At 43.1% G+C, this 288358-nt stretch overlaps 3 protein-coding genes across 17 annotated transcripts in view; 2 read left to right on the plus strand and 1 right to left on the minus strand.

Moving 5' to 3' along the window:
- Window positions 1-6747: 6747 nt before the first annotated feature.
- Window positions 6748-14634, plus strand: LOC114792106 (A-kinase anchor protein 1, mitochondrial-like). The gene is made up of 10 exons (XM_028982987.1): window positions 6748-6914; window positions 12095-12183; window positions 12935-13061; window positions 13145-13275; window positions 13438-13615; window positions 13752-13902; window positions 13980-14047; window positions 14142-14215; window positions 14297-14356; window positions 14455-14634. Exons 1-10 carry the CDS (start codon window positions 6785-6787, stop codon window positions 14515-14517), a joined length of 1071 nt encoding a protein of 356 aa, XP_028838820.1. The 5' UTR covers window positions 6748-6784; the 3' UTR covers window positions 14518-14634.
- A 6343-nt stretch (window positions 14635-20977) lies between these two features.
- Window positions 20978-167340, plus strand: LOC114791965 (RNA-binding protein Musashi homolog 2-like). 5 transcript variants are annotated; one of them, XM_028982580.1, is made up of 15 exons: window positions 20978-21147; window positions 21290-21330; window positions 21462-21543; window positions 21623-21707; window positions 25527-25568; window positions 63031-63123; window positions 89240-89288; window positions 118424-118506; window positions 126691-126805; window positions 128997-129071; window positions 136452-136565; window positions 144940-145122; window positions 146003-146157; window positions 152514-152590; window positions 154136-158748. In XM_028982580.1, exons 1-14 carry the CDS (start codon window positions 21086-21088, stop codon window positions 152553-152555), a joined length of 1221 nt encoding a protein of 406 aa, XP_028838413.1. In that variant the 5' UTR covers window positions 20978-21085; the 3' UTR covers window positions 152556-152590; window positions 154136-158748. The 5 variants fall into 5 exon arrangements, with proteins under 5 accessions (XP_028838413.1, XP_028838415.1, XP_028838412.1 ...); XM_028982582.1 differs by having other exon boundaries at window positions 136452-136508; XM_028982579.1 differs by lacking the exons at window positions 152514-152590; window positions 154136-158748 and adding an exon at window positions 166754-167340 and having other exon boundaries at window positions 136452-136508.
- Window positions 167341-193814: 26474 nt separating this feature from the next.
- Window positions 193815-288358, minus strand: part of LOC114791861 (gephyrin) — a 109890-nt gene continuing 15346 nt past the window's right edge. Inside the window, exons 2-25 of one of the 11 annotated variants that reach the window (XM_028982355.1) lie at window positions 281868-281946; window positions 274195-274252; window positions 273444-273536; window positions 256782-256876; window positions 255770-255836; window positions 254217-254489; window positions 241097-241234; window positions 234174-234215; window positions 227412-227486; window positions 225823-225885; window positions 224404-224446; window positions 217388-217525; window positions 217128-217220; window positions 215372-215427; window positions 209559-209678; window positions 208038-208096; window positions 206921-207074; window positions 206715-206848; window positions 206173-206260; window positions 198669-198742; window positions 198515-198579; window positions 195365-195468; window positions 195112-195208; window positions 193816-194949 (exon numbers count right to left, since the gene is read on the minus strand). In XM_028982355.1, coding sequence (XP_028838188.1) covers window positions 194816-194949; window positions 195112-195208; window positions 195365-195468; window positions 198515-198579; window positions 198669-198742; window positions 206173-206260; window positions 206715-206848; window positions 206921-207074; window positions 208038-208096; window positions 209559-209678; window positions 215372-215427; window positions 217128-217220; window positions 217388-217525; window positions 224404-224446; window positions 225823-225885; window positions 227412-227486; window positions 234174-234215; window positions 241097-241234; window positions 254217-254489; window positions 255770-255836; window positions 256782-256876; window positions 273444-273536; window positions 274195-274252; window positions 281868-281946 — 2342 coding nt within the window. In that variant the 3' untranslated portion in view covers window positions 193816-194815. The other 10 variants (XM_028982356.1, XR_003750053.1, XM_028982358.1 and 7 more) reach the window with 10 other exon arrangements.

A 288358-nucleotide genomic window follows, 5' to 3' on the forward strand; every position in this document is an offset into this window, starting at 1 on the left:
GGGAACTTGGCATTTCGTGATTTGAACCAGCAACCTTTTGATTACAGGCACCGCTGCCCCGAATGAATGTTACATGTTGCGATGTGTATGGGGGTTAAACATTATTGTGAGTGTAGGTGGGCGGTTGGGAACCGTCTCCTTTGCGTGGTCAGTAAGTAACAAATTGTCGTGTTGTACTGTTGACTACCAGCTCTTATTCCAGCCAGAAAGCTCGCCATGTTACAGCTCGCATGCACACAGCTGTGTCAAAAAGCGGTGTCTACATTTATTAGCATCATGGTTAATGTCGTCCCACATTATAATGCACTTGTATCGTTCGCTGTTGGAAGGACAGCAGGAGACTGGGCTCCAGCAAGTCCATTTTTATTTGAACCTCACTGGTGCTTACTGGACACAACTAGCATGTTGTACTAGCGTGATCTAGCAAACGCTTCACATCTGGAACCAATATGATTTACTCTCTGTGACAGACTCTCCTCTTCCAGTAAAGTTTATATAAAACCAGCAGTAAAACATTTTTTGGCTTCTCAATATGATTAACTAGCTGGACAGCTGGGTTATAACATTTCAAACTCAAATTTTATTAGTCACATACGCAGTCATACACGGTATGATATGCAGTGAAATGCTTTAACGACTGCTACAGACCACAGTATTGCAAATATTGCAAGTAAACAATGAACCATTATGCAAATATTGCAAACATAACCAAATAATACACTTTTAGGTTTTTAACATAAAATAGGTGTAACAGGTTAGGGTGAAGGTGTGCAAATGAGTAGAGTGAAAGGAAAAAAAATTGTGCAAGGATTCTGGTGGGGATAGAGTCCAGAAGTGTTATGTCCTATGAAGTGTTGTGGTTATTGTAGTTGTGGTTGAGAGCTCGTATAGCCTTCGTATAGAAGCTCCTCCTCATTCTCTCTGTGTCGGACTTCAGGGAGCGGAGGCGCTTCCCTGACCGCAGCAGAGAGAACAGTCCATTGTTGGTCCACTGAGGTGCTTCACTATCTTCCTGGCTGTGGTCCAGCACCACTTGCTGTAGATCGATTAAAGGTCAGGGAGCTTGGTACAGATGATGCTTTCAGCTGATGGAACCACCCTCTGTAGGGCTCGCCTGTCCTGCATGGAGCTGTTCCCGAACCAGGTTGAGATGTTTCCCATCAGGATGCTCTCTATGGTGCAGGAGTAGAAGTTCCTGAGCACCTTGGAGGGCAGTCTGAAGTCTCTCAGGCGTCTGAGGTGGTAGAGACGCTGCCGGGCCTTTTTCACCACGGTGTTGATGTGACAGGACCATGACGGGTGATGTTAACACCGAGGTATCGGAAGCTGTCCATTCTTCAGATTTCCAACCTCCTCCAGGTAGGCCGTCTCATCGTTGTCGGAGATCAGGCCCACCACGACAGTGTCGTCAGCAAACTTGATGATGGTGGTGGAGTTAGTAGCAGCTGCATAGTCGTGGGTGTACAGAGAGTACAGCAGGGGGCTCAGAACACAGCCCTGGGGGGCTCCAGTGGTGAGAGTGATGGAGGTTGAGACATGTCCACCCATCCTTACTGCCTGTGGTCTCCCGGTTAGGAAGTTGCAGATCCACTGACCGAGAGATGAGTCTCAGGTGCACCAGCTTGGTGGTAAATGTTAGGGCTGGGGGTAAGTGTTTATTTTTAAAACGATTATTTGGGCGATTATTTTGATCAAATAGTCAACTATTGTAACGACTAATTAGATTTATCTAACTATTATTTTTCTGTTGCATGATAAAAAGAAATACATAAAATCAGTAATTGCCCCTAAAGATTAAATAGATTACTTTATTATACAAAAGTATCCAAAGCCAAACCTCTTCTGATTAAACCATTTGTATAACAGCAGTGTTATACAAAATGGTTTTGTTAAATAAATCTCTTTTACAGTTCCAATAACTCAAGTTTTAAGGTTTTGAAAAAAGTTGTAGTGCAAAACAAAACACAGTGTAGTTCACAGTATGGCCATTCCTGATTTTTTAATGCAAAACAGAACAGTGTATTCTATTTGTAACTAATGTTAACTCAACACTGTTAAGCCACTCGGTATTAGCTGAAATCAAACACCGTTCGCTCACATCAACGAAGAGAGCTCAAGTACACGCTGCACAATACACCACTAACATCACTCAAACATGCAATTAATTTAGTTAACATTGGCGAGAGTAACGTTACGAGTAACAGTGCTTCAGATGCTCCCACATGGAAGTCGTGCTGGTGTGGTATGCCAGCATGGAACTACACCGTTACGTTTCTGGCGGTGTTTAAAATATTCCCCAGGTAGGATGGCGAGTTGGGAGTGCAGAATGCTTAACCTGAGAAGTGGGCAGAGTTTTGTTAGCCATGCTGCTTTGTTTTGGTCGCCCACATGTGTCTGGTGAGTGGGCGAGATGTGTCGACGTTGAGGTTTTTTTTTTTTTTTTTTTTTTTTACCAAGTCGTCGACGCGTTGCTGCAGGCCTAGTAAATGTGGAAGGGATCATCGTGTTAAATGCTGAACTGGAGTTGATGAAAAGCATTTGAACACTTCCGAGTGTCCAGTTGGGTGAGTGCTGTGTGGATGAAATGGGAGATGGCATCGTTTGGTAGGAAAACTGCAGTGGGTCGAGTGTTCTTTTTTGTGAAATTAATGTGCAAAAAACTGCAAATATCTGATTCTGTCATTTTCATTAATTTCCAAGTGAATTGCTCAATAAATATATCTTGAAAGGAAAAATCTGACAAAAAAACTAAATGAGGGGTGCACTATTGCAGGATTGGGTACATTTACGGCATTTATAGATGCCCTTGATACCCACTAGGCTACTACCACCCTATATGTTTGTAGTTCCTTGTTTCTCTCAAGTCTGCTTATGCTAAAATAGTATTAAGTTGTTCATCTTTAGGATGTCATTTTATCTTTTGGAATCAGAATGCATTGTGGGACTCAGTGCTTTACATCCTACATTGGCAGATTTCAGCTTCATAATTGGACTGTGCCACTCAATAACACCAACGTATCTTACATTGAAGACATAAAGGCGTTGATTGGCATTATATTTAAAGTAGTAAAAATAAAATACATTTCTTTTGGCCCTAATCTGCATGCAGGAACAGCTGATCTGAACAATCTCTGAATATCCAGAGATCTACAACACAACATTATCACCAAAGTGATAATGTGCATAAGTTCGGTCTGAACGTGGCTTTAGATTTTACCCAATGAGCAATTTTCTCCTGATTCCATGGACGTCTGAACCAGGCGTTTTTCTGGCGTTTGTGGCGTCAGGTGTCTGCAGACTGAACATTGTAATCTAAGCGTCTACACAGGTGTACATTGTGACCATGTAGAAAATATATGGCATGCATCAATATCGCAGCATTGATAATGATAATTCAATCCAATCGTGAGACCAGTTCATACCTCTAGTCACAGTGAATCATGTGAAATTTGGTAATGTTTGGGTAATGTCATTTAGCTGGAAGACTGTATAATTATAATGAATGGGCTTCAATGTGACAATGGAGGGGTGAAAAGGAGGATTGAGGATGGGGAGTGAGTGGAAGAAGGTTACATGTTGGTGAATTACGTTGGTTGAATGGGTGAAATGTTAGGTGGTTGGAAGGCTGAAAGAATGTTCACTGTTGCTCTGTGAAATGTATGGGATTGAATTGGATGATGAATTGGAGGAATGGAGGATAGGGGGATGAGTGTAAGGAGGTTAAATGTGGTTGAGTTAGTCAAATTGGTTGAATAGGTGAAATATGTGGCGGTTGTAAGGCTGTAAGTGTGACCATTGTTACACTGTAAAATGCATGAGTGAATGGGAGGATGGAGTGATGACAAAAGTGTGATAAAGGGGAGGTGTAGTTGAAGTAGTGAAAGAGAAAAATTAAGTTGACCTAAGGTGAAGAGGTGTAACAAATTATTATTAACTTTTTATTTATTTGTATATTTATTTTTAACAACCTGCTCATACATCCTGGGCACCACAACCTCTGTAATGTACAGGGAGTGCAGAATTATTAGGCAAATGAGTATTTTGTCCACATCATCCTCTTCATGCATGTTGTCTTACTCCAAGCTGTATAGGCTCGAAAGCCTACTACCAATTAAGCATATTAGGTGATGTGCATCTCTGTAATGAGAAGGGGTGTGGTCTAATGACATCAACACCCTATATCAGGTGTGCATAATTATTAGGCAACTTCCTTTCCTTTGGCAAAATGGGTCAAAAGAAGGACTTGACAGGCTCAGAAAAGTCAAAAATAGTGAGATATCTTGCAGAGGGATGCAGCACTCTTAAAATTGCAAAGCTTCTGAAGCGTGATCATCGAACAATCAAGCGTTTCATTCAAAATAGTCAACAGGGTCGCAAGAAGCGTGTGGAAAAACCAAGGCGCAAAATAACTGCCCATGAACTGAGAAAAGTCAAGCGTGCAGCTGCCAAGATGCCACTTGCCACCAGTTTGGCCATATTTCAGAGCTGCAACATCACTGGAGTGCCCAAAAGCACAAGGTGTGCAATACTCAGAGACATGGCCAAGGTAAGAAAGACTGAAAGACGACCACCACTGAACAAGACACACAAGCTGAAACGTCAAGACTGGGCCAAGAAATATCTCAAGACTGATTTTTCTAAGGTTTTATGGACTGATGAAATGAGAGTGAGTCTTGATGGGCCAGATGTATGGGCCCGTGGCTGGATTGGTAAAGGGCAGAGAGCTCCAGTCCGACTCAGACGCCAGCAGGGTGGAGGTGGAGTACTGGTTTGGGCTGGTATCATCAAAGATGAGCTTGTGGGGCCTTTTCGGGTTGAGGATGGAGTCAAGCTCAACTCCCAGTCCTACTGCCAGTTTCTGGAAGACACCTTCTTCAAGCAGTGGTACAGGAAGAAGTCTGCATCCTTCAAGAAAAACATGATTTTCATGCAGGACAATGCTCCGTCACACGTGTCCAAGTACTCCACAGCGTGGCTGGCAAGAAAGGGTATAAAAGAAGAAAAACTAATGACATGGCCTCCTTGTTCAGCTGATCTGAACCCCATTGAGAACCTGTGGTCCATCATAGAATGTGAGATGTACAAGGAGGGAAAACAGTACACCTCTCTGAACAGTGTCTGACGCAATGGGCACCATGACAGGTGCCCGGGGAGCAGTGTGTGGGGACGGTGCTTTGCTCAGTGGCACCGTGACAGATCGGGATTCGAACCGGCAACCTTCTGATTACAGGGCTGCTTCCTTAACCGCTAGGCCACCACTGCCCCAATAAAAATGCAGAAGCGATTGCATCACTGAACGTGAGATGAGGTGAATGGGGGTTTGTTGTTTTGTGTTGTACTGTATTTGGAGGGGTCGTGCTGAAATCAACTTGTAAATCGGTTGTGTTTCCTGAATATTTCACAGAAGCGTGACCGCTTGCAAGTTGTTTCCTTTGTCCAAGTCCACACTGCCTGGTTTATTTTTTGCATTTTAAACAGGCCACTATAATGACTTACTCGGTCTGTCATGTTTTTTTGCAATTTCGTACCGATGCCGTACTGAGTCATTTACAGGAGCGGAGGTTGTAGTTGCACCCTGACCTCAATAAAGAAAACGAGCACCACCAACAGCACCACCACAAATTGGGATTCAAAAATATCAATATTTGATGTCCCTGTTTCAATACAATATCACCACTTAAATGATTGCGATATATTGCTCTATTGATATTTAACACCACTAGTCACTATAGTTGATTGGTTTGCTACTGTAGTTTGTGGGTATCACCTCACTTTGTGTTTCCCCATTTTCTTCATATGTGTAGGATCACCACTGTGGGAGATGCTGCAACGCTTCCAGCCATTCATTCCCTTATCTCTGTCGGGTCTGCTGGTCCTACTAGGCTGGTGGTGGTGGTCGTCTCGGAATAAAAGTCCTTCTACCATCAAAGACAAGAATGAAACCAAGAGCACTTCAAGAGCGTTTTGCCCAGAGGAGCTTACACAAGAGCAGGGCACAAGCCATGTAATGATACCATCTTTGGTGTTGCCTGAAGAAGATCTGGAGCTTATCAGTACTGTGGGTGACTCGAATGCCAGGGACTCTATAAGAACCAATAAAGAAACTGCTTTACAAGACTCATGCACTCGTTTACAAAAGCCTCCTGTTTCTCAGACACCTTCCACCATTTCAACAGAAGGGATTAGGCCAGAACCTGAAGGAGAAGTTGCTGCTAAAATGCCTGGTGTTATCATTGGAAATACTCTGCTGAGGTATGATTGCACTTTTACCAATGAGGACTTTGTCTCCGAAACAAGTCAACATGACTCCTTCATTGGATGCGGTTCTACTACCTGCTTCGTAAATAAACCAGTTCTTGTTCCTGGACAACCTTCAAGCTTGGATCAGCCTGGACAGCTCTGTCTTGAGAGAGATCCAGCTGATGACAACCTTCACAAACCGATAATCAGTAGTTTGGTTTCAGGAAACTGCTCTCAACAAGAATGCAATTTCATGAATCCAGCGTGTACAGTTTATTGTAATACGATTCAAAAGGACCGCAGTGAATCCTTGTTGCAAGAGACTCCTTCTAAACTCCCTATGAACTTTGAAATCTCATCACCTGACTGCACATCTGAGCAGCTCAGTGGAAGCTGTAGATCTGAGGTTGCGCATGAGAGCTTTGACACCAAAACCCCAATGAGAAGTGAGTTCCAGACATGTGAGGACTCTGGGTTTAGCACCTGTCTATCCAATGATAGAGTCAGCAGAGAAGACGTGTCCTACACTGAAAATGTGTCCCCCATGGACTTGGAGGACAAAGAACACACCTCAAAATCTTCATTGAAACCTGAAGGACTTGGGGACTTCAAAAATGATTCAACTAGTACTGGAAGTCTGGAAAATGGATGTTGTGTTAAAGGAGTATGTGGAGGTATGTGTTTGCATACTTCTATTTATTAAATGCATATTCCAATAGCCTGGTTCTTGGCTTTCTCTCTCTCTTCCTTTATCCCTTTTTCACTTCTTTTACATTTTTTTTTTCTGTAGCGTTGGTACAATTTTTACATACAATATTTACATGTAATTGCAATAGTAATGTACCTGTGTTAATAAATAAGAACCTGTTCATTCTTGTAACCTCTATTGTGCAATTGAGTTTTTTTTTTTTTTCATATTCCAAAAAAATGTAAGACCTACAAATTTTCTTTTTAAATTCCATGTTTTTTCTAGGTTTTTAATAACTGTAAGAACATTGTGCTTGGTTTGGCTTGAATAGGTTAAGTAACAGAATAGGTTGAACACAAGATACAAACCAGAGGAGGACATTTAGCCCATAAGGGTTACTTAATTAAAAATTTTAAGTTGGCAAAATGTTGTTAGTTTTGAAGGAATTCGGGTTTGCCCTCTTCGACAAACTATTCATACTTAAAGCATACACTGTGAAAAGAAGTAAGTCCTTTCTCAGAACAAAAGTTTTGCCTACGGTTTTTCAGGTATAGCCATGGATTTATGAGTTTGAACTTGTAGAAAGTATTTGGATGAATTACATGTATACCGTTCAGAATCGTGTGTGCATCACGTCCCACCTTAGCTAAAATTAAACTTTGGCAACCGACAGAGAGAAATTATTTATTGTTCTTGGAATCTTTCTTTTAGCTCTGTATTGAACCCCTTCTAGAGCAGCATTTTTCATCATCGCAGAAGCAGCGTAAGCAGCAACCTCATATACCCTTCCATTCTGGGCAGTTTGGACTCTCTTCTCTGTGCATCCCCTCATTGAAATACCTCTAATCTTTGTCCAGCCAAACATATGATTCTCTTGACCATCCTTAGGAATCTTGTTTTCTTTTGTGCCTTGGAATGGGATAGATCTCATCAGGTGACATGGAAGGGGACCACATCTGCTCCTTGCGAGCTCTTGTACTGGGTCCATCAGGGTCCAGTACTTGGCCCTCTCCTGTTCTCTCATTACACCAAATCTCTTGGTGAGGTCACATGGGTTATCCTACCACTGCTATGCAGATGACACCCAACTCTTCTTCTCTTTCCCACCATCAGATGTACACGTCCACCAAGCAGAGATCTTGGTGGACGAGTAAAACTGAACTGCTGATTTCATCCCTTCTGATTTCCTCCCCACAACAGGATCTTAAAATCTCCCTGGACAGTTCTCAATCTCTCCCTTTGTCACTGCACAATGGACAAGTCTGTCTCCTACTCGTCTCACATTTCCAATTTCTTGTTAAGGCTTTATGATATGCCATTAACTGTACTGTAGGTGTGTGTGTGTGTGTGTGTGTGTGTGTGTGTGTGTGTGTGTGTGTGTGTGTGTGTGTATATATATATATATATATATATATATATATATATATAAATAATATTTGATCTGTAGTTTTTTTAAAAGTAACTGTTTTTGAAAGGGTAACATGGCACTGCAACAGGAAGTTGTAATAATAAACATTTTACACAGTTCAAAGTAGCCGTGAACGTAGAATAATTATTAATAATTATTAAGAATTTGAATTATTAAAACATTTGAACATCTCTCCCATGCCATGCCATGCCAAGGTCATGCCAGGTGCATCAGTGACCACCGATCCCAATGACAATTAACAATTTTAACAATGTAATAAAACGTAAAACCAAATATTACCCTAGGGTAGAACAGCAAAAAAACCTTTGTCTTGTTAAATATGTAGAAATTATTTAAAGATATAAAAGGTTTCTTTTTTTTATGCAAACAAAGCCAGCAAGCATTAGAGCTTGAACACAAGCCTGTTAACATTTTGTAAACCATCATGTTTAACATATAAACATTTTTGCACAGTTTAAATTTGCCAGTTTATGGCAGATTTCTTGCCAGGAACACATTCCTGTCCATAGTATCTGGCGTCAGTGCAAACCGGAGGCATATTACAATGTTGCCACTGGTGCTCAATGCCCTTTCTGAGAAGGCACTTTTTCTTGGAAATTTCTTGGTCAGGCTTGCTACTCTCTGAAAATTAACTTCTCTGTCCATGTCCCGTTCCTGCAGGTAACTTTTTGAAAATGCTTCCCAGACTGCTTTTCACCTTCTTGGCCTTCTGTTCTTTTATGCGATCTATTTTGTGATTAGATACAGCTTGTGTTATACTCTCCAGCCGGGACTGAATTGCTGCTGCTGCTTTGGTCTTGATGTATTCCCTTCAGTCATGAGTTATAAATGACATTTTGAATTGTGGATCGATGAAAGAGGCCCTACCTAGCAGGTCATCAGTGGTGGGGTCTGAATCTTAAATTCTGTCTCATTTAAATACTGGAGGAAGGTCCTCTTCATTGTGTATCCACAATTAGCTCAATTCCATGTGGAGCTTCAATATGAACCACGCAGATAACTTTATCGTGAGCTGCTGCCAGAAGTTTAACGTTCCAAGTTCTGGAACAGCTTCTCTTTCTTCAATTGTGAGTGATCTGCATACTTAAGCAAAAGTTTTTTAGCAATTGTTTTCCCACAATTGTTGCACTTGATTATCATTAGCTAGGTGCTTGCGGGATCCACATCTGAAGCAGTCTGACTAAGGTCATCTAGCTGGCATGTTGTCATCTTCCTGTGCGAGCTAGCAGTCGGCAAATTTTTCATCGCTAGATGAATACACATGTATGCTTTACATCTGCCAAATATAGACTTTTTGCCACCTGAGCTGCCAGAACGATAAATAATTTATAAAAAAATAAAGAACAATACAAATCAGAAAATTTAACAGGATTTGTCAGAATGTCAGAACTAGTGTAGTTCTCTACACTACACTGCAGACGCACACACTCACAGACGCACACACTCACAAACTCTCACACTGACGCACACACACACACACTGCAAAAAATGCTTTTCTAACTTAGTAGTTTTGTCCTGATTTCAGTCCAAATCTAAAAAAAAATCTTAAATCAAGATACATTTACTAGACACATGAAATAGCATAAGAAATGTCTTGTTTTCTGAAAAAACATCTCAGAATTAAGTGATTGTTTAAAACAAGCAAAATTATCTGCCAATGGGGTAAGAAAACTAATCTTAATGAGATATAATCTCAAACAGAAGTTTTAACCATCACTTAATTTTCTCATGCCATTTTTCTTGTCTAGTAATCTTGATTTAAGATTTTTTACATATTTGGACTGGAAACGAGACAAAATGACTAGGTAAGAAAAGTTTTTATTGCAGTGTAGCTATACATGACAACAGATTGAAAAATGAATGGTCCAAAAAAGGCTAGTGAATAAAAACATGTCTTTAGTGTTTTAATGCAAAGTAACTATAGCACCCCTGCTTTACTACTGTTATTAACGCGCTAACGCTAACTTGTCATGCCTGTCAAGCTGGATGACGGGTAAACACTTACATTTACAGCATTTATCAGACGCCCTTATCCAGAGCGACTTACTATCAGTAGTTACAGGGACAGTCCCCCTGGAGCAACTTAGGGTTAAGTGTCTTGCTCAGGGACACAATAGGAGAGTCGTCCACGCGGAGACGCAGAGAACAGTCCGAACGCTGTTTCATCCCCCCTCCACACCTGTAGGTGGCGCTGTAAGTCCCCGTCTAGTTCTCCTCCGCGGCGAGTTAAACACCAGCACCAGGGATATTACGTTCCTCACTTCAAAACGGAACAAAAGTAGGATTCTGTAGCGACTTCCCCTGCTGCTGAACTCCCTTCCTCCTCATCAAACACGCGTTTCAGGTGCAGGATCATTGGCGTGGTGCTCCCGTGCCGTGCCATGTCGCTTTTGCATATTATCGCGCAGATTTCTCTGCCTCCGCCATGTATCTGTCCTCTACCTCCGCTCGTTTTTTCTTTTATTTTTGCTCCGCGCTGTCTATGAGGTGCCAAAATCAGCTAGTATCTGTGCACAAGAGAGACTGAGTGTGTTCACTCCGCACACAAATAGTTTTTTTTTTTTTGATAATCAAACGTTTCCGCGTCGCGCGAAATAACGAATCGATTAGGAAATTTGTAGCCAACTCTTTTAGTAATCGATTTTTAACGATTCAATCGATTCGTTGTTGCAGCCCTATCGCTGTTTTAAGCTGCGTTGCGGTCCAGTATAAGAGGGCCCACCAGTAATAACATATCTCTGACTGAAATGATCTGATCACGTATGTCCAAAATGTCCATATGTCCAAAAAAGGTGCCTTTGGATCTTGTAATGCTGCCACGTACTGAGCTGCAGTTTCATCTGCACGCGTTGTCTGAAAGCCTAGCTGCGTGCCAACATACTAACTTTCATTTCTAGAGTGGCCATGGCTTCACTATGTCATACCTTGCAGTGGACCCGTCTGTCCATGCGTCCCCCGTATCATTTATCACCAGCATGTCATTGCGGAAAACCCTCTGCCGTGCAGCAAATGGAATCAGCGGCTCTGTACTGAAGTGGTCATCCTCATCATTTCAGGCAAATAAACCCAGGGCCACGTGACCAGTAAACCACGTTCTTACTCTATTTTCTTCTTCTCCTTTTGAAGAAGTCACATTCTTTGCCGTGTTTTTGGTTTTGAGATGGTGGAACAGATTGCCCGTTTTAACCTCTCTTAGGAATGTCGCCTGCATATCTAAAACCAAACCACCGCACCACTCTCCTCCGTGTTCACTGTGCTCTCGTCCGTTTTTCCAGCAGGATGAGAGGATATTTCTGCCGTGATGCCGGTATAATCCAAATCTCTCCCGTCTCTTATATTGCCTACGGTTTATAGCGTAGATCAACACAACTTACTCCTCACTCCTGGCTAAGTGCTACTCCACCTCTACAGCTGATCTAGAGCACTACACAATCTTCCCAAATTCTCCACTCCACGGCTCCCGCCACTGTAGCTGCCTGGATCAGAGTCACACTCAGATCTTGTTAGACAATTTAAAAAGAAATGAACCTTATTTCCCAGCCCATAAGGAAGAAACCAGTTTTAATGATCGTCTGCCAGGTGGAGGTGTTAAAGGACATGAGACTGGGTCTCAATTATGGGTCCATTTCCTTACCCACTCGGCCCCTGGATTTTTGTCATTTGTAATTGGTGATGCCTGATCTGTATTGTTCAATGATGAATGAATGATTTAAAAATGTTTTTAATGTTACTTTCAGATTTTCATACTACCCCTGAAGAGACCCACAGCTCCTCTACACTGTCCCAGAATAACACATTCAGTGTCTGGGAGGTTGAAGTGCCTAAGGTGAGGGATACGTCTGTTTTCATGAGAACCTACTAGTAGTTTCCATCAGGAAATTGTCTTGCTCTGGAGCAGTGGGCAACATTCTCTGGAATATTTAACATATATCAACATCCAGTTTAGTTCTTTCCTGATGTTTGAGATAGAACTAACATTTGTCCAGGGCCCTGTGTAAACCACATCCTTCAATAGCATACACTAAGTGACATCACCATCAAAATGTGACACACCAGGACATTCAAGTTGCAGAATTGCCAACTGGCCTTTGCTCCATGCAAAGACTCCAGTTCACTTCCAGGTGATTGGTTGACTGTCCTGCCCCCCTCTTCACGTAAGTGTCCCTAACATTTGGCTGGTTTCCCAGTCTTTCCCCACTTTCCCAGTAGGACCATGGATTCAGTGGATGGCACCCTCTCCATGCAGTTTTTTGGGGGTTTAGATAACAGCAGAACATGAAGGTCACTTTTATGCACAGGTTCAAACTGCAACTGTACTTCAGTAGCTGGGGACACGCCTGCCCGCCCGAGGACTCACACCAGCTGGAATTCTATAGCCGACCATCTTCTACACCTCGTGGAGTGACATTCCACATAAACAAGCCAGTTTGCTGTCCTTTTTGTCCCTTCACCTCAGACCAGAGACCCTACTAGGAGCAAAAAATTGCAGAAAACATAGCTCAGTTGCCAAAGAGATCAAAACCAAAGAATTGTTTGTGGAAAAATGGACCAAAATTTTTTATGTTTTGTTCAAACAGCATCTTGTTGGTCGATTGATCGGAAAACAGGGGAAACATATTGGCTTCGTGAAGAAGAACTCTGGCGCCAAAATGTTTGTCTCCACATTACCTTTTATCCAGGACTATCAGATTTGTCACATTGAAGGTGAGCACCATAGCAGTAACAGTCTACTTGACTGATGAGGATTCTCCTGCTTCTTCAGCCTGGAATTTTGTTCGCTCCTCCAGGGTCAAAGGAACAGGTTGACTGTGCTCTTGCACTAATAAGGAAGAAGTTCAAAGATCTGGATTTGTCTAACCAGTATGGCTGCTGTGAGCGGTCCAGCAGTTCTGCACCATGTCTCACTCTCACATCCTGGGTAACGGCACACATTGACAGTCAGTTAGGTTTCCGTTTCCTTCTGGTAAAAACCCAAAAAAGTTTTTTTTTTTCTTTTTTTACTGCGATCATATGAATTCTTGAGAAATTCTTTGTAACAGTTCATTGCTGATCCTGTCTGACTGACTTATTTTCTCTTGAGCTTCAACTCCCACACGGAGTGAATGTGTTCGTGGCAGTGGCCCAGGTGGAGACTGGCAACTACCTTTTTGTCCACCAACCCACACACCCCACATTCTCCGCATTAGGCAGCCTCACCCAGCAGATGCTGCTATGCTACTCCCAGCCAGGATGCCCCAGCCTGCCGTCTCCTGTGGAAGGTTGGAGCCTCGGCAGCCTGCTGCTGGCTGGGTGGTTTCGGGTGGTGGGCCGCTCTCTACTCATCAGCTCTGCTATACTGGATTCTCTCCTACATCATTACAAACTACACATTTCATGAAGTTGCATCTGTTTTAGCGGGTGTGATCTGTGCTGCCCCAGCCCCAGATGGAAGCTGGTGGAGGGCTCAGGTCATAAAGTACTACAAGGAGTCGGGCACAGTCCAGCTCCGATATGTGGATTATGGTGGTTATGTGACCATCAGTATTGATTCTGTGAAGCAGATCAGGTATTTCTGTTGTGAATTTTGAATGTTGTCTTATGGTTTATGGGTTCACGCCTCTTTTTGTTTTTTTTATAATACAGGACAGATTTCATTTCACTGCCATTTCAAGCAACTGAAGTTATGTTGGAGAATGTGGCGCCATTGCCAGGTCTGAGGTCCTTGAGACCAAACCCCTTCTCCCAGCAGGATGCACTCTATATTTTATTATTTGTGGACTGATAATGGTTCACTGTCCATCATAGGTGAAGATGAGATTTCACTACAGGCTAAACTAGCACTAGAAGAATTAACCAGAGGAGTTAACCTGCTGGCACAGGTGATCATTTCTTCATTCAGTTCATGCCAGGTGAAGCTCAGCTATGGTTTAAGCCCTTCTGACCCTATGTGCTCTTTCCAGGTTACCAGTTACTACAGTGGTATTCCTTTGATACAAATGTGGAGAACAGACACAGAGGAGGTACTATTTTTATTCAAATCCACTACTAACAACAATAACAATTATCATAATAATAATTACTTATTTATATTCAAGAGTTTTGTTTCTTCCTATTCCAGTTGGTGTCAGTGAACCGTGCTCTTGTAGATCATGGACTCTGCTCTTGGGCTGAGGGTCACTGATCCTGATGACCTTTTCCTCTCTCTGTCCTGGCACTACATTTCTCACTCTTGTTTAAAGAAAAGGCACTTAACCAGGTGTCTCAGAGCTATTGCTGACCAACTCCAACTGCTCCAAATAAGCACAATCAATAAAGTTACACCTTAGATTGAATATTATTCTGGATATGAAATCAACCATGTTATGGGGTCTTCATTTTGTAAATAAATCTACACTCTCTACATGCCTGTCATTTAGGGTGTTTGTGTTTTACACTGATTTCTGTTCTGAACACTCAGATGCGGTTTTGATGCTATTTAGGTGTAAATTTAGGGTTATATATGTAATACATCCATAATTTCTTCTTCAGAAGACAGTGCATGCAGTAGGCACAGCAGCCAGTAGAGGTCAGCAGCATAAAACAGATCAGCCACAGTCTACACCATGGGCTGTCAATATAGTGTTGTCTTTGCTACCAATCACGTACCTTGGACAAATATATTTATTTCCACTGTTTAATTTTCACTCTCATGATAACTGCTTAGAACATGGGTGCCAGCTCCAATCTCAGAATACTGTGAGTTCCAGCTCACTGTTCTAATGCCACAATTTAGTCAACTCTTTCTATTAAACGTGCCGGCTCCACGTTCCCACCATGGTAATACTGAATACATTGGAAGTTCATTGCTTTCTCACAGGTTGAGTTTTTAATGGGTGCTGAAAAATGTATTCATTTCAGATAACAGATTCGTGATTTGTAATCTTTCAATTCCTTCACGTTTTTTGCATGCTTGTCACACTTAAATATTTCAAGTCAAACTAATTTAAATATAATGAAAGTAATCACAAAAATGCCGTTTTTAACTTTATATAAGGAAAAAAACTATCCAAACATACACACGTACAAAACAACACTCTGAAAGTGAGAGCACTGAGATGCTGTAACTGTGCGCCACCATCCTGGATTTCCAAATTCGAGACACCAGCAAAATGAGTCCGATGTTTTCCTGAAGCCAGAACATCAGACATCAGAGGAGATTAAAAAGTAAATATTCAAACATTAAGAAAACGCAGATACTGGAACAAGCAAAACGGATGTCTGAGGCAACATGCTCTGGTCCAACACCTTGTATTCAGTGGAACAGTAACAGATGGTTTGCATTAAATACCATATAAAATAATCTGCAGTGTTTCTGGGGAAAGCCGAACACCTGACCTACTAGAGCTGATGCCAGGCAGCAGACCAACATAACCGACTCTCCGCCAACAACTTAGAGCAGACACATAGATGACATACACTACATGTTATTGACTGTGTCAGTACCCAGTCTTCACAAGGTACATAATCCCATGAAATCATCCATATTACATCTACAGGCAGTCCAACCACCTGTCCACTGGATCCACAATGCTCCAAACTAATTTTCCTGACCTTATACCGGGGCTGGCCCTATGCTGGGGCAAGACGAACATGAATATGGACTAGAAAAGGGACAAATATATGTCCGGTTTCCCCTCTCATTCTCTGTGCTGTTTTTTGCGCAGATCCCCACTCACCTTCCCCCCAGCTAAGCATCCAGTCTCTGGTTAGTATGCAAATGAGCCGTGGTCAAGTTCCTCAGCTACGCATACATTGTGAGATTTCAGAGCCGCTTTTGCACTCATGCCATAATTCCTTGAGTCCAGCGGAATCGCAGCTTGGTTGTGCGTCATGCATCGTACACCGTACAGTGTACGTGATGTACGGTCACTGATTGACACCTCCCGACCAGGCAACGACTCACAACTGGCTGGTTGCAAGAATATCAAACCTGTTTGAAATGTGTCGCCTCGTTGCGAATGTGTGAATAGAAAACTGAAGTACAAGTAGCAGCACGTGGAACACACAAGCCAACACGGTTTTTAACCCGGTTTCACCTACTCATCATGACTGGAACACAAAGGAGAAGTTATTTAGAGCGCTACATTTTTCAATGAATTTTTCTAATGAAATCCACCCCCTTCCTAAATGTGCCGCCGCCACTTTTTTAAAAAAAAATATATAAATTTTTTTTTTTGTGCACCAAATGGCCAAAGGAGGAAAAATGAGCTTAGAGGAGGAAGCAGCAAATCTGTCATCAAAATTTTAGCCACTGGTGACTACAACATTTACATTTACATTTAGAGCATTTATCAGACGCCCTTATCCAGAGCGACTTACAATCAGTAGTTACAGGGACAGTCTCCCTGGAGCAATTTAGGGTTAAGTGTCTTGCTCAGGGACACAATGGTAGTAAGTGGGATTCGAACCTGGGTCTTCTGGTTCATTGGCGAGTGTGTTACCCACTAGGCTACTACCACCTCACCTACAACTAATAATATATCTATATTTGTACTGTCAATGGGGAACTAGTCTGTTATTCTTAGTTTCAGAGAGTTGAAAGTGAAGTGATTGTGAGACACAGCAGCACAGCACATGGTGCACACAATGAAATGTGTCCTCTGCTTCTAACCACCCTTCACCCTTAGTGAGCAGTGGGCAGCCATGAAAGTGCCCAGGGAGATGGTACTTTACTCAGTGACACCTTGGCGGGTCGGGATTCGAACCGACAACCTTCTGATTACGGGGTCGCTTCCTTAACCGCTAGGCCACCACTGCCCCACTGTGTGTTAACTGTGTTTTTTCCTTAAACCCACAAGCACCACTGTCAGCCTGTCTGTATCATAGAGCCAACTGGAGAACCCAGACACAAAGTAAAACGTATTCACCGCGGAACCCAGGGCCAACCGCACCAACATAATATCTCATCTCGGAACATAATGGCAGTCAGGCTACCTCTGGTGAGCACATGGAGGGCTGTGTGGCCACCCCACACCGTTACCTGACCCACTGCCAAATTGGTCGTGCTGGAGGATGTTGCAGGCAGCAGACCCTTCTCCACAGCGTCTCCAGAGTCTGTCATGTCTTTCACGTTTGCTCAGTGTGAACCTGCTTTCATCTGTGAAGAGCACAGTGGTGATCGTGGTGTTCTCTGGCTGTAAGCACAACCCCCACCTGTGGACATCTGACCATTTGAGCAGACACATGCACATTTGTAGCCTGCTGGAGGTCATTTTGCAGGGCTCTGGCAGTGCTCCTCCTCTGCTGGGTTGTTGTCCTCCTACGGCCTTCTCCGTGTCTCCTGATGTACTGTCTTGACTCCTGGTAGCGCCTCCATGCTCTGGACACTACGCTGACAGACACAGAAGACCTTCTTGTTGATGTGCCCTCCTGGATGAGCGGCACTAAAAATAGCTCCCTGGTACAATATAAATATCCTTAAACTTGATAACAGACGTATGGAGAGAAAATGGCAGCAGCAAGAATATCTAGATTAACTAGGAGTCAAACTGAAATCTCATCCCAAGTGCCATCTGCTTTTAACCCTGAGGAAACTCTTCAGTGACAGATCATTCAAGAAATGGTGTCAAACTGAAGTGAAATCCATATAAAGGAAGATGCAGAATTGATACCTGACAACCTGGAAGGATTCAGCCTGATCATTCCATTAGAATTAACAGGGAATCTCAGCAGCACTGAAAAACTCCACATGCGTATTAGACAGTACACCAACAAAGCTCTTCAAGGAGCTGGTTGGTACCATTTGGTAGCCATTACTGGACTTAATCAATGTGTGTATATGTACTGGCTATGTCCCTACATATGTCCCTTAAACAGTAACAAATCCTATAATAAAAAAGCCTGATCTTGGCATCAGTGAAAAATAAGTCTAAAATATTTATAATATAAAGTACGCAGTGAGTGAAAGTGAAGTGATTGTCACTTGTGATGCACAGCAGCACAGCACACGGTGCACACAGTGAGATTTGTCCTCTGCATTTAACCATCACCCTGAGTGAGCAGTAGGCACCATGACAGGGGCCTGGGGAGCAGTGTGTGGGGACGGTGCTTTGCTCAGTGGGTAAAGAAGCAGACCTTTAATTGGAAGGTTGAGGGTTTGAATCCTGAACAGACTTATCACAATGTGTGTGATATGATCAAGGCTAATGGCATATCAACTAAATATTAGTGTGTGTTAGTATATAGTGTGTTTTTTTCCCAACGTATTCTTCATATAAATAATCACTTTAACATCACTTTAAGGCTCGTTGTTTCCATCATTTTTCCTGATAAGGTAATCTGCCAAAGTGATTCTTCTGTTGGGGATCACCTGTGGTGCACTTTAATACTCCTGCAAAACCCTCTGGATAAAGTGGTGGCTTGTGCACAGTGGCAGCTTTGGGGGGGAGATGTTGAAGAGTTTAATTGATTAATGAAGTCACACCTAGTTGTTCTACATGATCTCCAGTCCGACTTGCTTGCCCACTTCCTCTCAGGGCTCTAAACTGTGGAGATGTGAGTGCCTCAAAATCAGTTCAATATTTTTCCAAGTAGCACTTTTTTGGTCTTTTATTAACAAATTAAGATAAAAGAAAGTGACTTTTCTGGGAAAGCAGCAATATAGTGAATTGTGTATTATCATATAAATGCTTTTGTAATTGCTGTTAGATCAGTACTGAATGTCAACTTTTAAAAGATTGCTCCATTCTTTTTGTAATGCTGCATTCACATTGCAGCCTGGGGGGAAACTGCTGTGTTTTTAATTGTACTAAAGATTTAAAAGGGTCTGACTTTCTCTTTTTGACTGACTTTCTGACTTTTGTTGAATTAATAGAGTAAATGAGTTCACTATCACATCCATCCCTTAGTGGTGTGTAGATGTGTGTTGATGTGCTGGAGTTAAATGGTTACACTAGATTTATAAGTGTATTTCTTCTTTTTTTGTGTCTTTTATTTTCTTATTTTCTAAAGACTTTTATTTTGTTTACCTGTATTCTGATGTGGGTAAGGGAATTATAACGACAATCAGGGTGGTTGTTTAATTGTAGAATGTTAAAATGTGTTAATGTTTCTGGTTATGTTAAATATGTTTCTGTATTTTTGTTTGTTCAATTTATGGTTATTGTAAAAAGTTATGTGGGTTCTAAAACTTTGATCACCCCCCGAAAAGTGGTTGGATGCGGCCGTGCCCTTGGGTTAGTGGGTTGGAGACCCGGTTTAGTTCTCTTGGACACATGGCATGAGCTGTGAGAGGTGCAGAGAGACGCGGTTTGTGACGCGATGTTCTGATGTGACCTTGCTTTTGTACAGAATACACTTTGCACGGAAAATTTCTTGGGTGTCAGCTCGTCAATTACAGTTCAAGACAAGGAATCAAAAAATTACACAACGCAGAAGAAGAACCGCTACATTAACGCAGCTGTAGGTGACAAGGGAATGACTCCGATCAGATAGACCTTTAAAAGAGCTGTCGTGAAGGTGCTGACACCTGACAGAAAATACATGATCACACGTTACAATATGTGAACATCACGAGTGGATTTTTAAAAAACTGTCGTTCTGGACAGATATGGTGGATGGCTTGGGTCTGACACACCCACTCATATCACCAGCACATCCTGCTTTCCAAGATTTATGAAATGTAGATGCCACAGTTGTTGATAAAGATGGAATTGGTGTTAGAACATTTGTCCCAAATAGCTAATGGACTTACTACAAACTGCATATGTTCAGCTTGGGCTTTTTCCATTTCACACAGTGACATTAAATCGTGCTGCTGATGCCACTTCTCTCATGCTGCCTTATGTGCTTAATTACTCAGCGGGAATGAATTGCATTAAAATGCGGTAAGTAGAAGATATCATATTATACTCTCGGTTGGTGGAGAGGAGCTCGCTCAAGGTGCCTGAATGAGTGCAACAGTGATCTATCCATGCTGCCGTCAGGATGCCACTGTGGCCAGGTACTTTTGTCACCGCAGATGGGCGTTTTTGTGTTTATCTTCAGTAATGTCAGCGACTCTGTTCTCCGTTGTTGTCCCTGGCTGGTGGGACAACTTGTCCTGCTCCATTCGACCTTTAAGAAGCAGTTGAAAACTCACTTATTCCAAAAGTATTTCAAACGAGTCTAACACATACACACACACTCACAAAAAAGAATTCATCTAGTACCTAACAATTCCCCAGCATGTGACAAGTTGGGCCTTATCAGGGCTCTTCGTTTTTTAAACCGAATGAGAATTGCTTTGGATAAGTAAAGTACAGTAAAGTAACGTTTTTTTACCCCCAAGCTCGAACCCTTGCCCACAGCTCTGCTTTTTTTTTTCCTTGAATGAATTCAATGTCAGAGGTGTAGCACCCCACTTCACTTCTGTCAAATGGGCCCTGAACAGACACATACGGGCCCAACAACCAGGAGTTAGATAATAATAAATCATATTCATTTTAATACAAGGGAGGACAGCAGACAAGCAACGGTGGAACGTGTTTATTTAAAACCCAATTTGAATGAAGGAATGAATGACCGCCAGAGGGCGTGGTTTCCACACGCGGTGGGCGTTCTCTGTGCGATGACGTCAGCCGCATTGGTTCGGCGACGGGCCCCCGTCCCGCCCCTCCCAGCAGGCTGAGCTGATCCCACGTGTGACGCCTGCATTCTCCTGGCGGGGCTTTGCTGTCGCTGTCGCCGCGTCTCTGCGCGTCCCCGACTTTGTGGCCGTGGTTTCAGTCGCGATGGAAGGAGACGGGAGTCAGGCGGCGTCCGGAAGCCCCGGCGACTCGCAGCACGACCCGGGGTAAGAGCACTTTTACCTCCTCTTCCTCGCCAGCTGCCCCCCCGGTGCCCTCCGCTCGTCTGCTGCCTGTTTACAAGTAGTTGCCAGTCAAAATGGCCGATGTGACATCTGCACTGACTTGTGTCGTGTTTTCTCCCCGCAGTAAAATGTTTATCGGTGGCCTGAGCTGGCAGACGTCACCAGGTGAGCGACTCCTCCTCCTCTGATCGATCGATCGATCGATCGGTCACACTCCGCTCAGTTGGGGTACACGTGTGTGTGTGTGTGTGTTCCAGTCCTCTATTCGACCCCTAATTCCGCCCCTGTCTCCACAGACAGCCTCAGGGACTATTTCAGCAGATTCGGCGAGGTCAGAGAGTGTATGGTCATGAGGGACCCCACCACCAAACGCTCCAGGTAAAACTGTCAAGTGACGCGTGACCTTGTGTCCCCCAGTTCTCGCTTTAACCTCTCTGTCTCTGTCCCTGTCCTCCAGAGGGTTTGGCTTCGTCACGTTTGCAGATGCTGCCAGTGTAGATAAAGTCCTGGCTCAGCCTCACCACGAACTCGACTCCAAGACGGTAGGTGCTGCTGCTCCTCTTCCTCCCGCACGTGTGCTTGTGATGGACTCAGATCTTCTCAGATCGTCATATTCCACTGGAATGCAGGAATAATATGTCCAAAGCCACTGGATCATGTCTGCTGGGGGACCCACGTGTGTTTGTGTGTCTGAAATGGACATATTTGTCTGTGGTTTGTGCGGTGTGTGAGTCCTGCCGGGGTGTGAAATAGCGCCGATCTGTCATGTGTATTTGGAAAGATTCCAGACGAGTGATTGGCGGGGGGCGTGGCTCTCTGGGGTTTGATTGGCGGCGCGCTGCTCATGTGCTGGTTGACTGTGAAACGGAACTCTCAGCATTTGCATGCGTTCACACCAAAACACCTGGACACTTTTATGGCCTTCTCTTCTACACACGCTCTACACACGTTCTACACACGCTTTACACACACACTACACACACTCTACACACGCTCTACACACGCTTTACACACGCTCTACACACGCTTTACACACACACTACACACACTCTACACGTTCTACACACGCTTTACACACGCTTTACACGCACTCTACACGCACTCTACACGCACTACACACGCACTACACACGCTCTACACACGCTTTACACACACACTACACACACTCTACACGTTCTACACACGCTTTACACGCACTCTACACACACTCTACACGTTCTACACACGCTTTACACACACACTACACACACTCTACACGTTCTACACACGCTTTACACACGTTCTACACACGCTTTACACACACACTACACACACTCTACACGCACTACACACGTTCTACACACGCTTTGCACACACACTACACACACTCTACACGTTCTACACACGCTTTACACACGCTTTACACGCACTCTACACGCACTCTACACGCACTACACACGCACTACACACGCACTACACACGCTCTACACACGCTCTACACACGTTCTACACACGCTTTACACGCACTCCACACGCACTCCACACGCACTCCACACGCACTCCACACGCTTTACACTACACACGCACTACACGCGCTCTACACGCGCTCTACACGCGCTCTACACGCACTCTACACGCACTCTACACGTTCTACACACGCTTTACACACGCTTTACACGCACTCCACACGCACTCCACACGCACTCCACACGCACTCCACACACTCTACACGCACTACACACCCACTACACACGCTTTACACACACACTACACACGTACTACACGCACTCTACACGCACTACACACGCACTCCACACGCTCTACACACACACTACAGACACTCTACACGCACTACACACGCTCTACACATGCTCTACACACACACTACACGCACTACACACGCTCTACACACACACTACACACACTCTACACGCACTACACACGTTCTACACACGCTTTACACACACACTACACACACTCTACACGTTCTACACACGCTTTACACACGCTTTACACGCACTCTACACGCACTCTACACGCACTACACACGCACTACACACGCTCTACACACGTTCTACACACGCTTTACACACACTCTACACGCACTACACACGTTCTACACACGCTTTACACACACACTACACACACTCTACACGTTCTACACACGCTTTACACGCACTCTACACGCACTACACACGCACTACACACACTCTACACACGCTTTACACACACACTACACACGTACTACACGCACTCTACACGCTCTACACACGCTCTACACACGCACTACACGCTCTACACACGCTCTACACACGCTTTACACATACACTACACGCACTACACACGCACTACACACGCTCTACACACGCTCTACACACGCTCTACACACGCTCTACACACGTACTACTCACGTACTACACGCACTCTACGCGCACTACACACGCTCTACACACGCTTTACACGCACTACACACGCACTCTACACACGCACTACACGCACTCTACACACGCTCTACACACGCTCTACACACACACTACACGCACTACACACGCACTACACACGCACTACGCACGCACTACACACGCTCTACACACGCTCTACACACACACTACACGCACTACACACGCTTTACACACACACTACACGCACTACACACGCACTACACACGCACTACACACGCTCTACACACGCTTTACACACACACTACACACGTACTACACGCACTCTACACGCTCTACACACGCACTACACACGCTCTACACACGCTTTACACACACACTACACACGTACTACATGCACTCTACACGCTCTACACACGCTCTACACACGCTCTACACACACACTACACACACACTACACAAACTACACACACACTACACACATACCACACACACACTACACACACATACACCACAGATGCACAGATGTTCTATTTGTGCATTTTTTTCTAGTTCAGATGCATTTGAAATGTAGGGTTGAAGATGAAAAGCCAGATGAGTGTTATGGAAGTTATTGAATACAGGAGAAATAGGAATAAATGATTATTACAACTGTCATCATGTGTGTACATGGCATGTTTAAAGGACACAGCATTACGCCGCTACTGTGCAGAGATCATTTTTAAAATGAATTTTATTCAGTAAATACTCCTGCAAGAGGTTCGTCCTTGATCATAGTTTCTGATGGTCTGGATGCATGTCTTGATGAACACGTGTTCCCCTGGGAGGAAGGAGAAGGTCCATTTATCGCCTGGAATGAAAGAGTTAACACGGGCATCCGCAGGAAGCTAGTGCAGGTTCTGCATGAGAGGTGTAGTGTGTGGATCACTTTTCATCCTCACTTTTATTACCACTTCAATGCAATAATAAAGGTGATTGTCATGAATATTAATGTGATTATATTTGCACATCTTGATTTAGAATTATTATTATTTCTTGCCCTGGTGCTTTACCCAGTAGGTGACCTAATGTATAAGAACCTGCTCGATGATGAGGTTGGAGCTCCTGTTTGAGAGTTCAGGAGATCGTGCTGTTCTGTAATATCTGTGATTCTGGTAATTGGCGCTAGTTCATTATAATAATGAGCAGTGGATTCGTGTTGATACAGTTGAGGATCATCGTTGTATTTGTGAATAAATCGATGGTTTTGGAATGATCAGGAATGATTGATCTGAGCAGAGGTCGTGGCATGCCTTCCTCTCCTCGTCGTGAATGCGGGACCCCCTGGTGGCACCGCCAGCAAGATGATGGGGTCTTCTCAGCAGGCCTGGTTTCATGAAGTAATTGAGGTTGAATTGGTTATGCCTGAGGCTAATTGCTAAAACGAATGATTACATGGAACTCATTACGAGGAGGGTTGCCGTGGCGAGGCATTATTGAGACCTGCGTTTGAAAGATGACAATTTTGAGTGACAAATTGAATAATGGGATCGTGGAAACCTTGAGGTGACTGATTCTTTGTTGGGGTCTTCAGATTGGTGTCATATTTGCACATTGATTTTATACAGTCGACATAGTGTCTGTGCTGTTGTTTTTAGCTGCTCTTGTACTGTCCCCTACTTGTGGGACTAATAAAGGACCATCTTATCTTAACCCCTGACATATGGCGTTCTGGGAGGCGAGGGCTGCATTTTTAGGTGGGGTGTGGCCCCGCCTGGCACTCTTTTGGCTGAGGTGTGGAGAGCAATATGATAATTCAGCCCTGATTAACTTATTTATTAGTTCAGTGTCTTTATTCTCTGCTTTTCTTCAAACGTTGCATTAATAACGTCACATACCTGTTATCAGCAGAAGTATAAATGTATTTCTAATCTGTACAAGCATAATAATCTGAAGTGCCAGAGAGATGTCTCATGCTTCCCTCTTTCTCCATCCCACACACAGATTGACCCTAAAGTGGCCTTCCCTCGACGCGCTCAGCCCAAGGTAAGGAGCCTGCTTCTCTTTTGGGTCACCTGTAGATGTTGGCTGGTTCCTCACGGCTCTGAAAGCTTGTTCTGCATGCTGCCTTTACTCCACTAAACAAGCAAAGATCTCTAATGGATTTCTGTCCCCCGTGAGTGGCTCACAGGGGCGCATTGTTATCGAGTGGTTCAGGTTTCAAACGGGGAATTGGCAGTGGAAGCTTTCAAAGCCCGAGCACATGGTGTCTTAAGGGTATGGGCATATGGGCGAGAAACGAGCAGCTTCTTATTTCTTATTTCCCCCTCCCCCTGCATGTCTCTCCAAAAGGACGAGGTTTGGCCCTGAGAACCATTTGAATTCAGTTTAGTGTCTGGTTAAAACGGTAAAAATGGCGGTGTGAAGGACAAGCTCATTAGGAACGAAGCACAGAGGGCTTGTTTGTTTTAGTATTAACAGAGAATGTGGATTTGAAAGGATTTTGAAGCAATGAGATTAGGGCGGCCAGATTAGCCGAGCGCTGTGTTCTCCTTCATGTGAAATTGATTTAAGGAAGCAGTCTGCTCCTCTGGGTTTCTCCCTGCCTGTCTGGAAGTGGCACTTTCAGGTGACTGTCACTCTGTTGTGTGCTGGGGCGTGGGGTTTGAGGAGCTGATGAGCCAACATCAGGTCCACCAGGCCGGTCTGTGCTGGTCTGGTAACGTCATTGTCTTCTTCTTCCTCCCTTGGCTGCTCCCGTTAGGATCAGCGGGTCTGCTTCGACATAATCGACCGGGTTAAAGTTGTACACCGGATGTTCCTGGCCTACCGAGGTGGTCACATGTGGTCACACGTATCCCCAGTGGCGGGGTTCTCTGACACGGTCCTGAAAATCAGATAAAAATGGTGAAAGTGAAGTGATTGTGAACCACTACAGCACAGCACACGGTGTCACAACGAAATGTCCTCTGCTTTTAACCATCGCCGTTGGGGAATTATGTTGAGTGCATCATCATGGGGAGTCAGGAGGGTTATGGGTTCCTCCAGCCAGTGAACTGGCCATGTAGAATCTGTGGATGGGACGAGGCAGGACAAATATGACCTTGAAATATGTTAACACATCACAGTGCATATTTTTAAGATGATGGGACTAAAGTCACGTTTTCTTCATTTGTGCGTTATGCATTTCATTTAATTAAGTTGCCCTTTTGTTAAATAAATTCATTATTTTCTTCAGTTTGACCTTTTGACCTCCTGGATGGAGATGTAAGCTCCCAGCTTGGCAGGACTGGGTTTAATGATGAAATGAGGAGTGTTCTTGCTGTGTGCTTTCTTCAGAGCACATTAAAGCCAGGTCCTGCCCCGCTGTGCTGTCAGACCCTCACAGAGACCTTTTTCTTCTTATTCAGCTGTATCACAACAAATCGGAACGTGTCCCCACACGATTTTAATTGGTCTTCTTCTGTGGGAGATCAGCTCCATCCATTGTTTTGTCATGGGTCCTCATGTCAAATGTGCATCCGGTCTCCATATCCCTTCGCTCTCTGGCCACATTCATTCATATGTAGGACATACTGCTGGTTGCATGGTCAAGTAGATGTTGGTGTCACTGGAACTGGGGTGCTCTAAATGGTCTTAGCTTCAGAAGACTCTGCGCTACACCATGCAAGGTCTCTGAGGTGGAGTTCTGACAAAAACTCCCAAGCCGAGTTTTTAATGAAGTCCAAAGGTGAGGGGGACAGCAGATATTTTGACCTTTCATTAGTTCAAAATCCAGTCCAGAGATCCCAAAATAAACTGAGTATGCCTCAGTCCACATGAAAATGGTTTTCTCTAAAATGTTTGTTCGGTTTCGGAAAAAACCTGCGTCCTCCACCCTCCACACCTCCGAATACCACCGTCTCCAGCCTGGTCTTTTCATTTCTAATGTGCTCTGTAGAGAGGACTTCTGCAGCACGACCACGAAGAGGTCAGATTGGAGGTTGGACTGATACGTCAGGGGTGCACGGCGAAGTCGACGTGGAATGAAGCCGCATGCACTGCACTTTGCTCTGAAATGCATTGTTTTCTATGACTAGCCCTGCACATGCAACCAGTAGAACCAAAGCATTGAAGTTTAGAAAAAAAATGCTATTTTCCTGCATTGAACCCTGCGGCAAGCGTGGTGCATTGAGCGCAATTCGCTGTTTGCATGCAGTGTTCGGTCTGAAAGCAGCTTTACTTTATATAGCCGAGCTGGGCGGAGTCGGTGTCGATGTGAACTCGAGGATTTTATGTTTCTGCCTCCCCACCGCATACCCTCGTGAATAACGTGACACTAACATGTCAGCGATTTTACAAAAAAAGTCCACACAGAGACGTGGAAAGGAGAAATTCACTCTGGAACCCATTTTAGAAAACAGCACCCGTGTGGACAGAGATTTTACACTGTGTGGGCGGGGCTTAAGTCTGCATAATTATAGAGGAATCTGCATATATATTACTGGCTCGGTGTAATGTGCTACTTGTCACAAAAACCACCACAGAGCAAGTTTACTTCATAGTTATGTTGCTGCTGTCAGTTTTGAATGGTAATATTAACACTGTTTTAATCTGCACGGTCCCATTTAATTAGCTTACATCCATTTAGGGTAGTCACTTTAGCATGGCTGCTAACGTCTCTGCTAAAAGTCCCCCCATTATGGGGATATGCACCATATGTTTGTACATGTTTATTGGGTATTTAAACCATTTAAATGACAGCAAGTGTCTATTAAGAAGCCCCGCCTCCTTTCTGTTTCTCTCGCTTTGCCCTGGGCTGCAACTTCATCTTCAGAGTCAGACACATCAAGTGAAACATCTCCCCAGAGCTCTGACGGGCTGCTTTTAGAATCCCTGATTCGGAAACCCCACGGCAGGAAGTGCGTCTCGTAGATCCGTCTCATATTCTAAAGTGAGCTTTAAAAGGGGGGTCAGCTGCTCTGAGAGACCATCGATCTTCTGCCAAAAAGCAAGGGACAATCCAATACATGGCAAAGCTGACCAGGATCATCGGGTGAGAAGAGGTCCATCAATTAGTGGATGGGATTGTTTTATAGTCATCTTATTGTAACCCCTGGATAAGAAGTCGGAGTGAAGAGTACCTTTTCTTTTCTCTCTTTTTAATATGGTAACCCAGAGGAGACATGGATAAAGGCAGGTGATTGATCTCTGATGCTAGTTCAGCGTGCTGCTTCCTGCTTGTTTGGTGCGGGGTGAGTGCTAAATGACATGGGGGTCACCAGGTTCTCGGTTCACAGCTAAGGGCGGAGCTCTGGTGGAGCTCAGGCTGATGTTGACTGACAGTAATAAGGAAGGGAAGAGGACTACCGCTGCTAACAATGGCCCGTCCTCCCTCTTCTGGATCACCCCCCCAGCCCATTAGCTCAAGCAGGACAGGTAACACGAGGCCTGCTGCTTCCTTCTTCCCTGCCCACGTAGCTGCAGCTACATGACATCACAGAAGTGGCCTCAGCCCTTTTTAGCCCAGTGCATTGTGGCACGAGGAGAGAGACGTGAATTATGGCGGATAGAAGCCAGATGAGCTGGAGAGTGGGTGACGGGGCTGTTTCTGTTACGGTCACTAGGGGTGTTGAAAAGAATCGAATAATTGATGCATTCAGACGTGGATGATTCTGCAATCGATTAAATCATAATGACGTCTCTTAATGACGTGATTTCCTGGCTGCGGCATTAAAGTTCTAGTTATAAAGTAGTGCCAGTAGTGGATGTGGCACCCTGATCTCACATGAATATTCGAAATGAACTTTAAACGCTCATCAGGACTTTGCATGCGATGCTTATCTGATGCCGTCTGAACGTATATTCTGCTGAATGCTGGACGCTTAATGATCAGAAAATTGGTCTGTCTTCAGTCTGCACTCACCTGACTCCACGAATGGCAGGAAAACGGCTGGTTCAGACGCCCAACTCACTGATGTACATGATAACATAATGTGAAGTAATGTAGAGTATTGATGGGGTGCATCCTGGTTTGTATACCTGAGTTAACCAAGGTCACATTTTTACTCCACTTAAAGTCTTCCTTTTCAACATCCACTTGAGTAGAAATACAAAAATCATTCTCAGCAGGACACACAGGCCAAAAGTTTGGACACCTTCTCATTCAATGTGTTTTCTTTATTTTCGTGACCATTTTAGACTCTCACAAAATTAAATAAACTTAACAAAAAGTGGAGACCTGACCTCCACAGTCACCCGACCTGAACCCAATCCAGATGGTTTGGGGTGAGCTGGACCAACAAGTGCTAAACACCTCTGGGAACTCCTTCAAGACTGTTGGAGAAGCATTTCAGGTGACGACCTCTTGAAGCTCATCGAGAGAATGCCAAGAGTGTACAAAACCAATGCCAAGTACATAAGTCCACATGTGTTCATTCATAGTTTTGATGCCTTCAGTGAGAATCTACCAACGTAAATGGTCATGAAAATAAAGAAGACACGTTGGATGAGAAGGTGTCCAAACTTTTGGTCAGTACTGTATAATTACTTTAGGCACCATTACATCAATAACCTTACTTATAATGCACTGTTAACATGTCTTATACTCATGTAGGGATGATCACATTAGTATTATATTGATTACTTTTACATGCTGCTGCACTGCTGATGTGAGAGCATGTTTAATTACAAGTACATCTTTATGAATTAAGCCTATCCACTATTCACAAGAGCCAGTAATTCACAGTTTTTGGAAAATATTACAATTTTACTACCAGCATTCAGCAAGCAAAACTATCAGAGATATTGTGAAGTGTGATTAAATCTGTGGTTAAAAAACAAATCAGACGTTCAGTGTGTTGGGGCTGTTATCAGTCGCATACTTTCACAAATCATTCTGACAAACATAATTAAAAATAATCAAACATTTTTCATAATCTATTTATCTATTTAATAACTGTTGTCGCTCATGAATCTAAATGAGTTTAGCCTGTCTTAATTGGCGGGGAGTGAATCAGCAGAGCATATTGTGGTCTTCATGCAGAATCTCTTAAAGGGACATGGACCTTTTTTACTTTATTATAAATGAATAATTGAATCGATCTGTTCTTTTTATCTGTTTTATAAACTGACGACTGAAATGATTAAAGTGATCAATATCAATTTTACTGCTTAAAATACAGACGCATCCATGTGACATCATCTTGGCCCCTGACTATGATTATGAGAGAGGAGAAGAAAGGACGAGTGGTTTGCGGTTTTTCCAGCTATGCAGCCTCTCATCCTTTCAGCCTGGTTATCTCAGTGGGCTCAAACACAAGCAGACCATCTAAAGCAGGACATACAGTGCTAAGCTGTAGAGAATAGATGTGTTTATGCATGTGCTGCATCACACAAAATAAAGAAAGATGCAGGAACTTGACTCATTCTTTACTTAGCAGAATGACCGATGCATCAGAATTCATAGACTGTTAGCAGGATGTGAAAAATGGATTAGAAGTAAATAGGAAGAGGAAAAGAAAATCTCTCAGTTTGGGCAAAAATTACCTGGAATAATTACAAGACATTTATTATAAATAATATTTTTATTTATTAGTTACATTATTTTGTATTTTATTACCGTAATGAGCTACATTTTTGTGCTGTAGTGAAACGTTTTGTAAAATGTTGTGAGCTAACCGGGACTATTCGCACCTGGCGCCGACGTCCCTCCCACCATCTCACCTTTTTGCATGTTGCACAAACCCGAAATTAGGAGAACGTTTCTTGACTCCTTGACCTAGGGTCACACATTAGCGCCTTGCGCTGTGCCCAGCGCCTGGACCAAAATAGAGCCCAGTGGCTGCTAGCTCTTTTCCTAATTAAAGGATATGCAAATACGAGGTGACAGTTCCTTTGTGTATCTAAGTGTGCCTGTAATTGCCAGCTCATTTAATAAATGGCTGTTGTTGTGACCGTAAAGACAGGATTCAGCGGGTGTTCTGCACAGGAGGAAACGCAGGATAACTCAAGTAGATCACTGGCAGGGCTTCATCAGGAACAAGGTGACATGATTGATTGAGTGGCCTCCACTTGACGTTTAGCAGCAGAATAGAACAGATTGAGTTAAGTAAATGAGTTAAAGGGCTAGTGGGCTGTGGTGGTCCTTGAGGACCATCTCGTTTTGGGATGTTTGTGTGGGCAGGCCTTTTGTGTGTGTGTCAGTGCACCATGCTATTTGGAGCCTGCTGGAGAGATATTTTGGTCCTGTCTGAACGTGACTCATGACAGACAGTCGAGTTCCTCAGTGAAGATGACTCCCACTTCCCGCTCTCTCTCGCTCAGCTTGATAAATCTGCTGCTAAATTTAGAGACCTCCTCTGGCTGAAGGAGATTACTGGTGTTCAGACTGAACGGACATCAGGCTTAGTAGGGCAGAACCCACCGTTCAGAGGATCCAGTCTGATCAATGTCCACCATTCAGATATCTGGCTTTTTGTCATTGTGTGATTGTCATGGTAAAAACTCCACATTGTCCTCCTCCTGATAATGTTGCTGCTGGACAGCTCAGGCAATTGCACGTTGTCCAGATAATAATATTGGATTGTCCATCTTCCCACGTCTTGTCTGTTCTGATCCCAATCACTTGGTTATTCTATATTTAAATATAAATCAGAGGAGATCTCCTCATTAGGTGCAGCACTCTAACTCCATCCTGATCTTGAATCTGTCCCACTTTCTGATGAAATGCCCCTGCAAGCGCTCTTGTCTTTTAAAACCCCGCAGTGGAGCTTTGGCTGTTATTCCGTTGTATTTGATGTCCCTGGATTACACAGGGCAGGGCAGAGCGGGTGATGACCCCACTGCGTCCTCTTTTCAGAGCGAGGGGTGCAGAGGTGGGTCTGCAGGGTCTTGTTGGGCTGACGCTGGATCGATCTGAAGGTACTGGGTCTCCCGTGCTGGGGTCGTGATCGTTCGAGGAGAATTAACGCTCCTGTTCACCCACCCATTCATTTGATTGGATGAATTTGGCCTCCATTTTCCCTGGCTGTCCGGGACTTGCTGCTGCGGAGGTGAGGATGTGGAAGGTGCAGAAAGGAGAGACGGTTGATTCATTAACTCTGACTTTTACTCTGGTTCTTCCTCTGCAGGGTGCTGCGTTTGCGCTGTAATCAGCACCTCTGGGTGGGCGGAGGAGAGGGAGACACTGTGGCGAGGACGGCAGCCATTTTAATCCGCATGTCTCAGCGGGAAGTGGTGGAAGGGCCAGCGCCTGGTCTTATGGTGAAGGTCCCATCTGGGGGCTCATAAAAGCTGAGTGCTTGGCGTTGTTGGTGGGAGGATGTGGGAGTGGCTGAAGGGAAATGAATGGTGGAATCCACTGTTATTTAGATATTCGAATTCTTATCGTGACTTCCCACCGGCACCATCAGAAAGACTTTAAAAGTCCGGCTGTTTGTTTCAGTCACTGCTTTATCATGGAAGTGAAGCGTAGTGATTGTCATTGTGATACACTGCATCACAGCACACGGTGCACAAAATGGTGCAGTACACAAAATGTGAGCAGTGGGCACCATGACCAGTGTGCTCAGTGGCACCTTGGCGGCTGGAGATTCGAACCGGCAACCTTCTGATTACAGGGCCGCTTCCTTAATCTTTAAGTCACCACTGGCCCCATAATGATCAATTTTTCGGGTCTCTGCTATCTGGAGGCAGCTGTTTGCCTGCTGTGGAATATTCTGTGAAGTGCTTCTTGAAGACGTAAGAAGAGCTCTGGAGGACTGTAGACACAGGTGTACTGGCCCTGTTCCACCTCCCAGCTCACTGGTGAGTGAAATGGGTGCTGATGACGGTGGGTGGAGCAGATTAAAGTTGATGGAGCTGGAGCGAGCATGGGGACCGCTGTGGAGAAGAGTGTGAAGACCTTAATGTGCCATTTTTTGAACCTTCGTCACATGGCCTATTAAAAGGCCATTAGGACATTAATGGAGGGGAAAGACTAAATATGGACAGAGGCATTCTAATTAGACTTCTTTGAATAGCTGTTTGGATGTGGACATTTTCTTAGACACACGTGTGTGTCAGTTGCTATGTGTGTGTTTGATGGAAGCTCTTGTACGGTGTAGATGGAGCGATAACCTGACAATCCAGATGATGCTACAAGATTAAGTAGAAATGTGATTGGCTGACATAACTCCAACCTGTGGGGTGGATTGATCGGGTTGTTGGGAATAAACGAGGCCATAAATTCCGAGTATTAAGTCAGCTGCAGAAAGCCGCCTGTCCCTGGTGTTGTGCTCCCAGATAAGGTGCTGGAGATTAGTTGCCAGTGGCACCGATGAATTCATGTTGATGTACGGCTCACCGGGGTCCACGCCGCACACCGGGCCCTGTGCTCACTTCGCTTCTCCACTTCTCCACTTTCCAGGCACTTCTCAGATGGAAATGCAGGCTGGGACAGAGCTCGCCACCGTGGCCATCCGTTATTTCATTTCAGAGTTCACTCTACAACACTACACACACATATTTCTATATAAATGTATACGCAGACACACACACACACTCAGGGGGTGGCAGATTTATCAATTTATTTTCTGTGTTTTCCATCATCTCCTCTTTACAGTAGGAAGTGTGTTCTTCTTAATCAGTGATGCTTTAACTGGATTTGGCCTTTTCAGGTCCATCACTGTCTTAATTCATCCAGCTCTGTTTCCTCAACCCCACCGTACAGTGGCCTAGCACATTTTCACCATTTCATATGTGTTGCCAGGTCCATTGGGAGATCCATTGTTTCCTGTTTTCATGCTATAAATGGTTTTGGAGTTCTCACTGGATGAGAACACACATCCCACTGGGAAAAGTGACTGTGTTTAGTGAGTGAAATTAGAATCTGAACCGACAAGAATAACACACACATCTACGCTCTTCTTGCACCAATTCAGCTGCAGTTATGGGTCCTGAAAGTGAACATGAACTGTGCTTTTTAAAATCTTTGTAATTTTGAGAGATTTGAGCTCTCCATCTTCCTCCCCACTCGGGTGATTGACTTTTCAATCCTTCAGCCTTGTCTTGCTGTCTTCTCACCTCCTCCTCCTCCCCTTCATTTTTGAGTGGTGCTCTTATTTAAGCAGTCACTTTCTCGCTCTCCTTCGCCGCACTGTCACTCATTTTGTCTCTCTCCCCTACAATCACAAGTACATCACCTCTCTGTCTCTGTCTGTCTGGAGCGCTTTGATTACAGCTTGTTCTTTGTTGGAATCCTTGGCCACCTTCTCCACCCCAGCAGCACCCGCCGGTCTCTTCTGCCGCGTTTCAGCTCCTCCCCCAGCCTCGCACCGTAAAACCAACCACTTACTTTCTGTCCTTTTTCAGGATGCTGTTTTATTCTATTATTCACCATTTCCCTGGAACAGCCATTGCATCAATTACAAGGTTACTCAGGAGCTGAGTACCGGGACAGAGAGTGTCCAGTCCAAAACAAATCTTATTTTATTCATCTTGGTATTAAGTGGCCCTCTTTCGAGGAGCCATGAATGCACACAAATACTGAAATGACATCATACGTTCAAATTCCATCATTTTCAGGAAAAGAGTGCAAGTGCTTCACTTCCCATTGCCATAGTTAGTAAATCATGGCTTGACCAAAGGTTTTATGCCGTCCCCCTTGGAGACACTTAAGTTTAAGTGGTAGTAAGTGTGGTTTGAACCTGGGACGTTGGGCTCTTCTGGTTTATAGGCGCGAGTACGTTACCCACTTCAACAGTAACATTTATTTCTTATTTAGCCCAGCAGTTTATTTGAATGGCCTTTTCCAGGCCCTACTCTTGACACCCCCACATGAAGGACTGAAACTGAGAGGGTAGAGGGAGAAAACGTCCCCAAGTCCGGGGTTGATCTGCATCTCTGCTGCAGTTAACAGAGTTATAGTGGCCTTCCTGGAGGGTCCATGTTGTGTCTTATCAGGTCCTCTCAAGGGTTCTAAAGTAACTTTTTGCACTGGTTCGCCTCATTGTTGTTCTTAGGTGAACCAGCTCAAAAGATAGGTGCACCAGATTTTCAACAGCATCGCATTTAACCCCACAGTTGTACAGGTTCACTCTTATTTTCTTCTTTTAAAATCACTGCTCATATAGGCAATATGTCCGGGTAAATGATTATCTTACAATCTGGTTATTCAACAATTCAACAAGAAAGTGCTTAACTGAGCTGAAATTAAAACAAGATAAATGAAATAAAAAGGAAACGTGCAAGAGTTTTGAATGTGATTACCATCTTGGCCTGATGGCTCAGGGAGAGGGGACACTGCATGTAGTGTTAGTTTTATTGTCATATACAGATAACAATGATGAAAAACCTACTGGGCCGGGTGATTCTAATCTAAATTCCATTTAGATTATTTTTGAATTTGGCTTCCAACAATTATAAAAATTAAAATTCTCACAACCTTAGTCATTATATAGCTCCTTTTTTGTCTTTGTGTGCGCAATTCTACTCTCCCTAAATCCCAGACTTTCAGCACGAGGATCGACTGAGAGAAATACTGAAATACTGAATCCAGTGTGCAGGATGCAGAAGGGGTCCAAACACACTTTCATCTGCAAAAGCAGTATGCTGAGTTCATGATTTCAAAGCTGCTGTGATGTCACACCAGCGAGGTGCTGGATAATATGACATTATGGCATTTTTCTCTTTTACTTCTTTCTCTTCTCGGGCATCTTTTAATAGTTGGGTCTTCACTGCATCACTCATCATCATCCTCCTCATCATGGTCCATTTTGTTCCTGTGTGTGTGAGATCAGGCCCAGATGGTGCGCTGCTGGGTCTGTTCACCTGGACGTCCGCTCTTTTCTTTCCAGCGTTGTGTGGCTTGGCACCGCTGCTCGCTCTTAACTGCCAATTGTCACGTTTGACTGGATGAAAGTGGAAGCAGCTCATTGAAGTCTATCTGGTTGCAGCACCATGGGGGCATGAAGGAGGCATCTAACTGTTTTTCTTCACGTTTCTTCCTGTAGGTGTAGGTTTTTTAATGGTTGTATATTTTTGCTTTTTATTTTTGAAGGAAGGGTGGGGTGGAAATGATTCCTTTTTTGTGAGAGCTGATGTTAGGGGTGATAGAAGCCTTTCTTCCTGGGGCGGCTGGATCAGAGCTGAAAGCTAATGGAGGCCCACACTTCAAAGGCGGCGCTGCCAGAGCTTGTCCCTCCATCAGACCAGCGTGTGAAGATTAAAGGCGGCTCACATTCATCAGGTCTGATTAGCCCAGGCCCAAGCCCCAGCTGCCGTCCCACCCGGGGACACCTCCCAGGTTCCACCTCAGCCTCTGCATAATGGTTTAGCCCAGACTGGAGATCATCATCACCAAACTTTCTTCTGTGGCTGTTCATTTTCTTCATTATTAATCATGGCTCTTCATGCAAGAGCAATGTGGTATTGGATATCTGGATATGTCATGCATTTGATTTTGTGGATCAAGTTGCAGGAAGCAGAGCTGAGCAGAGCATTCTTACCTTCTTACCTCATTCATGGGATTATGATGCCCTTTCCTCCAGTATTTAATGTCTCAGATGTGTGTACGTTGCAGGCATGTTTGACCAGTGTGTGTTATAAACTAAGCCATTCAATCATACCTACGCATAGGCTGATATCCGATTTACCTTCATTACGTTGTCTAGTGGCTGTCAATGATCAACTTAAACGTGCACCAATCCAGTACGAACACACTTGTCGAATCAGGTCACGGTACAATCAGAATGAATTCTATAGCTTTATAGATACATAAATAGTCATTATTTCATGTTAAATAAATTCAGCCAGAGATTATCACTACATGAATTTTATGCTGCATATTTTGTTGCCACATCTACGTGATCTACTCAGCCACACATCTGAGCAGCACACGCACCTCTCTGCCTCCCGATGCAGATTGTCATGATGTATACTGATTTAGTACAGTTCTAAAACCATAACCATAATCAGTAAAACGATTCAACCAGACATGCAGGTTCTCTGCTCCAATCATGAAGAAACCCCACACATCTCATGACTTCCCCATTTCAGCACAGTTCCTGCTCCTCATGGCTTTATTCCTCATATTTCTTTAATACAAGTGACATATGGGACCCACTGACCTATCAAGACAAATGTTTGGTTTCAAAATATTTTATGATTGTTAGTGGTATCTGCTCAGAGCTTCATGATATGAATGTCCATCATTTTACACATTACACTACATTCCAGTCATGACCTTGTTTGCTGGTAAGATGAGAGCAGAATCTGAAATCATATTATATAATAAGGCATTTAACAAACAGCAAACATTTGATCATTTATGCATCGAATCTCTTTGTATTAATTTAAAAATCCATAATGTTCCTAAAATATCTGGAACAGCAATAATATAATATAGATTATTACATGCAGTACTTCTTGAGCAGATATGAGCATAATCTCTTGATGTGAATTTTTACTCCATTTGTTCTGTGTGTGCTGGTGGGTTGATCTGCTGGAAATATCTTTACCTGCACTCTTCATTTTTCCTTTTTATTGTCCCCTTTGTGGGCCTGGTTATTCATACAAACGTGTTGTGTGAAGGGCTTCCAAATATATTGACTGCTAGAGAGTACTTCTTTGAATGCTGGAGTACCATTTTGCTGATTCCACCAGTGCTCTGGTTGAACAGGCGTGAGGCTGGTTAAGGGGCAGGGAGATGTGGCTTTTCTGCAAGCCATGGTTTTTGTTGGTTATGGGATCTCGGAGGATCTCACTGCAGGGGCAGACACACATGAGCAGGGGCCAGAAAAAAGGGCTTTTCACTTCTCTCCAGAGCAGGGCCCGCGAGCCGATTGAATCAGCGCTATTCTGAGAGACAATGGGGGAAAGTGCAGGGGTGGGCTGTGCTGATGGAGTGTGTGGGCGTGGTGAATAATTCTTATTTAAAGAAGGCCTGTGCAGGGGGAGGGCTCCTCCGAGGTCACACTCATCCATTCTGTCTGTTCTCTATATGGTTTTGAGGTTTTCTCCGGATGGAAGCGATTTTCTTCTTCGTGGAGACATCATGTGTGAATGTTTGGAGGAGGTTTCTGACTCCTGTTCCCAGGTCAGCATGGAAAGAGCTATATTTAGTAGTGCTGATGTGGGTGTTGCTGTCTGTGCTGTCAGTGAAAAGGTTGCAGGCCTGTCATGGAAATCTCAGTCAGTCTACAGATGGTAAACCGAATCAGGAGAACAGAGCTGTATTGAGGCATCTTGTCTTATTTGCTTTAGATCTACTCTCAGCATTTACGTTTTTTTTGTGAATTTATCTTTATAATTTATCTTTATAGGTCAAGTTTCTGTACTGTGTTGGATATTTACACCAATTAAATATGACATTGACCAGTGCCAGGTGAACATTTTGTCCTTTAAATGAATATGTTGGAAGCTTTATACTTAAATAATTAATTTCTACTATTCTACAGCGGTGGCCTGGCCCGTAATCGGAAGGTTGTGGCTGCCCACTTCTCACTCAGGGTGATGCGTTAAAAGCAGAGGTCACCATGCACTTTCACTTATTTGTACTATAATTTAACTGGGTTAAATTGCATTACTAAAAAAAAGACTAAAATATTTTGACTGACAAAAACTATGTGACTAAAATGTCATCGGTTTTCATAGACTACAACGAGTCTAAAATCTAATTCTGACATGACCAGACTGAAATGAGTCAGGACTTGACTAAGAATAATTTCCTCTAAATTGACTAAGACTTGACTAAAATTAGTCAAGCAAGGTTTTCCTCATTTCTTCTCATTCAGTTTTGGTTAACCAAATGGACAGGTGGCGTCCTAACACATTATCATGCTGGACTTTACTGAAATCTTGAGATTCTATCACTAATGACTGTACGAGCAGTCTACATGCCTAGATGCACGTAGACCTATTGAATTCAATGAGTTGGAGGAAAGAAAGAGGAAAAAGAAGTAGTTCAGGTGAACTGGACGTTTGATTTCTCTATCTAGACTCCCTGACTGATTTCTTCTAATCTTGTTCTCTCGGGCTCTTTATAACCAATCCAAGAGACGGTGGTGGAAAGGGATGGTTTTATCTCATGCCTGTCTTATGTCAGACGTTTCAGTAGCGCATTGTCACCTCTCTGCCCTCTGACAGGTGATGTGAGAGTGACAGAGGGGTTGTGGGTCCGTGACTTCAGAGGTGGTTGCTTCTGGAGATGAAGTGTCATGCTGCAGGGCTGCATGGATGAGAATGAGGGAAAATGGAAACGCTTTGGGCGTGTGATTGTCTCAGGCTCGGCTGGGGTGGTGTTGCCGCTTGAGACTGAGTGAGGCCACGGGAACAAGCAAATGAGCAGCAGACCTTGAATTGCTTCATCCTCATGGGTAATAGCTCACTGCTGGTTTTAACTGGCCCCGGCCTTCTCTCTCTGCTGTCTCTCTGTCCCCTGCAGAGAGGTGAGACGGGAGAGGAAAGCAGTGTCCCTTCACTCCCATTAAAAGCAGCAGCAGCAGCGGGGTCTCCTGCACCCTGTGGTTCTCTGCGCTGTTGTCGGGCATCGTTCACCAGAAATACACAACACTAAGTATCGCCAGAGACTCTGACACTGGCGCGGTCACTTATCTGCGTGTGGACCTGCAGTGACCATGATGTCCCTGAGCTGTCGTCTGTTATGGACTCTTTATATTTTCCTGATGGTGGCAGTCAGTAACTTTCACCAGTTTGAAGCAAGCCTGTGACTACTTACATTTACATTTACATTATTTATCAGACGCCCTTATCCAGAGCGACGTACAATCAGTTACAGGGACAGTCCCCCTGGAGCAACTTAAGTGTCTTGCTCAGGGACACAATGGTAGCAAGTGGGATTTGAACCTGGGTCTCCTGGTTCACAGGCGAGTGTGTTACCCACTAGGCTACTACCAGCCTCTACTTGTGTGTGTGTGTGTGTGTGTGTGTGTGTGTGTGTGTGTGTGTGTGTGTGTGTGTGTGTGTGTGTGTGTGTGTGTGTGTGTGTGTGTGTGTGTGTGTGTGTGTGTGTGTGTGTGTGTGTTATAATTTCACGTCATCAGAATCGATCACCATGTGGTTATTGGAGTAAAAGCCATGGTGTGGCACCATGGTGAACTGGTGAAGACTGCACTATAACAGTGGTGTTTCATAGATCAGGTTCACAAGGGTGGTCTCCTATCTTCTGTAGTATGTCATGCAAGTAAGATCTCTGAGGAGTTCTGCTCCATCCTGGTTCTTGGGCTATAGGTATATGGAAAGAAGTTCCTCCTCCATCTCCCACCCCTACTGTTGCTCTCTGGGGTGCAACAGGAAGAATTTGATCTTTTTTTAAATCCCTTATATTAAAGCTGATTAAAAATGCATGGCTAGTCGTTTATTTGAAAGCAGGCACGGTGCGGGTTGCCCTGTGATGTCTAATTGGTCTGAAGGTTGCCAAACCTTTGAACAAGTCAGGGCTGTTACTTACTTCTGTCTCTGTGTGCGGGGAATGCTGATGAGTCTGTTTATTCGGCAGTTTTCACTCCATTATTTCTTTTTTTTATGGCTTTAGCTTCACCGCAGTCCAAAGTGGACAACTGTCACTTGTTTTGTTTGAGTCACTGTGAATATTCGGACATTTTCTGTGTCTCGTCACGTCCTGCCTGTGGGCCAGGGCCCATTTAACGCCCTTATCAGCGTGTGTCCCACCTTCCTTCACTTCACTCCACTCCACCATCACTGCCACAAACCACTGGTTTGATTCCAGTGGGTTTTCCTGAGTTATGTTTGCAGTCCCACACTCCTGCTGTATCTCCTCCATCTTGGGTTCATCTCAAGTTGGTGGTGTTGAAAGTGTGGAGCTTTTTGCCCTGAAATCTTCTCTCCTTCTAGTGTTTTAAACACACTTGATGTGTGTTTGCAAAAATTTTAATATTCCACCAGAAACTGATCTGATGCAAGCCGTGCTATGCAAAGCATATCTGCTAAACCAGAGGATAGAGCAGCAAAAGCGAGTCCTCCATTGATCAGTTCTCTAAAATTCTATAGGAAGAGTCCATCACAGTCGAGTATTCATCCTGAGCCAAGCCTGCTAATAGTAACCAGTCGTTTCTGCAATTTGGGATTCGAAATCTGTCCGGCCTGCTAATCAGTCAAGACATGCATGTCTATATAGAATACACACACACACACACACACACACACACACACACACACACCACTCAAAGTCTGGTACACGCATTCATCATAGATACAGTCCAGAGACATGTCTATATAGAATACACATACACACACACACCACTCAAAGTCTGGTACACACATTTATGATTTTACGATTACCTCAACTATTTTATGTGAATTTATTTCACAACTTTATTAAAATATAGAAACCACAAACATTAAAGATTTTAAACTAAAGACGCTATTTATTGTAGCTTTTTACACTCCCTCAGTAATTGCTGTACACATCTAAAGTAAATTGTAAAGTGAAGTGATTGTCACACGTGATCCACAGCAGCACAGCACACGGTGCACACAGTGAAATTTGTCCTCTGCATTTAACCCATCACCCTGAGTAAGCAGTGGGCGGCCATGACAGGCGCCCGGGGAGCAGTGTGTGGGGACGGTGCTTTGCTCAGTGACACCTCAGTGGCACCTTGGCGGATCGGGATTTGAACCGGCAACCTTCTGATTACGGGGCCACTTCCTTAACTGCTAGGCCACCACTGCCTCTATAGGTAGCACAGCTCAATTGTTGCTGCCAAAGTACTTCACTTAAATTCATTGACAATAAAAAAAAACATTTGAGCTTTAACAGTTCACAAATCATTTCAAGTGCCAAAAGGTGAGCATGTTCACGTCTTCAGAGCTCAGCCTTGAATGAGGAGGTGAGTGAATATTCCCAATACTGCTGAACACTCGATCCTTTTACAACGTTTTATTGTAAAAATACATATTTTAGCTCACTGTTTTAGAAAAAGCACCTTTTTGGCAGCTTTTTGGTGGTTTCAGACCGAACGTGGGATGTGCTTTGCTCGCCATGAGGTTCTGTGCCTCCTCACAATAAAAAAAGATGTCACCATGCTGCGCTCACCGCGGGTCTATGTGTGTTTCTAAACCCCCAGTAAGACATGTCATGTTCTCTGTGCACTGATTCTGATTGATGACTGTTTAAGCAACTTCATTAATAAAGTTTTTTAAAGATTTGTATTGGCTGTGCGACAACGTGTCACAACGGTCAAAGCAGACAAATTTCAACTTTGACTTCAGTGCATGCACAAGGGGTGGGCACCTAAAATATTCCCACACAGGAGACTTCAAACACTTCCTAGCTGGAGGAGTCAACTCTGGTTCGTCCATGCGAGTCTTGCTATCTGTGGTTTTTAACGTAGGGGAAGTCTTGACTGTGGATTAACCACAACGCCTCACACTGCAGTTAACCGTCCAGTCGGTTAATCCCTGCAACCCTGATAGTGACTTTGAAATGGTAAATGTTGTACTGCAGACAACAGGAACAAATATAGGCATCGAGTCGATCTATTTAGTCTCGTCACGCCTCTAGTCTTCTGCATGAAGAAAATGAACCCAAAATCTATGTTGGCTACTGACATCTACATGGCAGTATCTACTTTCACCAGGTAATACGCGATAAAGAACGATCTTCAGGATCTTCAGTTCAATCCAGTATCTGTATGATGATCCGGATACACCACCTCATAACGTACAGGACTACAGGACTCCTACTGATTGGTACCAGATACAAGTGTGAAAGTGATTTGTTTTGTCATTGTGTCCTCTGCAATAATGCATTACCGATACAATCATATAAATCTCTCCAAAATATATAACTCATTTCTACCTGAACATTCTACTCAATTGTTTCGCAGCTTGTTTAGAATATGTCCTTTCAGTCACCCCAGGTGATTTGGGAGTCATTGTTGTGATCAAAATGACAGCGTTGTGAAAGTGAAGTGATTGTCATTGTGATACACAGCACAGCACACGGTGCACACAAAACGAAATGTGTCCTCTGCATTTAACCATCACCCTTGGTGAGCAGTGTGCGGCCATGACAGGCGTCCGGGGAGCAGTGTGTGGGGACGGTGCTTTGCTCAGTGGCACCTTGGCAACCTTCTGTTTACGGGGCCGCTTCCTTAACCACTAGACCCCCACTGTTGTCATACAGGGGACATGCTACCACCAGGAGGAAAATTATGCAACAGGAGTGAAAATATTTTCATTTAGCAGGATTTGACATGATTGCAAAATCTGGAGATAATTGGGGAAATGAATATTAATTAATTTGGCATTCAATAAATCGTTCAGCCCTCACTTTTGCACAGCTATTGGTGGCCATTATAGATGAAGTGTCTTCTGTGCTGTGCAGTTGATGGCAAATGAAAAAGCTCGTCTGTCCCTCAGTTGATTGCACATGAATGGGCTGAAGAATCGTGGAAAGTGATTGGCCATTAATGGTCTATGTGGCGCACTTCGAGAGGAACCTTTTCCCCGTTTCTGTGAGATGTTCTTGAATATACAAGTGCATTTGAAGTTTTATTTCTCACTGTGAATAAATCCGGTGCAGTGTGTGGTCATGCTGCGCTAGCAAGGACGCCAGTTGACATTGATGCAAGTGCCACATCATTAACAGAGCTGTTATTTGATCAAGTAAAAACCCGAAAGCCTTGTTTTTCTGCAGAATAACAGGGCCGCATGAAGGTCGCGGTGGCGCAGTGTTATTTGCTCCTCATGGGCCTGTTGGACGAGCTGCTTCTGCTATTTCCAGCTCCCCGGGCTTCTAAAACAAGCACACCCAGACACTTAAGCTGCTGAAAGCATTGCGGGATCGCTGGTGAGCTGGCAGTTCTGCCCTTTGGCACAAGACATGATTGGTGGTTCAGGGTGATTATTCTTGTGAAATATGACGGCAGTTCTGCTGTTGTGGTGGAGAACCACTGATTTATCTGGTTAGTTACAAAAGTGACCTGTTCCTTGTGATTGCTTTTAAATTGTGAGCACTTAGTGCTTCTGGCCTTGGTGTGCCTGTATGGGCTCTGATGGCAGGTGACATTCATTGCGATAAGGGTGGACCTACAGTGATTCTCAGCCGTGTAGGAGGAGGACTGTGAATTATTAGACTGGAAGGTCATTAAGCTGCGTGAGGAGCAGGAGGTGGGAGTCATGTCAGGGTACAGTGGAGCTGTTTTGAGAATGAGCGATGGAGGGGCGGGGGTTTCATGGTGGAAGTGTTTCCACAGCAGTGAGTAAGAACGAAAAAGCTCGTCTGTCCCAGAGACCCCAGGTGCTCAGCAGCTTGGTTCTTGGTTCCTTCCTGCTACACTGCACGGTATATTGAGAGCGAACAGAAAGAACAAAGGATTGTTGTATCACGCCACACATGAACATACAATTTTAGATGCTTTTTTAATGAGATTTTATGGATTCTCTGATGTATTATTAGCGATTCAACCACCAAACCATCAAATTTTGACAGCAAAACACAAATGAGACTTAAAGCAGAGATCCAAATCTTTAAACTGTAATTGTATCCGTTATCAAAAAATGGTTTTAATTGTTGTACATTTGAAGAACCCTCAATTGTCTATTTAAAAAAAACACAATTTGATTTTGGGTGTCTTCAATCTAAAAACCATCAAAGGTAATGTTTATACGATAAAATTAATAGTATCATCCCAAATGGCATATACCTTCAACATCCAATGTGCAATTTCATAAATGAAACGGAACTGAAATATAAATAAAAGTTTTTCATCTGTAAATTGCAGAATTTGGAGGGTGCATCATGTGGTCCCTCTTTGTAGGGTCTGTGCAGTCTGCTGTTTTAGAAGTTTTAGTGGACCTGCAGTCTTCCAGAGAGCGGAAGCATGGTCAGTCGGCTCTTGAATGCTATTTTTGTCACTACTGATGAACCGTGTCCTGGCGAGGTCTCTCTGAGGAAGTCTCTGTTGTACTTGCTGTGTTAAGATGTTCAAGAGAGCTCCTCAGAGATGTGGATTCCCTGTAAATTTGAATGTGTGCACCCTGAACAAATGTTCAATTGCCACACATTAGCTAAAAAATAAAATGTTTTTATTTGTGTTTTCTCATGTCCCATACTTTTATACCCAGCTCTTTAAACCACAACATCCCATAAACACCCACATTGCTCAGCATCGAGACAAGAGGTCCGTTATTCCACCTGTGAGAAATCTTATTTCTTTCTTAGAAGGTATGACTGTGGAGATGCTTTAAATTGGTGGAAAGAGTACTGAATAAATGTAATTAAGTAAAAGTATCTTTACTTTGCTTAAATTCTTCTCAAGTAAAAGAAAAAGTACCCATTTAAAAATCGAGTGAAAGTAAAAATTTACTTAATTGAAATTGTTTGCTTACTTTTCCTTACTTACTTACAAAAAATGTGCATTAACTTGCACAAAAAAAAGATGAGAGAGGCCTGTAATTTTCATCATATGTTTACCTCAACTATGAGAGACAAATCACATCCTCTGATTTTTTAAGAATTTATTTGCAAATTATGGTGGAAAATTAGTATTTGGTCACTAACAAACAAGCAAGATTTCTGACTCTCACAGACCTATAAGTTCTTCTGTAAAAGGCTCCTCTGTCCTGCACTCATTACCTGTATTAATGGCACCTGTTTGAACTCATTATCAGTATAAAAGACACCCGTCCACAACCTCAAACAGTCACACTCCAAACTCCACTATGGCCAAGACCAAAGAGCCGTAAGGACACCAGACCTGCACAAGGAAGACTGAATCTGCAATAGGTAAGCAGCTTGGTGTGAAGAAATCAACTGTGGGAGCAGTATTAGAAAATGGAAGACATACAAGACCACTGTTAATCTCCCTCGATCTGGGGCTCCACGCAAGATCTCACCCTGTGGGGTCAAAATGATTACAAGAACGGTGATCAAAAATCCCAGAACCACACGGGGGGACCTAGCCAATGACCTGAAGAGAGCTGGGCTACCATCAGTAACACACTACGCCGCCAGGGAATCAAATCCTGTAGTGCCAGACGTGTTCCCTGCTTAAGACAGTACATGTCCGGGCCCGTCTGAAGTTTGCTAGAGAGCATCTGGATGATCCAGAAGAGGATTGGGAGAATGTCATATGGTCTGATGAAACCAAAATAGAACTTTTTGGTAAAAACTCTACTTGTTGTGCTTGGAGGAGAAAGAATGCTGAGTTGCATCCAAAGAACACCATACCTACTGTGAAGTATGGGGGTGGTAACATCATGCTTTGGGGGTGTTTTTCTGCAAAGGGACCCAGACGACTGATCCGTGTAAAGGAAAGAATGAATGGGGCCATGTATCGTGAGATTTTGAGTGAAAACCTCCTTCCATCAGCAAGGGCAATGAAGATGGAACGTGGCTGGGTCTTTCAGCATGACAATGATCCCAAACACACCACCCGGGCAATGAAGTAGTGGCTTCGTAAGAAGCATTACAAGGTTCTGGAGTGGCCTAGCCAGTCTCCAGATCTCACCCCATAGAAAATCTTTGGAGGGAGTTGAAAGTCCGTGTTACCCAGCGACAGCCCCAAAACATCACTGCTCTAGAGGAGATCTGCATGGAAGAATGGGCCAAAATACCAGCAACAGTGTGAAAACCTTGTGAAGACTTACAGAAATCGTTTGACCTCCGTCATTTAGAATTATGCATTTAATCCATTTTGGAATAAGGTTGTAACATAACAAAAACTGTATATTTATTTTACAGCTTTCAGGCTGCTGGCTGTAAAAGTTATGGCTACATACATTGAAAAACTGATGCTAACGTTCTCTAGATTTCATTACCAGTAGCAGATTAACTCAAGGAATTCCTGGATACCTTTTGATCGGTTATGTTGCATTTTGCCCAGATACAACACTACTATTTTCTGATTTTTTTTTTTTTTTTTTTGATTGTCTGGTTAGTTTTTGCCTATTTAAAAAAAGTACTATTACGGTAACGTGAGTAACGCGGTTTTATTCTGTATTCCCTGCAAATTCCTTGTGAGTTGTGTGGTCCTCTGTTTTTACCTGTTTTAGTTATTTGACTTAATTTTTGTCTTATGGAAATGTTCCTATTTTTATTTCATGTTAATGTTCACCAAGTATGCCACATATTACTCAGCAACTTAAAATAAGTTGGATTGGAAAGTAAAAACTATTTGTAACTTCAAACAAAGGCTTCAAACATTAATTCTGTTTTTCTTTTTTTAACACACTGTTCCTCACAGTTGAGGCGTATCTCTACATTCTTTGTAAACGGGAAAACTTACTCTGCTGATTTTTTAAATGAAATACTTATTTTCCCCACTATACCTCTGCTGCCCTGTACCGAGGTGTTAAATCTAGCTGTTACAGGATCTAGGCGCCACCATATTCATCACTGCACACGATCCCTGGTTTTGGTAAGGTTTCTATATTTCACTTCTGACGGTGGACACGTTGAAAAAGGGGAGAGAAGGATGGTAGAGCTGAGTCAGTCAGCTGATTAAACCGAACGGGAATCACCATTCCAATCACGTAAAACGTAAATTTAGCTGCCCTCCAGCGAGGAGTTGAAGCATCCGGTCACTGAGCACTGAAGTGTTCTGAACTCTTATGAACAATGACTATTACAAACTGTACTGTTTCTAACAGTGCGTTTGTCTCTCTGTGTATGAAGCTTGTAAAAACTCGTCTAGGCTTTTCTCTCACAGGACCAGAGGAATCAGATAGCGAACAGTTACATTGAATATTCCATTTATTAGAATCAATCTGCACACATCCATTGTTTTACGATAGTATCAAAGGGCGTTGCACCATGTTTGCGAGGGCCCGTTAATCACCGCTTGCAATTATATTTTATTTTGTCTCTGTTTTTCACAGAATTTTCACATGAGTTCTGACCTCTGAACCTGGTGTTTTTCTGCAGATTGTGGAGTCAGGTGAGTGTGGACTGAACGCTGACAGTTTTTTTTTGCTCACACGGGTGAACATGGGATGTAGACCAAAAGATCCTCAGAAGCTAGGCATCAAAAGCTAGCAAATCCAGGAACAAATGAGAAAGAAAGCAATTCAGATCTATCAGCCTGGAAGAGGTTATAAAGCTTTGGGACACCAGCGAACCACAGTGAGAGCCATTAAGCCAAAAAACATGGAACATTAGCAAACCTTCCCAGAGGTGGCTGGCTGACCAAAATGACCCTAAGAGCACAGTGACTACTCATCCAAGAGGTCACAGAAGACCCCTCAACAACAAGAACTTCAGGTCTCACTTTCCTCAATTAAGCTCAGTGTTCATGACTTCACCATAAGAAAGAGACTGGACAAAAATGGTCTGAAGGGCAGAGTGTCAAGACCCAAACCTCTGCTGGGCAAAAAGAACATTAAGCTCCTCTCAATATCCTGAAAACATCTATCCCCAAGGAAATACTCTGTGGGCTGATGAGACAAACGTTGAACTTTTTGGAATGTGTGTCCCATCATATCTGGCATAAAAGTAAGAGTACATTTCAGAAAAATATGATGGTGGTGGTGGTGGTGGAAGTCTTGTGATGGTCTTGTGGCTGATTTCCTGCTTAAGGATCTGAAAGTTGAATACCTGTGATAGATGAGTTTTGCTGTCTACCAAAAAATCCTGAAGGAGAATGTCCAGCCATCTGCTGGTGACCTCACCCTGAAACGAACTTTGGTTCTGCAGCAGGACAATGATCCAAAATGTACCAGCAAATCCACCTCTGATTGGCTGAAGAAGAACAGAATGACGTTGGAGTGGCCTAGATTAGATTAATATTATTTGAGCTGACACATTTAAATGTTAATAACACCAGTGTAGTTCCCTTGATATTCCAAGTAGCTGTGGCTTCCATTGACCGCTTATCTTCATCAGGCAAACTGATGTGTCTCAGGAGGGTGGAAGTTGTTCAGATCCTGGGGTGGCTTTTTGACCTCAGTGACCCCAGTATTCTGTTCAGCTCATGCCTGGAGTATTTTACTGGCCAGTATAATTCCTTCAGAATTACATGCAGAATCACCTTAGCACATGCTTTAAGTGTATGGAATGGGTGTTGCCATTAGGTGGGACCACCAGTGCTTGTGGGTGTGTCCTATTTGGACCTCCCTTGTCATGCAGGCCACTTTATGGGAAATATGAGGGTCATATGAAGGTCATTTTTCACATCTGTGCATCACTGCATTCTGCCTGGTTTATTTGATTTGTTGTGTTCTAAAGAAAATTATTCTTGTAAAAAGCAGCCCAGTTATTGGACCAGTCTGCTCGGTTCCTCTGCGTGAGTAAAAAGTAAAGCTGCACCAGATCTGCGTGCATTTAAAGGAGCGCTACACAAATATATAACTGTTACACGCTAAACCGACCACGTGTGATGCCTGCTCATATGTCCCCTTTCACACGGTGTTTCACCAAGGGCGATAGTTAAAAGCAGAGGACACATTTCGCTGTGTTTCTTATGGCAATCACGTCACTTCTCACCTCTGCATCGCTGCCACATCAACACCCTCTGAGCGGCTGTTTTCTGCAGCAGGCAACATGGCCTGAAAGAGCGAGCCTGAGCCTGGGGCATGTCAACATGCTCACATTTTTGCATTGTAATGAAAAGAGACACATTCTTTATTTTAGAAGTCTTTGGAAGCATAAATGTATATAATTTTTGTTTTAGTCCATTTTATTTTATTATTTTTATAACAGCTAAAGATTTTAATTCTGGTTTTGAGTAAAGAGTTGGAAATGAATTATTTTCTTTTAAAAAAAATCTTGATTCATTGATTAATCAAAAATAATCAACAGATGAATCAATTATTTAAATAATTGTTAATAGCAGCCCTAATCATCAGCACAAGAACAACGAAGTGTAAGTATATAGGCTGCTGAAAAACAACACAGTCTATCTCCATGTCAATCACACTGATCGCACGTGTGACAGACGCCATGGAGAAGTGGGTCTGGAGACACCATGGAGAAGTGGGTCAGTAACGGCGTGGGGTGGCATTTCTTGGGGGGACTGCACAGCCCTCCATGTGCTCACCAGAGGTACATCCTGGTATTTGTGAGTGTGTATTGCTCATAGTCTTAACCTCCCTTGCTGAAGTAGCCAGTTGGTTTGTCCCCAATGAAGCACGTAATCCGTAATTATCATAATAATAATTTTTGGAACCACTTTGCAGAGCACTTCAGGATTTCCTTGTTTATCATATTATTTGCTTCTTAATGTGAAATGCTGGATTGTAAATGTATTTGAACATTAGCTATGAGCATCTTTATAACCGTATCATTTAAACAACTGAGAGTCAGCATACGTTGGTAGACGCCGGTGCCCTTCAGTCCCATACGCTCCTCAGTGAATAAAAACAGTGCTTCGTAAATCAATCAGTTCATGTGCTGCAGTTAGTCTTCCTCCCACAGGTGTGTGTGGCATGAAAAGTGCGGAGTAATCCTCAGTGGGGCTTCGATCTGTCACTCCGCATTTGTGCTAAGCGTATTTCTTCACTCTCATCTCTTCTGCACTAATTGTATTGTAATTAGCTATTAGCTGTCTATTTATGCACACTAGAGCTGAGATTGGACCAGTTCTTAAAAGGGCGAGGGGAGCAGGGTGCCACCCCGCTGTAGCACTTGTGCTAATGCAGCCGCCACTTTGTCACTGTTCGTCTCTGTCTCAGCTTGGTTTATATCTATGCTCTCTCTTTCTCTCTCACACACACACACACACACACACACACACACACACACACACACACACACACACACACTCACACTCACACACTCACTCACTCACTCACTCACTCACTCATATATAATTACATATATTACACACACACATACATTTTCTCTTGCTATTATTCGAATAATGAGTATTATTTTGACGTGGAGTGCAGATCCTGCCGTCTTTCCAGCCCTGTCTGCATCGGTGGTAAAATTCTATCCACTTTGGATTTTACATCGATGTCAGTTGTGGTCAGGTTGTAGTTGCAGTCTGTCTTCTCACTTGGTTTGTGGCTAATTAGAGAAATTGCAAGGTGTGCTTTATTAAATGTCACAGGGTCATTGTAGCCTGGGTGTCACATTCGCCTACGAACCGTAAGCCCACAGCATTTATCCGACAGCCTTATCCAGAGCCACTTACAATCAGCAGTTACAGGGACGGTCCTCTGGTTCGTAGGCGAGAGTGTTGCCCACTAGGCTACTACCCAGGCTCAAACCCCACCTACTACCAATGTGTCCCTCAGCAAGACACTTAACTCTGAGTGTTCTAGGGGGACTGTCCCTGTAACTGATTGTAAGTTGCTCTGGATAAGGGCGTCTGCTAAATGCAGTAACTGTAAAATGTAAATATAAATGTCAAACTGAAATGTTGCTCATTTTAAATCAATGTCCTGAAGGATGTTGAAATGAACATTTCACCCGTCCAGCGCCTGGAGCTGCATGATGTTAGTAATCTGGAGTAAAGCAGGGGGTCCAGCAGGTACATTGGCGGTAATCATTGATCGGTGCAGACCGGAGAGGTCCCTGTGTGCTGCCGACAGTTGGCCTTTTCTCTTGGTAAAAGGACGTTAATCCCGAAAGACATTCACCTTTTATTTATGGTTGCCTCATGAGCAAAATCACTTGATCTTCATAGCACATCTCCACAAATGTAGCCTGTCCTGACGTGGCAGCTCAGACGCTAAGAACATTTGTTGTCTGGTTATTAATTCTAATTCCAGTTCAAGTTGAAGCTCCCCTTGTAACTGTCCAATCACGGTCTTATTGTGACTGGGAATTGACCTGTTATTATTGTAGAGTGATGACATTTGGGATTTCCAGCCTGGACGGTAAATTGAACGTTGTCCCCCATGGTGCTGCCTCAGTTCCTCAGCTGGGTGAAACACACGACTTTCCCCAGAGAGAAATGAGACGAGACGAGCCGAGACGAGCCGCGTGAGGAAGGCCTGTTTTCTGTTGTCACCGTGGTGAGAGAAATAGGGAAAGTAATTGCGTTGTTCCAGAGCCCCAAGAAATCCCATCAGCCTTCGGGCAGGCCTGTCAGAACATATAAAGACGGCGCTAAAAACTTAACTGCTTGCAGACGGGCCGGGGGAGCGTGAGCGGCAGAAAGCGGCCGGGGAAGACATTCAGATGATCTGTCAGAGGCAGCGGGGAGCAGCTGGAAGAGATGCTCGCCCATGTTTCTCCTGCCAAGATGGGCTGCGATAAAAGTGAGCGATGCTGATAAATCCCCTCGCCGGCTTTTTATCACCGACAGCCCCTGAGGGGTGTGCCGTCAGCACAGGGACGAGTGTGCAGTCAGCACAGGGACGAGTGTGCAGTCAGCACAGGGACGAGTGTGGCTTCAGCACAGGGACGAGTGTGGCTTCAGCACAGGGACGAGTGTGCCGCCAGAACGGGAAAAGTGTGCAGTCAACACAGGGACGAGTGTGGCTTCAGCACAGGGACGAGTGTGGCTTCAGCACAGGGACGAGTGTGGCTTCAGCACAGGGACGAGTGTGCAGTCAGCACAGGGACGAGTGTGCAGTCAGCACAGGGACGAGTGTGGCTTCAGCACAGGGACGAGTGTGGCTTCAGCACAGGGACGAGTGTGCAGTCAGCACAGGGACGAGTGTGGCTTCAGCACAGGGACGAGTGTGCAGTCAGCACAGGGACGAGTGTGGCTTCAGCACAGGGACGAGTGTGCCGTCAGCACAGGGACGAGTGTGCAGTCAGCACAGGGACGAGTGTGGCTTCAGCACAGGGACGAGTGTGCAGTCAGCACAGGGACGAGTGTGGCTTCAGCACAGGGACGAGTGTGGCTTCAGCACAGGGACGAGTGTGGCTTCAGCACAGGGACGAGTGTGCCGCCAGCACAGGGACGAGTGTGCAGTCAGCACAGGGACGAGTGTGCAGTCAGCACAGGGACGAGTGTGGCTTCAGCACAGGGACGAGTGTGGCTTCAGCACAGGGACGAGTGTGGCTTCAGCACAGGGACGAGTGTGGCTTCAGCACAGGGACGAGTGTGGCTTCAGCACAGGGACGAGTGTGGCTTCAGCTCAGGGACGAGTGTGCAGTCAGCACAGGGACGAGTGTGGCTTCAGCACAGGGACGAGTGTGCAGTCAGCACAGGGACGAGTGTGGCGCCAGCACAGGGACGAGTGTGCCGCCAGCACAGGGACGAGTGTGGCTTCAGCACAGGGACGAGTGTGCAGTCAGCACAGGGACGAGTGTGCAGTCAGCACAGGGACGAGTGTGGCGCCAGCAAAGGGACGAGTGTGGCGCCAGCACAGGGACGAGTGTGGCTTCAGCACAGGGACGAGTGTGGCTTCAGCACAGGGACGAGTGTGGCTTCAGCACAGGGACGAGTGTGGCTTCAGCACAGGGACGAGTGTGCCGTCAGCACAGGGACGAGTGTGGCTTCAGCACAGGGACGAGTGTGGCTTCAGCACAGGGACGAGTGTGCAGTCAGCACAGGGACGAGTGTGCAGTCAGCACAGGGACGAGTGTGCAGTCAGCACAGGGACGAGTGTGGCTTCAGCACAGGGACGAGTGTGGCTTCAGCACAGGGACGAGTGTGGCTTCAGCACAGGGACGAGTGTGCTTCAGCACAGGGACGAGTGTGGCTTCAGCACAGGGACGAGTGTGCAGTCAGCACAGGGACAAGTGTGCAGTCAGCACAGGGACGAGTGTGCAGTCAGCACAGGGACGAGTGTGCAGTCAGCACAGGGACGAGTGTGGCTTCAGCACAGGGACGAGTGTGGCTTCAGCACAGGGACGAGTGTGGCCTTCAGCACAGGGACGAGTGTGGCTTCAGCACAGGGACGAGTGTGCAGTCAGCACAGGGACGAGTGTGCAGTCAGCACAGGGACGAGTGTGGCTTCAGCACAGGGACGAGTGTGGCTTCAGCACAGGGACGAGTGTGCAGTCAGCACAGGGACGAGTGTGGCTTCAGCACAGGGACGAGTGTGGCTTCAGCACAGGGACGAGTGTGGCTTCAGCACAGGGACGAGTGTGCAGTCAGCACAGGGACGAGTGTGCAGTCAGCACAGGGACGAGTGTGGCTTCAGCACATGGACGAGTGTGCAGTCAGCACAGGGACGAGTGTGGCTTCAGCACAGGGACGAGTGTGGCTTCAGCACAGGGACGAGTGTGGCTTCAGCACAGGGACGAGTGTGCCGCCAGCACAGGGACGAGTGTGCCGCCAGCACAGGGACGAGTGTGCAGTCAGCACAGGGACGAGTGTGCCGCCAGCACAGGGACGAGTGTGGCTTCAGCACAGGGACGAGTGTGGCTTCAGCACAGGGACGAGTGTGGCTTCAGCACAGGGACGAGTGTGGCTTCAGCACAGGGACGAGTGTGGCTTCAGCTCAGGGACGAGTGTGCAGTCAGCACAGGGACGAGTGTGGCTTCAGCACAGGGACGAGTGTGGCTTCAGCACAGGGACGAGTGTGGCGCCAGCACAGGGACGAGTGTGGCGCCAGCACAGGGACGAGTGTGCCGCCAGCACAGGGACGAGTGTGGCTTCAGCACAGGGACGAGTGTGCAGTCAGCACAGGGACGAGTGTGCAGTCAGCACAGGGACGAGTGTGGCGCCAGCACAGGGACGAGTGTGGCGCCAGCACAGGGACGAGTGTGGCTTCAGCACAGGGACGAGTGTGGCTTCAGCACAGGGACGAGTGTGGCTTCAGCACAGGGACGAGTATGGCTTCAGCACAGGGACGAGTGTGGCTTCAGCACAGGGACGAGTGTGCCGTCAGCACAGGGACGAGTGTGGCTTCAGCACAGGGACGAGTGTGCAGTCAGCACAGGGACGAGTGTGCAGTCAGCACAGGGACGAGTGTGGCTTCAGCACAGGGACGAGTGTGGCTTCAGCACAGGGACGAGTGTGCCGCCAGCACAGGGACGAGTGTGCAGTCAGCACAGGGACGAGTGTGCAGTCAGCACAGGGACGAGTGTGCAGTCAGCACAGGGACGAGTGTGCAGTCAGCACAGGGACGAGTGTGCAGTCAGCACAGGGACGAGTGTGGCTTCAGCACAGGGACGAGTGTGGCTTCAGCACAGGGACGAGTGTGGCTTCAGCACAGGGACGAGTGTGCAGTCAGCACAGGGACGAGTGTGCAGTCAGCACAGGGACGAGTGTGGCTTCAGCACAGGGACGAGTGTGGCTTCAGCACAGGGACGAGTGTGCAGTCAGCACAGGGACGAGTGTGGCTTCAGCACAGGGACGAGTGTGGCTTCAGCACAGGGACGAGTGTGCAGTCAGCACAGGGACGAGTGTGGCTTCAGCACAGGGACGAGTGTGCAGTCAGCACAGGGACGAGTGTGGCTTCAGCACATGGACGAGTGTGCAGTCAGCACAGGGACGAGTGTGGCTTCAGCACAGGGACGAGTGTGGCTTCAGCACAGGGACGAGTGTGGCTTCAGCACAGGGACGAGTGTGCCGCCAGCACAGGGACGAGTGTGCCGCCAGCACAGGGACGAGTGTGCAGTCAGCACAGGGACGAGTGTGCCGCCAGCACAGGGACGAGTGTGGCTTCAGCACAGGGACGAGTGTGGCTTCAGCACAGGGACGAGTGTGGCTTCAGCACAGGGACGAGTGTGGCTTCAGCACAGGGACGAGTGTGGCTTCAGCTCAGGGACGAGTGTGCAGTCAGCACAGGGACGAGTGTGGCTTCAGCACAGGGACGAGTGTGCAGTCAGCACAGGGACGAGTGTGGCGCCAGCACAGGGACGAGTGTGGCGCCAGCACAGGGACGAGTGTGCCGCCAGCACAGGGACGAGTGTGGCTTCAGCACAGGGACGAGTGTGCAGTCAGCACAGGGACGAGTGTGCAGTCAGCACAGGGACGAGTGTGGCGCCAGCAAAGGGACGAGTGTGGCGCCAGCACAGGGACGAGTGTGGCTTCAGCACAGGGACGAGTGTGGCTTCAGCACAGGGACGAGTGTGGCTTCAGCACAGGGACGAGTATGGCTTCAGCACAGGGACGAGTGTGGCTTCAGCACAGGGACGAGTGTGCCGTCAGCACAGGGACGAGTGTGGCTTCAGCACAGGGACGAGTGTGCAGTCAGCACAGGGACGAGTGTGCAGTCAGCACAGGGACGAGTGTGCAGTCAGCACAGGGACGAGTGTGCAGTCAGCACAGGGACGAGTGTGGCTTCAGCACAGGGACGAGTGTGGCTTCAGCACAGGGACGAGTGTGGCTTCAGCACAGGGACGAGTGTGGCTTCAGCACAGGGACGAGTGTGCAGTCAGCACAGGGACGAGTGTGCAGTCAGCACAGGGACGAGTGTGCAGTCAGCACAGGGACGAGTGTGCAGTCAGCACAGGGACGAGTGTGGCTTCAGCACAGGGACGAGTGTGGCTTCAGCACAGGGACGAGTGTGCAGTCAGCACAGGGACGAGTGTGCAGTCAGCACAGGGACGAGTGTGGCTTCAGCACAGGGACGAGTGTGGCTTCAGCACAGGGACGAGTGTGCAGTCAGCACAGGGACGAGTGTGGCTTCAGCACAGGGACGAGTGTGCCGTCAGCACAGGGACGAGTGTGCAGTCAGCACAGGGACGAGTGTGGCTTCAGCACAGGGACGAGTGTGGCTTCAGCACAGGGACGAGTGTGCAGTCAGCACAGGGACGAGTGTGGCTTCAGCACATGGACGAGTGTGCAGTCAGCACAGGGACGAGTGTGGCTTCAGCACAGGGACGAGTGTGGCTTCAGCACAGGGACGAGTGTGGCTTCAGCACAGGGACGAGTGTGGCTTCAGCACAGGGACGAGTGTGCCGCCAGCACAGGGACGAGTGTGCAGTCAGCACAGGGACGAGTGTGCAGTCAGCACAGGGACGAGTGTGCAGTCAGCACAGGGACGAGTGTGGCTTCAGCACAGGGACGAGTGTGGCCTCAGCACAGGGACGAGTGTGGCTTCAGCACAGGGACGAGTGTGGCTTCAGCACAGGGACGAGTGTGGCTTCAGCTCAGGGACGAGTGTGCAGTCAGCACAGGGACGAGTGTGGCTTCAGCACAGGGACGAGTGTGCAGTCAGCACAGGGACGAGTGTGGCGCCAGCACAGGGACGAGTGTGGCGCCAGCACAGGGACGAGTGTGCCGCCAGCACAGGGACGAGTGTGGCTTCAGCACAGGGACGAGTGTGCAGTCAGCACAGGGACGAGTGTGCAGTCAGCACAGGGACGAGTGTGGCTTCAGCACAGGGACGAGTGTGCAGTCAGCACAGGGACGAGTGTGCAGTCAGCACAGGGACGAGTGTGCCGTCAGCACAGGGACGAGTGTGCAGTCAGCACAGGGACGAGTGTGGCTTCAGCACAGGGACGAGTGTGCAGTCAGCACAGGGACGAGTGTGGCTTCAGCACAGGGACGAGTGTGGCTTCAGCACAGGGACGAGTGTGGCTTCAGCACAGGGACGAGTGTGGCTTCAGCACAGGGACGAGTGTGGCTTCAGCACAGGGACGAATGTGGCTTCAGCACAGGGACGAGTGTGGCTTCAGCACAGGGACGAGTGTGGCTTCAGCACAGGGACGAGTGTGGCTTCAGCACAGGGACGAGTGTGGCTTCAGCACAGGGACGAGTGTGGCTTCAGCACAGGGACAAATGTGGCTTCAGCTCAGGGACGAGTGTGCAGTCAGCACAGGGACGAGTGTGCAGTCAGCACAGGGACGAGTGTGGCGCCAGCACAGGGACGAGTGTGCCGCCAGCACAGGGACGAGTGTGGCTTCAGCACAGGGACGAGTGTGCAGTCAGCACAGGGACGAGTGTGCAGTCAGCACAGGGACGAGTGTGGCGCCAGCACAGGGACGAGTGTGGCTTCAGCACAGGGACGAGTGTGGCTTCAGCACAGGGACGAGTGTGGCTTCAGCACAGGGACGAGTGTGCCGTCAGCACAGGGACGAGTGTGGCTTCAGCACAGGGACGAGTGTGGCTTCAGCACAGGGACGAGTGTGCAGTCAGCACAGGGACGAGTGTGCAGTCAGCACAGGGACGAGTGTGCAGTCAGCACAGGGACGAGTGTGCAGTCAGCACAGGGACGAGTGTGGCTTCAGCACAGGGACGAGTGTGGCTTCAGCACAGGGACGAGTGTGCCGCCAGCACAGGGACGAGTGTGGCTTCAGCACAGGGACGAGTGTGCCGCCAGAACGGGAAAAGTGTGCAGTCAACACAGGGACGAGTGTGGCTTCAGCACAGGGACGAGTGTGGCTTCAGCACAGGGACGAGTGTGCAGTCAGCACAGGGACGAGTGTGCAGTCAGCACAGGGACGAGTGTGGCTTCAGCACAGGGACGAGTGTGGCTTCAGCACAGGGACGAGTGTGCAGTCAGCACAGGGACGAGTGTGGCTTCAGCACAGGGACGAGTGTGCCGTCAGCACAGGGACGAGTGTGCCGTCAGCACAGGGACGAGTGTGCAGTCAGCACAGGGACGAGTGTGGCTTCAGCACAGGGACGAGTGTGCAGTCAGCACAGGGACGAGTGTGGCTTCAGCACATGGACGAGTGTGCAGTCAGCACAGGGACGAGTGTGCAGTCAGCACAGGGACGAGTGTGGCTTCAGCACAGGGACGAGTGTGGCTTCAGCACAGGGACGAGTGTGGCTTCAGCACAGGGACGAGTGTGCCGCCAGCACAGGGACGAGTGTGCCGTCAGCACAGGGACGAGTGTGGCTTCAGCACAGGGACGAGTGTGGCTTCAGCACAGGGACGAGTGTGGCTTCAGCACAGGGACGAGTGTGGCTTCAGCACAGGGACGAGTGTGGCTTCAGCACAGGGACGAGTGTGGCTTCAGCACAGGGACGAGTGTGGCTTCAGCTCAGGGACGAGTGTGCAGTCAGCACAGGGACGAGTGTGGCTTCAGCACAGGGACGAGTGTGCAGTCAGCACAGGGACGAGTGTGGCGCCAGCACAGGGACGAGTGTGGCGCCAGCACAGGGACGAGTGTGGCTTCAGCACAGGGACGAGTGTGCAGTCAGCACAGGGACGAGTGTGCAGTCAGCACAGGGACGAGTGTGGCGCCAGCACAGGGACGAGTGTGGCGCCAGCACAGGGACGAGTGTGGCTTCAGCACAGGGACGAGTGTGGCTTCAGCACAGGGACGAGTGTGGCTTCAGCACAGGGACGAGTGTGGCTTCAGCACAGGGACGAGTGTGCCGTCAGCACAGGGACGAGTGTGGCTTCAGCACAGGGACGAGTGTGGCTTCAGCCCAGGGACGAGTGTGCAGTCAGCACAGGGACGAGTGTGCAGTCAGCACAGGGACGAGTGTGGCTTCAGCCACAGGGACGAGTGTGGCTTCAGCACTAGGGACGAGTGTGGCTTCAGCACAGGGGACGAGTGTTGGCTTCAGCACAGGGACGAGTGTGGCTTCAGCACAGGGCACGAGTGTGGTTCAGCACAGGGACGATTGTGCAGTCAGCACAGGGACGAGTGTGCAGTCAGCACAGGGGGACGAGTGTGGCGGGCACGCGTGTTGGCTTCAGCACAGGGACGAGTTTGGCTTCAGCACAGGGACGAGTGTGCAGTCAGCACAGGGACGAGTGTGCAGTCAGCACAGGGACGAGTGTGGCTTCAGCACAGGGACGAGTGTGGCTTCAGACAGGGACGAGTGTGCCGTCAGCACAGGGACGAGTGTGGCTTCAGCACAGGGACGAGTGTGGCTTCAGCACAGGGACGAGTGTGGCTTCAGCACAGGGACGAGTGTGCAGTCAGCACAGGGACGAGTGTGCAGTCAGCACAGGGACGAGTGTGCAGTCAGCACAGGGACGAGTGTGGCTTCAGCACAGGGACGAGTGTGGCTTCAGCACAGGGACGAGTGTGGCTTCAGCACAGGGACGAGTGTGGCTTCAGCACAGGGACGAGTGTGGCTTCAGCACAGGGACGAGTGTGGCTTCAGCACAGGGACGAGTGTGGCTTCAGCTCAGGGACGAGTGTGCAGTCAGCACAGGGACGAGTGTGGCTTCAGCACAGGGACGAGTGTGCAGTCAGCACAGGGACGAGTGTGGCGCCAGCACAGGGACGAGTGTGGCGCCAGCACAGGGACGAGTGTGGCGCCAGCACAGGGACGAGTGTGCAGTCAGCACAGGGACGAGTGTGCAGTCAGCACAGGGACGAGTGTGCAGTCAGCACAGGGACGAGTGTGGCGCCAGCACAGGGACGAGTGTGGCTTCAGCACAGGGACGAGTGTGGCTTCAGCACAGGGACGAGTGTGGCTTCAGCACAGGGACGAGTGTGGCTTCAGCACAGGGACGAGTGTGGCTTCAGCACAGGGACGCGTGTGGCTTCAGCACAGGGACGAGTGTGGCTTCAGCACAGGGACGAGTGTGGCTTCAGCACAGGGACGAGTGTGGCTTCAGCACAGGGACGAGTGTGCAGTCAGCACAGGGACGAGTGTGCAGTCAGCACAGGGAACGAGTGTGCAGTCAGCACAGGGACGAGTGTGGCTTCAGCACAGGGTGGCTTCAGACAGGACGATGTGGCTTCAGCACAGGGACGAGTGTGCCGCCAGAACGGGAAAAGTGTGCAGTCAACACAGGGACGAGTGTGGCTTCAGCACAGGGACGAGTGTGGCTTCAGCACAGGGACGAGTGTGCAGTCAGCACAGGGACGAGTGTGCAGTCAGCACAGGGACGAGTGTGGCTTCAGCACAGGGACGAGTGTGGCTTCAGCACAGGGACGAGTGTGCAGTCAGCACAGGGACGAGTGTGGCTTCAGCACAGGGACGAGTGTGCCGTCAGCACAGGGACGAGTGTGGCGTCAGCACAGGGACGAGTGTGGCTTCAGCACAGGGACGAGTGTGCAGTCAGCACAGGGACGAGTGTGGCTTCAGCACAGGGACGAGTGTGGCTTCAGCACAGGGACGAGTGTGGCTTCAGCACAGGGACGAGTGTGGCTTCAGCACAGGGACGAGTGTGCCGCCAGCACAGGGACGAGTGTGCAGTCAGCACAGGGACGAGTGTGCTCACACAGGGACGAGTGTGGCTTCAGCACAGGGACGAGTGTGGCTTCAGCACAGGGACGAGTGTGGCTTCAGCACAGGGACGAGTGTGGCTTCAGCTCAGGGACGAGTGTGCAGTCAGCAGCAGGGACGAGTGTGGCTTCAGCACAGGGACGAGTGTGGCAGTCAGCACAGGGACGAGTGTGGCGCCACAGGGACGAGTGTGGCGCAGCACAGGGACGAGTGTGGCTTCAGCACAGGGACGAGTGTGGAGTCAGCACAGGGACGAGTGTGCAGTCAGCACAGGGACGAGTGTGCAGTCCAGCACAGGGACGAGTGTGGCAGCCACAGGGACGAGTGTGGCTCAGCACAGGGACGAGTGTGGCTCAGCACAGGGACGAGTGTGGTCAGCACAGGGACGAGTGTGGCGTCAGCACAGGGACGAGTGTGGCTTCAGCACAGGGACGAGTGTGCAGTCAGCACAGGGACGAGTGTGCAGTCAGCACAGGGACGAGTGTGCGTCAGCACAGGGGAACGAGTGTGGCTTCAGCACAGGGACGAGTGTGGCTTCAGCACAGGACGAGTGTGGCTTCAGCACAGGGACGAGTGTGGCTTCAGCACAGGGACGAGTGTGGCTTCAGCACAGGGACGAGTGTGGCTTCAGCACAGGGACGAGTGTGCAGTCAGCACAGGGACGAGTGTGGCTTCAGCACAGGGACGAGTGTGGCCTTCAGCACAGGGACGAGTGTGGCTTCAGCACAGGGACGAGTGTGGCTTCAGCACAGGGACGAGTGTGCAGTCAGCACAGGGACGAGTGTGGCTTCAGCACAGGGACGAGTGTGGCTTCAGCACAGGGACGAGTGTGGCTTCAGCACAGGGACGAGTGTGGCTTCAGCACAGGGACGAGTGTGGCTTCAGCACAGGGACGAGTGTGCAGTCAGCACAGGGACGAGTGTGGCTTCAGCACAGGGACGAGTTTGGCTTCAGCACAGGGACGAGTGTGCAGTCAGCACAGGGACGAGTGTGCAGTCAGCACAGGGACGAGTGTGGCTTCAGCACAGGGACGAGTGTGGCTTCAGCACAGGGACGAGTGTGCAAGGGACTGCGTAGAAGGATCCTGTGTTAATGTCTGCTGTCTCCGTCCCGCACGGCAAATAGAATTTGAATAAACACGATTTAACACAAGCGAGTAGATTTGGGTGGAAGATGTTTTTTTGATAAATGCTATGGAGGGGCGTGGTGCACGTGGCCTGAGTATCTACCACAGCATGCGCTGGAGATCCAGGAGGTTCTGGTTGGGACCTCACCACCCCCAGAGAGCAACCAGCACTTGGTCCACCCACTGTCTGTGTTGGGCTGTGATATCTGGTTATTGATCAGTAATTTTACAGGTTTTATAGCAGGGTGCCCGGTATCAGTCTTTCAGTTTACTTTTCATCTTCTACTGATCTTTCTAATGAACTAAAACTATTCAAATATTTTCACCATGTTGACATGGGTTTATTCTAATATTGCTGAATTGGAATGGCCAAAAGATGCAGCTGGTGTATTAAAAAGGAGCAAAGTTTCTGTTTTTAATTCTCATGTGACTAATTGAGATTTAATGGGAGTTGAAGATGTCCATCCACACTGTTTGATCTGCATGTTTTTTCTTCTATCTCCAGATGGTCACCAGAACAAAGAAAATATTTGTGGGTGGATTATCGGCGAACACAGTAGCTGAAGATGTGAAGCAATATTTTGAACAGTTCGGGAAGGTAAGCTTTGTTTTGATTGTCCCTCAGCCCCAGACTGATCTTCTCTTCTGACCCTGCAGGGTTCCTCCTGCTTTGTCTAGTAGTGCCCACCCCACCGCTTCTCCTGTTTCAGGGTACGCGTGGATCCTTCTGAATCGGAAAACAATCTAAAAATGAGGCCTTACGTGATACATGATGTCTCCGCGTGTGCCGCAGGAATCCTGAGCGGTCTTATTTTTACCAAACCTGTTAGAAGATATCATATTAATATTCCATCTATTATAAGCCTTCCATGCTTGTGAGCCATGCTGAGTCAGGAGCATGTGGGTTTTTTCACTTTGCTCTCGAGGCTGGAGGAAGCCCCAGCAGGTGGAGTTGTGTTTTGGGAATTTTGCCCTGGAATGACAGACGTGTGCCACGCTGAGATGAATTATGTAAAAGGTACCAAATTGAAAGACATGATTCACTTGATTAGGGTGATTCCTCCGTGTGTGGATTTTACTTCTCGCTTTGATGCAGGCAGAGAAGAAAAGATAGAACAAGCCAGTGCCTGAGCGCATCATCTTTACTGCTCATTCCATAACCTGCCTGCCCAATGCAATGTGAGAAGAGTGGAGAGGAGTGCTTGTAGTGAAGGCTTCTGCATTTGTGGAGATTATAGGTTACAATTCCATGGTTAATTCCATGTCGTTTAATGATTTTTGTTTTTTGTATGAAAATTTTTGACTTTTCTTATGTGTAGCTGTTCTGGTGTCATTTAAAAAACTCGACTTTGTCACGACAAAGCAGAAGCAGGAGAGAAGAAAATTGAGAAAGTGGGAGAAGGAAGGCCTCAGTACCTGCTTAGAAAAAACCACCTCTACAAGGTATGTTCAGGAGCAGCAGGAGCAGCAGCCGCCACAGGCCCCTGTGTGAGGCCTTGTTTGTCGTGTCTTTTCTACCTGAATGTCCTGTCCTTGTGTCCTTCTGCATGTGATGGGAGCCCAGTTATGTACCAGTTGCTGGTGGCTTCAGGGGAGGGAGGTCAGAAGATCCTTCTCCTCATCGCTGGTTTGTCTCAGTACTTTACTGTACTCATTTCTTTTTGGCTGACTTGGTTAAGTGAATTTCTGAATGAAGAGACTCGCATCTGACGGGCCACGCAGGCCTTCAGCTGATTTGGAAGCTCAGAACCTGCAGTGGATTTACAGGAACAGGCCGAGCATCAGCATCTTCTCCTCTCTGTCAGTTTACCGTGGCTGGTTTGGGGTTCATTCTGTAAATGAATGAGCTGCTGCTGGGAAACCATGCTAAGAGACAAATAAAAATTTGTAAGTCGCTCTGGGTAAGGGTGCTGGATAAATGTAAAAATAAAATGAAAGCCAAACGCAAGGTAAAGACTGATGAAAGTGGGGAGGTGTAATGGCAGCAGCCCATTGGTGGAGTCATTTATTATTCTCTCTGACCTTGGTTTGCTCAGTGCTCTGCAAACGTTTCCCTGAGTCAGGGGTGCTTTTTAAACACCCACCAGCAGCCTGGCGGCGATCACCCGCGCTGAAAGGCCTGGTTAATTGCTTTGTGGGTGTGTGTGTGTGTGTGTGTGTTTCTTTCTGTGTCTGCCTTGCTCTAGCACAGTATATTACTCCATGAGTTGATGCTGAGAGTGTGTGTTTGTCATTGTGTATGGGTCTTTGCATAGCAACTAGTGCTTCGTTTGTGATCAATTTTTGCTTTGTGTTTTATGTGATTTGTATTTGTACATGAGTGTGTGTGTGTGTGTAAGATGTGTGTATGTTCTCTCACTTTGTCATGTGTTTAAGCATAATTATGATTTAATTTCATAACTGTTAAAAGGTAAATTGCAAAAAATATAACCTGGCTTGGTTATTGGACTTTTTGCTACAGTTATATTATTAGTTATACAAACAGTGATGGTTACTTTTATTTACATGCAGTAATGGTTACTTTTAAATGTATTCCCCTACAGATTACATAATGCATGCACATGTCATTTATAATGTATTCTGAGTACTTCCTACATGTTCTAGAAATTGGCTGTATATTTTCTAAAACTTAGTTTAAAATAAAAAAGTATCCCCATAAGACACGAGTGGAGCTAGAGGGTGGTTTGTCATTTGTTTGCGGCATTTACTCTCCTCTATAGAAGGTGGTGAGGTAGCAAAGGCATTGCAGCAGGAAGTTTCAAAGTAGTCGTGAACATATTCATGGTGCAAATCAACCATAATTAACCATGACCACAAGTCTGTACTAGCAGCAATATGTTTACATTTAAATTTTCATTTACAGCGTTTACCAGACGCCCTTATCCAGAGCGACTTACAATCAGTAGTTACAGGGACAGTCCCCCCCTGGAGATACTCAGGGGATGGTAGTGAGTGGGATTTGAACCTGACTCTTCTGGTTCACAGGCGAGTGTGTTACCTGCTAGACCACCCTAGTAATGTTTGAAGTCACAGAGACCTGGGACAGTCCATCTGGAGCAAGTCAGGGATTAGTTTGTTGAGTGTCATGTAATGGTATTGAGACTTTTTTGCAGTGGTGGCAAAGGACCCCACACACTGCTCCCTGGGCGCCTGTCATGGCTGCCCACTGCTCACTCAGGGTGATGGGTTAAATACAGAGGACAAATTTCACAGTGTGCTCTGTGTGCTGTGACAATCACTTTATTTCACTTATTTCAATGGAGATGCCAGTGATTGAACCAGGGGAAAGCATTCTACCACTGATAATGCATTATCATAAGAGTCTGATCTGAGATCAGTGTAGACCAGGGGCCACTGGGTGATTGTAAAGTGTCAATTTTGTGTAGATGTGTGGAATTTGTAAATCTACAATTGTGCTGCCTGGCAACATGGACACACTCCACACCTGCCTCCCCCTCCTGCCTTTTTCTCAGATGATTGTCGTGTATGTTTTACATGCTGGGAGTGACAGATGAAGAAAAGGGCTTTGCTGATCACTTTTTGCTAATTAAGAAATGAAGACAGTAAGATGAACAAGGTGGTGATTTAAGATCTATATTTGTGCTGTCTCAGTAGAGACACTGATGCTGATGTCCCTGTCTGATGCCAACGGCCCAGCGAAGCCTCAGAGGCTTTACGCTGGCAGCGTAGTGGTGGCCCGTGGCGCCTGGGCCTGTTCCTTCATCCTCAGTGATGACTGGATGTTTCAACAGCGTGTGCTACAGATTACGGGGGGATTTACTGCTAAGGCGGGGATTCAAGCCTCATTTTCTTCACTTACACAACCGCACTTCTGCTTTTCACTGGGGTCTGGTTCAAGCCAAGAGGTAAACTGACTTGGGACCTTGAATATGGATCTGAACCAAACACTACAGATAGGACTAGAATCAGGGCTCCTGCTAGTTTCCAAATGGAAAAGGATATATCAAAAGTGTACAGTTTGATTTCACCAGCTAGTCATTTTAAGCAATTCAGTTTAATATTAATATTACAATAAATACATGTCATTATTATTCCTTTATTTTTAAATATATTTATATTCTATATACATTTTATCATTCTGGAAAATAAAGAATCATTTCAATAAACTAAAGGAATTGCATTTGCAAAATGAGTTTAAAAAGGAAAACAGTGTCACCAGCAGCACTGAAAATCTCTGCTCTTGATGGAAATACAGTTCTGGTGGGCTGATAATATTTCTTGCACCAAGAAACCCCAAAAGTCAGCTACATTTGAGGTGTATTCAGAGACACACCTGCCAATTCCACACATTCTTCACATTGGTAGGCTGCCAGAGGGTCTCTGCAATATCTCATGCATGCATCTGAGCCTTTGAAATGAAAGCATGTTTATGGGCTTCTGTCATGTCAGACCCTCTGACAGGAAGGAGAGTTTTTTGGTTTAGTTTCCTGGAGACTTGTGTTAGTTGGAGTGAGTGAGTGAGTGAGTGTGTGTGTGTGCGTGTGCGGGTGTGTGCGCGCCAGTCGAGGCAGGTGTGAGGCCTGGAGCTCTTCCTCTACAGGGGACCCGCCTCTGCCATTTCATCTGGGTATTTGCTCCTCTGGCCAGTGTGCCACCACTGTGTTCCTAGCACTGGATATTTTGTCAGTCTGGCGGCGGGTTGTTCCCCCTCTGGGATCTGTGTCTGTGTTGAGGTTACTCTACAGACCTGCTGTACTACTCACCACTCAACCTCTCCAGCTGCTTTTTACCAAATTCACTGGGTCACACCCTCCTACCTCTGATCCCTTATCACTCCTTACTTTCCACCTCCATCGCTCCAGTCCATCTCTCAAGATGCTCGGCAAGCATTCATCTAGACCAGGGACCTGCAGCCTGTGGCTTCCTCCATGGCTCCCTGTGGCTTTACAAAATAAATTATAATTCAATGTATTTTATTTTTATTAGTGTAGATGTAGTTCAAAAGTATTAATAAAGATTATTCTGATTATTTTTTGTGCTCAAAGTATGTCGCAAATGTCCAATATGCATATACAGTGCTCGGCATAAATGAGCACACCCCCTTGAAAAAGTACAAATGTAATCAGTAGCTCAATGTACAGATATTAAAGTTCATAATTTACCTTCGAGAACAAAATTGGTTGACTCAAAAACTGCTCCATCAAGTACATTGAGCTACATCGAACTTTTTCCATTCTTCAAGAATAACCTCTTAAAGAGCCTGGATGCTGCATGGACAGTGACTCAAGCGGCTCAACTTGCCGCTTCAGAATTCCCCACAGGTGTTCGCCTGGGTTCAGGTCAGGAGGCCATTCAGTCACCTTCACCCTGCTCTTCTTCAGAAATGCAACAGTTGCTTTATATGTGGGATTTGGATCATTGTCGTGTTGGAAAAGCGCACGGCGACTAAGTCCACGGAGTGATGGCAGCAGCTTCTCCTTCAGTACAGAGCAGTACATTGTTGAGTTCATGATACCGTCAATGAAATGCAGCTCCCCAACACCAGCAGCACTCATGCAGCCCCACACCGCCACCACCACCATGCTTCACTGTAGGCACCATGCATTTCTCTTTGAAATCCTCACCTTTACGACGCCATACAGTTTTGAAAAACAGTGATCTTTGTCTCATCACTCCAGAGAATAGAGTCCCAGTAGTCTTCATGTCTTTCAGCATGGGTCCTAGCAAATCCTAGGCGTGCTTTTTTCTGCAAGGGCTTTAGGAGAGACTTCCTTCGTGGAAGTGTGGTGTCACAGGAAATGGTCACTCCAATTTGGCTTTCTACTGCTTTAGCTAACTGCAGTGAACTTACATGCCGATTTTCTTCAACCCTTCTCATCAGAAGATGCTTTTGTCAAGATGTTAACTTCTGTGGGTGGCCTGGACGTCTCCGTAAGATGGTTGCACTTCCATCTTTCTTAAATTTTTGCATCATGTTTGCTAGAGTATTGAGAGTATCTTCTTGTGGCGCTCAACTTTTTTGTGTAAAGAAATGATTTCCTTTCTCAGATTTTGTGACATTTCTCTTCCACGTGGAGCCATTGCTGACAGCATGAAATGGGAAGGGCTTTTCTTTGTTAATTAACGTCCTTTTATAGTCACCTCTTAAATTAATCATTAGACTCACCTTTTGTTGAATGCCTGTTCATTCGAATTTTGTAGTCATAAGTGTGTAGTCTTTTATCCTAAGAATATAATCTTCAAAACAAAATCTTCTCTTCCAGGTCAGGAAAATAGGGGAAAAGATCCGGAAAAAAGCAGGGTTTACATTAGGATAGAGGAGGAGGAGAAAAAAACAACCACCCCCAGATATGGTGCCCACCCTGCACTGTGTGAAGAGCCCAGGGGGTATCAGGGCACAGGCTTTTTTAGAATTATTTGCTAAGATGACTTCCACCCGAACAAACCCCCTCGCCAGCCACCTCTGCTGGAGCGACAACAGCCTTCCTGTTGTTGCCATTGATTGTGTGAGTCGGAGGGAGATAAAGAGTGTGTGTGTCCCAGTCACTTAGTTCCAGTCCAGAGCACACTGGACTTGGATCTCCAACCATCTTCCCTCTCCAGGCCTCTAGCAACGTGGCCATCCTCTATGGATATTCCAGTATGGGACTACACACATCCGAGTGTTCTGGTTGGCTCGTCAACGTGATTTATATGTCATGAGTCCACACCTCACAGTGGCTGCAGCCAGATGCCTGGCGAGCTGCCGCGAGGACAGATCTTTGTTTTACTCCTCTGCTGCACGACCGATTCACAGTACGGATCCTTTCTGAACTCACTCTCCCTGCGTCTAGTGGAGCAGAGTCATCTGCCCATGCTCGTTTCGGTCCCGTTCTCGCTGCTGCTGCCTCCCCAGGGCCCCAGCGGGTCACCAACGCAGAATGTTGTCTCCCGCCAACCAATCAAAAGAAAGGGGGAAACACATACCCAAGTACCAGTGTCACAAATGATCATGTCCATTCCAAAATGGTGTCTCAGTGAAGGGATTCATAAGCCATCATTTGATCCACTTTTCCACAAAGTCCGATTGTTGAAGCCTTGAATATGTATCTTTCAAGATCAAATATCTCCTTAACACTGTCCGCCAAGGTTTCCAAGCAAGGGCATTTTAATATATTTCCACTCCTGGTGGTGCCCTGGCCTCAGCAAGAAGCTCCTGCTTATAACATGTCGAGCACTCTTGTTAGACTCATTGATTGAGTCATGTTGCCAGTGGTGGTTCTGATTTTTAGGGAGTAGTTTTAGTGGTCTGCCATATATTCTAGCTAGGCAGCTTGCCTTCAGGCAGCTGTCACCCCCCTTCACCACCACAACCACCACCACCGCCTGCCCCCCCAAGACAATGTACTGGAAGTGTCATTAGCCCCAGTGGCAGTAGTGTTGTCGTGGTTATCTTCAGAAGTGGCAGGGATTTTTTTTAAAGAGGACAAAGGTTAGAATGCATCACTGTGGGCGCTTTGGTTCTGGAGTGCATTTTAGTGCAGCCTGTGTGTGTGTGTGTATTTCTGACCTCTGCCTGTCTCTGGGAGTTCTGTGACTAAAGAGGGACATTTTTATCTCGCCTGTCTAGAGTCCGGTGACGTGCTGCGGAAAACCGAAAGAGACGTCCTTTTCCTCTACTGAGTGGCTTAATTCCATCAGACCAGCACCCAAATATCTGCCCAAATAATGGCATCATCAGCCATTAGACTGTGCTTTTTCTTCAATTCCTCCCATGCGAGTTTAATAATTTACTAATCCGATTCCATCTTTGTCAACAGACCATGCTGCTTTTATATTGGAAATGGGGTCAAATGGCTCCCCATTACATGACCCTGCTACCTCACAGCCAGCCAAACCATGCACTGCTCTGCACATCGATCCATGTTGTTTTTTAATGCTGTGAGATAAACTATATCAATAGTAGCATAATACACCAGGACACTGGCCTGAAACCTACTCTGCACTGTCCAGTACGTCCAAACATGGCCATCACCACTACACTTATTTTGCTTTTCTTAAATAAATCACCAGCCCGGCACTGACACCGCTTGCAGACTCACTCTACCCTGGAAGGGCGTCCCTCTCTCTATCAATTCTTTCCCAAGGTTTCTTCCTGTCTTTTTTTCTCTCTCCTAGAGGTTTTTTTGGGTGGAGAAGGGTCAAGTCTGGGGGTGTCAACTGTAGGGCCTGTCAAAGCCCATTAAAACATACTGTATGTGATAATGGGCTATGTAAGAAATAAATGTTGTTCTTTACAAATCAAATGAATATATGCTTTAAATACTATTAACACCTTTTTCTTAATTACAAGTTTGAGAATATACAAATGATCAATAAGAGACTATGTTGTAATTAGGTAACGTTACATATAATATGAAATGACTACTGTAAATATAAACAATGATAAGTGATATAAGGACCGATGATGATATGCAAGGTGTGGGGTCACAGGGGAATTATGGGAAGAAGAAAAGGTGGGAGACTGTACAGACCAATCCAGTGCCTGTATACAATAAATGGACTTGAAACACGTCCAGGTCCCAAACCTTCACCTTGTCTGAGTCCCTTTTACTACAAGCTAGATGCCGTAAGATGAGACCGGCAGCAACAGAGCAGCTTCTGGGGTGCCGGGATTGAGGTGAGAAAGGACCAGCGACCTCCAGCCAACCATAGGGAGTGTTTTATTGTGGGGAACCAGCTGAGCTGAACATTTTCTCTCCTCCTCGTGCGTTGTGAGTGTATGACAGTGCTGTTGGGGATTTTGAAATTAGGGCTGCAACTAATGACTGTGTTGACTAATCGTTGATCGATTAGTCGTTGACTAGTTGGATTATAAATTGTATCATTTTAAAAGAGCAGCTCCTGTTGTCTCTTGATCAGGATCTGGACATTTCCTTTCTTATCTATGCATCTGCTGCACATGCTGAAACCCAACGCTCCGTTTCCCAGCCAACCTTCAGCTGTGACTGGCAGATTCCCACCTCCACACACAGCTTATCGCTGCAGTGACGCAAGTGTCCGTGCTGAGCCTCTGTCACATGGAGGTGCTGTTGGATGCACTCTCTGAAGGCTGTGGAGCGACCTTTAATTTGTCCTCTGTCCCCGTTAAGATAATGGTTTCAGTGCTCTTAGAGCATCTGTAACAACAAGCATGTTACTCAGTATGTGTGGGTCTTTCCCCTTATTCACCTCACTCATGTCCAAAATCATTGTAAACTACACCCCCTCTGGGTGACACCTTACAGTCTGATGAAGCTGAAATCCAAATGAGATGAAGGAGCAGCAGCTGGCCATGCAGCCCCCAGCACCTCCACCACCGCCATCATCACCGCTACTGCAGCTGCCACTCGGTCCTCTGCTTCCGTTGGGGGGTGAACGGGAAATGATGTAAGACACCAGTAACACGTGTAAATGATGGATAAGCTGAAAGCTTATTTCCTTGTAGGCTCTTCATTCCGCAACTTCTGTTCTGTTTTCTATTCAAATCCGCACCTCACTGTAATACAGCTGTTTCTCCGATTTAAGGCGCTCGCTGCGCTTTGGACAGTATATGAATATTGTTCTGTTGCTGTGCAATAACTTGCTTATTGACTCTTAACGTTTAACTCTTATGTAATGTGCAAGGCTGCATGAGCCATTACTGCATACTGTTGTCTTGTACGTTCATTGTAGGTATGTTGCATGTCTTTTCCTCTGTGCAGCTGTAGCATAAGCAATTTCCTTCGGGATTAATAAAGTTAGAATTCTGATTCTGAAAGGTTCTAATGGAAAGACAGGGAATTATTTGTAATGTGTAAATCTACGTACATCATGCACTTTGACACATGCAGATATAAGGGATAGGCTTGGGGTTAGGGTTCTATTTTTTTTTTTTTAAACGATGCATTTCACAATTTATCAGCTGCACCTTCTTTTATTCATATGGAGGGTTTTGTTGTTAGTTAACACTTTTTCTTTACAAAGTTCCTAACTGGCAGTTTTGCCTGTTTTTCCTGTCCTAGCCTAATATTTTGGTTGTTTTTGTGTTCAAGTGCATTTTTGTTAAAATAGACTGACAGTCCATTTTATAAATGTATTTATTTTGAATATTAAAATGTCTTCCAGGCCCAGTGTTCAAGGTTGTTGAAATGAATGTTTATTGATTGCAGAAAGGGTGTACTTGCATTAATATTCCATTATCACCACAATGACAATATTATTGTTTATCACAATAATTCGTGGAAGATTTTATTGTCCAGGAAATGTACCTTTCATGGCTGCCCACGGCTAAGGTGATCGTTAGATGCAGTTTCATTGTGTGCTGTGCTTACTCTGTATCACAATCACTTTCACGCTGCTCCTGTAATTTTCTTGGCCTGCCAGACCTCTGCCCGTGGCTCCATTTCCTGATTATGTTCCAGTTTAAGCGTAATACTGAGCAGTCTTTTTCTTTTGAGAGGAGATTCAAATAGAAGCACAACCTATAACTGCCCACCTTCATTTTTTTTCATTATTGGACACACCAGTCTATGAAGTTCAAGGCATAACAAGCTCATCCAGCCAAGTAGATGTTGCAAGTAGCCTAGCAGTTGACACACCTGCCTGTGAACCAGAAGACCTCAAAATCCCAGGTTCAAATCCCACTTATTACAATTGTGTCCCTGAGCAAGAAACTAATAACCTGGGTGACTACTGGGTATAAGTCGCTCTGGATAAGGGCATCTGGTAAATGCCATAAATGTAAATGTAAGTAATCAGTATTAAGCAGTTACGTGCATTTTTACACTGCCAGTTCTTCACATTTGATTTAATTTCATACAAATAAATACGGCATCACTAAAATTCTTTATTCAGAAAATACTCAGATGTTCCTAGAAAATGAAAGACATACCACTGTTATTTTATATATAATTGATATAATTATTATGCAGGCTGAGAGTGCTTGAGACTGTACAATTTCCCGCGTGGGTGAAGGTTTTTCTTTTCTGTCAGAAGGCAAGAGGTAGATTCAAGAGAGTACAACATTATACACAATATACACACTAAACTATACTAACTAAAGCTAAAGCTTCAGTACAGATTTCTGCACACTGAACAAGGACAAACAGGACAACATCATGTAAGATGCTTGTAAGTTGATACATTGGATATTTCAACCAGGACACGTGAGGACGGGAGGAGGGAGGTTGGCCTTTCTGGGCTTTCTTGGTGTGTTGAGGCTCCAGGAAAGATCGTCTGTCATGTGCACACCCAGGATAGTGTCAGTCTCTTTGTCTGGAGAGATGTTTTACTCCTGTGTTAACGCCCAGACGATGTGCTCAGACGATGCTATACACATGACTAATGGAACAGGAAGTTCAGGCATACAAGAACTCTGGTCTGGATGCGAAGCACCTGGATTATGATGTGTGCTACACTGTGGACAGACAGTTCTGGTCCAGAGCCACAAACACACAACCTCTGAAGTTTTTGGGTTGACTGTGAAGAAATGCGCAAGTTGACTGTTTGTGGGTGACACGACTGCATTGTCTGGTGCAGCAGATGGGGTTGGGAGGAGGAAGACTGATCCAGATTCTTTTGCTAATGTTGGAGTGGTGGTAGTAGCCTAGTGGGTAACACCACCAGAAAACCCAGGTTCAAATCCCACTTACTACCATTGTGTCCCTGACACCCTGAGTGTCTCCAGGGGGACTGTCCCTGTAACTACTGATTGTAAGTCGCTCTGGATAAGGGCGTCTGATAAATGCTGCTGTAAATGGAGTGTTGAAGATACATGTTAAGTGACTGTACCAGAGAGTTGTGCAGATTAATTAAAGTGTGGATTGGTTGGCTTTGGCGGTGTGCCTGAGCAAACTATTCAAAGTCCTTCTTATGCCATTAAGAATGCAAGGACAAGTGGGAACATAATCTTTCATTCTTCAAGAGGCTAATTAAAAATCAGTGATGGCTTCTTTTGTGTGGTTGGGTCCTTTGTGTCCTGTGTGGTGATTTTTGTCCCATGAAGCAGCGTGGCCTCAGACAGGGCAGAAGTGCTCAGCCCTTACTTTCCCACATTGGCACTGTAACCAGATCTGTTGAAGGCTTTCTTACTTTCCCACACTCGGAATTAGCCTTTTCTTTCAATATTTTACAATTTAACTCGACCCATTCACCCAACTATAATTACATTTCTTCATCTCGCTTCCAGTCACCAGTTACAGGACAATCTGCCCTGGATAGAGGTGAGAGTTTTACTCAGTCAGATGCTGCATCATACATTATAATACATTTACTATCTAGAAATGCCACATTTTTTTCAATATTTTTTCAACAATTAAAAAGTGCTTCAAAAGGAATTATTTAAGATGGGGAAATAAAAACGTAATTAATTCAATATGACATGAATAATACAATATGGACATAAACATTAGTATTTCAGTATGACACATTAATTAGTAAAAAATAGTCTGCTAATTCTGCAATATCTCTTACCAGCCCTGCTGGAAAACCACCCATTAATGGTCAGAACCCATAGTCTCTACAAGGTCAGGCAAGATCAGCATTAGTCCCATCCAGATAGAAGTAAAGCATGATGCACTCACTGTGCCCAAATTCTATTACACATTTACTTATTTAATATTTTTTATTTCCATTTTTTTATTTGTTAATTTAATTTCCATTTTAAATAATTCATGCCACATTTATTTAAGTATTTGTGTATTTATATATTTGTTTATGTGGCAGATGCTCTTATCCAGAGCTACATAAGTGCTTTAAATATCCATCATCCCTTGTTTGGTTCACTAGGACTGTAGAGACCGTTTGCGTAACGACTCAGAATACAACTGTTTTTTAATATTGTTTTTAATATTAAATATACAAAAGTGTACTTAAGGGCTCCTTTAGTCCATGTATATTATATATATTATATATTACTGACATGGTAATCATCATTTTTTTCAATTGAAGTGCACAAAAGCCATTGATCTCAAGTCAGTTATTGGCAGTTATCTCCCCTCACACCTCAGTTTAATTCAAAAACAGTGATGCTATGTGATTTTATTGTCCTTTTCACTCCTGTGTGCCACAGAATGCAATTACTGCTCTGTTGAATACATGGGGATGGATAAAAGATCTGTTTTCCATAGCAGGATTGTAATTTCCATGATGAATGTTGGCGGTTACCAACTACGTTTTTCTTCCTTTTCTTTGGGTCTAGCATGATGGCTGCGTGTTTGCGAGTCAGTCTGAAATCTTATCCTCCCTCCATCTATCCCATTACTGCCAGATTGAAAGGCCTACAGCAGCGCTGCGGAGAATGCACCCAATTCCTACCTTTTGTGATTAGCTTTCCACCCTGGCTGAAAACTCAGACCTTCAGCAGCTCACCACCTCCTCTCTCCACAGATAGAGGGCCCCTCCTGTAAACTGTCCCCAAGGTGAGCCTCCCCCACACCACTGCTGATACCATCTGTTCCAAGAACATTGCAGTGGCAAGAGTTGATGTCACACACACCGCACATGAACCAAGGAGTCTGGCCATACAGGACAAAGGCGCTGCTCTCCTTTCCCCAAGGGAGGAGGGTGACTGTGGACCCCTGCCACCTGCCATCTGGGCCGCATGTCAAGTTCTTCTGCAGGAGGAGCAGGGGTGGTGCCGGGGGCAGGAGTGGCGGGCGAGCGCCCACACACGGGTCACATTTTCCCAGTGAAAGAGCCCCGCTAAGCAGCACCTGCACCCTGGAGGGGGGAAGTGGTTTGTCAGAACACTGAGCTCAGCAGAGAGGTGGGAGGGATGAGGCACGTTGCTCAGCTATTCATATATTCATACCTGCATTTGCAGTCTGGCCCCTACTGTGATTGGGATGGCTGTAATTCGCCAAGGCTTCGGCACAGACTAGTCCGTTCTCCTGCTTCCCATTTAGTGCTGATGACTGCAAAGTGCGCAGATACTCCTTGGAAGACATGAAAATACTGCATGGATTTATGAAACATGGCTTCCTGAATTTATTCAGAAACAAGTCATCCATTTATCAGCTTTTATTTTGAAACCTGTGCTCCTGTATTTACTGAGAAACAGCTCATTTTCCATCAGCTTTTATTTTGAAACATGTCCTCCTGTATTTACTCAGAACCAGCTCAGCCTTTATCAGCATTTATTTTGAAACATGTCCTCCTGTACTAACTGAGAAACAGCTCGTTTTCCATCAGCTTTTATTTTGAAACATGTCCTCCTGTATTTACTCAGAACCAGCTCAGCCTTTATCAGCTTTTATTTTGAAACCTGTCCTCCTGTATTTACTGAGAAACAGCTCATTTTCCATCAGCTTTTAATTTGAAACATGTCCTCCTGTATTAACTGAAAAACAGCTCATTTTCCATCAGCTTTTATTTTGAAACATGTCCTCCTGTATTTACTCAGAACCAGCTCAGCCTTTATCAGCTTTTATTTTGAAACCTGTCCTCCTGTATTTACTGAGAAACAGCTCATTTTCCATCAGCTTTTAATTTGAAACATGTCCTCCTGTATTAACTGAAAAACAGCTCATTTTCCATCAGCTTTTATTTTGAAACATGTCCTCCTGTATTTACTCAGAACCAGCTCAGCCTTTATCAGCTTTTATTTTGAAACCTGTCCTCCTGTATTTACTGTGAAACAGCTCATTTTCCATCAGCTTTTATTTTGAAACATGTCCTCCTGTATTAACTGAGAAACTGCTCATTTTCCATCAGCTTTTATTTTGAAACATGTCCTCCTGTATTTACTGTGAAACAGCTCATTTTCCATCAGCTTTTAATTTGAAACATGTCCTCCTGTATTAACTGAGAAACTGCTCATTTTCCATCAGCTTTTATTTTGAAACATGTCCTCCTGTATTTACTCAGAACCAGCTCAGCCTTTATCAGCTTTTATTTTGAAACATGTCCTCCTGTACTAACTGAGAAACAGCTCGTTTTCCATCAGCTTTTATTTTGAAACATGTCCTCCTGTATTTACTCAGAACCAGCTCAGCCTTTATCAGCTTTTATTTTGAAACCTGTCCTCCTGTATTTACTGAGAAACAGCTCATTTTCCATCAGCTTTTAATTTGAAACATGTCCTCCTGTATTAACTGAAAAACAGCTCATTTTCCATCAGCTTTTATTTTGAAACATGTCCTCCTGTATTTACTCAGAACCAGCTCAGCCTTTATCAGCTTTTATTTTGAAACCTGTCCTCCTGTATTTACTGAGAAACAGCTCATTTTCCATCAGCTTTTAATTTGAAACATGTCCTCCTGTATTAACTGAAAACAGCTCATTTTCCATCAGCTTTTATTTTGAAACATGTCCTCCTGTATTTACTCAGAACCAGCTCAGCCTTTATCAGCTTTTATTTTGAAACCTGTCCTCCTGTATTTACTGTGAAACAGCTCATTTTCCATCAGCTTTTATTTTGAAACATGTCCTCCTGTATTAACTGAGAAACTGCTCATTTTCCATCAGCTTTTATTTTGAAACATGTCCTCCTTTATTTACTGTGAAACAGCTCATTTTCCATCAGCTTTTAATTTGAAACATGTCCTCCTGTATTAACTGAGAAACTGCTCATTTTCCATCAGCTTTTATTTTGAAACATGTCCTCCTGTATTTACTCAGAACCAGCTCAGCCTTTATCAGCTTTTATTTTGAAACAAGGCCTCATGTATATACTCATTTATGGAATATTTCATTAAAGGTCTCAAATACTTTGTCCCATGTTACTTCGGAACCAAACCTACGGTTATGATTGTGAACTGCAATTTTAGATGCAAAAACAAATCTTGTGGGAAGCTCCAATTTGTTTCTCAGCTGTTCACATGATTTTATGTGGTCAATAAGAAATGAGTTCCTTGACCAATATGTGTTGGTAGGTTCAAATCCTTCATAGATCCATTGCCTATGAACCAGATGACCAAGTCATATGTTTACACCCCACTTCTAACTGGCATCGTGTTGCTCAGCAGGAGCTCCATATTTCCTGTTCCTGCTGGTTGTGTGTATATGTTGTGTAGATGGAAGATCTGCTCTGCTGCCTCTAACTTTAGTTTAGTTGACGTGTTTTGGACTTTTCTTCTTCTCACATGCTGGGCCCTAGAGATGAAATGCATGGCCCATGGGGTTCACTGTTGCCATAGCGTCTGATGGCACTTGGTAATTGGTGTGGTTTCTGTGTCGACTTTTTAATCAGCTACCACCTGAATTAATCAGCAGCTAATGAGCAGTGGAGGTCCCCTTGGACAGATGAAGGAGCATCACTCTAGTCCTGTACCACTGGAACCATCTCAGGAACCATCACACAGTGATGAGCATGAGTTACCATAGTGACCAGCCGTAATTGGGCAGAGCGATGTTGCCACCACTGCATGTTTACTTTCGTCACAGCTTGTGCCAGAAACTCAGCCCGGCTCCCCAAAAGTACAATGTATTAGATGGCTGAGGATGATCTAAGCTCTACGTCTGCACCTGCTGGAGCTTCCAACCACATGCTGACAGTGTTCTGCGTCTGTTTATTCGGTCTTTTATAGAAACTGACAATGATGGACCAGGATTTATGTGGCTCTGCACTTTACTCTGCTGATGGGGGTGGTTGGCAGGTGAGCCACCATAAACTGCCATTTTAGAAAAGATTAGATTTGACCTGTTGTGTAAGAACGCTATTATATTTAGTCATAAATTCAATGTTCTGACTATATTTGAAAGTCTGCTAGACGACCCAGCTTAAACTCAGTTCACAACTTTTACATTTTACATTTCCAGCATTTACCAGACGCCCTGTTTGTTACTGTAATGCACTGTAAGTTGGGGTTAGTGAATCCTCCATCACTCAACTTTGTCACTGCGGCTTCTTGTTTTCTGGATTTTTTCAGGGTTGTGTTCAGTACTTTTGTCCAGTTGTAAAGTGCTCTGTTGGATGTACACACAGTGATCTCTCCTTCTCATCCCTTCAAATCCTCAGGTGTGGCATTATTCATTCGTTTATTAATGGATGGGTAAGTAGTGTAAGTGTAATGAGGTAATCTCTCTGTCCCCGACATGTCCAATTTCCGTCTCAGATCACATTAGCATTCAAAAGCCTGACCGCTGGGTAGCCTGTAGCAGTGCAGACACAATTCCTGTGGGCTCTGCCCCGCCCTCTTGCCCCATGCCGATAGATGTCAGAGCACCACGGATCCACTCGGACCTGGTGACATCAGTGTCCTCGGTTCGCGGGTTCCTCTAACAACAGCCGTTGTCACATTGCTGACAAATGATTGATGGCGAATTGCAGAATGTCACAGTGGATGAGAAACTATTAGGAATAGAGATTGTGTGTGTGAGTGAGGGAGGTGATCCACCTCAGGTAATACACCCTGTGATTATTTCCGCCATGCGTCAGCCTGGTTGTCCCCATACGGTGCAAGGCATGGAGGATGGTGGCACCTGCTCTGCTGGGGTAACAGGTGGCTGCGTTGTTTGTGCCATAATTACCAAGCCTGAATTCAGTCAAGACAATATACAATTATCCAGAAGAAGGGGGTCTCTCACCCTGCACTTTTATTGATTCTTTTATTTATATAATGAAGTCATAAAGAGGGACTGTGGCTCCTACCACCCCGTTCCTACTGCACACGGTTAGTTTCATAATCAAAATAATATATTTAATATAATATAATTGGTTTAACGTCCAGTCGTGGTAAGTAGTCATCATGGAACTGTAATTAAACAGAAGGGTGATTTGAAACCCTGATTAGAGATTGAAGTATAATTGCCAAATTATGCAAATAATATCATCCCTTCTTTAATTATCAGGCTGATCCTGATCGCGCTGCTGCTGCTATTACCTCACTTCCACTACACTGGTGCTCCTGCCAGGTGCTGGTTCTGGTGCTCTGCCGGTGAAGTGATTGTGAAATACTGCAGCACAGCACACAGTGACACAACGGAAGTACCTTGCTCAAGGGTACATCTGCAGCCAGAGTTCTAACTAGAACTAGGAAATTTGACCACATCACCCCAGTCTTACAATCACTGCACTGGTTACCCATCAAATTTAGGATCGACCACAAAATCCTACTTTTAACCTATAAAGCTCTAAATGGTCTCGCCCCACAGTACCTGAGTGAACTTTTAGTTCTTTATGACCCGCCACGCCCCTTCGATCAACGGGTGCGGGGTCACTACTGGTACCAAAAGTACAGAAGGTCACAGCTGGGAGCAGATCCTTCTCCTATAGAGCTCCGCAGTTGTGGAACGGCTTGCCGGTCGGTGTTCAGGACTCAGACTCAGTCTCAGTATTTAAATCCAATCTCAAAACTATTTTCTCTGGTCTTCTGTTAAAGTCCCAGATACAGTGTCAATTATTAAGTCCACTTTATCACACAGTCCCCCTGTTAAGCATGGTGTTAGGCTGTCCTAGTTAGGGTACTATGGCCTGTTTTAAATTTAGTTTTAGTCTAATCTTTGCATCAAGCTTTCTAGTCTAGTTTCAGTTGACTAAAACTTTGAGCATTTTAGTTTTATTTGAATTTTTCATGGCTAATTTAGTCTAGTTTTAGTCATCAAAAACTGACATTTTAGTCTAATTTTAGAGAAAATGAATCTAATTTTTAATACAAGCACCTAGTAGAACAGACAAAAGCAACATTTTATGTCACACACATTTCATTCTCATTTCATAATTAACACACATTTCATCAACTCATTTCATAATTAAAAAAGCTTATCTTATTATTATATTATTCAGGGCCGGGCCCTAACAAATTTGGAGCCCTGGGCAAGATTTTAGTTAGAGTCCCCTAACAACGCAGTAAATTCCACTGCTACTGTTGATATACTCACAAGAAATGTAAATGCTTTGTCTTAAAATTCTTTTATTTATATAAATCAAATTGCAAATGTAAAAGAAATACAAAAAATATGAACCTGAGCTTGTTGACACATCAAACAATTACCACAGGTGTTTAGCACTTGTTGGTCCAGCTCACCCCAAACCATCTGGATTGGGTTCAGATCCGGTGACTGTGGAGGTCAGGTCTCCACTTTTTGTTAAGTCCATAACTCCACATGTGTTCATTCATAATTTTGATGCCTTCAGTGAGAATCTACCAACGTAAATGGTCATGAAGATAAAGAAAACACGTTGAATGAGAAGGTGTCCAGACTTTTGGCCTGTACTGTATATTTTTAGTCAAAAAATGTTGACAAGAACACTAGCTAGTTAACTAGCTAGTTAACTAGCTAGTTAATTTCTTCAGCGCTTCACGTTACCCTACAGGCTCTTCACCGTTATCTGTTCAAATGCTACCAATCACTCTGCTCACGATCTCACTACTGGCCCGTTCATTGCTTGTTTTAGGGCATCGCCACCATTTTTCCGTATTTTATGGCTTATCTAACCGCGTGTGTTTTTCACAGCACTGGTTCCTACCTCTGACACCTCATTATTTTTTGAGGCGGCCTGTGCGGTACTTTTCCAGAAGCCCATGATGAAAATGTGTTCCATTGAAGAGCCCTGCGTATTTTATTGTGGCCAGTCAGTCATGGGCTGTGGTGGGAACCATTCGTTGGTGAGGTTCCATTGGATGTTGTCAGGGGTTTCAATCATGCGCATTCTTTATAAAACTCCTGCAGAATGTGGTACAGACAGCCCAGAGCCCCACAAGATGACCTGCCCCTCACTGCCAAATAAAAGGGCGAAAAGAGCAGGCCACTAAAGCTCTGCTCTGCTCTATAGTTATAAAATATCCTCTGCACACTTTCCTCCACCCTAAGTGTCTCTTGTTATGTGCTGTAAATCCACTGATCTTCAGGAGGGGACTAATTGATTTCCATCACCAGATTACGCATCTTATTAAATGGCCTAATGGACACAGCGACGCAGGCCAGGGTGAGTGCAGTGACAGACAACAACATGAGGACACCAGAAAGTCAATTATTTGCTCAGCACAGTTGTAGCCCATTAAATGGACTTTTTTTCCCCTCTAACACAAACCCTATCATGAGTACTTACTGCCTTAGTGCTCCTCAAATGTTATTCCTCTACATTGTTCTGCAAATTAGACAAGGTAGCTGGGCAGCAACCAGGCTTCAGCCGAGCCCTGGGAGCCGGGTATGGACCTTCTCTGGAGGGAAGGCAGTTTTATTTGGGTTAGAACCGTGTGGAGGCGAGGGGGAAATGAAATCGGTAATCTTCTTGATGTATATTGAGACATGCATGATATTTCAATAAAAAATATTTTATGAATCCAGTGATGGCTGTTTTATCATTAGACCTGTCACTTATTCAATACATTCTGAAAAAAGTATGTATTTATAGTTTCTCAGTTCTTTGGTTTGTGTTACGAAGAACCCTGCCCTCATGATGCTCATTTTTTGTTTTAAAGAAGCATGGCAGTATAACAGTGTATTAATGAATATAGATTGTATTGAATCTCTTCTAGATTCATTTAATAATAAAGTGATGGTGTCTTTTGGCCATTAGTGTCACATATGACTGAGGTTTAGTGAAGTGGCCCACCCCTTTATAGAGTTTCTGGTGAAATTCGGACTTGTGTGATTTTCAACTAAACAGTGTGACTGAACTGGAAACCGGAATCAGAAGGTTGGCAGTTCGAATCCCCAAAGCACCAAGGAGCCACTGAGTTGCTACTGAGGGGGAAAAAAGCACCGTCCCCACACACTGCTTCAAGGGCACCTTTCATGGCTGCTCACTGCTCACCAAGGGTGATGGGTTAAAAGCAGAGGACACATTTCACTGTGTGCTGCAGTATTTCTCAATGACAATCACTTCACTTTCACTTTGAAGTTTATGCATGGCCATATGCATGGCCATGCTGTGTGTGTTCAGAAGGAGATGACCCCAGAAGGTCTGTGGTTCGAGGTCTGTTATGGTGTCTCCTGTTTAGCTCTGGTGATTGTTACCTCTTCATTTTTTCCTTTCTTTTCAAAGTAACAATCTTTTTGAATTCCATTGATTTTGTCCTGAAGCTTGCTTCAAAGGAGGCTTTTCATGTTTCCTTCAAATTCTCCAGTCACTCAGAAAGCTGAAAAAGGAAAGCAGCAAAATTCCAGTGCATATTGACTGGGGCATTCAGCTGAAGTGCAGTCCTAATGATGTCCATTTCACTGGCTGGATTTTTCACAGATGATGAGAACGCTGCTTCAGATGACTAAAGCTCTTCTGTGTGAACTCCTGGACTTGCAGCTTGATTTAATTGAGTAACTTAAGCCTGGTAAGAATGGAGAGTGAAGAGAAAATCCATGCGCTTGATCTATAAAAGCCATTAGGCTCTTCGATCAGGATCATATGGCTTATTTGAATGCAGTCACACTTCACATTCGCCTGCCCTGCAGTCCACCATTGGAATCCTTCTGCTCAGAGCAGAGGGGCTCTAGTGATTTATAGCCATTTATAAAACCATCATTTACGGTATTTATTAGATGGCCTTGTGCATCAGTCTTATCCAGAGCGTCCTGCAATCAGTAGTTACAGGGACAGTCCCCCTGGAGCATCTAATGGTTATGTGTCTTGCTAGTATGTGGGATTTCAACCTGGGTCTTCTGAAAGTGAAGTGATTGTCATTGTGACAATGGGCGCCCGGGGAGCAGTGTGTGGGGACGGTGCTTGATCAGTGGCACCTCAGTGGCCTTCCCTACCCACTTGGCCACCACTGCCCCCTGAAGGTTGACTGCATTGGCCAGGAATCAAACCCGGGTTAACTGCTAGGGAAGCAGCTATGCTCACCATTCTACAGGGTGGGCCATTTATCTGGATCCTCCTTAATAAAATGGGAATGGTTGGGGATATTAACGTCCTGTTTGTGGCACATTAGTATATGTGAGGGGACAAACTTTTCAAGATGGGTGGTGACCATAGTGGCCATTTTGAAGTCGGTCATCTTGGATCCAACTTTTGTTTTTTCAATAGGAAGAGGGTCATGTGACATATCAAATTGGTTTTAACATAACTTTATTCTTTCATGAGTTATTTACAATTTTCTGACCTTATAAAATGTGTTTAATGTCACCAACCATTCCCATTTTATTAAGATTTATCCATATAAATGGCCCACCCTGTACAACCAATGCACAAGATTATTAGGCGAGTGTGTGTTACAAACTTGGCTATTATTGTAGAAGAAAGAATCCGTAGGCCCACACACTCCACGTGTTTCACCTTTGGTCATGGAACAGGCAGAAAACAACTGTATCTCACTTTAAACCTTGGTGATGTACAAGGTTAAGATGCTTTCCAAACAAGCGTCCTTGTCCAGCGTCAATGACGAAGCTGGTGTGATCCTGTCTTCCAACCCTTCATTAGCTACAGTGGTATAAATATGCTTGTGAACTTACTAAGGGGGGGAGTTCTCTTGCGAGGTCCCCCCATGGCCATGGTAAAATAAACTTGGATAATCAATTCAATTGACTTCTTTTATTGCAGCTCCCCAGACTGGAAATTTCCCACCACTCTATCACCCTCTTAGAATCTTGTTGGTATGTTGATGTAGCCTAAAGAAGTGTTCTGGTGCACTATTTATTGTTGGTCTATTTTCTTGGATGCTGAAAGGGACAGGGTTGCAAATGGAGCCACAGGGAGCTTGGCTTACTCTGTTCTGTATAAAATCCAACATTTTCTGTGTGACTATATCTACATCACAAGGTGAGAAGGAGAGGGTGAAATGTGTGTATAGAGCAATCTAAAGTAGTTCAGTAGGCTGATCCTGTTGTATTTTATTGCAGGTCATAAGGTTTGCACTTGTAGACATAGTGTATTGAATGTGTGTGTAAATACAGTCCTCTGTCAGAGTAAAATCAGAATGCTGGCATCATTAGCTCTGTATTAGACTGATGACACACACCAATGCCCGGACGAGCCGTGGAATATCTGAACTGGACATATGATTGGACCTTTCAAGTTTGTCTGAGGCAATCCAGCTTTCTGTGCTTTTGGGTGTCATTTTGCTTTGAGGCCGCAGTAGGTCAGCTATTTAGCATTTAAAGATTGAGGGGTCTGCACAGGGTATCCACGGATCCTTTAAAAATAGGCTTTATTTATATATATATACACACACACACACACACACTAGTATTACTAGTAATCCTTAATACCTGAGGTTTAAAGGTCTTAAAAATACTGCAGACCCAATAAAATGTTGTACTAGTAATCTCTAAATCATTTGGCAAATTGTATTTGTATTTTTGGCAAAATGTATTTTGCATTTTTGTGTATGAGATTAGAATTAGTGGATCTGCCAACATTTTTCTGGCTGTGTTTGTGGGTGCGGGGGCTTTTCCAGGTATGTACATTCCAGTACATCCGGACATTTATGGCGCTAAATGGTTAAATTCTGAATTTGTGTTGTGAAGCACAGTGATGTGGTTGCTGTATTTTGTGTGGATCCATTGGTGATGAGGAAGTGTGTAGTGGTGGGGGTGTTATGAGGCAGATCAGTGTTTCATTTGTTGCCACCTTTCCAAGCTCAGCACCGCGTTCTTCTCGAAATACATGACCTCTGATTGACAGAAACCCGACTGTGCAGGATCCCTGCTGACTCCGCCCTGCGGGGCTCCACCCGCTGCTTTCCCCCATCCTCCCCAGAGCTCTTGAGCATTTCTCCCTCTGATTGACTGTCACCCAGAACACTTGTCAGGCAGGACATTTAACGAGAGTCACAATGGGGCCAATCATGGGCCTCCCTCCTCTCCCTCACCAGGCAAGACCTGGACATCACTTCTACTGACATCCTTCCTGATTATGGACCCTAATCTGTGACTATTGGGAATTTCTTACAAAAAAGATTTTGCAATGAATGTGTGGAATCATATTTTCTTTCAAAATCAATGCCCTGGAAGCCACTTCACTCCTGATCATGCATGTAACGTTCTGTGTAAGGTGACCCTGGAGAGATTATTTTAATATTGTTGTGGTCATTTAGGATAAGGTGCAGTGTGGAGCCTTCAGAGCCATGATGAAGTACCTGTTTATCTGGCTCCGCCCAGAGATGGTCCCAAACGCTCACCTGGCTGTGCTGACTAAGCCATGTACGCTACATGGTAGTGCCTGGTTTTTAATCATGTTGTAATCATTAAACTTATCTGACCCCCATATTCTAATCTTAAAACCAGTGTAATAAATTCATGAATTATGTAGGGATGACGAGGCGGTGCAGACACAACAACCTGTCAGCAAGACGAAGGAACATGCTGAGGAACATGCTGAGGAGAACAAAGTTTCATATACAGCACTGTACAATGCAGCAGTGAGTGCCCTGCCTTCTGCATATGTCTTAATGCCATTTAAACAGTGTGTACTTGCACCACGTGGCCTCTGAGCTTTGCTAGTTCATCTCACAGTTCATCTCACTGTAATGGTCTACTAGAGTGTTGTTGGCTGTGGTTGATTTTTGGGTGGAGTGCATTTGATGATAGCCAGGGTATTAGGGTATTATGGTGGAACCCTACAAATTCCCAATGAGGCATTTTCCAGGCATGTTGATGTTCATGCCTGTCTCACCTCCTGTGTCTGGAAGAAATGAGTACATTTAGTAAAGTTCCAGCATGAGTCCATTTGTGTTCACCTGCATATGCTCATACTTGCTAAACTATCAACTATCTGCTATAATTAAATCCCAACATCCAACCCTCTACACATAGGTTGACGTATCATACGAACATTCATTTCTCAATTTTCAGTGACTGGAGGTGATTTGAAAATGTGATGTTGTGCCTAAATGTAAAAGGCCTTCTGTTCCTGATGTAATTGTTGAATATCAGATTTGTAGCATGTGGCATTGGGAGATACGTATGCTCCTGTATAGCTTTTCCCGAGCATGTTCTGTGGCTGTCTTCAGTTGTCAGTGAGACAATGAGGGTTGAGGCTGTGTCTCTGCTCATCAGTAGTTGTGTCCCTCACTCCTGTCCTCTTCCTTCATTTTGACAGTCCCACCTTTTGTGTTCACGCTTCATGTATCCTGCTATTGTTCTTCTTTATAACACTAAGCAAGCCACATCACTCAAATATATTAGCCGGGGCCTATTACTCTGAGCCATATTAAAGACTCCCCAGACAAAGCTAGCTGTCACGTTAATCCAAGCTTTCATGAATAGGGTCTTCTGTGTTCTGCTGACAAAGAGAGACAAGCTATCAAAACCGACCCAGGCCACGGCATCCTGCGCAAGAAGCATGTTCATTCCCACTGCGATCGGAAATGTCATGTTATCAGATTAATGTCTCATCAAAGAGGGGAAAAATGCAGACAAGGATTATATTGATGCTTGTAATGAAATTGGAGGCTCTCTCACCTAAACCCTAAAGCATTTGATCGATAGTGCCTACCAAGATACAGAAGATGGCAGAAATGACGTTCCTCTCAGAATCAGATTCTCATCTTGTCTACGCTGAGTTCTGGCTTAACCAGTTTGGATCTGCAGTATTGGTCGGTCTGAGATGTTCTCCTTTCAATACTGCTCTGTTGTCCTGAAAAGCGTCCCAGGGTCAGGGGATGTAAACCGGTTTAGATCTGTGGTCCGGGGTTCTTCTTGTTCCACCCAGTCTTGTACTATCATTAATCTTCAAAGGAATCATGGCGCAGGGAAATAAACTGTGCCAATCTAAGTGTATTTTGCTTTACTTTTACACACCACTCGACGGGGAGCACCGCTACTTCCGCTTTAGATGCCTCATGCCTACATCCTTTTTGTCTGAATTATTTAGGCATTATTATTTGTATGTATGTATATGTCCTGTGTTCCTTTTCACATGTGCTGATTTCAGTGTGCAGAAATGTAGCAGTTTTGAGGACAGATGCACTGGGTAACTTGTAAAAAAAATCTCATCTTCAGTCAGGACAGACGTTGTCTGCTATGTGGAAAGGGGCTGTGAAGGGGCAGTGAGTGAAGATGAGGGCAGTTATCTCTGTAAACACAGTCTCAGGCCAGCAGGCCACGGGGCGTTCTTCTAATCGTCTCAGGTGGGGACCAGAGATCCAGTGGCTGGTTGAACTGTCATTTCCTGTCGAGCAGGAAGTCCCCTGGTGGTCGGCGCTGCTGGGGTTCCACCAGGCCTCACTTACGCACTGAATGTAAATAATGGGAAATTACCGGTGATCTAAACTGCTGTCATAACACATATCCCGGCGTCGCTGTTCAGAAAACTGCTACCAGCGTGCCGTCTTGTTAATGCTTTTGTCCTCTGATAAATTATTCAAACCGCAGCCTCTGTGGAGTTTAAATATATATCTCCTCTTCTGGGAGCACAAGGTTCCTGGGGAAACAATATTTAGCATCATATCTTCTGACAGAAGCAAGATAAAGTCCTCCTCTGGAGTTCAGGTCCTGCTTTCTACCGATAGAGGCTCCAGTTGCCACCACTTTGGGGGAAAAGACCAGGATTTTAGCACTTTAATGCATTGTTGCCGCTGTGCTCTCCCCAGGCCTCGTCGTGTCACTGATCCAACATTTCACCAGAGCTCTTCTTCATGGGCTTTTTGGTTGATGAACAATGTGAAATTGTGAGCGAGGGTTTGGACGATGTGGTGACCGTATGCTGAGCAGACAGGGTGGGTCTGGCCTGACCACTGAGTGTGTTGAACAGCCAGATGTTCCTCTGGATCTTCTCATACCGTGTGTTCTCTGTGACTCGTGTTTCCTTGTCCTCACTTTCCCGAGGACTGCTGGTGCTGCTGGAAACATGGGGCTTTTGGGTCATGTCCCACTCATGATGGAATCTTCTCCCTGGTTCTTCTGCTGACCGCTGTGTTGTGTTTCCCTTGCAGGTAGAAGATTCCATGCTGATGTTTGATAAAACTACTAACAGACACAGAGGTGAGTTGAGCAGCATTGCCTTCACTCTCCGCACACTAGGTGCTATATAAAAATGGAATGGGAGCGCTGATCATGGCTGTGCCGGGTTGGTTGAGATCACATGACGTCTGTGTGAGGTCTACTGACTCCATCAGGGCTTCTGCAAGTTGCCTCACACCTCCAAGCTCATGACTTGATGGAAGCCAGGTTTCATGTGTGCTGGGTGAATTAGGAACTTCTAAGTGGTCTGTAGGAATAAGTAGGCAGCACCTCCACTTTCAAAGCTGTGTGTGCAGCGGAGCCTTGCTGACAGACCTTTCCTTTCTCAGAAAGACGCTTCCCCTGTTATTCTCACACCATCCTCTCCTCTCCACACATCTCCACCTCCACACTTCTTCCCAATGGAACGTGGTCTTTTTCCATGTTCAGCTTGTCTTTTCATTTTCTAATTAAAATATATATTACATATATATATTTTTTTGGTTACAAAGCCATGTTGCCCTAGCTTGTTTATTTTTTTTATTTGTTTTCATTATTTAAAATACCTCTTAAGTCATAAATGTAATTTTATTTACAGTTGATAAATCCATTAAAAATAACATTTTCATCAGTTAAAATAAAGTGATAACCATGCCATGAAGGTAAAATCCTGAACTGAGAGTATTGGCCTCCTGTGTGTCTCTGTAATGGTGGAGGTGAAGCTGCAGAAACGCTGTCTCCCCTCACTCAGCCCCAAGGTGACTGGAGGAAGCTCCTTTCTTCTCTTCTCCTGTCCTTTCTGCTCTTTTCTCTTCTGCTTGAGGACACTCTCTGCAAGTAAAGCCCTCTCACAAAAGAGCGCGCCACACACCATCTTCCTGGCATTTACAGAAATAAAATGAGGCTGATTGTGCTGGAAATTGAGCTTTCCAAAGCCATCAGTCCTGCTGCCCCTGTGGATTGTGGGTTAACACTGTCTTTTAAAAGAAATTCACACTGAATGGTGAACTTGTGTGTGTGTGTGTGTGAGATTTTGTTCCACCCGTCATCCTCGTTCTTCTCATTCCCCCACACCTCTCAACCCCATCTCTCCATGCGCATGGTGCTGAAGAGGCAGTGGCGCCTCTTTTGTGTGGCGAGTGTGGAGGGAAGGACGGTCGGTGTGACCCGTGTTTGTTGGACTGATTCTGAAGAGGAGATAAGGGGATTGTGACTGAGAGTGAAGGATGAAGATCTGTTCCATTGCTGAAAGACACGTTCCCTTCCAATTTTATATCGTCTTGTTGGTCCCCTAATACTGTATTTAAAGTCCCTTTCCGAAATTCAGCCGCGGTGCAGAATTACAGCCTCTTTGATCCTGTCCTACAATGACATTGTCCCAGGATGAGTGTTGCTTTAAATGCTAATGAGGAGGAGAGAGGCGGGACGAGGAGGATAGCGGCCTATAGAAGTGATTGCCGCTGACAGGAAGTCCTTTCCCCCAAAAAATGAACCCACTGGCACTTCATGTCTCACATGTCTGAACTAAAAAATCCATTTGTGGCAGACAAAGCATGAGACACGGGAGGTCATTTTTCCCTTTATGACAACATAAGGGGACAAATTCGCTCTCTGAACGTGGACCTGTAACCCTGTGTTTCCAGGGGGACTGTCCCTCACTAAATACTGATTGTAAGGTCCTCTGTATAAGGGCGTACCCCTCTGCACCCTGTCTTTCAGCAGCAACCAAATTATCAGGCCGACATGATTTTCAAGTTCAACGTTGTCTTCTTTCCCACACCAACATATTTTCAGTAAGTTACCTTTCTTGTAGAATTGTTAAGAGGAATGTTAACCAGATTGTTGGTTAATCATGTACAAGTCAATATTGCCTTTATGGACAACCTGTAAAACTGATTTTTTAAATGCGATGCAGTCAAAAAATGGTGCAACAAACTTTTAGGTTGCATGTGCAAAAAGTTGGTCTAGAACCCTGTACCTGTACAATACATGTTCAAACATTAAAAACCGCCATCTTTTAGTCAAGAATCTGCAGTCATGGGAAGTGATGGTAACACAGACCAGTAATATGTGCATTAGCCTGAAGACTGCTGAGCTCTTCTGAGGACCACTTAAGTCAGATGGCCGCTGAAATAATGGCGCTGATGGGTATATTGGCTGAGCATTAGACTACAGTTTAGCTGCTAATTTGAGGCATATTACCTCAAGGTCCCAACCTTGAATGTTCATATTTTTCTTCGTTAGTGTGATGATGAAACCACTGGAAACTTCATAGATTTGTCCCCTTTTCTTTTTGGAACTAGGCAGGCTGTGCATTTAGCATGGTTAAGAAAAAAGGGTGCATGACTGATTACAGGTTCAATTCTGCCAGTGTGATATGATGCAAGTATAAGTAACTTCTTAGTTGGAAGGGAGGCTGAATAATGATGCTGTGTTGAGGTGCAGAGAAGATGGATAAAGGGGGGATAGCGCAGGTGTTTGGCAAATTCTTGCCTGTGTGTGTGTGTGTGTGTGTGTGTCTCAGGTCTGAAAGTGACAGGTTTGTTTCTGGATCAGGAACAGAAGGCTGTATTGTGTGTGCCTGTAATCTGCTTACCTGGATCGGAGTTTCTGCTCCCAGAATGCACCATGGCAGCACATGCAGGTTTACGTAGAGACAGACTGATTGTGTGTCATTTACTTCACGATTAGGTACACTGAACACGTGATGATTCAGTTTTTAAGAAATGTGGTGAGAAACATGTATTTTACTGATCATCCAACCCAACATTTCTGGCCATTGGAAATCGGTGCTGCTTCCTGAGCTCAGTACAGAACACACCGACTATAGAAGTAGATCAACTATTCTCTTTATTACCATCTCATATCTGCTTGTAATCACCTTGGTGTATTTTCTCCACTGATCACAGCTGATCAGTGGGGTGGAGGTCTGACAGGGTTGTGGAGCTTTCTCCATCCATCTATCCATTTGCTGAAATGTATATTTTACAGAGATTCAGGGTCAGTGGTGGCCTAGCGGTTAAGGAAGCGGCCCCGTAATCAAAAGGTTGCTGGTTTGAATCCTGGTCCTCCAAGGTGCCACTGAGGTGCCACTGAGCAAAACACCGTCCCCACACACTGCCCACTGCTCACTCAGGGTGATGGGTTAAATGCAGAGGACAAACTTCACTGTGTGCACCGTGTGCTGTGCTGCTGTGTATCACATGTGACAATCACTTCACTTAATAATCATTAATTTCCTGACTGTTGACATTTCACATTTTCGTGTTTTTTTTTTGTGTGTTTTTTGGCAGTTCAGAGTCTTCTCTACTGTAGGCATCATGTAAACATTGGCAGGCTCAGTTTAAGCTGCTATGACTAAAGTGCATAGCAATGTAATCAAATACATGCAGAACATTATACAAGTGCATTATACATGCGCATGTGCAGGTGCAGCTATAATGAACACAGGGAAATGTGTCTTCTGCTTTTAAAACATCCCCTTTAGTGAGTAGTGGGCTGCCATGAAAGGTGTCGCTTCCTTACCCACTAAGCCATCCAATGGGCAGAAATTTGTAATAAATAACCATATTGTTTGAGTTTGTAATGTGCACAGTTTCTCTGCGATGGAAGACAGTCATGATGGAAAGTGATTGATGGCTCTGAGACCCTGACAGCAAATGGCACGATGTGGCTTCAGATGAACGGCCATTCCTCCAGAAGCTGATCGCACAGCCTGTTTACCAGATGGGGGAAAGGATCCTGCGAGTCGGGAACATTTTGGACTTCCTGAAGATGCCTCAAACCAAGCCTTTGATACGGCAGCCAGGAATGTAAAAACACAGAACAATTCGATCTTGAGCTTTTCATGTTCTGGCCAAATATTTGGATTATACAGGACATGGTGCAGCCCAGCTGGGAAAGAGCTGAATTTAGTAACCGTTATCAGAAGGCCTGTGGAAAGCTTCCCTAGTGTCCTCTCAAAGTGAAACCTCGCTGACCCCTTCATCAGCAGTTTTGGAAGCAGCCACACACCGCTTCCATTAGCTGACGAAGGTCCCAGCGGTGCTCCTCCCTTTTTCCACTAACCTGATATTAGTGATTAGTGTGAATGTCAGTTAAATGGCAATCACATGCACTCAGGCCCTTCATCCTCCCAAGATTGGGACAAATTATTCTCTAATAAAACACATATTAAGCCTAAGACACCCTGTTAATAGAGCAGTCCAGAAATGACTGAAACCTGGGTTTCATGAGGCTCAGTGTCGGAGTCGATATCGTCAGAATTGGCCAGCCTGATGTGTGTGTTTGCCCTGTGGATGTGTGTATATTGCATTTTGTGTCTTTGTGCATGTTGGTCCGTTTGACATGGACAATCTGCTACACGTTTCCCTCAATTAAAAGCAGAGATGGGTTTTAGCCCCTGCAGCTGTGGGGAGATCTTCTCTTCAGGAAATGAAACCACCACTTTTGAATTGTCCACATATTGAGTGTTTAATGCCTCTAGAGCTATGGAGAAGGCCACCAGCCTGTATGATTTATGCTGTTCAGATTTACTCTGGTTCTGTAAGGATGGTGTGTATTTACTGTATAGTCTGTGTACTGTTGATCCCAACCAAAGTAAGTAGATTATATGGCTTGTCTGGTCTCTTCAGAACTGGACGGATCTCCGTACGCTTATGTATTGGCCTGTTTGCAGTGGCCAGAAGATATAAAAAAGATATAAAATGGCCTGCAGCTGAGGAAACAGGCATCCATTATAATGGCAATAAGTAATTCTCCTGATCTTCTGTGCTCATCATTTTTATTGTAAAAACAAGCTTACTTGCCAATTTGATTTATTCTTCCGTTAAATGAAGTCTGAAATAATAACTCCTGGAGAGCACTAGGAAGTGATATAAAATGTAAATTCAGGGTCTACAGTCACAGCTGTTCTTCACCTCCTGTTGCACTCAGAGCTGTTCTCTCTTTACTGATTCCCCACTAATGTGTCGAATGCTCTGGTGTGAAATGTCATCCTGGCTCACTCAGAAATATTGGCAGCTTTATTATTGATTTCCTGCAGTTGTGGGCAGAGGTTGAATGCACGAGAAATTGAATTTCTGTCTTCTTCTTCTTTCAAGATGTACTCAAAATATTTCACTTCATTTCAGCAAATGGTTTTAACTCTCAAAATTTTGAACCTTTTAGATAATCAGCCCTTAGTCCAGGTGGGACTCCCATGATTTTGGTTACCGGCTCTCATTGACAGAATTTCTACCTGAACTTAGTTGTTCTGATGGAAAGTTCACAGAAATGTGCAGTGATCCCACTAAGATCTAGTCTGTGCAGCACAGTCAAAAGGAAATATATTTGCATCCTGTGCCAAGCGCAACTTTGTGGAGCACGTCTCAGATTTTCTCCTAGTTTTGGCTTTCTAGCTTAATGCTAGTATAAGACTGCCAGAGCCAAGCATGGAGCAGCCTAGAACATGACGTGAGAGGTCCTCCAACCATTTGTGGTGGTGAGCCAAACATTTGGCTTTTAAGTACCACCTTTACGAAAATACTCATTTTATTCCTAATATGAATATTATTTATTAAGGACCGATCATCCCCTGTCAGTCAACCACAGAGTGAGAATATGAAGAGAAATAACTTTAGAGCATTGAAACCCGTGCTCCTGGTGAGCACCACCATAGTTTGTGATTGAAGGCAGCAGTTAAATCACAGGCCAGTTCCATTGTCACCCTCTTCCTCTTGTTGCTTTATGATGCCGCCATGCAGACCTCTGTGGTGATGTCACCATGCTGACCTCTGTGGTGATGTCACCATGCTGACCTCTGTGGTGATGTCACCATGCAGACCTCTGTGGTGATGTCACCATGCAGACCTCTGTGGTGATGTCACCATGCTGACCTCTGTGGTGATGTCACCATGCAGACCTCTGTGGTGATGTCACCATGCAGACCTCTGTGGTGATGTCACCATGCTGACCTCTGTGGTGATGTCACCATGCTGACCTCTGTGGTGATGTCACCATGCTGACCTCTGTGGTGATGTCACCATGCAGACCTCTGTGGTGATGTCACCATGCTGACCTCTGTGGTGATGTCACCATGCTGACCTCTGTGGTGATGTCACCATGCTGACCTCTGTGGTGATGTCACCATGCTGACCTCTGTGGTGATGTCACCATGCTGACCTCTGTGGTGATGTCACCATGCAGACCTCTGTGATGCAAATGCTTTGCTTGTTATTGTGATCCAGCCATTGAAATATGTGCTTTTAGAAGGATTTCTTGCGGCATTTTGTGTGTCACCTCTATTATTGTTGTTTTGCATTGCTGCATTCAGAGTGACAGGCTGCCAGTCATGTGTAGATTTCATCTGCGCTTGGCTCTGAGGCAGCTCTAATTGAAACTTGCTTCTCCATCTGCTGCCACTGCAGTGGTGATTCGGTCACAGTTGGTGGACCTGTAAGAGTCTCATGGTACAGGGATGGTAGTAGCCTAGTGGGTAACACACTTGCCTATGAACCAGAAGACTACAGAGTCACAGGTTCAAACCCCACTTAATACCATTGTAATACCTCTGGATAAGGGTGTCTGATAAATGCCATAAATGTAAATGTCATGTCTATGTGCTTCCCTGTAGGAACTCCTCTTGAACCTCCACACTTTCAGGAACTTGCTGGCAAGGCAGCATATGTTGGTTGTCTGCTGAGTAGTGTTGCTTTTGTCAATGGACTAGATTGTCAACTAGCCTTTATGACATGACAGAAACTAAACGAGATGCAACATCAAAAAAGTGAAATTTGTCCTCTGCATTTAACCATCACCCTGAGTGAGCAGTGGGCAGCCATGACAGGCGCCCGGGGAGCAGCGTGTGGGGACGGTGCTCTGCTCAGTGGCAGCTTGGTGAATCGGGATTCGAACCGACAACATTCTGATTACGGGGCCACTTCCTTAACCACTAGGCCACCACTGACCCCCATATATATCCTGGTCTCGTTAATAAATAGAAGCATAACTAAATATTACAAAATAAAAACGATGCTAAAATGTCTCTTCATCTCCTGCCACCTCCCCGAGACTGGAGACTGTCACAGGGAGTGCCGAGGGGTCAGACATTGCTGAGGTGACAGGAGAGGCAGGAGGATTGGGGGAAGAGTAAATGGACCTATCATTAGTTAAAGTAGGTGATTTCTAGTTTCCTTTTATGTGTGTGTACAAAGCTTGTCATTAGTCCTATTTTTGGTTTGTAGACAGACACGCACAATCCCCTCACTCTACTTCTAGCAGGAATCATCTCCTCCCTCTCCTCTGCTGAATCAGCTTGTCTCCACACACATCTAGCCTCACATCTGTTCTTTCTGTCTATACTCTAAGCTGTTATTGGGTGGTCTCCTTCTGTTGGTTCCTCATCACATTTCAGTCTTCATTTCTCCAGTCGCTGCGTCGCGCCCACTTTCACAGACCCCCCCCCCCCCCCCCCCCCCCCCCCCCCCCATACTCTCTTCATTTAAATCTCCCTTTCATGCTGATCCCTGTTCTCATCTTCACCCCAGCAATTCATCGGCCACCACCCTCCACTTCTGTGTCATGTAAGAGTGACATCACCTCAGTAAATTAGCAGAAAACATCACACTGGAGAGATCCTCTCACCGCTGGGCATTGCAGCACTGTCTGCTCTTCAACCAATATGCTAATTGTGTGAGCAGCGTTGTGCGGATGCCATTTTTAGGGCGTGCAGTGGCGTATTTGATATGATCAACATGGGCTGTTGCCCAGGGCTGCGTGGTGGTGGTGGTGGGGGGGGCATCACAGGCATCAGCCATTTTTTTGGCTGCCCTGACATCATGATTGCATGGCCACCGATCGGTTTTCTATTCCTTGTTTGTGTGTAATTCCGATGTAACTCCGTTATTTTGCAAGGCGCCACTGAAGTTATCTCCTTATTGTAATACCTTAACACTAGAACTCCCAGAGAGGGGCCATTTGGCCCTCTCCCCCTAGCTCTACCCGAGAGGGGCCATTTGGCCCTCTCCCCCTAGCTCTACCAGAGAGGGGCCATTTGGCCATATCCCCCTAGCTCTACCAGAGAGGGGCCATTTGGCCATATCCCCCTAGCTCTACCAGAGAGGGGCCATTTGGCCATATCCCCCTAGCTCTACCAGAGAGGGGCCATTTGGCCATATCCCCCTAGCTCTACCAGAGAGGGGCCATTTGGCCATATCCCCCTAGCTCTACCAGAGAGGGGCCATTTGGCCATATCCCCCTAGCTCTACCAGAGAGGGGCCATTTGGCCATATCCCCCTAGCTCTACCCGAGAGGGGCCATTTGGCCCTCTCCCCCTGGTTGTTTTTACTTAATATCCTTAATGACATGTGAATGGTTGCCTTTGTTCTGCAAATGTGGCAGAATTGTGGCTGATTGTGGAAGCCATTGTTCTCTTGATGCGCGAGATCCCCAATGTTGCCGACCATGCATAAACCAGCAACGGAAATCTGATCAACCCCCTCCAGAGAAGGATGGAGATGAACGCCATCACTTCATGGACAGACACGTCCCAATCTGCTTCCATCTTGCGGCCATGCTCAACTGTACGTCTTCTTAAAAGCCTCGGCAGCGGTGTAATCTCTTGGCATCTTTGCAGTCTGTTCGTACCCGTAAGATCTTGAAGATTGTGAATGCATGTAGTAAACGGTCCCTTTTATTTCCAAATTTAGCTTGTCATCAGTTTTCATTCCCAGCCACAGTCACCATACCACCGCCATGCGTGAAGTACTTTAGTACTAGATTTACCGAGTGAGGGTCCCGAGGTGTTTGTCAGTAGATGTATTTTCCAACATGCAAATTCCTACGTTGTCTACAAGGCATGTACAGGGTGGGCAGGAGCCAAGGAACACACACACACACACACACACACACACACAATGTTGTCTTGCAGAGTAGCAGGTTGATGTGCATGTGCTGTGGTTTTTAGCTCACGGTCATGAGAATCAGGAGACATTTTTGAGAAAGGAAAATCCATCACTGTCCTTCTTCCCACCAGGCTGTGGCAATAGCCGGGAGGGTAGTTAATAGGCTGGGAGTTATTTCCGACGTGTCTGTATTCTGGAGTGATAATGTTGGGCAGCCGGTGCCTCAGGGGAGTGCTCCATCTTATTAACTTGTCCTGGGAGATGTCTGTGCTTAGAAGCACCAGAACAAAAAGGTGAATGGAAACCCGACTCTTTCCTCCTCATTTTCTTGGCACGTTTGGTGTAGTTCTTACTTGGGAGCCTTTCTGGGATCTCAGATTCAGAACATTAATCCACTCAGCCACACAGGCGTGTCTTGATCCACCCGCCATTATTTCCCAGCATTTACCAGACGCCCTTATCCAGACCGCCTTACAATCAATAGTCGCAGGGACCGTCCTCCTGGAGACACTCAGGGTGAAGTGTCTTGCCCTGTGTGGTTTGAACCTGAGTTTTCTGGTTTATAGGTGAGTGTGTTCCCCACTAGGCTACTACCACCCCTGCTGGGTCATAATCCCTGTACATCAGACAAACTGCAAAAGGGCCACGGAGGAGCTACGAGCTGCGAACCCGACATTTAAACACGGCTCTACAGAGCAGGAGGGCTGAGAGATGTTACAAACCATCCTCCAGCACTGCTCCACTCAAAGCATTCATTTCTGACTTGGAAATCAACTTCCACTAGATGAGTACCTAAAACCTGAAAAAAGTATACGTAAGAGCATATAAAAGTATATGCTGTTACGTATATATTTAGTATATAAAAAGTTTAGGTTCTGGTGTTTAGGATTTTTTAATATATTTAAGCACTGGATGAGAATCTACTAAATGACTGTTCTGAGTATAAAGAGGAGGAATCCAATTTTTATATTGTAAAAATGATTATTTCTCCCCAGGCCCCCAGCAATCTTATGATCGTGCTATGAGACTTAAAGCTCGTGTGAAATGTTTGGAGATGCTGATGTTTGGTATTGAACAAATAGTTGAAGTACTACTGCCTTCAAGGACTTTAATTCTTCTCTCTCTGCTGCCATTCTCCTTGTTCCCCTTTTGACGGATAAGCTGCAGAGGGGAAAGGGAAAGTGGTTTCTTTCAACCTTCAGATTTTATTTCATCCAGAGGACAGTTATGGCGGACAGCTGTATCAGGGCAAGCCTTTACCTCCAATTCCTTCAATCTGTCTCTCCCCCACCCCATACAGATCTGTCCAGAGAGAGCAGGGCAGACAGAAGACTTGTCCTTTTCTTTCCCTGACACCTTACCTTCACAGAGAAGACCTCCCACCCTCATACTTACACACACAGGCTTACAAAGGACCACAAAGTCAGGACGAGGGCTGCCTTTCAGGTGAGGGTCCAGAGAGTGAAGCAGTACATTGCTGGAAACAGTCTTAATTATGAATTTGATTTCTTTTCTGCTTTTGTATATTGGTCCACTGATACTGTATCTGAAGGCTCTTTCCAAAATACAGCCCCTTTGATTCAGTCCCACAATGAGAGTCTTGCGTGACTGAACTATAAAAAAAAAAAAACTGTGCTCATTTTTGCATCCAATCAAATTGCAACTACAATTCTTCCTATTTTTTCAAGCCATGATGGTCAGTGAAGATGCTTTTTTAGGGTAGGGGTTGGAAATTCTCTGGGCGGACAAAGCGTGACAAAGTGAAGTGATTGTCACATGTGATACACAGCAGCACAGCACAAGGTGCACACAGTGAAATTTGTCCTGCATTTAACCCATCACCCTTAGTGAGCAGTGGGCAGCCATGACAGGCGCCCGGGGAGCATTGCGTGGGGACGGTGCTTTGTTCAGTGGCACCTCAGTGGCACCTTGGCGGATCGGGATTCGAACCGGCAACCTTCTGATTACTGGGCCTCTTCCTTAACCGCTAGGCCACCACTGCCCCAGGGGAGGGGAGGTAACCTTTCCCCCCAGATCAGACCATCTGTGCTGCCACACTCTGAACGGCGAAGCAATATAGCCAAAGCATATTAATGTTCCTGGTATAAAATACTAGTTAAAAAGTAGTGCTGGTAGTGACTGTACAGACCTGATCTGAGTACAGCGCCGCTCCGGGTACGACTGAATCTCCTCTGAACACTGTATGTGATCTTTGCTGCCGTTTGTAGCTGTGTTCGTTTGCCGTTTCACTGGCATTTGATTCTTGCTGTTTAACGCTTGCCGCTGTTTTGGCCGTTGAGACTTTGCCAGAAAAGACACCAAGTAAAACCGTTTCTTGCAGTATCTATTTGACAGCATCTGAACGCTGGTACTGAATGCCTGTGTGGACGCTTTGATTTGCTCCAATGAGCAGAAAAATGGTTGGCGTTCAAATCGCTATCACATGATGCCACGAACGCCACAAAAATGCCTGGTTCCTGTCCATGTGAACGAGACCTTCATTCTCATCTCACTGATGTATTTGAAAAGATAATGTGAAGTAATGAAGAAAACCCTAACCCAGTGAAGGTTCATACCTCTAATATTTAATAAATCATTTAACAGTGCGTTTATCCTCTACTTCTGTACTTCTGTACTATTGTAATAATCATTTTGAAGGTAATTCTCCAGGGTGTTGCACTGACACTCCAGCTGCCTTTATGCAGACCTCAGCTGAACTGAAATGCAAAAACTGCGAGTACGGCTTTTAATGGAAGCCCAGATTAATCTTTTATCTTCAGTGCTATTTTTGTTCGCGTTAATGAATTCCACATTATTTAATAAGGAGGGGTTGAATCTCCATCTGTCCATCTTTGTTCTCAGTTTCCATGTAATTTAAAAAGGATATGGGATTGGATTATGATCAGACATATATCAAGGGAGAAATTCTATTGAGTATATGCAGGACGTGAGAATAAATTCTACAATTGAAAAAGTTCTGTTTATTCTCCATACATCTTCAAAAAGGGCAAGGGCTTTGGCCGCACCTTCCTGGGTGCCTGACATGCTTGGAGTAGATCTATCAAACATTGTATTAACCCGATCGTTCATATCCGATCCCATGTATAGGTCATAATTGACCGTCTGCACAATCAGATCCTGTCTTCTTATTAACAGTGTTTAAATTTGGTTTCATGAATATAAACCCACCTTTTGTATTATCAAAGATTGCTTATCTTGAGATAACAATTTCTGAAGTTTGATAGTTTGATCCAGACTCCAATTTTTATTTATTAGATAGATCATTTTAAATGCCATATAAATTTGGACAGATATAGATATAATTTCTTCCAATCAAGGAAACAGGGAAGACGTCCCATCTTGTGGTCATTTTTATGTCACATAGTCGTTTCCCATAATTAGCCGTGAACACTGGTGACATCACAATTGCACAGTATCTGAACCCCTGGTTACACAGTTGGAGTTAAGATGTTTTTGGTAATGGTGTCCCACCAACATCATTGTTAACACATTGTTATTAACCCTGAGAGTTTGCCATATTCTTTTAAATTTCTTATCAATCCATGAATCACTTTAATCATGTCGCTGTGACCAAACTTTTTCAGAATGACACAAAAACTGGAGCCGATTTGCATATACTCCACAATGAAGAGTTATGAAGAGGGATCAGATAAATTACAAAACCTCTCTTTGTCATGAAAATGAACTTGATCCCCAAAAAACCACTTCCGCTGCATTTCAGCCCTGCTATAACAGGACCTGCTGAGGTCATTTCAGTGAAATTAATTGTATAATCGATGTGGGCAATACTGCATGGATGCAGAACATAATCGATTACATCATAATGACGTTGCTTCGTGATTTTCAGGCGGCGGTATAAAAAATAGTTAGAGCCGGTAGTGCCTGTGGCACCCTGATCTGAGTACAGCGCTGCGTGACGCGGTCCTCAGCGGCCCTTTTCTAGCACCGCACTCATTTGTTGATTTTTGAACCTATTTTTGCACAATCAAAAGCGGTCGAGTGTGAACTGAACAGACCGTTTTTCTGCTCATTGTAACAAAGCGTCCACACAGGCGTACAAGACCTTAACTCTTTTAACGGAGCATCATGTGACCATGTAGAAAATTTAAAGGACGCATAAATTTATAACCGAATCGGGAGACCAGTGAAGCTTTACACCTCTAGGTTCAGGTGTGGTGCAGAAAGATGCCCAAGAAAGTCCATCAAGTGCCAGCACCGTCTCCTAAAGATGATCCACCAGTGCAGAGCCTGCTCAGGAATGGCAGCAGGCAGGTGTGAGTCCATCTGCAAGCACAGTGATGGGAAGACTTTTGGAGGATGGCCTGGTGTCAAGAAGGGCAGCAAAGAATCAACTTCTCTCCAAGAAAAACATCAAGGACAGACGGATATTCTGCAGAAAGTACAGGGATTGGACTGCTGAGGACTGGGGTAAAGTCACTTTCTCTGATGAAGCCCCCCTTCTTGTTTCGGGCATCGTCATTCCTGTCTTGTGCCAACAGTAAAGCATCATTAGACCATTCATGTGTTTCTCATCCAAAGGAGTGGGCATACTCATAATTCTGACTAAGAACACAGCCATGAATACAGAAGGCAAACACTGAAGCAGCAAACAGTGAAACTTTCAGACAACCCACAGTTCACTGCAAAGACCTGAAAGAACATCTTGCTGATGATGGTGTATCTGCACATTGTTCTACAATTCAGTGCAATTTACACAAAGAACATCTATATGACAGGGTGATGAGAAAGAACACTGCATTCCAAGAAAAACTAATTACTGCTAATTATTGTCTGAGGGAGAAGTGCGATAATCTGGAATTGCTGTCACGGTCCCCTGACTCGAATATCAACAATTCCCTTTGATACAATGCAATAATTTGACCCTTCTGAAACAGAACACATTATGTTTCTTGTGACTTGTTTGTTTAAGAAATGAGAAGCTACTGACTGCATCAGTCATTTACATAACTAATAACTGAAACTTGTTAATATGTAGTAATTTGAGTCTCTTGCCTGTTTACTTTGTCAAATCCAGATGGTTTCCTTTTTTTGGACAGGGAGAGTATAATCCAACAAACTCATATAATATCTTGTTAACGTTTTGTCAGTGCGTTTTCCTAGTTTTTCAAGTAAGCCTTTTTCATGTGGGTTGTTGTGTATGAATTTAATACATTTTGGAATAAGGCTGTTACATAACAAAATGTGGACAGTGATGTGCTGTCAAGACTTTCCGGATGCACTGTAAAAAGTTACTGAGGAAGCTGCCCTGACCTCTGAGCATTATGCATGTACAGATTACCTGTAAACACGGTCACCATTTGGGACAAATAAAACTGCCTTATGTATTCATATGGGTAAAAAAACATTGTTATCCCTATTATAGCACCAGTTCCAGAAAAGTAAAGCTGTTGTCTGAAATGGAAAAGTGAAAGTAATGTTGGACAACAATTTCTGGACAACTAAGTGCGCGTCTCAGAAATAAATACATGCAGAGAGGTTTGATGAGGAATTATATACCTGGTGGTAGTAGCCTAGTATGTAACCTATGTCACCTATGAACCAGAAGACCCGGGTTCAAATCCCACTTACTGCCATCGTGTCCCTGAGCAAGACACTTAACCCTGAGTGTCTTCAGGGGGGGGACTGTCCCTGTAACGCTCTGGATAAAGGCGTCTGATAAATACTGTAAATTTAAATTATGTTCCTCAATGAAAAATACTTAAGGCTTTGAATATATCATCACTGACAATACAAAATATAATGAAAGTTTCTGAGAATCAGGTGAGTTATCTGTACAGAAGGGACTAGGCCGAAAATCAACAGACACCACTGCTTTCAGCAGAATCGGCAGGATTCTACATCCGGAAATCCTATCATGCAAAGAAGAATCCACATGGGAACACAATCACATGATATTTGAAATTCTTTTTTATTATTTGTGGTACAGAGTTCATATATCTCATAACCTTCATCCAGCGTGAGCAGTGGCAGCCATGAATGTCTGAGGAGCGTACCTGGCGACCTTCCAGTTACAAGCTGCTATGTCCCCACTGGAGACCATGGACACAGTGTCCTCTGGACTAAATCGACCATAGAGGAAGCTTGCATCTCTTATGGTATGGACGAGATGTCCTTGCATGTCACTCCTGGAAGGTATATACAGGACAACATATGCTCCCATCTGGACTAGCATTGCAACAGGAACTGCATATTGCTTCTATTATAGTGGTTTCGTAGTGGAAGTGATGTGCAGGAAGTGACTAGTTTCCACAATTCTCCCACATTTCTGTGGACAATACACAGTGGTCAACATGGCCCTGTCCCAATGTTTTTTGAGATGGGTTCTTCCTGAGATTTGGAGGAACTCCACACAATCACCATTCTTTTTAAGATGCAGATTATTATTCCTTAACTTCATGATCATGTCCACGATCCCCTGTGATATTCTGAGTACCACTGACTCAACAGCTTTGGTTTGTTGTGCAGCTCTGATAACGTATTGAGCGACTGTGTCAGGCTGCGTGAGTCTCATTAAATTCCCGATAATTAGGAGAAGGATGAAGCCTTGGCCTCAGAAGTAAATGTGTGGTTTCTTCTTCTGTTTCCCCTTCAGAAACCTTCAGTTCTTCCTGAACCCATTTAGTTTTTCATTATCTTGGTCTCCCTTTCATTTCTGCCTGCTCTCAACATTGGTGCTGTCTTCTCACCTTTTCATAGTCAACCTGAAATACCATCCTGTTACAGAAAGGGGAGCAGCAGAACTTCTGGAAAAGGTGTCTGAATGGTCGTACCTTTCTGCACCCTCTTCTCCCCCAGCTCTGGATGTTTGCTCTCCTCAACGTAGACCTCTAGCTCTAGGCCTGAATGGTCCAAAGTATCTCGTTCCGAGTAGTCTTGTCACAATACTGACATTTCAAACACAATACCAATACTAAGGATGGTACTACAAAAAAGTAGTTTTTTATTCTAAAAAATAATATTTTTAGAATTCCAAAAAAACTCTGAAAAACATACACACACTACATTAAGAAATAAATAAAAGAACTATTAATTCATTAAATAAACGTATAAATGCATTTTAACGTTTGAAGCCAAACTAAAAAAAGCAATTCTTTACTAATCGTGCTGCAGAAGTGAAAATATATGCGCATTGCACAATTAAATAATGTAAGACGAGGTGAAAGAAAGGAAGACGCTGCCATTTTTATACTTCATTGTCTTCAACAGTATTGCTTGATTGTGGCAATTAAAATATTCATATTACATTTGAACCTTTACTCCCCTCTCACATATAATTTGGAGTGATGCTATTTCAAATGCTTTGCTAAAAGCTGCTCGCTTTGATAGCAACAACTTTGAAGCACGTTTTGCCAACGGTCTTGTCCACATCTTTTGATTTTCCATTCCCCTGGTTGGTATCTGAAATTGTAGTCTGTCTGTGAACTGGCAGGTGAAATTTAAGGATCGATTGATATTGAAATTTATACTAAATTTTAGTATAGATTAGTATCTGAGAATTTTTTTTTTCTAAACCTAGGTGGTAGAAAAGGGCCTTCATGTCCTTTGATGACTGCTGACCTCCGGGCTCGGGCCAGTGGAGGTTATTTTGTCCCCCTCTATGCAGTTTGTGTGAATAACCTTTCCGATGAGTTAAGCTCTTCTAGCGCCTCCCCTTGTGACCTGTTGGCACTGTGTCTTCAAAGAGCAAATCCCCTGTAATGGGGGCCACCGAGTCTAGATGCCTGCGGTGTCATTGATCACCTCCCATCTCAAAGGGCAATTAATGTGGAGCAGGGGCACTGGAAAGGTCACAGAGAGAGTGGAATCTCGCACCAGTGCCCATAGTCTCTTTCCACCAGATCCGATGGCATTACAGGAAATGGACAGTGGCGTGTTCTGTCAGAAAAATACAGAGTTGCTCCTTCCTGTCTAAAATGGCACATCTTTGAAACTCTGAGTGAATGTAAGTGAATGTAATGTGTCCCCTGAAATTGAGGTGCGGGATAGTTGCATTCTCTTCCTTTATTGATTATGCCAGAAACCAATAGCTCTCCTGTTGGGTTAAAACCGGCAAGTCCACAGCAAACCACAGTCTGATTATCTCCTTTCTGGAATTACTGGCGATTCTGTTGGCCTGATCTGAGTACAACCAGTTGTAGTTTTTAAAGTTGAAACATCATGTGAAGTAAGGTACAAAATGTATGGGATGCATCGATAATCGAGGCATTGATAATTGTAATTGTGAGACCAGTTAAGGTGGTCGTAACACACTCGCCTATGAACAGCCTCAAAGTCGATGGTTCAAACCCCCTTACTACCATTGTGTCCATGAGCAAGACTATAAACCCCGAGTGTCTCCAGGGGGACTGTCCTACTGATTGTAAGTTGCTCTGGATAAGGCTGTCTGATAAAATTAAATCTGTATGTGGGAAATGCCTTTTATGGGTTTGTAAAACAAAGAAACTGGTTCTTTGTAAAACAAAGTTGACAAATTCACTGCATCAAACCTCCAAATCTTCCATCACCTTGACTCTATTTACAAGCCTCCTCCATTCCTCCTCTCCCCTTATTCTCTTTCTGAGCCGGACAACTTTATCCCCACATGGTCCTGGATTAACATCCCACATTTAGAGCACCGCTGGCCTTCCACAGATGTCTGCTTTCAGATTGAAATGAGTTCTCCTCTGCAAAGCATGAATACAAAGACCTTTTCTAAAGATGCACACAAGAGAGAAAGACTAAACAATTTAAACAGTACAAGGTTCTCCCATGTGCTTCTTCCACAGACTTTGAAGTGCTGTCTCTTAGTGGTATGATGCCGGCTGATCCAGCGTGCTGTACGTCTTTCCAGGATTCCCCAGTGGAGAGCCTCATTTTGGCTCTTCTTGCTGATTGGTGGCATTTTGTGTGTTAGCTGCCACAACAAGTTGAGAGATTTTTATTATATTTTTTGCTTTGTTGAAAGGGGATCTCTATGAGGCACCGTATGGGACTTTATTCACAATTACCACCCACACATGCAAGTAAAACACATGCGCACATACACTAAAAAGAAAAATGTCTCATACAAACAGCTGAAATACTACATAAAACTTTTTTTTTTACCAAAAACATTTCACTCACACATTAGTGAAAATGACGTTTTTCATTACTTTGTTTGATGACTTTTTACTACACGTAAAGGTTTCACATGTTTTTATGAGAGCATTTCAGTTGTTTTGTTTAGTGTGTACATGTCTGGTTTCATAAATGTGGGAGTGCATTTGTCAGTTGTAAATGTTAGCACATTTACTTGTGTGTGTGAAAACTTTTCACTAGTATATGTGTAAGGTTTCACTTGTTTGCATGAGAGCGTTCCAGATGTGTATGTGAGAGTATATATTTTCACTTGTTTGTGTTACAGAGCGTGTCAGTTGTGTACGTGAGAGTATCTAATTTCACTTGTTCGTGTTACAGAGCGTGTCAGTTGTGTATGTGAGAGTATATATTTTCACTTGTTCGTGTTACAGAGCGTTTCAGTGGTGTACGTGAGAGTATCTAATTTCACTTGTTTGTGTTACAGAGCGTTTCAGTTGTGTATGTGAGAGTATATATTTTCACTTGTTCGTGTTACAGAGCGTTTCGGTGGTGTACGTGAGAGTATCTAATTTCACTTGTTTGTGTTACATAGCGTGTCAGTTGTGTATGTGAGAGTATCTAATTTCACTTGTTTGTGTTACAGAGCGTTTCAGTTGTGTATGTGAGAGTATATATTTTCACTTGTTCGTGTTACAGAGCGTTTCAGTGGTGTACGTGAGAGTATCTAATTTCACTTGTTCGTGTTACAGAGCATTTCAGTTGTGTACGTGAGAGTATATATTTTCACTTGTACGTGTTACAGAGCGATTCAGTTGTGTACGTGAGAGTATCTAATTTCACTTGTTTGTGTTACAGAGCGTTTCAGTTGTGTATGTGAGATTATAATTTTCACTTGTTCGTGTTACAGAGCGTTTCAGTGGTGTACGTGAGAGTATCTAATTTCACTTGTTCGTGTTACAGAGCGTTTCAGTTGTGTACGTGAGAGTATATATTTTCACTTGTTCGTGTTACAGAGCGTTTCAGTTGTGTATGTGAGAGTATATATTTTCACTTGTTCGTGTTACAGAGCGTTTCAGTGGTGTACGTGAGAGTATCTAATTTCAATTGTTTGTGTTACAGAGCGTTTCAGTTGTGTATGTGAGAGTATATATTTTCACTTGTTCGTGTTACAGAGCGTTTCAGTTGTGTATGTGAGAGTATATATTTTCACTTGTTCGTGTTACAGAGCGTTTCAGTTGTGTATGTGAGAGTATATATTTTCACTTGTTCGTGTTACAGAGCGATTCAGTTGTGTACGTGAGAGTATCTAATTTCACTTGTTTGTGTTACATAGCGTGTCAGTTGTGTATGTGAGAGTATATATTTTCACTTGTTTGTGTTACACAGCGTTTCAGTTGTGTATGTGAGAGTATATATTTTCACTTGTTTGTGTTACACAGCGTTTCAGTGGTGTACGTGAGAGTATCTAATTTCACTTGTTCGTGTTACAGAGCGTTTCAGTTGTGTATGTGAGAGTATATATTTTCACTTGTACGTGTTACAGAGCGATTCAGTTGTGTATGTGAGAGTATATATTTTCACTTGTTCGTGTTACAGAGTGTGTCAGTTGTGTATGTGTGTGTTTCACTAGTGAATGTAAATGATTTTAGTTGTAAGTGTGGCCATCTTTCAGTGCAGCCTGTGAATGATCATGTTTTCGTATGTGTATATGGATGGTAACGCTGAATAAAGTTCCTAACGGCCCCTCATAGAACCCAGCTTTGTGTTGAGATGCTAAGAGGAAGAAAGGTAGATATCTGCAAGATGATGAAAAGAGTAAATAAAGTGGAAAGATGGGTGGCTGCAGAGCAGTAATTCAACGCTGGCTCAGAAGCAGTGATTAAAAGAGAACTGATGAGTTGGAATGGCTGCACTGTGTAAGTGTTCACGTTTGGTTGTACAGACAATTATGCTGCACTTAAGAAATGGAATTAAACAGCAGAGCTTTGAAAGGACGTGTCTTGCACATGCAAATTACCCCACAACAGGAGTCTTTCATGTCCCATTTGTTTCTCATCTGTTTAGTGTGTATGTGTGTGTCTGCATGGATGTCAGTGATTGATAGCTCTCTTATGAAGGGGAGAAATCCAGGCCTTTGTTGTGATCACGTGAATGCCTTAAATTGGCATGTCCACGCTCACCCAGCTCAAGCACACTTCACTGCCATGTGTCTCTAAAGTAAATTAAAGGAAGCTCTGGTGCTTACAAGTGGTTGGGCTCGCTCATTAAAACCCATTGGCTCTTAGTGCCACTGGGCCTCGGCAAAGTGGCAACATCACTGTCCTTCATTACAGATGCATTGATCCAGTGTCTGTCTGTCTTTTTTTTTTAAAGTAGATAAATGACAGTCTGATCACAGTGGCAGCAAGGAGCCTAATTAAGTCGAATCAATGCTGATTTATTGTCTGCTTGTGCACAATTGAATTCTTTTAAATGTTTGCTGCTTGGTTAATCTGTAGCACTTGCTGCTTTTTTTACATGTCTGAAAAGGAAGTGAATGCAATTTGACATTTGAATGCAATTAGTAGCCAGTAAAGAGCCTGGCTTGGACACCGTGACACGCCATCTCCAGAACCTCCAAGGATCCGCTGGTCCAGAGCCAGTCCATTATCACACACGGGCTTCCGGCTCAAATCAGCAATTCATTCCAAATTGCGGCAAGTGAAAATGAAATATTATCAGTCAGAATCCGTGTTGTTCCATGTCCGGTTGGAAAGGAGGCTCGTGATGATGCTCTGTCAGAGTTGGGGAAGCTTCACTTCCGACGGAGATATGGATCTCAGATAAGTTGGAGAATAAAGAAGCAGCTGTTAATCAAGATCCACACAAGGAGTTTTGTTCCTTTAATTGATTCAGAATTGTTCCTTTTTCGGAATTGTTCCTTTAATTGAGCCGGAAGCCCATGGGTGATAATGGACTGGCTCTGGACTAGCGGATCTTTGGTAGTTCTGGAGATGGTGTGTCACAGTGTCCCAGCCCGGTCCTTTGCTTTTACTAACTGGGCAGTGGTGGCCTAGCGGTTAAGGAAGTGGCCTCATAATCAGAAGGTTGCCGAATCCCGAGCTGCCAAGGTGCCACTGAGGTCCCACTGAGCACCGTCCCCACACACTGCTCCCCAGGCACCTGTCATGGCTGCCCACTGCTCACCAAGGGTGATGGTTAAATACAGAGGACACATTGCATTGTGTTTCACATTGCTGTGCATCACATGACAATCGCTTCATTCTTTCTGCCTTTATGAATTCCGCATGACCTTCTACACTCATTTCCACTGATTTCACGAGAGCCGTTCCAGATTGAGCCCTGATTATTTTTTAATGAAACAATTCAACTGTGTAGTCATACAGACCATAAGGAATTGCAGGAAATCTGCTTTTTATTATTGCTGGTCCTTGAAGGTAAGTTAAAGTCAGGAGAAATGTCCTTTACCAGTGAACTTGCTTGTGGAGCTGTAAAAAATAACTTTTCTTTTTCCAGTTTATGCTTAATGGCCTCAGGTCTTGTATTTGACCCGAAAGTATGATAATCAACAGACAGCAGTACAACTATGTTTGGGATCTAACAAATTTGCTCCATTGACGTAATCCCCAATTGTCACAGGGACACGCTCAACTCCAAATTGTGAACAGTGTCCCCTGTCCAATGTCAACAGTCAGTCTGAGTACAGCTATGCGGCTATGGAAAGTGATAATCAGTGGTTTGAAATGGTTGTCATGTACCTTGCTTCAGAATTGGAGGCTACTTGCTCAGCTGTATATTAGCAGTTTTCTGTAGTCACACCCAAAGCTGTTTCACTGTTAGTGTCCCACTGTGAGTCCATTTGACGCAGGAAGGGAGTCCCAGTCTGAGTCCAGGTTACAACCTGTCCGGTTCTGTTACTTCATAAAAAAACACTATTTACTTTAATATATTCTTATATTCTTTAACTTGCACATTTTGTCACTTGCACTTTGTTGACTAATAGTCATTTTAGTTTATTCTAATGTATGCCTTAATGTCATTGTGTATTGTCCACGTTGTTGGAAAGTCACCAACTGCCAGAACCAAATTCCTTGTGTGTGTGTTACACACTTGTCCCATAAATCCGAACGTGATTCTGTGTTCTTCTCCATATCACTCACAAGAGAACCAGAGAGTAAACAAACCCACACACACTACACACATATGAAGCTGTCACCCTCACCACCACCCCACACACACACGCGCACACACACACACACACACACACACACACACACACACACACGCACACACACACACACACACACACTTCTATAACAGTCACCCTCATCTCACACACATTCCTCATTTGACATTGCTCAAGAGTGTGAGCAAAAACGTGAGTGGCGTTACTACATTTATAATAATTCCTACACCGTATATTTTGTCACATATATTCAAGAGTGAGTAAGTAAAATCTAGAAATTTAATTAAACCTTAACTTAATCTACACGTTTAACCGTAAATGGACAAGTTGTAGACGTGATTATCACGAACATTTGGACACAGTGTGAAACAATCAGTCTGAAAACACGTAAATACCACGATTACACTTGTGCGTAGGGTAACATAATGGATGTGCTGGCATTGTTAGAAGATTAGGCCAATTGCAGAAATAGAAGAGAATGGGTGTTCAGGAACATAAAGAGTTTTTGGCCCATGATGTTGCCTGGCTCATAAGCGGATTTATATTACCTAAATGTGTTCTGAATGGGGTCCAATGAAACGGAGTGTTTTTTTTCTCAGTTATGTCTGCGGCCCCCTCTTTCTCAGACACCACCCTACACACACCTGCTTTCCCCTATCCTGGTTGTGGATGATCCACACACTGCTCCCCGGAAATCTGCTCTCCAAGGGTGATTTATAAAAAAAGCAGAGGACACATTTTGTTGTGTCACCAAGTACTCTGCCGCAGTACTTTACAATGACAAACACTTTTTTATTTTTGTCTTTTGATCACACATACACTTTTAGTATGTGTTCTACGTTAAGTTTTATAAATGAGACCCCAGGTCCTAGTCAACCAAATGAGATTACAATGTTCACTTCGTAAAGCTCTTTTGTAAGTTCCTCTGGATGAGAACGTCATATTCTGATGAGACGGGTCTCTATTGCTACGTCATCAGGAAAGAACCACAGGGAACTGGTCCGGGCTGAAAAATGAAGGTGGAATTTAAAAGGATCATTGTCTAGGATGGATGAAGGCATCTCAGAACTGCAGCACATACTTGAGCATCTCATGACCAGAAGTGACCCTGGATCTGTGGGATTGCCTGCATTCATTTCCGTCTTCTTCTATGCGGATTTAGAAGGAATTTTACTTTGAGGTCACATTAAAGCAGGACTGGATTTTTCTTTTTTTGGCTCTTGATTTCATGCTGTGACCCAGTAAAATGTGAGGTTCCACCAGCAGGGAATCGTCTATGCATCCGCTGTCACATTGTCAGCTGAGCTACGCTCTTGTTCAGAAAGCTGTCTTGCCCTTGTCATACGTCTGCAGCCTGAAGAGAGGCAAAAAATTCCGCAGACTTATAGCTGGGATTGAAGGAGCAATCAGGTGGAGTCGTGACTTACTGGAGGCAGAGCAATGGAGGGAAATGTGAGAGCAGAGTGCGTTTCCACAGGCATCAGTGTAATCGTTTTTAAAGGTTTTGTTGTTCTCACGTTCGATTGGCTCAGCTTGGGAAATTGTCACTTGCCAGTTATTTATATTCTGCTCTGCCACCTAATTGGGACTTGCTTAATGTATGCATTTTGCAATCCCATGGTGAACTCTGGCAACCTGCTGATGGGCTAGACACTCCATTCTGATGCCGAGGGGAAAGAGGCGTTAGGGACGGGCTGCAACTAAGATTGCACCTCAACCATTATGATTGCTCATCAACCATTTGTCAAAAACTTCAAGAAGAGAGGTTCAAGTGTTGAGAGAAGCCACTTCTATCCAAGAAAAACATCAAGGACAGACTGATATTCTACAGAAAATGACAGGGATTGGAATGCTGAGGTCTGGGGTAAAGTCTTTTTATCTGCCTCTTTGATTGTTTGGGGCATCTGGAAAAATGATTGTCTGGAGAAGAAAAGGTGAGCGCTACCATCAGTCCTGTCTCGTGCCAACAGTAAAGCATCCTGAGACCATTCATGTGTGGGGCTGATTCTCATCCAAGGGAGTGGGGTCACTCACAATTTTACCTAAGAACACAGCCATGCATAAAGAATGGTACCAAAATGAAGAAGTTTGGTGAAGAACAATGACTTTTCCAGCATGATGGGGCACCGTCCCATAAGGCCAAAGTGATCACTAAGTGGCTCGGGGAACAGAACATTGAAATTTTGGGTCCATGGCCAGGAAACTCCCCTGACCTTAATCCAATTGAGAACTTGTGGTCAATCCTCAAGAGGCGGGTGGACAAACAAAACCCCACAAATTCTGATTTGGCCCAGAAGTTGATTGATAGTATGTCAGGGTGAATTGCAGAGGTCTTGGGGGAAAAAGGGCCAACAATATAGACTTTTGCATAAGCTTGATGTAATTGTCAATAAAAGCCTTTGAAAATTTTGTAACTATACTTCAGTACACCACAGAAACAGCAAAAACATCTGAAAACACAGTAAACTTTGTGAAAACCAGTACTTGTGTTGGCCACAACTGTATTTAAGCTGCTTGCTTAAATGTTTTAACACACCTATAAGGTTCTGATCTGAACAATAAGGTTGTTTCATGTAATAATGGTTTTGTAATGTACACCTACATGTACACCTGACTTCAGGAACATGAATAAAATTAAGTATAAGTGGAAGTTATCATGAAAAGCAAGTCTCCATTTGCCTGGTTTGCAGCAGGTTTATTATCTACTTATATAACTCTTGTTACGTCTCCTGATATTGCTTTTATGCTCAGATGCACTCTCAGTAAAAAGCGGGGGGAAAAAAAGACCATTTCAGAATATTGTTAATAATTTGGGGGAGCCAGGTTGGAGTTTTGATAAAAACACAGCCCATTCTTCTCCTTATATTTAATAACTTTCTGTGATTGACCACAGCAGACATAAAGTGTATTGGGTGGGGTGTTGAATCTGAAAGTGAGTATAATGGATGAGAAATTGCATTAGATGGAATGAGAGAAACATTATAGTGAGTGACAGTTTTATTTCAGCGTTTCTTGCAGAACACCAATTGGTCACCGTTGACCTTGACCTCTGAATATAATTAATTTTTTTATTAATTTATATCTGTCACAGACTGTCACATATCTTTTATTTTTTTATATGATTTTAAAATTAATAGAACATCTAGGTCTAATGTCTCCTGGTTATTTCAACACTATCAGCACTTATTTAAGCATGTCTCTCTTATTAGTGTGAGACTTCCAAGCACCATTTACAGGAGCAGTACAGTGAAGGGATGATCCAAGCTGGCCTACTCTCCCAACAGAGGTACTGCTGCTGGACCGAAGCTGGTCCAGTTCAGTCGCCATGGAAGATGTGGATCCATTCAACCAGCTGTGCTTCATCACACGGGTTCAGAGGATTTAGGGCAGGGAGTGGTTTAGGGCTGCAACTATCGGATCATTTTGGAATCGAGTATTCTTTTTTCATTGAGTAATCGGATAACTCCAACTTTTGCGTTTTAAACAACTCTATCAATAGTGAGTTATGCAACATGAAAATCCTCTTAAAAGCAATTGAGCTGTTATTCCTCACCTAACTCAATCAAAGCTTAAAACCTTTGCGTTACTGGCTCCTGAACTAAGACCATTTAATCACTCTTTCTGTGAAACATTCATGAAAAAAACTATGAAACATAGGTTAGCCTATTTGTCCCTATTTTAATTAAAAAAATGAAAATGGGGTGTACCCCCTGCTATAGCCCATCTGAGAATAAAGAGGAAAAAAAGAATAAAGGTACAAAATAGTGAAAAGAAAATATAAAAAAACTATTACTAGTATTACTAATAATCCAACTTAAACAATACAGTTCAGTTTCCAGTGTATCTAGATGAGGTAGGTAGGTGGAATGTTTGTCTTGTGCAATGTTATGTGCAAAATAGAGAGAGAGAGAGAATTTGTCTTAGTGCTTGTGTGCTGTGTGTGCAATGCATGTGCAAGCCTGCGCCGCTGTGATGTACAACAAATGCTATAAACTCGGCCAAAAGTAAATCTATATGCTGATGAATGTAGATTTGTCCATCTGTTGCATTTATTATTACTACCTAATGTATGGGGTAATGTGTGTTTTGAGATGTGTGTGTGTGTGTGTGTGTGTATTTGCTCTCTTGCTACTTATCATTGCCTCATCACTATCGACTCATAACGCAAATAATGTACGCTCTAATCAGCGCTAATGTTAGTTAGTGTGACCTGCATTGGCAAACAAAAGTACCTTTTGAAGAATACATTTTCTTACTCGGAGCTTTAATGTACAAACTGCCACATTCTATATAAATCTCACCCATGTTGAGGCTCATCTTGCCTGGGTGACAACGTGCCAGGCTCTGTAGTGGCCAAAAGGATGTGCTGGACCATGTGTCTGTGTTCTGTAGTAGGAGAAGAAGACAGATGGAAGAAGCTCTGTGTTGTCTCCTCTTTTTGAGCTCCACGACCTCTCATCCTGAGCACTGCTGTGACCAATGGCTGTTGTTGCAATGTGGTCCTAGTGCCACTGGTAAAGGATGTTGGAGGTGGATGGCACTATAAAAAAAGTTGCAGTGGGGCATCAAATGGGTAACCTGCCCCTCTTGTAATCATCGCAGTGACCTTTTCTCATGACTTCTACTGGGGGGACAATTAATTTGTGGACAGTTGTTGATCAATTGCTCCCCTTTTTTTACCGCTGCTGCCAGGGTTTTGAAATAGGTTGAATATTACCAGCATGACATTAATTGCATGCTTTCTGCTTTTTGTCAGATATAGTACAAGATGGGACAAAAAGTTCTTCTCAAGTGCAGAAAAATATGAACCATTCTTTAAAATGAGTCTGGAATAAAAAGTCCCATCAGGAATGCTGCCAGCTGCCCTAGGATGCCCGAACCTGCTTTGATAGGAAATGCTTTGCTTTTAATTGGCTGTATTATTATTTAGTATTATTATAGTTTTATTACTATACTTTATGAGTATTGTAACTTACAAAGCACCAGAAGCAGAAGCTTTTCAGCTAAGAGTAAAAGTGCTAGTGTCAACAGTTCCCAGCTCGTCCTTGCTCTGATCAGCTCGGTTGGCTTTTCTGTCCTCTGCCCTTGCAATGAAAGAAAGTGAAAGTGAAGAGATTGCAGCACTGCAGCACAGTGCACACAACGAAATGTGCCCTCTGCATATAACCCATCCCTGAAAAGCAGTGTGTGGGGACGGACTGTGCTCAGGGTCACCTCGGAAGTTCGGGTTTCAAACAGTCAACCTTCCTATTGCAGGGCTGTTCCCTTCCATGCTACACCACCACTGCCTCGGTGGACCATGAAGAGCGAGAAAGTGGATGCCGCTCAAGAGCTTCAGATGTGCAGCACTTGAACTTGGGGGTCAGAGTTTTCTCATCAGTGTTGAAAGCACATTGAGAAGAACCGTGAGAACTTAAGAGTATTTTTTTAGCACATTCAGCACTGAGAGTGTCTGGGGATTTTCTTTCATACTGCAGTGAATTACCCACACACACACTCAGAATGAGAGTGAAAAATGTGCACACGTGAATCCTAACAATCCTAACTGGTTTTTCCATGTTATCTCACCTTTTCTCTGCTTATCTGCTCAGATCTGATCCTGGCATTCAGCAGGGCATGACCCTTACATTTACAGCGTTTACCAGACGCCCTTATAGTCAGTAGTTACAGGGACAGTTCCCCTGGAGCAACTCAGGGTTAAGTGTCTTGCTCAGGGACACAGTGGTAGTAAGTGGGATTCGAACCCGGGTCTTCTGGTTCATAGGCGAGTGTTTTACCCACTAGGCTACTACCACCCTTTTTTGAGCCAACAAACCTCTTGAGCAGTTGTCTGGCAGGGTCTGCCTGACCAGGGCTTGTCAAAATCCTCTGCCACATGAGCAGTGGATCTGGTCTTCAGCCTTTTGATAATCAACACTTTAGTCTCAGGGTGAATGTTAGGCATGTTTGCAGAGGTCTAGTTGCAGTTGATGTGAAGGTCTAGTGGGGTTCTGGCATTCTTTTTATACACCAGAGACATAATAGATCCATTATTATACTCAGTGGGCTTTACCAAGCTTGAAATATTAGAATACTTTTTGACAATTTTGTTTTGCACTGAAACATTATTACAAAAGCTGTTGGGAATAAAATGAGCCATTTCTTGTTTAGAAATATATTTCAGTGGCACTTGAGGTCAATACGTACACAAGACTTTTGTCAGGGACTGTAGATCACTCCTTTTCAGAAGTAATGTTCTTAGTAGGAATGGTGCTTACAGACAAAAGTAGGATCAGAGGTGTCAGCAGGGACTGCAGCAAGTGTTCCACCAGGAAATACAAAGGAATGGTTCCCTTTATGTTCTCAACTACACTTCCCTTTAACACCTTGCAGTAGTGAAGGCTTTTCTCTTTGAAGTCCAGATGCAGATTGAGGATCGGCTTTTTGCATAAGTGGCGCATCGCTATGAAAGAAAATGTCTGCTAAGGTTGTGGCTATGTTGTTCGTTCAATGAAGGGGTTAAGCTTTTATTCCATAAATATGAAAGTGGAGGAGAAAATCCCATGGTCAGTGACACATTCAGATGTGTCCCCAGGCTGGTAATAACATAAAAAAGAGAGCTTGTTATACAGTGAAATTTCAATGAAGGCGACACAAAATGCATTTAATGAAATTCTGATGCCGGTACTGGCTCCATGAATCTCATTAAGTGGAGCTTTGTGCAGTTTTCCAATTTTGCTTTGTGTGGAGAGTTGGCCTTTCTAGTGTGTCTCATGATGTCTGAGATTTCATCATATTCTTCTTTCTGAAAAGAATCTGATCAGGTCTACAGTTTTGGTGCTCTGCTATTGTGTTGGAGCCCTGAGAGGTTGAAGATTTATTCTCTATAATAGCATATGACCACAATTTGACCTTATCTACCACAAACTTTATATTTCTGAGCCTGAATGATAATGAGAGGCCATAGGCTGACCTGTATGTTGAGATGTCAGTCTGCTGAAGGGAATTAATTACATTTTTTTTCCTCACAGGCTTTGGCTTCGTAACATTTGAGAATGAGGACGTCGTAGAAAAAGTCTGTGAAATTCATTTTCATGAAATCAATAATAAAATGGTAAGTTGAACATTTTCTCTGCTCATTTTTTGTGTGGCGCTTCAGGATTAACATTGATGTCCTCTTTATCAGAGTAATAGCACAGTGTGTGTGTGTTGTGGGGCATGGTGAGGTGTGTGAGTTCATTAAAGGAGGATTAATGCCTCCCAGATCCCTGCCATGATCACCAGAGTCGCCGCGCTCCGACACATGGCCTTCAGGTCTCGGTATTGGGCAGCGTTCCTGTGGACAAGCTTGTTCTTCCAGAAGGATGGGAGCTGGAAGAGATCAGGTGCCATGGGCATACGCCAGAAGAAGATTTCGCCCCTCCCCCTCTACCTGGCTCAGAATCCATTTAGGCAACGCAATCCATCTTATCTTCTCCTGCTTGAGGGGAGCAGTGAGCTGCTTCACTCTGCTGTAATGTCAGCGTTGCTCTTGCCATGTCCTCCTGCTACTAATGCCACTTTAAAGAAAACGGAAGGTGGTAAACTCCAAAAGCAGCATGATAACGTGAAGTGGACTTGTCTCTTTTCTCACACAAATGTCTTTGACAACAAGATCAATATGTGTTGAGAGTTGCTCATGTGCGGTGGGGATGGGGAATATCATTTTATAAACCTCGACTTGACCCCCCGCTGTAAGCAGGTATGAATCTATAAGAAATGTGATGGTAAGGATCTGCTCTGGACAGGATTGTGGTCTGGATTATGGGAATAGTGGAGGGTCTTCAGAAGGCTTGTGATCCGCTCCTTTCCTGCAAGGCAACCACCAAAAGAGTTGAACAAGTGCAGTAATGCAGGCTTCTTATGAAAAGATATATTTAATGTATTTAACTCATAAAAGGTTGGCTCCATGTGAAGAATGCTGCAGTTAGGTGGGCTTGGGAATTCAGAGACTCCCTCCCAGACAGCAAGACAGTAGCCCATCTCTTGTCCCATCTCACTTCGTCACCGACAACAGGCCGGCTCCATGATTCGCCCCCTTTGCTCCTCCTCATTCTGGCTTTGGGGCAGGAGCCCCTAGCCCATACAGGACCCACATAAGATATTAGGGTCGAGTGCCCCCTGACTGGACAAGGGGAACCCCGTTGGCCTGCCTTACCAGGTCTTGTGGCCCTGGATTGGTATGTCAGGGTCTGGGCATTATGTGTATTACATAAACTTGTAATTAAGACAATCAAACCGTTAGATGGTGCCCCCTGGTGGCCTTTCACTGACCCTACAGCCCTCTGGCACCAAGTTACCACTGCGTGGACCTCCACAGTGTTAGCATAACAATGCCCTTGCAGCTATATGCTGTGCATCATTGTTGCCATTACTATTGTCCTTGTTGTTATGTTTCAGACAGAACAGTGACAATGGCTGGTGAAATATGACTATAATTATATTGATTATTCTATTTGACTTTCTGTAGGTTCTGTGTAGGTTGTAGTTAAATGCAGAGGACACATTTTGTTGCGTCACTGTGTGCTGTGCTGCAGTGTATCACAATGATAAAAACTTTCACTTTCTTTAAAATATTTTAGTGTTTGTCTAATTCTGTCAATGTGACACATTGGCACCTGCCAAAACAATACAAGGCGTAGGTGACATTAGACATTACAGCTAGAGAGGAAATGCTGGTATTCTACTGGCTGTTACCAGAGATCAGTGTTAAATGGGGCTTGTAAGTGTTGAAAGGTGGAGCATTTGGTCCATCATCTACAGAGGGGGATGAAATAATGACAATAAACATTGTGCAGAACAGCTTGACTGTTCTGACTGAACTTTCCATGAGCTTCTTCATTGCCCTTCAGTCAGCTGATGGCTCTGTGTAGCCGTATGGGGCAGTTTTCTCAGCAGGTCCTTTGGATCTGTGCGCTTTGCTCCATACATACTGGCCTGCTTCGGTCACCAGATTCCCTTACTGGTGAGTCCATGAAGGCGGCACCTCTTAGGTTTGTTATTCGCTCTGTGTTACAGTAGCAGGTTAAAGAGGAGGCAGAGGAGCACATAATGGTGAAAACAGTCAAATGTATCCTCACAGTGGAGCTCCTAGTAACCCTGCTGCTACTGGCAACAACCATATGGAAGAAACTGAGGGCCCTGGCTCTAATTCACATAATCCATACGTCATTAACACTCTCATTCAGTCCCTCCCCTCCGGGACACGTTTACAGTGCATCAGTGCTTGAGCCATCCGTTTTAGAGATGAAAGTGAAGTGATTGTCATTGTGATACACAGCACAGCACACGGTGCACACAACAAAATTCTCTGCTTTTAACGCATCACCCTGAGTGAGCAGTGGGCAGCCATGACAGGCGCCCGGGGAGCAGCGTGTGGGGACGGTGCTTTGCTCAGTGGCACCTCAGTGGCACCTTGGATTCGGACTGGAAACCTCCTGATTACGGGGCCACTTCCTTAACCGCTAGGCCTCATGCCTCGTCAGGTGACTTAGACTGGCAGACTTCTGCTGTCCCTTTGTCATTTTTAACTTGTTGCTGCAGGTGTCCTCTCACACCCTCCTCTGTACCCACCACAGCAAGTCAGAATTGGTAACTGAGCCCCAACCAACTTAGTCCACATCCCCCTCCATGAACCAGATGGATGTGACGTTGACCATGTGGAGTGGCAGGATGGGCGCTGGTGGCTGCATAAAACTGTTCGAAAGATATTGAATGAAATAGTTTGGACAAATATGTCAAAATTACTTCATGTGTAAATTATGTAATCACCCCCTCGTTTATCAGTTTTGCGTTTTATCACTCTGAACTCATTTCAGATATTTTAGTACAGCTGAAAACAGTGCTATTATTTCTATTTTATAGTATTTTTTTTTACTATTTTTTTTTTTTCCAGAAAAAAAACAAGGAAAATTGTAATTTGCCCCAAACTTCTGACCAGTAGTGTATAGAGAGGAAAGAAGGCACCACTAAACAATCTAAATGTCCAGGAGAGCTCTTATTACAATATCATTGCGTTTGATGTTAACAAAATGTAAGATTGAATTTTTAAAAAGGGAATTCAGTGCTTATCCCTTATTGGGATACATTTCTATGTATGTATGTGTTATAGATTCAGCTTCTCACTGTTAACTGAACAATAGCAGTGCAGCCATGTTGAAATCAAACACACACTCACATGTCCTATGCTTGGAGCAACACACACACCTACCTCTGTTTAACCAGCGTTTAACCAGCGTTCTGAGAAGAAAACGATATGGAGATGATATTAGAAATTAGAGGAGGATCTGATCTGGACCACTTGTTCACTCAAGCATGATGAGTACTTGAATTGGACACATCTGTGTCACTGGTCACAGATGACGGTGAAACCCACCCCTCCCCAACAGAATGAGGTATGGGATGTGAGGGGACATCAAAGGTTCATGCAGCTCAACATGAGCAGAGACGACGGGGACGGACAGGCAGGCAGATGGACCAGCCTGGAGCAGAGAGAGCAGTGTACTAATGGTAGAAAAAGGGCTCCATGTTATAACAACCATACTTCTCTCCTGAAGCAAAATACTCGCTGAATGGAACGAAATTGGAGCAGCTCAAAATGTGACTTTTTTTTTTTTTTTTTTTTTTTTTTAGACAGGCATGAAAAGAATGTCGCATCAAAGAAGATCTGTGTTTCCGAATCACCACAATTGCTAATGACTGTTCCACGGATTGGATTACTTAAACAAGATAACTCGGCAAATACTAATGCTGATAACTACTCTTATATTAATGAGGCCCAGCTGCAGCGTTCAATTCTTTTTCTCCAGTTACGATGTCTGAACGTATCTCCTCGATTTCAACAACTTGGATCCTTAACCAACAACCTCCTACTTTTCACTGGGGCAGTGGTGGCCTAGCGGGTAAGGAATCGGACCCGAATCGGAAGGTTGCTGGTTCGAATCCTGAGCCACCACGGTGCCACTGAGGTGCCACTGAGCAAAGCACCGTCCCCACACACTGCTCCCCGGGCGCCTGTCATGGTGCCCACTGCTCACTCAGGGTGATGGGATAAATGCAGAGGACAAATTTTGTTGTGTCACTGGGTGCTTCACAATGACGATAACTTCACTTTTTTAAGGAGTCATTACCTGACTTAGGAGAAACATTATTAACTATTTGCTATATATACATATATAACTATATGTCTCTTTAGCCCTTAAAACTGCTGTCCTTAAACCACTACAAACCAAATCCTAATTCTGCAGTCTTATCTGTTTATAGACTGATCTCCTTTAAGTCTAAAATCTGGTAAAAAGTGGTGATTTGCTGAACTCAAATATATACTCAGATATTAGAAACATTTCAGTCTGGCTTTAGACAAAACCACAGTACAGATACTGCTTTTCTCCTATCTTCTGACCAGGATTATATCTCGGTACCCTTAGAGCAGATGAGATCTTACGGTGCAGTGACCTAATCTAAATGCAGGCAAACTCTGTAGACTAATGTGAAATGCCTTTCTGCAGACGAATTGAACAGACAAATCTATTACTACAACACCATAAGCAGGGGAGACAGTCTCATTCGTTCACCCACTCACACTTAACCATGATACATATGGACTTTAACTAAATATCAGGTTCATACTTTATATAAGCAGGCAGGCGTAACAGGAAACTTTTTGAGACTTGATGCAAACTTTGGCTTAAGGCTGACTGATGAGATGCAACAAATCAAAAAGCAGTGATCAGCAGCGTGTGAGGAAAGTGATATCATTGGACATGGAGAGGCTTGGCCTGATGCGTGAGGGTTCTTAGCAGCGGGATGCGGCTGTTGGGCCGGCTTCATGTCCTTTCTGTGTCTGCTTGGGTTCTTCGCCATTGATTGGTGAGTACGGTGCGTGACGAGTCAAGCTGAAGTTGCCGCGGACTTCTGAGCTATGAAGTCCGAGCGGAGGCGGGTCACGTGTTGACTAAAGGAGCGGATTGAAGCTCGAAAGGGAAGGATCAGCGTTTTTGGCCAAAGTGCCCCTGAGGTGCCACTGAGCAAAGTACCATCCTCACACATTGTTCACTAAGGTGATTGGTTTAATGCAGGGGACACATTTTGTTGAGTCACCATGTGCTGTGCTTGCTGTGCTTCACAATGACAATCACTTCACTCTCACTTTTTCACCCCCATTCCTGAGCAAGTTATCCTGCTCTAACCATTCTGTTCACATATTCAAATGTTCCCTTTCACACATACTCAAACTCGGCATTCCTATCTATAAACTATGGACGCGCCATAACACATATTTTATACTTACACTGATCAATAAAAACATGAAAATTAGAGAAGGTACATGAGAGAAATCCAATGTGAAGGGATACACAGAGGAATTCTTGCTTGTCTGCCATCTGTGCTTCTTTCTTATGAGTAGAGATGCTTTATGGTCCTTAGGTCCCATGGCTTTGTTCGGGGTGAGGGCCCTTATTGCTCAGAAGCTCCATAGGAGAGCAGGAGAGTTGTGCCAGATGTATGTTTTTATGACCAAAGACTGCATTAAGGGTCCTACAGGCTTATGAACACATTCATCCAGCCTGCATGTCCACTACAACTGGGACCTTTGTTGTTCTCACCATACATGCTGCCTCTGGGACAATTAATTTGTGGGCATGGAGTAAACTTTCATTTCTATGCTGACAACACCCAACTAAAAACCGGGATGAAGCTCACCACATGTCTAAATGTGGAAGCACTGGACAAATGTATAAAAGACATCAGAGACTGGATTATGCTCAACTCTGATAAGTGTTGGTGATCAGTCCTAAAGGGGATAGACATGGACTAACAGAAAGTAGATTGGATTTTGCTGGTTTCTCGGTCACTCCTAATGCATCAGTAAAGATTTTGGGAGCGACCTTTGATGCTCATCTGTTATTTAATTGTCATATTCAGAATATTTCCAGGACAGCCTATTTTTAACTAAGAAATATTTCTAGGGTTATGAAATTTCTCTCTAAGCTTTTTTATTATATTATACTGCTGTCTCGCTGAACAGGCTCCAGCTGAGGTTTTTACACACACAGGAAAATAGAACCACATTACCCTGTATTCTTACTTATAAAACCTTGCAAGGTCATAGTCCATTTTATCTTAGTAATTGACTAGTTTATAACCTTTCATTAACCCTTTGTTGTACAGGAGCAGGCTTACTACTGTCCCCATGTCACAGCAGGAAATACAGTGGTTGGTAGCCACCAATTGTGCATGTTCTCCGACTTAAAAAGATGAGAGAAGTCTGTAATTTTGATCATATGTACACTTCAACTGTGAGATACAGAATGTAAAAAATCCAGGAAAAATTGTATTATATCTTTTTAAAAGAATTTATTTGTATATACTGCAGCAAATAAGTATTTAGCGCCTACAAATAAGCAAGAATTCTGGCCCTCATCGACCTGATACCTCTATTGCTATTGCCAAAATACTTCTTTTCTGCCCCATACAATGTGAGTTTCTGGACTTCTCTCATCTTTTTAAGTAAACAATCGCTGGCCAAACTTTTTGCCACCCTGCAGAGCATTTTCTTAAATATCTCCAAAACTTTGGAACAACCTTAAAATGAGAATTAGCTACACGATGAAGCTTTTAAACAAGTTGAGTAATCATATTTTAAAGAGGATCTTATGCAAGATTACTCGTCTAAGTCCAGTTGTTAAAAAAAAGAAAAAAAAAGAATGGTGATCGGGTGATCAGAAGGTTGCCGGTTCAAATCGCAAACCGCCAACGTGCCACTGAGGTGCCGCTGAGCAAAAGCACTGTCCCCACACACTGCTCCACAGGCACCTAGAAGTCTCTCATACACTTACTCAATGGACTTTAAAACTGGATACTAGCAATACCTGGATTAGTACTGTGCAGTATAAATGGTTTTCAATATAAATTTGGCCAACGTGCGAAGTTTTGATTATACTGGCATACCGCAGAAATATCCAAATCTCAAAGTCGCGTTATCTACATCAGACCACACCTACTCGCAGTACAAGCCATTAGTTTTGAAAAATGGGTGGGCAAGTTTCCACGGCAGGGTTTCCGTGGATCCTTAAAAAGTCTTAAATTCGACTTTCCAAAATTAAGGTCTTAAATATCATGACTAAATGACTAGTAATCTTTAAATCCAGAATTTAAAGGTCTTAAAATACTGCAAATCCCAATAAGCCTTCAAAATGCTTGTAAAATATAAAAAATATATAAATATAAAATATAATTTTGATTGCACTGTGAGGGGTCTGTGTGAAACATTATTTCAGTACACTGTATACTGTGTATACTGTTGTACTGAAAGTTGAGTCGTGGCAACTGGAGTTTCTGTCTTTAATGTAGAGACGTTTTATTCTGCATCCACAGAACTTTGTGCTTCCCTCAGATTGACAAAGTTCTGTGGATGCAGAATGAAACGTCTCTACCTCTAAAGAAAGAAACTCCAGTTTCTCTGGACTCCTGGATGACTGATGATCTTTACAGACGTGTGAATACTGTTGTACTGACAATAAACTAGTACATTTTGAATGTCAGGATACTTTAGGCTCAAATTGAGAAAGAGTGGTTCAGGAAGCTGGTCTGTGTGTATGCTGTTTTTGGTTGCCAAATCTGTGTGTGCGTGTGTGTATGTGTGTTTATCCTTATATTTTATTGAGAAACAATTGAATGCATGTTGAGTCATATGAGCACCTTTGTGCAGCAATGAAAATGTCATATCAGAGTGCATTAATGATTTACCCTAAGATTTACCACAGAGTGCATTAACGAACACCCTGTGATTGTGGCCGAGCAAACTATATACCAGGTTCAAACCCCACTTTGTGTCCATCTCTCCAGGGGGACCTTCCCTGTAACTACAGATTTAAAGGCACTCTGTATAAGGGGTCTGATTAAAAAATAAAAAAAGAAATGTTTCCACAATGTAAATTTGCTAATAGTCATGCATTTCTTGTCATGTCCTTACATTGTAAATCACATTTCATGTGTGATTTGCCGTGCGAGTTATGAATGCAGTTATGACCTGTTATAATATAAAAACCTATTGACATTGCATTTTTTACATGCATTTGATTATAACACTGAATTCTGACATGCATCTGACATGCCACGTCTGTAATAATGTCTCTATTACACATCCACTGCATGTCGTTAATCAGTAAAAATCGACAGAGCTTCGTTGCACCACAAATGTTTCACCAGAGGAGCAGAAATAAACATCCATGTATTTGACATTTGTTCTTCTCATTTACAGGTAGAATGTAAGAAAGCTCAGCCGAAGGAGGTGATGTTCCCACCGGGGACACGAGGTCGAACCAGGGGTCTGCCCTACACCATGGATGCTTTCATGCTGGGTATGGGCATGCTGAGTAAGTGAGGTTTCTCCCTGTTTGCACCTGCAATTGCACTGTCTGAGCTGCTGTGGTTCAGTGGATGCCACACTCACCTCTTGTTGTGGAGATTGGTACCTGTGGACCCACACACATTAAAGAATTAGCTCTAATAAATGGGGACTCCGAGCGTGTCTGTACATGAACTCCCGTGTGAAATAAGATAGGATAATAAGATATTGGTCCTAAAAAGGGTAAATTTGCATAGTCATAAATCAAACCTCTTCTTTATTGTCTCTCTGATGGGGAATAATTACAGAGGATGGATTTGTGCCTGAGAGAGAGAAAGTAAAGAAGAGAAAAGTGTGAAAAAGGTGAGGCTAATGAGGATGGATTGATGCAGACAGGGGTTTATGGTCTGAAAGGGGGTTGTAACAACTCCACCATTGAGACACATTGGATTCATGCGGTGCTGTATTACCAGGCTAAATGAAGAGGAAAATAGAGGTAACGTTCTATTATAGGATCACGAGTCTATCTGCCTGACCCCCACAGTTGCTAATGATAGAACGCCTCTTTCAAAGGAGCAGCGCATTGAAGCCTGGCTAAGAGATGATCAAAGTTTATTGGCTTAAACTCCCTCTCGACCTGTGCACCTGACCCTGAAAAGGAGGGGATCTAAAGGTGGCACCCTTGTGTAAATGTCACTCTCAATGTCGTCTCTTCGTACTCCATGGTCAGACTGACCTTTCATTGATGCACATGAACTTTTCACAACTTGTTATAGGTCAGTTTGCTATCGCACCCAGGACAAGTGTCTCCCAAGATTTCCTCATCTAAATGACACAGGAGGGTGCGGCACAACAAAACGGAGCATTTCAACAAATTGGATACTCTAAGCTCTCAATACAAAAAATCGGGTTCCTTTGTTTACCACAGATGTTAGTCCTTCATCCTTATTGTGCTGTGCCAGAATAGACATTTGAGCTGGTGCAAAATATGCATGTACCACTTTCAGTCTCTGGGTTAGGAAACGTGACATGGGTGTGGAGAGGAGGAGGTCCACTGTTACACACACACACAACCAAACAAAGCATACTTGTATTTACAGTGGGCAAAGATGTACAATAAAACAGCGGACTCAGCACAGATAACCAACATAAGAACAGCCTAAAGGTCGGGTTGGTCCAGTTAACTCAAACACGAACCAAAGTTAACAAAAAGGGCACAGAAACACACACAAAGCAGGCTAACAACAAGGGTTCTATCACCCAAAGCAACAACACACACGAATGAGAGACAACGCGTGGGAGCATATGTCCAGGGAACTGTAAAAACTATCTAGATTAGCATATGTATTAATAACGCAAATTAGGGTGGTTGGAGTCAGTCTCCCTCTCCTCACGTACTGGCTTTGGAACTGGTGCCTGGTGTTCCCATCAGTCCCTCATCACTATCAAGATCTTAGATCTGACTGAATAAGGTTTTTTGTTTTTTTGTGAAGAATATAGGTAAGAAAAATAGATTCTCAGATATTAATCGATACTACAATGATTCTACCCCCAAATGTTTATGTGAGAGACACGCTTTAAACATGCAAGCGAAAAAAGAAGCTCCAGCAAAAAAATGTAAAAAGGAATTATTTCAGATATCAACCAGATGAACAGAGAAAACCAAAAGATGTGGAGAAGTGACTTTGGAAGGAGTGCTCCAAACGACAAAGCATTTGAAAGGCCATTACTCGGAAGTATACGCCTTGTGCTACTGTATTATCTTGAATGCTCAGAAGAAAACCGAATATTTACTTTACTATTAGCACAAGCTAATAGAGCCTTAAGATATTTGATTTATTCTACAATATGTTTGTATATTTAATATGTTTGTTTTTTCATTGCATTGTTTGGCTTTTTATTTTTTTGGTAGTGTTCTGACTTTATTAAATATGTTAATTTTTTGTGTTAGCGTACCATCCATAGCTTTGGTATCGAGCTTGAAATGAGTATCGTTGCAAGCCCAGTGTTTGTGTGATTGTATGTTAAGGTTTATGTCTGTCTGTGTGTGTGAGTTCATGTTTGTGTGTTGAGATGGATGTCATGGGTCACGCTGAAATAGAATTTTTTTTGTCTGCATGTTTGAATAAGGAGAGGAACAATTTCTCATCCAGGAAATGACCCAGTGCTTCATCATGCTTCAGTTTTCATACTCCAGCATGTTTTTCTCCCTCTTCAAGGTTACCCCAACATTGTAGCCACGTATGGCCGTGGATATGCTGGTTTTGCCCCCAGCTACAGTTACCAGATTCCTGGTGAGTGTTGCTTCTACACCCGTACATCACACATTACACCCACACGCAACACTGACTCTGCATTCTACAAGTATGTAATTAAGAATGGCCTTGGTGAGCTGGTCCAGCAGGGCCCAGGTGGGAAAACTGATCACACTGATGTATGCTGGGATGACGGATGAAAGTCCTTCTGTCAGGAGCAACAACAGAGATGCGCTTTTCTGCATGTGTGCAGTCAGTCTGCTTATGATAAGCTGGAGGAGGGTAAACAGGGATTTAATGGTTCTTGGCTCTTGATGTGACAATTCAGACGTGGGGCAGCGGTCCAACCAGCAGCTTTCCACTCGCAGATAAGGCCCAGATTTCTGTAATGGGTTTTTGGTTGGGTGTGGCTCTGTCCACCTTGGGTTTACATGTGGTAGGTCTGGCATGATGGTGAGACCTTGTGAGCTCCACCTTTAAAGCACTGTAGGTGGCCAATGATTGGATCGTTAACTGCCAAACCTCATGCAGACTTTACCTGGACTTTTTATCTACATGTTATGATCATTCTTTTTTTAAATGGGGTGGATAGCCAGTCAGTAGCTGTAGGAAGAGGAATTAAAAAGTCAGACCAGGGCACTTGTTTTTATCTCAATCATTACTGACCACCTCCCATTCCACCCACCTCCTCCTCTGAATGACTATTACACCTCCATTACAGCCATGCCACCACTCTCCTTTTTAAAGATCTGTGGGGAGCATCTCCTCCTGTCTCACTACTGTCTTACTTATTTGTGTGTGTGGATAGGATTTGATGAAACCCTCCAACCTTCCACTAATGTTCTCATGCCTAATCTTGTACATCCTTGTCACCCCCACTTCAAATAGTCACAATTTAACTCTTCCACCTCCAGCTCTGCCTCCTCATCAGTGGTGACCTAGTGGCTAAAGAAGCACGCCTGTAATGAGAAGGTTGCCGGTTTGAATTCCGAACTGTCAATGTGCCACTGAGCAAAGTACCGTCCCCACACACTTCCTTGTGTGCACCATGTGCTGTGCTGTGTTTCACAATTAGACATACAAGGTACACAACAAAAACCTGGCCCAGAGTGCCAGGACCAGTTTGGGTCATGACATAAGTTTATGTAATTATACTGAAATATAGGGGGGGGTTGACTGGCTCAGTGTCCCAGTCCAGAGTTTCACGGTGTCCATGTTGTCACCCTGATTTCCGGATTGTGTGCATCTGTGTTCATGTGAATAAATGTATGCCTGCCGTGTCATGTCCTCGTCCGGTCATTGGTCCTCTCCCCTGTATCTGCAAGTGTGTTGTTTTTTGCAGTAAATCCCCTTTGTTAGTTGTTTGATTGCATCCATTTTCTTGCTGTGTCATGTCCTCGTCCGGTCATTGGTCATCTCCCCTGTATCGTTTTTTTGTAGTAAATCCCCTTTCTGTTAGTTTTGCGATTGCATCCATTTTCTCCCTGTCTATTCTTCATTGTAATAGTAAACATTGGGGCAGAATTGTCCATAATTCAATATTAAACAATAATACAGTTCAATAAGAATAGAAGTTCAAGTTTTAATCATGCTTGAGAATTACCTGGCACAGCATTGGTCAGTTCACTGACACCTTGATTAAGGCATCAAAGCCAGTTGAATTGAGAGTCAGTAATAAACATGAACAACATGGTTCACCAGTCACAAGGATCCAAACAGGGTGCTTAAGGCCAGGTGCACCCAGATCCATATGGAAACCGGTTTCTGTGCAATCAGAATAGATTGAATGCTATTTTTAAAAAAAAAAAGTAAAGTGTAGTGCTTGTCACATGTGATACACAGCAGCACAGCACACGGTGCACACAGTGAAATTTGTCCTCTGCATTTAACCCATCACCCTGAGTGAGCAGTGGGCAGCCATGACAGGCGCCCGGGGAGCAGTGTGGGGGGACGGTGCTTTGCTCAGTGGCACCTTGGCAGCTCGGGATTCGAACCGGCAACCTTCCGATTACGGGGGCACTTCCTTAACCGCTAGGCCACCACTGCCCCTGCCCCCTATTGTTATGGTGTATGAAGCTATGCTGGCACTGCCAGTGAGCACCCAGCACACACGGTGAAATATGGTCTCTTCGTTAACTGAAACCATGACTCAAGTAATTCGAATGATTTAATTACAAAATATATTCGACGTAAATTCTTTGCCTCAAGGCTTTGTTTAAATTGTCACCACACAGCCCGTCTATTGCCGTATCACTCCTGTTTTGTAGACTACTGCACAGCACCGGTATCATTGTTTTACACGGACTGTTTTAAATGAATTTATTTTACACTCTTGCGGCTAAGGAAGTGGCCCTGTAATCAGATGGTTGCCCGATCCGCCAAGGTGCCACTGAGGTGTCACTGAGCAAAGCACCGTCCCCACACACTGCTGCCCACTGCTCACCAAGGGTGATGGGTTAAAAGCAGAGGACACATTTCATGTTGGCACTGTGTGCTGTGGATCACAATGACAATCACTTTCACTTTTTTTCATTTGTAGCCTGTGTTATAGAACTGGGCATTTATACAATCTTCATTGATGATCATGAAAGAAATTCAGCTCGATCTCAGTGATCAGCCTTGGACATTTCTCATGATTGATAAAATGGCAGAAATTTGCATCGTTTGTGTGTGTCTTTACGTTACTTTTAAACAGAGACATGTGGCTGCCAAATATCCTCCTGGAAGTCTCCCGGAATATTAATGCCTGCAAATTGCAAAACAAGAGCATGCATGCTAGACATTAACGTTTGCACCACACGCTCACATGACAGAATGAGAGAGAGAGTGAGAGCATGTGAATGTGTGCATCACTGCGCGCTTCCGATTCCATAGACAAACAGCATCCTGATTGGTTTATTATGCAAGTGCACTCAGTGTGGCCGGGCTTTTATTTAAGTTCTCGGGAGGTTATGACTTATAACCTGATAACTGATAATCGTTATCAGTACAGTGGAGCATCATGAGCCTGAGCCTGAATTGAGTTTGAACTGGCAACCTTCCTATTACGGGTCCGTTTCCACCACTGCACCACTGAAATTCAAAGGCTGATAAAATTTCAAATTCCTATGGAAACTGGACACAATTGGAAACTGAAATTTTTTATTTGGATTATTAGTAATACTAAAATGGATTATAGCAGGGGGTACACCACTTTTTTATTATTAAAATTAGGACAAATCGATTAACTTATTATAGTAAATGTTTGCCACAGGTTTTAAGCTTTGATCTAGTGAAAGTGTGTGGAATAACATTTTAACAGGGCATTTCGTGTTGCATAACACACTATTGATATAGTTGATTAAAAACTATTTATCCAGTACTCGATGAAATAGAGTACTATTGTAATAGAGTACTCTATTACAAAAATATTCAGTAGTTGCAGCCGTAAATTTAACCCATCCCCCGAGGGAGCAGTGGACAGTGAATAGCTATAGTAATGTGTAAAGTGAAAAAAATTATTTTATAGTTTGGGGGCTAATAAATCCCAAATGCCACATATGGGCCCAAAGGGGCTCAAATGGATCAGCTGGAGAACAAATAGATTTTTGTCCTCTATCTTCTTTTTTACAAATATTTTCACTTCAAGTTATGGTCAAAATGCTGTGTGAGGCTTATAAAGCCTGCAGTAATCTCAGAAATGGTCATGCCTGAGGTGTCGAGGAGAAGATGATTGACCGCCCAGGTTGAAGTGAAATGCACAATCAAAAAATACTGTGGTTAGAAATTAGCCAACATGCCATGGGCTGAAAAAAGATCTCTGAGGTGGTTGCTGTAGGCTGTTCACGGCAACTGTCATCAGTTGACTCTTTGTCCATTTACCTCAACTGCTGTTTCCATGTAATGCTAAGCCAGAACCTAAACCTCACATGCAAATACTCACACTCATATGTTCATTAATGTCATGTCAGCTCCTGTGTACGAATCACAGATCCATATATCTCATCCACGGTGGGATCATGGTCTCTCTTCTGAAGTTCCTCAGTCATTTTCTTTCCTTCCCCTGAACATGAAAATCCATTCTCACAGCATAACAAAATGATTTCTTTATTTGGGTGTTAATGCGAGTGACCAACTGCATGTGACCCCTTGTGGTCTCCCATGAACATTTCTTTGGTCTATAGTGGGGCAGTGGTGGGGCAGCAGTGGCCTAGCGGTTAAGGAAGCGGCCCCGTAATCAGAAGGTTGCCGGTTCGAATCCCGATCCGCCAAGGTGCCACTGAGGTGCCACTGAACAAAGCACCGTCCCCACACACTGCTCCCCGGGCGCCTGTCATGGCCGCCCACTGCTCACTCAGGGTGATGGGTTAAATGCAGAGGACAAATTTCACTGTGTGCACCGTGTGCTGTGCTGCTGTGTATCACATGTGACAATCACTTCACTAGTGGAGGTCACTCATGGGTTTTATGGCTAAGGAGAGATGGGGACAGTTCTTCTGATTACTGGTATGTTTTAAAGCCAGGGCTTGAACAGGGCTTGGTAGATTCATCGAGTCTCATTTTGCATGTTACACACACAGAACACACAGTCGCAGATGAAATCAGCTGGTTAGTCATGCCTGGCATATCACTAAAGCATTAAAGGTTTGAGCTCAGTGGTGCTCCACAGGGAGTTAGATTTCTGAGGTAGATACCAACTCCAAACCACACATGAATTAATGTACTCACTTGTCCTTTAACATATTTCATTCCTGTCTAGGATGATGACCCATTATCTTTGTGTTTCTCTGATTTTATTTAATTTGATGTCATTGATAATAATAAAAAAACATTGGCTGCAGAGCTCTAGAGTGCGACCAATTTTTCAGTGGTGCAACTAAAAACCAGGAGGTTGCACAGGTGCGACCAGGTATTCCGGGGGGAAATCCTCCCTGTGGTTTGAACAGACTCATATTAGGTTCATGTCTTATTCTAAACCAATCAGAGATTTTAGAGACCACTAGTCTCATGCTAGTTGTAGCATGAGACTGAGTCTACAACCCACCCATGCAAGTGGCTCAGGTAGTGCAGGATGGCACATCAGAGCGAGGTGTGCCAAGAATGTTTGCTGTGTCTGTCAGCGTGGTGTCCAGAGCACCATTAATCCTGAACAATTTAAAAAACTTGCAAGGAACCTGCTGTCTGCTACACTCATCAGTCCGGGGCACCCCAGTTACTTACAGTACAGACCAAAGATTTGGACGCAACTTCTCATTCAACGTGTTTTCTTTATCTTCATGACCATTTACGTTGGTAGCTTCTCACTGAAGGCATCAAAACTATGAATGAACACATGTGCAGTTATGTACTTTATATTCTAGTATCTTTGCACACTCTTGGCATTCTCTCAATGAGCTTCAAGAGGTTGTCACCTGAAATGGTTCTCCAACAGTCTTGAAGGAGTTCCTGGGTCGGTCCTCGTGTGCCAGTGAAGCTCATCGAGAGAATGCCAAGAGTTTGCTAAGCAGTCCGGTATGTGGTCTTTCCCGAAAATCCTTTTCAGTCTTTCGGACACACCAGCCATGTATGGAAGGACCAGGTTCTTCTGTTGGCCCTGGAATTCAGGTTGTTCTGTGGTCCTTTTCTTCAAGAACAGCCTGAATCCCAGGCTGAATCTCCTTCAAGAAAATGATTTTTGGGAAACACCACATACCGGTCCATTTCAAACCTACAAACACTCTGAGATCCCAAAGACCAGACACCAAAACAGAAGAAGAGCAATGTAGTGTATGCTGTACAGTGCGGTGAAGGAGGATGGCCCAGCACAGAAGGAGCAACCTCTCAGGGCCTGAATCAGTGGTGTACCTTCACCTTAAGGACAAAGGACACTCATTTTTGGACGAGAATCTTCAAATATTGGACAGGTGGTAGAAGATAGGTGAATTGAGAGAAGAGTGAGGGAAGCTTTGCATGTGCAAATCAACAAACCCTCACTCATCAGAGGTGGAGGCCTCAGACACAACCCATCTCCAACCTTCTTTCCATCCCCAGGAAAATCAGGCCCAATTCACACGTCCACCAGTTCGGCCACATTTAACGACCCACTTAATGGGGGCAGGAGGAGCTGCCAGGGCGGGGCTGTCACATCCACCACCCCTCGGTTTCCACTTACCAATCCTATTCAAGGTGGGAGTGAGGTGAAGCAAACCTGGAGGATAAATTTGTGGTCACAAGCCAACTTCCCTCAGATTGGCAAAGTTCTGTGGATCCAGAATGAAACGTCTCTACGTTAAAGAAAGAAAGTCCAGTTGCCACGACTCAACCTTCAGACAAATTCACCTGAATGACTGAGAATCTTCACAGACAAATAACAGTTATAAAACTGAGTATAAATCCTTAAGTTATTGTTTTTTTTAATTTTATAGTTTTTTTATTTTAATTGTCAGGGTTTTTACTCATTATTCACTGTTTTTACCTGAGAAAGCGCTACCTTTGCTGAGAGAAAAGCCAACTGCAGGTCTGTGGTCCAGCAGAACCTTTGAACCCTATACTTTGATTTAAAATAAAATCATTTATGATGTTAAACTTCATTATATTGTTGTCATTTTATGCCATAATTGACTGATTATATTGAGATATAGCTTTAAAACATTGCATTATTATTTTTAGGTCATGTCATATAGCCCTAGTTGAACCCAAGGTCCTTTCATTGTAAAGATTATGCGCGGTTGTCAGACCAGCTTGGCAATGCCTTTTTGGTCGTGTATTATTATAAAATTATCATTAAAAGAAACATTTAGTGAAGTACAAGCTGATTTGTACATGCATGTGTTTCTTGTAACCCACTTGAGCTGAGCTGTGGGACCTTGCCATGCTTCAGAGCTCCCCTCCCTCCCTCCATCTCCAGCTGTCCTTCAGATGCAACGTTCTAGCCCGACCAATGACAGCTTCTGATGAAGCTGGGGGCTGAAAAATCTCGAGTAAAATGTTGACTTTATCTCTTTGGTAATAAATGGCCCATGAAATTGATTTAGTGCTGCTGAGTCTCTCTTGGGCAGCTTATGACCGCATGAATTCAAAACAATGAACTGCAGAGATCTATTAATTAACCCACCTAATCCCACAAAGTTAATCTCTCACAAGAGCTTTGTTCCACAACAAACTTACTTTTTCAGCCACCGAGGCCAGGGTGACAATACTGGTGACAAGGTAGATTGAGGATTGTGGAACGAGTGAAAAGAAATGCTGACTGACTGGCGAAAGAGCAGCAGGGAGAAATGATCCCAGCATGATGGAAAAGATTTTGCCCTGGTTATGAACATGCAAATGAGGCATCAGGTGAGGTACCTGGCCATAACTATAGATTTCACAGCACTCCAGTGTGGTATTCCAGTGTAAATGAAAAGGGATCCAGGCAGACTCCTGTAGAATTAGTGATGCATCACTGTTTTTGCCCCACAGGTTTTCCAGCGACAGCGTATGGACCGGTGGCGGCAGTGGCAGCGGCACGAGGCTCAGGTAGGGGGGCCAGAGGAAGAGGCGGATACATGGCGTACCCACAGAACGCAGGGCCAGGTAAACGCTCTGACAGGGTTCTGTGTGGTTACCCCTCTCCTCACTATACAATTACATTTAACATTTTCCCATGTGCCCATATACACAACAATTCCCCAGGATAAGTATTGGGGACTGTAAAAATCTCACCAAATGTTACCTTTGCCACTTGGTCCTAAATAAGATATGAATTCTAACACACACATAAATATGCCCATGGTGCATATTCATACATGCTGTAAATTTTACTTTTGTTAACTGCTCCTTTCCAATGAATGACTCGTTTCACATAACTAATAGCGCATGGAAACCGCACCCAAAGAAAAGGCCATAAACACAGACAAATAATCCCCATCACAGTGTGTGTGTATGTGTGTTGTTACAGCCACACACTGTTCATCTTTCAGCCCACAACAGGCTTAGGGCACAAGAATCATCACGGTCACGCTGGACGTTCTGCTGCCTTCTGATAATAACAAGTTCTTTAGCTTATACTACAGTAGTCTCCTAGACAAAAAGACAAGTGGTTTAAGTGGAGCATGTTTTCTTGCCAGGGCTGTAGAGTCTACAGCTTTTGATGCTTATTCACTTCTTTTACCATGGTAACTTTTCCGTTAGTCAGCAGTCTCCTACATTCTGACTGGAAGTCCCCTCAGTTACAGTGTACAAGTTTGCATGGTCATTTCAAAGTCCTTGTCTGAAATATCCGAACAATAATAATTCTCCTTCCTCTTGATCTCATTTTCATTTTTTTTCCTGTGGCTTCTGACTTGGGGCTGAACTTCCCCTGCATTTTGTGCGGGGATCTTCACTAATGAGAATAAGAGAAACTGTCACCTTGTCTTACAGGTCAGGGATTTTTGTATCTTGCAGCCATGTTTCACTAAAGGTTTCTAAAGTCTTTACAGTGGGACAACTATCTCACCAATATGTTACCTCCCATTGTCTCATCATTGGCAATATCTGTGAAGGTGAGATTCCTGCATGCAGATTCCTCCATTTTTTATTGTTTTTAATTTCATCATTTGGCAAATGACCATTTTTTGAGACCCAGTCATTTGGTTAGTGTTCACTAGATCTGATTTATCCATTTTGTCCCAACAAACCTCAGTGATTTTTTCCTGGCAGCTGCTGCCCTTTTGGAGTCTGTTGAAATCCCACAGTCCATGCCTGCCCTGTCCAGGCTCATCCTGTCAAAATTTGTCCTGTCCATGCCCGTCCCCCCCAAAACTCCACTGGAAAAACTCGAGGAGTGAGAAAAAAGGAAAAAACCTTGGTAAGGAGTGATACAGAGAGGGTAGAATGAGCCTGTAATTGTTATCAGTGCAGGGCTGGTGATGACTTGTCCAAGGAAAAACCAATTATAATGTGTAGTGGTTTAAATGCCCAAAGTGCACTAAACAGCATCTGTCCATGTTTGGAGGTACTCGACAGTGCATAGTAGGTTTTAGTCCAGTGTCCTGGTGTGCATTGCATGTCCATTATAATGGTACTGGTCCATTTGAAGAACCCTGAAGCTTTAGCCATAATGATGGAGGTGGCTGTGGTGACCTTCTGGTACCTTTCATGTTGAGTCGTCTTGTCAACAGTTAATTGCTAGGGACTAGGATCCCTCTGGTGGTCTCTTCATTGGACTCTGAAGGTGATCTAGGCGCTTAATTCAGTGCATCAGAGAGAACAAACAGAAGAGGTCGAATGTTCTGGTTCTAGTTAGAACTCTGGCTGCAGCATTCTGTACTAGCTGGAGTTTACTCATGCACCTACTAGAGCATCCAGACAGTAATGCATTGCAGTTATCTAACCTTGATGTAATAAATGCATGGACCAACTTTTCTGCATCATGCATTGAGATGATGTTTCTTATTTTTGCAATATTTCTAGGGTGAAAGAATGCTATCTAGGACTTGATGAGATAGAAATGCTATCTGTCTGTCAGCATGAGGACAAGAGCTTCTGTCTTGTCAGGGTTTAACAGGAGAAAGTTGGTGAGCATCCACTGTCTAGTGTCCTTCAGACAATTCTCTATTCCGTTGAGATGCTGCCTTTCGTCTGGTATTGCTGGTAAATACAACTGTGTGTCATCGGCATAGCCGTGAAAATGAATACCGTGTTGACGAATGACGCGTGACCTAAAGGTAACATGTATAACAAAACTAGCAACCGGCCTAAGACGGAACCTTGTGGAACACTAAACTCCACTTCACTATGTGAAGATTGATACCAATTGATACCAATCAATCAAATATAATCTGAACCATGAGAGGGCTATTCCCTTAATCACAATAGCATTCTGTAATGTTCTCTAATAGCATGATCAATAGTGTCAAAAGCTGCAATAAGGTCTCGCAGGACAAGAAGCAAGATGTGGCCCTGATCAGAGGCCAACAGCAGGCCATTAACCACTTTAACCAGCGCTGTCTCACCTCTGCTCTGTACTTGATGTAATTGTCCATTTGTCTGTATAGCTTGGGGATTTGGTTTTATTGTGTCTACTGTGTCTTATTTTAAAAGCAATAAGGAAATGATCTGGGATTCTCAGATGTCTATATCTTCTATGTTTAAACCAAAGGTCATTACAATATTGAGCGTGTGACCACCTTCATGAGTAGGTCCTATTATATTTTGTTTAACTCCAACAGGAATGCTGTTCTCAGCAAGTCTTCAAATTTATCACAGTGGATGTTAAAGTCGGCCATAATTCGGGCTTTATCCACAGATACAACCAGGTGGAAACAAAATCTGTAAATTCACTAAGAATCTCAGAATAAGGTCCATAATTAAATGATAATTATTGGAATAAACTTATGGTTTTTATTTTGTGAGACTACATAGGTTATTCTCGTAAAATCTCAAAAGAGTTAAATCCATGTCCGGGTTTATGAGTAATACCGAGGTTATCATTATAAATTACTGGGACGCCACCTCCTCTTCCAGTTAAGCGAGGTTGGTGTACATATCTGTATCCAGGAGGACTAGACTCGTTCAATGCTACAAATTCGTTTTGTTCTAACCAGTACAGGCACAGCACATCAAACCCCTGATCTGTAATAATTTCATTAACAATTAGCGTTTTATGTGTGAGAGATCTAACATTTAATAATCCTATTCTTATATCGGGGGTGCTGGTGGTATGAATGATGGTAACGGGTAATAAATTGCTGAAAAAACACCCCGTCCAGCCCGGGGACACAGTGTCAGCACATTTATGTGCTCTATTAGTAATATTCCTGTTTCTTGTACGAACTCTTATTTTGTAAGAGCCCGCCCAGTTGGGGGGGGGGGGTGCCATCACCAGGCTTCCCCCTAAATGTTGGCCAGTTATTAATAAAGCCCACTTTATTTTTTGGACACCACTCCGACAACCAGCGATTTATATCGAGGAGCAGCTACAGGTCTCGTCGCTACGCCGAAACTGCGGTAATGGGCCAGAGCAGATTACTTTATCCGACATCGTTTTAGCCAGTTCAAGCATCTCTATAAAATTCTCTTTAGTTATTTCCGACTGGCGCATCTGCCAGCGCTTGTAAATTTGCGTGGCTGTCGGACGCTCTGGCTCCAGGAAAACACAGGGTTTTATTCGCTGGTGCCGCTATCCTCATGTTTCTAACTATGAAGTCGGCAATGACTGGAGGGCGCTACTGGTACCGGCGCCAGGGTAGAGGCACTTATCACTTGACTAGGCCGGTGCACATCTGTTGTTAGTAATGAATCTAGGAAAAGTTCTGACTGCTTAAGCATACAGCGGGGAAATGAAGTATTTGACACATCAGCATTTTTATCAGTAAGGGGATTTCTAAGTGGGCTATTGACACAAAATGTCCACCAGATGTTGCCCTCAAGCCAAATATTGAATTCATACAAAGAAATCAGAACATTTAATAAATAAAGTGAAATGACACAGGGAATATTAAACACACTTTATTTAATACTTCATAGAAAAGCCATTGTTGGTGCTTACAGCTTCTAGACGCCTCTTGCATGGAGAGACCAGTCGTCTGCATTGCTCAGGAGTGATGAGGGTTCCTTGGGCCTCTTTTATGAACTTTGATCTTCAGTTCTCTTCATAGATGTTCTATGGGATTTAGGTCAGGTGATTGACTGGGCCATTCAAGCAACTTGATTTTCTTTCTTTGAAACCACTTCATTGTTTTCATTTTCAGCTTTCTGGTAGATGGCAGCAGATTTTTATCCGGAATGTCCTCGTACATCTCTCCATTCATCCTGCCTTCAATAATATGAAGTCTGCCAGTACACCTTGCTGAAAAGCAACCCCAAACCATGATGTTTCCACCCCCAAACTTAACTGTTGGTATGGTATTCTTGGGGTGGTGGGCAGTGCCATTTCTTCTCCAAACATGGTGTGTAGAATGACAGCCAAAAAGTTTAATTTTGCTTTCATCTGACCATACTATAGTCTCCCAGTAATCCACAGGCTGCTCCAAATGCTGTTTCACAAACGTTAACCGAGCCTCAATATGCTTTTTGTTCAGCAGTGGAGTCTTGTGTGGTGAGCGTGCATCGATGCATTCTGGAGATGAGCCTATAACCATTCCCATCAGAATGCTTTTCAATGAAAAGGTTACGAAGATCTTGGCAGAGTTCTTTGCTTTTACCCATCATGAAGTCTTTCCTGTGTGCCTGCTGGGTAATGAGAAGCCTTTATAGGCCATCGATTAGGACTAAATCTGCTAGTACTGCTAGGGGGTACGGTTTCTCTCTCGACACTGACAGATTTCAGGTGATCTCCTGGCTTTCTAGGCCATTTTGCACCTTGTTATCTTCACGTGTTTAATACTTATTCCCGGTGTCATTTCACTTTATTTATTATGACTCAACTTGTATACTTAAATGTTCTGATTTCTTTGTATGAATTCAATATTTGGCTTGAGGGCAAGATCTGGTGGAAATTTTGTGTCAATAGGCCACCTAAAAATCCCCTTACTGATACTTATTTTCCCCGCTGTATGTAGTTTTCTGATGCGCTCCTGTAGTTCCACTATTTTCTCCATCATTTCAGCTTGTCTCCTCACTGTTGACCGAGATTGATAAACTGCACATTTCGCAAACTGCACAGGGGAGTGAGGGAGCTATAACTTACATTTGGTTGATGTTAGGTAATTCTTAAAGGTTAGAGCAGCTCACGCCAAACACACCAAACAGTGCAGACCGGTATTGGGCATTTACTACTTGTCAGGACACTCCCTGATGCAGCTGCCCACTGCTCACATGACAGTAGCCGAATAAGTGGACTTGTGGGTGCCACTGATGTCCCCTTTATCAAGGTACCGTCCCCACACTCTCCGGGTGCCTTTCATAGCTGCCCACTGCTCACTAAGGTGATGGGTTAAGTGTAGAGGACACATGCAATGACAAATGACAAATGTCACTGTCACACTTAATGGATGTTTCTCCATGTGCGCCGTCCCCAGAGGTGGAGGGCAGTGGGCGACCGGTCCTTCCTGATAGGTTCTGTGTGGATCGGTGGAGGTAGGGCCATTATTTCTGTAAAATTGTTATTTGAAAGGCAGTTTCAGTCAGGACCATGCAAATAATTGTACCCAGAAAAAAGAAAGAAAGTGAAGGAATATAATCAAGACTGCCGTATACGTTCTATCGTTCCCTCATTTTATTCATATCTTTTCATGCTGATTGCGACCCATTAGATGCAATCTACTGGAACAATAAAAGTCATTTTGTCTTGCTTTATTAGATAAGACCTTCCCAGCAGTGTAACGTGCGCAGCCAAGGGCTAATTGTCTGTGTCATGGCAAACAAAGGTGGCTATGCATATTTGTTGTCATGCTTTTGTGTTGTGTCAGTGCCACTATCTGAGAGTGGGCTGGAATTATGTAGATTGGCACAGGAAGCTGGAATTATTGTCTGCTGCCATCCAGGCTTCTTGTGGTGAGCTCAGCCATTGAACTAATGGGAGAGATTGTAAAGGTCGCTACTTGTTTGCTGTTAAAGATGTAATTAGAAGGAAGAGAGGAAGCTTGTCTAATTAACAAGGAGCACAGAATCCACTTTGAAACTCAAGGGCGGCAGCCTATTAGCGCACATGTCAAAAATGGATTAAGCATGCAGGGTTTTTTTTGTTTGCTTGTTTTGTCTCAACGATTAAAGTCACCCTGATTGATGGAATATACCATGAAGGGTGAAGAAAAGATTCGTTTCATAACTACTTCGAGTGAAAAAGAGAGCAGCGAGTTAAGATGTTGGTCCAGAAGGGTGTGTCACTAGCTGAATGGGAAGGATTTATCTGTTATTTTTTGGGGGGCAGTGGTGGCATAACGGTTAAGGAAGTGGCCCCGTAACCAGAAGGTTTGAATACTGACCTGTCAAGCTGCCACTGAGGTGCCACTAAGCAAGGAACCGTCCCCGGGCACCTGTCATGGCTTCCCACTGGTCAACAAGGGTGATGAGTTAAAAGCAGAGGACACATTTTGTTGTGTGCACCGTGTGCTGTGCTGTGTATCACAATGACAATCACTTCACTTTCACTTTTTACTTTCATTTAGCAGCTAAGAACTCATGACTGGAAGGTCACGGGTTCAAATCGAACCGCCAAGGCCACACGCACCATCTTGGCCACCATTCATGGCTGCACACTGCTCATATTTTGTTGTGTATTTCCTGATTATTTTTCCTTATTTTTTAGCTGTACCCCTCATTATACCCTTTAAAGCTTCTCTTCTACAGTTCAAAATGAACTAAAGATCAAATAAAATAAAGACTCTTGCAGTGTCCAAACTATATGTTTGTTTTTGAGACTTAAAGTAAATCAAATGAGGCTTCAAATGTTAATCAAAATATATTTAAAATAAGTTAAGAAACATGGACATTTTTTATGTTAGTGCAGATAACATTATGTGAAGATATTAATATGCTCTGCCGTGAGGCTGGCTGCTTAGAAGAGATGCTTAGAGGTGAGTTAGATTTAGTGGAAAAAACAAGAAGGATTGCTAGTGATGTGAAAGTGAAGTGATTGTCATTGTGATACACAGCAGCACAGCACAAGGTGCACACAACGAAATGTGTCCCTTTAACCCATTACCCTAAGTGAGCAGTGGGCAGCCATGACAGGTGCCCGGGGAGCAGTGTGTGGGGACGGTGGCACCTTGGTGGCTCATTATTCAAACAGGCAACCTTCTGAGTACTGGGCCGCTTTCTTAACCGCTAGGCCACCTCTGCCCCAAAAGCATTGGTTCATTTCCTTTATTCATCAACCCTTCAAAGTTCTCTTTCCATCTGCCCAACACACTGTCCCTGCATGTGAAGACATTTCTCCTTGATCACCCTCACTTGCTTTCTCAGCTCTGTCCTTCTGCCCTCCCCAACGGTACAGGTCTTTTTCTTCCTCCTCACACAGCTTGCCATACGCCTGTGTTTTAGCTTCACCACCTCTCTTTTAGCTGATGGATCATCTCTCTGACTATCCCACTTCACCAACTTCTTCTTCTGGATATTTTCCTTTACCCTGTCCTTCCACCGACACGTTTCCACTCTTTTATGTCATCCTGTGCTCCTGTCCTTTTTTGATTAATCTACCATCTGACCTTCTGCATCCCTGTGCTTGACACCTGGCCTTACTTCCCTTCTATCTGTTCTCCTGCACACGATATATCAGCAGCTCTCTCACTTTACCTGTCATTCTCACTTTTACCACCCTGTCCTTTTCAGGATTTTTCTATCACCGTTGAGTTGTCCACTCTTTGTAAACCAACAATTACATTAATTATATTAAATATTGTTCCTCTGTAATTGAACAATCATGGTTATTATTCATCTTCTGAATTGCAAAAACTGCCTGCTGTTTTTGTCATACTTACATTATGACAGTGAGGATGAAAGGAAAAAGTTCTGAGCCATGCTCTATGAAGCACTAAACCCCTGTTCAGTTGTCATCAGGCAGAGTGCTTTTGCCCCTTGACTGTTACCTGCTGTTTTTGAGGAGAGGCGTGGATGAGCTGTGCACCTGAAATAATGAAGGACATGCTATTAACGTCACCCCACTTCAGGTCAATGCAGATCGTGTCAGTAATGGTTGTACCCCTTTAGTACAGGCCTTCATTGTTAAAGTTGTTCGTATTCATATTCATTCTCAAATTAATTATTGATCACTGAACTTTTAGCATTTTTATTTCATTAAATATTTCAGCTCTTGGTCCAAAAGATGGGCTGGGGTTTCCAGATGCACAAGCGCAGGAGGTGGGGAACGTGAATTGGCATGTGGGATGCCCATCCAAACCATTCTGAAAACCCTACTGTGTAGGCTCATGCTGGTGGGGAGGGATCTGCCATGTTTCCATGCCTACACTGCACCAGAGTTTAGCTGTGTACATTTTGGCTGAACAATTCAAATCTTCCCCTCCCCTCTCTGTACTGTATCTCGCAGGCTTCCCCGATTACGGGTTTTATTCTGCACCCAGTGACCAGCGGGGACCGCCCTGCTCTTTTGCGGACTATAGCTCGCTGGGGACCCAGGCTGCTCAGATGCTGCAAACCGAGCATCATGCCACCTCGGCCTGCAACTCCCCCCTCCAGCACCTGCACAGCCCGGATCAGTTTAAAAGCCCAGGTTTGTACAGAACTTTTCTGTCACTTTTCAGAACACCATTTTTATTTGGAGCCATGTCCTCATTTTCCTGACAGCAGCTTGTTGTATTGTCTATGTTTGGCTGCATCTCAGCATTCGGACAGAACTGCAATGCACAGTCTTCTTTTTATATGAAAGTATTTCTCCTGCATATGTGATTAGGATGTGGAGTTCAGGCATGAATTCCACAGGAGCATGAGATGCATGGACAGGGTGGGCGTCAGATGAACCTCGTGGTGGTCTGTGCTGCTCGGCCTAAGTGATTCTGAACATGTTTATCCTCTGTGCTTTACACTGAAGATTACACAGATCCTTGGCTTTGGACCATGTCCTAGCATGAGACAGGCTCAGATGCTCTGCTCTTCTCCAGTGGCCACGATTAGAGTTTAGGGATCACTTCAGAACAGTCATTGAGAGTCTGTGGGCTGCAGTTAAATGTGTGTCTTCAGAGTATGTGCAAGTAATATAGGCTCAGAACACAGCAGAACAAAATTTGGATGTGAAATGTCATTTGTGCTCAGTGGACTTGGCAAAATAAATGGAGTAATTGAGGTTTAGAAATGAAGAGTATAGGCAGAAGGTTAAAGGCCATATGCATCTGAACCACACACACACAGCACTCCTTCAGAAATACAGAGTTTGGAGTTTAATCTCCCATAAAATCTACAACAGCATAAAACAAAAAACTCTATGAGCTAAAACATGAACGTATTTTCTTGGTAATGCTTTTTTTGATGCTTCAGTTGATTTTTTCTAATGAAACTACCTCCAGAATGGTTGTAAGAGTTCATGAAGATTTGAATCCTAATGAATAGCTGCTCTGTGAGATGGTAATGTGCATCCCTTATCTTCCCTGGCACAGGCAGCAATGCCCCTCGTCCTGGAGGCTTTCCTGGGGCAAACAGCCCCGGCCCAGTGGCTGACCTTTACGGCCCTACCAGCCAGGATTCCACCATGGGCAACTACATTAGTGCTGCTAGCCCTCAGCCAGGCTCTGGCTTCGGGCACAGTATCACAGTGAGTGGCCAACGCCCATTTTCCCTGTTTGGAATATCATTGAGAGTGTGAATGAAATAAAACATTAATTTCAGATAAAAGTGGTACAGACAATTTAAAAGAATGCTTTGGATGGATAAATGGGCAAAAGGAAAAATGAAATGCTGTAAGAAGAAACAGATGCTTTTGAGACAAGTTCCCAAAACAAAAGCGTTGTAGCATAAAAATTGCTTTAATTGGCTTTTGTCGGGCTCCTAGCAAATCATTTTTGATGTCAGGGGTTGGCTTTGGTCCCAATTTAAAAATGAGCAGTGTGTTTGTAATGAAGTGCCGAATTCAAATTCAGTTATATCAAGATATTGGTGCTCCCTCATAAATTATCCCCTGTATCCATGACAATGTGTGCGTTGTCATTGTTTCATCTCTTATTTATTAAATGTATTTTCTGCAGATGAAACTGTACCTGTGTTGTGTATGCAATTCAGAGAAAATTTTATGAGCACATAATATCTTGATACAGCTTCTGGAGTAAGAATGTCAAATGGTGTGAAATTAAATTATTACTTTCAGATGATATGTACTGCAAACCATAATTTATTAAAGGATTACCAAACATTAGCCCCAAATCAATTCGATTTGTATGTTAAAACAGTATACAGTGCTTAGCGTAAATTAGTACACCCCCTTTAAAAAAACATTTTTTCAGCTATCTGCAATTTTACAGCATTTAACAGACGCCCTTTATCCAGAATACCTTATAATCAGTAGTTACAGGGATATTCTCCCTCAGGGGCACAATGGTAGTAAGTGGGTTTGAACCTGGTTAATTAGGCTGGTGTCTTACCCTCTCAGTTACTACCATCCCAATTACTAATCTTCTTGTTTTCTTCACCTTTCTTGTGAAAAGAAAATGTTCTTACCCATGTGGTATGGGAAGCACGGAATGGGAAGGGGTCTGGTTAAGCAATACCCTTTTATAGTCAAAAAGCTTCTTAATGAAGGGTTTATTTCTTGTTAATTATAATTTAGTAGTTTTGCTTTATTCCTAAAATGTTCAATAAGGTGTATTAATTTTTGCTTCATGGTCAACCACAAGACCCACTTTGCAATTGGTGGCTCAGCATGGCAGTTATCAGGTGACATGGAAGCTGTTCACATCTGTTCACATCTGCTCCTCCCAAGCTCTTGACAGGTATCCATAGGGCTCAGTACCAAATCTCTTGGTGAGGTCATATCCTCACATGGATTATCCTACAACTGCTATGCAGATGAAACCTAACTATTTGTCTTTTTTCTGCCATAAGATGTAGAATAAAATACAATACAATACAATACAAAAGAATGCCTTTTATTGTCACTATGCACATGTACAATGAGATTAAAAGCAGCTCCTTCAGTGCAGACATGAATGTAGCGAGAATGTACAAATATACAAAAATACAATACAATAAGGACCAGGAATTACAAAGTGAAGTGACAGCGCTATTTACTTGGCAAAAATAAAGTATGGTTTTATATACAGTGTACATTTTATCAACACAGGCAACTCGGATCATCTCTGTTTTTCTCCAAGATGAACTATTGTACAGGGAGTGCAGAATTATTAGGCAATTGTATTTTTGAGGAATACTTTTATTATTGAACAACAACCATGTTCTCAATGAACCCAAAAAACTCATTAATATCAAAGCTGATTGTTTCTGGAAGTAGTTTTTAGTTTGTTTTTATTTTTAGCTATTTTAGGGGGATATCTGTGTGTGCAGGTGACTATTACTGTGCATAATTATTAGGCAACTAATTTCAATTATTTATTTTTACCAGTGAAACCAATATAACATCTCTATAACATCATTCACAATTTTACATTTCTGACATTCAAAAACAAAACAAATCAGCGACCAATATAGCCAGGAGTACTTGGACGCGTGTGATGGAGCATTGTCCTGCATGAAAATCATGTTTTTCTTGAAGGATGCAGACTTCTTCCTGTACCACTGCTTGAAGAAGGTGTCTTCCAGAAACTGGCAGTAGGACTGGGAGTTGAGCTTGACTCCATCCGCAACCCGAAAAGGCCCCACGAGCTCATCTTTGATGATACCAGCCTCCACCTTGCTGGCGTCTGAGTCGGACTGGAGCTACCAATCCAGCCACGGGCCCATCAAGACTCACTCTCATTTCATCAGTCCATAAAACCTTAGAAAAATCTGTCTTGAGATATTTCTTGGCCCAGTCTTGACATTTCAGCTTGTGTGTCTTGTTCAGTAGTGGTCATCTTTCAGCCTTTCTTACCTTGGCCATGTCTCTGAGTATTGCACACCTTGTGCTTTTGGGCACTCCAGTGATGTTGCAGCTCTGAAATATGGCCAAACTGGTGGCAAGTGGCATCTTGGCAGCTGCACGCTTGACTTTTCTCAGTTCATGGGCAGTTATTTTGCGCCTTGGTTTTTCCACACGCTTCTTGCGACCCTGTTGACTAGTTTGAATGAAACGCTTGATTGTTCAATGATCACGCTTCAGAAGCTTTGCAATTTTAAGAGTGCTGCATCCCTCTGCAAGATATCTCACTATTTTTGACTTTTCTGAGCCTGTCAAGTCCTTCTTTTGACCCATTTTGCCAAAGGAAAGGAAGTTGCCTAATAATTATGCACACCTGATATAGGGTGTTGATGTCATTAGACCACACCCCTTCTCATTACAGAGATGCACATCACCTAATATGCTTAATTGGTAGTAGGCCTTCAAGCCTATACAGCTTGGAGTAAGACAACATGCATGAAGAGGATGATGTGGACAAAATACTCATTTGCCTAATAATTCTGCACTCCTTGTTGTTCACTGCTGCCTGGTCTTCCTTTAAGTGCTTCTCGACCTCACCAGCTGATCCAGAACACTCCAGCACGACTTTATTCAAACCTTTCCAAATTATCCCACACTGCTCCACTTCTATGCTCCCTCCACTGTCTTCCAATAGCTGCTCGCATCTGATTCAAAATACTGATTCTTACCCACAAGGCCAAGAAGGATCAGCATTCTCCTACCTCAGATCTCTTATCACTTCTCACTCTGTACCATCTCGAAACCATCTCTCAAGATACTAGAAAAGCATTCATCTGTACTCTTCTCTGTCTTGGTATATTGAACTTTTGAATAATAAATGACCAATCACAAACCTATCTTGTGTGATCCCACCCACTTACAAAACAAGTTATGACCTGAAGTAGAGCACCTAAATAAAACCAGTGTATTACTTAAAGCAAAATTATATGTTTGATGTTATCATCAGATCTGAAAATAAAAAGATGTGGACTACAATGGTTTGACAGCTTGCTCAGCAAATGCTCAGTAATATGTATGGAATTTTACAGAAGAAATGTTAAAAAAGTGGCAAATCATACTAAAATAGACTGCTTTAAAAAATAGAGCAGCTTTAAAAACATGGTAGGCTAATGTCATTTAAACGCAATTTAGCATGTGTTGTCATCTAGTGACTTTCTGGGTAAACATCAGCTACATTCTGACCAATTTGTTTGGGTGTTCTCATTTATGTTCAGCACTGTATGTACAGTACAGGCGAAAGGTTGGACATTTTCTCATTCAATGTGTTTTCTTTATTTTCATGACCATTTACGTTGGTAGATTCTCACTGAAGGCATCAAAACTATGAATGAACACATGTGGAGTTCTGTACTTAACAAAAAAAGGTGAAATAACTGAAAACATGTTTTATATTCTAGTTTCTTTGCTCTGATTCCTGCTTTACACACTCTTGGCATTCTCTCGATGAGCTTCAAGAGGTCGTCACCTGAAATGCTTCTCCAACAGTCTTGAAGGAGTTCCCAGAGGTGTTTAGCACTTGTTGGCCCCTTTGCCCCTTTGGAATCAGAGCAAATAAACTAGAATATAAAACATGTTTTCACTTATTTCACCTTTTTTTGTTAAGTACAGAACTCCACATGTGTTCATTCATAGTTTTGATGCCTTCAGTGAGAATCTACCAACGTAAATGGTCCTGAAAATAAAGAAAACAGATTGAATGAGAAGGTGTGTCCAGACTTTTGGCCTGTACTGTGTGTTAAATATGCTTCTAAATATGCATATACTATTTTCAGCAACACAAGTAAAAATTGAACAGAAGGTATGCAGTGTTGAAGTACATTCCTCTTGAAAAACATGGTGTCATGGATTTTAAAACAAAACTTAATGAGCTTAAGGTCTGATGAAAAATATGCCTCATGCTCCCTGAACACTTTTTCACGATTTGAGCCTGATTAATCCTGGCATTGTTATCTTGGAACATACCACCAGGGAAGATCACTTTTAGGGGTGGTAGTAGCCTAGTGGGTATAATAGTCGCCTATGAACCAGAATGCCCAGGTACACTTAACCCCCAGTTCTCCAGGGGGACTGTTCCTGTAACTACTGATCTGGATAAGGGGGTCTGAAAAATGCTGTAAATGTAAGGTTACTGATGGAATTAACATGCAGTAGGTTCAGGTAGTTAGCCTCATTATTTGGGGATACACCATTGATGAACCTCGACCTGACCAACTGCAGCAACCTCTGGTCAGGCATGATGGCTGCATCACTTCATGCCTCTACTCTTACCCTGACACGCCATCACTCTGGAATGGTAAATCTTGGCTCATCAGACCACATGACCTTCTCCATCGCCCCAGAGCCCAATCTTTATGATCCCTAGCAATGTCATTTAAGATTTTTTCTGACCAGATGTCTTCTGTGAATAAGTTCCCCAGTACTCTAATATGTTGGACTGTTCCTAGCCTGATTTTAGTAGCTTCATCAATCTCCTGTTTTCTTTAATTGATGCATGGCAATTGATGCTTGATCCTTCTGACATAGACTAACCTCTTTTCCATGTCCACAGGATGTTTTGGAAAATTAAGAAGTGAGAAGCTACTCACTGCATCAGTTTTGGTTGAATTTAAATAAAATTGTATGCAAATTGTATTATATTTATTTATTTATTTTTACATTTTCTTTTAAAGAAACATCAGTTCAACAGTTTTCAGCTATACTAAGATGTACTAAAATAATTGGAAAGGGTTCCTAATAATTAATAGATGCATTACATTGAAACTCAAAACTAATTGTTGCGGTCATGGTCCTAGCAGCAGAGGGGGTGCGGACACCCCGAAGGAACCCTGCACCCCAGTGACAATAAAAGAAGGCCACCACAATAAAAACACAGTCAGGACAGTAGTTCCTCCCTTGTTCATACTTTTTCAATGTGTGCTACTGGCAATATCTTGATGGCTTGACTTGGCTACTGATGCTTTTTCCCCTTGGATTACATCCTTCACTCTCGCCCTGTGGTCTCATATGACCCTGACCCTCCCCTCCAGCAATAACCTTCTTTTTTGTTGGCAAGAATGATGGCGGCCTGAATCCCCGACTGCCGCGAACTGAACCAGATCACAGTGTAGAAAAATACTCCCTGCCCATGCCTCATAAAGCTCAATCTGCACAACACCTACCATCTTATACACTTTTGGAAAGGTATGCGTGGAAGGCCATCACCCCCAGTGGCCAGTACAAATATGTTGTGATGCCTTTTGACCTCTCCAACAACCCTGCAAGTATTTGTCAATGACATTTCTGTGGGAGTTCATAGAGAAATGCACCTTCCACACCCCCCTCACTACATTCCTCCGCTTCAGCCTCAGTACCCAGGGCCTGGCCATGGATTCCACCTATCGATAGGTGGTGGTCATTTTACCAGTTGAAACAGCAATTTATGATTCTGCCCATTTTGTTTCACACTGACCCCAAAACTCCCATTCGTGGTCTCCTGGCCGACCTGCCATGAGAAGAAGCGGCACCCCTGGGCTTCTTTTTTCTTGTTGCCTGATACCCACCAAGCTGAATTATGATGCTGTAGCCTACAAACTTTCCATTCCTTGCACCATGAGGCTCAGCCCAGTTCTCTGCCCTTGCACCACCGGCGGCTGCAGTTATGGGATTGTGAAGCTCGGCCTGTCTCACAGAGACCTGGAGTCACAAGCACAGCCCTTCCCCCTTAAGCCCCCTTTTTTCTTTTTGCATTTTGAACCTTATCAACTTTTTTTAATCTTTTCAACTTTCCCAATTTTGTTGAACTTTTATTTTGTATTATGTATTATCTGAAGTACATTATGTTATTCTACAGTACATGATGAACTTCTGAAAGAAAATTGGTGCCAATAATCTTAAAACTGTGGTTTTTTTTTAGTTATACAATATGTCAGGACTGTTTTTTCCATTTCTTTGTTCAGAGCTTCTCCACATTCATGCTGATAGAACAAAGCTGTGAATAAAATGTACTCACTGTTATTCCTTTAAAATGCGTACTGACCCAGACACTAACTGTACACTTTTAGGGCCCGTTGATTGCAACAGCTTTTACAAATGGATACCACTGAGACCTAACAGGAGTTCGGTGGCCATCTCATTGGAGGTATACCCTTTTTGTATTGTTCACTAGTCTTTTTCAATTTTCCCCCCACCCACTACTGTAATTGTTTCACTTCATTTCCCATTCAGCCATATATTAAATATGCTTCATCCGAAATTAATTTGAAATAAAGTGCATGAAGTGACCAGCCTTTGATTTGTACACATCACAAGGCTGGTATCTAAATGTTTATTTGTGCTCCTCCATCATTGCATCTTTATTTCATTCTGTTTTCCCATTAACCCCTCCTCTGTGCTTTCAGCATGTATCTAGCAGTGCACATAGTACCTTTTTAATGATGCATGTTCACTGTTCACTGGTTCAAACTGTTCACTGGTACAAACCCCTACTGCATACCTGCACTCCATTCATCAGTGTTCAGGTCTGCTCTCCAAAGAGGGTGATAGTAGCAAAGTGGGTAAGACACTCGACTTTAAACCAGAAGAGCCAGGTTCAAACCCCACTTACTACCATTGGGGAAAATGCCATTAAAATGATCTTTGTGTGGGACTGTTCTCACCACTGCTGAAACACTTGACACAATATTAATACACAGCTACAGAATGATGACATGAAGACTAATCTAAACTAATTTAAAATATTCATATTAGGCTAAATTCATGTAAGAAATTACCCAGTTACCTTCACACCCGGTGAACTGTCTTTGTTGTGTTACATTCTTTATTTGCTGATCGGCACTTTTACAGTGTTTATCAGAATCTTTTATCCAGAGAGAGCGAGTGCTCAGGGACACAATGGTAGTAAGTGGGGTTTGAACCTTTGTGGTCTGGTTCAGAGGAGAGTGTCTTACCCACTAGGCTACTGTTTACTGTTACATTTTGGAATCCAACATACAATTTAAATGTGGCTAAATGCTGGGGAAACAGGGAAGGTCATGGACTGGTCCATAGAAACTTTAGAACATTAACAGCATATATTAGACACCCTTATCCAGAGTGACTTACAATCAGTAGTTACAGGGACAGTCCCCCCTGGAGCAACTTAGGGTTATGTGTCTTGCTCAGGGACACAATGGTAGTAAGTGGGATTTGAACCTGGGTCTTCTGGTTCATAGGCGAGATTAGAAGATCTGTCCCTCAGCAATGATAGGAATGTAACTCATCTTCATTATCATTTTGGGTGCTGATGTTGGGTGACTCACTGAGAAGAGAGCCATCCAGTCATCAGCCATCACATGTTCAGAAGCCGACCGCAGATTAAGGCTTATTGAACTGCTGGGCTGTTGCCTCTAAATGTACATGGACCAGGTGTCCCTATTTGGTCCCTATCCAGCGGGTAAATGAGTACATTTTAATTATAGGTTGGCTTTCACAGATTAAGATCACAAGGCACTTCACAGAAACGTTACAATACAAAACACGGTATTAAAATACATACATTCAAAAATACATATACATTCTACAAAAGGGATGTCAAATTTCCAAACATACCATAACTCAGCGTTTTCTGTATTCTGTCTTGAGAATGGCCTGTTAGTCAAAGCTAACAACTTTCTCTTTGTGTCTGTTTTTGGATTGTTTTCGACAGAATATGTCTGGAGGTCCAAGGAAAGCAGGACGAAGTTTCTGATTGGCTGAGTTATTCCCTTGATGTCATTAGACTTCATGCACTACAAACGTCCCACTGGTAAAAGGGATTGCAGATGGCACCATCTAACAAGAAAACAAGATAAACTGGAAAAAATTTTTTCAAAAAACACTGCTGTACCATAACTGTGGTTTACAGTTTCCCATTCTGGGTCATGATCTTATTCAATAAGTGTTTCATTGTTTTTCAGCAGATTTGATTTCTTTTATGACTTTAGTGTATTCAGACTGAAGACACATTTCATCTCACATCATAAGGACAATGGTCACGTAACAAATAAATCTTAGTAGCTGTTTTTATTTCTTGTGATGTCTTGTTAACCATGATTACCTATTTTTGGGCAATACAAAGAGGACTCAATATTTTTATGGTCCTTTTTTTAAAATAAGTGTTGTATTTGTCATTTAGAAAGAAATGTATACTGTAACATTTTCATATGAATAGATTGTGAATACAGATTTTAGAGCAAAAATGGAAAAAGAAGAGGAAAAAAAACAATAATGTAAAGACAATGTAAATAATATTCCAGTCTCTGCATATAACCAATTCACAAAAGAAAAGAAAATCATATTCTTTATGGTGTGCCTATAAATAAATACATAAAATTACAGTGCCAGTCAAAGGTTTGGACCATTTTGGAGAATCTAATGCAAGAAACATATTTAGTATTTTTTGTAGCAGGAGAAAGTGAAGTATGTTGATGAATCTGTTTTTTCGGCATAAACCTTAAGAACGTACAAACCATCCCTGTTGTCTAACTTAAGGTGGTGGAGAGCAGCCGAAAGTGTGAAATGCTGCCATCACAGCAAAAGGTCCCTGCCACACGTGTCAATTTGTAGTCCAGTGTCTTCAGTTTTGTTCTATAATGTAAAAAAATCAAGACCTATAAATGAGTAGGTGTATCCAAACTTTTGACTGGTTGTATGTGCGTGTGTGTGTGTGTGTGTGTGTGTGTGTGATATATCCTCTTGTCAGATAAAGATGGTGACAACCCAGAGACAAACCATTCGGATGCTGATTTGTCAGAATATGGATGTCCCAGTACGGAACCCAGTCATACCAGCAAATTTCCAGCTAGTACCAAGCATTGCCTGGAATAATAAGAAATAATCAGAAGATTGCAACTGACCTTGATAGTGATAAAGGTCCAAAGCACATTCAGTTTAGTGTTAAAGAGGTGGACTAGTTCCAGTCCTGAGATTTTGCAAGACTCTGTATCCTTTTTTTACACTTGAGAAATGTTGGTGTTTCTTGTTCTTAGTGTTGGTTGGCTCTTCCAGTCAGTTCCACTTTTCAATTTGGAACGATGAACCTGGGCTTTTATTTTGTGTAGAGCTTGTTATTTCCATCAATTGTTTTCTGGAAATGTTAGAAAGACAAGCGTTTTTTTACAACATACCTCAGTGCTGTGAGTTTTACATAGGAAAAGTGGAACAGATGACATTTATTGAGGAGGAAATCATTGCACTGTGACCAGCATGAAAGATGTGACCCTTTCCTCTTTGCACAATTGAGATCTTGGCAGGTAGAGGAATATGGAGTATTGTTCTCATGATTGTCAATTCACAGTAAAAAAAAACCAGTTCATCAGTCCTGACTGAATCAAGGTGGCCAGTTTTCACCACGCACTGAAGTTCCTAGCTGATGTGCAACCTGATGACAACTAGTTCCAGTTTGAAAATGCTTCAAAATGCATACTGTGTTAAATAAGATGAAAAAGGATTTAAATGTATATTCTGATGTATATTTCCTGCTGCAAATCTATTGTTATGTTTGATCTAATTTTGTTCAATTTTATTTACTGTGACATTCAGAACAACCAGCAGATGCTAAATGCTTTTTTTTTTTTGATGACATGGAGATACGATAAAGTAATAATAAACCGCAAAAGAAAATATTGTAGTGTTCTAAAGTAAAAAGAAATATTAAATACAAAACATTCATTCCCTTTGTTCAATTTCAAACCAGGGGATTTTTTTTCTATAGTTTTGTTAATGATATTAATCGTTATAATAACAATATGATAATCTAAGGTGCATTGATTTGTTCTTTTCCTCATTCCCTGTCATCACACACACACACACACTTTTGTTTCTCCCTCATTGTATTTTTTTGCTGTGTAGAAACGTGCTGTTTCTGAGATGCGTACTTGTCAAAACCCCTCTGTCTCTCTTTTTCAAATCCTTTCCCACATATAGAATATAATTCATAGTGGTAGGATATTTATGGCAGTTTTCTAAAACATATAATGGCATTTTATTGCATTCACCATTTTTTCATGTGGTTTCTGCTAACCAAAGCTCTCACGGAAAAACCCATACAAGAAAGGTGTAAAAACCAACAAGCATTTTTCACATCCCTTATGTTTGGAAAGGGGTTGTGCCATACTACCTTAAATGCTAATGCAAAACCTTTATTTTTGATTATTAGGGGGTAAGAGGGATACACTCTATAATTTTTATGAAATATTTTATGTAATATTTTTTAAGTAATATTTTTAGACAGTTCTCAATAATGATAAATACAATTCTGCCTATTATAATAATGAAAACTGTTATGTTTTGTATACTGCCACCGGCACTTCTATTTTTGCATACAATTTGTATGTGTCTGCCTTTTTAGAAATCTTTTGTTTTTGATAATACAACATAATTAGTTGTTAGGTGAATTGTTTTTTACTCCTAGTTCATGGGTAACCAGCTCTTTATTTTACTTCATAATTCCAGTAATGTATGTGAAGCTGTAGACAATGCAGGTTCTCATCTTTATTTATCTCCTGCTTTCATAGCTACATGAACCACCAAATTCATTTCATGCTGGTTGAGTTGCTTATCGACCAGGTGGCCGTGATATAGTGCTCCAGCATGTACTGTTAGGTTTTATGTTTAAACATGTTATTTATTATAATTTTTTTCTCCAGATTACACAGATCCATAATTCAATGAATGCTTCAAATAATGTTGTTGCGTTTTGTTGTTTCTTTGTGTGTGAATTTCCCCATGAGAAATAGGATACTTTTGGTGTATGGGACATAAGATTGACTTCTTATAGCATATCAATCCTAATCAAACGAGCTCTTTGCAGAGCTGTACAATTTCAGATAGTAGTGGCTTGGGTGTATACCAAATTGCCAACATGACTACCAATGACTGACTGTTAAATTTACTTTGCTGCCATTCTGTGGTCCTTGTATCTGAAGTCTTAATTGTCACCAGCATTTTGTTCATAATGGCAGCAGGCTTCCTTTCTCAATTTCCCTCCAGTAAATTCCTGATCATAGTATGATTCTGTTCGATTCAAATGTCCTAACAGGTAGATTGGAGGTAGTGTTTCACAATGAATCATATCACAATGTGCAATTATGTAACCATTAAATGAAGCAATTTTGTTAAGTGCATGTATGGACAGGAAAATTCATATTCTCTAAGAGAGACCTGTCTGTATCTGTGGATGCCGGTTTCTGCCACAAAAATAAATTCTCAGATCAATCCTAAAGCAGTGAAAAGGGGAAGACTTGCTTCCATGAATATGTCTAGTGATGGGAGAGACATGTTTACCATTAAAAAGACTGTTTTTGCAAGTTATAAAGTCATGATTGTGAGGGAAAAGGGCAGAATTGTGAGGGTTTTTTTATGTGGCAAAAACGGGCCTCCATAGTACATGTGTCAGTCACATGACTTGTCAGTGTGCAAATGTTTTACTTTACTTTGGTGAAAACAAGAAGTTATCAGGAATGCAAAGATACTTTTTAATTTAATTTTGTAAAAATATTGGATTTTAGTTTGAGTTGTTTGAGTTAGATAGACAGCTAGTTAAAATAAAGGCTGGTTATTCAAGAAAGTAGTCTTGCCACCAATAAGTCAATTAGTTTCTTTGAGTTCTTTTTAAAATTTGCTTCCACAGCTTGGATTTTAAGGTAGCATGGCTCAGTTCATCATTGTATTTATCACTGACAGCAGATTTCATCTGATGAATGTCACTAATTTTAATAAAAAATTTAATTGAAAAGAACAGAAACGTATTTGGGGTCTTCAGCCCTATTCATTTAAACTTGAATATTGAGGCAAGTGCTAGGTAATGGCTCAACTTGAAACTGAGAGGTGAATGTGTGTGGTGGACATTGTGTGGACATGTTGACCTCATGCCTGCAGTCTACAGCTGTAGCTGACACTGTTTTAATCCCTCGCTGGCCAGTCTAATGCTGCCATGCTGTGCAATATTAGATGTGTGTCTCCTTGTCCTTTCATAGGGTTGGGCAGGAGCAGTCTGGCAGTGACATTGTCCATTCTTAACTTATATATACCACTTTGCACAGTGGGAGGCTCACCGAACTGACACCTGAAAGCATCTTTCAGCTCTTCTTGTATGGCGTGCTCAAGACATGTTGTAAAATAAATGAAATAAAATAAACTGGATGTGAAAAGTATACTTTTATATTTGTATTTTTAAATACTAATAAATTAAAGATGTTTGTGAAAGGTTTCATCCTCTACTGTGGTCCAGAAATCATTGTGTCTGTCTGGGAAAGGAATAATAAAATGAAATGAACTGTTTTATTCTTTGTTTTTATTACTGCCTTAAATAGTTCTCTCCTGGTGAATTGTAGAATACACGTCTCTTTGCCTTGACTCCATGAGGTTGGCTACACCATTAATAAAGTGACAGTTGCTTTTGGATGGCGGTAACTATCAGAACCCTATCAGTGGCACAGAAGGTCAGGCCACATCAGTCAAACATGAGATCTCATTTACAGCAGAACCATGATGAGTTTTCTGACAAGCAGCAACCTAATGATTTTAAAGTGGAGGATGTGACTAGGTCAACTAGAACAGAGATGAAAGTGAAGTGATTGTCACTTGTGATACACAGCAGCACAGCACACACAAATGTGTCCTCTGCATTTAACCCATCACCCTGAGTAAACAGTGGGCAGCCATGACAGGCGCCCGGGGAGCAGTGTGTGGGGACGGTGCTTTGCTTAGTGGCACCTCAGTGGCACCTTGGCGGATCGGGATTTGAACCGGCAACCTTCCGCTTCCTTAACCGCTAGGCCACCTCTGTAGAGGGTTGACCCTGACTGACTGGTTAACTTACAGGATGTTATCTCTGGCCACACTACTGTCAGCATAAAATGATTTTCCTCACAATACTTTACATTTACAGCATTTACCATACGCCCTTATCCAGAGCGACTTACAATCAGTAGTTACAGGGACAGTCTCCCCCCTGGAGACACTGGGTTAAGTGTCTTGCTCAGGGACACGATGGTAGTAAGTGGGATTTGAACCTGGGTCTTCTGGTTCATAGGCAAATGTGTTACTCACTAGGCTACTACCACCCATATACCACCCAATACCACCCAATACCAATTACAATGTTCACTTAAATAAAATAATGTCAACTGACAGAAGCGTTTACTTGTAGGAGCAACATGCATCTTCAGAAATAGACAGATGTCCATATTAGGGCATTAATGATCAATTTATCAGTCAATAAAGTCATTGTTTTGATGGTCAACTTTGCATTTTACATCCACATCTTCAGCTGTTCTTTGTAGGCCTCCTCAAAAATCAATATAAAATAAACACCCACCAGAGTCTCTGGTCGTCATAAGTCCTCTTTGTGCCTTGTGTGGTTTGTGCCTTGTACCTTTATGACGTTACCAACGACCAGCTGATTTGCCTGAGCGGTTGCCGTAGTTTTCCTTAAAGGGTGCATGGCACTGATAAGGAGTCAAACTAGTGCTGATGACTAGTTAGAAGCTATACTCAGGATTTGGACAACAATTCATGGCCAACATTTTCAACATAATGGCAGTTGTGGGATTTGAACCCATGCCTCCGAAGAGACTGGAGCCTTAATCCAGCGCCTTAGACCGCTTGGCCACACTACCACTCAATAGCTCGTTTTAGATCCTGACGTATTACTCAACACTTGAGATGAAGACATGAACTTAGCCAAAATGTGGCTTAAAAAGTTCCACGACATAAAAGCAGGATAAAAAGAGGAGTGCGTTGGCTGGGAGCAACTGTCACAGTTTATCCCACACAGACATTAATGTCAAAACTGCTGGCAACTCCATTTAAGATGAAATGGGTAGTTATATAAAGTACATAAAGTACAGGAAGTCAACTTATGTCTTTCCACCATGTGTTTGGCTCCTTGTGGTTGGAGAATTATGTTTTTTACATATATCCCAGAATTACCTCTGAATTAGACTCAAACTAGGTGTCATTCATACAACTTGACCAATGCCATGCTATTACTCCTGTGCATAAGCAGAACATACAGTGGGTATGGAATGGATTCAATTTTTCAGTCTTTGTTATATTGCAGCCATTTGCTAAAAGTTCATTTTTTCCCTCATTAATGTACACACAGTTCCTCATACTGACAGAAACACACAGATTTGTTGATATTTTTGCAGATATATTAACAAAGAAAAACTGAAATATCACATGGTCCTAAGTATTCGACCCTTTGCTGTGACTCATATTTAACTCAGGTGTTGTCCATTTCTTCTGATCGTCCTTGAGATGGTTCTGCACCTTCATTTGAGTCCAGCTGTGTTTGATTATACTGATTGGATATGATAATGAAAGTCACACCCCTGGATTTGGGGATCCTGTCCAGTCATGAGGTCAAAGGAACTGCCTGAAGAGCTCAGAGACAGAATTGTGGCAAGGGACAGATCTGGCCAAGGTAAAAAAAAAAGAACATCTTGGCCTTAATTCTAGCGGTATGTGTGCTCATCACCTGTCCAATACAGTCCCAACAGTAAAGCATGGTGATGGCAGCATCATGCTGTGGGGGTGATTTGCAGCTGCAGGGACAGGACAACTGGTTGCAATCAAGGGAAATATGAACGATTCAAGATTGGTTTATTGGCATATGTAATACCGGTAATCTAAAATGTCACAAATCTTGGTTATTACTGGTTACAGTTTGGTTTGTTAGTTCTTCTATTGTGCCAACCATATCTACATGCTACATTGTAAGTGATACAGTTATTAGTCCATGTTTATACCTTGTATACAATTATACACAGTGTATTTAATGTATTTAAATAATGTTTTACAGACCCCCCCATAGTGCAATCATAAAACAAAGAAAAGTAAAGAATATATATATATACACACACACTTATCTAAACTACCAACAGGTTACCTGTATAACAGAAAAGTAAAACCTTTCTACAATGAACAGGACATAAGTGGACAACATCATGTAGGAGGCTTGTAAGTTGATATGTTGGATATTTCAGACAAGACAAACATGTGCAAAAAGTGCAGAGACTGCAAAATGGTCATCAGGTAAAGGTAAAGGTGTTGTTGAGTTTAGCAGTTTTTTGTGATGGCGGTGCATTGAGAGCTGTGACTGCTTAGGAAAAGAAGCTCTTGACGTGTCTGGTAGTTACAGTTCTGATGCTGCGGAACCGTCTGCCAGACGGTAGGAGGGAGAACGGGGCATGTGAGGGGTGGTGAGAGTCCTTCATTATGTTCTGAGCTCATTATGTTCCAAAGGTTTATCTTCCAACAAGACAATGACCCTAAACACACAGCTAAAATAATGAAAGAGTGGCTTCACAACAACTCCATCACTGTTCTTGAATGGTCCAGCCACAGCCCTGACTTAAGCGTGTGAGCATCTCTGGAGAGACCAAAAAATAGCTGTCCACCAACGTTTACCATCAAACCTGCCATAACTGGAGATTATCTGCAAGGAGGAATGGCAGAGGATCCCCAAATCCAGGTGTCACGAGTGGGGTTCAGCGAGTGGGGTAAAGAAATCAAAGCTCTTCTAGCTATATGAACCTCCATAATGTATTGGTCACACCACTACTGCATGAGAAACGATAATAATTTCACTCATATGCACTGCACTTGTGTAGTGGTCTCATGTGAGACATTTGATTTGAACTGCCACTTCCTGACCAACCCACCGCAGGGTGTACACACCAGGAGGAAACGGAAGAATCACAGGAGGAGGATGGTAACTAAAAACAAACCTGGAGTTTGTTGTACTCACAACCTATGAGGTGTGAGACCACAATGCTAATCACTGTGCCTAATTAACAGTAATTAAGTAGCACCAGTTAGATTTTACTTTAGAAATGTAATCATGCTGACATGCGCCGTGTGAGATGTGAATATGTTCTGATGACTGTGGTGACTGCAAAGCGGTGGTGCCCATGTTGGTCTATGTCCACCAACAAAGCATCAGACTTTTACCTTGCAGTATCCCCAATGGCCTCTTTCAGGAGTGTTATGTACTCTTCCACACCACAGGAATAATTCAGGAATTGCATTTATATAATAAAATGAACATAAGTTTATTAATATAGTCATTAAAGGCACTCAAAATCATAAAGCCACTCAAACTTGAATGAATGAAGAGAATAAAGAATATTCTTAAATTGGACAAATTTGAAGGATTTGGATACTGAAGTAAGTACTGATTGTACGTCGCTCTGGATAAATGATTACATGAAGTGCTGTGACATTCCTTTCCCACAGCCACCTCCCTACTCTCTCCTTGGAATTCCTTGGCTGCACTAATCGTGATATAGGTTTACTCAGTTCTCCTGGTTGCAGTCCCACACGCATCTTCTGAATCAGGCTGTGTCCAAGTGACACTCCAGGGAGCACATGGGAAATGGTTGTGAATTTGGCAAATGGACCCTTGGGGTGCAATATCCAGTCACTTCACATGCATATTCATAACAGCAGGGGCATGGCTGAGCATCCGCACCTGAGCTGCATTTCTCCTCCACACTCATTAACAGTAATTAACTGACAGGCTGAACCGCTGGCATGTCTAATTGCCAATTACAGCCATGTTTAATATGGGTGAGAAGTGTCAGTGCTATGTTTAGAATAGATGAAGGTAAATTGCCACTTTGTGTGTATTCTACCACTTGAATAAGATGTCAGGCCAAATGCAGTGCACTCCTGAGAACTTCTTCACAAGTGAGAATTACGTGGATGTGGGAAGTTCATGTGCCGCTTGCCTCTGTGTCAAGGTGTAATGGACTGTGATTGTGGCTGCTGTATGGTCAGTACAGGAACCCAGGTGGTGCCTCAGTCTCCTCTTCTCCTCCATACTCCACTGTCTCACTATAATTGATGTGACATATTGATGGGCACTCTCCTGCGACTGGGGGAGATGAGTGCCTGCACAGCCTTCCAGCTCGCTAATAATCGCTGATTAAAAAGCAGTTAAGAGCTTGTGAAGACTAAAATGTGCATTAACTAAATGACCTTCCAGGAGGAGGGAAGGGCCACAGCATCAGCTGCACCACAGGGTCCTTATTTACTAAGCCAAGACAAGGGAAATTGGAAGGTGGTGGACGTGTTTACATTTTTATTTCTTTCCAGAATATCTTTTACACATTTAAAAAATTATCCACCTTATAATTATTGATCCTGGAATGGGAAGAGTGTCAAACCTGCTATCTGTCAATGATTTGGTTCCAGATGCCTAATTGTGGCATTTTTATAATAATAATTATTTTAGAGGTGAGAACGTTCACTGGTCTCATGATTTGATTCAATTACAGTAATCAATGCCTTGATTATCAATGCATCACGTGCATTTTTCTACATTACTTCACATGATCTTTTCAAATTGAGCTAAGAGTCTCATTCACCTTTGATTTCCTACAATGAGCTGAAAAACTGTCGACATTCACCTGAGGTGCAAGTTCGGTTAAACAGTTGACCAAAGGTGCTGTACAAGGTAATGAGTACATAAAATTGACAGCTAAGATAAATAAAATAAAATAAATAAGCATAAACATATAGAAAGTAAAATAATACAAATATTAAAACAGGGCATAAAGAAATAAAACATAGCCAAAGGAAAACAATAAAAGTATTATAAATATATGAAAGTGAAAGTAAAGTGATTGTCACTGTGAAACACTGCAGCACAGGATCTGTTTGTTGTGTCCCTTGTTGCAGCGGGGTACCTGGTAAGTCCCAATCCTTTAGTGTGCACTTCCCGTTACCTCTCTCGCTCTTCCTGCTTGTGGGTTCCTCATCACGTTCCCTCCCCAGGTTCCATTGGCACGGACAGTTATCCTCCCCAGTGTAACAAGCATCGGGTGAGGCTCATCATGTCTTACCCGCTCCCTGGATAAGGCCCGTGTGAATTGGAGCCTACATACTGGTACGCGCTGTGAAGTGCTAACTGTGTGTCATCCAGGAACATGTGTAGAGGCATGTGGAAGTCAGGACAGCCCCTCACAGCACAGGACAGGTTGGACGGTGAGCCATGAGCAGCGGTCACAGACAGACATTCGTCTTCACAGGAAAAGGATGGAGAAAGAACACTTGTCCAGTTTTCAGTGCTTGGCGTGGTGGTTGAGTTCTCTTTGTTTTTTCTGCACCGTTGGTGTCCTTCATTTCCTCTCCATTTGGTCTCAGATGTCATAGAAAGGCTTTTTGATACCATTATTAAATATGGATTTAGCTGCTAATGAAAGTACATGGTTTTTAGAACAATAGGCTCAAGTAATAAAGAAACATAATTGGGAACAGACTTAAAAAAACATTAAAATTAATCATGAACATGTCTGTCAGTCTCTTCCTTTTTTCCTAAATGTAAGAGAACCGTATGGACCGTATTTGATAAGATGGACTACCCAGATATGACCTTGATACTTGCTCTACTTTTTGGTGCCACAAAAATAATTCTTTAAAATTCTGGAAAAAAAGAATATTGAGCACAGTGTTCTTCAGACTGACTTCAGTAAAATGAAAACTGAGATTTTTCCTAATCCTTGGATATGTTTCAAAAACCATTTCCAGTCTCTAGCACTGCTGTAAGCTTTTGGTGTTGCTCACTTCAGATATAATTTTTAAAAAATCTATTCCAAGGAGTAATGTTTTTGCTTGCTGTGCATCACAAAGACAATGACTTCACTTTTCACTTTCACATCTGAGCAGGTTGTCTAAAGATGGGATTCGGTTTTCTCACATCTTTTCTCATCTGGTGTAAAGTAGATCATGATGTGTTGTTAATTGAATGGCTTGTTGGCTGAATAAACTGTGAATCGCAGGGATATCACTCACGCATTTGCTTTTAAACAGCTATATTTCTTTCTCTCTCAGTGTGCGTTCTTCAATGTGTTGAAATCCCCAGTGTCTTGCATGTGAGAATTTTTGTTTTGTTCTTGACATTGGCAAGAGGACACATTCTATCATGCTTGGGACACAACAGACACAGTGTCATATTCCCGTGTCTTTTTATATTGTTTTGAATCTGAATCTGAAAATTATAAATTGTCATCTGTGATTTTGCTACTATATTTTGACCAGTGTGACAGTTGAGGGAAGCGCTGTCTGGATCAGTGTAGCTTTTGCACCCCTGTGATCAGAGATTGAATCTCTGCAGCAAAATGTCAGCTGTCCAAGACTGGGGCCACCCTGTCATTGTGGGTATTGCATCTACCTGTCACCATGCAGCAGCCTCCACACAGTGGAGATAGCATTGAGTGATTCCACAATATCAGAGGAAATCATGCTTTTATAGTTCAAATGCTTTTCACCTTTTCCTTAGTATTGGTACTAAGAACTGAATTGGGGTGCACCACACCAGGGTGGTCTCTAAGTTCTAAAGACTGTACTACTATTAGTTTGGAGCTGGTTCAAGCAGTGAACAGTCTAAGAACAGCTTTTCACAAACCACACTGGAGACATGTTGTTCTGTCTCTGTCTACATCTGTGTTAGTGCTGTATATTAATTTTAACAACCTAATCAAACAGGGTACAATATTACTGGAATTAAATTGTATTTTAGGAGCAGTACAGCTAATGTTGGGTTCTGACAATATGATTAATTTTCATATAGAACATTTAAGTATTAAGGATTTGCAAAGGATTTGATGAAAGGATTTTACTCATTCAACAGACAAATCTACTGTCTTCATTTACATTCATTTACATTTATGGCATTTATCAGACGCCCTTATCCAGAGCGACTTACAATCAGTATTTACAGGGACAGTCCCCCCCTGGAGCAACTTAGGGTTAAGTGTCTTGCTCAGGGACACAATGGTAGTAAGTGGGATTTGAGCCTGGGTCTCCTGGTTCATAGGCGAGTGTGTTACCCACTAGGCTACTACCACCCTATATACACTGCTCACCGGGTGCCTCTCAAGGGTGATGGGTTAAAAGCAGAGGACATATTTCATTGTGTGCACCGTGTGCTGAGCTGTAGTGTCACGATGACAATATCACTTTCACCTCCTGCAGCAGTGAGGGAAGATGCGTGTGATGGCTGGGTGCTTGACAGCAGGGCTCCAGCCATGGACAGGTGTGGCTAATTAGGCGTCCATGACTGGAGCCCTGTTATAAAAGACCTGTTGGGCAGCAGAACAACACTGCGATATTTATGTGGTTACTTTCCTTATGTTGTGTGTTTTGGTGGATGAACCTGGCAATCGCCACACGCCTGCAGGTTTGTTTTTGCCGTTTCCTTGTTGTTTTGGCCCTCGTGCCGTTTTCCTTTGTGTTTGTTATTAATAAATCCCATTTGCATGATGTCCCGTTTCAGAGGGAGATTGGTTACGAGGACCCGGAACACGTGACGTCACCAACGACAGTGGCGCGAGTAGGAGCGGCCAGCGGAGCTACGGGCAGTGACAGCAGTGTGAGCTAAGTACCCCTGGAAGGGACGTTGGAGTTGTAATTTCTGCTTTGAGCGCTATTGTCTGTGGGCTTGAAGAATTCCATCTATTGGCCCACTGTGTTTGTGTTGCAGCGGGATTGTCGTACAGCAGCTGAGGTCGTCGTCGGAAGGACGTGAGAACAGACTCTATAGACTCCGGTTGCGTTTCCATTCATACGGCCTGGAAAGGAACTGGGCGGAGTCTGTTGCCGTGCACTCAGGAGGACGACTTGGGCGTGTTGGCAGGATTCTGGACTGCGTGATCCGGCACAGCTGCAGAGTGGAGCACTGGGAGACCGACTTGTGCAACTCTGGTTTGACAATCTGTGTGACCATTTGGTTCGTGGGTTGGGGTACACTGGTTTTGTACTGGTTGGTGGGAGTTTTTAGGACCATCTTTAATAATAAGATATTTTTATACATACGAATGTAAATATTCAGGAATGTTGTGTGTATGGGGGTTAAGATAACCAGCCTGGTTCATCTACTATGCTGATTTTATTTTTATAGAGTGTGAATTGGTGGTGTTTTACTTGCGGTTTGTAATGTGTGTTTTGTATGATTTCAATTTTGATGAATTGTGGGTTTCCACATATCCCTTTGTCACTATTTGTTGTGTGTCTATTGGGGAGGGTAACATCAAAACAGCTCCAGACAGTGTTTTATTCTGATATGCACCCAATATTTGTTTTATCTGGTTGACCTAAAGCGCAAATAAAGTGTTACTGTTTTAAATTGTACTTTGCGTGTTGCCTGTGTTTGAGTATAACATAACCTCACGGTCAGTGGTTTCTAGTTATTAATGCAGGTATATTACTATTATAGTAACATGTAAAAATGTTATCGATGTTACAGAAAAAAAAAATTAAGGTATGGAGAGAGAGAAAGAGCTGTAAAGGGAAAATATTTTATACTTGACTTTTCATTTGCTAAAAGGGTGCCATATATTGTCCTTTGATGCTTCTGCCTTGTCAACAAAACTCCTGAAATAGGAACACAATGGTGATCCACCGCCACAAGACCTCCCTGTCATGACACCTCAAGGCCATTTGTTGGCGTTTTCGGACCGTGGTTGAAATGAATTTTGAATTCCACATCTTACACATTTATTTATACTTTTCCAAATTGCTGAATTATCTACAGTAATAATAGGCTCCTTATTCTCTGCTTGCTTATGCTGGAGGACTGTGGCTACCCATTTTGGACCGGAAACCCAATTTGGACCTAACCATTGCGCACACACATGCATGCGCAGTCCAAATCGAGTTTTAGGACAAAACCGTGTAGCCACAAGGACCACTGGAGGAGGTTTGCACCTCCTCTGTTGGTCACCATTTTTGTTTTTTTTTTATTATTTTTGCCATTTTTTCCATTTACATTTAGGATTTTAAGCTGCTTTGGACTCCATTAAGAAAGGTTGGGTACTGTGCACATTCTGATGCACTGTCGCTTCACCAAAAGAAACAATGCATTGAAACTACAGCAATTTAGTTCAACCATATCATCTTACCGCAACAACGCATGGAAGGCAGTCTGCAGGAGAAAAATTCTGTGTTCTGAAAGTGAACGGGTACTGATTTACAGGTACGGACGTGAGAAGGGTGGAGGAACCCCAACCAACCATAACATTCCTCACATTATTCAGTGCTATTGAATGCTAAATATTTGATTTAGCAGTGATTTAGCAGTGGTATATGACTGTTTGATCTTACAGTAAATTGAGGCCTGAAGTCTGACCTGGTGGTGGCTGTTAATATAATATAACATATAATAATCTTTTCATAACATAATGATTTTAATTAATGCACTGAAAGGAGTTTGACAGTAGTCAATGTTTACTATTGTTATATAAGGTAAACACTGCCAGATTACAAGATTTCTAAACTGTTAATATTTATAATTTAACAAAGTAATCAAATGTAGTTACATTATTATTATTACATATTCAATTAGATTACTCGTAATTGTAATGAATTACATTTCCAAAGTAATCCTCAGAACACTGCTGCCAGTTTGGGGAGGTGAGAGCAGGCGTCATGACAAGAAGGATGTGTCTGTGATGTCAAGCTCTTATTTTCACACCCAGCAGAAGGATTGTCAAGACAAAATAGAATCCTGTAAAGAAGACCCTGACAGCTGCATTCCAGATTGTAAACTTTATCAAAAGATCCATCAGGGTGCTGAAATCTTTGCTCTAAATTTGAAGTGGAATGACAGGAAAATGTTTCAATTTGTTTGTTGGTATATTTTTTAGATTTTCAATATTTTTTTAAATTATTGAATAAACAGATTCACCATTCTATATAACTCCATATCCGTCCATATCTATAACTCCATATCTGTCATCTGTCTATATCTGACATGCCCCCCTTATCGGGTCCTGAGGAAATGAACAGAAACAGAAAAGGTTTAGTCAGTTGTCCAGTTAGCCACACTTTGCCAGCCAGATATCACATCCACATTGCCTGCTTGAATTCAAGCATTTGTGCAATTTTTACTTAAAACTGTTGCCAGTTTCATAGGAATCCAAGATTAGTGCTTATTTGCTACTTCAACATCATCTAACACCATCAGGGCTTTGGATGGTTCTGGTCTTCACAGGTTCCCATGCATGAAACTCCTGGGCTGCACGTGTTCTTCTAACTTAGGCTTATGGCATGGACAGTAGAAGCTAACAAATAGAATTGAATAAAAAAGTAAATAAAAATAAACAAATAATGGAGAGGCTGAAGAAAATAACATAAAAATGCAGAGCTTTAAATCATTACAAATTAGGGAGGGCTGAAGAGAACAATATAAAAACACACTGAGGAAAAACGTTAAAAGTCTGGGAAAGCTAAAGAATACAGATGGGTTTTAATTTGGGGTCAAGATGGGTCAATTTTTAAGTCAAGTGGTGGCTGGTTACACAGGCGGGTCGCAGCAATTTCTCAGGAAAATTATGGCGTGGCTCCCTCCTTTCCTCAACATCTCTCATTGTCAAAGCTCTGACTACAGTTTGGCGTAAGTTACCAGAAAACCAAGAGCATGGTAGTGTATTTCACCAATGGAAAATAAATGCACCTTACAGTTACCGCATTCAGCAAAGTGACTTACATAGAGTAGTTACAAGGACAGTCCCCCTAGAGAAGCTCAGGGTTAAGTGTCTTGCTCTGATACACAATAGTAGTAAGTGGGGGTTGAACATTTGTGTGATGGAGAGGCCAGGATCTTAAATCTCATTAATTCCTCTGTAGCTCATGAGTATTTGTTGTGCTCTTTCATGCCTGTTGTTCCCTAAGTGTCATACACATCTGAACTGGCGATGTGAGCCTTTTCATGATCGACACACACACACAATTCAAGCACATGCATACACCAGAAATAGTCAATGGTGCAAGAACCCACCTTTCACTCTGGCGCAAATAAAGAGGGATACTTATTACAGTGAAAACCAGCCACTGGGTTCTGACAATGATGTCAATTGTGCAGAAAGCCAGAACTGATTTGCTGCGTTGACCCGTAACGGGAGCAGCTGATGGAAAGAGGAGACTTATTACAGTCAAGATAATCATATGACTCACATTTTAAACATGAAATAATACTATTACACTAATAATTTGTGCTTTTTATACCTCAGTAAAATAAATCCTGGTTCCAAGCACATTCCAGCATCCAAATCTTCCGTTCATCAGTAACTGCTATAACTGTTTAGATTTTTCTTTTATTTGCAAGAAAAAATAAACCAAATTCTCTGGGTACCACAGACAGACTTTTCTGGGCAAGTTTACAGAAATATTTCTGCTGCTTTGAAGATCCCAATGAGCACAGTGGCCTTAATCATCTGGAAGAAATTCAAAAGCACCAGGACTCTTCCTAGAGCAGGCCAGCCACCTAACCTGAGCAGCTGGTGTCAGGGAGCTTACAAAGAACCCAATGGTCACTCTGTCAGAGCTCCAGAGGTTGACAGAGTTGTTGACAGAGCAGAATCTTCACATTATCATTATTGGGTGTTGTGTGTAGAATTGAGGAAAAAATTTGTTTAATCCATTATGGAATAAGGCTGTAATATAACAAAATGTGGAAAAAGCGATTCGCTGTGAATACTTTCCGAATGCCTTGTACATATGTTGTGAATATGAAAAGTGAAGTGAAATTGAAAGTGAAGTGATTGTCATTGTGATACACACCACAGCACATGGTGCACACAATGAAATGTGTCCTCTGCTTTTAACCCATCACCCTTGGTGAGCAGTGGGCAGCCACGACAGGGAACCACTTCCTTAACCGCGAGGCCGCCACTGCCCCACATATTAACTTGTATTATACAGAAAAAGCTATTAGAACATTGCATCATGCCCCCTGGAGTGGACACACACGGACTCTCCCAATGATGGCACATTATTACCCAGTGCCTGTGATTTTCTCATCTGAGAGATTCTTGTGGCCTCAGGCTATTTTTCAACAGTGGTATTTCCCATCTAATCAATAGCTCATCATTGGCAGCCTGCATAGCCTGAGCAGAGTCCCTAGAAATAGCTTGAACTCTTAAGTGCTCAGATGTCACTGTCTGTGTCTGTGCTCAAATGCCTGTGTGTGTAACAATCCTTAATATTTCACAGCCAATATAAAAAGAACATCAACATAAAAAAAATGTTCATTTGTTCCATTATTAAATTCACCATAGATATCAGTGGCATTTACAGCTTGATAAGATCTCACCATGCATGAGACTGGAGCACAAAGGATATCATTATTTTCCCCTGAATGCAAATCACTGGAGCAAAATATAAATACAAGGCATGTGCAAGAGCAAAATGCCAGTCACAGTTCACAGGCTAATAAGCTCAGAGACCCTGTGAGACTTGGTATTTTTCTATTTATTCTTCAATTTATACTTTTTATTTCTTTACAGGGTTCTTGCGAAGACAAAGCTATTGGGGAAGCAGCTGACAGAGAAAGATTGTATGATAGAGGGAGGGATTTATGGCAAATATGAATTTAAGACTGCAGATAAAAGCCAGTGACTCAGTCATTTCCCCTCTGTGTCATAAATGACCTGGCTGTCCATCACTCTGAGGTCCTTATCGAAGAGATTACCAAAAGAGAAGCATTTTACAGTTGATTCTACCCATCTAGGTTTCATATGCCACTTTCTATGGTAATTATTGTACTTTATTGTACTTTTTAGTTTACTGCTAATGCACCTCTTTGTTGTTGAACAGGCCTTAAAACAGGTCCCCAAACTGTTAATAAGCCCTATAAACCCATGAATGAAAGACAATGTTATGCAGTCATTGCACTTGATTTATCCTGTTAAAATTCCTGAAAGCCTCTCAGCAGACTCATCCTAATCTTTTTATTATTTCAGAACTAAATGGTAAAACATGCCACGGGGTGAGAACCAGAGGTATGTAGCATTTAGCAGGAAATATATACTTATTCGATTAATGTTAAATTCATGTTATGGACTCTATATTTTACTAAAAATATACACAAATACAAAAATAAATATCTAGCTTATGTCCTTCTGACATAAGTGTTTTTTGCAGGTGCAAAAGAAAAAAGCAGAAACTGTTAACTTTTTACAATAACAAACTGCAAAGTGAGGATTCTAAATCAAACCATTATTTGGTGTTACTACCCTTTGCCTCTAAACCAGTGTGATGCACACTGTCAGCACAGAGGGACCTGATTAAGGAGTCCTGAGCAATCTCCTCTGAAGCCGCTTAGGCATAACTGCTCAGGACTCCTTTAAAAGCAGTTCAACAGCACCCAGTGGGTGCTGCTGCATTAATGTGGATGCTTACCTTATATTCCAGTTGGTGTTAGTGTTCCTGACCTTATGTTTTAAGTTCTTTCCTTTTGTGTTCCTTTTGGCCCTTGTGCCATCGCTTAGTGCTTTGAAAATATGTCGTAGACACAATAAAATCAACTCCCCCTGCTATAGACACAAAGGACAATTACATCAAATACAGCACAGAGGTTTATTAATACCCTACCAGATTTATCACTGCTGATCAACTCATCAACTCGACCAATTGACAAAATGCTTAGAATTTACACTGCGTGCTACGTTAGATAATATTTCTTCCCTCAAAAGGAAGATAGTCAGAGAACAAAAATGTAATACCTTGGTATAGTGATCACAAGCACTCACTGAAAATTATAACGTAAATGCCGTCAAGGTAAGTTGCACGTATTCCAAATAACTATAGGAAGGCTCTTAGAGCTTCTCGATCGACGTATCTCTCCTCTTTAATAGACAAGAACAAAAATAATCCCAAATTCCGGTTTAATACTGTAACCAAACTAACCAGGATCGAACAGAAACTGATACTATCTCTCAGTTTCATCACAGTTGTGACAATTTTAGGAATTTCTTTAATACAAATATGAATAGATATAAAAAACAGTATTGTTAATTCTGTTATGAATAGAAATAAGATTAAAAGCATAACAAACAGCTCCGTTGATATTACTATGGAAAATAATCTTCAAATAGCAGACCACCAAATAGAACACTTCAACCCTCTTAAAACGCGTGAATTAATTAAACTAATCTCATCATCAAGTCAATGTACTTGCGTATTAAATCCGCTTCCTACAAGTTTTCTTAAACAAGTAGCTCCCGATATTATTAATTCTACCTTCAAAATTGTTAACTCGTCGCTTAGCACCGGCCACGTACCAAGTTCGTTCAAGGTAGCAGTCATTAGACCCCTGATTAAAAAGCCGGATCTTGATCGCAGTCAGCTTTCAAATTATAGACCGATATCGAACCTTCCGTTTATATCAGAAATCTTAGAAAAAGTGGTAACCCAGCAGCTGAGCGCATACCTAGACAGCAACAATATTCACGAAGTAGTGCTGCAAAATCCAAGCCCAGCCCATTTTCCACTGCAGCAGAGCTCCATGAGACCTGGTCACCTGAAGTCCCTGTGTCAGCCAGAACAGTTTGTCGGATTCTGTCTGGAAATGTCCTCCATGGTGGAATCAGTGCCCAGAAGACAGCACTAAACAAAAGACAATTGAAAAACCATGTGGCATTTGCCAAGTCCCACAGCCTGCTAAAAGGATGGACGCTGGAAACGTGGCAGAAGGTGGACAGATGATTCTTCTGTTGAATTACACCACAGTCACCACAAATATTGCAGGAGACCTACTGGAGCCCACATGGATCCGAGATTCACCCAGAAAAATCATGGTCTGGGGTTCAATTCAGTATGGGGGTGTTTGAGATATCTGCAGGCTGGAAGGCAACATCAATACCAAGAAATCTTAGCTACCTTTTATATTCCCAACCATAAAAGAGGCCAAATTCTGCAGCAGGATGGTGCTCCATCACATACTTCCATCTCCACATCAAAGTTCCTCAAGGCGAAGAAGATCAAGATGCTCCAGGATTGGCCAGCCCAGTCACCAGACATGAAGATCATTGAGCATGTGTGGTGTAGGATGAAAGAGGAAGCTTGGAAGACGAAACCAAAGAATATTGATGAACTCTGTGAGGCATGCAAGACTGCTTTCTTTGTTCCTGATGACTTCATCAATAAATTGTATGAATCCTTGCCAAACCGCATGGATGCAGTCCTTCAAGCTCAGGGAAGTCATACAAGATATTTACATTTACATTTACAGCATTTATCAGACGCCCTTATCCAGAGCGACTTACAATCAGTAGTTACAGGGACAGTCTCCCTGGAGCAATTTAGGGTTAAGTGTCTTGCTCAGGGACACAATGGTAGTAAGTGGGATTCGATCCCGGGTCTTCTGGTTCATAGGCGAGTGTGTTAGCCACTAGGCTACTACCACCCTAGTTATTAGATATTAAATTTGGATCTCACAGCACCACTACTTAATTTGCTGACGTATTTTTGTATTTGCGGTAAATTTGTTCAGTTTCTGTCTTGCCAAAATTTGACATTTCTGTCTTAATTAAATGTTAAGTCTTTTTTCAGTGAAACCAATTCATGGCGGCCCTGGACCCTTGGGATGGCTTGCATGGTGGTCCCGCATGGCGGCCCTGGACCCTCAGACCTGCACACAAAAATCAGGGCCGATCCTTCCGGGTACGTGCGGGCCCTGTCTCCACACGTCCCCTCTGATGCGTCTTGTGTCATTCCCTGCACCGCACAGGAAGGCGGTCCCTTCTGCGTCCATTGGGACATGCAAGCCCTCTTCCTGCCTGTCCCAGCTGGGTCCTCATGCCTACCAGGGGGCTCTATGGCGCTCCACCCCTCTGGAGGCGGACGCAGGCCCATGCCTTCCCCGCCCTCCTCATCGGCTACCAGAGGACCCAGCTCTGATGCTTCCCCACCAACCTTCCCCTCAGGAGGAGCCCCCAACCGGAACTGCACCCCCCAAAAAATTCTTTGGGGGAGCACCCCCTCCCGGCTGGACTTAGGGTTACCTTGGGGTTCATCCACCTCGTCCTGGACCAGTGCAGTCAGGTTAGGAACTCCCTCCCTGGGGTTCGGCTCTGCTGCTGGGTCACCATCTGGTGGACATAAAGTGGAGAAGTGGGGGCGACATGTGGCCACAAATGCCACGCACACACACACAGACAGAGACAAACAGAAGAGAGGGTCTCCGGGACCTCCTCAGGGGGCACAGCCACGACCTTCTCGCCGCCCTCCAGTGCTGGGTCTTCTTGTATCGGATCCTGACTGGCGCTGGTTGTGGTTCTGGGGCAGAGTTCGATCCCTGGCTCAGGGACTGGCCTATCAAACTCTGTCCTCAGTCTCTGCAGGAAGTCCCGAAAACTCATTCTGTCTGTCTCTCCCCGCTGCCAGAGCGTGGTCAGAGCCCCACTCGTCACAGCCCCATGCTGACCCAGTCAGACACGTGAGGATGGTGGTGATCTTATACGTGTCTGAAAGGAAGGGAAGACTGGCATGTCTGGAAACACATAAAGTTGCCCGTAGGCATGTGGCGGTTGCCAGAACTCAAAAACTACACCAGTTGCCAGGTCAAGATCAAGTTCACTAGAATGTCTTACCTCCCTCCACTGGCTCCCCTCGTATTGATAAAATCCTTGATGCTTGCCTACAGGGCTGTAAATGCACGCACCCCTGCACGCTCTCTCAGATCTGCAAACGAAAGGAGAACAACCTGCCCTCCTCCACACGACTAGCCGAGACTATCACCACTTTTAAGAAGCAGGTGAAAACCCTCTTGTTCAAAATGTATTACAGAGAAATCTAAGACTTACACACGCACATGCGTACACATTGCACAAACAATACAAAAATGTATAAATACATTATAATTTTTCTTCGTCTAGCACCTAACAATCTCTGAGCATGCTCTTCACTGACAAGTCTAAGCCTTATCAGGGCTCTTAGTTTGTAAACTCAATATTCTATAGAAATGGAACGAGAATTGCTGGTGTCTTCCTCTTGTAAGTCGCTTTGGATAAAAGCGTCTGCTAAATAAAGTAAAGTAAAGTAAAAGTAAAGTTAGAAGGGGCGGAGTTACCGACTTTTATTGGCTGTCAGAATTGACTCCAGCTGGCAACATCACCTGGAGCCGATCCTGACAAAACCAGGAGACTAGGGGTGGGTGCAATGGGTGCAGGTAAGAAAATGATTAAAGAAATAAGTAAAGACACTCCAAAGATACATAGAATGGACACATAGAATATTTTTAACATATATTCCAGTTGGTGGACTCCCTTTCCTGAAATCCAGAATTACTTCTTTTGTTTTCTTAGAATTCAATATTGTTGTCATGGCTCCAGCACTCCAGGTTCCTTACCTCTTCCCTGAAACCCGTCTCGTTGTTGTTGGAGATGAGACCGATCACAGTTGTATCATCTGGTCCCATGACATGAAATTTTAAATTTGTGAGATTATTTAACATTAGTCAGAGTCCATTGATTTATTTAAATGTGCACATAGGGATTGGTCAAAACTAAACAGGTGAGAAGCATGATCTTATACTACACAAAGCCTTTTACTGTGAGAGTTCCACAGAAGCATACCCCCCTCTTCCATCTCAGTGGCACGGCCACCCCAACCAGAGCTGTTTAATATTTTGTTAAATTAGAGAAGGGTATCAAATTGTGAAGTTTCTTGGGGTAAGTGAAAGTGAAGTGATTGTGATACACTGCAGCACAGCACACAGTGCACACAACGAAATGTCCTCTCCATAAGCCATGACAGGCGCCTGGGGTGCAGTGTGTGGTTACTGTGCTTTGCTCAGTGGCACCTTGGCAGATTGGGATTTGAACCGGCAACCTTCTGATTACAGGGCTGCGTCCTTAACCGCTAGGCCTGTCCTTTTCTAAGTGATCTTCTCTAGTTTGGCCCAGAGCTTTCCATATAGCGAGATGGTGACACGCCTTTGGGGCAGAAAGATACACAAAACATCCTCAACAGGATACCAAATCATGTCTTCACATGCTGGCCCCAATTCTGTGCATGCAATGAACCAATACATTTGTTTCACTTTGTCACTGAAAGTCCATGGCTGTGGGAGCACACTGTTGATGATTGAATGTATTAATGGATTAAAGCTGTCACGGGTTAGGTTTTGTTTCATCTGCTGATGTCCCTGTATGGCAGTTCTCCTTGGGCAAGTGTTACTGTCTGATGCATCTGCATGATGAATGGAATTGGTAGCACATTATTGGGCATCTCCAAAACTGCTGTCTCGACTGCTTCCTCACTGACAAAAAACGCTTTTTGCAACACAGAACACAGCTCTGCAGGATTAGGAATGTGTGTCCCTTTGCTGTCCGCCCCACTCTTCAAGGCTACACCTTCCCATGGGGCACCCTTCCCTCAAAGAAATTCCCTGTCCCAGCAGTGAATCCTCTTCTGAACAGTGAAACAGTGAAAACATTTCCTCTCTGTCCATACTGAGTTCATGGACCATCACTGAGACCTTCTGTGCAGTACTTGTTCAGAAAAGTCAACATGAATTAGACATTCATGTGCTTTCAAGCCATATCTCTGCGCACAGTAGTGGCTAAATTGACTATTGACTTTGTGTGTCTCTTAAACCTAGGTTAAGAAGTTTCAGAAGTTCTTTTTGTGTGGTCTGGAACTTTTTTTTTTCTTTTAATTGTCATTTTAGTTTGGCTTGCCATTGGGGTCATTCTTGTGTTCCTTATAATATCCACTATTGCCCACTGGAGATAAGTCACTTGACTCACCAACCCTGGTCTTGGAGGGCACTTGTCCTGCACATTTTTGTGTTCACCCTCATTTAGCCCTGATTCAACATTTGTACTCGTTATTCAAGAGGTCTGGTGGAGCATGGAAAGATCTAAGCTATGTGGCCCTCCAGGACCAGGGTTGATGACCTGGGCTAGAGACTGGCCAAGAGAGGTCCTGCCATTTAGAATCCATATATGCACTTAATGCTTCATCACATGCAACCACTTTCAAGTGGTGCAGCTTCTGCACAATAAATCCCAGATTCTTATGCATCTTGCACATACGTGCATCCTGGTCACAAAGAGTCAGAACCCAAAAGGTCGGAGCAAACAGAAGAGTGAATAAGAAGTGCTTCTTGGATGACCTGGACAACACTTTTAGTCTTCAAACCAGACCTTGTGAAATCAACATGGGTATGCACATTAACATTATTTCTTTTTTCTTTCTTTTCAGATAATTGTTATTTAGTTGGGGTACTTTTGTTTATGGCTAGCTAAAATGTAGCTCAATGTTTTGCCTGGTCAACAGGCAAGAACTTGCACTTGGTTGACATTTAGGACTTGGGAACAATGGACTTACAGCACCATCTGCAGGAATACAGAGCTAGTGCAAATGCACAAATTCTGTAATACATCAGTACAGTATTAATACAACCATCTTGACACAAATATTCCAACATTTACGTTAATGATATTTTACAAAGATATTCTGTCCAATAATCTTATCTCAGTCTTCAGTTTGACATGATTATCAAAGCAAAATTTTATTGAATCACTCTACACGTGTATATGTATGTATGTGTGTGTGTGTGTGTGTGTGTGTGTGTGTGCCTGCAGCAGTCCTAATGCTAAACTCCATAGCAAATCTGAAGTTTTCATAATTAGTTTGTGGGGCATTCTGAATAATCTTAAAACTCCAGAGGTGGGTGTGGCCAGAAGCCCAGATGAGGTATCGAGTCACATCCAGTTGCAAAGATGAGAAGGTCTTCCAAGGTCACTGCTTCGACATCAACTAAACAAACTAATGTTTTTAAAGCTTCAGCATCCTGGAGGTAGTCTCACCAATATCCTGAGTTGCAATTCTGTGCCTCAAATCTGTTGTTGGCCCTTCTGGTAGTGTGTACTTGAAGAGATGCTCATCATCTCTAATTATCTGGGTATTTCTGAAGAACAGTCAAAACATCTTTTGAAGCTTTGAAGACCAGCACGGAAACAAAATGATAAAATGGAGAAGAAGAAAAAATGATAGTTATTAAAGGCCACTGAGCTCAGAAAGAGGCCATTGCTGTCAGGTATCGAAAGAACCAATCTGACGGTAGACCCAGACAGTAAATGTAACAGTTTTCAGCAGTTTGTGCTATAGTAGCTCATTTGAGGGATTGTTCCAGATGGACTACCATAGATGCACACTGGTTCTTGCTTGGAACACTTTGGGTAGATGCCAAATTCCCTTTTTTCCCACCAGACTATCTTCTTAAAATGACTATTAAGCTTGCAGCAGATGAGTGATACCTTTCAAATGCTGCTCATGTCCTCTGAAGAACATATCATTAAGCCAGTTTTGTGCACACATCTTCCTTGTTGGTCAGAGTTGTGTACCTTGTGACTGCAACCAGCAAGATGCAGAGATTCCTGCAGATCCTTTTCTGTTGTTGCATTTTTTTTCTAAAATAAAATTGATTACAGTTAGTGTACTATAAAAACATCTAAGTTTAATACTAATACTGTATAATACTAATGTTATAGAAATAGTAAGTGCTTTAACTAGCTTACTCGATTGCAAATGTGGACTTCATTTCTAGAAAACTGACGTATTCTCTTAAAGACAAATGACAATTAGAAATACATTTGTATAACCACAGCAATACTAATGAAAAAAAACATAGTCTTAAAATACAAGTCTACAATATCTGGTCAGATACATACAGATCTGTGGAAAACATTCCTTACAATAACCATGTTCCCTTGCAAAAATCTTTATAATAAGAACACATTCCCCCCAAAAAAATTCAGGTAATTCCCATTCTTTTTTGTAGCTTTCTGCCAAGGTCACAAATTCAAAGTGACTGTATTACAAGCGAAGATAAATGTAATGTCATAATAAACTGTCATGCAAGGATCACTGCTTCTTTAAAATACAAATCATGTATGAGAACTAAAACATTGATAAAAGAACGTTTTATAATGTGCCTGTTCTGACAGGATCACTTGCACCAATATCACATTCTCTGGGAGAATGACATTGAATGTCTGTTCGTCGTGATTTTGCTGAATGATTTTTGCGTGATTTTGCTGAATGTCTGTTCGTCGTGATTTTACTGTCACTTGTGGTATGTCCTGCTGGACTAATAATTTCACAATGACACAATGAAAAACAGCAACAACCAAAGAGGACTTTCCCAGTGATCTTCAGTCTGTTATGGTAGCTAAACCACATCTCTACTGCCACTTTGGAACATACTTTTCCAAGGTCAAGACTCTTCTGTGCTGAGAATACCCACACTGAACAGCAGTGCTTAATGACATGACTTGTAAGAATCCTATGATCATATAGCAAATTTAGACCAATAAACACCAAAAAACATATTATAACTCATGAAAGTGAAGTGATTGTCACACGTGATACACAGCAACACAGTGCATACAGTGAAATTTGTCCTCTGCATTTAACCCATCACCCTGAGTGAGCAGTGGGCAGCCATGACAGGCGCCCGGTGAGCAGTGTGTGGGGACGGTGCTTTACTCAGTGGCACCTTGGCAGATCGGGATTCGAACCAGCAACCTTCTGATTACAGGGCCGCTTCCTTAACCACTAGGCCACCACTACCCAAAGCATGACAATGTTACAGTGCACATAAGGGATAACTTTGTTATCTGACAAGTACACAAATTTCAAAGCTTCTGGGATTCCCATGTAGGAATGACAGTGCAATTGAAAATTAAATCCTACATTTTAAAATTTAGACATTTAAAATCACACAACATGACAAAGGACATTGTGCACTGACCCATAATACAGTGAAGGTCGAGACAAACCAGACGGGCAAGTAGTGAAGTGAAAGTGAAGTGTGGTGGAGGATTTGCTGAAGATTTGATCAATAAATTCAAGCAACAGTAAAGTACTCTAGACAAAGCTGTTTATTGCTATATGCAACAAGACAAAAGCCAGCCAGTCGACAGAGATGTAGTTCACCCCCTTGGGGCTTTCGTTCTTATACATTTTACTTATCTTTAGTCACATCATAAAAAACCAAGAAGTCCCAAAAGACTGAGGTCTTGTGTGTGTGCGCTCAGGGGCTTGTTTAAATGATTTGCGTTCATTCCCAGATTTCGTGTGGAATTCGCTTGAAGGCACCAAGGCCAGACCTTGTGAACGTGCATATGTGTGCTTAGGCATACACCAATATATATATATATATATATATATATATATATATATAGTGCTTACAGTGTTACGTATGTTTCCAACAAATATCTTGTTTATCTGTGCTCCTTAACACAGAGTTAGACCCATAACAAAACCTACGTTTAAGTGTATAAGTTCAGTGAATGTTATCGCACATCTGTCATCATAATTCCGTTCCTGGCTGCTGAGGCCTGTCCAACATCAGAAACAGTTAAGTATTGTACGCCCAGCTGTGACAGTCGGCCTTCTTCTGGGCATACCAAACCTCTATAATATATTAGGCCTTGGCTGGGCCTTACTAATCTCATCTCGGTTCTTTCCAACCCTGCCAAGCCTTGGTTGTCCATTGACCTCTAGGGAGTTTTCTGCAGTTGTGCATGTGAGCGCATGATCTCATTGAAAGGGCATATAAAGTTTAGACTTGGGTGGAGGGTCATGCTCTGTGCCTGCTGCAAAGGTCCACAAACATACAATGTGATTAAAAAATAGACCATACACCCCCCCCTTTCTGCTTACAAGGCAATAGGTGCTCCAAACTAAATTTCAGAAAGCAGAACAAAGTGTTCAACAAAACAAAAAAATTTAAATCAATGATAAAAACTTAAACCTAAGATACAAAATAATAGACATAAAAGACAGATTAAACAAAAAGAAACATATAAACAACAACACAACTCTTTTCACAGACCATAGGTAACTTATTCCTGAGGAGTGGGCAAAAAACCCAATATTCCTGAATTCAGAGCCAATTAAAGGGGGAAAATTCCCACTGTACCTGCCTCTGGCACGGTAGTGCACTCAGCACCTGAGTTCAACAGGTACCTCATACCTATGGTCTGTAGGGAGAACTCAAAATGACATTTTTACATCAACAAAGTACACAGGAACACAAAAAACATATCTCAATAAAATAAATGCATATATTATTAAGATCAGAATAGTCAAATAATACTGATTCATTCTTTAACACACTAAAGCTGCTGCGTCGTTGATCTTCTGTTTGCTGTGACTTTTGTGGGTAGACTCGTTGTGGGTTGTCAGTTGACACCCTCCACACTTGACCCTTCTGCACACAAGGAAAAGCAAAAAAAACTGTAGGAGAACACAGTGTCTTGGACTTTAACAGAAGACCAGAGAAAACAGATAGGTTTTGAGATTGGATTTAAACACTGAGACTGAGTCTGAGTCCCGGACACTGACAGGCAATCTGTTCCACAACTGCAGAGCTCTATAGGAGAAGGATCTGCTCCCAGCTGTGACCTTCTGTACTTTGGGTACCAGTAGTGACCCCGCACCCATTGATCGAAGGGGGCGTGGCGAGCGGGAGACCATTTAGAGCTTTATAGGTCAAAAGTAGGATTTTGTAGTCAATCCTAAATTTGACACCTAGGACACCTAGATCCTTTACTTCTGTACTTGGTGAGATGGAAAGGCTATCCAGGGTTATGGTGTAGTCAGCCAGCTTATGTCAACCAGCTTATGCCATCTCAGCCATCTTATGTCAGTCCTCAGATGTTGGCCATCATGGGCTGAGCTGTCATCAGTGACGCGTCATCTAAACCTCCACATCTCCTCCTGGCCCCACCTTGTTTATGACAACATTGTCTACTCCAACATTGTCTACTTGCAATTCACTTCAATTTGGTTTGCAAACGATTAAAAAAACACACCTGCACCCCCTGTCCCACCATGTCACCAGGAAAGATTGTACAATTACAACAATTACTCTACATTTAGTGTACAAATCCCTGATGCTTTAATATATGTTATTAGTCAATCATCATTTTTATTTAGCATAATCACAAGCACAGCCTCTCTGTAAGTGGGTCTCTTGCTTCACTCATCAGATATCTCACAGGACACTACCAGACATACAGGGAGTGCAGAATTATTAAGCAAGTTGTATTTTTGAGGAATAATTTTATTATTATTATCTCAATGAACCCCAAAAAACTCATTAAAACCAAAGCTGAATGTTTTTGGAAGTAGTTTTTATTTTTAGCTATTTTAGGGGGATGTCTGTGTGTGCAGGTGACTATTACTGACCATAATTATTAGGCAACTTAACAAAAAACAAATATATACCCATTTCAATTATTTATTTTTACCAGTGAAACCAATATAACATCTCCACATTCACAAATATACATTTCTGACATTCAAAAACAAAACAGCGACCAATATAGCCACATTTCTTTGCAAGGACACTCAAAAGCCTGCCATCCATGGATTCTGTCAGTGTTTTGATCTGTTCACCATCAACATTGCGTGCAGCAGCAACCACAGCCTCCCAGACACTGTTCAGAGAGGTGTACTGTTTTCCCTCCTTGTAAATCTCACATTTGATGATGGACCACAGGTTCTCATTGGGGTTCAGATCAGGTGAACAAGGAGGCCATGTCATTAGTTTTTCTTCTTTTATACCATTTCTTGCCAGCCACGCTGTGGAGTACTTGGATGCGTGTGATGGAGCATTGTCCTGCATGAAAATCATGTTTTTCTTGAAGGATGCAGACTTCTTCCTGTACCACTGCTTGAAGAAGGTGTCTTCCAGAAACTGGCAGTAGGACTGGGAGTTGAGCTTGACTCCATCCTCAACCCGAAAAGGCCCCACAAGCTCATCTTTGATGATACCAGCCCAAACCAGTACTCCACCTCCACCTTGCTGGCGTCTGAGTCGGACTGGAGCTCTCTGCCCTTTACCAATCCAGCCACGGGCCCATCCATCTGGCCCATAAAGACTCACTCTCATTTCATCAGTCCATAAAACCTTAGAAAAATCTGTCTTGAGATATTTCTTGGCCCAGTCTTGACGTTTCAGCTTGTGTGTCTTGTTCAGTGGTGGTCGTCTTTCAGCCTTTCTTACCTTGGCCATGTCTCTGAGTATTGCACACCTTGTGCTTTTGGGCACTCCAGTGATGTTGCAGCTCTGAAATATGGCCAAACTGGTGGCAAGTGGCATCTTGGCAGCTGCACGCTTGACTTTTCTCAGTTCATGGGCAGTTATTTTGCGCCTTGGTTTTTCCACACGCTTCTTGCGACCCTGTTGACTATTTTGAATGAAACGCTTGATTGTTCGATGATCACGCTTCAGAAGCTTTGCAATTTTAAGAGTGCTGCATCCCTCTGCAAGATATCTCACTATTTTTGACTTTTCTGAGCCTGTCAAGTCCTTCTTTTGACCCATTTTGCCAAAGGAAAGGAAGTTGCCTAATAATTCTGCACACCTGATATAGGGTGTTGATGTCATTAGACCACACCCCTTCTCATTACAGAGATGCACATCACCTAATTGTCACATGATTCCATCATGTGACTAGGAGCAACACGGAAACGAGGTAACGTGTGCCCTATAAATTGACGAGAGAGCAGCTACCGGCTGCGCAGTCATTGATTGACACCCATCGTCAGACCCGGCTCAGAAACCCTCAAGCCAAGTAAACTCGTTCCAGTTTGTCTGTAATCCCGAAACCTGCTCTCCTTCCTGTTGCCCCGTTCTGTCCTGTCCTGTCTTTGTGCCTTAACGCGAATGACAACATCAGCGTGGTGTTGTGGCTGGCGCCGCCAGCGTTCGCAGAGTAACGTGGAGGAGCTTACCTGCCTCCGTGCGTCCCGCCGCATCGAGGTCTCTCGTCTCCTCCTACACGCCTCTCTCATTCTGGTCCCGGTTTGCGTGTCACTAATATGCTTAATTGGTAGGAGGCTTTCGAGCCTTTACAGCTTGGAGTAAGACAACATGCATGAAGATGATGATGTGGACAAAATACTCATTTGCCTAATAATTCTGCACTCCCTGTAGATATGTGGATCCATCGAACACTCCACAGCCCTCATGGCTGCGCCCCGCCCAGCTCTGGTAGAACGTTCATGACCCCTCCAGCTGAATGCACATAGAAAGACATGAGCAAGTGGGATAATGCACAGCTTCCAGTCCATGCTGTGGCCAAAGAAGGTTGGAGTCTGTAACCACCACACACACTCACCACTTTGCTTAAGATAATCAGAAGAGCGTCCATCAGAATTCTCACCGATATCTGTCAATAATAACAAGAAGAAGAACAAATAGAAGAACACAATTTTTGCTTTCCAAGCCAAAATAACAAGGTCCCTTAACGGTACTCTGGTCTTAATCTGTGTATTTCCTGCCCCTCTCTTTCACTTTCCCCTATGTGAGTCAGGATCTGTTTCTTCACTGGGTTTGAGACGGGCACCTAAGATTCCTCTATAAGACCCCCCATTGTACCCCAATCTTCCCCTAACCCCCCTTTGGAGATAGCTAACTTGTCCCTTCACTAAACTGTACCCGCGTACAGTGGGAGGATGGGTGTGGAGATTTACATGACTCTTCATGCCTTGGGCTGAACCAATTCTTCCCCATCTCTTTGACAATCGTGCCTTGACCCCCTAGCACTTCACCTGAAACAGAAGACATCCATCGTTCGTTAACATTTTGTCTATTTTCTCTGATAATGTTTTGTCTGTCTTCTCGTCAAATCCATTCATCAGAGGTGTAACTTGCCTATGTAACCCTGTCTAACACTGCTAATAGGAGCATTAACACAAATATGTGTATAATATTCCATACCCCATACAATCCCTCCTGTTGAGACATGGGGTAGCTTATCGTTTTTCCCAGATGTGCTTCGCCATTCAACCAAATATTGCAAATAAACCCTACACAGATTTACTAGACAAATAAATTTGAAGTTCTACCCTCACCTATTCAATAACTTGCGAGCTGTCACTTTAAAAGGAGATGCTTCTTCCATCTTAACTTTAATATAATTAAAGCTCTTTTAATATAATGCTACACCTGAATAATAACACTGGGTTACAATTTTTTTTTTTGTGAGTTGTCTAATATATTTCTGCTGATTTAACATATTTCTGGTCCACAGAACACGAATATGGCATCAGTTTTTGTAGATCAGGTCAGGTTTTTCAGCTAAGATGATTTTATAATAGTGCGATTTTCTGTCTTGAAAAATTTTAATTCACCACAAAATTAACTTTATATATGCAAATTGTATGTTCAATCATCACTGTTCAAAACTTGTATTTCCTTTTCCTTGAAGTTCTGGAATGTCCAGCGGCAGGGATGTCTCTAGTCAGATTCCAACAGTAGTCCGCCATCATTACTGCATCCCACCGACCTTGGTACCTGTTCTCCATCTCCTTCATCTCCTGATGGAAACGCTCGCCCTGTTCATCACTCATAGATCCAAGATTTTCCGGAAACCGATCCATATGTGAGTATAAGTAATGCATTTTGATGCTCATGTTGCATCCGAGGTTCCTGAAAGCAGTCAACATATTTGTGACACGTTCCACGTAGTTAGGGGCATTATTGTTGCCCAGAAAGTTTTTCACAATCATAACAAAAGCCTTCCACGCTTCCAGCTCCACTTCGTTCATTGACTTTTCGAACTGAGGATCTGTGATGAGCTGACGGATTTGAGGACCATCAAAGATGCCAGCCTTTAACTTCTCAATGGTCAATCCTGGAAAAGCCTGGCACAAGTAAATGAAGCAGCCACCAGCTTTGTCCAATGCTTTGGTGAACTGCTTAATCAAACCAAGTTTGATGTGCAGTGGTGGGAAGAGTATCTTATCTCTGTCCACCAGAGGGCTGTTGATGACGTTCTCTGCTCTGCAAGGCACCAATTCCTTCCGTTCAGGCCAGTCCTTCTGTATGTAATGATGCAAAGGAAGCGGGGGTACTTGGTAAACCCCGACTGCTGTCCCAACAAAAACTTCACCATCTTTAAGTCAACACAAATATACCAGTGATGCTGATCATAGCAAATTTTCTCCAAAGCGTACTTCACTGCTTCATGCTTCTCCTTCAGTGTAGTCGAGTGTGCGAGGGGTACAGAGGCATAGAGGTTGCCATTGTGCAGCAAAACACATTTCAGTGATCGCTTGCTGCTGTCAATGAACGGTCTCCAATCTGTGGGTTCGTATTGTGGCACTCCAAGCTTGTGTAGAAGTTGTGCAATATCTGAACAGTACACCAAATCCTTCTCTTGAGAGAAATAACATAGGTAGTCTTGATGTCTGTTGCGGTAGAATGTGATGCGAACGCTTTCTGAGAGTAGGTTTTTGTCCTTTAATCTGGATGCTAATAGTTCGGCAGATTTTGACAAGCTGAGATCCCGAACTAGATCACTAAGCTCCATTTGAGAGAAAAGCTTTGGCGCACCGCTTTCATCAACCACATATTCTTCTTCATTTTTTTCAACACTGGAAGAGTCTTGGTCGCTAAGTACAGGAAGTTCTCCAAAGACAGGTATTGGGATTTCATCGCAATGAGCTACAGGACGACGTGCTGATTTAAGATCAGGATATGTCAGGCTGTTCCGTTTTTTTCTGTTTATCCCAGTCACTTCAATAGCGCAAAAGTAGCAATCAGTCTCATGGTTTCTCGGCTCCCTCCAGACCATGGGTATTCCAAACTTCAGACAACTCTTATGACCCTTGGTCCACTGACGCAGATACTCAGTGCAGTTTTTGCATACCATGTGTGCTGCCCAAGCTTTGTCTTGGTCACCTAGTGCCATACTGAAATAAGCAAGGTATGCACGCTTTACGAAACTTGTGATTGGTTTCCTGTAATGAACAAGAGTGTATTCGCCGCAAATGTAACAGAAGACATCAGGCTTATTTCTGCAAGATCTTCTTAATGATGCCATCTCATTAACTTTGAAACTCTAAATAACAATATTTGTAATATGCAACAACAAAATTTTAAATATAGGCCTATAAATGAGAAACACACACACACACAATGTAGTTTACGTAATGCTTTGCATGGCATCAGTTTATCTAATTTCGACAATAGATCGAAAAGTTGACCTGGTAGCGCAAAACCAATGTGATTTTTGGATTTAGCGCATTAAAATTATCCTAGATCAGCTATAAACGATTTTATTCCTGTACAAAGAGTCAAATCAGCACAGCGGTGCAGGATGGTCTGAAGAGGAACAGCCCGTTCCTTCTACACAGTAGATGTTGGAATGCAATATTAGTGCAGTCGAACGTCAGGAGATGAACCTGATGTGGGTCCTTCACATGCAGTGTTAATATGGGTTAACCCAAACTCATAACATGCAGTGTCAGCAGCTTTGAACTTCCATTCACCATCCTCCTTGCATTTATGGGTTTTATACAAATCAAAACTTGTGCTCTTTTTCTCGGCCAATTGAACCATCAATTGTATCAAGAAAAAATTCCATATGTCAAAAAACTATTTTTATGCCAATCCTAAAACATCACTGAATCATCACAATTGTTCCTGATCTCCAATCGTAGTAGCCTCTGTATTAGCTTCTGTCTAATCCTTTACATATATACATACAGTCAGGTCCATAAATATTGGGACATCGACACAATGTTCACATTTTTGGCTCTATACACCACCACAATGGATATCAAATGAAACAAACAAGATGTGCTTTAACTGCAGACTATCAGCTTTTATTTGAGGGTATTTACATCCAAATCAGGTGAACAGTGTAGGAATTACAACAGTTTGCATATCCCCCCTCAAAGGCACTACCACTGGGAGTGCCCCACAAAACGGTCCATGGAAGGGGGGAGAAGTCCATAAGGACGAGTGGCGGCTGTCCTGCACCGGTGGCGTCAGGCCCGGGCCAAAGCACGGCTTGTCTGTGGGGGACCGGCATCCTGTCCACTGTCCGCAGGCACCCGTCACTCCGGTCAGTCTCCAGCACGCCCCGCTGGGAAGTTCTCCGCCTCCCTCGTCTCGGTTAACGCCGGGAGCACCTGAACTGCGCGACCGGTCTCCTCGACCCCACGGTAGCTTTCGTAGGCCATCGAGAGTCTGTCACGCTTGGGGAACTGATAAAACATGACGTGGATCATGGCGGGGAACTGCCGATTACCGGAGGTGCTTCGCTGGAATCCGGACGAGACGGCGGCGTTGGGGGACGTCTATACATGGAACCCTGAACATGGATCTCAGCGGGGTGTAGATCGGCTGCGTCCACATGGTCGGGTCATTCTGTCACGGATGGGGCTGGACATGGCGATGAAGGAGGACACATTCGCACAATTTCACAGGACAGGGGTTTAATACACAATACACGAGACAAGGGAACATGAACACACAATGACCTGATGGCGAACAGACACGAGCAGGATAGTTTTATACAATTATATAAATATTCACCAGGTGAACACGATCAGGGAACATTACACGAGACCAACATGAAACTCCGGTCCGGACTCCGGTTCGGATCTGTCTCTCTCTCTCATACACACAAAGAGGCTTCGCTTATCACATACGTACAGAAATCAAAGTGCGTACGAACGTAAACAATAGAATAAGAATCACGTCGTTGTGTCTAAAGCATGAAATAAACAAAAATTTAACAAATCATTCATGTTTAAGATAAACCACATTAAAACTAACATTAAAAACCTCCACTTTTGTGTGTGTCTGCCAAATGCCGTAAATGTAAATGCAAACAAGCAAGAGCAGCAAAAATCTTTCTGCGTTTGGAGATTCATGGCATAATGTGGACATGCGCATGGACATGCGCTGTAGCACTTAGAAACGGTTTTTGGCAGGTAGCAAAAAAGAACACCGGTACTCTGCCCTTTTTTGCTACCTGCCAGAAACTGCTTCTAAGCGCTATTTACATTTTATGGCATTTACCAGAATTTATTTCACGCATTATACACCTCGAGGTGATTGTTGTTATACTGTTTAAGTTTTTACGCACTTTGAATTCTGTACGTATGGGATGAAATTCTACCATTAAACTTCGGTGTACACGTGTGTTTAATTTGCTTGAAGGGACTACTTTTGGGTTTTGCTTTAGTTAGAGTAGAAATATTACATTTACATAGAAATGATGCTTATGATGATAGTATAACAATGATAATAATAATGCAGCAGCACAGTGTGAGGTGGTAAAAAAGTACTGTGTTCAATACCTAAGATACTTCAACCACTGAACCACTAACCACCACTCAACCAGATGAACTACACAAACTAACATAAAGAACATAAGTAAAAAATATTCATTCATCAATAACCAACTTACAGACTGATCCAGCAAGACCTTAGCAGGCTGTACAGATACTGAACATTGGTAAAAAACCTCCTTCAACATCAGTCATTCATTCGCTGTCGGGGTGTCAATGACGGTTTCACAAGTTTGCTGTGGACACCCAAAAATAACTAAACATCAGCATGAAAGTTAATTTCTGATGCTATGAGACAAACATGCTGAGCACAAACTTTCATAAAGCTACCAACAACCATGAAGGACCTTCGAATGGTGGCCATCACCTCAGCCTCGTCCCAATCAATGTTAAATTCTGTTGCCGATTTAACATAGAAATTCAAGATTGTTTTATTCTCAGTACAACAGTATACACAGTGTATTGAAATAATGTTTCACACAGACCCCCCGATAGTGCATTCATAAAAGAAAAATAGATATGTATATATACACTAAACTAAACTATACTAACAAAAACTAAAGCTTAAATACTGTACAGGTTTTTCTACAGGAGAAAAGTAGAACGTTTCTGTACAATGAACAGGTTGAACAAGGACAATCATCCGCTTGTAAGTGGATATGTTGGATATTTCAACAGGACACACAAGACAAGACAAACGTGCAAAATGTGCAGAGACGTGCAAAATGAGTTGAGATGTGCAAAGATCATCATGTATTGTTGTGTGTTGAGTTTAACAGTGTTCTGGTGATGGTGGTGCATTGAGAGCTGTGACTGCTTGTGGTAAGAAGCTCTTGCATTTACAGTTCTGATGCTGCGGAACCGGCTGCCAGACGGTAGGAGGGAGAACAGGGCTTGTGAGGGGTGGCGAGAGTCCTTCATTATGTTCTGAGCTGATGAGGTGTTTCTCGTAGAGCTGGGAGATGGGTGGAAGTGGAACCCAGATGACTTCACTATCTGCTGCCGGGTACCAGACAGTGATGTAACACTCTCATTGGTCCCCCGGTAGAACAATGTGAGGACGGGAGGAGGGAGGTTGGCCTTCTTCAGCTTCCTGAGGAAGTGCAGATGTTGTTGGGCTTTCTTGGTGGTTGAGGTGATGTTGAGGCTCCAGGAGAGGTCATCTGTCATGTGCACACCGAGGAACTTCATGCTGCTGACGATCACAACAGCAGATCCATTGATGTGCAGTGGGGTGGAGACAGTTGTTTTCTTCCTGAAGTTGACAACCATCTCTTTGGTCTTGGTGACATTGAGAGTCAGGTTGTTGCTCTGGCACCAATCCACCAGATGTTTTTATGGTTCATGGTTCGAACTGTACTCTGCAGCACAGTCGTGTGTCAGCTGTAAACAGTGGGCTGAGCATACCTCCCTGAGGGGACCTCTGAGGACCTTTCCTATAGACACAGAGTGAGGTCTGTTAGGAAGTCCAAGTCCCAGCTGCAGAGTGGAGAGCTTATTCCCAGCATGTCCAACTTCATTACAAGCTTCTGAGGGATGACTGTATTGAACGACAGGTTTAATATTATATACATCAGCCTTCATTGTATATATATTACAAGTTTCATTTTATTTATATTGGCTTTCATTCAATATTCATCACATATCATGAAATATTTCCTGTTTGGTTTGCTATACACTTTGTGAGGTTATTTAAAATGAATATGCCAGCCTGTCTATGGTCCTGCAGTGGCTAGAAATTGTTTCTCATGCTTTTTCTGCCCATAAAATTTTCCGCCCCTCCCCTACCGTCATGGCTTACAAAAGTGCGAAGCACTGTGGTTCTGTCATGCAAGACTCTGAAGAACCATGACTTCCTGTCTGCACCAATGCCCACTCATTTCTATAGGCCACTCTCCTCCGTGTCCCTCTCTCCTCCTCATTTGCATTAAAGGGGCAGTGGTGGCCTAGCGGTTAAGGAAGCGGCCCCGTAATCAGAAGGTTGCCAGTTCGAATCCCGATCCGCCAAGGTGCCACTGAGCAAAGCACCGTCCCCTCACACTGCTCCCCGGGGGCCTGTCATGGCTGCCCACTGCTCACTCAGGGTGATGGTTAAATGCACTGTGTGCACTGTGTGCTGTGCTGCTGTGTATCACATGTGACAATGTCTCACTTTCACTCTCACTTGTGTAAACGAGAAGAGCACTGAAATGATCTCAGCAGCTATAGGCAATGAAACGGCGCGTCCTGGTAGCCTAGTAGGGTGGTAGTAGCCTAGTGGGTAACACACTCGCCTATGAACCAGAAGACCTGGGTTCGAATCCCACTTACTACCATTGTGTCCCTGAGCAAGACACTTAACCCTGAGTTGCTCCAGGGAGACTGTCCCTGTAACTACTGATTGTAAGTCGCTCTGGATAAGGGCGTCTGATAAATACTGTAAATGTAAATGTAAATGTCCTGGAGAAATCTCATTGTGGGAATGGATCAAAGTGGCTGTAATTCTGCACCGATATAAAACCAGTATAAGACTGATATAAAAAATAAGAAAACATTTAATTAACCTCCTACCAACCCCAGGGTATTAGCACCACAGAAAGGTTCAACCAGAATATCATAAACATGCTGGGGACACCAGAGCATCACTTGAAACCCTGGTGGCATAAATATGTGGAAACTAGGTGGTTAACAGTGAGTATATCAAGACTGTCTGTCCCAGGCTTATGCCCAAACTGACCAGACAGCTGAGCAAAGCACTAATAACCCAGTGGACAGAGTTGTGGTGAAAGTGGTTTATTTAGAGGAACAAAATGGATGTTTTGGGGTTGAGTGGTGAGTATGGTTGTTTTTGTCTGATTTACACTTCTATGCACCTGCAGACACATTGGAGGCACTTCAGACTACCATTTGCTGAAATTGTAATGGTTATTAACTGATCTAAAAATGCTTAAATGTTTAATTGATTGCTGTAAGGTGTATGGTGTAAGGTGTGAGGTGTATAGATTTTATGGTCACCACCATATTTCTCCAAATTTCACGTCAAAGTTGTCTTAGTGTCGTATGAGTGTGAGTATGAGTTTGTATGAAACAGGGTTAGAAGACACTGTACACAAATGAGTAAGATATTTAGTTTTTAGTATTTGCCTCAAATTGAAGACAAAAATCACATAATGTGCTGTTGTGAGAAAAAAATAAAACACTTCAATACTTATTCCACCCACTAGATGCCAAAGCACAATAAAGTGACATTATTGAATTATGAATCGTGGTAATCGGAATCAAGTGTGTCCCATTAAAACTGGCCAGGATCATAACGCCACTGAAATACACAGTTTTAAGAAATCAACATTTACCACACCAGGCACCAATTGAACCGCTTTAGTGACCCCCATGTCCCCACTTTGATTCTTTGTCTGACAGCACTGGAACCATTGTGATCTTCTGCTGAAATTATATAAGACAAACAAGAAGGGCTTTTTTAAATAATGACCAAGGATTTTATTATCATAGTCTCTTTCATCAGTTTTACAGAAAATGTTATAGTACAGAGTTGTTCAATATCTCCTCATTGCTTGGTAACTATAAGAGTGTTGGTCACATGTCTGTACATTTATTTTTGCTCCTCTTTTTACTGTACACCGTAGATGTTTAAAAATGCTGCCAGTACTTAAAGAAGCAGTTTTGTTCTTGAATTCTATAACACCCTCACCCATGTTACCTTCAAATAAAAGATGGCAGCTGCTTCTGGGGGTAAGGGAGCAGGGTTACCCTGGGTGTCTGGGTGGCTTTTGCAGCCACCACCGTGTCCAGACCCCGCCTGGTCATTTGGCACAGCACACATAAACAAGACTCACACGGTAAACAACAAGCAAAGCTCTAAGTGAGGCCATAATGATGCATACAAATGGTAGGGAAAAATAGAGTCATCTCAGCAGCAGTGACCTCAGCTTGATTTCAGCTGCTGGAGTTAAATTCTTATTCTTGATATTTCTCCAATGAAGAAAATGTAGATTTTTTCTTTTTAAGTAGTAAAGATGAGGAACTCATATATTTTTCTGGCAGGCACCTACAGCTTTCTATTAAAATGCTACAGCTATCAATAAGGTCTAGCATTGAACACACAAAGCAATGATAAGAACAAAGTTTCGTTATTATAATAATAAGAACAACAATAATAATAATAATCATATGAATGCTAATACTAATCCTAATAATATATTACAGACTATTTTATTATTAGAATTTTTATATTTCCTTGAAATTATATATACAAGTTCGTAACCTATTTTTTGATCAAAATCTTGAGTATACTTCAGCATTTACCAAATTAATAAAAACTAGCTGTGCTGTTGCATATTACAGAATAGTCAAAGATATGTGGACATGCACTGTGAACCACCATGAAATTCCCACACCAGACCATGTGGCCATTGCTATCGTCATGGTGCATCTACAGCCACTGACAACATCATAGCCGCCCAATCACCATGACGTCCACAACCTCGCCCTTGTGCAGCTCCACATATTGCTCAGTTTTGGGAGGTAGCATCAGGAGCCCGTTGGCACTGCGCATGCTCATGAGCCTGCTGCTCACTTGGTTCCCTGCAGAGAGTTAGACAGTTATAGATCTAGCCCATAGGTTTAGCATCTAGCTATTGTTATAGCATTTTTTTTACATCAATATTGTTTTATATCCTGAAGCAGCTATGCATCTTTATTATTTGATGGGGTTGATTCATCTAAGGATATTCAAATCACTGTTACCTGTGCTCTGTGCCCATGGCAGTGGCTCCTGATGATGCCATGTCAGAATGCAGCGGTGGTACTCAGGGCGTGGATCCAGCTTCACATCACACGATAGCTGCAGAGGAACATCTCACGTTGCTATTTTCTCAAAACCAGCACATCCATACTATATAGTAACAAATGTAGAAACAATTCAGAAACAAAATGCAGCAAAAATGATGTGTTCACTACCTATAAGCGTGTTGGAGGTAGTGACCAGAGTGGTGCATACCCTAGCTTTAATGATGGTGGGTCGTGGATCCAAAATCCCCTGCATTTTCCTCAAGGCAGGAATGACAAAGAGGTTACATGTGACGACAGCAGATACAGGGTTACCTTTCAAAGAAAGAGAAAAATGATTTTGTTACAAACAGATCACTAATATACAAAGACACAAAGATTTGATCAGATAAAGGATAACTCTTACAACTTACATTGTAGAGAAGTGATGGAATTATGCTGAACAATGTTTGACAACACAATGTGACAACCATGTTGGTTAAGAAAATACAGTATTTTGCCAAAGGTATTGAAACCCCTGTGACGTCCCATTGGTGTGTGTCCCTAGACCCTGGGATATAACAAATGTTATGAATGGATGTGATGAACTGGAGGAGGTCATGAGAATTAGACTGAAGCATTGTGGAAGGGATTGATCCAGTGAACAGGTGGTTTGGTTGGATGAAGTGATGAGTTGTAGGATCTCTGCTGTGTCAGGAATAGGGTTGCAACGATTAGAAATGTTGGAGGTATGATTATAGTCAGAAAAATAATCCCAGTTTCACAATTATTTTACGTAAATCGATTTCACAACTGTATTGACATATATACAGTACAGGTCAAAAGTTTGAAAACAAGTTCTAATTCAATGTGTTTTCATGACCATTTACGTTGGTAGATTCTCACTGAAGGCATCAAAACTATGAATGAACACATGTGGAGTTCTGTACTTAACAGAAACATGTTTTATATTCTAGTTTCTTTGCTCTGATTACTGCTTTGCACACTCTTGCCATTCTCTCGACAGTCTTGAGGTGTTTAGCACTTGTTGGTCCAGCTCACCCCAAACCATCTGGATTGGGTTCAGGTCCGGTGACTGTGGAGGTCAGGTCTCCATTTTTTGTTAAGTACAGAACTCCACATGTGTTCATTCATAGTTTTGATGCCTTCAGTGAGAATCTACCAACGTAAATGGTCATGAAGATAAAGAGAACGCGCTGAATGAGAAGGTGTGTCCAGACTTGTACTGGCCTGTACTGTAAACCACACAAACACATTACATAAAGGTCAGAAGCTATTTATTGCAGCTTTTCAGACAGTTAGAAAAATAAAAGTAATCGCTGTACACATCTATAGGTAGCACAGCTAGTTTGTCTTTAAATCCTTAACTTAACTGCAGTGACAATAAAAAATAAAATAATGTTAAGCCTGCCTAGCTTTCACAGTTCATAAATGAGTTCAAGCTGAAGTGTAAAAAGGTGAGCATGTTCACATAGCAATCAGCAGAGGATACCAAATTCCACTCACACTCATATCTGGTCACCCCACTTAATAAAATATTATATTTTGTGATCTGCAAACAAACACTTTATCTTCCTGAGTCCTGACACATAATTTTTGTCCTCTGTAGAGGGCATGATTTTGGTCATTTTATTTTAAATGGCATTTGACTAACCTAATTCAGTCCTACTGTACTGCCTAGGAGAGATCCTGGGCTTTCTAATGATGTCACTAGAAAGGGGGAGGGACTTACTGAGCACATGTATTGCCTTTTCAAAATTGCCACATTTTACGGCACTAGGAGAGTTAAGTGCTAATTATTTCATAGAAAATATGTCTGTGCTGTCAAAAATCTAATTGTTTCTTTATTATGATAGTCTTAACTTTAATAAGATTTAAAACATGTGAAGTGAATTTAACCCTTCGAAAACACAACTTGTATTCAGTGTCCTCTGGAGAGGACAGCAGGACTTACTAACTCTCATTATGACCATTGTTCACAAAACAGAAAGCCAGGGGATGAGTAAGGTTGAAAGGATTGTGCAAGCCTTTGTGCTTGCCAGTCCAAGTGGTCTGGTGCTGGACTTTGAGGTTTATAAGGGCAAGAACACGTTCTCTGACCATCACCTGGGAATCGGACTCTTCCACGAGGAACACACTTATACTTTGACAGATTTTTCACTTCTGTCAAACTGCTAGATGCACTGAAAGCTAGTGGTCTCCAGGGAACAGGGACCATCACGAAAAACAGAATCCCAAAACAGTGCAAGTCAAAGATGTCAAATGATAACACATTTGAAAAAAAGGAAGAGGTGCATCTGAGATGGTTGTCAGAAACAAGCTTTTTCCATGTTTAAATAAGATTCCTGAATTTAGCAGTTTTTAATGTTTTAATTATATGAATTGTCCATATGACACCATTATATGAATCTATGATAAACTGTGATTTAAAAAGACCCGCTGTCCACTGGAGAGGACATATGGTAAAAACTAAATACATTTTTTTTTGGAAAAAAGTGTTGCAACATGTTTCTTTTGTTCACAGCACTTAACTTGTCTAAAAAAATCTAAATACCAAAACATTTTTTTTCCAGGACTCAGGAGGTTATGGTAGTTACCATTTTAGGACCTATGCTAAAAATCTACATTTGAAATTCCTTTTTTGATACTGCCAAAGAAGTAGTAGTGCAATCAGCCTACAGTACACGGCTAAATTAGTTTTTACTGGATTGTGCATTTTTTTATTCTGGTAGCTTGAATGCGCCCTTTTATGATGTTTATTGTATAAATACATGCTTTAGAAAATGCATGTCTTAAGTGGTGAATTGTGACAGCTTTACAACTCTATAACACCCTCCCTGTCACCCACGTACACTTTGTAACCCTTCTTCAGCCACAACCTTTTTCTGCAAGCTGCAAATGTTTGACTTGTAGTCCTGGATTTCATTTTTAGGATCTTTTGGTTATCCAAAATATGAAGTCCCACTCCACACTGTTCTTGAGATAATCTGAAGGCCAAACTAATTTTGCTCATCTGTAGATAATGCAATTTAGTAAGTTGTGCACATCAGTTTGCGCTGACGTCACTCCATGATTCCATGTGGCCCACCACTTCATGGCTGAGTTTCTGTTGATCCCAACTGCTATGGAATATTTTGTAGCATGGTAACTTCACTAATTCTTTAACAAACGTGCTTTTATACATCTGTGGCCAGGGAAGTGATCAGAACACCTGAATTCAATGATTTGTAGGAGTGTCCCAATACCTTTGGCAGTATAGTACAGGTCACTGAATAGACCATTTCAGATAGCTTCAAAGCTCTCTGTGAAGAAGCTTCTATCATTAAAAACCAGGGTGTTTGGAAAAAATTAAGAATCATACCTGGCAAAGCAAAGATGAGCTTGCGAGCACCATCTGTGTCCAATGTGGCAAATGTTGTGGGCAAACTACAGACAAAAGGAGTGCATGACTTGAATTTTGCATGCATACATAATGCATTTATACATTAATAACTAATAACAAAATACACTATTACCCTGGTTTCATGAAGACACGACCAAAGTGAATCTGGGCATGAAGGTCTATGTCCAGCACCTGTTTCAAATAGTCCTGTAAAACAAGGTCAAATATTGTTGAAACCTGTCACATTAGGACTTCAATTGTTTCCTCTAACATGTCTTAATAATTCCTTATTGTGAATGGAACATGATACTTGGCCCTTTGACCCTTGTGTGATGTTCATATTGGTGCAGGTCCAGTCAAGGGGGTGGTGTACAGTGTGAAGTCACTGAAAATATGTTATGTTATATGCTCTTCACAGAAAATGAGCCAGAGTCAAAGAATATTAGGCTTACAATTATTAATAAATGTTGGAATGGGTCCCACAGACCCAAACACCACACAAAGGTAAAGCTAACCTTAAGAAATATAAACATGACGTTCCACATTGGTTCCATGTGGAAAGGGGTTCCATTATGATAACCTGTCTAACAACCAAAAGAAGTATGCACAGACTTGACATTAGGTGTAATGAATACCTAGCTACACATGATAAAAATAATCACTATTCACACTTAACAGCACATGGAGATTGAGTAGCATGTATCTAATGAAAATATACAAATTTGTCACAAATATGCATGTTATTTGAAAACATTTAACACATTTTTTTTATTTTCAAGATTTACAGATTTTTTTTTCGAGAAAAAATGTTCACTAGGAAGCAAACTTCCTGTTGGTGATACAAATGTTAAAGACAGTAAGAAGAAAGAACGAGAGGAATTGGGCCATATTTGGAATAGTTTTGGAATATTCTGGAATATTATAATGTTATCATGTTAACATTAGTGAATCAATAAAAATACTTAATTGGCATTATTCAGTAATTTATAATTGGTGATACATGGTGATACAATAATGATACATCAAAATCATCTTAATTTGTTATAATTGAAACAACTTTCTCTTCTTTCTGTTTTAGTAGTATTAAGCAAATATGTGTGAATCTCTTCTCAGCAGCTAAAAAAATTACTTCAAAGAAGAGAGCCAGCATCACTCCAGAGCAAGTCGATAAGCTCACGCCCTACAAAATTAGACAATAGGTGCAGCCCTACTTGAGACAGACTCTCATTTCTGACCCTCAAAGAGCAATCCATCCTTTTCATGGAGAGAACAATGGTCTCCAATTTTGACTTTCTGAACCTCTTTATACTCGGCTGTGCATCAAAGTTCATGGTCAGTTGGAACAATGAGGACAAATTCATCTGCAAATAGCAGTGTCCCTAAACCAGACTCCTTCCCATACTCATCTGCATCTTTGATATCCTGTCCATGAAAACCATGAAGGAGTGGTGTCAAGACCCCTTGACAGAGACCGATGCTCACTCTGAACAAACATGTTTGAATGCAAAGTATGCAAACATATCTTATGGTTTATTGTAGTCATCATTCTGGTTATATGGTGAAAAACTGAACCATTTACGTTGGTAGATTCTCACTGAAGGCATCAAAACTATGAATGAACACATGTGGAGTTATGTACTTAACACAAAAAGTCTAATAACTGAAAACATGTTTTATATTCTAGTTTCTTCAAAATAGCTCAATGTCCTTTGACCCAGCTGTGAACTTCTGTCCTTTGACCCAGCTGTGAACTTCTGTCCTTTGACCCAGCTGTGAACTTCTGTACTTTGAGTACCAGTACTGAACCCACACCCGTTGATTGCAGGGGGCGTGGTGGGTCGTAAAAAACTAAGAGTTTTCAGGTACTGTGAAGTAAGACCATTTAGAGCTTTATAGGACTAAAGTAGGATTTTGTAGTCAATCCTAAATTTGATGGGTAACCAGTGCAGTGATTGTAAGACTGGGGTGATGTGGTTAAATTTCCTAGTTCTAGTTAGAACTCTGGCTGCAGCATTCTGAACTAGCTGGAGTTTACTCATGCACCTACTAGAGCTTCCAGACAGTAATGCATTGCAGTGATCTAACCTTGATGTAATAAATACATGGACCAACTTTTCTGTATCATGCATTGAAATTATATTTCTTATTTTCGCAATATTTCTAAGGTGAAAGAATGCTATCCTAGTCATATTATCTACATGCGAATCAAATGAGAGACCTGCATCAATGATGACACCTAGATCCTTTACTTCTGTACTTGGTGAGATAGAAAGGCTATCCAGGGTTATGGTGTAGCCAGCCAGCTTATGTCTGGCTGCTTGAGGCCAAAGTACAAGAGCTTCTGTCTTAACAGGGTTTAACAGATGTTGGTGAGCATCCACTGTTTAATGTCCTTCAGACAATTCTCTATTCTGTTCAGCTGCTGCCTGTCATCTGGCATTGCTAATAGATAGAACAGTGTGTCGCCAGCGTAGAAATGAAGGATAATAAGGAAAATAGCAACGGACCTAGGACAGAACCTTGTGGAACACCAAACTCTACTTTACTATGTGAAGATGAATCCTCATTGATGTCCACAAACTGATACCGATCAGTCAAATATGATCTGAACCATCTGTGGGCTATTCCCTTAATCCCAACAACATTCTCTAACCTGGCAAGGAGAATAGCGTGATCGATAGTGTCAAACGCTGCACTCAGATCAAGCAGGACAACATTTACATTTACATTTAAGGCATTTGGCAGACGCCCTTATCCACAGCGACTTACAACATGCTTGGGCCAAGAGGGGCCAAGATGGAGAAGAGTCTAGATGAGCGTCTTCCTTTTACCTTCAGAGATGGAGGGACCAGGCGAGCAGTACTGGATGCTCAGAGAATACGAGGTGCAGGGCAAGGTGTAATAAGGGCAGTGAGGTAGGATGGTGCTACTCCATGTTTGACTTTGTAGGCCAGCATCAGTATTTAGAACCTGATGCGTGCAGCTACTGGGAGCCAGTGGAGGGAACGTAGCAGAGGGGTGGTGTTTTGGGGAGATTGAAGATCAGTTGTGCTGCTGCATTTTGTATTAGTTGTAGACCATCAAATTTAGGATTGATGACAAAATCCTACTTTTGACCTATAAAGCTCTAAATGGTCTTGCCCTGCAGTACCTGAATGAACTCTTAGTTATTTATGACCCGCCACGCCCCCTGCGTTGGTTCATTACTGGTACCAAAGGTACAGTTCTCATATAGAGCTCTGCAGTTGTGGAAGAGCTTGCCGGTCAGTGTCCGACACAGTCTCAGAGTTTAAATCTAAACTGAAAACACATCTGTGTTCTCTGGCCTTTAACTTCTGGCAGATAAATCCTGGTTCCTGACAACTGTTAAATGACGACTTAGCATGAAACTAACTAAAGGGTCACCACAGCCACCACCACCGTAACAGCTTCAGGGACAGCTTCTCCACTTCTACAACTGTAGGACTTTTTCTCTTATTGGACAAATCATCACAAACCCTGCACTGACACCACTTGCTGGCTCACTCTACCCTGGAAGGGGGTCTCTCTCTGTATCATTCCTTCCCAACGTTTTTTCCTTTCTTTTTGTCTCTCTTCTAGAGTTTTTTGTGTGGAGTTTTTCCTTGTGTGAAGAAGGGTCAAGTGTGGGGGGTGTCAACTGTCAAAGCCCATTGAGACATGTTATTTTGGGCTATATAAGAAATAAATATTTTTGTTGTTGTTGTAGCAGAGGGAGAATTTGGGAAGGTTGAAGATCAGTCGTGCTGCTGCATTTTGTATGAGTTGTAGAGGTCAGATGGTACTTAGAGGTAGACCAGCTAGAAGGGAGTTGCAGTAGTCCTGTCGTGAGATTACTAAGGACTGAACCAGTATCTGGGTGGCCTGGGTTGACAGATAAGGACACGGAATCGTCTGGTATTGTAGAGAAGCAGGACATGAGCAGGACAGATTGCTGATGTGAGTAGAGAAGGAGAGTTGGTTGTCTATTGTTACTCCAAGGTGGCTGTTGAAGGAGAGAGCTGTGAGTTGTCCAGGTAAATAGCAAGATCCTGATGTGGTGAAGAATCTGCTGGAATATTAGTTACTAGTTTTGGTGGGATTGAGTTTGAGATGATGGGCTGCCATCCAAGATGAGATATCAGTTAGATGTAGAGATCTCGTGTAGACGGAGAAAAGGAGAGGACCGAGTACTGAGCCTTGAGGGACGCCAGTGGAGAGTCTACATGAGGCAGAGGTGGATCCTTTCCAAGTAACTTGGTAAGATTGTTAATCAAGGTAGAAAGCAATCCACTGCCAAGCTGAGCTCCGAATTCCAAGTCTCTTCAGGATAGACAAGAGGTTGTGGTTTACTCTGTCAAATGCTGCAGAGAGGTCAAGGAGAATTAAAACCAATTACAGTTTTGATGATCTGGCCACATGTAGATGCTCAGTAACAGCCAGAAGGGCCATCTCAGTAGAGCTGTTCTGAAGCCAGACTGGTTAGGATCCAGGAGGTTGTTCTGTGACAGATGAAGTGATAGCTGATTGTAGACTCAGCGCTCAAGGATTTTAGAAAAAAATGAGACCAGAGAAACTTTAATAATTGTTGATATCTGTAGGATCAGCGGTGGGTGGCTGTTTTAAAGGCAGATGGTACATGGCCGGATGTGATTGAGTTGTTTATGATATAAGAAATGAAAGGGATGAGGTCAGGAGAGATGGTTTGGAGTTTTTTTAGGCATTTTACTGCATGACTGTGACAAATAAAATTTCAATTTGGAGCATTGCGGATGGGATTGTATCTAGTGGACAGGTGGTTGCATTGCCTGAATGATTTCATAGAAAACTTTAACAGATAATACAGTAGGTCTGAGTCAAGCTGTGATTTCTCTCTGCTGTTCGTAGAAATCTTCGATTGCTGCGCAATAGAGACGTCCTTTTGGGTTTAGAAGATAGAGGACAGAGGTGATCCATAGAAAGGGAAAGAGAGGTGAGGAAAGAGTTTGTGGTTGTCTCTAGTGGTAAGAAGAAGAATGAGTCAGAGGTTGGGAGATATGATAGAGTGTAGGAAGATACAGATCAAGGTGAGACAGAATGAAAAAGAAGCGGCCCTGATCAGAGGCTAAAAGCAGGTCATTAACCACTTTAACCATCTGACCATCTGATACCGATCCGTCAGATATGATCTGAACCATACAAGGGCTTAATCCCAACAACATTCTCTAACCTGGCAAGGAGAAAAGCTTGATCTATAGTGTCAAACGCTGCACTCGCAGGACAATCAGTGAGATGCAGCCCTGATTAGAGGCCAAAAGCAGGTCATAACTCTGGATAGCCTTTCTAGCTCACTTTAACCAGCGCTGTCTCAGTGCTATGATGAGGTCTAAATCCTGATTGATATACTTCGTGGATATTGTTACAGTCTAGGTATGCGCTCAGCTGCTGGGCTACGACTTTTTATAAGATTTTTGATATAAACGGAAGGTTGGATATCGGTTTATAATTTGAAAGCTGACTGCGATCAAGATCCGGCTTTTTAGTCAGGGGTCTAATGACTGCTACCTTGAACGAACTTGGTACGTGGCCGGTGCTTAGCGACGAGTTAACAATTTTAAGGATAGAATTTATAATATCGGGTTCTACTTGTAGTGGATCCAAGTGGATCCAAAGTACATTGATTTGATGACGAGATTAGTTTAATTAATTCATGCTCTTTAATAAGGTTGTAGCGTTCTAATCGGTGGTCTGCTATTGAAGATTATTTTCCGTAGTAATATTGATGTAGCATTTTGTTTTAAACTTATCTCTATTTGTAACAATTTTACTATTAAAGAAATTCATAAAATCGTCACTACTATGCTGATATTGAGTGGTAGTTTCCGTTTCTGTCTTATTCCTGGTTAGTTTGGCTATAGTGTCAAACAGGAATCTGGGATTATTTTTGTTCATGTCTATTAAAGAAGAGAGATATGTTGATCAAACTGCACTAAGAGCCGTATTATAGTTGAGGAGGCTCTCCTTCTACGCTATTTGGAATACGTTCAAATTGCTTCAACGGCATTTACGTTCTAATTTCTGGGTGGTCTTAAGCAAGTGCGTCTGATCATTATACCAAGGTATTACATTTTGTATCTTGTACTGTCTTCCTTTTGAGGGGAGCAACATTAACTAACATAGTACGCAGTGTTAATTTGGTCACTTGGTCGAGTTCAGCGGGGTCTGACAGTGAGTTGATCAGCGTTGATAAATCTGGTAGGATATTAATAAACCTCTGCGCTGTACTTGATGTAATAGTCCATTTACCTCTATAACAAGTTTACTGTATCTAAGACATATTTTAAAAGCTGATAAATGCTGTAAATGTAAATGTAAAAGCAATAAGGAAATGATATGAGATTATTTCAGATTGTGGAAGAGTGACTGTCTTCTATATTTAAACCAAGATCGAGTGTGTCACCACCTTCATGAGTAGGTCCTATTACTCCAACTGAGTCTAGTATAGACAGGAATGCTGTTCTCAGCAAGTCTTCAAATTTACACTAAATAGTCTGAGAAAACAGTGGATGAGAGTATTCAAAATATCTCAATTTTTTCACTAATAATATACTTTTACAACTAGACTACTGCATATCTACTCCAGTGACTTCATATCCTGTCCGGCTACTTCAATCGTTTCGAATAGTATCTGTGAAAAACCAAAACGCTAAAATAAAGATCAATAAAGAGAAGCCGCCTAACGTTGCAGTAGTGTGTGTTGTCATGATTTTAAATCAGGGGGAACATGGGGCAACTGAATTTCCTGTAACACTGGCACTGGGGTACTTACCAACACTTACCGGCTGACTAGGCTGATGCACATCATGGGCTAATTAAATGTACATTAATAAGTTATCTTATTTTCTTCTACACTTTCGACAGGTAGAACCCTCACTACTGACTGAGTTCGACAAACTGCACAGGGGATAAGAGAAGAAGCCATAACTTATGTTTGTTGAGTTTAGGTAATTCTTAATTTAGAGGAAATTCTGGAAGTCCTTGGAAGTACATTTGCAGAGGATACATTTCGTTGTGTGCACCATGTGCTATGCTTGCTGTGCTTCACACTGACAAACACTTCACTTTCACTTTTCAGTTTCAATCTTAGCAGCAATATCCTTGCCTGTGAAGCCCTTTTTGAGCAATGCAATGATGACTGCACGTCTTTCCCTCCGATAACCATGGTATACGGAGGAATAACAATGATTTCAAGCATCAGCCTCCTTTCAGCATCCAGTCTGCTGTTCTAACTCAATCAGCATGACAGAATGATCTGCAACACTCTCACTTGTGGTGATGAGTGGATCGCTGAAATGATCTCAGCAGGTGGCAGGGCTGAAATGCAGTGGAAATGGCATAGAGGGATTTTCATCAATTTTTCATTAATCACTCTTCATTCTGGAGTATATGTAAATTACCATAATAAAAACGGAAGCAGAAAACTTTGTGAAAGCCATTATTTGTGTAATTCTCAAAACTTTTGGCCATGACTGTACTATTATGTATTATTGACTCTCGGAGAGATCAGAAACCTGCCCCCACCCTAGAACTGCAAGACCCTCAAGCCCTCCTCCCTACAGGATGAATTTGGGGTTGTGTGAGCTAATGAAACATTCCAGTACCTTCTCACCCATGGAAACTCCCCCTGAGGTGATGATGACATCAGCACGGCTTATGCCCTCATTCAGTGCATTCAGGAGGTCGTCAGGGCTGTGGAACAGCGCAACATTAACAGATGGATTAACATGCAGCCAGCAATGCTACTGTGAGAAAAGCACATAATGGTAACACCGTTGTAAGACAACTGAAATCAGATCATATCAGCAGCAAATATTTGTCCAATACAGTGTTTTAAATGATACAAAATGCTTTAGATCGAAGAGGTCACGAGGTCAATAGGCCACGAGGCAAAGTGTGGCAGTGTGAGAGCCTCAGTGTTGTTTAAAATAAAGATTGCTGTTAATCTTTACAGCCAAATTTCTAATAATTTAATTTAAATCTCTGAATGCATTCTCATGACATTGATAGTAGGGCTGGGTAATTTAATAATGAATTAATATATGTGTGACAATGTACCATTTTACATGAATTATATTAATATATTAATTCGAATTAATTCTATCAAAATAGAATGAATAGAAATGTTAATAGTTTAAGTTAATACTGAGGTGTGTACTTGTCTCCCACAATTCCAAGGTTGATGGTAGGGTAACCGTGCTCCTGAATGGTGGCCAGCAACGTGGAACGGTTGCTGTCGCGAATCTTCCCAGGGTGTAGATCGTCCTCTGGGTTCAGCAACTGGACACACAGGGTAAATATGTGGGAGTTTTATTCTACTGAGTTTGCATGGCTTCTGTATGTTACACTCACCTCATTGCCTGTTGACATAACCGCCACAACAGGAAACTTTTGGACTTCCACCTCAGTCACACCCACAGTAGCCAGCAGGCCGATCTCTGAGGGGCCCATGTGAGTTCCCTTGGCCAGGACACACTCGCCACGCTTGATGTCATGTCCTATAGGCCTATGTGAGAGAACATAAAGCTCTCTTTGACACATGAAACACATTTATGCTCCAATTACAAACAAACCAAGTCAGAAACCACCTTTCTTCCACCACAAGAAAGTAGCAGAAACCATATTTTCCCATCTGTCAGCATATAATCCATTAATATAGAGCACAAATCAATAGTAAAAAAAAAAGCTGCATTTTGTCTCTGCTGAGAGCATCTTCCTGCTTCTCAAATTTTTTGCATGATATGATATGCAAATTATAATGTAGGTGTCAGTAATTCCACAAAAATATTTCTATATCATCTTATACACCACCAATGTTCCATTTCCCAGCAGCCATGTCAGAGGATCGCTGGTAATAATTTAGTTTATGGAGCAACCTAGTCCTTGTCTGCAGGAGCCCATCCTGAAAACCAGGGCAGGGCATCAGGCCACTGCAGTTATGGAGCAAGAGTTACATAAACTATGTGGATATGCTTTGTTACAAAAAATTCCAGCCTGCAGATGCTACAGGACTGCCCCTGGGAGAAAAGCACTTCTGAATCAGACATATCTGACATTGATATGAATCTGGTATTTTTCTTTTTCTCTTCGACCCTGCTGCTTTACCCTTCAGAATCAACATCTGCTCTGAGCTTCTTTAACTATATGACCCCTATTCATAGCCTGTTTCATGTTCTGGTATTAAGCTTTTGTCTTCTCCATCTGCTTATCTACTTCTAATTCTGTGCCTGTAAACTGCCCTACTGTGTCTGACAACTCTTCAGTCTCAATTCATTAATAGATAATATTGTATCTTATTACAGCTGGTAGTATCCACTAAATATGGGTATTTGTTTAATTCTGTGGTTCAAATTAATAGCTGGCAGATCCACTACTTATCCTGTTGCCCCAGCAACACCCTACGTTACAATGTTTAATACATCTAAAATGAATTGATAATTTAAAATATACACAAACACACACACCATACCTGATGTCTTGTCCAGGACGTGCCTGTACCAGAATGCGCACTTCTAGCTCTTCTGTACCCTAAAAACAACCAGCTGTTATAACCTCCATCATTTACATTTCACAAAATCCCCAAACCACACTGATGCTGTGCCACTGCACAAAACTGAAAATAAAAAAGCCAAGACATGCTCTATATCAGGAGTATCCAAACTATGACCCATGATCCATTTTACATAGAGCTGCAGCTAATTCTAAAATTATAATTACATTTGGCTCGCACATAACATTTGTTCTCCACCTTCTTGTTCTTTACATTTACATTTACATTTACAGCATTTATCAGACGCCCTTATCCAGAGCGACTTACAATCAGTATTTACAGGGACAGTCTCCCTGGAGCAACTCAGGGTTAAGTGTCTTGCTCAGGGACACAATGGTAGTAAGTGGGATTCGAACCCGGGTCTTCTGGTTCATAGGCGAGTGTGTTACCCACTAGGCTACTACCACCCGTTCATGTTCTTGTTCCGTATTGTTTCAACACAAGGTGGAGCTTTTGGCCTGATCAAGGCAACATCTTCAACAAGCATAACAAAAAAGATTGAAAAAATGGCAGAACCAAAGAAACGTAAAATAGCGAATAGTGCAGAAAATTCCAGACATGGTGGAAAAATAATATAGCAAGACGTGTGAGAACCAGAGTGTGTGGGTGTGTCGCAGAGGTGGGGTGCTTTATGGGGCAGTGGTTGGCCAAGTGGGTAAGGACACAGACGCAAGGTGTCACTGGTACCATCCCCAAACACTGCGCCGAGGGCGACCTGTCACGGCTGCCCACTGCTCCCTCAAGGGATGGGTTAAATGCAGAGGACACATTTCACTGACTGCACTGGGTGCTGTGGTGTGGTGCAACACATGACAACTTCACACTAGCAAAGCTTCAGCGTGCACGAACGAGTTGTAAAGGTATGTGAGACAACTGACCATAAACAATCCAAGTATGTCAGAGATCTGTACCCTGTCGTGTTAATAAAATAACTTAACCGTAAAATAAATAGATAAAATGATCTTACATTATGATGGAATTATTGAGGGTAAAATGATGGTAGAAACATGATAATTGTTTGAACTGCTGTGCCACCCCAATTTGTGTGTGGTCATGTGACTGCATGGCTACGTCTGAATGGTGAAATGTGTAAGATCTACTGGCAAAAACAAAGCTCAATTCTTGTATACATATTTGATATATTTTTCTATATGCGGCCCTTATTGAAAGAAAGTTTGGACACCCTTGCTCTATATGTTATCTAGTAATTCATTTATGACAATATTTCCTAATGAATTACATTATGACATTACGACAAATCTGTGAAACCTTTTGAATTGAATGGTTTTCTGCATTCATTTGTCATAATTAATAAAAGACCAGGGTACTGACAAATATTTCTAAACAGTGTAATAAAAATTTCTTTATTTGGAGCAACCAACTCATATTGCACTCATATGCTTCACTGTTAAGAATGAGGGTGCAAGGCAGCAGACTCACATCCTCGGACTCACGTAACAGCTCAGTGTCTTCCACTTGAACCACTGCATCTGCCCCACAGGGGATGGGTGCACCAGTCGTCACACGCATAACCTGTCCTGGCATCACTGTGTGGGTTGGCTGTACAGAGGAGACACATGGGCCCTTAGTTCAATGAATCTAGTACATTTTATTTAAAATGTAAAATTTTTCTGTTGTTTTTTTGACATAGTACACATACAGCTCACAGCGTAATTAAATCTGTACATCAGTCATGGTCATAAAGCATACATTGCATTCATAATACACAAACTAATTATAAACACTTAATCTGTCAGGATTGTGTGCATAGCAGAAATTTGAATTTTATTTTATTTGTCACGTACATAGTCATACATGGTATGATATGCAGTGAAATGCTTTTGCGACTGCTACAGACCACAGTATTGCAAGTATTCAAGTGGAACCAATATGAAAATATTACAAACATAACCAAATATTAAGCAAATATAAAATATGTGTAACAGGTAGGGTGAAGGTGTGCATATGTGTAAAGTAAAGTGAAAGTAAAGTGAAAATTCTGGGGGGATTGAGTCCAGAAGTGATTGAAAGTGCTGGAGTGTATTAGAGTTCTGTCCTATGTAGTGTTGATGTTGTTGAGAGCTCGTATAGCCACATTTGCTTGACTTATGAGACAAATGATTTTCTTAACAAAGTACATGGACACACATGGCAAGACATGATAAATTTAAAAGGACTGGGTGGGGATAGGGCAGAAACAATAAGGAAGGCACACCCACTAAACACACAAAACCAAAGCAACCCCCAGAGTCACGACCATGACATCAGACATGAACACTGTTAATGCAGCAATGTTTAGTTTACCCACATGTGTACTGCCACGTGTCTGTGTACTAGGAAGACAACCAATATTTGCTTCTCACTCACAACAGAGCTGTTTTAGCCTGGCATAAACCTGATGTGATTGATTGGCCAACACAAGCAAGGACAATGTTCACATGCTTTGTGCCTTTTTAACTTTTTCCCACAAGCAATGCTATGGAATGTACATTGTGAATAGGCAAAAAAGCTTGGCACACCTGTTTTCAGGGCTAATTCTTTGCATAACCTCTCAAGGTCCATCGGGTTGGATGGCAACGGCATTGCACAGACATTTTCAAAACTCTCCAGAGATAGTCTCTTGCTGGGCCACTCAAGGACATTCACAGAGTTGTCCAAAATCCACCCCTTTGTATCTTTGCTGTGTACTTGTTGGAACTGTTGGAAACTTTTATCCTGTTGGAAGCTTTGCCCCAGACTGAGTTCAAGAGTAAAAAGGGATCAGGTTATCATGAAGGATGTGATAGTAGCCTAGTGGGTAAGACACTCGACTATGACCAAAAAGATCATACATTTATAGGTTTTAGCAAATCTTACCCGAAATTACGTGTCTTGTGTATCCCCGTTATTTAGTTCCTGTCTGCCTTTTTGTAAGTTATGTACGTTTCTATATGGTGCCTTTTGGACCTTGTAGTTAATGAAACTTGAAACTTTCGTTTGGGCCTTCTGACCCCGCCGTTAAAGAAGAATCTGTCTTTAGATGGATCCAGCAAGTGTTTCATTACCCGTAAATCTGGATCAGCCGGCAAACCAGCTTGAGCTACCCATGTAACTTCCCCTCCTGCCAGCTACTCCCATGGCACATGCTGATATATCAAGATCTGCTGCAGTTAATGTTGGTAAACCAGGTTTCTTACTGCAGATAGACTTATAGTTTATGTTCAATGCCGTCATCTTGTGTCTCACAGGGAAAGCTCTAAAGGTGGAGCTTGTGCGCCAGGACGATAAAAAGAGTTTAGGTGTATTAATCATACCTTGACCATAATCATACCTGAATCATAATCTTGACCACTCAAGGCACGACCATGGCAAGAGGGGAGCTCATTGAATTGGGCTCCTGTCAGCTTCTACCTGCAGAACACGGCCGCCGAATTCAACTGGGCTTGTGTTTGTATTGTGGAGGACCCGACCATACAGTTTTCACCTGTCCAAAGAAACTGACCCACCCACCTGTCGCCACAAGAGGGCGGTCAAAAACTGTTTCAGTCATAGAGGTGAGTGTGTGTGGTATGTCTACTGCCTCTACTGCCTTTCTGATTCCTGTATCAGTGTCTTAGTGAACTCTGGCGCTGCAGGGAATTTCATCTCGCGAAATTTGGTGAAACAGCTTTGCCTCACCTGCGTGTGGCTGCAAAAACCCCTCACCATACGAGCCCTATATGGCAAACCTGTAGCATCCAGCCAATACAGCTTCATGTTGATCCTGATCACTCCGAGGTCCATTCTTTATTTCGCCTTGCCCTGGTTAAAACACACATTCCAATTTGCTCTACCACAACTGAAAGCCAATTAGAGCCCACTCTCTCCGACATCCCATTTGTTCATCAGGACCTTGCAATAGTCTTCAGCAAACTAAGAGCTACTAGCCTCCCTTCTCATCACCCCTGGGATTTATTTCCTGGAACCACACCTCCTCGAGAATACATTTATTCTCTGTCTCTCACAGAAACCCAGTCCATGGAAACCTATATAAATGAATCTTTGCAGCAAAGCTATATGCGTCGCTCCATTTATCCAACCTCAGACAATTTTTTTTGGACTATGAAAAACAGACATCCATGTGATACCTCCATCATTGAGTAACTCAGAGATGCATAATTCTTAACTAAATTGGATCTAAGGAGTGCATACAACTTGGTCCATATCTGGGAGGGAGATGAGTGGAAAACCACCTTCAGTACCTCGTAACTCCATATGGGTTAGTCAATACCCTCACGTAGTTCCAAGGTTTCATTATTGATGCTTTTCAGGACATGTTGGGGAGATTTGTTATTGCATAAATGATGGAAATGTATTTATTTGTATGATATTTGGATAGTTTCAGTAGATTTTCTACTCTATGAGAAGCACATGTTCTTATTTTCAATACATTCTGTCCTGCGGTTTGGATCATGGGATGTGGGTCTCAGCCTGAGGCCCAAATGGAGCCTTCCTGTGAAGAAGCTGTGCAAGAGTGGCCACGACCAACCCCCACCAGAGAACTCCCAACAGTTCCTGGGTTTTACAAACTTCTATAGGTGGTTCGTACTTCAGCACTGTCCCCTCCCCCCTGACTGCCCTGTTGAGGGGAAAACCTGTTCGTCTTTTATTGAATCCGAACAGTGGTTCACTTTTGCTCCCATTCTCAAGATGCCAGACCCTTCATCGCCCTTCGTGGTGGAGATGGATGCGTTCTCAAAAGAGGTATGCGCAATCTTGTCCCAATGTCAAAGTAAGCCGCCATGGTTCTCTGCCTGTGCTTTCTTTTACAGGAAATTGTCCCCTATTGAGCAGAATTTTGACATTGGTGACCGAGAGCTCCTTGCCATTACACTTGTATTTGAAGAGTGGAGACACTGATTGCAGTGTGCACAGAAGCCTTTTGTCATAAGGACCATCATAACCTGGAGTACATCCACGCAGCAAATCATTTGAATGCCAGGCAAGGAAGGTGGGCCCTCTTCTTTTCACGCTTCTGCTTCACTCTCACATACAGGCCGGGCTCCCAAAACAAGAAGGAGGATGCACTCTCACAACTCCATGATGGCAGGAGAAGTCCCAGCCGACAACCACCATCATCCCTTCTTCCCTCACTGTCGCTCCAATCCTGTGGAGTATAGAAGAGGACATTAAGCGATGGAGCAGATAGGAGCCTGCACCTCTGGGGTGCCCTGCTGGCAAGACGTATGTCAGCCGAGCCACAGCTCCTCTCCAGGAAGTATTGGACCTTGCCCAGGTTTGTTAATTCTGTTAATTCTGTGCCTGCACCCAAAGCCCTTGATATGTACCCACTGGTAAATTACATCCACTGGCCATTCCGGAAAGACCATGGTCTCAGGCTGCCTTATACTTCATCGCTGATCTGCCTGAGTCCAGTGAAAACACAACCATACTTTGCATAGTACACCAAGTTTTCAAAAATGTGTCACTGCCTCCCTTTGCCTGCTTTTCCTTCTGCCTTCCAGGTGGCATACCTCCTCTTCCAACATATCTTCAGAGTGTATGGTCTTCCTGAGGATATCCAGTCAGAACGAGGGTTCAAGGATATCCAGTTCTCATCGCAAGTGTAAAGAGCATTTTACACAAGACTTGGGGAGGTTCCCCAAGTCTACTTCCATACCAACATAACTGGTCCAGGTAGCTGCAATCGGCTGAATATGCCCAGAACACCCTCAAAAACTCTGCCACTAACCTCACCCCATTCCAGTGCATTCTGGGCTACCAACCACCGTTATTTCCTTGGGACTCCACGTCCTCTGAGGTCCCAGTGATGCTACCATCGGAAACCGATGAACAATTTTGCTCAGAACCATTTCTGAGTAGCATATGGTTAATGTCTGACTGTAAACAGAACCACTTGAACATGCTATATGTATAAAAATGGCAAAGTGAATAACTTATAAAGTTATGCTGTTCCTTTGCTGCTGCTTCGGTAATTTCTGATCAGAGAGTGGTAATCGTGCTACTGTTGTAATCAGTACATGTGACATATGGCCAGTTAGTTTATTTATGTGTGTGGTGTTCGAATTGTGTTTTGTTGAGGTACAATTTGTTTTGGATTTACATTTTTTCGAAGTTTTTGATTTACATATTTTTGATGATGGACTTTGAATGTGATGCATGTGACAGTTTCTTGGTGCCGGTCCCAAGCCTAAAATAAATGTGTCAGGAAGGGCATCCGGCATAAAACGTTTGACAGGCCAATTGTGGTAAACCCTAACGGGAGCAATCAAAGGAAGAAGAGGATGGATGATGAATCACAATTATGTTGGTTGTTTGTATGCATACATTTGGGGAAATATTATGTGATCTCATGCTGATGTAAGTTCATCCATTAACAAAGAAGTGATCAGTATAGAATTTCAATAGTAGGTTTATTCGAACAGTGAGAAACAGAACCATTACAAAAAAATGTGGTCCCACTCCTCTTTGCAGATCTGCTCCAAGCCATTTTCAATGACCTGGCTGAGGGAAGGAGGTTCTCACCCAAGATTTGGTTACATGGCCCAATCCATCACCCCTGTGATGCAGTGCAGTTGCCCTGACCCCTTGGCAGAAGAACATCTCCACAGCATAATGTTTCCACCTCCAGATTTGTGTGGACATTGTTAATGGAGTCATAGGCAGCATTCCTCCCCCTCCTAACAGAGCGAGTTGAGTAGATGCCAAAGAGCTTGAGTTTGGTCTCGTCTAACCACAACCACCCATTGCCACTTTCACTCATTTAAATGTTTAATGGCAAACCTGCACATGTGCTTTCTTGAGCAGGGGGACCTTGTGGGCACTGCAGGATTCCATCTATACGTCAGCTTGTTACCTGTATAAAATACAACTTGGAGCCAAAAATATTCAAAACTTTTTTGAAAAAATGCATTATTTTGATATACTTATTATGGTTCTGTCTCTTACTGCTCAAATAAACCAACTGATCATTTCTTTGTTAGTGGGCAAATGTAAAAAATCTGAATCAAATAATTATTTCCCCCATTTAAATGACCATGAATACAAATAGTTTTATTTACACTTGAACAAATGTCACAACTTACATACAGGCACTTTATAAACCATCAACAAACCATCAACCAAAACCTCTGCTTTTATTTATGAATGATGAGTTTTTTTATTTAAATTTGTAAATAATGTATCATATTGTCATGGTTTGTAGCTGGTAGGTAGCCAGGTCAGCAGGCCTTAATAACACTTTGTCCATATGAAGACACTTCAGAACCCCTCACCTGCTCTCCAGCCTGTGATTCGCCAATTATGAAGCGATCTCCAGGACCATCTGCAGCTATGAAGGACAAATGCACAAACATAATAGAAAAAGGTGTAAAGGGTGACCAGAATGATGTCTTCTTGAAATTATGTAATATAATCATGTTGATTGGATTTACTTCAACATAGTTATCACAGTGTAGTACAGTGTACAGTGTAGTACTTCCTTTAATGGCTTGTTTTCCATTCAGGATGAGCTCTAGAGGATCAGTAGATATCTAGTAGAATGTCATCAGCTTTTAATCTTCACAAGAGATGTCCATCATCAAGTTTATGTTTGTAATTCTGATTTTTTTTTTCTCTGCAGCCCTGACACAAAATACTGATGCAGTTTTATCACTTCTAATGCATCCTCCTCTTTAGTGGTTATAAATAGCATAGTCACCAATGTTAAAAAGGCTAGAGGAACTAGTATTAATGTTAGATTTTCATGTCAAGGGACCTTAAATTAATTTAAATAACTTAAATGTTACTATCAACCCTGCCACTGGGGGTGCATGGTGCCGGTCCAAAGCCCAGGTAAATGTGGAAAGTGTAGTCATCCTGTGTAAAACGTAATGACGATTGTGCGGACAAGAATCAAGTACTTTTATCAAACACATTCTTAAATAGAAATTAGAGTTATTTCCAATTTGTTAACATAGATTTACATTTACAGTATTAAGCAGAGGCCTTTATCCAGAGCTACTTGGAATTCGTAGTTACAGGGACATTAGCCCTGGAGCAACTCAGGGTTAACTGTCTTGCTCAGGGACACATTGTTATTATGTGGCATTTGAACCTGGGACTTATGGTATTCTGGTTAATAGTTGAGTATGTTACCCACTAGTCTTTAGCACTCCTACCTCATGTCCTCAAATTAGCCGATGCTGCTCAAGCACTGGTAATCTTTTTATTTTTTGATAGAATCAAATACTAACTATGATGATCCTTTAAAAGATGTTGTCAACTATGTAAAATTTGATGGAGCTGATGAAACATCTATGCCACATGTGTCAAACTCGTGGCCCAAAGGCCACATCCAGCAAGACCACTTAAATATTATATGGGCAAATATTATTATTATGCTGACAATCTTTGGCACTGCATTATGGGACCTGATTGATACTGCTATATAACTACTGACAGCATCTTTTGGATTACACTTGTCTGTTCTTGTTTCTGCCTCTGTGATGCTGACCACTTGCTTTGCCCCCGACCACCCCAACGTCTTGACCTCTTGTGCTCCCGCACCTGATGATATCAATCCAGCCCTCTGTTTCCCTGTACGCCCAAGCCCTGGTAACTCAACTGGTAACTCAGTAGCTGCTTCTACTGGACTGTGTACTGTGTCTCCTGCTGTGGAGCGACATCCAAGCCTTCAACGCCTGCATGTATATCCTTGCACCCACTCTCCCTTGCAAGCAGCATAACCCTCACCTGCGTCTTCTGCTTCGTCCTCTAAATGCCTTAATGCATGAATGAAATGTCTGCACGTGTGCCCGCAGACTACAACCATATACAATATACACAATATATATGGTACAAATATCTAAATAATCTTGTTTATAATACATGGATCTAACACTTCCTTCATGCTTTCTGTTATACTATCAATTTCTGTGTGTCTGATGGAGTTGACACATTACAAGCCCTCAGCTAAATATACTTCCCCATGTATTTCCCCATCAAACCTGTCAGATGAAGACAGATAGTCAGGTTAGCAGTGTTCTGTACCTCTCACAGCATAGCCATCCTTCACTGAGGCAGGGAAAGGAGGCAGGTTGTCTTTGGCATAAACGTCCTGAGCCAGGACCCGGCCCATTCCATCTACACAGATAGACACATTTTTAAATCACCCTAAACTTTTTGGTGTTAGATAGTACCATTTGATTGGTTAATTTCTGCAGAAGAAGAAAAAATGTAGGCCATGGTTTAGTTCAGGCTTTGAATTATTTAGCTATGCAACCGATGCTTGCACACACACTCCTCCTTACCTCTGTAGTTGATTATCTCAGTGCCCAGCACAGCAGTCATCTCCAGCACCGTGATGAAGGCCTTGTCCATGGAGGTAAGGGGGAAAGGTGACATGCGGTGCCTTCGAGCCACTTTAGTAATGTCCACTGCACTGTGACCTGACACAAACACACAACCAGGACAGCAGACTGAAAACCTGCACTACAAGCTCAAGCAGCCAAAGTTTTGGGAAATTTAGTAAAAAGTAACAATCTTGGTGGTGCTGTTTGAACCTTTGACTTTGTGGTCTTCTGGTTCATAGATGAGTGAATACATGTTCACTGGGTGTTTAAACCATTTAAATTGCAACAACGCTGTTCTGCTCCCAGTAATGGGACTACCATCAGGACCAAAATGGCGGCATGCTTGCAGCAGTCACACCGGCTACTGACCATACTACACTTTTTGTAAAAATTTTCTTGACCCGGGCCGGTAGGGGTGACTCCGGATCCGGAGTCCGGACCGGAGTTTCATGTTGGTCTCGTGTAATGTTCCCTGATCGTGTTCACCTGGTGAATATTTATATAATTGTATAAAACTATCCTGTTCGTGTCTGTTCACCGTCGGGTCATTGTGCATGTAGATGTTCCCTTGTCTCGTGAAGATTGTATTAAACCCCTGTCGTGTGAAATTGTGCGAATGCGTCCTCCTTCATCGCCATGTCCAGCCCACCCGTGACAAAAATATTTATGTTTTGGTGTTTTGTAAGGTGGTTATTTGATGCACGATGGCATCGCAAACTCCACTATCCAGCTAGACATGCTAACAGAGATACCTGCTGATCGGGTAAGAGGCACGGCGGTGGCCTGTGTGTCAAGAGCTTCATAGTCGCAGGAGACTTCAACAATGCAAAACTCAAATCAGTACTGCTATAATTTAATCAGAACATTGACTTTGTCCTCTCCCAACTTGGACAATCAAACCACATCTCCATACTTCTCACCGCAGCTTACAGACCCATCAACAAGCAGTTCAGGCCAGCCATTACAGTGGTGAGAACATGTCCTCTCTGCCCTCCAGGACTGCTTTGACTGCACAGACTGGGAGATGTTGGACACGCAGCCACCTATGACCACTCAGTGGACTTGGAGGAGAACACAACTTCAGTCACCAGCTACATTAGCAAGTATATTGTCTCCAAGACCGTCATTACTTGACCCAACCACAAACCCTAGTTCTCTGCAAAGCTGCGCAACCTGGTGAGACTCATGGACCTTCCAGTCAAAATGTGCCAGCGGAACTACTTCCAGACTTCCTCCAAAGCAGCTTGTGATAGACTTCAGCAGGCACAAACATCCTCCACTTCAACCGTGTGCTGTGCTGCAGTGTATCATTGTGATATCTACCCACTGTACATCTGTGTATATCTATATCACACATATATATATTTTATGTATATACAGACATTTCTTTTTTCTATTTCTAGGACTATTTATTTGCTTATTTGTACAGAGCCAACCTATCATGGAGGCAAAGCAAGCTTATGCTAAAAAATTAACAGTCATTTCACAAGGACACATGGTACATTTGGCTGGAAATCCAGACCATTACAGGCCTGCAGCAGTGACCCCTCCCTGCCAGATGACGACTTCTTTGAGGCACAATTTTTTAGTCAGACATCAGGGAGCCACTAAGGAAGATGACCCCTTCTCCCAACGACCAAGTTTTTCCATGGGAGATGTCAGGATGACCCTCTGAAGAGTAAACCCTTGGAAAGCAGTAGGACCAGACAACATACATGGGTGCTACAGGAGTGTGCTAACACGCTTGCAAACATTTTCACAGATATCTGCTACACATCGCAGTGCCAAAGAAGTCAACTGAAAACTCTTAACCTTGCCCTGTAGCAATCACCCCCATCATTATGAAGTGCTTTGAGTGGTTAGTCCTGGGACATCTGAAGGACTTTCTCCCACCAGTTCTGGACCTACACCAGTTTGCTTACCGTAGCAACCGGAGCACAGAGGAAGCCATCTCCATAGCGCTGCACTCTGTACTCACACACCTGGACAAGCAAAACACCTATGCACGGGTGCTGTTTGTTGATTTCAGCTCAGCATTTAACACTGTTAATCACTAAATTTAGAGCCCTGGACATTAATACCTCACTTTGCACCTGGATTATGGACTTTCTGACCAACAGACCACAGCATGTAAGGTCAGGCCACATCTGCTCCACTAGCGTCATGCTCAGCACTGGTGTACCACAGGGCTGTGTACAGGGACTCCACTTCCAATCCAGAGGAAGCCCTGTCTGCGTCGCGCTCGCAGTATTCTTAAGGACTCCTCCCACCCGGCCCACGGACTGTTCTCTCTCCTGCCTTTGGGCAGACGGTTCAGGCTACCACGGACAAGAACCAGCAGACTTAGGAACACCCCCCCCATACACTCCTGATAATCACTGTACTACCTAATCTTGCACATTATTGTGCAACATTGTACATAGAATTCTGATTATACACTTTTTTATTCATATGTTCATATTTACCCGTCTGTAAATATTATCCAATATTATCCAGTCTCTTCCTGTACATATCACTTTATGTATACACATAACTTATTTGACCTGTATCCTGCACTTGCTGCATATTGCACTTCTGGTTAGACCTAAACTACATTTCGTTGCCGTGTATTTGTACATGTGTAATGACAATAAAGTTGAATCTAATCTAATCTAATCTAATCTAATCTAATCTGTATGATCATGACATTTACTGAAGCAGAAATCTTCTAAAACCTACAACACTATGCATACAATAACTGTCTAAATAGTTTAACATATTATGAAAATGCCTTTTAAATGTTGCTGTGATGATCCGGTCCGGCAGGGGTGACTCCAGGTCCGGAGTTTGGACCGGAGTTTCATGTTAGTCTTGTGCAATGTTCCCTGATCGTGTTCACCTGTGTATAATTATAGAATTGTATAAAGCTGTCCTGTTCCTGTCTGTTCGCCGTCAGGTCATTGCGTGGTGATGTTCCCCTGTCTTGTCTACTATGCATTAAACCTCTGTCCTGTGACGTCGTGCGTATGCGTCCTCCTTCATCGCCATGTCCAGCCCAGCGTGACAGTTGCTCTAAATTGTATTTAGCTGTATTCTACAGAAAAAGATCAAATAGTTAAAAAAATTGGACAAACCATCAGTGTTAGAAGACAAACGCTGACATAACACAAACTCATTATTCCATTAGCTGTAGCACCCATATTTCAAAGAATGGTTAATACAGCTGAAATGCTATTATTGCTTTAATGAATTTTTTGTTAACTTTTTAGTGTGTGCATTATAGGAAAATGTCGCAGCCCCAACTAGCAGATAGAGGTGAGGCCTCCCTATGAAACACATTGAACAACTTCTATGCACAGTTCCAAGCACAAAACAGAGCAACAAGGAAGTCCATTCCACCTACCAATGACCATGTCTGACCATGGTTAATGTGAAGAAGTCTGTGCTTAGAGTCAACCCATGGAAATCTGCTGGACAACATCCCCGGTTGTATCTCAGAGGATGTGCAGCACAGTTGCCAGATGTCTTCATAAATGCTTCAACATCTCTGAGAACCAATGTCACCACCCATCATCCCCATGCCAAAGTGTCCTGCCTTAATGACTATTGTTTTGCTGCACTCACACCCATCATCATGAAGTGCTTAGAGAACCTCGTCATGAGGTTAAGGAAGTGGCACCATAATCAGAAGGTTGCCGGTTCGAATCCCAATTCTCCAAGGTGCCACTGAGCAAAGCACCGTCCCCACACACACTGCCCCCTGGGTGCCTGTCATGCCTGCCCACTGATCACTCAGGGTGATGGTTAAATGCAGAGGACAAATTTCACTGTGTGCACCATGTGCTGTGCTGCTGTGTATCACAAGTGACAATCACTTCACGTAGGCATGCATACTGATGCATACCATCCCAACCTTTAAACCTGGCCCTTGCTCATCTGGGAAAAAGGACACTTATGTTAGTATGCTGTTTGTGGACAGCATTCAACACCATCAGTCCTCAGAATCCGAACAGGAAGCTGAGACTGCTGGGCTTAAATTCCTCTCTCCAGAGCTGTGTACTCAGCCCTTTACTGCTCATGCTGGTGACCCACAACTGTGCAGCAACACACATTGTAAACCACATCATCAAGCTCACTGATGACAAAATGATCAGTGAAAACAGGCAGCATATATTGGGTTTGTTTTCAAGCCTTTGCATACTCTGATCTTTCACACGGTTATACTCCATGTAAATAGAAAAAAACACTGCCCATGGCCCATTACCTGTGGGCCAGTGGTCGACTTAGTGGAGACAGACCCGTAATCAGAAAGTTGCCGGTTTGAATCCTGAACCGCCAAAGTGCCACTGAAGGGGCGACACTGAGTAAAGCACCATCCCATAACACTTCTCGGGTGTTGCACACAATGACATGTCTCCTTTTTCACTCACAAATGTGTGTTTTTCAGCTGCAGGAACTGGAGACTAGTCAGGATAGAGGGAAAGATGACCGCAGCAATGTACAGAAACATCCTGGATGAAAACCTGCTCTAGAGCACTTGGTTCATCTTTCAGCAGGTCAACAACCTTAAACACACGACCAAGATATCAAAAGATCATCTTTGAGTGGCCCAGCCAAAGCCCAGATTTGAATCCAATTGAACATCTCTGGAGAGATCTTAAAATGGCTCTTCAACCTGATAGAGCTTGAGAGGTATGGGACTAATAAGCAGGGATGGTGAGTCAGCATACGGCTATCTGCATGGTGCCACAACAACAATCTGTCTCTGAATGTCCATAGGACAAGGGAGACCATTGTGGAAATCACATCCTGCCTACAGCCCACTAATCATAAACAGTTCAGTGGTGGAGATTGTAAAGAGCAACACCACATCATTGATCAAAAAAGCACAACAGAGACTACATTTCCTGCGGAGTCTAAAACGGTGAGCCTCCCCCAACCCATTCTCACCACATTCTACAGAGGAACCATCGAGAGCATCCTGACCAGCTGATTCACTGTCTGGTACAGCAACGGCAACAGTTCTGACCACAAGAGCCCGAGAAGATCCTTGGGATGTCTCTGCCCCCACTACTAGACACATTTCACAAGCGCAGTGTCCGCAAGGCCTGCAGCATTACAACATTTCACACTCCGGCCCTCCGGAACAAGATACTGCAGTATCAGTGCCAGATCCGCCAGGTTAAGGAACAGTTTTTACCCTCAGGCTGTCCGGCTCCTCAATATGTCACCTCAACCACATCTGAATCCGTTTTTCTCCCTCCCAAACTGCACATTACAAACTGAATATCAGTACTGCAGTATTAAACCTTGCACTTTAGTCGTTCACTACCTCACACTGTGCTGCTGTGTTATGGTCATCATATCATGTCATATCACTACTACTGCCATTATTATCATAGCATTTCATATACCATGTACACTTCATACTAAATACATACACATAATGATATATTGTCATTTTGCTGCTAACTGTCTGTCTGGTTTGTTTAGTTTGTCTCGACCTGCACTGTTTTATGGGTCAGTGCACAATGTCCTTTGTCATGTTTTTGTGTTGTGTGTTATTCCATTTGCACCATGTGAATATTGACTAGATTGCTTTTTTGCACATTGTGAATCTCCAGAGCTTTGCAATCTCGTCTCTCTGCGTACTTGTATATAGTGAGATGACCATAAAGTGCTGCAAAGAGGAATGGACCAAACTGGCCAATGTGTGCCAAGCTTGTGGAATCATATTCAAAAAGACTTGAGGTTGTAATTGCTGCCAAAGGTTGTAATTGAGCTAAGGCAATTTTTTTTTTACAAATTTGCCAAAACCTCAGGTAAACTTTCATGTTGTCATTATGTTGTGTGTAAAATTCTAACATAACAAATGTGTAAATATTTTCTGGATGCACTGTATCTATGGTAATTAATATTGTAAATTCGCTGCACCCACAGGACCAAGACTGAATTCCAAGAAGGTTGCTGCACCTTTTTGACTTTACTATTTTAAGACAGTCCAGAACACCAAGTTCTTTGGTGTTCACATCAAGGAGAACTTCACATGGACCTTCAATACAAGCTCCTTTGCCAAGAAGGCCCAGCTGCGTCTCTACTTCCTGCAAAGACTGAGGAGAGCACACATTCCATCTCCAGTCCTCACCATGTTCTACTGAGGGACCATAGAGAGCATTCTCTGCTTCTGTATCACAGCCTGGTATGGGAATTGCAATGTTTTGGACCGTAAGACCCTCCAGAGGATTGTAAAAACTGCTGAGAAGATCACTGGAGTCTCTCACTCCTATATAACAGACAGTTACACCACAAGCAGCATCCACAAAGACAGCAGCATACCATCTGGAAAAAGGTTCCGTAGCATACGGAATGGGAATAGTTTCTTCCTCCATGCCAACTGAAACATCTCTGTCATGTCCTGCTACAAACTACAAATTGACATTTATTGCTGTGCTAAATTTTAGCCATTGCCATTTGCACCGAACATGTTCTTGTCTTGTTTAGTTTTAATGTTCCTGTTTGCACTGTTTGTTCTGTTTTGTGCTGCTCTGTTCTGATCTTGTGTTGCACCATGTCCTTGGAGGTACTTTTAATGTGTGCATATGATAAAAAAGACAACCTGCTACTAGTAGTACTACTACTGCTACTCTGCCCTGTGGTTTATAGCTATTCCAAGATCAACTATACTGCCCCTTTATTTAATTATTGGTCACTCAAACATCTGTATGTTGTCCTCCAGTAAATCATCCTTTATTTCTCAGTGGATTACCCACAAGGGACCTTCTGTGTTGACAAATGTTCCCCTTGTAATGAAATCTTTTCAAGGTTTCTTTTTGTTATTGCTCAAGGAGTTCTTCCTTCCCGCTGTCACATTTGGCTTGCTCAATAAGTGCTCTAATAAGCTGTAACTCATTCATGCTATGTACTTTTTAGCAGTCTACAATTTAAATGAACATTGATTGACTGATTGATTTGTGTAAAGCGTAAAGGTAACTCACTTGCTCTAAGAATATTTTCTTTGCTGCTGCACCGCGACTGCACCTGCAAGCAGAGAGAGGGTGGTGGAAAAAAGGAAAGAGGTGGGCAGAGTAAGATTATAAAATGCTATACATTTTTCTCATATATTACAGCTCAGAGATGTTCCTGTACACAACTCTAGTGGGAAAAAGAAAGCCTATCAGCACAAATGGCACAGTTTTTTGTTGTTGTTCTTGGACAGCATTCACTGATGTGTACAGATATCCTGGTCTCTAATAAAATTGAACCTGGGAATACCCATGTCATGACTCCACCTGCCAAAAATCATAAAAATCATCTTTCTCACGCAGTTCTACGCTCGTTCATACTCGCGCTTCCCCACACGGTGCTACTGGGATTTTTCTTGCAAAGCTCTTCTAGTAGAGCTATAAAATCCAGTTCTGAGCCGACAAATCTCTCTGGACTGATTCTGTGTGTATGATCTCTGCCTGAGCCATAAAAAGCTCGAATGACGGTGAATGACACTATGCACACCAAAAACAAACGTTAAAGTTCCTGGCATGTTTCTCTTGGACAACACTTAATTTCCTTACATATTAAAATGAATAATTATAAATAAATAAATAAATTAACACCGTTGCAAATCCTGGGCATTAAACCAGCCAAACAGCCAGGGGAGGAGAAGAAAGTAAGGGACAAACAGAGACTAAAAACAAAAAATCATGAAGTGGGTCAGTCCTGTACAGACTATGGCAGCATATGCAAGGCATCCAAAGAAATCCAGCATGCCAAGACAACCAGCTGACTGATGCAAAGACTGAGGACCAATACAAAAAAGTTAGAATGAGAGAAAGAACAAAACACATAATACGTTACATGACACCTCTACAATGTCCTAGCACCTCTAGCCCACCAAGATGCGCTACATCCTTGTTTGTCTCTTTATCTCAGTCCTAATGACGACGTTTCATGTGCTTCTAAATTATCTATAAAAGCCTATCCATTATCCATTCCTACCCTAACTATTCCTTTTCACTGGTGTGTGGTGCATGTCTCTGAATTTTGTTTTGAGATCCTGTTTTTAAGTTCTCTTTAAATATTCAAATCATTCAAACAGATATTATAAGTACAATCATATATATTTATAGTGTATAATCTTTATAGTACACATAATATAGTATAATAGACTACTGATAATTATTACATGTATTAAACCGATATATAATATGTGTAAATGTTTTGATTTAAAAAGAAAAAAGAATGTGAATTATTAAAGAAGATTGTGACAAATGGAAGACAGAGACAAAAAATCAAAAGTAAGTAAGTGACCATAAGTGAGAGGAACTCAGTCTTCCAGACGCAAGAGTGGACATTTTGTGCTTGGAGAAAGACTCCAGAAAAGAAGAGCATGAAAGAGTGAGGGAGGAAGGGATAGTTACTCGAGAGCTGAAGGTCCTATGGCTCCTGCGATCATCTTTAAGCCCCTCCAACCTACACTGGAGCTATTGGAGATAAAGTCAGCACAAGCATCAGTCCATCAATCCCCAGGCAACGTTCAAAAGCCAAAATGAGAGACAATAGAAAGGCAAAACAAAAAGGACAGCAAGCAGCAAAGACTGAGCAAGGCACACATGTCTCCCAGTGTGCCTGTCTGTGTGTCAGAGAAAAGAGGAACAAAACAGAGAGAGAGCGAGAGAGAAAAGAAAACCCATAGATGGACGATGAGTGAAGTTAGAAGTGGGCATTAAACCAGCAATCTCAACTTTTATACGCAAAAATCTGATCAGAAATCACTAACGTACCTTTGCACAAAGGAAATAAATGAACTATTGCGTGGCACAAATGGCATAAATATAACCTATTCTATTTGTGGTCCATTAACCCACTATCCTTTACTAGTTACTCAGAATGATGGCTGCCGGAGTCCATCCTGGGACACAACACACCATAAGGCACAAATATCCCACATTTACACCTCTCATTTTAGGGTCACCAATTTACCTAGTATACAGGCCTTTGGGTGGCGGGAGAACCTGGACCTCACAACCTCAGTGGTGTGAGGCAACGTCACAAACCACGTTAATACTGTTAATTACTAATAAACAGTCAGTCGTTGTTGAAGGTCCATTGCTTCCTCCGTTTATGCTTGTTTCTGTATTTTTGTCCCCAATTTATAACTGAAAAGGAGAATTTGTGCTCCAAAAATTATTTCACACCATAGGACACACCCTTGCCTGAAAGAGTCACTATAAACATTTTGAACAATGTTATTTGGTTAATCAGAAATCTGATTTTTCAAACATCAGTAGTCCAGCTGTAATCTTAACTCATATAAAGAGCTCAAATATTAGAGCAAAAGCTCAGACATCACCTTCTGCAGCAATTTTTAAAAACAGATCCGGACACATTTCACACTCCCTACAAAATATATCAAGAACTATCGTAAAACACAATCATATGATCTGTTAATATTGCACACTGACTCAGTGACACACATAATCCATGGTGGAAGCTATATGAAAAGAATAGCAAGAGGTGACAAGTGACAGATGAGATCACACATGTTGGTGGCAGAGACAAGCTTCTAACCAAGCACTGAGAAGGAGACGTTTTACCACTCAAAAACTCCCTGGTTCCATTTTAAACACAAAAACACTCACACACAAACCCACACACATACTGTATACTGTAACCAGTTATGCAAATGAATGAGTGTAAAAGGTGTGAGTTACACGATGGACAGAGACAGAGAGAGAAGAAGCCTGGATAGAGGCACAGGCTGATCATCACATGGGCAGGCGTGAGCTGTCAGCATGCTGCAGAGAGGGAGCACTTTGGGCAGCCACACGTGTACAACAGACTCAAATTACGACCAAAACAAGAACCGGCCAAAATAAAAATGCAAGAGACTTGCTGTTTTTTAACTCTATTTTTGAGACTTTAATATTTTGCTCAATATTCTATTTTTGCAACCTAGATGGTGCTCTGTCTGCATGCTGAATACAGGGGAAGAAGGTTTGCTCTTTACCTGGTCCAAGGTAGAATACCTTGACTTGAGTGTGATGACTTCATCAAGGTGTGCTCTGAATTCCCGCCGTGAGGCCTGGAGGAAGCCACAGGACAATCACGTTCACCCACACACAGATCTCAGTATACAAACACATGCACACAGTGGGTACGGAAGTATTCAGACACCCTTATATTTTTCCCTCTATATTGCAAGAAAAACTGAAATATCAAATGGTCCTAAGTATTCAGACCCTTTGCTCAATCCACATCTGGATTTGGGGATCCTCTACCATACCTCCTTGAAGATCCTCTCCAGTTCTGGCAGGTTGGATGGTAAACGTTGGTGGACAGCCATTTTTAGGTCTCTCCAGAGATGCTCAATTGGGTTTAATTGAAGGCTCTGGTTGGGTCTTTCAATTTTACCACCTCTTAAAGCCATGAAAAGCCAAACAGTCAGAAATTCTATATTATTTAAAATGGGGGTAAAGGGAGATGTTGTTAGACCGGCCCACCAAAACTCGAAATAGACCTCCACGCTTGGACTGAAGCTATATTAATAGGGTTACAGCAAAGGTCCTTAGCAATGTCCGAGTTGTTCCATAAGTTCCAAAGTTCCATAAGGGGTATTTGGACTGTGAGGACTCAATATCTAACCAGATGGAGCTTGGATCAGATTTGAACCAATATGCTTTCACCCTGAGATGTACAGCAAGTTGATAGAGTCTAACATTAGGAACTTCTAGGCCCGCGAATCATCTGTAATTTTGCCATTTTAAATTGAGGTTTCCTCTTGTTTCAAATAAATAGCCAGCCCTCCAGAACCTTAATCACCTTATTGGTTAACAAAATAGGGAACATTAGATTTGAATAGAGTAGCCTAGGTAGCACATTCATTTTAACAAGAGCCATTCTGCCAAGACAGAGGCAAGAAAGCCCTGCGATTCAGGTCGGATTTTATTGCATCAAGAAGGGGAAAATTTGTTTTAAACAGATGGTTGAGATTCAGCATTACATGGATTCCTAGGTACAAAAAACCTGAGGGAGACCAGCAAAAGGGAAAAGACACTGAAACAGCAGGGGCAAAATCCAAGATGTCCACTGGCATAGCCTGAGACTTGGCAAGGTTAACTTTGTAAGCAGAAAAGGTACCAAATCTTATCCAACAAATCTCAAGGTTAGAGACAGACGTATGTGGCCTTGTTAGAATATTCAGGATATCATCAGCATAAAGGGAAATTTTGTGCTCCCTATCTTCCACCTGTACCCCGAATATTGACTCACTCAACCTGATAGCCTTGGCTAGGGGCTCGATAACAATATCAAAAAGCAAAATACTAATAGGGTCACCCTGTCTATTACCACAGAATTGTTGTCACAGAATTGTTGTGAAGCCACTCAGTCCGAGGTCCTGAGCACTATGGAGAAGGTTTTCATCCAAGATATCCCTGTACTTGGCCGCATTCATCTTTTCATGGATTTCAACCAGTTGTCCTGTAGTAGCCTAGTAGGTAACACACTCGCCTATGAACCAGAAGACCCAGATTCAAATCCCACTTTATTCCATTGTGTCCCTGAGCAAGACACTTAACCCTAAGTGTCTCCAGGGGGGAACTGTCCCTGTAACTACTGATTGTAAGTCGCTCTGGATAAGGGCGTCTGGTTAATGCTGTAAATGTAAAACACCCCCACAGCATGATGCTGCCATCACCATGCTTTACTGTTGGGACTGTAATTGCTTCTGGAAATCTTGCCCAAACTGCTATTCATTAAATGAATAATTATAATTATCTTATTTGAAAAAAGTAAGAAAAACAGTCATGTTTGGTGATTCATTTTGTGTGTGTATGGCTTCCCATTTTTGCTTTGTGCTACATTTAGCTCTACCTTTTTGTGGAGAGCATCAGATGCACTGTCTTGTTCCAACGTTCGATGATCTAATGCTTACAAAGTAGCACATAGCATGTAACCATCAGGCCCTCTGTGCTGTGAACCTTAACACACATGCCTGCTAACATCAGTATAGTCCAGCTGATGAAAAAATGCTAAACATTCACACACAAAAATAAGTGAGAATGAACACAAAATCTTATTAAACAAAAACATGTTTCCAGTCTGTAAAAAAAAGACAATTTACTGATGAAGGGTGTTGTGGTTTTGACCCTACTGGAGGAACATAAAATGAGAATGCATTGGACAGGACATGAGGAGTACCTGGTTTTCTCCACACATATCGCTTAGAATTAAGGCAAAAAAAACTTTTATCTTGACCAGAGAATCTTATTTCTCACCATCTTGGAGTCCTTCAGGAGTTTTTCAGTAAATTCCATGCAGGTTTTCATGTGTGTTGCACTGAGAAGAGGCTTCCATCTGCCATAATGCCCCAACTGGTGGAGGGCTTTCTCCCAGCTCCCAACTGCATCTCAGGAGCTCAGCAACAGTGATCTTTGGGTTCTTCTTTACCTCTCTCACCAAGGCCCTTCTCACCGATAGCTCAGTTTGGTCGAACAGCCACCTCTAGGAAGGGTTCTGGTCATCCCAAACATCTCCCGTTGAAGGATTACGGAGGCCACTGTGCTCTTAGGACTCTTAAGTTCAGCAGAATTTTTTTGTAGCCATGGCCAGATCTGTGCCTTGCCGCAATGTCTCTTGAGCTCTTCAAAAAGTTCAGTTGACCTCCTGATTATCATTTTCTCTGACATGCAGTGTGAACTGTAAGGTCTCATATAGACAGGGGTGTGGCTAATCAAGTTCAGTCCGTATAATCAAACACAGCAGGACTCAAATGAAGGTGTAGAACCATCTCAAGAATGATCAGAAGAAATGGATAACAACTGAGTTAAATATAAGGGTCTGAATACTTAGGACCATGAGATATTTCAGTTTTTTTATTAATATATCTACAAAAATGTCAACAATTCTGTGTTTTTCTGTCAGTATGGGGTGTTGTGTGTACATTAATGAGGGAAAAAATTACTTATTTAGCAAATGGCTGCAATATAACAAAAAGTGAAAAATCTGAATACTTTCCATACCAACTGTACAAACACAGGCATGTGTAATGTGTAGCATCTGTCAAAGGTGCAAAAAAATGGTTGTTGTTCCTGTCAGTAAAATATACCAAATGCATTAAAGCATTTGATATCAAAACTTGCTGAAAAATTATACGTTGTCTGATTTTTCTGTGGAGTTTTTCCTTGTGTGCAGAAGAGTCAAGTGTGGGGGGTGTCAACTGTAGGGCCTGTCAAAGCCAGTTGAGACATACTGTAAGTGATTTTGGGCTATATAAGAAATAAATGATGTTGTTGTTGAATGCTTTTTGATTTGTTGCATCAATATTTATAGGCAACGGCAAGCTGGGCATTAAAGTAAATATAGTAAAACAACAAGTAATGTAACTAATTACTTCTGGATATCTTGCCCAAACTGCATCAATCAAATTCATAATTATTACTTTTATAAATAATACTTTTATTATTAAATTTTACGATCTTATTAGAAAAAAGTAAAAAAAAACAGTCATGTTTGGTGATTCATTTTGTGTGTGTATGGCTTTCCAATTTTCCTTTGTGCTACATTCAGCTCTACGTTTTTGTGGAGAGCATCAGATGCACTGTCATGTTCCTACATTCGATGATCTAATGCTTGCGATGTAGCACTTAGCATGTAACCATCAGGCCCTCTGTGATGTGAACCTTAACACACATGCCTGCTAACATCAGTATAGTCCAGCTGATGAAAAAATGCTAAACATTCACACACAAAAATAAGTGAGAATGAACACAAAATCTTATTAAACAAAAACATGGTTCCAGTCTGTTAAAAACAGACAGTTTATTGATGAAGGAAGTTCACCCTACTGGAGGAACATGAAATGAGAATGTGGACATTCATGGCTTCTTCCTATGATCAGTTTTTCATTATTCAGTAATAATTGTAAGTTATTGACTTCTGAAATGTTCCTGGACCTACACAATACAGTTATTAGGATCCACCAAAAGTGGTCTGAGGAAAGAAAGCTACTGACCCAGTGACAGGGTCATGCTCACTAGTGCGCATGGGGAGCACAGGCTGGCCCGTGTAATCCGTGGGAAGTTGTCATTGTTCTTCTCACAGTTTCAGTCTCATAGAGAAGTGTTTCTTTCTCAATGCAACAAGCACCACTGTCAGCCTGTCTGTTGTATAGTGCCGACTGGAGGACCCAGACAAGAAGTAAACCTTATTCACTTCCCACCCAGCAGCTCACAGAGAGGATGTTAATGCTGTGCGATGCATCCTTTTTTTCTACTTTGCCAACCCTTTTCCAGTTTAATCTGATGAGGAATAGCCCTGAGTGGTCAGGGGGTTTGTGTCTCAATGACCCTAACTGGACAGATGTTAGGGTAGAGGCATGACAAAGTGCAATCCGGTTACATGACAGTTATCGAGAGCAACCCCACTCCTTTAACGCCTCCGTTGTCACCATGCGCAACATGTGCAGCTATTTCTGTTTGCATATATGTCTGTCTAGATGCCCTGGATAAGAGCATCTGCTAAATGCTTAAAATGGATAAAGCAATGAGTTCCATGGTGGGCCCTTTGTTATTCTCACTGTAAAGGCTGCTTCTTAGACAATTCATTCATAGTCTTAGAGGAAACTGTCATTTTCTATGTGGATATACATCTTAGTCAGTAGGATGCTATAAGTGTTGGTAATGAAGGTGCTAGATGTGGACTAACTAAACATAGATTGGATTTTTCTTTGGTTCTTTGGTTTTATGTCAGTAAATAATTTGGGAGATGGTGATGTGTTATTTGATTGTCTGTAACTGTTTTCTGGTTTCTGCTATCTCACAGCACAGGCTCCAACTTATTCAAAACTCTGCAGCCAGGGTCTTAACACACAAGAAAATATGACCACATTATTCTAGTACTGGCTTCCAGTTCAATACGGGACTTACTTTAAGATTCTTTTTCTTATGTATAAAGCTTTGTATGGTCATTGTCCCATACAGTTTAATAACTTACTATCCCCTCATAACTCACCACATTCCCTTTGTTCTTTGGGAAAAGGTTTACTTGAGTCCACCATGTATGTAAAGTCACTGCTGGACACAAAGCATTTTTAAAAAGCCCATTAGCTTTGAAACAACCTTCCAAAGAGTATCAGACAAAGTTTCAATATTTAAATATAAGCTAAAATTTTTCCTACTCCCTTCACCATTACCAAATCTGTATTAGGATAACACGGGCCAGCCAAATTTTTGCCAGACCTTGGCTTGCTTACTAGGTGTCTTGGGCACTGTTTTTAAATATGACTCAGTATAGCCAGTACACACTGTAAAAAAAAAGCTCTATACTAAAAAGCTCTATATTGACTGACTGATGTGTATATGTGCATTTGATGTGCATGTGTATATTTATCGTTCAATTCTTATAGTTAGTCATCATCAAAAAATATTTTTGCCATTGTTAATACTAATTTGTCTAAAGACATGATCAGTGTTTCTGTAGTTACACTGAATTGCTGTTTGATGTAATACATTTAGTAACACTCTGCACCTCAAGTGTCAAGTATATATATGCTTGTTTGTGTAAACATGTTCATGCATGATTGTATCATGCCAGTTTAATGAGCGTCTATATAAATTAGTTCATATTACATGGACCATGCATATATAATATAAATGGAATGAGAGCACTGAATAAAGGACTTGATTGTATAATTGAATACAACATATTGGCAGATTGAGGTAAAAAATATGATGTTCGCTGTGCTCAGGCTAACCAAAGACATGTGTGTTACGTGATCCAGAGGAATAACAAAGAAACCAAAAAAAAGTTTAATGTTTTATACACTGCCTGTCCAAATTTGGGCTGCCTGGGACAGAGGTTGGGCTGCCTGGGACAAGGAAACAGACCCGTAATCAGAAGGTTGCCGGTTTGAATCCCGAGCTGCCGAGGTGCCACTGAGTAAAGCACCGTCCCCACACACTGCTCCCAGGACGCCTGTCATGGCTGCCCACTGCTCACTCAGGGGATGGGTTAAATGCGGAGACCACATTTCACTGTGTACACTGTGTGCTGTGTTGTGGTGTGTCACGTGACAATTAATCACATTGATTACGACAATATGCCTGTCCAACCAAGGAAGGAAGAAGAGCAACAAAAATAAATAGAATAAAAAAACTACCAAATCAAAAGTTTTCCTACACAGCTGTTTAGTTCTAATCCTTGGAGGTCCATTCAGATGTGTGGAAATGCTTGTAATGTCACTGTTAAACATTGCAGTGAGTTTAAATGTTCAATATTTTACAAATTCATTTGATTGTTTCAATGATTGCCAATCAATGGTTAAAGATGATGGGTTCCCACTATCCTTTCAGTTTCTAAAACTGTGTTGGACAGTTCTTAAACCGATTTTAGTAGTTTCTACAATCTCTGATGTTTTCTTTGATTGTATTCCAATAATTTGACCCTTTTGAAACAGATTAACCACGAGGAGTGATGGCTATTTGTTGAGAAGCTCGGGCTGAAACATAATGATGTTATCCATGCAGTAATTGTTCACCGGGAAGCTCTTACATATTTCAATCCAGGTGGAGACCTCTTTTTGGACAGGCAGTGTATGCTACTGTGGAGATACTGTGTGACTTATTTACTCTGTCTAGTACCCTGACAAAGAGAGAGGTGCATGACAGAGAGTGCTGATGTGATGCAAGCAGACAACTGGTAATAGCAAGGTGAGAGGTGCTAGCTGTATTCATGTAGACCCAAAAAAGGCAAAGTCAGCATGCAGGAATACCTCAGCAATGCTTAAGGTGGATGAACAGGAAGGGAGCCGCGCCTAGGAACCACGAGAAAGGAAAAGGAAGAAGAAGAGAAAGCGTTAAAAAAGCAGCTCACAGCCCCAACAAACAGACAGACCTGTGTCACCTGTAGACCTGGAGGGCCCTCCAGCAACACAAGCATTAAAGACAACCAATGACAGAAGACTTGCAGGAGCTGAGAAATATTTGGTTTCTCTGTGGCACCACAATCACCAATTCTGACTGCAACAGATCTGAAAGGGCCAAGAATGCTATACTGCTTTTTTTTTTTTTTTTATTAGACAAAACATTTGAGCAATGAAAGCATTTGTGAATTGCCTGGTCTTCACAACTCTCATCAATCAATACGATAGCAGTTCTGTTCTGTTATTAGCAAAGACATCACTCAAAAACTCAGTTCAGCTGACTTTCTAAGCATTAATGCAAATAGACTATATTTAATTGTTTTAATTACCAACCAATTATTCACTCCAGATGGTGATATTCAGGGAAATATTGGCATTTATGTTTTGCAGAATGACATACATTAGATCACTAATATTGTGATGATCACAGTATTCCCAGAACTGCAATTTAGTTTCCATTTTGGTTAGATTATTTGTAACTTCACATTCCAAGAGGATGACCTAAACCAAGACAAACCATGGCTGGCTCTCATGAATGAACAGATTCTGCACATATGCTCACACCTAAAGGAGAGACTTCTGCAGCATCCCATTCAGACTGCTGCTACACTACTGTGCTAACAAGAGCCTCTGAACTCAACAAATGAACTGGATCCAGACATACATTTACATTCCTCATGTAAAGCCACAGATGTAAAGCAGGGACAGAATTCATCAGCATATGATGATATTACTGGGAGAGGAAGTGATCTAGCATTAGGGTTTTCACAACACAGCTTTGCATAGATCTACAGTGTACTCAACATAAAGCAGCTTCATAGTCAAGAAAGAAACATTTGGTTAAAGTATTTAAATAGCTGGTGGGAGGTGATGTTAAGATGCTATCAGCATAAAACAATTTACAATGTACAATTACAAATAAATAAAATCATGTTCACTGACAAAAGTCAGGGATCAATGCGTACACACCACACACACCAAACCACACATCTCACATCGCCTCTGTAGAGTTAGACTTATTAAGTCAGGGCCCACAGTCTGAAGGCGGACGCTGACTAGTTTTTGGTCTCTGCATAGCTGCGTGGTTACAGACTTTGCCTGGAGGACACTGGTGCTTGGCACTGAATCATCTGGTTTAATTTTCATTTGTCTCTGTTCAATGAAGAAATGCATTAAAATATATTTGTTTCACCACTTATTTTTCACCTAAATGTAAATCATGTTGAATTTTGTGTAAACTGCATGATCATACATCAGCTGGTGTTAGGGGTGTAATGATGCTCACAGCTGCGGTGATCTACTTCCAGATTTATTTTAAATAAAAAAAAAAAAGACTTCTGAAGTGGCATCTCAACCCAATTGAGATGCTGTGGCATGAGAACATCAGGAAGCGGTTCATGCCAGACACCCCAAGAATATTGCTGAACTGAAACAATTCTGTAATAAAAAGGATTTGTTGACCCAATGAAGGGTCAAACAGTTATTAAATCCAAGGGTTCCCCAACTTTTTCCACCTTCACTGTGAATGTTTACATTGTGTGCTCAATAAAAACATGAAAACATATAATTATTTATTTGGTATTAGTTTATCTGTTGTTGTGTCTAGACAGATCACACTTTATGAACAATTTATGCAGAATTCCATAGAATTCCATACTATTTCTTGCAACTGTATTTCCAAATGAACAAACCGATGGCTTCCCTTGAAGTAAATCTATGTTTTGGGATGGTCCAGCAGGAGCCTTGAACCACATCTGTAGGTTCATCAAAAGAGGGCTATGCACAAGAGATGCCCTGGCAAGATGACAGATTTGGGATTATTGCAAGGAAGAGTGGCCAAACCTACATTTGTCATGCTGGGAGACTCCTTCTGTCATGGGGCTGTGGTGTGACGTGATGAAAGAAAGAATGACGGAGGAGACGTGGAACCAAATCGCGTGTTCAGAATACACTGCAACCCCCACGGAAACAGGAAAGCAGCAGAAAGGATTATGCTTACTGGAAATGAGGAGAGATGAGGAAAGTTGAGGGGGGCCTGGTCATTGCCACACTGACACACAACGACTGAGCCCCAGCCGGCAATCAGAACGCAGATTAAATGACACCTTCCTGATAAGACTGAATGCTGTTATTAAATCAAAAGTTTTAGGTTAAGGGTTTTCACACCCATGCACATCAGCACATGTTGTATGTTTTTAATATTTCCCACATTTCTTTTGAATTGTACAGGTTATTGGTCAAACTGGCTACAGCTGGGAAAAACGTAAATGCGTACACATCATTCTATCAAGTGTGTTTAGGCACACTTAATGCATATAGTTGCTATTACCGTCATCTTACAGTCACCTTAAAATAACCAGCCAGACCTAAAATTGCCTTCACAAAGCAGCTTTAATTACAGCATTTAGTGTGCGTGGCAGCATGAATGTGGAACCGGGTAACCTGTCAAAAAAACAACCAGTAAGGATCATGGGGCAAAATGCAACTCTAGTCGAATGTGGAACTGTCCCAAACGTTGCCAATAGAGCAACATCTGCATATACCTCTCAATCAATATGCTGTATACTGAATTCAGACATCAGCATTAGTACTGACAGATGTAACACCACTACAGTACCCCACAAACCACGCTGTTTTAATGCTGGAGAGATGGGGAGAAGAAGAAAGGGCCAGATGGGGCTGCCATATTGGCTTCCTTTACATAACCCATTCCAGCTCCACCACTGCAGAGACACAGCAGTCACACATTACGTGTGTGTGTGTGTGTGTGTGTGTGTGTATGACTGTGGTTTTTCGCTTTGTTCTTGTCTTGTGCCTCAATCTCTCATTTCCTGGAGCTCCTTGTTAACCCTATTTACACACACGCAAGCTGCTTTGGTTGTGCACATATGTGTGCAGAGAAACACTGCATCGACTCACACACAGTCATACAGCGCACACCTATGCTATAGCACAGTAAAAAGTCAAATCAATACTAACAGGCATGAAACAGGGTCTGCACCAGAGGAAGGCAGGAAAGAGACTTACCATCCTCAGTCAGGAACCTCGGAGCACAAACAGCAGATCTCCCACACACATGCACGCCACCACACACAGTCTGAGAGAGTGTGTGTATGAACCAGAGAGAGATGGGGCGGGGGTTCAAGTGAGCACAGGAGGAGAGTAAGAGAGAGAATCACACACACAGCAAAAGAACAGGAGGAGAGAAAAGGAGGAAAAATCCAAGAGATAAGAAGAAGTGAGAGAAGGCAAGAGAGAAAGAGATGGCCAGATTTAATGAGGAGGGCACATTGCAGCATTTAGCCGTGTACCACTGCTCAGATTTAAACTTGATTGCTGGAGTAATCAAGTGAAAAATTCTCCAGTTCTTGCATAGATCTGTATAAAATATATTAAATGTACAGCAATTTTTCTGCATCAACGGTACAAAAACAAGAAAAACTAAAAAGTTCCCAGAATAAGAAATAATATCAGCCTCTAAGCAAAACCAATTTTTCCATGCCTGAAGCATAGTCCCTAAAACTCCCAATAAACTAACAATGACCATCCAATTTCAGAGCCAAAAGGGTCAAGTTATGGCTTGTTATGTGGCTGGATGTTGTTGAACAAAAGCCTTCAGACTGATAAAATACACTAAATCTAAAACATATACAGGTGCATTCATGAATTACCAGATACAAACATGTTCATGAGCTGTCACTGACCAATACATCACAATCACCATGTGAGAATAAGACACCAGTTTCCATCACGAAAGAAGAAGTCATGGAAAATAATGTTTGTGGTGGTCAGGTACCCCATTATCGAATTCAAGTATAACATACTACTCAGCAGCAGCAGCAGCAGCAGCAGCCACACATAAGGACCAGTGTCTGGATCAGTGTTACTATCATGCCCAGATCAGTCTCAGTAGGGAGAGGCACAACGCTTGACATGGTGAGTGAGGTGTTTTTTAAGAAAAGAAAAGGCCCAATGACCAAAACCCACAGACAACAAACTCAAAATACCCTAGCACACAGAATAATGCAGGTCCTAACCACTCCTACCTAACAGGCAGCACCCGTGGATGATTAGGACCCAGCCCACATGAGACACCAAGGCAAAACAGAGCCTTCCCACAAAGGCATAGCACAGAGGAGCACAGCAAATATCACAGTCAGGGCGGGGCTGGCAGTGGCAAACACCATATTCCAGTATAACCTGCCTTTTGAGACATTTCATTGGCTACCTTTTGAAAAATAAAATGATCGCATTTTTGAAATGATCGCTGTCAGGGAAAATTCATAAATCCACAAATAGATGTAAGGGAATTCACAAATATATACAGTGGTTTGTAAATGCAGGTTTATCGGTTTGTGAATAAATGTAACTGCACTGACATCTGCGCATCATAAACATTTATTTTTAGTCCAAAAAATGCATTTGTGAACAGTGTTACATTTATTTGTAAGTCATAAAATATATTTGTGAATGGTGTGATATGTATTTGTGAATTTTGAAACTAAACTATCTCCATAATTCAGTGTGTGTTCATGCTTAAAAATATATTGTACTTTCAGGCTAAAGAACATTTTAGATACAGTCCCTGACAAAAGTCCTGTTGCTTATCAATTTTGTAGAAAAACCTGCTATTAACTGGACTTTTAGAAATAGCTCATATGAAAAGCTAAAACCCTACAAATTATGTTTAATGCATTGAAATGAATTAGTTTCGCTGAAAAAAGATTTAGCATTTAATCAAGACAGAAATCAAGACAGAAATATCAGAAATATTTTGGCGAGACAAAAGTTTTGTCGCCTATACAGAAATTGGACAAATTTTTATTGCAAATACAAAAATATGTCAGCAAATTAAATAGTGGTGCTGTGAGATCCAAATTTTATATCTTGTATGACTTCCATGAGCTTGAAGGACTGCATGAATATTCTTTGGTTTCGTCCTCCAAGCTTCCTCTTTCATCCTACCCCACACATGCTCAATGATGTTCATGTCTGGTGACTGGGCTGGCCAATCCTGGAGCATCTTGATTCTTTGCCTTGAGGAATTTTGATGTGGAGATGGAAGTATGGGATGGAGCTCCATCCTATTTGGATGGAGCACCACCTGAGAGAATTTGGTCTCTTTTATGGTTGGGAATATAAAAGGTAGCTAAGATTTCTTGGTATTTCAGACTATTGATGTTGCCTTCCACCCTGCAGATCTCTCGTACACCCCCATACTGGATGGAACATCAGACCATGATTTTTAGGCCACCAAACTTCACTGTTTTCTGGGTGAATCTCGGATCCATGTGGGCTCCAGTAGGTCTCCTGCAATATTTGCGGTGACTGTGGTGTAATTCAACAGAAGATTCATCAGAAAAATCCACCTTCTGCCACATTTCCAGGGTCCATCCTTTTATAAGGGCTGTGGGACTTGGCAAATGCCACACAGTTTTTTCAAATTGTCTTTTGTTTAGTGCTGTCTTCTGGGCACTGATTCCACCATGGAGGACATTTACAGACAGAATCCGACAAACTGTTCTGGTTAACACAGGGACTTCAGGAGACCAGGTCTTGTGGAGCTCTGCTGCAGTGGAAAATGGGCTGGCCTTGGATTCTCAAGCAGTTGTCTTGCGGGGTCTGCCTGACCTGGGCTTGTCAAAGACCGTCTCCAGTCTCCTCAAATCTTTTTTATCCTCTGTACTTGATGCTGAGGTCTAGTGTACTGGGGTTCTTTTTATACACACCTGAGACTTACAGTACAGGCCAAAAGTGTGAACACATGTGGAGTTCTGTACTTAACAAAAAAAAAGGTGAAATAAGTGAAAACATGTTTTATATTCTAGTTTCTTTGCTCTGATTACTGCTTTGCACACTCTTGGCATTCTCTCGATGAGCTTCAAGAGGTCGTCACCTGAAATGCTTCTCCAACAGTCTTGATGGAGCTCCCAGAGGTGTTTAGCACTTGTTGGTCCAGCGCACCCCAAACCATCTGGATTGGGTTCAGGTCCGGTGACTGTGGAGGTCAGGTCTCCACTTTTTGTTAAGTACAGAACTCCACATGTGTTCATTCATAGTTTTGATGCCTTCAGTGAGAATCTACCAACGTAAATGGTCATGAAAATAAAGAAAACATGTCGAATGAGAAGGTGTGTCCAGACTTGTACTGGCCTGTACTGTACATTATACACAGTTAGATAATTTCTCTTGTTTTTTTGGGTGCATTATGTGCTGTGGTGGATGGAGTCCAATGATTGGAGGATCTATTTTTGCTCTGTCTGTTTGTTAGTCACTTCAGTAGAAAGATCATCATCCTGGTTGACTTTCTGATTGTAGGTAAACTGTCAACACCAACTACACCTACAACTACACATCTTCTTTAGAAACAGTGACAAAACAGCCAAGGAGAAGACAGAAGATGCTGTCACAGACACCAGAGCAAGAATTTAAATTTTCCATTTACATTCCTGCCATGATCTTAGAGATATATGAAGATATATGAATATACTTTTAATACTGGGGCTGTCTCATGGGGCAATATATAAATATAATCTGTTGATGATTAAAAAACATTAGAATTTTTGAAAATATAATAGATACAAAATATTTATCACCAAGGTCCAGATAGGACAAACCAGAAAACCCTAATGCTCAGCAGGCACAGAAGCTACACCCAACTGCACAGCAAGGTATCCTTTCACACTCAACAGGGCTGCATTTGTAACAGTACATAGAAATATTAGGAAATAAGGAAATAGACTAAGTGAAGTATAACTGGAAGAGGGACTTACCTTGGGGGTGGGGCAAGAGGCAGTGGAGAGGCGGGACTGGGTGGCCTGGGCGCGTGGTGACTCGGATGGTGTGGTGCTCAGTGAGGCCGTATCCCGTGGCAATACCTGCACACCCCGTGAAATAATGGAGTCGGGTATCTGTGATGGGAACAGCAACAGAAAAATATTATCCATTATGCTGAAGAAACAGCCACATTCTTTGTAGCCAAACTGAGGGGGAAACAAAGCCACAAGCACAAAGGCGTATTTTTACTTACTGAGAAAAGTTCATGATTCTAGCTGCCTTAGTAGTAATGGTATTAATACTAAGGCAAGGGGGAAAGTATGCTGTTTTAATAGGCAGAGATTGACAGCACATAAACTCTGATTAGTCTTTCTCTAGAAAGAGGACCATCGTTGCATTCTGTTTCGAGCTATACCAAATAATTTACAACAGAATTAGTAAAACAACAAGTTGGTTCTTACTCTTACTGAGTCTACCACTGTGTGCCGACTGGCCAGGTTTTCATAGTTATAGTGCAGGGGTTACAATGTTAACTGGGAACAGCCATTCAATCCAGGAAACTAACCAGTTCCAGAAAAAAACGAACACTTCAGCCACACAAATCTGAGTTATTTTTAAAGGCATGGATGATGTGCATAACAACAGCCTAACAGAATAACTACAGTCCCTTCTCATGAAAATTTCACTTTGTGACATTATTTAACATTAATACGAGTTGCCCTAGCCTGCAATGGCTAGAAATGGCGGTAGGTGTAAAGATTGCTTTGGCCATTCTGTTCTGCCATCCAGAGAGAACTGGAACTTGTCCCATTATGTTGTCATAAGGGGGAATGTTACCTCCCTCTTTCTCTACTTTTTCTGCCCAGAGAATTTTCTACCCCTCCCCTAAAACAATATCTCCACCAACAATAATGGCTTCCAAATGTGTGAAGCATTGCAGATTGGATGTAAAAATGAGCACAAATTTCTATTTTTTTATCAGTCAAGCAAGACTTCTGTAAAAACGTAGTAGAAGGTTCAAATGTAGTAGAAGGTTCAAAACAGCATTATGTTCAGGTGAATACTTCAAACTTCAGGTGAGATTTACAAGGTCTACCATTGAACAGATGATTCTCTCACCTTTGATGAAAACTTTTTGAGAGCACAATGTGTTGAATTGATATTAATTCATTCATCTGCCTGACACTTATTTTTAGGTCAAATGTAAAATGAATACAAATAGGACCCATATGTTTATATGTGGTTTATGTTCAGTCAAGATCCACAATGTCTATGAGAACTCACAGATGTTTACCTTCGACTACCTGCAGTCATGCAACAGGAGGGAGTGGAAGGAGGTTAGATGGAGACATGGTAACTGTCGCTTTGACAACAGCCTGTGATGTTCAAGAAATGGAATGAAGAAGAGAGATGAATATGCACAAACAGCTGCACACAACATGCAAACACATTTGCTGTACATCTTTGTTAGGACTATTTGTGTTATAAATGAGTAACTACATCAAGGAAGCTATGCTTTTCTAAGACAAAAAATAACACTATCTTCAGTAATCTAAAGGTAATCTTTAGTTGTTTTTTGTAAATAGGTTTCCTAGCACGGATCAAGCAAATATAGAATTGTTAATTAAACATGTTAAACACTATGGCTTTTGAAAATGACAAAATGACTATTTCTCAGCAATTAAAGTGAAAGTGAAGTGATTGTCATTATGATACACACCAAGCACAGCACATGGTGCACACAACAAAAAGTGTCCCCTGCTTTTGACCCATCACCCTTACTGAGCAACCATGAAAGGTGCCCAGGGAGCAGTGTGTGGGGACAGTGCTTGGCTTAGTGGCACCTCGGTAGCACCTTGGCGGTTCGGGATTCGAACCCACAACCTTCTGATACTCGCTAGGCCACCACCGCCCTGATTAAAATGTCCATTAGTATTATTTTGGTATCATAATAGGGGCAGTGGTTGCATGTAGCATATAAGGAAACAGAACCGCCAAGGTGCCATTGAGCAAAAAGTACCGTCCCCCAGGGTGGTAGTAGCCTAGTGGGTAACACACTCGCCTATGAACCAGAAGACCCAGGTTCGAATCCCACTTACTACCATTGTGTCCCTGAGCAAGACACTTAACCCTGAGTGTCTCCAGGGGGGGACTGTCCCTGTAACTACTGACTGTAAGACGCTCTGGATAAGGGCGTCTGATAAATAATGTAAATGTAAAATGTAAATGTCCCCACACATTCCTACACGAGCACCTTTCATGGCTGCCCACTGCTTCCTCAGGGGATGGATTAAATGCAGAGTACACATTTCACTGTGTGCATTGTGTGCTGTGCTGTGGTGTGTCATATGTGGGCAGTGGTGGCCTAGCAAGTAAGGAAGCGGTCCTGGTTTAAATCACAAATAAAAATGATTTTTTAATAAATGTAACACATTTACTGCAGAGATGTAGGAATCAACATTTTCTTACTTGGTCAGAATAAACAAAGATGACACCGTAAGGCATTAATAAAAAAGCCAGTTTGCCAACACATCAAAGTCCGAAGACAACACCACCTGAGAGAAGTTGACAAGACTCGTAATGGACATATTACTAAATTTTCCCTCTCAGTGATGCGCGCAGCTGAACCCTGAATTGCGCTGTTGGGGATGATTTGCTGAAAATTCGGTCAAGAATCTTACACAACAACAAATTACAGTTGTATAGTTTATTACAAGATCTTACATGCCAGTCAACGGGGTCTGCCCTGATCCACATTGGGGCTTCAATCTTATACCTTGCTGTTTGTGCATGCAATACAAGCAGAGGTGAGAACCTTCACTGGTCTCACGATTCGATTATGATTATCAATGCCTAGATATCGATGATTCACTATGCATGCCATACATTTTCTAAATGGTCTCGTACACCTGGGTGTACTCCTGATTTGCTACAATGAGCAGCATTTTTTTGTATTGTTCTCTTCCAAGATGGTGGCCTGTAACCACTTGTAACCTTTCAAAAGAAAATGTGTAATTTCACTGCAGTGACAGGAGGTAAAGAATTGAACTGACTTTATTGTTCTACTGTAATACAAATAACCTGAGAATAAGTAAAATGTCAGTTTTATCAACTCAGTAACAGCACAGAAAAAGGTAACAGGCATCACTGACCGAAAACAATACAAAGAAAATAAAAATACGTTCAAGGCCTCTATTGTACATTTAATTTTAAGATGAAATTAAATAACATTTGTAATTGTTGATGTAACTATAGACCTGATTTATTAAACAGTCTAATACCTTTCTATTAACATTATTTTTATAATTAATTCAGGTAAAAATTGGTAAACATTTGCATGTCAAAACCTTTATTCAAATACAAACAGTGAACAGCAATACTGAGTGAAAAAAATCCAACTCTGACGTTATAGTGACATCTTAAATGAATTTCTTTACTAAATTAAAGTTGTTGTCCAGTTTCACATGACCTTGATGGGACTATTTGGACTGTGCACAAATTGAGAACTGTGTGGACGCTTTGATTTGCTACAATGAGCATCATTCCTCATCAACACCAGAAAAACGCCGGGTTCAGACGTCCGTGGCGTCAAGTGAGGGCAGACTGAACACAGATCATTTTTCCGCTTAGATTAGATTAGATTAGAGAAAATCTAAAGTCGTTTTCAGACTGAAGGCGCTGGGGACACGTGTTTTTCTGAACTCCCGGTAAGACGATAATGTCGTTTTGTAGCACCCTGGACACTCAGAGAAAGCCTTTCTCTGCCTTTCCTCTATCCCCGCTGTTTCCAAGTGGCAGAAAGAAAACTCTCTCTCTTGGATTCGATTGGTCCAGTGAAAATACATCACGACTGCCAGGTGCAGCACAGCGTGAAACTGGACCTAGAGCGGCGCTGTATTCTGTAGATCAGGCTGCCACAGTCTCTACCGGCACTACTTTTTAATGATCATTTTTTATGACGCCAGAAAATCACCAAGCAATGCCATTATGATATGCTCGATTATATTCTGCACGTCTGCATCATGATGCATCGATTATACAATTCATTTCAACACCCCTAGTGATAAGTTACAAATGTGTGTGCGTGGTTTAGCCATTTTCCCTGCTTCAAATTCCATGTGCGTGCAGTCCCATTGCAAATCTAATTCTACTCCAAATGCGCTTGACACATACAATTTTAAGTCACAGCCAAAATCTAAGCAAGGCAGTGAAAAGGCCCTCCGACATCTGTGTGAGTGTGTTCCCCTATATGTAAAACTTCATCAAAATATGTTATATGCTTACATTTATATTCTCCTTCATTTTAAGTAAGGCACTGATTAGTATCGCCAATACAAACCTGAATTTTATTTGGTATCTGATCGAACAGGACAAGTAGTATAGTAATATATCCCTGTTGGAAAGTGATCCTGTACAGATTCAGCTGCAGTGAAAGATCGTGTTCGGCATGGCAAGTGCAGCAGGGAACTATGAAATCTGTAGTTTTTGTCTTATCAGCGCTTCATATTGCCGGCCATAAAAATAATCTATTATTGGCCAACGAGGCTGTGACTAGAATACTGGAACTCCCCCAGACAGAACAAAAAAAAAAAAACTAGTGTGCGTCCATGTGTGTGTTCAGAATACACCAAAAGTTCATACATTTTTCATACATAACTATAGTGTATAAATTGAATACCAGTGCACAGAAACATGATTTCCCCATGATTCCTGCAAATGTGCTCTTCCTATATGTGACCCTAATTTCAGCATGTGTCCATAATTTCTATCTTTCTCTGGGAGCCTCTCTCTTGCCTACTGACTAAGAAACTGGTGAAACCCTAACCCCTGATTAAAAAGCCGGATCTTGATCGCAGTCAGCTTTCAAATTATAGGCCGATATCCAACCTTCCGTTCATATCAAAAATCTTAGAAAAAGTCGTAGCCCAGCAGCTGAGCGCATACCTGGACAGCAACAATATCCATGAAGTATATCAATCAGGATTTAGACCTCATCATAGCACTGAGACAGCGCTGGTTAAAGTGGTTAATGACCTGCTGTTGGCCTCTGATCAGGGACGCATCTCGCTGCTTGTCCTGCTTGATCTGAGTGCAGCGTTTGACACTATCGTTCACGCTATTCTCCTTGCCAGGTTAGAGAATGTTATCGGGATTAAGGGAACAGCCCTGGTATGGTTCAGATCATATTTGACCAACCGATATCAGTTTGTGGACATCAATGGTGTTTTGTCTTCACATAGTAAAGTAGAGTTTGGTGTTCCACAAGGTTCTGTCCTAGGTCCGCTACTTTTTTCTCTATACATGTTACCTTTAGGCGACATCATCCGCAAACACGGTATTAGCTTTCATTGCTACGCTGACGACACACAGCTGTATCTGTCAGCAATGCCAGATCAGAGGCAGCAGCTGAACAAAATAGAGAATTGTCTGAAGGACATTAAACAGTGGATGCTCACCAACTTTGTGTGGAGTTTTTCCTTGTGTGCAGAAGGGTCAAGTGTGGGGGGTGTCAACTGTAGGGCTTGTCAAAGCCCATTGAGACATACTGTATGTGATTTTGGGCTATATAAGAAATAAATGTTGTTGTTGTTGTTGTTGTTATCTGTGAAGGTTCTCAGTCATCCTGGTCATGGTTATCTCAAAAAAGGTTACTTCACTGCCAACTGGACTTGTTATGGATCCTTGACAACGTTTCGCCCTTCCATTCCAGAGGGTTTTCTCAAGTCTCAAAGTTTCATGCAATTACCTATTTTACATATATATATATCTCACATGTATTAAACTGTACTAATCTTTGGAATACGCAAACTATATTAATCATTAGTCTTTTGGATGAGAAACTGTGGGCCAAATGATGTTTGCTGAACAGTTTGCAGAACAGTTTGACAGGACAGAGTGACTGCGACCTGATAAGAGGAGGCCTGCAGCTGCTGAGACCTTGTGATGGAGCGTCTACCAAGAAACAAGTCTACGAGCAAAAGATAATTATAAGCTTATATGGTGTGATCCTATGGTAACATAGAATACAACTCTGGGTACAACTCTAACATTTACTGTTGGCACGAGACAAAATTAATGGTAGCGCTCACTTTTTCTTCTCAGTACAATCATTTTTCCACATGCCCGAAAACAATCGGAGAAAATGACTTTACCTGAGCAGTCTTGTCACTGTCAGTCAAAAGTCACTGTGCATGCAGATGCACTCACACCTGCCTGTGACATCATTACGTCGCCCATGTAGACAAAGACGTATATGTTCAAAAGGTCCCACAGCACACCGTTAACAAGGGCTTGAAAAGCTGCAGGGCTGTTTGACAGGCCAAAATGCATCACTACACTCTAAAAAACGCTGGGTTGAGGCTGCTGTTGGGTTGATTTAACCCAATTTGGGTTGAAAATCGGTCTCGATCTGTAACCCAGCGGTGCTGGGTTGGGAACACGGACCTGAAAGAGAGCACGCACGTCACGTCAACTACCTGGGACATCAGCGAGAGAAGCCGCCATTGTCTTTGCACCGTCTTTAGTTTCTGAGGGGTGAAAAAATGATTTTATGAGCGAAAGCCGCGGGGTTAGGAGACGGGCGGAAAAAAATTCTGAGGCAAAAGCTGCGGGTAGAAGGACAGAGGAGACATTTTCTGCAAGCTTCACTGCTTAATATCTTGCTAACTAACACTTGCTATGCTAACAATGCTTAATATCTTGCGACTGCATTGGGGCCAGCAATTTGTGTGTACTCACTCACACGGAGATAGGTAAGCTTTATTTTGCATATACAACGTGAAAGGGGGTTTTGGGGTTTAATGTTGTATTTTAGAAGTATACCTTTCTGTCTACATTTGTCTGTTTCCCTCAAGTTTGGACTTTTTTTAAAGGAGTTTTGCTTGCTGCAACAAGAACCATTTTGTGGATGAACAAGGTGAGTTGTTTTCTCTATTCAAATTAGAAACTGCTGGAACATTTGTAGTTTGAAACATGCATTTAATTATGAGGTCATCTTAAGGGAACAGTGAGCATTTGATACTTGCAGCAATGTGTTTTTAGAGTAGCGCTCTACTTCTCTACATACAGTTTTGTAGAATTCAAATTATTTCAATGTAGGTTTGAAAAAGTAAACACCCACTTTCAACATATGCCAGTTTTTTTTTTTTTGTACTACTAGTTTTGTTTAAAGCCACTTTAAAATGCTTTGGAAATGCAAGTACTATCTGCGAGAAGAGCACAGTTTTTTAAACGTTACAGGCTAAAACATGGAACTTATGCAAGAAGGAACTAAGCCCTTTCCTTGCTTGCATCAGGAATCCTGTTTGTTCTTAGACGAGAGGAGGTTGTAAAGGATGAACCTGACATCAACCAGATGATCCAAAGCTGGCCAGTGCTTTTTTGACTGAAAACCAGGTTTGTGGATGTGTCCTTTAATGTTTTTTTTTTCTTACTTGTTTTACATACATGATGTTCAGAGAGGTTTATTTGTGTTATAAATAACTCTGCCTGAATATCAAAACTGAGCATATTTAATATTTTTCAGGTTTACCTGGAGTTTAACAGGATTGTTGGTAGAAATTTTAAAGAAGAGTTCTTTGGTGTTCTTGATGGGTTGTGTCCAATTTTGATGAAAATTTCAAGAGGAAGACAGGTCGGATAGGAAAGCAATTAGCTCACCTGCTACAACACAACGGTGGGTTGATATTTCTCTTTTCTTCTCATAATGGTATTGATGGTTAGTTCAATACATAAACTTGTTCTCTTGTGGTATTTCTCTATATGGACAAATAAACTGATATAAGATTTATTTCCTTTGTTCTACATTCAAGTGTGTTTTATACCACTTTGCAGAGCACGGAGCCAACAGCCATTAGATGCCTTGTCCTGAGAGGACTTCCAATAATTCTTGGAGATGATGCATCTATGTTCTTCAAGAGCAGTTCAGTGAGTAAACCCTTTCTCCATTTGTACCATTCAAATATCAAATTGTGTAATATACCACCTACTGTCACAACATGAAAGACGCATATATATAAACACACAAAATAGATTGTTTACAGTGCCTAAAATAAAATCACATTGAATTACAAAATCTACAATATTAGATAATTCTATACAGTTGATTGTAGACAAATTGCTGTTAACCTGAATATTCTCTTTTTGTCTTGTTTCTTGCACTATGTAGAGTCTATGGAGACTCCATGGACATCCCAGTGGGAATCCTCTATTATGAGGACAACAGTTCAGCAAGCCCAGCATTGCCATAACTCAACCCCTCAAGACTGGGCATCAACCGAGAGGGCAACCTGGCAAGGGAAGCACTCACCAACCTACCTCAAGCAATGTGCCTCTTGTTTGGCTTAACCTACGCACTTCACCTGCAACACCCAAAGTGCTTGAAAACACGTTTACCTTCATTCAGCAGGCAATGTGAAATTAAGGTAGAAGTGAGCTACCTCCAAAGGTTCAGAAGCTGAAGAATGAGCTAGCAGGGTAAGACACAATTATGCTTATAGCACAGCTCTTCATGCCTGATTGTTGTACAATTACTTTGCAGTGATTAGAGCAAATAGGCATGCAGTTGTTCGTTTTGTATCTGATTTTTCTTGTGCTTGATGTGTCTAGTATTGTATTATAATTTTTTTGACAGAGGGCACATTTTAGGAAAGTTGCAAGTTTATTTTGACCAAATCTGATCCTTACTGCATAGATGTTCTTAATGCCTGCTTTGTTGTGTGTTTCTTACAGATGACTCTTATATCTTAGTTTATGCATGATAAGAAAACTTTTTTTCATTACATTTACATGTCAAATTGGGTTTACAAGTTAATTTGGCTTCAATCTGATTCATTGTTACTGACTTTATTCCAGAAACACTGTGACTACAGTTTGATACATTTTCATAAAAATTGTCTTAATGTTGAGGTGGAGATGGAAAAAAAAGTCTTAAATTCATATGGACACATTTTTTACATGTTTTGTCATGAATAAAATTCCATTATTGAAATATGTATTGCTGTATAATTGTTTTTATTTTAGTAATTTTAATCACAAGTTTCAATATTAAATTTCTGATCCATTTTGGGTTCCATTCAACCCAGCAGTGTAGTCATTTTTAACTAATAGTTGGGTTAATAATCACAACCCAGCTGGCTGGGTTAAACGTGTAACCCAACTTGTTACCAAAATAACCCAAATTGGGTTGTTTTTAACCCAGCAGTTTTTAGAGTGTATGTACTCATAATATCCATTAGGGGTTATGAATTCGGTTTGCCACTTGTCTCCCTCTCTTATCCAGAAAAGATGAAAAGCGTTTCGAAGGTCCAGCTTGGTGTAGATCCAGGTCCAGGTAAGCAGGTTGAACACTAAGTTATGGTAACACCAGTGGCTCATGGGGGATGACCTTTGAGAGGATTACAGAGAAGCACTGGGAGGCAGAGATGGGTGACCAGATCTTGTGCTCTGGGTTGGTCTGTCCGCTTGGGAATGGGTCAGGGTGTGTCCAGTCAGTCCGCTGATTACATATGCAACCGCTGTCCCTTCGGCTGAGCGGACGTGCTTGTACCTGGGTGAAGAGCAGGGAGAGCGTTCCCAGCTGCTGTAGGGCCTGCTGTTGTTGCAGCTGCGCCTTCTGCTGTATCTGAATACATCCTGCACCAAGACGCATTCTTCGATATCAATCAATATGCTTCAAGTCAGTCCCTATGCTGTGGGCGGAGTTAGTCATCTGCCCTGGTCCCGATGCAGGAGTGTAGCTAGGTAGTATTGTATTGATGTAGGAGGTAGTATTGTAGCTTCTGTGCAGGAGTGTAGCTAGGTAGTATTGTATTGATGTAGGAGGGTGCACTTCCATTTACAGCCCTGTAGGCAGCATCAAGGATTTGAACTCGATGCGAGCAGCTACCGGGAGCCAGTGGAGGGAGGTGAGAAGATGCGGGATGTGGGTGTATTTTGGCTGATTCAAGATGAGACGGGCTGCCATATTTTGGATCATCTGGAGTGGTTTTATGGTGATCGCAGAGGCTCCAGCCAGGAGAGAGTTACAGTAGTCGAGTTTGGAGATGACCGTTGCCTGGACGAGGAGCTGCGTAGTCTGTTGTGAGAGAAAAGGCCGAATCTTGCGAATGTTGTAGAGAGTGAACCTGCAGGATCTGGAGATCGCAGCAACGTGGTAACAGTAGCGAGACGATATGAATCTTTGGCGTTTGTGGCTTCAGGGTGTTGAAATGAATTGTACAATTGATGGATCGCGATGCAGATGTGCATCGATATTGCATCGACGTAGTGCAGAAAATAATCGATCTCACAGTGATAAAGTTGTGATGGGAAGTTCGGCTCTTTCCGGAGAACCTCATATTTTAGCCTTGCTTGGCAAATATGATTTATCAATGCACAAAACATTCATATTTGAGTAAAGCTAAAGTATAAACTGCGGATGCCACAAGAGTCGGTTCCCATTACTAGTTCCAGGAATCGAAGTTGTCACTCAAATACCTGCTGGCCGCGGGGGCTCAGTGCAAAAAGTCCCTAGAAAACGATAATGTGGTGTTTCGACGTGGTATAAAGAACGTTTTAAATCTAACATGAAGAATTTTGTTAAAAACAAATGCATTCTCATACATGATTTTCAATCAGCCTTTTAAAGGTCCATTTGAATGAAAATGTGACTGTGAGATTATTTAACATTAATCTGACTTTCTCTAGCCTGTCTATGCTCCTGTCGTGGCTAGAAATGGTGCTGGGTGTAAAGCATGCTTCAGCCATTCTGCTTCGCCGTTCAGATTTATCATTGCAGAGAGCAAGTATACAATTTAAAATATAATGTATATTATATATAAATACTAGTGGTGGGCCGTTATCGGCGTTAACGTGAGACTCTTATCGGGCGATAAAAAAAATATCGCCATTAATCTATTCACAAAGTTGGCTTGGGAGCTGGGTCTATACTACGCAAGCTATTGTGCAGGAGTTAAATTGTTACACTAGATTTATAAGTATATTTCTTCTGTCTTGTGTCTTTTAGTTTCTTATTTCCTAAAGACTTTTATTTTGTTTTTGAGACCCGGTTCAGGTCTCTTGGACACATGGCGTGAGCTGTGAGAGGTGCGTGGGGTTTGTGTGCAAAAAGGTATTTCTTTCATTTTAATTTATGTACATATTAGGAATATTTTGCATGTGTGTTATTTTGTGAATATTTTTTTTTATGTTCTTATATACTGTATATTGTAGAGAGAGGTGCAGAAAGACGCGATGTTCTGACGCGACCTTGCTTTTTGTACAGAATACACTTTGCACAGAAAATCTCTTGGGTGTCAGCTCATCATTTGGGGTTCAAGAAACGAAATCACAAAATCACAACGCAGAAGAAGAACCGCTACACTATGATGACTTTCACCTTGATATTTTAGCGCGGATGTATACCTAGCCGAATTGCACTGTAGGGGGCGAGAACGAGTCTTCAAACTGTGAAATTACCACATCAAACGTGACGTGTAATATGGATGCAGATATTTAACTGAATAAACAGTTGGTAAACACAAGTACATCTTATTGAACATAATTTATTTTCATCACCAACTATCATAGTAGAACTGCTTTCTCAAGCAGTTTGTGATGCATTTTGGAAACAGGAGATGAGCCCCTGGTCTAATGCCCCACCTGACTTGAGAAACCCGTTCTCAAAGACTTACTTTTAGTCATTATTTGGGTAGCACACATATTCTGAAAGAAATATCTTTTTGCACACAAACCCCTCGCACCTTACAACTCACGCCATGTGTCCAAGAGACCTGAACCGGGTCTCAAAAACAAAATAAAAGTCTTTAGGAAATAAGAAACTAAAAGACACAAGAAAGAAGAAATATACTTATAAATCTAGTATAACCATTTAACTCCGGCACAATAGCTTGCGTAGTATAGACCCAGCTCCCAACCCAACTTTGTGAATAGATTAACAGCGCTATTTTTTTTATCGCCCGATAAGAGTCTCACGTTAACGCAGCACATTAACGCCGATAACGGCCCACCACTAATATCAACATTTATTTGTGGGTGTTGCAAATAATAAAGTCCAATAAAAGCTTCCATAAAGGTAGATTTGAGAGTGTGATGTCACACTTTCAAGAAGAGCAGGTGCGCTGAATAGATGATTGTCGTGGCTCATTCGGTTATCAATGATGCCTGGGGAGGCATCCGGTAAGAGATTTCTTATAGTAGCAACGCGCTAACTTCTGTTTCTGTAATAGCCACTGTAATTGCAGCTGAATGCCGTTTCCTGCCTCACTCTCTTACTGAGTTTATGCAATATTGTTATTGGTGGTTGTTCCATTTTTCTGGTGGTATGAGTGGGTGCTGGGGATGTGTTTGTATATGGAATTGTCTTGAATTTTATAGAGAGAGGGTTCATTTTTGGATTTCTTTTCCTGTGAATGTTAGTTGTAGTTGTTTTAAGGTACTGTGTATTGGAATGGAATATTGATTGAATGGGCAAAACAGATCCTGAGTTATTAATTCTAAATTAATTTAATTAAATGTATAGATCAAATATAAATGTAATTAAATGTAGAGATTTGTATTGACTTTGTGTACATGTGTATGGTTGTATATGTGTATGTTGTGTATGGGTTTAAAAGGTTTGATTTCCTTTTCTTTATTTTGTCTAAAGGTTTGTTTCTTACCTATATGGAAGTGGCCAAGACTAAATTAAATAGTCAATGAGTAAAATGAGTTTTGAGAAACCGCACAAAAAACCCACCAACAATTTGACAGCGTGAAACTCCAAAGTGGAGCGGTACTGTACTCAGATCAGGCAGCCACAGTCACTACTGGCACTACTTTTTAACAAAAAATTTTATGCCGCCACCAAAAAACTCACCAAGCAACGTCAATATGATATCATATAGATTATGTTGTGATTAATGGTGCTCGAGGGGGCGCTAATGCTGTCATTCCCAGAACTTTTTGAGTGATGTCACACCTGTCGTCTATATTGCTAGATACCGTAAACTGTGTATTTAATTTCCAATTGGGAATAATATTTAAAAATATAGCCTACATAAGAATTACTCCAATATTTATTGCCCTGCCCTATTACTCCAGTTAACATGTCCTGTACAGACATGTATGCAGTCTCACCTTGGCAGCGATGGAGGTAGCAGTGATGTGGGAGGAGGAGCTGTCCTCAGTGGATGCCACACCACTGTCCTTTTTCTCCTCATCCTCCTCCTCACATTGCACTCCCTTGTCCTCTGTTTGCTTGTGTGGGCTGGTGGAAGGTGGAGGTGAAAGAGGGGGTGGGGGCGAGGGCAGATCCTCCAACTCATTTGCCACTTCCTTCACCTTCACCACAGCATCACGCAGCAGATCAATGGCATGGGGCAATGCTGGGAGAATGAACTGAAAGCATTCCTGCCACCACAACAAAACTGTAAGTTAAACAGTGCAAATTACCAAAAATAAGACCTTTACTACAATGTTCAAAGTGAAAAAAGTCAAAGTGAAGGGATTGTAGCACTCAGTGTCGCTCTTTGAGATGTTAGCATCTGAAAGAGATACATTTTTGCTATTAAAATTAATTATTCAGCATTTGTCTTTTTATACCCTTGAATACTTGTTTACCACTATACACTATTCCAGTTCAAAACTGAAGAAAATACCGTAAATAAATAATCAATTCTATATTTGTAATAATATAAATTTCAACAGTAAACAAACAAACCAATGTTCGGTCACCTTTGGTGATGGGTCCGGTCTTGGGGACTTTCAGCAAACAATGATTAGCAGACCTATCTGGCCCTTGTGCTAAGGTATGTGGTAGAGGCCCTTAGTAGCAAATTCTGGACAATCTGAGATCTGGACAATCTGGAGAAACTCGTTCTTATGCTCTTCAAACCAATCTTGGCTCCTTAGCCTGATTGCTGAACCTCTGATTCAAGAAGGAACAATTTTCCTTGCACAACTCAGTGATGGTGCATGGGAGTATGACAATAGAGACTTACGAGTGTGTCATGTTTTTTGAGGTTCTGTAGGAATACAGGGTGCATGGCCACCTGCAGGTGATTAATTCTCACATGGGACACAGCACAGCACCCAGTGAAATGTAGGCTCTGCATTTAACCCATCCCCTGAGGGAGAAGTGGGCAGCCATGAAAGGCACCTGAGAAGCAGTGTGTAGGGATGTTACTTTGCTCGGTGGCACCTTGGTGGTTTGGGATTCGAACCGGCAACCTTCCAATTATGGGTTTGCTTCCTTATCCGCTAGGCCACCACTGCCCCTTTTGCCAAGAGTGCATCTTGTCACCACTACTACTGTCACCACTACTGTTTGTTTTCATGGATAAATGGATGGGAGACTGGTTTGGGGCTGTGGAGATGACATCCCTGCTAGTTAATGTTGTCCTTATAACCCCAAATGACCATGACCTTTTATTTTGCACTCATGTGATTTGCTGCTGAACGTGAAGTGTCTGGGATGAGAAACAGCTCCTCAAAACCTGAGGCCATGGTCCTCTTCCTTGAAAAGGGTAGATAGCTTTTTTCCAGGTTAGGGGTGAGACACTAGCTCAAGTGAAGGACCATCGAGACTCTTGGGACCACAAGTAAAGGAAAAAGTGATCTCATTAAAGTAAAGCAGTTTAAAAAACTACAGAAGGGGTTGTTTAAAGGGACGGTGTCAGTGTTTTTTTTACCTGTGAACCTTTCTTACTTCCTGGCAAGTTAATGATGAGAGTTTTCCCCCGAATACCACAGACAGGTCTGAAAGGACACACAAAGTAGAAGATATAATGCATGGTTATACAGAGGGAAAGTCCACCTGGTCAGGAAAATGATGGGTAAAGTCTGAGGAGCTGTTTGACTGCCACTCATACCAGTTACTTCAACAATTATTTGATGTCTCCTTTGATGACAGTAAATGTTAGTTTGGCAATTAGTGACGTTTGAGGAACAGTAAACTATGGATGACTGGCTAAATGCCTTATTAACACAGGAATTCTCACTCAACCCTACTCTTCTGATTGCAGAATTCTGCAGTTTAGCAGTGCTTAGCAGTAGGGCTGGGCAATATAGACAACAAATCATATGCCTGATATGCTAATTTTAATATATTTTTTATTCATTTTGACCCAGTCATTAATGTCATCCAGTTAGAATAATTCTGAAAATGATGAAGATTACAAAAATATTAAGGTTACATTTCTGAAGTTGGTATTACAGAAGGCAATCGTTCTATATTCATTAATCCTTGTCGTGTGACACGAAGACACGAAGAGCAGGCGAGGAATGAAGATAGTGACCAGATGTTTATATTGGACACCTCTTCCTCGTCCGCATGGCCCTTGCGGGCGGGGGAAACCATGGCAATACTATTTTACCTCCAGTAATGAAATACACCAACACTGGTTCTCAAGAGCAGCCAATGTGTTTATTAACCCACTAATGATAATTTACTTTATACTGCATAAATGCATAGTTTTGTGGGGGGGTCACAGTGCAGGAGTGTGCCCAGTGTAAAGCATATCTTTTTATGTCTTTTATACCATAAAATAAATTTAGACTGGTGTGGTCTCAGCCTATACCTCTTTTGCGAAGATATTGAGATATAGCCGTTATATTGCCCAGGCCTACTACACATTCAGTATTAGTGGCAATACCTGTCTGTAGGTTCTAAAGAAACAAGACTGGAAAAAACACAGGACTCACCTGGAGAGCATTCCTAGTGGGGTGACGTTCAGAGACCCCATCAACATTGCCAGAGACATGCCTGGAGCCTCTCTTTCTATCACTTCTTTAGTAGCCTAGGACAAAGAGAGGACACAATTCAGAAATGACCCACAGTACATGCAGGAAACAGAATGTGTGGCGAAATTCTGGTGACTTTATGTGAATCAGATTTGAGAAGTGAGTGCAAATATTTAGGATGATGTTAAAACTGTCAACTGCACCAAGTGCTTATAATGTGTAAAAAATAAAACATTCAGCTCTTTAATATGAAATGTTCAGATACTGATGTCTAATATTGATCTTGCTCAGATAAAGCACAAAATAATAAGATGATTTTTTCTTTAAACAAAAGTTAAAACATCCTACCTCTTCATAACTAATGTTGGCCTATGCATGTTGAAAGTGATGGTTTTTACTTTATTTACATTTTTCCAGAACAGAACAGGAGTTTCCCCGGTTCTCTGAGGGAGGTGAGTGTGACATGTCAGACATGTCACATGGGACATTGTGTGGCTATTTTCTGAAGCACCAATTCTGTGGGGCAGTGGGAGGCCCCGTCACACCGTAACCTTTTGTTCTCTTTTGGTTGATCTGCTCGACATCTCACTATGGCAGTGGTTCTCGACCACTCCTCAACCAGCGCGAGTTTGTGATCTTTGTTTGGATTCATCGGATCTATTTTCGCTGCTAAAATAGACCAAAACTAGAGATGCACTGATACCAATGCTGGTATCTGGAATCAGCCTCGATACCACATTTTCTAAAGTACTCGTACTCGTTAAAAGCACCTAAACTCCCAACACGACACCGAGAACAAAGAGTAAACCAACACTACCCACGCTGCAGCAAACTCCTGCAAGACCAGAGAAAATGTCCAGAGACAATCCACGTGCTGTGAAAATAACACAGGAAATTATCGAGTACGTTGCATTGGGTGACCAGCCGCTCTCGGAGGTAGAACATGTGGGTGTAAGTGACTTAATATTATTAACTTGTTTGTATGAAATCAGTGTCACATTTTCAATCGTGAGGTGATGGTCATTGTCAGCGCTCTTGGTCGCCAGGTCGTGTGATGTATGTTGCTGAACTGTATTCAAATGTCTGTCTGTCTGTCTGTCTGTCTATCTATCTATCTATCTATCTATGAAAGGTGGTGTTAGGGATGTGGGGGGGGGGGACTGGGGCCCCAACTGCAATGAATCAGCTTCGAGGGGGGAGAAGTTTGCACATAATGCACACTACATGAAGACACGCCCAGGAGTAGGAGCAGTCACATTTAGGCAATAGAACATAGTAAACGTGTCAGAGATGCTCAACTGGCTGAGGAACACACGTAAGCCACAGACATGCCCCTAAACAATACCCCAGACGCCACCATTCCTCTGGTAAAGTGCGCCTGTAAAGGTGAAGGGGGCTCCAGCCCCTGACCCAGATAAGCCATAGAAATAGCCTGCATTAGCCAGTGGGACAACCTCTGCCTGTCCTGTTCATGTACACCTGCAGGGGACGTACAGGGCAGAGCATGTTGCGCCAACGGTAAAGAGAGGCGGGTAAAAAGCTTTCAAATATAATGGAGAGCAACTGAAATTATTCAAAACCTTTGGGAAGAACACATGATTGGGGTGCAATGCTTTTAGCGGGGTGGTAGTAGCCTAGTGGGTAACAAACTCGCCTATGAACCAGAAGACCCAGGTTCAAACCCCACTTACTACCATTGTGTCCCTGAGCAAGACACCTAACCCTGAGTGTCTCCAGGGGGGGACTGTCCCTGTAACTACTGATTGTAAGTCGCTCTGGATAAGGGCGTCTGGTAAATGCTGTAAATGGAAATAAATGCTGTAAATGTAAATGTTTAGCTTTGCCTCTGCCAGAGGCTCAAAAGGAGGCTCACACATAGCCTCCAACAACAGTGACAAACTGTGGCCTGGTGATTGGACGCAGATGTCTGACCCCCTTAATAAAGTGGCACACAAGAGCATGAGACCCCAATGACGCCAGCCCCACACCTATGTGTAGGGCCTTATGAAATCTGTTTAATTTTTTCCTAAATTCCAATTTTTCCATTTTAATTCTTCGGAATGTCATGTTCACCTAAAAACCTGATTATGGAGTGGGTGGGGAAAAAAATAACCTGCAATATGACAAATCATATTTAATCACTGTTCAGCTTGAGCATTTACTCTTTTGCTTTTGTAAGGCATTTACATGTAAGTAATATAAAATAAATGATAATATATTATAAATTTCATGTTCTTATGTTCTTGTATGTTCTTACAAAAGAGTTCTTCTTCTGATACATAAAAAATTGTTTGGGTATTGTTCCGCTCTGAACTTAGCACTAAGAGTCGTATTCCGTCTGTCATGGCCAACATGCCATCTCCTGCCCACCAGAGGGAGCGAGATCAGCCAGGGAGACAGCAAACCAGAAGTGGAAGTGAGGGGGGAACTTCCTGCCGCCCAGAACCAAGCAACAGCCCCCCAACCGACCCACGCTCCCGGACCGTCCTCAAGCCAGCCGTCTTCCGGTTGTCCCCTGCCCCGGTTCACCCCAGCCTCCTTTCCACACCGAGCCCGAGTTCCCCTCCTGCTGCGGCGGGTCCTCTGTCCCACTCCCGTCCCCACTCACCGGTCATCCTCCCAAGCTCGTCCAGTGCCCAGTCCCCGTGCAACAACCTGCAAGTCCCGGAGCTCGTGGGGTGACACTGTCCATCTTGCATACGTTGTGTATGCACACAGTCTGGATTCGGCACTGACAGTCTCTTTGCCATCCGTCGGTGTGCGAAGTCCCACCTCAACCGGAAACACGTGTAGATGGGTGCAGCGGCCAGAAACGCCAATTATACACAATTTGACTCCACCAGTTGACTGCTCTGTCCTCCAGCAGGGGACCCCATCTAGATGCAGATGGCAATACCTTGCCTGACGATTGAAGAATCACACATGAAACTTGCCGTGTTTTTCCACCGTAATATAAACTTGTTTTGAGGTGCCGCTAAGACTGTTATGCATGTTACTTCTGTTGCACGTTAAAAAACGTGCGTTTATGTCACAATGATATGCTAAACAGTCACACAATTTTTATCATCCTTCATGGGTGTTCTTTTTATGTGTTCCTCAACACAGGCAGATGACTGAAATTAGGAACTTCTACTGGACCCGTCTGGGCCTCATATTTTTTGCTAAGGATTATTTTTGTCAATTTTTTCTGTTGGGAATATTACTTTTTGTCTTTCTTCTGGGGACTGTTCGACAGTCTTGGACATTGGGGGGAAAGGTTCTGGGGTGTTGGGTTTATGTGTATTATAATATGTTGTTTAAAATACAGGTGATTAACAACTAAAAAGTGTGGCTGTGTTTCCTGACTATAAGATTTCTATAATGTCTGAATGGAAGTCAGAACACTAGACAGGAGCATCACACATGCTGGTCAAATGTAGAAATGTAGAAAACGTTCCTGGCTCAAAGGACCCTTTCACATCCAATTTGGGGTTGCTATTTGAAGTTCACTATTCTTCACTTCCATTATTTGGACATTAAAAGCAAATATCATTCCCAAAAAAGAAGGTAAGGGTCAATGACCAACTGCACAGTAATAAGGAATGGTTAAGGAATGCATATCAAAAAAGAAATAAAAAATATTCTTCCTGACACTCTGTAACAGAGCTAAAACCCTTAATATTCCCATGGAACAAAAACTGTTCATACATTTATTGATTCCAAAAGAACAAAGACAAAATAAAAAAAAATATTGATGTTCCGAATTTTAAAAAGAAACCAGAAAAATTACAAGGTCAAAATTGGCTCAACAGGGCTCCAGAGGTGTGAACCTCATAGAGGATAAATGTATGAGCCACACAAGGATGGGTGGTTCTTCCTCACTCTTTGCCACAGCATCACCTCCAGCCTGCTCCTACTCAGATGTCTCCAGGCTCTGAAGGCTGACTCCACCCAACTTTCAGTCAACATCTCAGCTCGTTGCATATCTGAAAGCTTTGCAGCCCACCAGAGTACCCAGGGCATGTCTTCCATGGACGACCTGAAGAGAAGGAGCCCCGAGCAAATGACGAGCTAAGTCCCAAGCCAGCTGAAACCATGGATGCAACAGTGCAGCACTGATCACAGCCAGTGACCAGACTTGACAGTATACCCATAACAATAGATTCAACAACATGTATTTCTTATATAGCCTAAAATCACATAAAGTATGTCTCAATGGGCTTTGACAGACCCTACAGTTGACACCCCCCACACTTGACCCTTCAGCGCACAAGGAAAAACTCCACACAAAAAAACTATAGGAGAGAGAAAAAAGAAAGGAAGAAACGTTGGGAAGGAGTGATACAGAGAGGGACCCCCTTCCAGGGTAGAGTGAGCCTGCAAATGGTGATGAGTTGTCCAATAAAAGCAAAAACATCCTACAGTTGTAGAGGTGGAGAAGTCTAGTCCAGTGTCATGGTGCACATAACGTGTCCATTATGATGCTACTGGTCCACTTGAAGATCCCTGAAGCTGTAGTTGTAATGGTGGTGGTGGCTGTGGTGACCCTCTGGTTCGTTTCATGGTATGTCCTTGTTTAGCAGTTGCCAGGAACCAGGATTTATTTGCTGGTCTCTGCACTGGAGTCTGCCAGTAGTCTGTACGCTTGATTCAGTATCTCGGAGAGAACAAACAGAAGCAGCAGCGGATGGTGGCATTGTGCGACCGATACTGAAATATGTGGTTATAGTGGTATATTGGTGCTACAGTGGCCCGGTACCCTAACTAGGACAGCCTAACTAGGGTGAATTTAACACTGTCTGTGTCTAACAGGGGGACTGTGTGATAAAGTGGACTTAATAATTGACACTGTGTCTGGGACTTTAACAGAAGACCAGAGAAAACAGATGTATTTTCAGTTTTAAACACTGAGACTGTGTCTGAGTCCTGGACACTGACAGGCAATCTGCTCCCAGCTGTGACCTTCTGTACTTTGGGTACCAGTAGTGACCCTGCAGCCATTGTTCACTACGGTACTGCAGGGTGAGACTTTACAGGTCAAAAGTAGGATTTTGTAGTCAACCCTAAACTTGAATGTTAACCAGTGCATTGATTGTTAGACTGGGGTGATGTGGTCAAATTTCCTGGTTCTAGTTAGAACTCTGGCTGCAGCATTCTGCACCTACTAGAGCTTCCAGACAGTAATGCATTGCAGTAATCTAACCTTGATGTAATAAATGCATGGACCAACTTTTCTGCATCATGCATTGAAATTATATTTCTTATTTTCGCAATATTTCTAAGGTGAAAGAATGCTATCCTAGTGACATTATCTACATGCGAACTGAATGAGAGACCTGCATCAATGATGACACCTAGATCCTTCACTTCAATACTCGGTGAGATAGAAAGGCTATCCAGGGTTATTGTGTAGTCAGCCAGTTTATGCCTGGCTGCTTGAGGCCCGATTACAAGCGCTTCTGTCTTGTCAGGGTTTAACAGGAGAAAGTTGGTGAGCATCCACTGTCTAATGTCCTTCAGACAATTCTCTATTTTGTTCAGCTGCTGCCTCTGATCTGGCATTGCTGACAGATACAGCTGTGTGTCGTCAGCGTAGCAATGAAAGCTAATATCGTGTTAACGGATGACGTCACCTAAAGGTAACATGTATAGAGAAAAAAGTAGCGGACCTAGGACAGAACCTTGTGGAACATCAAACTCTACTTTATTATGTGAGGACAAATTGATGTCCACAAACTGATTACAGATATCAGATATGATCTGAACCATTCAAGGGCTGTTCCCTTAATCTCTTAAACAACATTCTCTAACCTGGCAAGGAGAATAGTGTGATCGATAGTGTCAAACGCTGCACTCAGGTCAAGCAGGACAAGCAGCAAGATGCGTCCCTGATCAGAGGCCAACAGCAGGTCATTAACCACTTTAACCAGCGCTGTCTCAGTGCTATGATGAGGTCTAAATCCCGATTGATATACTTCATGTATGATGTTGCTGTCTAGGTATAAATAAACCTCTGCGCCATACTTGATGTAATTGTCCGTTTGTCTCTATAACGAGGGGAGTTGAGTTTATTGTGTCTAAGACATTTTAAAAGTCATTAGGAAATAATCTGAGATCATTTCAGGTTGCGGAAGAGTGACTGTCTTCTATATTTAAACCGTAGGTCAACACAAGATCGAGCGTGTGACCACCTTCGTGAGTAGGTCCTGTTATATGTTGGTTAACTCCAACTGAGTCTAATAAAGACAGGATTGCTGTTCTTAGTGAGTCTTCTAATTTATCACAGTGGATGTTAAAGTCGCCGACAATGGGGGCTTTGTCCACAGATACAACTAAGTTGGAGACAAAATCTGTAAATTCACTAAGAAACTCAGAATAAGGTCCAGGGGGTCTATAAATAATAATTATTGGAATAAACTTATGGTTTTTATTTTGTGAGACTACATAGCTTATGCTCGTATAGAAAATCTCAAAAGAGTTAAATCCATGTCTGGGTTTATGAGTAATACCAAGGTTATCCTTATAAATTACTGGGACGCCACCTCCTCTTCCAGTTAAGGTTGGTGTACATATCTGTATCCAGGAGGACTAGACTCGTTCAATGCTACAAATTCGTTTGGTTTTAATCAAGTTTCAGTCAGGCACAGTACATCAAACCCCTGATCTGTAATCATTTTATTGACAATGAGCATTTTAGGTGTAAGAGATCTAACATTTAATAATCCTATTCTTATATCGGGGCTGCTGGTGGTACGTTCAGAAGGAATGATAGTAACGGGTAGTAAGTTGCTGAAACAGACACCCCGTCCAGCTGGAACAGACACAGTGTCAGCATATATAGTTTTATTATTAATGTTTCTTTTATAATCTCTTGTTTTAATAGAGCGAGGTAAAGACACAGTGTCAATATTGTACACGCTGGGTGGCGACTCTACGCAAATGGCAGACACTCGGTTTAGCTTGGGCTGTTGCAGAGCTCCATGGACCAGCAGTGGCCTGCTTCTCTGGGATGCTATCAGAACAGAACCTGTAATTTCAAGCAAAAATCAGATTCTGCTTCACTTCAACAGATGCTACAGGACCTTTTTTTAGATTATGAAGCAGATTTTTACATAACTGAGTGGCGCCGACCCAGTTGGGGTGGTTGGCCAAAAAGACCAGGCTTCCCCCTAAATATTGGCCAGTTATTAATAAAGCCCACTTTATTTTTTGGACACCACTCCGACAACCAGCGATTTATATCGAGAAGCAGCTACAGGTCTCGTCCCTACGCCGAACCTGCGGTAATGGGCCAGAGCAGGTTACTGTATCCGACATCGTTTTAGCCACTTCAAGCATCTCTATAAAATTCTCTTTGGTTATTTCTGACTGGCGTAGCCGGACGTCGTTAGCACCGACGTGAATCGCTATACTAGAGTACCTGCGGTTCTTTTTCACCAGCGATGTAAATTCGCGCGATTGTCGGGCGCTCTTATTCCTGCGCAGAGCACACATCACATTATCTAATCATAGCCCTTCAATGGGGTCATCAACAAATTATTCGTTACAATTGGTAGGTTGTTAGGGACATGTTTCACTGATGTCTTAGGCATGAAGTTGTTACACCAGAAGCTTAGGTAAGAAAGATGGTTACAATAATGTTGTGAGAAATATATACACTATATGGTATTGGGACACATCTCTTATTGAAATCAGGTTTTATATTCAAAACAGGTCATTTTAATAACTCTGTGAATTCAAGCACAAGTCCAATCTCATGTGTCTGAAGTGGTGTAAAGCACAACATTACTGGACTATAAAGCATTGGAAACTCAAAGTCAGCTTTATTGTCAATTCTGCCACATGTACAGGACATGCAGAGAATTGAAATTTCGTTACTCTCAGACCCATGGTGCTTACAAGTAACATTAAATACAAGGGTATAAATACAATTTTAACACAATATACAAATAAGGGCACATGGTGGAGAGTGCAAACCATGTAGTGCAACAGAGCTTGTAAGTGTAAAAAGTGACAAAGTGAGGTAGTTGGCAGACCAATGCTGCACAGAGTGACTGGTGCACGGTCAGTTTGTGTGTGTGTGTGTGTGTGTGTATGTGTGTGTTAGGGTTCAGAACGTTTGTGGAGCAGAAGAGGGGAGTGAGGGGAGTGGGGGCAGAGCCGGGAGGGAGTTGAGTTTCCTGACAGCCTGATGGGTGAAGCTGTCCTTCAGTCTGCTGGTCCTGGCCTGGAGACTCCGCAGTCTCCTCCCTGATGGCAGCAGGCTGAAGAAGGTTTGCATTGGATGGGTGGGATCGGCTGCTATGCAGAGGGCTTTTTTGGTGAGGCGTGTGCTGTAGATGTCTTGGAGGGAGGGGAGAGGGACACCGATGATTCTCTCAGCTGCTCTGACTATGCGTTGGAGAGTTTTATAGCAGGACGCATTGCAGGCTCCAAACCACACAGTAATGCACCTAGACAGGATGCTCTCGATGGTTCCTCGGTAGAATGTGTACATGATGGGGGCTGGTGCTCTTGCTCTCGGAGGAAGTAGAGACGCTGCTGTGCTTTCTTGGCCAGTGCAGTGGTGTTATTTGTCCAGGAGAGATCCTCAGTGATGTGCACACCCAGGAACTTGGTGCTGCTCACTATCTCCACAGAGGCACCGTTGATGGTCAGAGGAGCATGCTGAGTGTTTCCTCTCCTGAAGTCAACAACAATCTCTTTCGTCTTCTCCACATTCAGAGAGAGTTTTGATTCTGTAGTTTGATTCATCCCTGTTTCTAATGAGACCCACCACAGTCGTGTCATCCGCAAACTTGATGAAGAGGTTGGAGCAGTGTGACGGAGTGCAGTCGTGGGTCAGCAGAGTGAAGAGAAGAGAAGGGGGCTCAGCACACATCCCTGAGGAGCCCCCGTGTTAAGGACGATGGTGCTGGATGTGCTACTGCCAACCCGTACTGCTTGTGGTCTTCCTGTGAGGAAGTCCAACAGCCAGTTACACAGTGAGGTGTTGAGCCCCAGCTGGATCAGTTTTTGTGTGAGCTGTTGTGGGATTATAGTGTTAAATGCTGAACTGAAGTCTATGAACAGCATTCGAACATATGAGTCTTTTTTGTCCAGATGTGTGAGTGCTGAGTGGAGTGCAGTGGAGATAGCATCATCGGTTGAGCGGTTGGGCCGATATGCAAACTGGAAGGGGTCCAGTGAGGGGGGAAGGGCAGACTTAATGTGCTTCATGACTAGCCGTTCAAAGCACTTCATGAGGATGGGGGTAAGTGCAACTGGACGGTAGTCATTAAAGCAGGAAGGAGATCATTTTTGGCACCGTAATGATCTTGGTTTCTTTGAAGCAGGTGGGGACGACAGCCTGGGAGAGTGAGATGTTAAAGATGTCTGTGAAGACATCAGTGAGTTCCACTGCACAGTCCTTCAGTACACGACCAGGAATGTTGTCAGGGCCCGGAGCTTTGCGAGCGTTGATCCTGCTGAGGGATCTCCTCACACTGTCCGGGGACAGAGTCAACACCTGGTCACCAGGAGGGGGTGGGGTCTTCTGTGCTGTGGGGCTGTTTTGCACTTCAAAGCGAGCGAAAAAGGTGTTCAGCTTGTTCAGCAGGGAGATGGTGCTATCACAGGTCTGTGGAGGGGGTTTGTAATCCGTGATGGTCTGTATGCCCCGCCACAGGCTCCGTGTGTCTCTGCTGTCTTTGAAGCGACGAGATATTCCTGTGGAGTACTGTCTCTTAGCCTCTCTGATGCCACGGGAAAGGTTGGTCCTGGCTGTCTTCAGGCTCGCCTCGTCTCCAACTCTGAAGGCGCCGAGGTGAGGGAGGGGAAAAGCTTTGTGGGCTCCTCTCTGGGTGGTGTAAACAATGTCCAGTGTGTTATTTCCCAGTGTCAATGTGTTGCTGTATTTTTTAAGTCTGCATGATTGAAATCCCCAGCCACAATGAGAAAAGCATCGTGGTGGGCTGTTTGCTGCTCACTGATGTGCTGGTATAGTTGTTGGAGGTGGGAGGGATGGTGTAGTGCCTCGCTCCTGTTGTTGTTGGAGGTGGGAGGGATGGTGTAGTGCCTCGCTCCTGTTGTTGTTGGAGGTGGGAGGGATGGTGTAGTGCCTCGCTCCTGTAGTTGTTGGAGGTGGGAGGGATGGTGTAGTGCCTCGCTCCTGTTGTTGTTGGAGGTGGGAGGGATGGTGTAGTGCCTCGCTCCTGTAGTTGTTGGAGATGGGAGGGATGGTGTAGTGCCTCGCTCCTGTTGTTGTTGGAGGTGGGAGGGATGGTGTAGTGCCTCGCTCCTGTTGTTGTTGGAGGTGGGAGGGATGGTGTAGTGCCTCGCTCCTGTTGTTGTTGGAGGTGGGAGGGATGGTGTAGTGCCTCGCTCCTGTTGTTGTTGGAGGTGGGAGGGATGGTGTAGTGCCTCGCTCCTGTTGTTGTTGGAGGTGGGAGGGATGGTGTAGTGCCTCGCTCCTGTTGTTGTTGGAGGTGGGAGGGATGGTGTAGTGCCTCGCCTCGCTCCTGTAGTTGTTGGAGGTGGGAGGGATGGTGTAGTGCCTCGCTCCTGTTGTTGTTGGAGGTGGAGGATGGTGTAGTGCCTCGCTCCTGTAGTTGTTGGAGATGGGAGGGATGGTGTAGTGCCTCGCTCCTGTTGTTGTTGGAGGTGGGAGGGATGGTGTAGTGCCTCGCTCCTGTTGTTGTTGGAGGTGGGAGGGATGGTGTAGTGCCTCGCTCCTGTTGTTGTTGGAGGTGGGAGGGATGGTGTAGTGCCTCGCTCCTGTTGTTGTTGGAGGTGGGAGGGATGGTGTAGTGCCTCGCTCCTGTAGTTGTTGGAGGTGGGAGGGATGGTGTAGTGCCTCGCTCCTGTAGTTGTTGGAGGTGGGAGGGATGTACACCGCACACAGAAGTACAGCTGTATATTCCCTCGGTAGGTAGAACGGCCGGCACTTAATAACCATAAATTCCAGCACTGGTGAGAAGTATTTGCAGACTACAACAGCATCGCGGCACCAAGCGTCACTGATATAAACACAAAGTCCGCCACCGCGGGTCTTACCCCCCGTGACGACAACGCTGTCGGCACAATAGCATGTCAGCTGGTCCGGGACACTGTCGCTGAGCCATGTTTCCATGAACACAAAAACACAACAGTCCTTTACGTTCCTTTGTGATGAACGTAGTAGTCGGATGTAGTCCAGTTTGTTTTCTAATGAGCGTACGTTGGCCAGAACGATGGAAGGGATAGCGGGTTTGTCTGGGCTAGCCGCTAGCCTAGCTCGGATACCTCCGCGCTTACCCCTCTTCTGCTTCCTCTCACACCGCTTGAGGCGCCTCCATTGTGGGCGAGGTGCAGGAGTGGGGGTCGGTGATTGAGTAGGCCTCCGGAGCAGACCCAGTCCATTCAGCTCTTCAGTGTCCACAGAGTTCAACTTAAAAACTTTGTTTCTTCCGACGTCGAGGAAAAATGTTCGGCTATACGAACGCTTAAGGTCAGATAAACGCGACGAAGACGTACAAAAACACTGCGACTTACAGGACGAAAAACACGAAAACGCTGTTTGGTCGGGAGAGAGAGAGAAGCCCCTGCGTGTGCACGCGCCGCCATCTTGGTTAATGAGAAGTGTCAAATCACACTTCTCTGTCTGTATGCCAGGAGAATGTTAACAGCCTAATTGCATTGTACCACTGTTAAATTCGGTGGATTAGGGATAATGGTGTGGCGCTGTCTTTCAGGGATTCTTATAGGCCGCTTACTTCCAGTAAAGGTGATCCTTAATGCAGTGGTGGCCTAGCGGTTAAGAAAGCAGCCCCGTAATCAGAAGGTTGCTGGTTTGAATCCTGATCCGCCAAGGTGCTACTGAGGTGCCACTGAGCAAAGCACCGTCCCCACACACTGCTGCCCGGGCGCCTGTCGTGGCTGCCTACTGCTCACCAAGGGTGATGAGTCAAAAGCAAAGGGCATGTTTTGTTGTGTCACCGTGTGCTGTATATCACAATGACAATCACTTTCACTAATGATTCAGCTTAGGACATTGCCATTATTACAACTGTTTACGGAAGGTCTTTCTATTCTAGGTAAAGTGTGTGAGTTTGAAAATCTATCCCCTCAAACATCTATGGGATGAACATTTTTTTGCACGCCACTCTTTCTCATAAATGCTCTACATTCTCCCAAAATCGTTCTTGAAGCATCAAAGCTGTTGACAGGCAATGGGGGTTCAACTCAATATCAAAGTTTAGATTTAAAAGCATTGACATTGTCATGCTTTCATGTCATGTCATTAATGTCATGCAGTTAGAAAAACTACAGAATTGTTTTTTAGATGTCCATAACATGCACTCATAATCGGCTACATTTTGTTCTGTCCCACACTCAAACTCAAACAAACTTCATTAAAGAAGCTTCACACAAAACATCATGACAGAGATAGAGCAAACAACTTCCTTCTCACTTACATGATCATTAGGTGACCTTGCTACATTCACCATGTTCCAAATAATAGTGTGCCACCAGTCCAGAGCTGAGTTTATATAATCACAGACAGCAGATGTCTTCAAGTTTTTCCCATTCTAAGTCAGAGAAAAAAACAGGGACTACAAAATCAGACTCTCTGATAAATAGAATCAAGGTTTGAGGATCGTGGCCAGCTGAGTTAGCAATGTTATTGACTCACGGGAAGATGTAGAGCACCTAAGTGGGATTTCAATAGCACTCCAGTTTTACAAAGCTCGTCTTCACCATTGCACATTATCAATAATGCAATACCTCATGTCCCTGCTGTGAGTACCATGTTAATGTCAGGACACAAAGGAGCAACAATGGCTCCAGTGGTAGTTCCTCCAAGTCAAACATTACAGACATGGACCATATCCACACCAACCTGCAGCTGCACCTCCATTTCAGTGAGTTTATCAACCATGATATTCCACATTTAGGGCTCTGTCAATCCAGGCACATTGCACAGCATACAAATGGGTGTCACCAAATGGTTATCTAAAATGAATAATAAAAAACATCACAACCATGGTGGATTCCTAATTCTGTCTTTGCAAAACGTGCAAAAAAGAGGGACATGAGAAGAAAAATGGAGATTCATGTAAATGAGCTTACGAGGGCATAGCAAACATTTAAACGAAGTTCACACAAGTCAAAAATTGTATTTTCAATCCCTTTGTTTTTACTGAACCAGACTTTTCAAAACCATGTCTATTTCATTTGCACCATGCACAAAGTTCGCCTAGTTACTGAAGGTCAAGGTCAAATTTATTTATATAGCACATTTACAACAACTTTGGGCTTGTACTACCCAAACTTCTGTACATGAATAACAATAACCACACAATATACTTACTGCAAACTAGTAAAAAAATGCTTGACAAAAACCTGGATGTCTCCTGGTGAGTCCAGCGCTATCGCTTAACTGCTGCCATATGACTGTTCATATTTTAATTCCCTGTAGTGTTCGCTTTGCAGAGGAGCCTTAGCAATGGTATTTAAATCCAAATTTGACTGCAAATCTTCTTGCATGCTCTTTTTACGTAGTTTGAAATCTCACTGTTTGAACTGGGTCATTTGTCTGCGATCTTCAGCGTGGTGGTTTATCGGCCACCTAAATATAATAAGGACTTAAGTGACTTTCCGGACTTCCAGGCAGATTTCATGCCCAGATATGATCAAGCGATCATCTTCATGTGTGCTGCCCGGACTTCCTGAATCTACTGGACTCTTTTAATCTAGAACAATCTGTAAATAGGCCCACTCAGAAGTGGGGGCATACACTGGACCATGATTTAACATGTGTGATTTAACACGTAGGAAACCCGAGTATTCCTGCTCAGCTCCGCCATGTTTTAAAACCCTCCACTACTGCTAATATTTGCTCCTCTTTTATGTGTAACCAACCCTCACTGTCTGGCAACCCTGAGGAGCTATTACTCTGATTAATCTATGCCTGCCCTGCCAAGATGCTCTGAACCAGGTAGCACCACTTAAACAGTCAAGGCCAAAATCCAAGATGCTTAAATAACACCACTCGCGCTATCAGACGAGAGTGTAGGAGTGCTGAGCAAAAATGGAAAAAAGATCGGCTGTAGGTTTCCTTTGAAATGGTGCGTGAGCACTGCCGCCGTTATCAGAGGGCAGTGAAAGTGGCTAGAACCAAATTCTATTCTAACCAAATGTCTAAAAATTCCCATGAACCCCACCTACTTTTTAACATGCTTATTTCCATTTTTAACTCTCAGGAAGCTGAGCCGTTAAAGGCCTCTGCTGAATCCTGTGAAAATTTTAAGCCTTTTTATGGAAAAAGTGGAATGCATTAGGGCCCAGATCGTGCCACCTCTTGGCCATCCATTGATTCTACCACCGAATGTTGCAGTGTTTGATCAATATGAGCCGGTCTCTCTCTCTCATATGTAGAACAATTTATTGCTGAAATGAAACCCTTGGGTTCCCCCTTAGACATAATTCCTCCTCGCCTTTTAAAGGAGGCTTTCACAACTTTTGGGCATTTTATCCTCTCCAGTTACTTTTATATCTAAACTTTTTTGAAAAGATTGTTCTTGTCCAGCTACAGCCCTTTTTGAACACAAATGTAATTCTCAAAGTTTTTCAGTCTGGGTTTAAATCACAGTACAGAATCGGCTCTGTTAAAGAGTATTTAATGACATTCTCTTAGAAAATGATTCTGGGGACTTTTTACACGTGCGTCTCAATCTAACAGCAGCTTTTGATGCAATTGATCATGATATTCTTGCTTTAAGGCCTCTGCGTCTCTATTAAGAACTCTTTCTCATCTTCAACGTGGTGGGTAGCACAGAGCTTCATCTGGGTCCAACTGGACTTTCTTTCTTTAACGTTCATTCTGCTTCCACAGAACTTTGCCAATCTGAGGGAAGTTGTCTTGTGACCACAGATTTATCCTCCAGGTTAGTTTCACGTCAAGCCTGGGGGGGGGGGGTTAAGCGGGTCGTTAAATGTGGCCGGCCTGGTGGACGTGTGAATTGGGCCTGATTTTCTTGGGGCCTGTTACCATGACTCAACTTTCAGACAAATTCACCTGGATGACTGACAATCTTCACAGACACTATTTTTCTTTGCATCGCTACGGAGATGACTGTCAAGTCTACTTTCCCCTTAAGTGTACCAAGGGGTGCTCTATCCAAGCTCTCCTCAACTGTCTGACTGATTCAACTTATTACATATAGGTTGAGTCATATATACTGGTAGTACTTCTAGTGCACACGGCACTATGCTGTGGGCAGAGTTAGTGCTCTTCTCTGTGGTTCTCCACCAAGCAGAGGAACTGAGCAGACTGGCCCCAGCTCCTGTGGTTCCTTTATTATTTCATTTTGAATTACATAAAAGTAGTAACCTTTGGTACGTGTAATGTCTCAGTCTCATGTGCAAGTGGTTACTGACAATTACCTGGGCGTGGCAGAACTAAGGTGCTGTAAGCATAATAAATAGAGAATGTGATGAAAACCCCAGCAGCGGCATGGGATTCTCTTTCTTCCCAGCGGGCCTCCATTCTCTGCATGCTTCACTAGATTTTCCTCCACTACACACCAATTCAAACTCATTACAAGTTGAACCTACAAACGCCTGGTTCAGACGTCCATGGCGTCAGGTAAGCGCGGACTGTACTCAGCGCTGTACTCAAATCAAGCAGCCACAGTCACCAATATTACTTTTTAACAAGAATTTTCATGCTTCACCAAGCAATGTCATTATATCAGATCATACGATTAAACACCACTAGTGTTTGTTTTTTCTCCCCATGTAATATCCAGTACCATCCCTAGTATCTGTATCGAGTTTCAAATTTGTGTCTCGCGATAAGCCTAGTCCCACAGCGATGCATCTAGCAAGTTGGTACAACTAGCCTCAGTTACGCATACTGATGTTCGGAATCACTGGCTCGCCACCAGGAAACTGCATACTTGCAAAAATAATAGTATATTCACTTAGCTGTATCCAGAAGATAAATGTAAGCACAAACAAAAACTAGCTTCAAAGTAATACATCTCGCTAATACCTCAAAACATTCATTTCATGCTATCACTCAAAATAACATAAAGATCCTTTCCAAGCTCAGCCAGCATATAAGGAAGGTCATATTATTTTTATTTCTTTTCTGGCATTGAGCAGATGCCCTTTTCCAGAATGACTTACAATTTGTAGTTACAGGGACAGTCCCCCTTGAGACAAGTGTCTTGATCACAGACACAATGATGTCAACCTGTAACTTTGTGATATTCTGGTTCATAGGCAAGTGTATAGTGGAGGCAAGGTTCATGTCACTTTCTAAATGGCGCATTCCCAAGAAGCAGTGTACTGGAGCCCAACTTGGTTAACCACCTCTGTCAACACTGATGGACAATACCTACAACCTCACAGCCAGAACGAGTGCTACAGAAGCTGCTATTACTTGAAGATTTAATGAGCCATTTGATCAAGTCGTTGGTCCACACCAGTGAGCAGTACCAATGAAGCACACACTAGTATCTCCAGAAAACCCCTCCCACTGTCCCTGAGAAGAGATACCCAGACTAAAAAGGGGGGAATAAAGATGAAATAGCTCACCAGATGTACAAAGTCAGACCAAAAGAAGTCAGGCTGTGTACTCTATCTGAAACTAGGACTTGAAATGATGGTGTCACTTACTTCAGGTGTGACATCACGAGGAGCAAAGCCAGTGCCCCCAGTGGTGAGGATGAGGTTAAGCTCCTTCTCATCACACCAGTCCACCAGTGTCTCCTAAACACCAAAACAAACACCACCAGCACTTTAATTCTCAGACATATTACAAACTATTTGATACAGAACCTTGTTATTTAGAACAAATATTGTCAGTAGTGAGTGTCCGGAGCATCGGCTACAGCTACATTTTTACTATTTTAAACGTCAGTCTACTTCAGTCTGTACCTCAATGCCTTTTAAATGTGATAATCAAGCAGGAGGTAACATATTACATATTATTCTATTACATTTCAGGTTAATCTTAAAAATGTATTTTGTGAAATGTCTGTATTAGTCTACTTTCCTAAACCAAGTCTAATACCCCAATGGCTAAGGCACCCACCCTTTAATCAAACCCTCAAATGTAATTTTTTTACCAGACTTTTACAGTGCAAGTTGAATAAACCCATGCATATAAACCCATGCATAAAAATGCACAGGAATTACAAATGACCTTCACTAGTCAGAATTTAGTAGGTTGGATTTGATTGAATAACTGAGAACAGAAGATCTTCTTTTGTCAATCAGGTTCATTTAAGCCCTAGCGATTAACTCTAATTAGCCTCATATCTAAACAGATGAGTGAAGTGAAAGTTACTGAAATATGAACATTTATTCAATCTTCACATAATGATTGCTTTTGTACATTGATCAATAAGAACTAGTGAACCCTCACCTTAATCTCATCGATTTCATCTGGTACAATTTTGTAAGATGAAATCGTCCCTCCCAACCTGTAAAAAAAAGAGAAAATAGGAAGTCACTATATATCTCCAGAATACTTAGTACACATTTTCAAGACTTTGAAAATCTTCACAATCTGGGGCAGATTTTGAAAATATGTGGGTTGGAACAAAATTCCTGGCAGATGTTCCTCCAGGACCAGGGTTGTGAAACACTGATCTGGGCTATGCTTCTACAAAATGAGAGAGAGTATGTCGCCCTCCAGTGGCATTTGCACAAAAACGACAGGAACGGAAAGAGGGAGGGAGGGACAGATAAATACAGAGAGCCTTGCAGATTGTAGGTGAAGAACCACACAGACAGTCTTATCCCTTTGTGCGTGTCTGTATGTGTTCTGACTATATGTGTGTGCACACATTCTATTTTTAGCTATCAACTGCATCATATTCCCGTCCTCAACAATTGCTATTCTGTAATAACAACACCGGATAAACTATGGTATTTTTGGAAACACATTTTATGCCATTTCAATGAGATCATGCACTCCATAGAATTCGAAGGCCAACCAAGGTTTGGGAGGTATGGAAAGAACCAAGATGAAACTAGCAAGAGCAAATAAATTATGGGGACGGTTCGGAATGCCCCGAAGAAGGCCCGACCGTCATAGCTGGGAGTACAATGCTTAATTGTAGAATGTTTATGACTTTTGCTAACTGAAAAGGTTCTGGCCAGGCCTCAGCAGCCAGGAACTGAATTATGATGACAGAAGTGTGGTTACATTCATGGGTCTAACTTTGTGTATGTGTGAATCAGCACAGATATTTGTTGGAGACATATATAACACTGTAAGCACTATATATATGCATGTTATATTTTGTTGGTTGTGTTTGGAGTGTGTCTCTGCTTGAAAATGTATGCTCAGATAGAGAGAAGTTTTAAATAAGTTACCATAATATGGCATTAATATTTCCCCTTATTCTAGTCCTTTTTATACATTTTAATAACTGAACCTAACGGGCCCAGCACACAAAGGGGTCGAGCACAGAAAAAGTCATGCAGAAAAATGAGCAAAAGAGAAGTGTACTGATGAAAGAACACTCGCTGGAAGAAAAGTCTGTTTTTCCCATTTTCAACCTGACATAATACACTTGGTTATGCTTACCATCATGGTACAATCAATCATCCTTATGCCATATGCTTCAGACCACAATGATACACTAGAACCTTTAGATTATATAAGTACATACTGTAGGTATTCAGTCTATTCACATGAATTAACATGAATTAGTCCTACATTTTTAAATAGTGTTAAACATCGCTGGAGGTACAGTCAAAGCACATCCAGTTCTGGGAATAAAACTTAAGGTATCACACTGGGGCAGTGGTGGCCTAGCGGTTAAGGAAGCGGCCCCGTAATCATAAGGTTGCCGGTTCGAATCCCAATCTGCCAAGGTGCCACAAACTGCTCTCCAGTCGCCTGTCATGGCTGCCCACTTCTCACTCAGGGTGATGGGTTAAGAAACGCAACATCGTTGGATATTGAGACACTTAACGTGCGTGATGCTTGAGGGCTCTTATGTTAGGGTGGTCATCAGCGTCACCTTGTGGCATACCACCTTGTGGTTTGCTGCGGCATATCGTGTCCCGTTGCAGACAATTGGTTACGAAGTTGTTCAGTGCATGATGAGTCAAGCCAAAATTGAGCCGAGGACTTCAGAATGTCATTGGGATGAGGTCTTTAATTGCTCTGGAACTCAGTTGGAAAGGGGGGAGTTGTTTTATGAACAAAGAGTGCATTAAGTTTTGCACAGCAAGGCAGGATTAGCTGTGCAGGCTTATGGTGAGATTCAACCAGCTTCTGTGTCCCCTTCAGTAAGGTGGATTTACTAATGAAGTACCACCTGAGCACCTCGACCATGCACTCCACCATTGCCCTGGTTTCCACATGGGAACCAAACCAAAATCTCTGCTTGGATCCAGGATGGCATGTTGTGGTTGAGAGCTCGTATAGCCTGAGGGAAGAAGCTCCTCCTCATTCTCTCTATGTGAGATTTGTGCATTTATGTACTTTGGTGCACCTCAGTTACCATTACAGAACAGTATTGCTTTATCACACTAAAGTGCAGACCCTTTCACCTACCAAGGTAGTTCACCACAGTGTTTCTCACTCAACAACATGTATTTCTTATATAGCCCATACTTTGTGCTTGGGAATTTTTATTGGGTGGTAGTAGCCTAGTGGATAACACACTCGCCTGTGAACCAGAAGACCCGGGTTCGAATCCCACTAACCCTAAGTCTCTCCAGGGAGACTGTCCCTGTAACTACTGATTTTAAGTCGCTCTGGATAAGGGCGTCTGATAAATGCTGTAAATGTAAATGTAAATGTATTATTCATCATAATATAAGCAGGACTCCAGTAGGGCTGCAACAACTAAAAGAGTGGGCAACGAATTTCATTATTGATTTGTTGTTTCGCACGACACAGAGACATTTGATTATCAAAAAAAAAACTGCACAAAGCGCAGCGAACACACTCGGTCTCTCTCACGTACTGATGTTTGGTGCCTCATAAACAGGGCGGAGCAAAAAGAAAAAAAGGTAGAGGAAAGATACAAGGCTATATAGGCCATAATTTGGCTGCAAAACCTTTAGTTTTACGCTAAAAACATACTTTTTATGAAAAAAACTATTTCTAACGCATGTTGCCTAAAGCCACTAGAAGAAGCAGGCAGCAAGCAGTGGACTGTGCTCAACACAACCACACATTATGTCTGCTTTTTTGTACATGTTAAAACAGACCACATGTGAGGCCAGATCCACAGCGCCTGCTCTGTCCAGCACCTGGTCTGACCCGCAAATTTCTCCTCCCACGACAAAACAGCAAGCTTAAGATAAGATAAGATCAATGATCCACGAGACAACAGTATTGCGAGCTGAAGTGTGGGGCCTGTAGTTTGTATTTTACAGAGACAGGAAAAAACCTTGGTATAGAATTGAGTCAGAGAGTAGAAAAGTAGAGTAAAGTCCAAAGTAGAGTAAGGCTGCAATTTGTGTCAGTGCAGGGTTTGTGATGATTTGTCCAGGAAGGAAAAAAGTCCTCCAGTTTAAGAGGTGGAAAAGTTCAAAGTGTAGTATACAGCATATATCCATGTTTGCAAGAACAGAGTAGTTGTTTAGTGTCAAGGTGTATGTTGCATGTCCATTTTAATGCTACTGCTCATTGAAGATCCCTGAAGATTACAGTGGTGGTGGCTGTGGTGACCCTCTGGTTCAATTTATGCTAAGTCGTCTCATTAGCAGTTCATTGCTAGGGACTAGGATTCATCTGGTAGTCTCTTCACTGGAGTCTGCAGTTGGTCTGTGCGGTTGATTCAGTGCCTTGGAGAGAACAAGAAGCTGAAGACCTCTATAGGAGAAGGATCTGCTCCCAGCTGTGACCTTCTGTACTTTAGATACAAGTAATGACCACACACCCTTCAAACGCAGGGGGCGTAGCGGGTTGCAAATAACTAAGAGTTCACCAAGGTACTGTGATGAGAGACCATTTAGAGCTTTATAGGTCAAAAGTAGGATTTTGTGTCACGATCCGGTCCGAAATGGGGGTTGTCCTGTGTAATGTTCCCTAATCGTTTTCACCTGTGTTAATTGTATAAAGCTGCCCTGTTCGTTTCTGTTCGCCGTCAGGTCTTTAACGTTATGTTCTGTGTTCACTAATGTCAATGTCTCGGATGTCTCCCCTGTCCTGTGATTCACCAGTTTCGTGAAAAGGTGAAAGAGTCCTTCATTCTTCGTTCCTCGTCACTCCTCGTCCTCCTCTCCATACACCCACCATGCCCGCATGGGCGTGACATTTTGTAGTCAATCCTGAATGTGATTGGTAGCCAGTGCAGTGATTGTAGGGTTAATGTGATGGAATTTTGTAGTTTTAGTTAGAACTCTGGCTGCAGAATTCTGAAGTAGTTGGAGTTTACTTATGCACCTACTAGAACATCCAGACAGTAATGCATTGCAGTAATCTAACCTTAATGTGATAAAGGCATGGACCAACTGCATCTTGCATTGAGATCATGTTTCTTATCTTTGCAATATTTCTAAGGGGAAAGAATGCTATCCTAGTGATATTATCTACATGTGAATCTAATGAGAGACCTGTATCAATGAGGGCACCTAGATCCTTTACCTCTGTACTTGGTGAGATAGAAAGGTTATCCAGAGTTATGATGTAGTCAGACAGCATACATCTTGAGGCATAAGTACAAGGGCTTCTGTCTTATCAGGGTTTAACAGAAAGTTGGTGAGCATCCACTGTCTAATGTCCTTCAGACAATTCTCTATTCTGTTTCTTGTTTGGCATTGCTGATAAATATAACTGTGTGTAGTCAGCATAGCAGTGAAAGATATTACCGTGTTTTGCAAATGGCCTAAAGGTAACATATATAAGAAAAATAGCAATGGGCCTAGGATGGAACCTTGTGGAACACCGAACTCCACTTTCGAATCACCATTGATGTTCACAAACTGATACCGATCAGTCAGATATGATCTGAACCATACAAGGGCTGTTCCCTTAATCCCAACAACATTCTCTAACCTGTCAAGGACAATAGTATGATCAATATGATGAGGTATAAATCCTGATTGATATACTTCATAAATGTTGTTGCTGTCTAGGTATGCAAAAAAAATTTTTATAAACAGAAGATTTGATATCTGTCTATAATTTGAAAGCTGACTGCAATCAAGACCAGTTTTTTTAATCAGGGGTCTAATGACTGCTAAATTGTATGAACTTAGCTGGCGCTAAGCGATTAATTAAAAATTTTAAGGATAGGATGTTGTAGCAGTTCGAGGGCGTACGGGTCGACGTGATTGGTTCAGGGCTGCTCGTGGGAGTGGGCACAAACTTCGGGGAATCAGGAGCAGTGCCTGGCTGACATGTTAAAGAGGAGAGATACATCGATCAAGCCACGCTAAGAGGCTTCCTTAAGGAGGGTCTCCTTCCATGCTATTCGGAATATGTTAAATTTACTTCGACACCATTTGCATTCTAATTTCTTAAGCAAGTATGTGTTCATTATATGAGGGTATAAATTTTTTATTAACCTTAAATTTGTATGTAACTGAGTGAACTCTTATTTACAACCTGCCACGCCCCCTGCAATCATAGGGTCACTACTGGAACATAATGTACAGAAGGTCACAGCTGGGAGCAGATCCTTCTCTTACAGAGCTCCGCAGCTGTGGCTTGCCGCTCAGACACAGCCACAGTGTTTAAATCTAAACTGAAACAACATCTGTGTCAATTAAAGTCCACTTTATTACACAGTCACCTAGTCAAGCACAGACTGTATTAAATTAGTTAGGCTGTCCTAGTTAGCGACTGTTGCACAAATGTACCACTATAGCGGGATGGTACTAGCCTAGTAACACACTTGCCTATGAACCAGAAGACTACGGAGTCACAGGTTCAAATCCCACTTCCTATCATTGTGTCCCTGAGCAAGACACTTAACCCTAAGTTGCTCCAGGGGGGGACTGTCCCTGTAAATACTGATTGTATGTCGCTCTGGATAAGAGCGTCTGATAAATGCCATAAATGTAAGCTACATATTTGTACGATGCCACCGTCTGTCACTGCTTCAGTTTGTTCTTTCCGAGGCACTGAATCAATCGCCCAGACCACCTCCAGAGTCCAGTAAAAAGACCACCAGATCAACCTAGTCCCTAGCAATGAACTGCAAATGAAACAACTTAGCATGAAACGAACCAGAGAGTCACCACAGCCACCATCATTGTAACAACTAGAGCTTCAGGGACTGCACTTTGGACTTTTCCACCTCTACAACTGTAGGGCTTTTGCTCTGCACTGACACCACTTGCAGGCTCACTCTACCCTGGAAGGGGGTCCCTCTCTGTATCACTCCTTCCCAACGTATCTTCCTTTCTTTTTTTCTCTCTCCTAGAGTTTTTTGTGTGGAGTTTTTCCTTGTGTGAAGAAGGGTCAAGTGTGGGGGTGTCAACCGTTGGGCCTGTCAAAGCCCATGAGACATAATGTATGTGATTTTGGGCTATATAAGAAATAAATGTTGTTGTTGTTGTTGTTATTTATAGGCATTTGGATGCTTGGTCGAGTTCAGCGGGGTCTGACAATGAGTTTATCAGCAGTGACAATTTCATTAACAAAGAGTGCTTATGGTGTGAGAGATCTAACATTTAATGATCCTATTCTTATATCAGAGGTGCTGGTGGTACATTCAGTTTGAATGATAGTAACAGGTAATACGTTGTTGAAACAGACACCGCACAGCATCAGCATATTTGTGTTTTATTATTAATCTTAATGTTTCTTGTAGGAGCTTTTGTTTTATTAGAGCGAGGAAAAGACACAGTGTCAATAGTGTAAATGCTGGTTGGAGACTCTACGCACATGGCAAACGCTCAGTTTAGCAAGTCTGTCTGCCACCTGGTCTCGGCTCTGGCAAGTCAGAGTCGTTTTTTGATCCTAAGACTATGAGCCAGATAAGTCACAGGTCTAAAATTGGATAGGACTGCAGTCTGACTATAGCATTTTTTTAAAACCATTGGTATAGATCCAGAACTAAGATTTGGTTAGATTGGTTAGATTGACCGCAGGCATAAATATTGAAATCTCCATCACATTTTGGTACCAGTTCAGATTGCAATTCTGAGAATTCAGGGACGATATCCTTATTGTTTTTTGGACAGTAGATAACAGCACACAGAACTGGATAGACAAGTGTTTTGCCCCACTTTTACCCAGATTGTGAGTAGAAATTAACTCATTTAAAATTATTCTGGCAGTAATCTGAGTTTAACAAGCACACCTCCTCTCTTTCCACGTCTCCAGAGTCTCATGTTTTAGTGTAGAAGACAAGGACCAGTGTCGCAGGTAAGTTGGCACTTTTTTTATTAAAACCCCGTTTGTGAGTCAAGTTTTTTCCTGACATCCCATGATCCTGACCGGTACAATATATTGTAGCTGATTAAAGTAACAGTGAAAGTGAAGTGGTTGTCAATGTGAAATACAGCACAGCAAACTGTGCACACAACAAAATGTGTCCTCTGCTTTTAACCCATCACCCTTGGCGAGTAGTGGGCAGCCATGACAGGTGCCCGGGGAGCAGTGAGTGGGGACGGTGCTTTGCTCAGTGGCACCTCAGTGAAATCTTGGCGTTTTGGGATTAGAAAAAACAGCCATCTGTTTACGGGTCCATTTCCTTAGCTGCTAGGCCACCACTGCCCCAAGTGGTGGCCTACAGAAGACAACATTACACAAAAAAAAAAAGCTGATTAAGAAAAAAAAATGTTTTAACAAAATGTATAAATAAACTAAATTTATAATAATTTTGTATTGCCAGCCAATGATGGTGGAACAAAAAAAAAATTTTCCTAGTTCCTGTCTGTAGGTACTAGGAGTGGTAGTAGCCTAGTGGGTAACACACTCGCCTATGAACCAGAAGACCCAGGTTCAAATCCCACTTACTACCATTGTGTCCCTGAGCAAGACACTTAACCCTAAGTTGCTCCAGGGGGACTGTCCCCTGTAACTACTGATTGTAAGTCGCTCTGGATAAGGCTGTCTGATAAATGCCATAAATGTAAATGTATTAACTTTGAAATATCCAAATGCGCATTACTTACAGGGATGGATCATGCACAAGATCTTTAAGGTTGACACCACTGCGGTCTTCAGCAAGATTCCGAAAGCAGCTGTCACTCACTAGAGACAGAGAGAGAGAGAGAAACATAATTAATGCTATAACAACAATTACTGCTAAAGCACAATGCTATAATAAAATTGAAAGTGAAAATAATAAAATCATTGTGAAACACTGCAGCACCTCACATGGTGCACACAACGAAATGTGTCCTCTGCTTTGAATCCATCACCTTGGTGAGAAGGGCTGCCATGAAAGGAGCCATGTGTGGGGTTGGTACCTTGCTCAGTTGCACCTTGACTGGGATTTGAACTGGCTACCTTCCAAATTGTAGCTGCATTCTACTGCTGTTCGCCATGAAAACGTTGCATGCATGTTTGACGCCATCTGAACCAACCGAACACTGGTGCTAAATGCCTGTGTGGATGCTTTAATTTACTCCAATGGGCAGTTGGTGTTCAGTCTGTGCTCACTTGATACCACAAACACCATAGAAATGCCTGGTTCTGATGTACAAACCTGACACTGTACAAATTATGAATAAAAAAAATGCCATAATTTACAAATCTCAGAAACTTACATTTTATTCGCAATAGAATATAGATAACATATCTGTCATGATCCGGACCGGCAGGGGTTGACTCCTGACTCCTGAGTTCAGACCGGAGTTTCATGTTCGTCCTGTGTAATGTTCCCTGATCGTGTTCACCTGGTGTATATTTATATAATTGTATAAAACTATCCTGTTCGTGTCTGTTCGCCATCGGGTCATTGTGCGTGTTAATGTTCCCTTGTCCTGTGCAGTTTGTATTAAACCCCTGTCCTGTGAAATCGTGCGAATGCGTCCTCCTTCATCACCATGTCCAGCCCACCCGTGACAATATCAAATGTTGAAAGTGAGACATTTTGAAATGTAACACCAAATATTGGCTCATTTTGGATTTCATGAAAGTGAAGTGATTGTCATTGTGATACACTGCAGCACAGCACACGGTGCACACAATGAAATGTGTCCTCTGCATTTAACCCATCACCCTTACTGAGCAGTGGGCAGCCATGAAAAGCGCCCAGGGATAAGTGTGTGGGGACGGTGCTTTGCTCAGTGGCACCTCAGTGGCACTATGGCAGCTCGGGATTCAAACCATCAACCTTCAAATGAATAAATCAGTAAAAAAAATAAAATAATGAATCAGAAATGGAAGTCGCAGTGAAAAAAATGTAAGGATGTACAATGTTCCAGAAGGAGCAGAAGGGTCGTCTGTGGTGACATTTGTGGAAAAGACACTGTGAGGCACGTTGCAAATACCTCTGACAACTGTGCTCGATATCGAGAGAGCACACCGGGCACTTGCCCCGAGATCTGAGAACAGAGTAGTAAATCATGCACAGTAATCATCAGATTCCTCCGCTACGGAACCAAGGAAGAGATTCTATGAAGAGGGACTAATATTTTTCGATCAGTATTATTCCCCAGCAGTCCTATAAAAACATTGAGTATATTCTGAAGCGAAGCACCTGCTGAAAAAAAATGGTTTCAAACCATGTTCCCGCCAAAACTCCCGGAGTTTGTTGTTGTTACGTTGTTACGTCCTTTAGCCGTAGAATGGCTTGGGGTGCTCTGTTTTGTGCGTGTTCTCTGCTGGGGGAGGAGATTTGGATTACGGTTCCACCCACCAATTCCCTTGTCAACTGGAAGCCAATCAACGCACAGGACAGAGAACTACATAAGGACCCTTCCAGCCACCATTCAGGGCTCATTGTTGTGGAGCGAGAGGAGAGTTTTGGAGTTGGAGTTTTTGGATTGTGTTAGAGGTGGATAAGCCTTTGTTGTGTGTTAGTGTGGTTAGTTGTGGCTTTGTTGTGTATTTGTTTTGTCTCTCCTTTCATGGTGTGTTGTCCTCCTGTGAATTGTGTAGCACTTTAGGTTTGGTTGGTTGTTCACTGCACAGGGACGTGACAAGTGGCGTGCTTGTTCGGGACCGTCGCCATTTTTTGGCTGACAGTCCATTTTGTGCCCGTGTGTTAGTTTCAGAACGTGCAGTGGTAGCCCGAACTCCAGTCATTAGAGTGCCATAGCTGGTTCTGCTTGCAGACCTTCCTTTTGTGGCACTGTTTGTTATTTTCTTTTGTTATATTTCCTTTCTTATTTTTGAAGTGACTCCGGGGGTAGGTACGCGGTCAGGCTGCTACTTCAGTCTGAAGTAGGCAGGGCTGACGTTTCACGTTTAAAGTCGCCTGCCATTGGTAAGCTTTGAAGACTAGGAAAGTTAGAGGTTGGTCAGGTAAGTAGGTGACTGGAAGTTTTGGGTGAAAGCCTTCCGACATTTGGGGTGTGCAGTAGAGTGAAGCTTGTGCTTTTGTCACAGGGGGAATTCGATGACGTACTTGCAGACATACTTTGGACGTGGGGATCAGCCGTCGTACCGGTAGAGGACACTGGGCGAGCGGGGCAGGAGGACCGGGGGCGCCTGGCCGGCGAGGAATGACGAAGCAATGGACGCGCTGCCACGCAGCGGGGAGTCAGTTCGGGATCTTTGGGAAGAACCGGGGCAGAGGAGAACCGGAAGACGGCGAGTTTCAGGATGGTCCGGGATCTTGGACTGGACGGGAGTAGGTCTTGGGCGGCAGGAAGGTAGGGGAGCATGGAATCCCGTCTTAACCGATGGGCCAGGTAGGTTCAAGGTCAGGGGCAAGTAGAGGTTGTAGCCAGGAAGTTCCGGTCGGGGTTCTTTTCGTGGTTTCCAGGGGATCAGGCAATTCTCGAAGTTGTGGGCAGGCGAAGGTCGTATTTCAGGAAATCACTGTTATCGTAGGTCGTGGGTGAGAGAGCTAGCGTCTCTGGCGATTAAACTCATACAAAGAGCGGGCGTGTCTCCTTGGGGTTACCTCACTTTTATACTTGTCACCGCCCGCCTCCATTTCCTCTTCCGGGTCGTCGTCTCCCAGGCTGGTGAGGCGCCCTCTAGCGGGCTGGAGGCGCGTTGGCCATGACAGCTTTGTATTTCTAGGCGAGTGAGTGAGTGCTGTATTCTAGTATGGAAGGTACTGTGCTGGAGGAGTTTCTTCAGAATCCTTTGGAGAACTTATTGTCACGCTGTACAAAGGAACAGTTGCTTCATTTGCTTCAGAACGGGTCTAATGGAAAGACGTGTTCTTGCTGCATTGTCAGATCCGGTCCACTTCGGCTTCGGCCGCGAGTGACACAAAGACCAAGCTTAAAATCCGTGAATACTCCTTACAGGAACGTGTACTCCAATTCAAAGCGGCAAAATTACGTTCGGAGCGGGACATTCGCGCGTTTAAGGAAAAGGAAATGGAGAAGGAAATTCAGCTGAGGCAGTTGGAAATACAGCGGGAGCTGGATTTGAAAAAGTTAGTGCAGGAATCGCAGGAAAATGAGCGTGTTTGCGAGTTTCAGCGTGATCGGGAGGAAAGCTGGAGCTGGAACTGGCTGTCCGTACTGGGGTCGACCTAGTGCAGGGACTCGATATGACAGTTATGACTGTTCCCTTGCACTCTGTCCATATTAAAAGCGAACTTTTTTCTGGTTTGGCTAACGTCGCTATTCGAACTCATTTACCAATGAATGGGATTCATTTTATTGTTGGTAACGATTTAGCTGGCGGACAGATTTTTCCCTCTCCTGAGGTGATTAGAAATCCTGTGGTTTGCTCTGTACCCACTCAGAATACTAGTACGTTTCCTGCTTGTGCGGTTACGAGAGCTCAGTCACGAAAATTTCAGGATACTGTGCATCTGTCTGAATCTTTCTTATCTCCGGATCACAGGTCTGAAAGCTCTACGTCAAACCCGACTGAAGGTCCGTCTGTGCAGGACGAGAGAGAAGGTACTGACTGTAAGTTAATGCTCTGTTGACCAAGCAGAGGTTGTACGTGAACAGAACTAGGATCCGTCATTAGCAAAGTTCCGTTCGGCTGCCGTGACGAAGGACGACACCTCAGGTCAGTCTGTACAGTATTATTGGGATAACATGGTGCTCATGCGTAAATGGACTCCACCACAGAGTGCGGATTTGGGGTGGAACACAGTTCATCAACTGGTGGTTCTGGCTAGATTTCGGGAACATGTGTTGACTTTGGGACACTATCATGATTTTGCGGGTCATTTGGGCATTAAGAAAACGTATGATCGCATCTTATGTTATTTCTTCTGGCCTGGCCTCAAATCGGACATAGTCAACCATTGTCGTGCATGCCATGCTTGCCAATTGGCAGGGAAGCCAAATCAGGTCATTTCACCAGCTCCCTTTCAGCCTATCCCAGTGTTTGGAGAACGTGAGGTTACTTGACGTAACCCCGGTTCTCTGATAACATGAGTGAGGTATCTCACTATGGGAAACGCCCTCAGCGTGACCGATCGCGGAAGCACCAATGACACCACGTCCGTCGCAGACGGACCAATGGCAGCTGCACCCCGGGAGCCCCGCCTCCCTATATCAGGTGCCGCCGCCCACCGGAACGGCCTTCTCTAGCATGCTCTTCCCCGTGCCAAAATGCAAGGAGGGGAAAGCAGTGAGATACCTCACTCATGTTATCAGAGAACCGGGGTTACGTCAAGTAACCTCACGTTCTCTTTCAAACATTCGCTCGGTATCTCACTATGGGAAAGATATGGCCAACTCCCGTATTGCATGCTTTCCGAAGTACCTCCGTCCGGACGCACACGGAGCCGAAACAACACTAATCAGCGGCACCGACACTAAGCACAGCGTGCGCAAGAGGCGGGGCCGTGACGTCGAGTCGGTAAAACCTAATAAATGTGTGTGGCGTAGCCCAGCTAGCAGCAGCACAAATATCACGTACAGAAACACCCCTGAATAAAGCCCAAGAGGTAGCCGTGGCTCTAGTGGAATGAGCCCTAAGCCCCTGCGGGGGCGGGAGACCCCGTGCATGGTAGGCCATGCCGATAGCCTCCACCAGCCAGCGCGATAACCGCTGAGATGAAATCGGCTTACCTCTGTATGGAGGAGCCCAGGACACAAACAGCTGGTCACTCCTCCTGAAAGCTCTGGTACGGTCCGTGTAAACCCGCAAAGCACGTACCGGACACAAACAGTGCAGCCTCCGATCTTCTTCTGAAGTAAATGGAGGGGGGTGAAAAGCGCTCAGCTCCACAGCGCTACAATTATAAGCAGAGTTAACAACCTTGGGAACAAATGCAGGGTTAGGTAACAGCACAACTCTAGCATCGCCCAGGCCGAAGTTCATACAAGAAGGATGAACAGAGAACGCATGAATCTCACTCACCCGCTTCGCTGAGGACAGCGCGAGAAGCAAAGCTGTCTTGAGGGTCAGGAGTTTCACACTCACTTGTTCCAGAGGCTCAAAAGGAGGTTCTGAGAACATCTGCAGGACCAGGGGCAAGTCCCATGAAGGGACGAAAAGCTGACTAGCCGGCCGGAGCCGGCGGGCACCCTTCATAAAACGGCGCACGAGAGGATGCTGACCAACAGACGTGTTGTCAAACCCCACGTGGCATGCTGCTATAGCAGCTAGATACACTTTAACAGTGGAAAATGCCCTGCCCTTGTCCAACATGTCCTGCAGGAACCATAACACCACAGTAACCGAACACACAAAGGGCACAACCCGCCTCTGTTCGCACCACTGTTCAAAAACGCGCCACTTGCTGTCATACAGTGTGCGCGTGGATGGAGCCCTGGCACTCTGGATGGTGGTGATCACCCTGGCAGGGAGACCAGCCGCGTCCAAATTCAGCCTCTCACGGGCCAGACCCACAAATTCAGCAGACCTGGAGAGGGGTGGAAAATCTCCCCGCGCGCTTGTGACAGAAGGTCCCTGCGCGGCGGGAGCTGCCAGGGCTCGTCCCACAGAAGCTGAAATATCTCCGCAAGCCACGGCCTCCCAGGCCAGCGGGGGGCCACCAGCAGGAGAGTCAGACCGCCCTCTCTCACTCGCGAGAGTGTGGGGCAAATCAGGCTCAGGGGTGGGAATGCGTACATCAGCGCGTCCGGCCACGGGTGCGCCAGCGCGTCCACCCCCAACGGCGCGTCGCTGTCTTTCAGAGAGAAGAACAGGGGACACTGCGCGTCTCCGCGCGAGGCGAAGAGATCTACGGCAGCCCTGCCGAACCTCTCCCAGATCTGAGTAACCACCTGAGGGTGGAGCCTCCACTCGCCGTACAGGGGGTTCCCCCTGGAGAGGAGGTCCGCCCCCGAATTCACCAAACCCGGCACATGCGTCGCACGCAGTGACGCAAGGTGCGCGTAACTCCAAAGAATTAATCTCCGCGCCAGACCGTGCAGACGGCGTGAGCGCGTCCCGCCCTGCCGGTTGACATATGCCACCGCGGTTGTATTGTCCGTCCTGATAAGAACATGACAGCCCCGCAGGTGGGGGAGAAAATGCACCACAGCGTGAAAAACTGCCAACAGCTCCAGGTAGTTTATATGGGCGTCCCGAAGCCGTGACGGCCAGAGCCCGTTGACCGTCC

The sequence above is a fragment of the Denticeps clupeoides genome, chromosome 6 (genome assembly GCF_900700375.1).
Source record: "Denticeps clupeoides chromosome 6, fDenClu1.1, whole genome shotgun sequence".
Classification (NCBI taxonomy): Eukaryota; Metazoa; Chordata; class Actinopteri; order Clupeiformes; family Denticipitidae; genus Denticeps; species Denticeps clupeoides.

Bases quoted from the DNA above. Each gene is read 5' to 3' on its own strand.
- LOC114792106 (XM_028982987.1), top strand. From the start codon at position 6,785: ATGGACTTGGAGGACAAAGAACACACCTCAAAATCTTCATTGAAACCT. The intron at 13,062-13,144 runs GTGAGCACCATA...TCGCTCCTCCAG, and splicing joins TCAGATTTGTCACATTGAAG to GGTCAAAGGAACAGGTTGAC. The intron at 13,276-13,437 runs GTAACGGCACAC...TTTTCTCTTGAG, and splicing joins GTCTCACTCTCACATCCTGG to CTTCAACTCCCACACGGAGT.
- LOC114791965 (XM_028982577.1), top strand. From the start codon at position 21,086: ATGGAAGGAGACGGGAGTCAGGCGGCGTCCGGAAGCCCCGGCGACTCG. The intron at 21,331-21,461 runs GTGAGCGACTCC...CTGTCTCCACAG, and splicing joins GAGCTGGCAGACGTCACCAG to ACAGCCTCAGGGACTATTTC. The intron at 63,124-89,239 runs GTAAGCTTTGTT...TTTCCCTTGCAG, and splicing joins ATTTTGAACAGTTCGGGAAG to GTAGAAGATTCCATGCTGAT.